This window comes from Scyliorhinus canicula, chromosome 4 (genome assembly GCF_902713615.1).
Source record: "Scyliorhinus canicula chromosome 4, sScyCan1.1, whole genome shotgun sequence".
In the NCBI taxonomy this organism is placed as follows: Eukaryota; Metazoa; Chordata; class Chondrichthyes; order Carcharhiniformes; family Scyliorhinidae; genus Scyliorhinus; species Scyliorhinus canicula.
The window spans coordinates 230,057,408-230,259,608 of NC_052149.1; the positions used below are offsets into that span (position 1 = coordinate 230,057,408).

Genomic DNA, 202,201 nt, shown 5'->3' on the forward strand with positions numbered 1-202,201 from the left:
TATACAGACTAACAGAGAAAGAGACAAAGAAAGTCAGACAGAGGGAGAGGGACAGAAGACACAGTTTGCAATGGTCACATACTCCATCCAGAGTGAAAGTGTGTGAAATTGTTTTCTCTGTGAATATTGATAAGACATTGAGTGGATCAAAACTTGGGTCGAACTGAGTTAAGATGATTGTAACCAAGACTGGTGTTGGGTCTAAGAACCATCCACAATATTCTGTTGTCCCTACTCTTACCCAGCCGACAGCATCCAGTCCTGAAAACCGAGGTAGCTGCTTGGAATAAAACCGAGCACTCTGCTGCTTTTCTCTCTTCCTCTTCTCTCCTCCGTCTCCATTCTGAGAATCTGCCGAGCTGAGAATTCACACACGAGAGAACAAAAGCTTTACGGTCAGGATGGTGATACATCGAACATTCGGCCCAATTAGTCTGTACTGATGTTCATAATCCACGGGTCGTGCCCCATTCCATCGGCCTCATCTCAACCTCCCAGCAGATTTTCTTTCCCCTTTTCTCTCATGTATTCATCTAGTTTTCTTTAGAAATAGCCCAACCGTTACCATTTCCTGTGGTAATGAGTTCCACGTTTTTAACCACTCTCTGAGTAAGGAAATCCCTCCTTAAGAACATTCAACACGAGGCCACTCGACCCCTTGAGCCTGCTGTCCCATTCAATGGCTGACGTGATCTTGGCCTCAACGCCATTTTCCTGCCTGGTCCCCATAACCCTCACCTTCCCTTTGCTTCAAGAATCTGTCCCTCTCAGCCCCGAATTTATTCAATGAATTCAATCAAGATTTGCGAGCCCGAGTGAAGAAATTCTTTCTCGTCTCCGACTTAGATGGGTGGCGCCTTATTCTGAAATTAAGCCCCCCAGTCCTAGATCCCTCCACGAGGGGCAACAGTCTCCCCAGCATCCACCCTAGCGAACCCCCCTCAGCACCATGTTTCAGTAAAATCGTCTCTCATTCTCTAACCCTAACTCCAATGAGCTCAGGCCCAACCTGCTCAGCTTTTCCTCATCAGACACATCCCCTTCACCCCGGGAATCAGCCTGGTGAACCTTCTCTGAACTGCTTCCAAAGCTGTACATCTGGCGTGCTCTGCACAGTTGTGACATACCTACCTGTACGCTCTTTATTTTCCTATTGGATTTACCAGGGACTATCTATGGCCCCCTGGCTATGGACTCTTCAATAAGTGGAAACATTTGAATTTGTTTATTGTCACGTGTACAGAGGTACAGTGAAAAGTATTTTTCTGTGAGCAGATCAAACAGATCATTTAGTACATGAAAAGAAAAGGAAATAAAAAGAAAATACGTAAAAGGGCAACACAAGGTCCACAATGTAAATACATAGTCAGCGGTATCGGATGAAGCATAGAGGAGTGTAGTATTAATCAGGTCAGTTCATAAGAGGGTCGTTTAGGAGTCTGGTGACGGCAAGGAAGAAGCTGTTTTTGAATCTGTTCATGCGTGTTCTCAGACTTCTGTATCTCCTGAAGAAGTTGGAAGAGTGAGTAAGCCGGGTGGGAGGGGTCTTTGATTATGTTGTCTGCTTTCCCAAGGCAATGGGAGGTATCAACTATTTCTTGTTTTAAAGACCGATAAAATCACACTATACAGGCGTACACAGTTTTAACAGCATATAGGCAGGCTATTCGGCCCAACCTGGTACTGTAACAGAAGTAGATTAATAGACTGAGCACTTGTCCTGATCGCTTCTGGACGTGGTAGACTCTTGGAAGTCAAAGCTTTTGCAAAATGGCCCAGGAAGGCTTTTTGCTACATTGCAGGAACTCTCTTCCTCAAAAGGCAGTGGAAACGGACTTCCGGTGGCGCCCTCGAGGAGGCAGGTCGCAGGTCGGATCGCTCACGCCCGCGATGGGCAAACAGACCTTTTTCAACCGACTTTTCTGGGACCTGGCAGCCTGAATCGGTGGAGGAGACGATAGGGAAAAGGGTTCCTTTCCGGGGTATGGGCAGCTGGACTAGAAGTGGTCGAGTGGAGCGGCAAGGATTGAAGTGGGAGCAGCGGGGACCCCAGACCAGACAGCGGAGGCTCACTGGCCAAGGGAGGAACAGATGGAGTTCTTCAGGAACTGCTTCGCCGAGCTGAGGAGAGACACGCTGGACCCGATGAGAGCGGTGATGGACCGAATGGTCGAGACACAGGCGGTCAAAGGGAAGGCGCTCAGGGAGGTCGAGGCGAAGCTCTCCAGCCAGGCGGGCACGGTAACGGAGCTGGAGCACGAGGTGGAGGAGCTGAACGCCTGTCAGAGGAGGATGCAGGAGCAGCTTGAAGAACTGGGGAACAGAGCCAGGAGGCAGAATTTACGGATCATTGGCCTCCCCGAGGGCTGCGAGGGGTCAGATGTGGGCGCATACGTGACGGGTATGCTTGAGGCGCTGATGGGACCGGAGGCCTTCCCTCAACCCCTGGAGTTGGATGGGGCACATAGAGCCCCCGCAAGGAAGCCCAGGACGGGCGACCGACCTAGGGCCTTGGTGGTCCGCTTTCACCGTGGAATGGTGTGCTGCGATGGGCCACGGCGAGAGGAATTAGAATTAGAACAGTACAGCACAGAACAGGCCCTTCGGCCCTCGATGTTGTGCCGAGCAATGATCACCCTACTCAAGCCCGCGTATTCACCCTATACCAGTAACCCAACAACCCCCATTAACCTTATTTTTTAGGACACTACGGGCAATTTAGCCTGGCCAATCCACCTAACCCGCACATCTTTGGACTGTGGGAGGAAACCGGAGCACCCGGAGGAAACCCAGAGCTTTTGTGTGGCGGCGGTTTGTTAAATTATCCTGTACTGTAATGTTTTATCCAAGATTGTTTTCAGCCTGGATAGAGTGGGGGCTGGAGGGTTAGTTTAGTTGAACACGTGTGGCATGGGCAAAAAGAGCTGGCAGGGGAAGTGCCTTATTAACATGTTTATTCTTTCCCACTCTTCGTTTTCACTATGTTAAGGCTCTTTGCACAGGACCATTTTTCTCTCTGTAAATGTTACAAATTTGTGTTAAATAAAATTTTATAAAAAAATGGCAGTGGAAGCAGAGTCTTTGAATGTTTACTAAGGCTGACCTGGTTAGATTTTGGATTAACAAGGTGGGGGGGGGGGTGAAAGGTCTTCGGGGGTCGGCAGGGATGTGGGGCCGAGGTTACAATCATATCCGCCACAAACTTATTGAATGGCGGCGCAGGCTCGAGGTGCCGAGTGGCCTAATCCTGCTCCTAATTCACACATTTGTCGGTTGCTGTGATTGTTGTTTTAAAGGGGAAAAGTGCAAGGACGACCCTAAAATACAATGCCCCACCCAAAAAAACCCATCCTCTTTGGCTGGTAACCACTACTGCTTTAGTGAAAACCGCCTCACATACGATTTGGATGTTTGGAAATCTAGCATCATGGTGATAACTAGGGAAGCAATGGACTCAATGATCAAAAGTAATCGCGCACTCTCTAATTTCTCATTTACCGTTTTACTGGCCAATGCACAGAAAGAACAAAGTTCACTTGTACTTGCTGACCATGCTGAGTGTCTATTACTCATTTGCTAATTTAATTGTCAAGAAGTGAAATTCATACAACAATGATCAAAGAGGAGGATATTCGGCTCATTGTGCTGTACAATCAGCCATATCTGCATTCCGAGTTCACCACATGGGCCTGTGTGTGTCTCCAATCTCGCCGTAATTTGGTTAACTCTTAATTGCCCTCTGAAGTGGCCTAGCAAGCCCCTCAACTGTATCAACCTGCTACCAGTATTTCAAGCAGAAGGCTCACAACCACCTTCTCAGGGCAAGTAGGGACAGGCAATAAACGCTGGCCTCGCTACGGTATGTTAACGGCTGGTGTACTGGGGCGACACTCCTTAGAAAATGACAGTCGTCTCCACGCGGTGGATTAATGACTTACCTGTTTTCGAAGGGAAGGCGGGTGTAAACCAGAGGGGAGGGCTTTGAACGGTCGTCTTCAGCACACTGAGTGGGAGGCAGACACAACGACGGTGAAGGACCAGTGACGGACCAGCGGTGGAACACTGTGTGGAGGAAGAAAGAACTGGTGAATGAAACAGGAAAACCACTTTGTGTAACGCAAAGATTGCCACGGTCCATGAACCTAAACAAAAAGGAATCATCCGATTCACTGCTCTCCTTCCCTATCTATAATGAGTTGAAAAGAGAGACTTATGTTTATTCAGCGTCTCTCATGATCTCAGATGCATTGAAACCAATGAAATACTTTTTTAACCGCAGTTACTATTGGAAAACCGGCAGTTAATTTGTGCGCAGAAAGGTCCAGTAACAGTAGCGCTATTATCATCTATTCATGTTGGTTAAGGAGTAAATATTGTCCCACCGGCAGGGGATAACTCCCTTGTTTTTCTTCAAAGTGTGCCATGGGATCTTTTACATCCACCTGCGAGGGCAAATGGGGCCTTGGTTTTATGCCTGATCTGGAAGGTGGAGCACTCCCTAGGTACCATGCTGATGCACCATCATGGCCCTGGCTTGGGATTTGAACCCCCAGCCTTTTGAGTGCCACCCACTGACCCATAGCGAACACAATGTGTGCCCACACGAGTTGTCAAATGCAGGTTTTCTTCCGGCCATTCAAATGCTAATACCAGCTGGAGTGTTCCACTGGCGAGGTTGAATGGTGGTTCTCATTGCAGCACAACACCTCCACCTAGTGGCAGCAGTTATGTTCTCATATACACACAGGCTGCAAAATCACCTGGACCACACAGCATTGTGAAAAATGCACAGGCATCGGTTATGCTTCAAAACATTATGGGGGAGCAGTTCATGTCCTTGACCTTTACACCAAAGCCATGTCATAAAAGTGGAAGTCTCAAAACACCAGGTTAAAGTCCAACAGGTTTGTTTCAAATCACTACCTTTCCGAGCACTGCTCCTTCAAGGAAGGATCTGTAAAGACTTAATTACCTGCAAATGCTCGCATTCAAAGCATTGTCGTGCATCTTTGACTTTGTCTATTTGTGTGTTTCTGGAACCTACCTCTTTGTTCACTTGAGGAAGGAGCTGCGCTCCGAAAGCTCGTGTTTAAAACAAACCTGTTGGACTTTAACCTGGTGTTGTAAGACTTATTACTGTGCCCACCCCAGTCCATCGCCGGCATCTCCACATCAAAAGTGGAAATCAGGGTTTATAAGCAGTAAGCCACGTAAAGACTCTCACTGCTCCTTAAACTTAGGTTGGACTGCAAACCGGGTTGACACTCACTGGTCCCACCTTCCACAGCGCCGACAAGCGGCAGTGCAGTAGCAGGATTCCCACCTCTGAGCCAGAAACTCTGGGTTGAAGACCCACTCCAGGACCTAGTGGCCATGGAAGGTGTGTTCATATAATGGCCAAACAGGATGGCTGTCAATCTGAAAATCCTCCTCCAACATACCAATGGCAGGTGGTTAAGAGTGAGTGAATCTCCTGGTCAGCAGGACTGTGTGGTAGCTGCGGTGTAGCAGCCTCGCCACCTTACATGACCCCACGCACAGGTTCTTGCCATGGGCTGTACTCTGTGGCAGCGCTCACCGTGTCTCGAGGGACAGCCAGAGAGCGTGCTAACAAGCTGCCTGTCAAATAAGCTCGCCAAACCCAGTTCACAACAAAGTCCCCACCATTCCAGGCTATATTCTGTTCCTTCAAATGACTGGAGGGAGGGGGAAGGGAAAGAATTGAACGATTGAAACGGGAAAAGCCTTTTGGTGACATTTGAAAGGTTGGGATTGAGCAAGGCAGGGGCATCACATAGATCGCAATGGGTCCCTTTACCTTCTTCTCAGGGTGAGGTATGGGTGGGAAATATGTACCGGCAAATACTGTATCCGCATCCCTGCACTCCCTTCCTTTCTATAAGGAGAGTTGAACAGAAAGACTTACGTCTATATAGTGTCTCTCACAATCTCAGGTGCTTTGCAACCAATGATTTTTTTTTGTTGTGAATTGCTTTGGAAACATAGCAGCTTGTTTTAATGATGTTGTTTGAGGGACAATTATTGGCTCAGGACCTGTGGCAGGGATAACCCATTCCCCTGAACGTCAAAGCGTATCAGAGTGAGAGTTCAAATCGCACACTGAAAAGTTTGGAATCCAAGGGAATAAAAAGCTGGTCTCGGTAACATCAATTAGTCGGATTCTTGTAAAATCTCTTAACTGGTTCGCTGTCCTGTGGGAAGGAAACCTGCCGTCCCTGACCCGGCTGGGTCTATATGTGATTTGTCTAACTATAGAATCCCCCATCACTATTACTGTCCAGACCCATTCCCCTGCTACAGTCCCCCAACAGCAGGGGGAAAATTCTGAAAACAGGAGTGACAGGGGAGTTTATAGTTAAACACACTGACAGGCATGTCTGTAGCCACAGACATGAATCCAGGGAGCTATGTTGCTTCCCCGGTTCAACAAAGTTCAAGCGTGTCACTGGGCAGTTGAAGATCCACATCAGCACCAAGGTGTGGTTGAAAGAGAGGGGATGTGATTCTTTAGGCAGAGTTATGGGGCTAGGGAGATTAGCAAGCATGTCCTCAAAGGCAGTAATCCAAGCATTAAAAAAATTCTTTCATGGGATGCCAGCGTCGCTGACAAGGACATTTATTGCTGTAATTGTCCGTGAACTGGGTGTCTCGCTCGGCCATTTCAAAGGGCAGTTAAGAATCAACCACATTGTTGTGAGTCTGGAGTCACCAAAGACCTGGTAAGGACACTGAGTAAGGACGGCAGATTTCCTTCCCTAAAGGACATTGGTTTCATGGTCATCATTTGACTTTTAATTCCAAGTTTTTATTAAATTCAAATTTCACCATCTGCCCTGTTGGGATTCGAACCCAGGTTCCCAGAGCATTATCCTGGGTCTTGCTGGGTCCATTCCGGAGTCTAAGAATCGGGACTGTGTCCCGCTGGAGCTCGGAGCGTCGCCGGGCTGGGATTCTCATGGCTTGATTATTCAGAAACATGCACAGCACCGAACACCTCAGTTCCGCTGCACTTACTGGGGTTGGGCCACCATTTTGAGCGAGTGCCCGATCCAAGTGTCCAGGGCCGGGTCTCCCCCCCCCCCCCCCCCCCCTCTCCAATGCAAATGTTGACCCCCCCCCCCCAATCAAGAAGTGGCATCCTGCTCCCCACCCTGCAGACATGAGGGTGACTGGATCTCCCCATCAGCATCCCCTGTGTCAGCCACCCACCCCCCTTCAGTCACTGTCTCCTGGGATTGCAACGGTCGCGCTGTCTTCTGGCAGTGACCTAACCTGGTACACTGGACCCCAAGGGGCGGGGGGGGTCAAGGGATGTTAGCCCTTGCTCATATGCCCCTCTGCCGCTGCCAGGCTACAGAGAGAGGGTCCGCCAAGGGCCCTGGAGGTTGGCTGGACTCGGACTGTGGGCAAGGATTGACCCCAGACCCTGCCCCGGGATGGGGGTTCCTTGTCTGGACTGCCCCTTCCAGTCCTGAACTACCTGAAGATCACTCTTGGCATGGTGATCACAGGCAGCCCTCTGTTTCTTCATCCTAATCTGTTTAAACTCCTTAGTCTGTTTAAACTCCTAAGTGGCCTCCTCGCTCTGAACTACTTTGCCTGACAGCTGATGAGCAGGGCAGGCTAATTCAGTGAAGCATCAAAGAAAGCTTACCTGTTCCTCACATCTGCTAGCTCAGCTCTATGCTTTTGAAATTCATGCTATTTGAAGTGTCAGAGACTTTCTAGAATGCCCACACCGCTTGGAAAGGCATGACATCTCCAGAAATCCTTTGAAATGCTAAGCATTCATTCAATTTCACAGCAGCATTACCTCTAACTTGCCTTTGATTGGCAGCTTAATGGTTTAAACATAGCTGCCAGGAGGTTTGATTATTTATCTTTCCCATCACGCTTGAATGCATCTGAAGTACCCTCCATTGATCCAAACTGCAAAGTTTATAACATTTTTGTTATGATTGACAGCGGCTGTCCACTTCAACAATACTCAGTGGTTAGAAAAGTCCAAGTGAAACCACTGAGCAGGGGTGGGTAGAGGTCAGGCTGACAGCTATGTATGGTGGGGGGATAGATCAGGCAGTTTGGAGAAGGAGGTGGGAAGATCGGGTTGGGGATCTATGTTCAGGGGAGGGGTGAGATTGGTGATCTATATTTTGGGGGATGGGGCCGAGAGAGATCCGGCTGATGATCTCTGTTCGGAGTGGGTGAGGGAGGCGGGGGGGAGATCAAGTTGCTGATCTCTACTTTGGGGGGGTGGGAAGAGATCAAACTGGTGATCTCTGCTCGGGGGAGGAGGGAGGAATCAGGCTGATGATCTCTGTTCAGGGCTGGGATAAGGAGTGGGCAGCAATAAAGGGGGGTATCTGATGTCCATGGGGTGGGTTACGGGAAGGGGAGGAAGGGAGGAGGGTTTTCAATTTTGCTTTGAGTTTGGGGTGCCCTTTAAAAACAGCACCCTAATCTCTGTGATGCCGGGTCTGCTGGCGTGTTGAGGACTTGGCCCTCACAATGAGAGCACAAAACACGCCCGCCTTCAAAAAAATGGGAAGACCTTGCTGCAAACACTGCCCAACATGCCGGTTTTCTGAATGAACCTGACACGTTGCCATTTTTGTGGGAACATTCCGCCCAGTTTTTAAACTGAAATAAGGACAATTATGCAGGCATGGGAGCTGAGCTGGTTAAGGTGAACTGGAAAATTAGGTTAAGGGATAGGTTGCTAGAGATACAATGGCAAACACCGAAGAGGATATTTCAGAATGCAAAGAACAGATACATTCCAGTGAGTGAGAAAAAGTCCCAAGGGAGATTTCAGCATCCATGGTTAACTAGAAAGGTTATAGAATAAACTTTAAAAGCATATAATTGTGAAAAGGTAGGTCGGAAGATTGGACAGAATATAAGGAAGAACTACGGATGACTAAAAGGTTAATGAGGAGAGAAACTTTAGAGTATGAGAGAAAGCTAGCGAGTAACATTAAAATGGATACTATGAGATTCTACAGATAGTCAAATAAGAAAACTTAACAAAATGAGTGTTGGTCCGATAGAACAGTCATTTTCAAACTCAGGGTCGTGACCCACAGGTGGGCCGTGGGTGGGTGTTGGGAGGGTCGCGGGGCTATCAGTTGCAGGGTTCCCAATTGCGGGAAGAAGTGCCCAACGGCCGCGACCGGCTTTTAGAAATGCTGGCACGACCGGCCTTCAGAATGCCGGAGCTCCCGTGCATGCATGCCCCCTTGGCAGTGCGCAGGCCCGGAGCCCAGCGAGACAGATTGCCTCCTCGTGCTGACCGAGGAGCAGATTCTTTTAATGGAGTCTTCTCTCCAGAAGCAGCAGCAGAGAGCAGGCCATGCGCCCTGTACACTGAGGCCACGTGCTCTGGGCGCAAGAGAGATTCCTCCATTTTGTAGCTGCCAGCAGTGTTGGTGTGAACACCAGGGCCTCTGGTGTACCACCCATGAAGAAGAAACAGAAATCAGGAACAAAGCAGCATAAAGATGATTTCTTGAGGTATGGCTTTGTTAATTGAGCCAATGCAAACTCAGGATGCAAAACCCATTGGTGTTACATGCAGGGAAGTACTGGCAAATGAAAGTTTAAAACCCTCAAAACTTCAAAGACATTTGAGACATTGAGGACAAACCTCTTGATTTTTTTTTCAATGGTTGCAGTGAGAATTTAAATCATCAGCTGAAGTCATTATCAGAAATGTAACATTGAATAACAAAGCAAGTGAGATCGTGAGGACCGAGCACGCTCACCTGTCGCATTAAAACAAAGTGAAAATGGTGGGTTGTGTATATTGGGCAGCGTGGGCCACGAAGGATGGCCAGCTGTTAAAAATGGGTCCCGGGCAAAAAGGTTTGAAAAACACCGGCATAAGAAAGTGAGTCTGGATAATTAGAACATAGAACATAGAACACTACAGCGCAGTACGGGCCCTTCGGCCCTCGATGTTGCGCCGACCTGTGAAACCATCTGAAGCCTATCTGACCTACACTATTCCATTTTCATCCATATGTCTATCCAGTGACCACTTAAATGCCCTTAAAGTTGGCGAGTCTACTACTATTGCAGGCAGGGCGTTCCACACCCCTACTACTCTCTGAGTAAAGAAACTGCCTCTGACATCTGTCCTATATCTATCACCCCTCAATTTAAAGCTATGTCCCCTCGTGTTGGTCATCACCATCCGAGGAAAAAGACTCTCACTGTCCACCCTATCTAACCCTCTGACTATCTTATATGTCTCTATTAAGTCACCTCTCAGCCTTCTCCTCTCTAACGAAAACAACCTCAATTCCCTGAGCCTTTCCTCGTAAGACCTTCCCTCCATACCAGGCAACATCCTAGTAAATCTCCTCTGAACCCTTTCCAAAGCTTCCACATCCTTCCTATAATGTGGTGACCAGAACTGCACGCAGTACTCCAGGTGCGGCCGCACCAGAGTTATGTACAGCTGCAGCATGACCTTGTGGCTCCGAAACTCAATCCCCCTGCTGATAAAGGCTAGCACACCATATGCCTTCTTAACAGCCCTATTGACCTGGGTGGCAACTTTCAGGGATTTATGTACCTGGATGCCGAGATCTCTCTGTTCATCTACACTACCAAAAATCTTGCCATTAGCCCAGTACTCTGCATTCCTGTTACTCCTTCCAAAGTGAACCACCTCACACTTTTCCGCATTAAACTCCATCTGCCACCTCTCAGCCCAGCTCTGCAGCTTATCTATGTCCCTCTGTATCCTATAACATCCTTCAGCGCTATCCACAACTCCACCGACCTTCGTGTCATCTGCAAATTTAATAACCCATCCTTCTACACCCTCTTCCAGGTCATTTATAAAAATGACAAACAGCAGTGGCCCCAAAACAGATCCTTGCGGTACACCACTAGTAACTGAACTCCAGGATGAACATTTCCCATCAACCACCACCCTCTGTCTTCTTTCAGCTAGCCAATTACTGATCCAAACCGCTAAATCACCTTCAATCCCATACTTCCTTATTTTCTGCAATAGCCTACCATGGGGAACCTTATCAAACGCCTTACTGAAATCCATATACACCACATCAACCGCTTTACCCTGATCCACCTGTTTGGTCACCTTCTCAAAAAACTCAATAAGGTTTGTGAGGCATGACCTACCCTTCACAAAACCGTGTGAACTGAGAATTGAGAATGGAAAATAAGGAGATGGCAGATAAATTGAACAGGGATTTTGGATCAGTCTTCACTATGGAGGATACAAGCAACATCCCAGAAATAGCTAGAAATCAGGAAATGGAAGAACTCAGGAAAATAGCAATCACCAGTGAAGTGGCACTGTGTAAATGGTGGAAGCTGCGTGCTGAACGCGGGTCCTGATGAACTTCACCCCGGGGGGGGGGGGGGGGGGGGGGGGGGATCCTTAAAACGGCAGGGAGACAGAAAACAGGAAACTACAGGCCAGTTAGCATAACATTTTTCTAAAATTCATTTACGGGATGTGGGCGTCGCTGGTTAGACCAGCATTTATTGTCCATCCCTAGTTGCCCTTCAGAATGTGGTGGTGGTGAGCTGCCTTATTGAACCACTGCAGTCCTTGAGATGTGGGTACACCCACTGTGTTGTTAGGGAAGGAGTTCCAGGATTTTAATCCAGCGAATGAAGGAATGGCGATATATTTCCAAGTCGGGGGGTGAGTGACTTGGAGAGGAAATTCCAGATGGGGTTTCCAGGTATCTGCTGCTCTTGTCCTTCTAGATGGGAGTGGTCATGGGTTGGAAGGTGCTGTCTAAGGAACCTTGGTGAGTCACTGCAGTGCATCTTGTAGCTGGTACACACGGCTGCTACTGTTCGTCGGTGGTAGGGGGATTGAATGTTTGTGGCAGGGGTAGCAATCAAGCAGGTTGCTTTGTCCTGGATGATGTTGAGCTCGAGTGTTGTTGGACCTGCACTCAGCCAGGCAAGTGGAGAGTATTCCTTTACATTATGCTTTGTAGATTGTGGACAGGCTTTGGGGTGATGGTGAGTTACTCACCGTAGGATTCTTAGCCTTTGACCTACTCTGGTAGCCACAGTATTAATGTGGCTAGTCCAGTTCAGTTACTGATCAATGGTAACCCCCCGTATGTTAATTGTGGTGGATTCAGCAATGGCAATGCCATTGAATGTCATTGGGTAATGGTTAGATCCTCTCTTGTAGGAGATGGTCATTTCCCAGCAATTGTGTGGCACGAATGTTACTTGCTACTTGTCACCCAAGCCTGGATATTGTCCAGGTCTTGCTGCATTTCGACATGCACTGCTTCAGTATCTGGGGAGTCGCGAATGGTGCTGAACATTGTGCAGTCATCAGTGAACATCCCACCTTCTGACCTTATGATGGAAGGAAGATTATTGATGAAGCAGCTGAAGATGGTTGGGCTTAGGACACCACCCTAAGGAACTCCTGCAATGATGACCTGGAGCTGAGATGATTGACCTCCAACCAGCACAACCATGTCCTTTGTGATGGGGTTAGAGGTGTGGCACAGTGGTTATCACTGCTGCCTCACAGCACCAGGGACCGGAGTTCAATTCCAGCCGTGGGTGACTGTGCAGAGCCTGCACATTCTCCCTGTGTCCGGCTTCCTCCCACAGTCCACATATAGATAGAGAAATACAGCACAGAACAGGCCCTTCGGCCCACGATGTTGCGCCGAACTTTTGTCCTAGGTTAATCATAGAATTTTGGACAATTTGTCATGGCCAATCCACCCAACCTGCACATCTTTGGACTGTGGGAGGAAACCGGAGTACCCGGAGGAAACCCACGCAGTCACGGGGAGGATGTGCAGACTCCACACAGACAGTGACCCAAGTCGAAATCGAACTTGGGACCCTGGAGCTGTGAAGCAATTGTGCTATCCACAATGCTACCGTGCTGCCCTTAAGAAGTTAACCTACACTCCCTTATTCTACCCTAATCCAAGTACCTATCCAATAGCCGTTTGAAGGTCCATAAATTTTCCGACTCAACTACTACCACAGGCAGTGCATTCCATGCCCCCACTACTCTCTGGGTAAAGAACCTACCTCTGACATCCCCTCTATATCTTCCACCATTTATCTTAAATTTATGTCCCCTTGTAATGGTGTGTTCCACCCGGGGAAAAAGTCTCTGACTATCTACTCTATCTATTCCCCTGATCATCTTATAAACCTCTATCAAGTCGCCCCTCATCCTTCTCCGTTCCAATGAGAAAAGGCCCAGCACCCTCAATCTTTCCTCGTATGACCTACTCTCCATTCCAGGCAACATCCTGGTAAATCTCCTCTGCACCTTTTCCAAAGCTTCCACATCCTTCCTAAAATGAGGTGACCAGAACTGCACACAGTACTCCAAATGTGGCCTGACCAAGGTTTTGTACAGCTGCATCATCACCTCACGGCTCTTAAATTCAATCCCTCTGCTAATGAACGCTAGCACACCATAGGCCTTCTTCACAGCTCTATCCACTTGAGTGGCAACTTTCAAAGAACAATGAACATAGACCCCAAGATCTCTCTGCTCCTCCACATTGCCAAGAACCCTACCATTAACCCTGTATTCCGCATTCAGATTTGTCCTTCCAAAATGGACAACCTCACACTTGTCAGGGTTAAACTCCATCTGCCACTTCTCAGCCCAGCTCTGCATTCTATCTATGTCTCTTTGAAGCCGACAACAGCCCTCCTCACTATCCACAACTCCACCAATCTTCGTATCATCTGCAAATTTACTGACCCACCCTTCAACTCCCTCATCCAAGTCGTTAATGAAAATCACAAACAGCAGAGGACCCAGAACTGATCCCTGCGGTACGCCACTGATAACTGGGCTCCAGGCTGAATATTTGCCATCCACCACAACTCTCTGTCTTCTATCAGTTAGCCAGTTTGTTATCCAACTGGCCAAATTTCCCACTATCCCATGCCTCCTTACTTTCTGCATAAGCCTACCATGGGGAACCTTATCAAATGCCTTACTAAAATCCATGTACACTACATCCACTGCTTTACCTTCATCCACATGCTTGGTCACCTCCTCAAAGAATTCAATAAGACTTGTAAGGCAAGACCTACCCCTCACAAATCCGTGCTGACTATCCCTAATCAAGCAATGCCTTTCCAGATGCTCAGAAATCCTATCCCTCAGTACCCTTTCCATTACTTTGCCTACCACCGAAGTAAGACTAACTGGCCTGTAATTCCCAGGGTTATCCCTATTCCCTTTTTTGAACAGGGGCACGACATTCGCCACTCTCCAATCCTCTGGTACCACCCCTGTTGACAGCGAGGACGAAAAGATCATTGCCAACGGCTCTGCAATTTCATTTCTTGCTTCCCATAGAATCCTTGGATATATCCCGTCAGGCCCGGGGGACTTGTCTATCCTCAAGTTTTTCAAAACGCGCAACACATCTTCCTTCCTGACAAGTATCTCCTCAAGCTTATCAGTCTGCTTCACGCTGTCCTCTCCAACAATATGGCCCCTCTCATTTGTAAATACTGAAGAAAAATACTTGTTCAAGACCTCTCCTATCTCTTCAGACTCAATACACAATCTCCCGCTACTGTCCTTAATCGGACCTACTCTCACTCTAGTCATTCTCATATTTCTCACGTAGGTGTAAAAGGCCTTGGGGTTTTCCTTGATCCTACCCGCCAAAGATTTTTCATGCCCTCTCTTAGCTCTCCTAATCCCTTTCTTCAGTTCCCTCCTGGCTATCTTGTATCCCTCCAGCGCCCTGTCTGAACCTTGTTTCTTCAGCCTTACATAAGTCTCCTTCTTCCTCTTAACAAGACATTCAACCTCTCTTGTCAACCATGGTTCCCTCACTCGACCATCTCTTCCCTGCCTGACAGGGACATACATATCAAAGACACGCAGTACCTGATCCTTGAACAAGTTCCACATTTCACTTGTGTCCTTCCCTGACAGCCTATGTTCCCAACTTCTGCACTTCAATTCTTGTCTGACAGCATTGTATTTACCCTTCCCCCAATTATAAACCTTGCCCTGTTGCTCGCACCTATCCCTCTCCATTACTAAAGTGAAAGTCACAGAATTGTGGTCACTACCTCCAAAATGCTCCCCCACTAACAAATCTATCACCTGCCCTGGTTCATTACCAAGTACTAAATCCAATATGGCCTCCCCTCTGGTCGGACAATCTACATACTGTGTTAGAAAAGCTTCCTGGACACACTGCACAAACACTACCCCATCCAAACTATTTGATCTAAAGAGTTTCCACTCAATGTTTGGGAAGTTGAAGTCGCCCATGACTACTACCCTGTGACTTCTGCACCTTTCCAGAATCTGTTTCCCAATCTGTTCCTCCACATCTCTGCTGCTATTGGGGGGCCTATAGAACACTCCCAACAAGGTGACTGCTCCTTTCCTATTTCTAACTTCAACCCATATTACCTCAGTAGGCAGATCCCCCTCGAACTGCCTTTCTGCAGCTGTTATACTATCTCTAATTAACAATGCCACCCCCCCACCTCTTTTACCATCCTCCCTAATCTTGTTGAAACATCTATAACCAGGGACCTCCAACAACCATTTCTGCCCCTCTTCTATCCAAGTTTCCGTGATGGCCACCACATCGTAGTCCCAAGTACCGATCCATGCATTAAGTTCACCCACCTTATTCCTGATGCTTCTTGCATTAAAGTATACACACTTCAACCCATCTCCTTGCCTGCAAGTACTCTCCTTTGTCATTGTTACCTTCCCCACTGCATCACTATGTGCTTTGGCGTCCTGACTATAGTCTACCTTAGTTGCTGGACTACAGATCCGGTTCCCATTCCCCTGCCAAATTAGTTTAAACCCTCCCGAAGAGTACTAGAAAACCTCCCCCCCAGGATATTGGTGCCCCTCTGGTTCAGATGCAACCCGTCCTGCTTGTACAGGTCCCACCTTCCCCAGAATGCGCTCCAATTATCCAAATACCTGAGGCCCTCCCTCCTACACCATTCCTGCAGCCACGTGTTCAACTGCACTCTCTCCCTATTCCTAGCCTCGCTATCACGTGGCACCGGCAACAAACCAGAGATGACAACTCTGTCTGTCCTGGCCCTTAACTTCCAGCCTAACTCCCTAAACTTGTTTATTACCTCCACACCCTTTTTCCTACCTACATCGTTGGTACCAATGTGCACCACGACTTCTGGCTGCTCACCCTCCCCCTTCAGGATCCTGAAGACACGATCAGAGACATCCCTGGCCCTGGCACCCGGGAGGCAACATACCTTTCGGGAGTCTCGCTCGCGACCACAGAATCTCCTATCTATTCCCCTAACCATTGAATCTCCTATTACTATTGCTTTTCTATGCTCCCCCCTTCCCTTCTGAGCCCCCGAGCCAGACTCAGTGCCAGAGACCTGGCCGCTGGGGCCTTCCCCCGGTAGGTCATCCCCCCCAACAGCATCCAAAACGGTATACTTGTTTTGAAGGGGAATGGCCACGAGGGATCCCTGCACTGTCTGCCTGTTAGTTTTCTTTCCCCTGACTGTAACCCAGCTACTCTTGTCCAGTACCTTTGGTGTGGCTACCTCCCTGTAACTCTTCTCTATGACCCCCTCTGCCTCCCGGATGATCCGAAGTTCATCCAGCTCCAGCTCCAGTACCTTAACACGGTCTCTGAGGAGCTGGAGTTGGGTGCACTTCCCGCAGGTATAGTCAGCGGGGACACCAGTGGTATCCCTCACCACCCACATCCTACAGGAGGAGCATGCAACTGCCCTAGCCTCCATCCCCTCTTACTTTACAGAATTAGCTGCCCTGTGGACCAACTGGACCTCCGCCCTCCGACTCTGCTTCCAGTCAGCTGTACTCTAAACTCCTGGTTCCCTTCACGCTCTTTGATAAATATAGGAAATGAAATGTAAGGAGCACCTTACTCCCTCCTCACCTAACTCCCTCAGTCACCAAACTCTCACTGTAGCACTCAAATGCCACAAGCTCAGCACTCCCTCAGTCACCAAACTCTCACTGTAGCACTCAAATGCCACAAGCTCAGCACTCAGTGCAAACAAAGTCTGCACTGTATCTAGCCCCTATTTATACTGTGACTCTAGCTTCTAAAAACTGGCCTAATGCAATTAACTAATTAACAAGCTCCAGCTGCAAGTAAGTCCAAGTAGAACCTTGTTTAAAGCTGATTCAAAATTCACCTTCTTATAGACCAAACAGCAACTTTTAAGTTAATTAACTAAATAAAAGAAATACTAGACTTTAAATAACCCTTATACTCCCTCAGTCACCAAACTCTCACTGTAGCACTCAAATGCCACAAGCTCAGCACTCAGTGCAAACTGTGCAGGTTAGGTGGATTGGCCATGCTAAATTGCCCCTTAGTACCCAAAAGGTAAGATGGGATAACTGGGTTATGGGGATGAGGACATGGGCCTAGGTATAGTGCTTTTTCAGTGGATCGGTGCAGACTCATGGACCGAGTGATCCCCTTCCGCACTGTAAGGATTCTATGATTCTAAGATTCAGGCATCCTCAGAACAAATTTAAAAAAAGATGCTGAGAGTCTAGAGCTGAGGGGGCACAGTGTCAGGGTAAGGGGTAGGCCATTTAGGACCGAAACAAGGGGAATACCCCTCACTCCTCGGGTTGTGAGCATTTGGAATTCTCTATTCCAGATTGCTGTGGATGGTCAGTCACTGAGTATAATCAAAACTGAGATCAATAGATTTTTGGATTAGAAGGAATCTTATCGCTGACGCTCTTGTGGATTTAAAATACGAGAAAGGGATTATACCTTAACTGGTAAGTTTCTGAACCAAGTAGAGGGAAAGGAGAGACACAGGACAGTAAATGGGGCAGCGTTAAAGTTGCAAAAAAGCAAATGGAAACTTTTATTTCAGTCAGCCTTGGCTCAGTGGTCAGCATTTTGAACTTTAGTCCGACGTATTTCTTTTAGCAGAGAGGACAATAACCAGGGATGTAGATTCGCAATTCACCTTAAATTTACAGCAAGGCCACTCAGGGGCAAAATCAGGAAACAGGTTCACCCAAAGGGTGGAGGAAACCTGGAGCTCCAGCCATGCAGCAGCTGAAATCTTCAAGATTGGCAGCAATATACTTGGGCTGACAAATGGCAAGTAACAGTCACATCACACAAGAGAGAATACAACCTTCGCCCCTTGGCATTACCATCACTCAATCCCCCACTATCAATATCCTGGGGGTTACCGTTAACCAGAAACTCAACCAGATTAGCCATATGAATACTGTGGCTACAAGAACAGAATCAGAGGCTAGGATGTAAGCCTACTGGTTACAATAAAGATTATTAGAATTATTATTATAAGTAACTCACCTCCTAACTCCACAAAACCTGCCCACCACCTACAAGTCAGGAGTGTGATGGAATACTCCCCCACTTGCCATCCAGGACAAAGCAGCCCACTTGATTATTCCCCTTCCACAAACATTCACTCCCTCCACCACTGTGTGCAGTAGCAGCCGTGTGTACCATCTACAAGTAACTGACCAAGGCTCCTTAGGCAGCACCTTCCAAACCCGAGTCCTCTACCATCGAGAAGGACAAGGGCAGCAGATACCTCGGAATACCACCACCTGATTTGGAAATATATAGCCATTCCTTCACTGTTGCTGGGTCAAAATTATGGAGTTCCCTTCCTAACACGGACTGCAGTGGTCCAAGAAGGCAGCGCACCACCACCTAGCAACTGGCGACGGGCAATAAATGCTGGTCAAGCCAGCGACACTCAAGTCCCATAAAACAATTATAAAAAAAACTGATTGTTGTGCAATGGGGGTTACAAGGGATTTAGAGAAAAAGCGGTTAAATGGAGAAAAGTTAAGGCAAAGTCAGACATGATCTAAATGAAAGGCTCAAAGAGCTGGATGGTTAACACTACCAGTGCAGCACCAAAGGAGTGCTGCACTGTCGCAGGTGCCGTCTGTAACAGGAGTTGTTGAACAGAACCTGTACTGGCCCTCGAAGGTCTACATGAAAAGTCCCAGGGTCAGTGTTTCAAAGATGCACATGAAACTCTCCACGCTGCCCTGGTCAATATATATCCATATTCTCAACCAGCATTGCTATGACAGATGATTTTGGTTGTGTTTTTTCAGTTATTATTGGGATCTAGCTCTATGTACATTGGTTGCCAGGTTTTAATTACTACAACACTGAGCACTTCAGAAGTATTCCACTGGCTGGAAAACGTTTGGGACATTCGAAGCAGACGATTAATCTTGGAATTACTGAAGACTGACAACCCTTACACTGTACCCCCCCCATTGGCCACACCAACCTCAAACTACAAACACAGTCACAAACCCCGGTCCCTACGACAACTCCACAGAACCCTCCAAAAGCAGAACCCTTCAAACACACCCAACCAAACCCTTAACCCAAACTCCTCCCTCCAAAACCCTACCCTCAATCCCTCCAAACCATCCATTCTACCCTAAATTCCCCAAATCCCTTCCCCAAAACTCCACCTTAAACCCCCCAAACCCAAACACTTTCCAAAACCCCAAATCCAAGTGCCTCATGAAACCTCCAACCTAAACCTTCCAATTACCTCCCCAAAATCCCCAAACACTCATCCTAAATACCCCAAACCCCTCCCCTTAAACCCCAACTCCTCCCTTAGACCCCATATCCTCCCCTACACAAAAACAACCAGATTCCAGACCCCCAAACCCTCTTCAAGACCTCAACCCCCTCCCATAGACCCCAAAAATCTCTACTAGACCCCAAACACCTCCCCCAAATCCAAAACACCTCCCCTAGACTCCACCCTAAACTCCTCTTAAACTGAAACCCCGCCCCTTAAACAAACCCATCCCCTAGACCACACCTCAAGCTCCTCCCTGAAACCCAAACCCCACCCCTCGCACCAACCCTAATCCCGCCCCTGGGCCCCAAACGCCGCCCCTAGGCCCCAAACCCCGCCCCAAGGCCCCAAACCCCGCCCCAAGGCTCCAACCCCGCCCCTAGGCCCAAACCCGGCTCCAACCCCGCCCCATGACCCCAACCCCTATGCCCCAGACAGCTCCTGTCCCTTCTCCCTTGTCCCTTGTCCCCTGTCCCCTGTCCCCTGTCCCTCTCACCTCTCCCCGCAGCTGCCTTCAGCCTCCACATGATGCAGCCGCCGTTCGGTCCTGGGTCGCGCGGCCTCTCCGCCAATCGGGAGCCGGGACCGGCCGCAAGCCCCCCTCTGCGTCACCACGCAGGCTGGTCCAGACGTCACTTCCGGTGCCTCTCGCTGCTTCGGGACCACGTTCAGGCTGACGTCACCGCGTCGGCGCCCGGCCCACCAGCTTCCGGTCCCATCTCTGTCAGCTCAGATCCAGAGCTGGTCTCCATGGAAACTCCAGGGACTGACTGACTCCATTCCAGGTTAAACCCACCAAATAACAACTGGAACAACTCAGCAGGCCAGGCAGCATCTGTGGGCAGGAGCACAGTTCATTTTGGATTTGTTTATTGCCCCATATACCGAGCTACAGTGAAACGTATTTTTCTGCGAGCAGCACAACAGATCATTAAGTACATGGGAAGAAAATAAAAGAAAATACATAATAGGGCAGCACAAGGTACACAATGTAACTACATAAGCATTGGCATCGGGTGAAGCATACAGGTGTGTAGTGTTAATGAGGTCAGTCCATAAGAGGATCATTTAGGAGCCTGGTAACAGCGGGGAAGAAGCTGTTTTTGAGGCTGGTCATGTGTGTGCCCAATGGAAGAAGTTGGAAGAGTGAGTAAGCCGGGTGGGAGGGGTCTTTGATTATTGTGGTAAACCACAGTTGCACCTATATTAGGTGATGTATGGTAGGACCTGTACTACAGGTACGATGGTAGTCCCTGCCTGCTGGCTCAGCCCAGTAAGCAGAGTATAAATATGTGTGTCCTCTGTGCAGCAGCCATTTCGCCAGCTGCTGTGGGAGGCCACACATCTTAGAGCAATAAAGCCTCAGTTGTATTCAACTCTCGTCTTTGTGCAATTGATCGTGCATCAATTATGCTGCCCACTTTCCCCAGACAGCGGGTGGTAAATTTCCTTAGTTTTGAGGAAGTGTGGGCGTTGTGCTTTCTTGGTGGTAGCGTCGACGTGGGTGGACCAGGACAGATTTTTGGTGATGTGCACACCTAGGAATTTGAAACTGCTAACCATCTCCACCTCGGCCCCATTGATGCTGACAGGGGTGTGTACAGTACTTCGCTTCCTGAAGTCAATGACCAGCTCTTTAGTTTGGCTGGCATTGAGGGAGAGATTGTTGTCGTTACACAACTCCACTAGGTTCTCTATCTCCCTCCTGTATTCTGACTCGCCGTTATTCGAGAGCCGGCCCACTATGGTTGTGTCATCAGCAAACTTGTAGATGGAGTTGGAACCAACACAGATTATGCTGATTAAACATTATAACTTGACTGCTATTTGCAGAGTCCCTCAGCTAATAATGACATCCCAGTATGATTTCCTCTAGGGTGGGCATTCCTGGAAGAGGAGTGGCGGTGAATTAAACCCGACAAAGAGTCACCCAGACTCAATGTCAGCTCTGTTCTCTCTCCACAGATGCTGTCAGACCTGCTGAGATCGTCCAGCATTTTCTGTCTCTGCGTCAATGTCACATTTTCATGTAAAATACCCAATGAGATTATTCGAAGAAGAGCGGCAGAGTTCTCCCCTCGGATCCTGGCCAATAAACATTCCCAAGACAGTATCGTCACAACAGATTTATCTCATTACTCCTCGTGGGGGTCTTGTTCTGTGCAGATTCACTATCATTTACCCCCATCACAAAAACGTATATTGATATAGCTCTTGTGATGTAGTAAAATGTCCCAAGGTGCTTCAAGAACAAAAACTGGAACTGGGTCAATTAGATAATAGAACAGAGACAGCATTATGAAGACAATTCACTGTCTGTGAAGTCCTCAGGGTTACCATTACACTCCCCACACACATTCATCCCAGCCAACAAGATGGCACTGGTTGGCCTGGCAGAATCTCCTTGGCCAGCGGCACAACTGTCAGCAAACTATGGTGATGCTGGACACTTCCGAACCCCCTCTCTCTCCCTCAGCAGCCACCACGCTGGTTTCACAATTTTTAAAAAGCACAGGTGAACCGCGTCGTCAGGGACTCGGCCCATCGGAGGCGGAGAATCCCGGAGGCCCTGGAGAATACCGGATCAGGCCCCATAATGATATGCAAACGGTGTCCACTGTACGTGCATTGTCAAGGTGACGGAGAATCGCGATTTGGCATCAAATCGACGGCCACTGCAATTTTGGTGTCGGAACCTAGTCTCCGGCGATCGGGTTTCACGATTTTGGCGTCGGCAGACGGAGGATCCCGCCCCCTTTACTTTTTAAACTGTGTTCCCTAGTTCTAGTCTCTCCCACAAGGAAGCAAACATCCTTTCAGCATCCACCCTGTCAAGTATCCTCATATGTTTCAATAAGCTCATCTCTCATTCTTCTAAACTCCAGCAGATATTAATTACACCTGAATACAACTGTGTTGTTTGCTAAACCATTTCAGAGGGCATGTATCTGTCAAATACAATGATGTGACAATGGAGTGAACTAGATGTGTTTTGATGACAATCCATTGGTTTCATTAACACTATTACCCATACCAGTTTTTTGTTCCAGATTCTTTAATGAATCAATTGAATTTACATTCCACATCTGCCAACATGAGATTTGAAGCCACGTGTGCAGCTTTGGTGTCCTTACCTGAGGAAGGATGTTCTTGCTATGGAGGGAGTGCAGCGAAGGTTTACCAGACTGATTCCTGGGATAGCAGGACTGGCGTACGAGGAGAGATTGAGTTGGTTAGGATTGTATTCGCTGGGGTTTGGAAGACTGAGGGGGGAGGTCATAAAAAACTATAAAATTCCAACAGGATTGGACAGGGTAGTTGCAGGAAGGATGTTCCCGATGGCGGGGAAGTCCAGAACCAGGGGTCACAATCTGAGGATATGGGGTCGACCGTTTAGGACTGTTTTGAGAATACATTTCTGCACCGAGAGTGGGGAGCCTGTGAAATTCTCGACCACAGAAAGCAGCTGAGGCCAGAATATTGTGGGCGTGATCTGACTGAAGTGCAACAGAGTCCCACGTCGAGCGCGTTTAGCCGGGCGTTTCCCGGAGCTCACAGTGCCGAGAAAGACCACGCTTTCCAATGGGACACTTGCAATCTGGGGCCTTAGCGGGGAACACCCTGCTGAGGCTGCACTTAGTCCCGATTCTTGCACTGGGGAGCACCGCTCGCCAGAACTCCTCAGTGCAGGAGGAGAATGGGGATGCCATTTTTAAATGTCGCCCCAATCTCTTAACACCCCCTGGACCCCACAACGCACCTATAAGGGGGTCCTCAGGGTGGGGGGGGGGGCAAACCCCTCCCTCCCCACCCCCACACCTCCTCCCGCACCCCACTTGACACGAGCAGGGCACCCTCAGCCCCAATCCCTGGAACCGACACAATGCCAGCCTGGCAGTGCCCCTTAATGGGCACAATGGCAGTGCCAGCATGTCAGGGTGTCAGTGCCAGGGTGCCACCCTACCCGACGGCTAACCATCCGTAAGCCTCTGGTCCCAACTCCCACAAGTGCTGTTCCGCCTCACCCACATTTGTGGAGATCAGTTCTGAACGTCGCTTGCGTAGGATTTCCGAGGTGAAGGGGTTGGATCCCAACACATGGGTTAGATCAGGCGAGCTGCATGTTAGAGGGAGACGAGCTACTCACTCTAATAGGCAGATTGGCCAAATGCTGATCCCACCTCCAATGCGCAAGATTCAGATCGCGACGACTCGCCTCTCCCGGCATCTACTGGCTGCAACGTGTCCCCCGGCCGGTAGATCATGCCGTGTAGGTTTTCTTTTTTTTAAAATAATTTTTATTAAAGTTTTCACAAAATATCAACAACAAAAATATAAAGTACAAAATGCAAAAAATGTAAAGGAAACTCAGTAACAAAAATAATAAATTGACATCCGCCCAAACACATAGCAAATATATACACCCAGACGAAACCTCCAATATATAGAAACAAAACTGAAATAAATCCCCCCCCCACCACCGGGTTGCTGCTGCCACTGATCATTGTCTACCGTTCTGCCAGGAAGTCTAGGAACGGTTGCCACTGCTTGAAAAACCCCTGTATCGACCCCCCTCAAAGCAAATTTCACCCTTTCCAATTTGATAAACCCCACCATGTAATTGATCCAGGCTTCAATGTTTGGGGGCCTCGCATCCTTCCACTGAAGAAGAATCCTCCGCCAGGCTACCAGGGACGCAAAGGCCAGAATACCGGCCTCTTTCGCCTCCTGCACTCCCGGCTCCTCTGCAACCCCAAATATTACGAACCCCCAAACCGGATTGACCCTGGACTCTACCACCCTCGACACCGTCCTCGCTACGCCCTTCCAAAATTCCTCCAGCGCTGGGCATGCCCAGAACATATGGGTGTGGTTTGCTGGGCTCCCTGAGTACCTAACACACCTGTCCTCACTCCCAAAAATCCGGCTCATCCTTGTCCCGGTCATGTGTGCCCTATGCAACACCTTGAACTGTATGAGGCTGAGCCTCGCACACGAAGAGGAAGAGTTGACTCTCCCTAGGGCATCTGCCCAAGTCCCCTGCTCGGTCACCCCCCCTAGCTCCTCCTCCCACTTACCTTTCGGCTCCTCCACCGAGGCCTCATCCTCCTCCTGCATCACCTGGTATATTGCTGAAATCTTCCCCTCTACAACCCACACCCCCGAGAGCACCCTATCCTGTACCGTGCATGGCGGCAGCAGCGGAAATCCCACCACTTGCCGCCTAACAAATGCCCTTACCTGTAGGTACCTAAAGGTGTTTCCCGGGGGGAGCCCGTACCTCTCCTCCAGCTCACCCAGGCTTGCGAACTTCCCATCCACGAATAGGTCCCCCAACCTCCTTATCCCTGCCCTGTGCCACCCCACAAACCCTCCATCTATCCTCCCCGGGACAAACCGATGGTTTCCCCGTATCGGGGTCCACACCGAGGCCCCCAACTCCCCCCTGTGCCGCCTCCACGGCCCCCAGATTTTGAGGGTAGCCGCCACCACCGGGCTCGTGGTACACCTCGTTGGAGGGAGCGGCAGCGGCGCCGTTACCAGCGCCTCCAGACTCGTACCCTCACAAGACGCTGTTTCCAGCCTCTTCCATGCCGCCCCCTCCCCCTCCAGCACCCACTTGCGTACCATCGCCACATTACCGGCCCAGTTGTATCCACAGAGATTGGGCAGCGCCAGCCCCCCCCCCCATCCCTGCTCCGCTCCAGGAATACTCTTCTCACCCTTGGAGTCCCATGTGCCCATACAAACCCCATTATGCTCCTATTGACCCATCTAAAAAAGGCCTTCGGGATAAAAATGGGGAGGCACTGGAACAGAAACAAAAACCTCGGGAGCACCGTCATCTTCACTGACTGCACCCTACCCGCCAGAGACAGCGGTAGCACATCCCACCTCTTGAACTCCTCCTCCATCTGCTCCACCAGCCTCGTGAAATTAAGTCTATGCAGGGCCCCCCCCAGCTCCTGGCCACCTCGACCCCCAAATATCTAAAGCTCCTCTCCGCCCTTTTTAGTGGGAGCTCACCAATCCCCCTCTCCTGGGTGAACCACGAACAGCTCGCTCTTCCTCATGTTTAGCTTATACCCTGAAAATTCCCCGAACTCCCTGAGGATCCTCATTACCTCTGGCATCCCGCCCACCGGGTCTGCGACACAAAGTAGCAGGTCGTCCACATAGAGCGATACCCTATGCTCCTCCCTGCTCCTCACCAGCCCCCTCCAGTTCTTCGACTCCCTCAGTGCCATAGCCAGGGGTTCAATCGCCAGTGCAAAGAGCAGGGGGGACAGGGGACACCCCTGCCTCATCCCTCGATACAGCTGAAAGTACTCAGACCTCCTCTTGTTCGTGGCCACACTCGCCACCGGGGCCTCATACAACAACCTGACCCACCTGATGAACCCCTCCCCAAACCCGGACCTCTTCAGCACCTCCCACAAGTACCCCCACTTTACCTGATCAAAGGCCTTCTCGGTGTCCATCGCCGCCACCATCTCCGCCTCCCCCTCACTTGCCGGCATCATAATGACGTTCAGGAGCCTCCGCACATTCGCATTCAATTGCCTCCCCTTCACGAACCCCGTCTGGTCTTTGTGAATGACCTGCGGTACACAATCCTCAATTCTCGAGGCTAAGACCTTCGCCAGCACCTTAGCATCCACATTTAACAGCGAAATCTGCCTGTAAGACCCACACTGCAGGGGGGTCCTTGTCCCGCTTCAGGATCAGGGAAATAAGTGCCCTGGACATCGTCGGGGGCAAAGCCCCACCCTCCCTTACCTCATTGAAGGTCCTAACCAACAACGGGCCCAGCAAATCCACATACTTTTTGTAAAATTTGGCCGGGAAACCATCCGGCCCCAGTGCCTTCCCCCCCTGCATGCTGCCTATCCCTTTGGCCAGCTCCTCCAGCCCAATCGGAGCCCCCAAACCCACCACCAGTCCCTCCTCCACCTTCAGGAACCTCAGTTGGTCCAGAGAGCGGCCCATTCCTCCCTCCTCCTGTGGGGGCTCGGACCGATACAGTTCCTCATAAAAGTTCCTGAAGACCCCATTGATGTCAACCCCACTTCGCGCCACACTTCCCCTCCTGTCCTTAACTCCCCCAATCTCCCTAGCTGCGTCTCGCTTCCGAAGCTGATGCGCCAGCATCCGGCTTGCCTTTCCCCCATACTCATAGATCGCCCCCTGGGCCTTCCTCCACTGCGCCTCCGCCTTCCTGGTGGTCAACAGGTCGAATTCGGCCTGGAAGCTACACCTCTCCCTCAACAGTCCCTCCTCCGGCTCCTCCGCGTACCTCCTGTCCACCCTCACCATCTCCCCCACCAGCCTCTCCCTCTGCTCTCTCCTCTCCTTATGGGCCCTAATGGAGATTAGCTCTCCCCTGACCACTGCCTTTAGCGCCTCCCAGCCCCACCCGAACCTCCCCATTATCGTTAACCTCCAGGTATCTCTCTATGCTGCCGTGCACCCGCTCGCTCACCTCCTCATCCGCCAACAGTCCCACATCCAAGCGCCACAGCGGGTGCTGGTCTCTCTCCTCCCCCAGCTCCAAGTCTACCCAATGCGGGGCGTGATCTGAAATGGCTATCGCCGAGTACTCGGTATCCCCTACTCTCGTGATCAGCGCCCGACTCATAACGAAGAAATCGATCCGGGAATAGGCCTTATGAACATGTGAGAAGAATGAGAATTCCCTAGCCCTCGGCCGTGCAAATCTCCAAGGATCTACCCCTCCCATCTGGTCCATAAACCCCCTCAGTACTCTAGCTGCCGCAGGTCTCCTGCCCATCCTGGATCTGGAGCGATCCAGTGTCAGATCCAACACCGTGTTGAAGTCTCCCCCCATTATTAGGCCCCCCCACTTCCAGGTCCGGGATTCGGCCTAGCATGCGCCGCATAAAACCCACATCGTCCCAGTTCGGGGCGTAAACATTAACCAGCACCACCCTCTCCCCTTGCAACTTACCACTTGCCATTACGTACCTACCGCCATTATCTGCCACAATGCTCGACGCCTCGAACGAAACCCTCTTTCCCACCAGAATCGCCACACCATTGATTTTTTGCATCTAGCCCTGAATGGAACACATGGCCTACCCACCCCTTCCTCAATCTTACCTGGTCCGCCACCTTCAGGTGCGTCTCCTGGAGCATGACCACATCCGCCTTCAGCCCCTTCAGGCGTGCAAACACCCGGGCCCGCTTAATCGGCCCGTTCAGTCCCCTTACGTTCCAGGTTATCAGCCGGACCAGGGGGCTTCCCGCTGCCCGCCCCCTCCCCCGCCGACTAGCCATAACCCTCTGCAGCCAGCCATGCGCCTACACCCCCCCCCCCCCCCCCAGCAAGGACCCCTCCTAGCTGCGTTGCTCCCCCATTGCACTCCCGCAAGTCAGCCGACTCCTGCTGACCCCGGCTGCTCCCGCCCCTCCTTCGACTCCTCCCCTTGTGGGACGTCCCCTCCCCCTCTGCTGCCCACTCACAGGGTCCCCGCCTCCCCCTTAATCCCAAGCGCGGGAAAAAGCCCGCGCTTCCCCGCTCTGGCCCCGCCCCTTCCTGCCTTCGGCCCGGGAAAAGAGCCCGCGCTTTCCACCTGCCTGGCCCCGCCTCCTCTGGTGCAGCTCCTATTCATAGGCCCAGTCTTCTCACCCCCATCTCAGGCCTTCCCCTCCCCCAAGGGGGCCCCGCCTCCTCTGGTGCAGCTCCTATTCATAGGCCCAGTCCTCTCACCCCCATCTCGGGCCTTCCCCTCCCCCACAGGGGCCCCGTCACCCTGGGCCTTCCCCTCCCCCGCGGGGGCCCCGTCCCCCCCTACCAACCCTCCACCCCCACTCCATTTATTTGCCTCACTTCACTAACCCACCCGATGGATCTAACCAAATCAGTGCCCCACTCACCCCCACCATCCACCCTAAATCACGAAAAAATAAAAAACAAGAACAGAGAACGAACAAAAAGAACCCCCACTCGAAATGTAACACAACCTCAGGAATCCCCGACCATCCCAATGCAAGGCCCCCACCCTGACCCTCAGTTTGTGTCCATCTTCTCGGCCTGAACAAAGGCCCACGCCTTCTCAAAATAATGATGCCGGTCTTTGTAGGTGACCCACAGACGCGCCGGCTGCAACATGCCAAACCTCACCCCCTTCCTGTGCAGCACCGCCTTCGTCCGGTTGTACCCAGCCCGCTTCTTCGCCACCTCCGCACTCCAGTCCTGATGATTCCAACCTCCGCGTTCTCCCACCTGCTGCTCCGCTCTCTCTTGGCCCACCTGAGGACACACTCCCAATCAGCGAATCGGTGAAACCGCACCAGCACCGCCCGCGACGGCTCATTAGCCTTGGGCCTCCTCATCAGCACTCTATGGGCCCTTCCAGCTCCAGGGGCCCCTGAAAGGACCCCGCTCCCATCAGCGAGTTTAACATAGTGACCACATAGGCCCCCACGTCCGACCCCTCCAGTCCCTCCGGGAGGCCCAGGATCCGCAGATTCTTCCGCCTCGACCGATTCTCCATCTCCTCGAACCGCTCCTGCCATTTCTTGTGGAGCGCCTCGTGCGCCTCCACCTTTACCGCTAGGCCCAAGATCTCGTCTTCATGGTCCGAGACCTTCTGTCGGACCTCGCGGAACTCCACCTCCTGGGCCGCCTGGGTCTCCAGCAACTTATCAATGGAAGCCTTCATCGGCTCCAGAAGGTCCGCTTTAAGCTCCCTGAAGCAGCGCTGGAGAGCCTCCTGCTGCTCCTGCGCCCACTGCATCCACGCTGCCTGGTCTCCGCCTGTCGCCATCTTGCTTTTCTTCCCTCGCACTTTCTTTGGCTTCACCACCACTTTTTTAGTCGCCCCGCTCCTGGTCCAAGCCATACACTGTCGGGGAATGCTGCAAACTCCTTCCCACACCGGAAAATGTCAAAAAAATTGCCATTGGGGGCCCTGAAAAGAGCCCAAAAGTCCGTTCTAAGCGGGAGCTGCCGAGCGTGCGACTTAGCTCTGCATAGCCGCAACCGGAAGTCCGCCGTGTAGGTTTTCAAGAAGCAGTTAGATATAGCTGTCAGGGTGGATGGGATCAAAGGATATGGGGGAGGAAGGTGGGATCAGACCATTGAGTTGGATGATCATCCATGATTATAATGAATGGCAGAGCAGGCTCGAAGGGCTGAATGGCCTCCTCCTGCTCCTATTTTCTATGTCTATGTTTCTATGATACCCGAACATCAAATTCTTAAGAGGAAGAGAGAACAAGTGGGAAATGCTAGAAAATAACATGTTTATTTGATATTGAATACAATCAATGAAATATATATTACTGACTAACAACACACATACCTAAACACTTTTCTTATTCAACACAATGTATGAACATTCTGAATTAACACAGTCTATGTTACAATTGGTTTAAAAATATTGATCTATCTGTACCGCTATTAATATAGAATATGTGTGTGAACACTTCAAAACCTCCCCTTTCATACACAGTCACTCACAGGTCACCCTAATTCAAAGCAGTTTATGTTGTGGTTCCCAGGTCAATATAAAGAAACTTTCTTGCTGAATTTTTGCTCAATGGAGTCTGAATGTTTCGATGACGAACAAGGAGGTGGACAAAACAAGACGCTACAGCTATTGGACTCAGTTCCTCAATCACAGCCGATGTTTTTTGTTTGGAGGGTTACACTTAAACAATCGGATATACTGTACCATGGAATGAAGAGAGACACAATGGCCCCAAAGCTCATGGGGAATTGGTGAGGTTGCTAGGGAGTTCAAGTGAACCCCAATGATGCCATTGAATTTAACGCCAGGACCTCAAACTAATTATTTTCCTCTTGAAATTTCCTTTTCCTACCACCAGACTGACAGACTAGTTGAAACTGACCAGGAAAACCAGAGACAGGAGTTAAATTTAGACTAATAATAATAATAATAGCTTATTGCCACACGTAGGCTTCAATGAAGTTACTGTGAAAAGCCCCTAGTTGCCACATTCCGGCACCTGTTCGGGGTACAGGGATTGAACCTGCGTTGCTGGCATTGTTCTGCATTGCAAGCCAGCTATTTAGCCCACTGTGCGAAATCAGCCCCTGGCTCTCACTAGGAGGCAAACTTGAATAGCTTGTGAAAGGACCCCCTTGACTGAAGGCCCTCTCCTCTTCGTCCCAAAACATGAACAAATGACCCAGGTTAATCCCCAAAATTCAGACAGTTCATTGTGTATTTTCTTATGTATCCACAGGGAAAATATGGATGAAACGTATTTCTCATGTGGGTAGGATCCAGATCCAAAATAAAGTTTATAAATGTGTTCCCACGCCACTGGCAAGACCAGCCTTTATTGCCGCACTCTCTAGTACCTGAGGTAGGACTTTCCATCTGAAATCCTTGTGATGTCAAGGAGCAAATTTATGGAACTGACCTAATGATAAGAAGAGATAGTGTTATCCATTCGAGAGACTCGGAGGAGGATTTAACAGTGAGATGGTTCCCATGGTATTGCTGCTTTTGTAGGGTGAGGGACATGCTAGTCATGTCCATGTTGAAAACCTACATAGATGTGGAGGACATTTCCCAAACATCAAAGATAATGAATGAATCACAGGTTTCCTACTGTCCGTTATACCCTACATAACAACAGAAAGGTCCCCTTATCTGATTTTACACTATCACCTCCAATGCAGGAGGCTCCAAGGATTCCAGATTAGCCTCCAGGACACTGTCCAGCAAAAACCCATGGGGGGAACAAAAATCCAAGGACGTCTTACCCCAAATTGTGCTTTTGTTTGCTTTTACGATCAACACATTAACAACTTTGGAGACATGGGAAGAATGGCTGCTCTAGAGTCTGCAACAATTAAACAAATTGGCCAACAAGGTGTTTGTTCCTTTTCCAATTGGCCAGTAGAATAGACAAATGGCATGCTGAGGTGGAACGGTCATGTGATAAAACCTCCAGGGTTCCACCCAATCAGAGATGGGGATGTAGACACAACATGGTTTTTTTGAGACAGTCCAGAGGAAATTCACAAGGTTGATTCCAGAGGAGGGGTCTGTCGTTTGAGGAGAGATTGAATAGGTTCGGCCGATACTCTCGCGAGGTTAGAAGAATGAGGGGAGATCTAATTGAGGTATACAAGATGTTAAAAGATATGGATAAAGTAGACGTGGAGCAGATGCTTCCTCTTGTGTGGCATTCTAAAACGAGAGATCTTGGGATAAGAGGTCGCAAATTTAAAACAGAGTTGAGGAGAAACAACTTCTCCCAAAGGGTTGTGGATTTGTGGAATTCGCTACCCCAGAGTGTGGTGGATGCTGGGACAGTGAGTCAATTTAAAGAGGTGTTAGACAGATTTTTAATTGGCAATGGGTTGAAGGATTACGGAGACCGAGCAGGACGGCGGAATTGAGGCCAGGATGAGATCAGCCGTGATCGAATGGCTCGATGGGCCAAATGGCCTAATTCTGCTCCTACATCTTGTAAATACTGTTCCTATTCATGGAAGGGTTAAACAGAGGGCATCGTTTCTGTTGACAAAAAATTTTGTGTTGACAAAAGCACAAATGACGACCTGAGGAAAAACATGTTTATGCAGCGAGTCTGGAATGTGCTGCCTGAGAGTGTGGTGGAGGCAGATTCAATTGTGGCTTTCAGAAGCGAATTGGATAATTGCCTGGACAGAAACATTTGCAGGGCTGTGGGGAAAGGAGAGGGGAGTGGGATGAGTTGAGTCGCCAGCACAGAGAAGAAAAATTGAACGGCTGCCTTCTGCGCTGTAGCCATCCCATGATTTTGCACGCACTGGGGAACAGATAGCATCATAGTCTGTAATTCAGCCGCCTCATGTGTAACCCAAACACCCACAATCTCCAGGGAAAGAGTTTTAATAAAGCAATGACCCTGAAAGATAAAGTGGCATCTTTTGAAGGCAAAGGTATAGAGATCAATATGGAGTTTGGACTTATAGAGTATTGGGAACTAGTGATTTAGAACATTGACCTTTCACCCCGAGTAGAAACCAAACTCATTCCAGACTAATGGGATGAGAGTGTCATTTGTTGGCTGGAAGAGACGTGTGAGACTTAACCCAGTTCCACATGGCTGTGTGTCCATCCTAAAAGACTATCTCGAACTGAACAGTGGAATATATCAAAACACAGACACAAAAGGAATAGAAGAAGGCCATTCAGCCCCTTGGGTCTATTCTGCCAATCAATTATATCACGGCTGGTTGGTATTTTAACTCCATCCACCAGCCTTGGTTCCATAATCCCTCAACAACCTTACCCAACAAAAATCTCACCAATCCCAAATGTCAGGTCCGAGCTGAGGCCGATTGCTCGGGTAGAGGGAGATTTAGTCAGTGGCCAACTCTCTTGTACCCAGTCTCAAGCAGAGCTTGTTGCTGGCCCTGGGTGTCTTAACAATGTCCATCCCCCCCCCCCCCCCCCCCCCCCCCCCCCGACTCCAGCTGCAAGCCTTGTCCACTCAGGTAAAATGAATAGAATAAAACTGGAAATGAGGGAAGTTTGAAGCAAAATGTTGGCGATACACAGGACAGCAGACAGTATCTCTGGATAGCAAAAGATCTGGTCGCATTTTCAACATGGTCTTTTCGTCCCCTGTGTCCTTCAGGATTAACAGAAGGCAGGTTAAGGATATAATAGGTGGGTCATGGATGGTGGATGGCCGGTTGACATTTAAGGGACAATTCCAGTGCGCTGGGGGGCTGAGCGATGGTTCTATGTTGAATGACCGTTGGTCAAGGGTGATTGGGGGCAAGGGGGTGGGTTGATGGTCACTGAAGGTAGGGCACGAGGGATGGAATGATGCACCAGATCGGCCTGTGACACCCATTGTATCCAGACTCCAGCAAGAATGAAGCCCCTGCAAGATCTCTGTATCTTGGGGTGAGTACCAGCAGATGCTGGAATTGCAAAACCCAACCCCGAGATCATCAATGTGAGAAGAGTATTCTGCTCACAGACAAACTTCTGCACGCACATATGGCACATCAAATATCTCTTAGCAATTGGTTTCACTACCTATATTGAAAAAAGCAACTGAAGCTCACGAAAAAACAAAAACAACCAGACAATTTGCAAGAAACACTTATCAGCAAAGTCAGCATTAATTGGAGGCAAGATTCTTTCTGTTCCTGACTGGTTCCTTACCCTGTGCAGCAGCCTGGAGCAAATGGAATTATTTTTAAATAAGTGCTGTTCCTTAGAATTTACACCACACAGGCGGCATGGTGGCACAGTGGTTAGCATTGCTGCCTACGGCGCTGAGGACCCGGGTTCGAATCCTGGCCCTGGGTCACTGTCTGTGAGGAGTTTGCACATTCTCCCCGTGTCTGCGTGGGTTTCACCCCCACAACCCAAAGATGTGCAGGTTAGGTGGATTGGCCATGCTAAATTGCCCCTGAATTGGAAAAAATGAATTGGATATTCAAAGTTTAAAAAAAAAGAATTTACACCACACAGACCATTCGGCCTATCTGCACCATGCATGCGTATCCTCCTCACCAGCCCCCTTGTCTTCTCCATCTAATTCTATCAGCAGAACCTATCCACTCCTTTCACTTTAACACGCTTATCTAACTTCCCCTTGACTCATCTAACACTCCTGATGAATGGCTGGTCCAGGAAGACTGAAGGGACCTTGGATCTGCTGAAAACTATGGCTTAGAAGCTGCTTTCTCTGCTTGTGGTGAAGGTTATGATTCTTGGTAGCAGGAGTTCCATTATTAATGTTTCAATTCCGTGCCTGAAGTTTAATTGTCCCCGCACCTCGCCCACGGTGACACAAGGACCTGACAACACTGACATTATGGAGTGACCACACTCACAAAGGTTTTGAAATAAACAAAACTGCTCGACAATGGTATCATATATACAATATTCGATTATAAAAAAAGAAAAATAATTCCTTTATATAGTCTTGTTTTGTGCAAAAAAAATGCTACTTATAAGGTGAAAGGTAATGGGCAGGAATAATCTCAATAGATGCACTATAATACAAACTTGACAACTATACTGGCTCATCGCTGTATGATATTACCCTGAAAAGACTTTTACTCCAGATCAGAACCAGAGTAAGGTCCCACTGTGAAGAGACAAAACATTGGAAATGTGAAGACATGTTACTACCAAACAATTAAATGACCTTAAAATGTTTCCCCCCCCCCCCATTTAGGTCAATGGTACAGATGGATAATAGCCCTTATAGCGGAGTGACCTTTTCATTCTGCCACTCTCTAATACAATCCTGGGCCAAGCTCCGCATATCTTTGCACAGAATGAGCGTTCCAGTTCAACACCAAGTTCAAATCCCCACGTTCCCAAACCAAAGGAAGGCCGCGATGCCTCGAGAGTTCTTTTGAGACTCTGTGAGAAGTCTTGCTGGAGACCCAAAGCACCAGAGCGCATGACAATGCCAGAAAAGGTATCCTAGGACAAGGTGCAAAGTCTGATTGGTGACAAGTTTGGGTTTCGAAAGCCTGCAGAGTGCAAGAGGAAGGGAGGCCGAGGGAGGAGTGGAGTTACGCAGCTGGGAACGAAGATTGAGGGAGATGAGGAATCTCACCGTTAGGAGACAGAGAGAAAGAATGAGTTTAGAGACTGAGAGACGATGCAATTGGGCTCGATTTCAACATGGCGAGGCTCCAGGGAAGAGAACGATGATGCAGGGCAGGGAGTTAGATATTGGAAATGAACATTGTGACTTAATACAAAATTCTGTTCCTGTGACAATTTCATGACCAACGAATGAAACACGAAACGGGATGGTCACGTTTCCCCAGATACAGACATACATTTTACAATCTAATCCCTGCCCAATGGACGGATGGCGTGTTTATGGTCTGCGTCTCGAGGATTTTCACATTATTATTCCAATATTCTCCATGTCCTGATTCCCCCAGGACCAACCAGGCATCATGTTTAATCGGGATTTTTCTCACAGAGTTTGTACTTTAGATGAAGCCGAAAGCTCTGAGGAAGTTTATCAGCGAAGGCAAACTCCAGGATATGAAGATCACAGAAAGCTGTCCTCTACATCGGGCAGGTTAGCATCATCTTCTGTGTCCATCTCAAGCTCCTTAGGGTCTTCCGTCACCTGAGCAGAATCGCTGGCGTTACTTAGCTCTCCATTCTCCACACATACCAGGGAACTAAAACGAAAGAACGGACAGAACACATCTCAATAAGACTATCCATTCATTAATAGAGTCAGAGCTTTCTTTTTAAAGAGTGAATTCAGGTGAAGGGCCAACAACCGTAACAAAGGAGGTTGTCGAGCAAGAGGGGAGAAGGTGACATCAGTCAGAATGCCCAGGTTTGATCAGGAGGCAAAACAAATTCAGCTCAAATAAAAGCAAAGAACTTGCATTTCTATAGCGCCTTTCACAACCTGACAACATCAAAGCATTTTACAGCCAACGGAGCCCTTTTGAAGATTAGACACTGCTATAAAATAGGAAACACAGCAGCCAATTTGCGCACAGCAAGCTCCCACAGACAGCAACGTGATAGTGACCCAGATAATCTGACCATGTTGATCTGAGGGATACATATTGGCCAGGGCACTGGGGAGAACCCTGCCATTCTTCCATGCGATCCTTTTGCATCCACATGACAGGGCAGACGTGGCCTCAGGTTAACGTCTCCTTTGAAAGATGGTACCTCCAGCAGTGCAGCACTCCCTCAGCGCTGCACCGGAGTGTCAGCCTGGATTTTACGCTCTATTTTCTGGAGGGGAGCTTGAACCCACGACCTTGGGGCTCGGAGGTGAGACATAGTGCTACCAACTGGACCACATGCTGGCACTAGGATTGGAGGCTAAAATTGCTGACTGAAATACTGTTGGCCGAACACAACTTTGGCGAGCACAGTGAGAAGTCTTACAACACCAGGTTAAAGTCCAACAGGTTTGTTTCTGTTGTAAGACTTGTTACTGTGCTCACCCCAGTCCAACGCCAGCATCTCCACCTCACAACTTTGGTGTCATAATTAGCTCAGAGATGAGTTTTCAACCATACATTCGTGCCATCATTTAGGCCGCCTTTACCTCTAATAACCTTTATTGTCACAAGTAGGCTTACATTAACACTGCAATGAAGTTACTGTGAAAAGCCCTGAGCCGCCACATTCCAGCGCCTGTTCGGGTACACAGGGAGAATTCAGAATGTCCAATTCACCCAACAGCACGTCTATTCTGATGCACTGATTGGCTGGCCTTTCATATTCCATCCTCTATAATCGTCACGTTGTCCAACTCTCTGCTGCTCGTACCACAACTAGCATCAAGACCCATTCACCCGTCAGCCCCTGTGCTTGCTGACTGACCTACACTGAGGTCCTGGTTGGCCAATGCCTCAATTAATTCTCATTCTTGTTTTCAAATCCCACCCTGGCCTCAACTCTCTGTAATCCCCTCCTGCTTGACAAACCTGAGATGCCTACTCCAACCCTGATCTCTTATCCATTTTTGATTTTAATCACTCCAGCATTGGCAGTCTTGTCTTCTGTCACTGGGCCCTAAACTCTGGAATCCCCTCCTTAAGCCCCTCCCTTCCCCCTTTAAAACCTACTTGTTAAAACCTACACCTTGAACCAAGCCTTTTGTCAGCTGTCTCTATATCACCACACGTGCCTCGGTGTAAAATTAGTTTGATAATGCTCCTATGAAGTGCTTTGGGATGTTTTACTATGTTAAAGGAGCTATATAAATGCAGGTTGTTGTTGTTATGTGAATAGTTAGAGATCAATACAACAAACTAATAATGAAAGCATTGCAAACACAGTTCGACAAACTGTGCGGCCGAAAATCATGAAAAATATAAAAAACAGTGGGAAGATGAAAAATTAGTTCATCGAAATACAGAATTTAGAGAGGAAGAGGCAGACAACATTATCAGAGACCCCTCCCACCCAGGCATTGCCTTCTTCCAGACCCTTTCATCAGGCAGAATGTACAGAAGTCTAAAGACTCACACATTCAGACATAGGAACAGCGACTTCCCCACAGCTACCAGACTCCTCAACGACTCCCCCTCGGACTGATCTGTTCCCTGTAAGAAAACTATTCACGACGCTCTGTGCTGCTCTTGCTCTGTATTTGCTTTGTTTGGCCCCTTATTCTGCACTGTAACCAATCACTGTTTGTCAATGTACCATTTATCAATGTTCTCTGTTGATTATTCTTTGTCTGCCGTGTACGTACTGTGTACGTTCCCTTGGCCGCAGAAAAATACTTTTCACTTTACTTTGGTACATGTGACAATAAATCAAATCAAATCAGGGGCAATGGACGGAATGGCCCAGTGTTCTGTGCTGCAAGGTTGTGAGATTGATTTCTCGCAGCATGGAGCTTCGGGAACATGCTGAACATTAGCCGGATTCTTTACCTCGGCCTTGTCCCTGTGGCGGACTCACTCAGCGAGTTCTCCGTCGGGCTGCTGGCCTCACAGGGGTCTGGGTCGGGCAGTGGGATGATGTAGCCATTGTTGGTGCCGTTGGGAAGACGCTCTGTGCAGTTGGAGTAGATCACATTGTCGTCGACTTGGAAGAACTTAACCCCAGTGCGGCACATTGCTGGGTGGTCACTCTTTAGAAACTCCTGGTTAACTTGGGCGTATTTCTAGGGGTGCGTTGAGAGTGGGAAAGGGGGAGGGAACAAAAGCAAAAACAAATCAGCATTTTAGACACATGAGCATTGGTAAATTCCTCTCTTTTTCCCGTCAAATACACCATCCTGTCATTTCCACTCCCTGATGCTTCACCTTGGCCAGTTTGACCAGGTTTAAGTGTGTATACATGCTAGGATTGGCATGTCTGGTACAGGCGGGGGGTGGGGGTAACGCAGCAGTACAACAGTGGGGCTGGGGTGATGGCAATGTTTTCAGCGAAAGAGCTCAGAGAAGAAAACTGACTCGAAACAGAAAATGCTGGACAATTTCCGCAGGTCTGACAGGATCTGTGAAGAGAGAAGGGCGGTAACGTTTTGGGGCTGGATGACTCGTCGTCATAGCTTTGACTTTGTCAGAGCTCAGAGCTGTGACAGAAGTGTTTTTTTTAGTTCGGACATAATGATTGGCGCAGGCTTGGAGGGCCGAAGTGCCTGTTCCTGTGCTGTAAATTTCTTTGTTCATTCATGTGATGTGGGCATCGTTGGTGAGGAAGAGTTTATACACCCACAGTGCTGTTGGGGAGGAAGTTCGAGGCTTTTGACCCCGTGACAGCGAAGGAACGGAGATATATTTTCAAGCAGAGGTGGACTTCAAACACTTGGGGGTCCCACGCCCTCCCATTTTGCGGAGGACAAACGTCATGCCCCTTCCTCTGGTGACATGGTGGTCTGCCCCCAATGACGTCGAGCCCCACCCCCAATGACATTGAGCCCCACCCCCACTGACGTTGAGCCCCACCTCCAATGATGGCACGGGTGGCCGGGCCTTGAGCCTCGACAACCGCACGCGCTCCTGGCTGGCGGCCTGGCTGCTGTTGCTGGCCACCTGGCCTCCATTCTTTTTGGTTGCCCTCCTCAGCCCTGGCCTGGAGGTCAAGAGTCACCCCACAGCTCCTCCTCCTCCTCACCTAGCTGATGAGGAACATATCAACCATGATAGAATGGCAGAGCAGGCTCGATGGGCTGAATGGCCTAATTCTGTTCCTATATCTTATGAACTTATGAAGGCTTCGTCGGCTCGCACCTCGATGTTAGGTCGGCGACTTCACTTTTGCCTCTGGCTGCCCTCCAGACCGAATGCCAGACATCTGACTGCTGCTTTGCACCTTCATAAATTTCACACCAATTCAGAAAGATCTGTGTCTGAACTGCTCTGTGTCTCTCGCACCTCTGAATGCCTGGCAAGTGGTTTTCCTTCTCTAAAGGAGACTCCACCAATCAGAGCCTGATGTCGTTCTGCAATGCCTGCTGATAGGCTCAAGAAATTTGAGCCGATTGCTGAGCCGATCAGCAATTTAGTGCTACCAAGGCTCTGAGTGGTGTTCCCGTGGTGTTCCCACCACAAGTCACCTCTCAGTATGGGGCCCCCCTATTGGCCAGGGTCCTGCGCTGCAGTGCTGGGTCTTTCATTGAAAGTTCGCCTCTGTTTCCAAGTTAGGATGGTGAGTGGCTTGGAGGGGAACCTCCACATGGTGGTGTCTGCTGCCTTTGTCCTTCCAAGTCGCTGGTGGCCAACCTGTGGCCCATCTGGATTCTGAGTGCAACCCACGAGACATTTTGTGGACTCCACACGCAGGACTGTCACCTTCCACTGGTTTCCATCAACGTAACTTTTTTCCTACTGGAATGACTGAAGCGATTTGCAAGTAAAGCGAGGGCGTGTGAAGTGAGGGCGTGTGAAGTGAGGGCATGTGAAGTGAGGGCGTGTGAAGTGAGGGCGTGTGAAGTGAGGGCGTGTGAAGTGAGGGCGTGTGAAGTGAGGGCGTGTGAAGTGAGGGCGTGTGAAGTAAGGGCGTGTGAAGTGAGGGCGTGTGAAGTGAGGGCGTGTGAAGTGAGGGCGAGCGAAGGAGTTGCTCACAACATTGACTGTGAGAATGGTGCACTTCCTCTGTGTCCAAAGTGTAAATATTTTATTGTTACCATTTGAAGTTGATGACAGTTCTACTAATATATGAACAATGAAACATTTTCCATAATCTGTAATATTCAATGCATCTTGAATGTATTCAATCTTATTAGTGGGGTCACGGTTAGTGAACAATCCTGATTTCAATCTTCCGGCCCATTGAGATGAAGGAGGGCCACTCATGCGACCCACTCACTAGCCTAGTTTGCCCATCACTGTTCTAGGTGGCCGAAGTCGCCTGTTTGGAAGGTGCATCTGAAGGAGCCGTGGCGAGTTGCTGCAGTGTGTCTTGTAGGTCAGTTTTTTCAAACTTTTTATCCCAGGACCAACCAGCCGACCTTCAGGGACCCTGCAAACGACACATTCACCACGTTCGCTTACCTTTAATGTGAGAAGGGAGCCTGTTTAGGCCTCATGATCTCACCTGAATCAGGTTCCACAGGAGGAGAGGGCAATGCGCATATCAGGTGCGGCATTCAGCCAGTTCCTTTGAGCCATCTTCATTTTTGTGAGAATGGAAAATACGACCTCGCACATATAGGTCATCATGAAGGGCAACAGCAACAAAGTGCTTGTTTTACTCAGCACTGGATACTCCTGGGAGATGCTGCTCCAGAATGCTGACAGCCTCACGGGCTTTTGGTGTATTTTAAATTTGCTGTCACAGGCCAGGAGCATCAGCGTAGTCTTTTAGTTTGGAGTCAGCTCTAAGTTAATAACTGACTCTGCGGTCTCAACCTCAAAAGGAATTTTTCATCACCACTTCTCTTTCAAAACCTGAAACTTCTCTCATTTGTCGCTACTTCCCTGCATGAAACACACACGTACTTTGCATTCTATCTGCATTGGTACAATTGACAAAACCGTACCTCAAGAAATCATCTTTCTACTCCTTTATTCACGAGTTAAGTTTCTTCTTTAAAGGCTGTTAACCAGAGGCCCTGGATCTCTGTACAGAGCAACAGTAGCACTGCTCTGTCCTCCCCTGAACTCTTCTGAGCAGTTCTCTCCAGCAGATTCAGATGTGAGATCCTCTGCCTATTTGTGTCTCTGGCCATCTCTTTCTTGTACCGAAACAATCCATTTTCATCTTTACAGTCTTCTTGCCTTGCTTGTCAGCAGCGATACAATGGAAGAAGCTCTCCTCTGTGATTTGGTGCCAAAAGTGCACATTCAGGCCGCTTGACGCAAGTGTTCGTGCAGGTACGTGACCTGCTCACTGATGTGGTTTCTGGTCAGAAACGACGGCACACAGCCTAATTTCCTTCTCATCTAAAAGGCGGCAGAGGCTGCCATTCTCAATATAAATGCTGGTAACAGCCATTAGGCGCTTCACCCGCGATCAGGATCATCATAACCAATTGCTCCGCGATACTCCCGACACCTGCCCGCGACCCGCACTTTGAAAAACCCTGGGAGGGAGTGGATACTCAAGCTTTGATGGGGTACCGATCAAGCGGGCTGCTTGGTCCCGACTGGTGTTGAACTTCTAAAAACATTTGTTCATGGGATGTGGGTGGCACTGGCAGAGCAGAATTTATTGGCCATCAAGAGTCAACCACATTGCTGTGGATCTGGATTCACATCTAGGCCAGACCAGGTAAGGACCACAGATTTCCTTTCCACAAGGAAACCAGATGGGTTTTTAGTGACAGGCTTTTAACCAGTTTGTTTTATTGAATTCTGCCATGGTGGGATTCGAACCCTAGTCCCCAGAGCATGACTCTGGGTCACTAGTCCAGCGATAATACCACTACGCCACTGCCTCCCCACTGCCTCAATGTGCTCGTAGCTACACCCAGGTAAAAATAATGTTGGCGGCACGCAAGTAACTATTCCAAGAACAAAATCTGTATTTTATTCAATATTAGATTTACCTTCTTATAGCCCTCAGTGAGCAGATTGCCCATGGATTGTACTAAATTGGAGAAAGAAGGTCTCTTCTCAAATTCATCATTCCAGCATTTTTGCATGATTTCATATCTGCAACATCATTTCAAACACAATCGTTAGGTTAGGCCATAGACAATGTTTGCCCCATCTTGTTTTCCACCTGTGGAACTCCTTCCCCTCTCTCAGTCCATCCTCTTCCTCAATCCAACCCATCCCTCGGTCCCCCTTCCCTCAGTCCCTGTTCCTCAATCATACCTCAGACCTGCTCTCTCAGTCACCCTCCCTCAATCCCTCCTCCCTCTGTCCCCTTCTCAATGACCCCTCCCTCAGTCTCCCCCTCCTTAAGCCACCTCCTCCCTCCGCCAACTCCTCCCTCTGCCTCCATCCTCCAAATTCTGGGATTTGTCCGCTCCCTCAGTCTCCCCTCCCTCAGTCTCTTCTCCCTCAGTCTCCTCTCCCTCAGTCTCTCCTCCCTCAGTCTCTCCTCCCTCAGTCTCCCCTCCCTCAGTCTCCCCTCCCTCAGTCTCCCCTCCCTCAGTCTCTTCTCCCTCAGTCTCTCTTCCCTCAGTCTCCCCTCCCTCAGTCTCTCCTCCCTCAGTCTCTCCTCCCTCAGTCTCTCCTCCCTCAGTCTCTCCTCCCTCAGTCTCCCCTCCCTCAGTCTCCCCTCCCTCAGTCTCCCCTCCCTCAGTCTCCCCTCCCTCAGTCTCCCCTCCCTCAGTCTCCCCTCCCTCAGTCTCTCCTCCCTCAGTCTCTCCTCCCTCAGTCTCCCCTCCCTCAGTCTCTCCTCCCTCAGTCTCCCCTCCCTCAGTCTCCACTCCCTCAGTCTCTCCTCCCTCAGTCTCCACTCCCTCAGTCTCCTCTTCCTCAGTCTCCCCTCCCCCAGTCTCCCCTCCCTCAGTCTCTCCTCCCTCAGTCTCCCCTCCCTCAGTCTCCCCTCCCTCAGTCTCCCCTCCCTCAGTCTCCCCTCCCTCAGTCTCTCCTCCCTCAGTCTCTCCTACCTCAGTCTCTCCTCCCTCAGTCTCCCCTCCCTCAGTCTCTCCTCCCTCAGTCTCCCCTCCCTCAGTCTCCCCTCCCTCAGTCTCCCCTCCCTCAGTCTCTCCTCCCTCAGTCTCTCCTCCCTCAGTCTCTCCTCCCTCAGTCTCCCCTCCCTCAGTCTCTCCTCCCTCAGTCTCCACTCCCTCAGTCTCCTCTTCCTCAGTCTCCCCTCCCCCAGTCTCCCCTCCCTCAGTCTCTCCTCCCTCAGTCTCCCCTCCCTCAGTCTCCCCTCCCTCAGTCTCCCCTCCCACAGTCTCTCCTCCCTCAGTCTCTCCTCCCTCAGTCTCTCCTCCCTCAGTCTCCCCTCTCTCAGTCTCCCCTCCCTCAGTCTCTCCTCCCTCAGTCTCTCCTCCCTCAGTCTCTCCTCCCTCAGTCTCTCCTCCCTCAGTCTCTCCTCCCTCAGTCTCCCCTCCCTCAGCCTTCCCTCGAACCCGATCATCATTCTTGCTTCTCGAGCTTGTGCCTGAGTGTTACTCACATTTCATCAGAGGCATAGTGAGGTTTGGGCATTCTGTAACCACGCCTAATGGCATTGTAGAACTGGTCGTTGACGGGAAGTTCTGGATACGGTGTCCCACCTTGGAAGGAAAGAAAGAAACAGAAAGAAAAAATAAAAAGTAAAGGAGGAATAGAATGAGGGTGTGAGAAGAAGAGAAAGGAAAGTGTAGGGATAGAAGAAAAGAAAGAAGCCGTAGTTACTTAGGCAGCAGACATCAATTTGATTTAATTTTCATTGATCTTAGAATTTACAGTGCAGAAGGAGGCCATTCGGCCCATCGAGTCTTCACCAGCCTTTAGAAAGAACACTTGACTTAAACCCATGCCTTCACCCCAACTCCATAACCCAGTAACCCCACCTACCCTTTTGGACACTCAGGGCCAATTTAGCGCGGCCAATCCACCTAACCTGCACATCTTTGGACTGTGGGAGGAAACCGGAGCACCCAGAGGAAACCCACATAGACGAGGAGAACATACAAACTCCACACAGTCACTCAAGGCTGGAATTGAACCCGGGTCCCTGGAGCTGACAGACAGCAGTGCTAACCACTGTACCACCATGCCGCTCAGTCTAGTCATTAGATCTAAATTTAAGACATGCATTGATATCATGATTATTATCATTATAATGCCTTTCACGATCTCAGGACATTCTGGAGCACATTACAGCCAATGAAGTACTGGTGAAGTTCAGGTGCTGTTGCAGTGTACAAAGAACAAATAACAAAGAAAATTACAGCACAGGAACAGGCCCTTCGGCCCTCCCAGCCTGCGCCGATCCAGATCCTTTATCTAAACCTGTTGACTATTTTCCAAGGATCTACTTCACTCTGTTCCCCGCCCGTTCATATATCTGTCCAGATGCATCTTAAATGATGCTATCGTGCCCACCTCTACCACCTCCGCTGGCAAAGCGTTCCTGGCACCCACCACCCTCTGCGTAAAATACTTTCCACGCACATCTCCCTTAAACTATCCCCCTCTCACCTTGAAATCGTGACCCCTTGTAATTGACACCCCTACTCTTGGAAAAAGCTTGTTGCTATCCACCCTGTCCATACCTCTCATAATTTTGTAGACCTCAATCAGGTCCCCCCTCAACCTCCGTCTTTCCAATGAAAACAATCCTAATCTACTCAACCTTTCTTCACAGCTAGCACCCTCCATACCAGGCAACATCCTGGTGAATCTCCTCTGCACCCTCTCTAAAGCATCCACATCCTTCTGGTAATGTGGCGACCAGAACTGCATGCAGTATTCCAAATGTGGCCTAACCAAAGTCCTATACAACTGTAACATGACCTGCCGACTCTTGTACTCAATACCCCGTCCGATGAAGGCAAGCATGCTGTATGCCTTCTTGACCACTCTATCGACCTGCGTTGCCACCTTCAGGGTACAATGGACCTGAACTCCCAGAGCTCTCTGTACATCAATTTTCCCCAGGACTCTTCCATTGACCATATAGTCTGCTCTTGAGTTAGATCTTCCAAAATGCATCATCTCGCATTTGCCTGGATTGAACTCCATCTGCCATTTCTAGGAAACATGGCAGCCATTTTGTGCTCAGCAAAATCCCTTAGCAGTTTATCTATTTAATTCTTAGTGTATCTTCACCCATACCTTTTTTTCCCTTTGGGGAATAGTGGGGGAAATGGTGGAAGGATTCCCGAGCAGATTATCAGCCCGTCGAACTGTGTTGTGCACAGTCCTTCCATGGCCAAAAAGTCCTGGCGTTGGACTCAAACCTGGAAGTTCTGGTCCAGAGGGAGGGGGGCTACCCACTGTGCCATAAGACGTATGTGCTGATGATCAGATGATCTGTTTCGTTTTAGCGATGGGGGTTGAGGGATAAACATTGGCTCAGGACAGACAGGAGAACAGACCGGCCATTCCTTAAAATAATGGCTATGAGGATGTACACCGAACTGAGTGGTCTCGGTGTAACATTTAATCTGAAAGGTGGATCCCCTCCACCCCGGACAGTGCAGCACTACCTCAGTCCTGTGCTGGATTGTGTGCAAAGGCCTCTTAGCAAACCCACAACTTTCTAATTCAAAGCTGAGAGAAGTTGTCATCCACTGAAGCATGGCTGCTGACCAGGAGAGCTCGGGAGAGCTGACATGATCACCAGCTTCTCAGCAATAGCAAACGTAGGAACAGGAGGCCATTCAGCCCCTCTAGCCCGCCCAGCCATTCAATGAGTTCACGGTTGATCTGTATTTTAACTTCATCAGTTGTGTAAAGTAGATGTCACTCTGGCCAGTAGAAGGGCGCAACGAGATGATGAGATGTGCCATTTACTTGGACTCCACCTAGCAACCACTCTGAATTTTCTCCCAAAACAGACAATGAAGATGACAAGTCAGAGAGGGATGAGAACTGTCTGGGGGTGCCTTACCAAGGGTGAAGATCTCCCAGAGCAGGACTGCGTAGGACCAGACGTCGCTCCGTGTGGTGTACAGGTTGTTGAAAATGCTCTCAGGCGCCATCCATTTCAAAGGCAAAAAGGTCTGGGAACCAGATCAGTCAATAGTTACTAACCAGGTTACTATTTAAACTACTAATAAATCAACAATGACAAAACAAAGAGATGTGAAAGTAGCAGAAAGAACACGCTGTGTCCTAAACGAGAGGGGTTGAGATAGCGAGAGAGGGGGAAGGAAAGGAGAAGCAGATGGTAGTATTTATACGGTTTGCGATATTTAAGCGGATACCGAGATACTCACACTCCCTCTTGAAATATAATTGGAATCATTCATTATGTCCCGCGCTAATCCAAAGTCACAGATTTTCGCAAGTTTTCCTTCACAGATCAGCACATTCCGGGCTGCTAAATCCCGATGGACACACTGTCAAAACAAAACAAAGATTATTCATTCATGGGATGTGGGCGTTGCTAGCTGGGCCTGCATTTGTTACCCACCCCTAATTGCCCTGGAAATGAGTACCCGCTCGGCCATTTCAGAGGGCGGTTAAGAATCAACCACATTGCTGTGGGTCTGGAGTCACATGTAGGCCAGACCGGGTAAGGACGGCAGATTTCCTTCCCTGAAGGACATTAGTGAACCAGATGGGTTTTTGCAACAATCGACAATGGTTCACAGTCATTAGATTGAGATGAGCTTTTTAATTCCAGATTTTATTAATTGACTATGAATTCCTGCAGCTGCTCTGATGGGGTTTAAACCCACATCCTCAGAGCATTAACCTGGGCCGCTGCATTGCTAGTCCAGTAACATTACCACTGGCCACTGTCTCCCCATACCCCTACTGATATTGAAAACAATATCAATACCCAATAAATTCCATTGGGCACACTGTCAAACAAAAAAAATATCAATTTATCACAATGATACATCCAGGGACCCAGTGACACGATCAGTAACTGGGGCAGGACATCCCAGTGACATCATCAGGAGATGGGGCAGGACATCCCAGTGACATCATCAGGAACTGGGGCAGGACATCCCAGTGACATCATCAGGAGATGGGGCAGGGCATCCCAGTGACATCATCAGTAACTGGGACAGGACATCCCAGTGACATCATCAGAAGATGGGGCAGGGCATCCCAATGACATCATCAGTAACTGGGACAGGACATCCCAGTGACATCATCAGCAGCTGGGACAGGGCATCCCAGTGATATCATCAGGAACTGGGGCAGGACATCCCAGTGACATCATCAGCAGCTGGGACAGGGCATCCCAGTGACATCATCTGGAGCTGGGGCAGGACTTCCCAGTGACACCATCAGTAACTGGGACAGGGCATCCCAATGACATCATCAGGAACTGGGGCATGGCATCCCAGTGACATCATCAGGAGCTGGGGCAGGACATCCCAGTGACATCATCAGGAGCAGGGGCATGACATCCCAGTGACATAATCAGTAACTCGGGCAGGACGTCATTGACATCATCAGGAGCTGGGGCATGACATCCCAGTGACATCATCAGGAACGGGGCATGGGACCCTAGTGACATCATCAGGAACTGGGACAGGGCATCCCAGTGACATCATCAGGAGCTGGGGCAGGACATCCCAGTGACATCATCAGTAACTGGGGCAGGACATCCCAGTGACATCATCAGGAGCTGGGGCAGGGCATCCCAGTGACATCATCAGTAACTGGGGCAGGACATCCCAGTGACATCATCAGTAACTGGGGCAGGACATCCCAGTGACATCATCAGGAGCTGGGGCAGGGCATCCCAGTGCCATCATCAGGAATGGCGAAGGACATCCCAGTGACATCATCAGTAACTGGGACAGGGCATCCCAATGACATCATCAGGAACTGGGGCAGGACATCCCAGTGACATCATCAGGAGCTGGCGCAGGACATCCCAGTGACATCATCAGGAGCTGGGGCAGGACATCCCAGTGACATCATCAGGAACTGGGGCAGGACATCCCAGTGACATCATCAGGAGCTGGGGCAGGACATCCCAGTGACATCATCAGGAGCTGGGGCATGGTATCCCAGAGAGATCATCAGTAACTGGGGCAGGGTATCCCAGTGACAACATCAGGAGCTGGGACAGGGTATCCCAGTGACAACATCAGGAGCTGGGACAGGGGATCCCAGTGACATCATCAGGAACTGGGGCAGGACATCCCAGTGACATCATCAGCAGCTGGGACAGGGTATCCCAGTGACAACATCAGGAGCTGGGACAGGGGATCCCAGTGACATCATCAGGAACTGGGGCAGGACATCCCAGTGACATAATCAGTAACTCGGGCAGGACGTCAGTGACATCATCAGGAGCTGGGGCATGACATCCCAGTGACATCATCAGCAGCTGGGACAGGGCATCCCAGTGACATCATCAGGAACTGGGCAGGATATCCCAGTGACATCATCAGCAGCTGGGACAGGGCATCCCAGTGACATAATCTGGAGATGGGGCAGGACTTCCCAGTGACACCATCAGTAACTGGGGCAGGGCATCCCAATGACATCATCAGGAACTGGGGCATGGCATCCCAGTGACATCATCAGGAGCTGGGGCAGGACATCCCAGTGACATCATCAGCAGCTGGGACAGGGCATCCCAGTGACATAATCTGGAGATGGGGCAGGACTTCCCAGTGACACCATCAGTAACTGGGACAGGGCATCCCAATGACATCATCAGTAACTGGGGCAGGACATCCCAGTGACATCATCAGCAGCTGGGAGAGGGTATCCCAGTGACAACATCGGAAATGATTCCAGTCACATCAGGGACTGAGACAGAGCATCCCTGTTTTTGTTTTTTCCTTGGTGCACTAGGTATACTCAAGGATTGACTTTTTTGTCATGGGTAGGATCCTGCTCCCTGGGGTGAAAAACGTGGCGTAGTCGGCAGTGGTTATTCCTGACCACGTGCCGCGCTTGGTGGATTTGATATTGGAGGCAGGCTGGTGCAGCACACGGGATAGAAGCTGGATGTGGGACTATTGTCTGATATCGGATTTTGCGGGAAGATTGCTAAGGTCATAAAGGAGTACGATGAATTGAATGAGAATGGGACAGTCTCGCCCTCTACTCTGTGGGAGACATTAAAGGCGGCGATGGGGGGGGAGGGGGGGAGCTCATCTCATACAAGGCGGGTTCCCAGTAGAATTTTATAAGAAGTTTGCGATCGGTTGGCCCTGTTGGGAATGTTTAATGATTCACTGCCGCGGGGTTCTCTCATGGAGATGTTGGGAAAGTGTCGATCTCCCTCCTCCTGAAGAAGGATAAAGACTCCACTGAGTGTGGGTTGTGCCGCCCGATTTCTCTGCTCAGTGTGGATACAAAGCTTTTGACTAAAGTCTTAGCTTGAGATTGGAGCCCTGTCTCCTGGAGGTAGTGGGGGAGGATCAGACAGGCTTCGTAAAGAGCAGAAAACTGTTGTCCAAAGTGAGGCAGCTACTCAACATAGTTCTGACACTGGGGGTGGGACCGGAGCTGGAGATAATCGTTTCTCCGGACGCAGAAAAAGCGTTTGATAGGGTTGAGTGGGGCTCCCTTTTCGTGGTTCTGGGGAGGTTTGGGCTGGGTCCTGGGTTTGTGTTGTGGGTGCAGCTGTTAAATGAAGCTCCGTCTGCCAGTGTGCTCACTAACACGATGGGTTCAGGGTCGTTTCGGAAGCATAGCGGGAATGAGGCAGGGGTGTCCCACGTCTCCTCTTCTGTTTGTTTTGGCGATCGAGCCATTGGCTTTGAGGGCTTTGGACAAGTGGAGGAGAGGAATTGTGAGGCGTGGAGTAGAACACAAGGTATCCCTGTATGTGGATGACCTCTTTGTACGTAAGGCATCCTGGGTCAGTTATGGGGATGTCATGGGTTTGTTGAAGAGGTTTCACTCCTTCGCAGGATACAAATTAAACTTTGGGAAGAGTGAGTACTTTGTGGTTAGTCGTTGGGGGGGAGGAGCTGGGTTGGGGGCGGGGGGGGGGGGGGGGGGGGATGCTGTCGGGCTGGGATTAGTTTCCAGTATCTGAGAGTTCAGTGGCTCGGGATTGGGCGTGGCTTCACAAATTGAATGATACCAGCCTGGCTCAGGGTCAGGCTGGATCGACAGAGATGGGACAACCTTCCGTTGTTGCTGGACATGAACCTAAGCCTTTTTGCCGGAGTTGATAACGGGTTTCATATGGGCCAGGTGAACTCCTTGAATTTGGAGGGGGGTTTCTACAGAAGGAAAGGTGGCGGGAGGTGAGGTGGGGGCGGGGGGTATGGTGGGTGGTGCTGATGCTGCTGAATTTGATGTTTTATTATTATGCGGAGAAGGTGTTGTGTTGGTGTGGTGACCAGGATGTTACTTGAGTGCAGACGGATTCGGGGTCGTGCAAAAGGTCCAGCTTGTAGCCGCTGGTGACGGCGTCTCTGCCGTTTGCTGCAGGGAAATATTCTTCGAACTCGGTGGTCACCTTCACTTTGAAAATATGGCAGCAACTCCCCTCAGCATTTTAAGCTGGGGGCAGAGTCAAGGTGGACCCCTATCTGTAGGAATAATTTGTTTGAGCCGGTGAAATTGGATGGCACGTTTGGGGTTGGAAAGATAAGGGGCTGGAGAGGGCAAGGGATTTGTTTCTGGAGGGGCAGTTTGTCAGCTTGGAGGAGTTGAAGGGGAAGCTAGGATTTGGGGGGGGGGGGGGGGGCGGGGGGTGATGAGGGAGGGGGAGAGATGCGCTTAGGTACTTTCAGATGCGGGATTTTGTGCGGCAGACATTTCCAACATTTCCGGTAGCGCGCTGTCCACTTTATTGGGGAGGATAGAAGGCCGGACGTCTGGGATATATGGACGGATCCGGGAGGAGGGGCAGTTTTCGGTGGATGAGGAGCCGGGACCTATTTTGGAGGGGGACATATGGGGTGCGTCCCTCTGCAGGGTGAAGGCCATGTCATCCTGTGCGAGGCTGAGTTTGAAACACCTCACCAAGGCCCGAATGAGTCGATATTTTGCGTGGGATTGGAGATAGATGTGAGCAGTGTTCGAGAGGATCAGTGAACCACACCCACATGTTCTGGCCCTGTCCCAAATTGGTGAGTTTTGGTTGTTCTTCAGCACCGTATCGACAATCCGAATAGTTGATTTGGAGCCTTGCCGGTTGGTAGCTATATTTGGGGGGGGGGGGTGTGGAACCAGCCGGAGCTGAAGACGGGTGCGGGGGCGGATGCCCTGGCATTTGCCTTGTTAATTACTCGGCGGTGGATTCTGCTCAGTTGGAGACAAGCGACACCACCCGGTGCCTCTGCGTGGCTGGGTGACTACAAGGAGTTTCTCTACCGCGAGAAGGTCAAGATCATTGCGAGGGGGTCGATTCACAGGTTCTACCGTAGATGCGGCCGTTCATATTGTACTGTAAGGAATTGGTCACTGTTAGCTGTGGGGGTGGGGGGCAGTGGGTTGTATTTCTGTTAATGGGGGTATTGTTGCTGTGGTCTTTTGGAATGTTTTCTCTTGTTCATACATGCGTTCGTTTTGTTTTCTAAATTTTTTATATAAAATGTTAAAAGTTCAATAAAAATATTTTTTTAAAAACCCCCAAGATCTCACCGCCGCAAATCCCGGTACAGCCCTCTCGCGAGGTTTAGCGGCTAAAATGGGATTTGCACCAGCAGTGGACAGGGAGACACAGAGAGACACAGAGACACAAAAGCAGAGAGAAATACAGAGACACAGTGAGAGTCACAGAGACAGAGAGAGAGAGATACACAGAATCACAGATAGACAGAGAGCAGCACAGAGAGTTAGAGAAAGACAGAGACAGAGGCACGGGACAGAGTGAAGCAGAGAGACAGCTAGAGACTCAGAGAGACAGAGATACACAGAGAAACAGAGAGGGACAGAGAAATGGAGAGACAGAGAGAGGCACAGAGAGAAAGAAACAGAGAGACACAGAGACACAGAGAGAAGGGTAGCGAGACATGGAGACACAGACATAGAGAGACACAGAACACAAAGAGATATGGGAGAGAGACAGAAACACACAGTGACCGACAGAGGGACATAGAGACACATGGACACAGAGAGACAGCGACACAGAGAGCGAGGCACACAAACACAGAGAGACAGAGACATAATTGAATGGCTTACATTTTTTAATGAGAGGAATTCCATTCCTTCTGCCACCTGATAACTGATTCCGACCAGATCCATGTAGCTCAGTATCGCAGACTCGCTGACCAGAAGTTTATCCTCAGTGACCTCACGCTCTTTTCAAAAGAACATGACAGACTGGGTGAGGGACTCACAGTCATGATGGGCTTCATTACACCTTTCAACAACACGCCAACATGTGTGGTACATAACCAATCAGTTTGAGGTGCGCTGCTTGCTATTTCGTAAGAAGACTTGGCCGCCATTTTGTGCAGAGCAAGATCCCAGAGCCACAGTGAGCAGTTAATCCATGATTTGGTGCTGTTGGTTGTTGTAAACATGGGACTAATGATTATTCTCCAGGAGGCAATGTGAGCAAACCCAGGAGAGAAGACTCGGAAACATTAAAAATAATTGTGTTTATTCTATCTTTAAAAAGTCTTTGTTAAAAAATTGCATTTCCAGAGCGCCTTTCATGGTCTCAGGATGCCCAATCTGCTTTACAACCACTGAACCACTTTTTGAAGTGCAGTTGTTGCTATAATGTAGGAAAAACAGCCACCATTTGCCAACACAAAATGACCCAAACAGCAACGTGATAATGGCGAGTTAATTTCTTTGATTGACGTTGGTGAAGGTAAAATATTGGCCCACGACACCAAGGAAAACCCCCTTGTTCTCTTACAGCCTTGGGCTCTTTACAGGTGTCAGCTGTACCCCAGCGAATGGCACTCACTGTCATGAAATGCAGATGATATACAGACAGGCAGCTAATGAACACAGAGAACAGGACTTGACCAATGAGCAGGCAGGACACTCAGGGGTGGTATCTCACTATAAAAGGCACGAGGCACTCACACTCCACCTCTTTCCACTGATGAACATCTACAGAGTGAGTCAGGGTGTATGTACAGTATCGCACCTCCAGCACGTGGCTAAGAGCTAGTCTGGTCCAGTCATACAGAGTAACCACACTTAGGTTAGCAGAGAGTTGAACTCATAGAGAACTGTGCTAACTGTGCTACTGGTTTAATAAATCAGATTGAACTAACTTCAAGGTCTGGAGTATCTTTTGGTTAAAGCTGCATCCAGTTGCAGCCCGTGTTATCTCAGAGTACAGAACACAACATAACTCTGAGTCCGAATGTTTTGGGTTCAAGCCCCACTCCTGGACACTTGAGCACAAAATCTAGGCTGACACTCTCAATGCAGTACTGAGGGAGTGCAACACTGCTAGAGATGTCCTCTTTCAGATGGGAAGTTAAACCAAGGCACCTTTAACCACTCAGGGAGTGTAAACGATCAGAAACGGAACTGGATCAGCCACTTTTGACTCCCAGAGCAGTTCAGAGGCTGGGAATTCTGTTGTGAGTAACTCACCTCCTGACTCGCCAAAGCCTGTCCCACCATCGACCAGGGACAAGTCAGGAGTGTGCTGGAATACTCCGCACTTGCCTGGGTGAGTGCAGCTCCAACAACACTCAAGAAGCTCAACACCATCCAGGACAAAGCAGCCCACTTGATTGGTACCATCTACAAGATGCACTGCAGGAACTCACCAAGGCCCCGTAGGCAGCAACTTCCAAACCCACAACCTCTACCATCTAGAAGGACAAAGGCAGCAGATACCTGAGTACTGAGCAGCACGGGGCAGCACGGTAGCATTGTGGATAGCACAATCGCTTCACAGCTCCAGGGTCCCAGGTTCGATTCCGGCTTGGGTCACTGTCTGTGCGGAGTTTGCACATCCTCCCCGTGTGTGCGTGGGTTTCCTCCGGGTGCTCCGGTTTCCTCCCACAGTCCAAAAAGATGTGCAGGTTAGGTGGATTGGCCATGATAAATTGCCCTTAGTGTCCAAAATTGCCCTTAGTGTTGGGTGGGATTACTGTGTTATGGGGATAGGGTGGAGTTGTTGACCTTGGGTAGGGTGCTCTTTCCAAGAGCCGGTGCAGATTGATGGGCTGAATGGCCTCCTTCTGCATTGTAAATTCTATGATTCTATGATACCTGGGAACCCCACAAGCCTGGAAGTTCCCCTCCAAGCCACTCACCACCCTGATTTGGAAATATATCGGCCATTCCTTCACTGTCGCTGGGTGAAAATCCTGGAACTTCCTCCCTAACAGCATTGTGGATGTACCTACATCACAATGACTGCAGCGGTTCAAGAAGGCAGCTCACCACCAGCTTCTGAAGGGTAATTAAGGATGGGCAATAAATGCTGGTCACATCCCATGAAATAATTTTTAAAAGTCTCATTGCTGTGTGTGGGAGCTTGCTGTGCACAAATTGGCTGCTGCGTTTCCTACATTGCAACAGTGACTATACTCCAAAACTATGCAGTCAGCTGAAAAGCCCGAAAGAACGTCACAATGGTGATGATACAAAAATCTTCTTTTCTCCCTCATTATGCGCTGAATTCCTGGAGTGAGGATGGAATCCACAATCTTGCAAGTTTAGCTCATGGTGAATGCGTACATTTGATTTCCACAGGATATTAGAATCTTTTGTGCCTTTAGATTTGTGGATCACAGTGCAACAAGTAACAGGCCCGCAGTGTAATGTAGCTGCCAGTGGATGGCAGTCACGGTTTGCAGTTCAGGGGGAGCAAAATCCTAAAGGCATAAACAATGGAGAAAACAGTGAGAGACGGGACTGAGAGGGAGAGAGCGAGGGGATTTCACCAACAGGAGGACGGGTATCCCGGGAGTTACACCTATCCTAGACAGAGTGCTTGAAAGAGCGAGAGAAGGAAAGAATGAAAGAGAGTGACAGGGTGCGTGAAAAGAGGTGATTAGCAAGAGCGGTGGGAGAGAGGAGAGAGGGAGGAGTGAGAGGGTGAGGGGGCGTGTGAGAGAGGTGGGGGGGGGGAGGAAAGAGAGGCGGGAGAGAGAGAATGAGGTGGAGGAACAGCATGAGAGAGATGTCCGAGAGAGAGGGGCTAACAGAGAGAGGAGGGCAGTGAGCGAGAGGAGGAGTGAGATAAAGAGAGGGAGAGAGATGGAGAGAGAGTTGTGAGAGAGAGTGGGGGGAGAGAGAGAAAAAGACAGAAAGGGAGAAAGAAAAAAAGAAAAGGAGAGCGAAAGAGAACGGAGGAGAAATATTGGGAGTTGGAATGAGGTGGATTCAGTGAGGGGATTACCAGTGGGGGCGCTGTTCTCCTGTGAGTACGGCCTGTTGTAATCGGGGTGTTCAATGTCAGCGTAGTTCGGTTCACGTTTAGCTTCCAGCATGGGCATGTACTCGAGCTGCTCATCTTTAGTCATGTCCATGTACCCTCCATCATTCTCAAAGGACAGGGCTACGTAACTGTGGGCGAGAGTGAGAGAGACGAGTGAGTGAGAGAGACAGAAAGAAGATGAGAGCTCATCAGTAATACAGCAGGAGGGCCTTGCTGCCCAGGCGGTGGAACGCTAAATGATGCAGCAAAGACAGAGGCCATTCAATCCATCCAGCCTGTGCTGACCTTTGGAAAGAACTATCCAATCAGTACCACTCACCTGCACTCTCTCTCTCTAGCCTTATGTTTCAAACTGACACACAGACGCACACACAGAGATACACAGGCACAGCCATGCATGCTCAGACACAGAGGCACGTACATACAGCCACAAATGCACTGTGAGATGCACAGACAGAGAGACCCACACAGTCATGCACAGACATGCATGCACAGAGAGACTCACACAGTCACGCACAGACATGCATGCACAGAGAGTGGGAGGCATGTGGCGCTGTGGTTAGCACTGGGACTGCGGCGCTGTGGACCCAGGTTCGAATCCCGGCCCTCGGTCACTGTCCGTGTGGAGTTTGCACATTCTCCCCGTGTCTGTGTGGGTTTCACCCCCACGACCCAAAGATGTGCAGGTTAGGTGGATTGGCCACGCCAAATTGCCCCTTAATTGGAAAAGAAAAATAATTGGGTACTCTAAATTTTTTAAAAAATGCATGCACAGTGTCATATGAGAGTATCTTTAAGAAATGGGTGTTTAAGAAATGTACCTTTAAGAAATAGGTGTTTATCAGTGATGTCAGAGTGTGGGTGGAGCTGGACTGTCTGCCAGCTTTTTACTTTCGTTTTAGGCTGTTTGCTGCAGGGTGTGTTTTAGTTTCATTTTTAGTGTTGGAGCTGAGACCAGGCAGAGCAGGTGTACTGCTGTTCTCTCTGCCATGAAAATACTATCTCTTGATAATTTGGTGAATTCAGAATTATAAATGTTCTCAGTAGTGAATGTAAACCTAATGTGCTTCTGTTAAAAGGTGTTTCTTTTGTCTTCTGGATGTTGTTTGGGACGTTATTAAGGATTACTTAGTGTTGTAGTCTTTGGGGATTGTATTTGAATTGATGGTTGCTAAGACGTTCACTGTATGTTTTAAAAAGGTTAACTTGAGTTCATAGAATAAACATTGTTTTGCTTTAAAAAATACTTTTCCATTTCTGCTGTACCACCCCTGTAGAGTGGGCCGTGTGCTCCCCATAACCACAATCTAGTAACAGTTGTGGGTCAGGTGAACTCCATGATACACTTTGGGGTTCTCTAAACCCTGGCCCATAACAACAGAGAGACCCACACAGACACACATTTACAGAGAGACACACACAGACACACATTTACAGAGAGACACACATTTACAGAGACACACACAGACACAATTACAGAGAGACACACACAGACACACATTTACAGAGACACACACAGACACATTTACAGAGAGACACACACAGACACACATTTACAGAGACACACACATTTACAGAGAGACACACTGACACACATTTACAGCGAGACATACAGACACACACAGACACACATGAACATAGAGACCCACATGGACACACAGGCATGCATGCACTGAGAGACACATGCAGACACGCACAGACGCAAATGCAGAGACCCACATAGATACACACAGACACGCATGGACAGAGAGACCCACACAGTCATGCACAGACACACATGCACAGAGACCCACATAAACATGCAGACACGCATGCACAGAGAGACCCACGCAGACATGCACAGACACGCACAGACACGCATGCACAACATACTGCAGCCTACAAACAGCAGAGGATGGTGTCTGACTCCAGTTGCAGAAAGCCAGGAGGATGGGTTGGTCGCTTTGACCTGTGGAGTTTGACAAGGTTCTGGCCATGACTGGACGGGAGCCAAAACAAACACCAAAGAAAATAAAAATCGAGAATCGGAAACTATTTTCACAATTACTCACAGGATAGAAGTAACTGGTCATTTGCACAGGGTGTGTTAGGAATTCAAAAACCCTTCATTGTTACACTGAAGCCTGCTTGACTATTACTCCCTTCAGTTTGATCTACAAACCCCTCCTGTGCCAAATCGCTGGAGACGGGGGGGGGGGGGGGGGGGGGGGGGGGGGGGGGGGGGGGGGGGGGACCAAGCTTAAATTTCAATTATTATCTGAAATTCCCTCAAAGGACGGAGCAGTGAAACTGCGGGAAGCGAGCCAGTGAGGGAGCTCTCACCATCACAAATACAATTTCGGGGACAGGATTTGCCAGTACAGGCTATACAGTGTTAATCAATGTCATACAGCACAGGAGCAGGCCACTCAGCCCATTCTGATGCTGCTGACCCTCTGAAAGAGATATAGGGCTGAAATTCATGCCCCTGTGCCAGTGAGTGTTAGGCGATGGTGGTAGTGGGAATTGAAGGAAGAGGATTGCGTCTGGGTTCCCGCCTGCCCCGACCGCACAGTGATTTGACAGTGGGGTAGGCAAGGCCTCGGACGGGACACCCGCCCTTGTCCCAAATGCGACCCTTAAATGAGGGCCAGATGTCCCGCCTACAGCCAATTGACGCCATCCAAAATATTCAGGCTGCACGATCCGGCTCACACTTACCCCTCGGTCACCCTTCTGGAAGGGGGAAGGGGCAAAGGTGACTGAGGGAGTGTGGCGAAGTGGGAGAGAGACAAAGTGGGGGGGGGGGGGGGGGGGGGGGGGGGGGAGAGAGAAAGAGAATGGGAGAGAGCCGTGAGTGTAGAGAGATGGAGAGGAGGGAGAAAGAGAGAATGGGGTGGGAGAGAGAGAGAGAAAGAGAAAGGAGGAAATAACAAAGAGAGAAAGGAAAAGAGAAGGAAAGGAGAGAAAGTGTTGTTTGCCATATCCTTTTTTGTGAAGTTAATGATTCCTCTCGAGGAGACACTGTGGATGCCAGGCTGGTATCTTTCCATTTATTCTCAGGGTGTGGCCTTTGCTGTCAAGGCCGCCATTTATTGTCCACCCCTAGATATTGAGAAGTGGCAGCGATGGACCTACTTTACTCTTTGGTAGCAGTTTGGTTTATATAAAAGCTCAGGAAGCCTGAGATGGTAAATGAAACGTTTAATTTGTGAACATGAAGTGAAGGCCGCAGCGCGGCTGACAGGCCCCAGTCGGGCCTACCGGAAGTGCCAGTCCCAGTCTGGGCCGGCCTTTAAAGGGCGATGTTACGGTCTCCAGCTGGGCAGGCTGCCCGGTAAAGGGGAAGCTCCTATTCTACCAGTCCCATGGGGAGATCGATCGATGTGGGTCTCGTGAGGGTTATTACAGTGCAATAGGATTTTTGTAAAGGAGAGGTTGTGTGTATAACCCACGTGACCATGAAACCATTTCATTGGGCATTTAAGAGCCAGCCTGGTGGATTTTGGACTGGACACACATATGGGCACATACTGGGCAAGGAGAACAGATTTCTTCCCAAAATGACATGAGCTAGGTTTTTAATAACATGGTGGAAAAGTCTGATGGCAACTCATTAATGACCAGATCGTGTGGGTGTTGCTTATCTACGTTGCAAAGTGTTAATGGGACAGCAATGATGCCCTTTGAACATTCAAATCAGGTTCCAAGAATCCCAATTATCGGGTTATTGTGGGACTCTTCACCGTGAGCAGCGCCGGCCCTAGGGTTGCTGGCGCCCCGGGCAAGCTGAACTTCGGCGCCTTTGGGGGGGGCGGGGCCGAGGAGGGGGGGGCGAGGAGGGGCGGGGCCGAGGAGGGGCGGGGGGGCCAAGGAGGGGCGGGGCGGTGGCCGAGGGGGGGTGGGGGGCGGGGCCGATGAGGGGCGGGGGGCGGGGCCGATGAGGGGCGGTGGCGGGGCCGATGAGGGGCGGGGGGGCGGGGCCAATGATGGGCGGGGGGGTGTGGCCGAGGGGGGGGTGCGGATCTGAGGGGGGGGGCGGACTTGAGGGGGGGGGCGGAGACCGAGGGAGGGGCGGACCCGAAGGGGGGGCTGGGGGGGCGGACCCCGATGGCGGGGGCGGACCCGAGGGGGGGGCGGACCCGAGGGGGGGGGCGGACCCGAGGGGGGGGGCGGACCCGAGGGGGGGGCTGGGGGGCGGGGGGGGGAGCGAGGGGGGGCGGGGGGGAGCGGGGGGGGGCGGGGGGGACCGAGGGGGGGGCGGGGGGGCGGGGGGGGACGAGGGGGGGCGGGGGGCGGGGGGGACCGAGGGGGGGGGGGGGGGGGAGCGGACCGAGCGGGGGAGCGGGGCCGCCCTGGGGAGGGCGGCCACCGCGCATGCGCTGGTTGGCACCGGCCCAACTGCGCATGCGCGGGACCCGAGTCTGGCGCCCCCTAGCACATGGCGCCCCGGGCGACTGCCCGAGTTGCCGGTGCCTTGAGCCGGCCCTGACCGTGAGCGATGGAGGAGGAGGGAAAGGTTTGGGCCCTGGGAAGTTGGGAGTTAGTTTTATCTCTGGTACTGGAGCTACAATAGGGAGGCGGGGGTCCATAAAACAAATTAGGGACCCTCCCAGCTATCTGTGGCTGTTACCGCTCTGATCCTCCTCATGGGGGAAGCGGGGGTGAGGATTTGGATTTGGATATGTTTATTGTCACGTGTACCGAGGTACAGTGAAAAGTATTTTTCTGCAAGCAGCTCAACAGATCGTTCAGTACATGGGAAGAAAAGGGAATTAAACAAAATTGAAGAAAATACATAATAGGGCAACACAAGATATACAATGTAACTACATAAGCATTGGCATCGGATGAAGCATACAGGGTGTAGTGTTAATGAGGTCAGTCAATAAGAGGGCCATTTAGGAGTCTGGTGACAGTGGGGAAGAAGCTGTTTTTGAGTCTGTTCGTGCGTGTTCTCAGACTTCTGCATCTGCTGCTCGATGGAAGAAGTTGGAAAAGTGAGTAAGCTGGGTGGGAGGGGTCTTTGATTATGCTGCCCGCTTTCCCCCGGCAGCGGGAGGTGTAGATGAAGTCTAGGGATGGGAGGCAGGTTCGTGTGATGGACTGGGTGGTATTCACGACTCTCTGAAATTCCTTGCGGTCCTGGGCCGAGCAGTTGCCATACCAGGCTGTGATGCAGCCCAATAGGATGCTTTCTATGGTGCATCTGTAAAAGTTGGTAAGGTTTAATGTGGACATGCCAAATTTCCTTCGTTTCCTGAGGAAGTATGGGCGCTGTTGTGCTTTCTTGGTGATAGCGTCGACGTGAGTGGGGGGGGGGGGGGGGGTCAGTTCACTGAGACCACACTCCCAGGGTGGGGTGAGGGGTTCATGAATTAGCACCTGACAGGACAACAATGCAATGGTCACTCTCTGGCCGACCTCATCCACCAGCACCTCCATTTTTTTAACATGCTGATCCTTGGTTTCAAATCCCTCCGTGGCTTTACCCCTCCCTATCTTTGTAATCTCCTTCTGCCCCACAGCCCTGATCTAGTTCTGGCCTTTTGGGCGTCCTCCATTCTAATCACTCCACCATTGGTGCCAGCCCCTTCAGCCGCATGGGCCCCAAGTTCTGGAATTCTCTCCCCAAACCCCTCTCTCGCCTTTGAGGCATTCCTTAAAATCTACTTCTTGGACCTTTCTTTTCATTGATTCCTGGGATGTGGCCATCTCTGGCAAGGCCCCCATTGGTTGCCCATCCTTAATTGCCCTTGAAAAGATGGGTGGCGAGTCAACTTCTCGAAATGAAATGAAAATGAAATGAAATTCGCTTATTGTCACGAGTAGGCTTCAAATGAAGTGACTGTGAAAAGCCCCTAGTCGCCACATTCCGGTGCCTGTTCGGGGAGGCTGGTGGGGGAATTGAACCGTGCAGCTGCAGTCCATGAAGGTGACATCCCCACAGTCACAGGCACTAGGGTACGGGCAACGTACGCCAGCCTGGCCAGTGGCACCCACGTGGCAGGAACGAATAAAGCTCCACAGCCCTCCTGCCTTGGGATGTTTTACCCTGCTCAAGGTGCTATATAAATGCCAGTTGTTATTTGATGGAACCATCAATTCACAAGACACGTGCTTTCAGATATGAACAGTGGTTTTAACCTACTTACCCCAAGAGCCAGCCTGTTACCCGTTGAACTTTCGATGAACTCAGGCTGGCTCTGGACACGGTTATTTATACAGCAGTCTAGGGGGAGGAGTCGTGGGCGGAGCCAAGGGTGGAGCCCTGTACAAATTCCTGAGCATTCCCAGAGCTACGCCCCCTAGTGGTTGGATAACGCTACTGCGCTTACAATAGTATTGGTAAATATAGTGTGAATTACTAAGTGACATTCACCACATTATTGTAAAGGCAAAGACGTCAGTAACATTACCTCTTCAACCTCTCATTGTAGGAGTTTGTGATGACGGTATTTGCCTCACTCTGACCTTTGTCAGCATAATGCTGCAGGAAGGTGTGCTTGTTCTTGTACAGGTAATCCACCAGATCGCCATGGCGACAGTATTCGGTGATGATGTAGATCGGGCCTGTCCAAAACAAAGTCACAGTCTCTCAGCGAGCATCCAGTCTCCATCCGCCCATCCCCATTAAACCCCGAGAGCTCAGTGTCTATCGCACAGCCTCCATCACCTACATCTCTCAGACTGCCAACAGGTTTAAGGAAGTTCTCCTGGAGTCTCCAGCCCTGATTGTCTCCTTTTCCAGCTCTAAAACTCTGACTGAAATATCAATATTACAACAATGATATCTACTCATGAAACAGCAATAAATTAATTGGTGGAAATGTAATTAATTGAGTACACGTGCACTTGTTCTGGTTTCCATAATTACAACGGAAGATTTACTGGTTTTCTGATATATTGTGGCTTCTTTTCAAGCTTAGTGATAACCTGCATTAACGGCCTTGGGCCTTTAGTTTGGGCCTTAACACCTGCTGGGCCTGGGGCCTCAGATCCAAGGTAAGCTTGCAGAGGCCCCAGATCCGGGGGAGGCCTTGCAGGGGCTCCAGTTCTGGGGCAGGCTTCTTGGCCCAGAATCAGGTTGACCAGGTAACCTGACCCAAGGAAGGCCGAAGAACCCTGATTCAGGTAAGCCCAGGGTCCCTGATGTAGCATAGGGCTGGCAGCACCGATTCTGGCTAGGGCACAGGGACCCTGGTAGGCATTGGGGCCTTCACTTAAGGCTTCTGGTCCTATGAAGGTCTTGACCTATTCTCAATAAGCATTATTGTTGGCCTTGTAATTTCAGTGGGCCTTAATCAAGGCTTGCCTACTCTCCCTGCTTTGAGACTTACTGCCTAAAGATGAGTTTTATATCAATGATGAGAATAACACGTGCAAACTCGGTCCTTACCTCCTTTGGTACAGGCTCCCAGGAGATTCACGATATTTAAATGAGGTCCGAGATGACTCATTATTTTCAGCTCTGACATGAGGGCCTGTTTCTCACTGGTCCTTGCCGTAGCTGTAAATCACAGAGAGGCAATGGATTAGGAATTTGCAGCAATCGAAATGAAGATGTCGAAGTATTTAACCAATTCGCTTCTGAAAGTTACTCTTGAATTTGCTTCCACTGCCCTTCGCAAAGTATTGCAGGACAGAACCAGGCCATTCGGCCCAGCTGGCCCATGCGGTGCTTATGGGCGCGATCTTCCCAAAAGGGAACAAAGTTCCTTGGGAGCGCGTTTAGCCGCCTGTTTCCCGGCACTCGCATCGCCGAGGAACACATATCCGGTTTCCTCCCACAAGTCCCGAAAGACGTGCTGAATTCTCCCTCCGTGTACCCGAACAGGTGCCGGAATGTGGCGACGAGGGGATTTTCACAGTAACTTCATTGCAGTCTTAATGTAAGCCTACTTGTGACACTGATAAAGATTATTATTATTCAACGCTACTCATATTTTTTAAAATTTAGAGTGCCCAATTAATTTTTTCCAATTAAGGGGCATTTTAGTGTGGCCAATCCACCTACCCTGCACATCTTTGATTTGTGGGGGCGAAACCCACGCAAACACGGGAGAATGTGCAAACTCCACACGGACAGTGACCCAGAGCCGGGATCGAACCTGGGACCCGCGGCGCCGTGTGGCAGCAGTGCTAACCACTGCGCCACCGTGCTGCCCTTCAAACGCTACTCATATTGAATAAGGGGCCTGAACGGGAAACACGTGGCCGCGTTTCTTACAACGGAGCGGTCCGCTCGCCGGAACTGCCCATTGTAGTGCAGTACACCGGTATTCTGCACGGACAGTCTCTATCCCATCCACCATGGACTCCAGACCCCCCCCCCCCCCCCCCCCCCCCCCCAGCACCACAACCTACCAATTAGTGGGTCATTGAGTGCCCTGCACCCCATCTCATATGGACAGGGCACCCCCTGATCCAATCCCTGGCACACCCAAGATACCACCCGGGCACTTACAGCCTAGCACCCTGGCAGTGCCCCTGTCAGGTTGGCCAGGTAGCATTGCCATGGTGCCAAGCTGGCAGTGCCTAGGTCCCCAAGGGTGCCTGGATACCTACCCTGCCCAGAGCCCGACCACCCAGGGGCCCCTGATCACCTGGGAGACCCCCCCCCCTCCAAATGCCAATACGCTTGGGTAAAGTTTGTGGAAACCAGTTGCCCCTCGGGGTCTCTGAGGCGAGGCCACTTTCCTGCCTATTCCCCATAATCCTTGACCACCCCTGCACCTGGATTTACTCCAGAACAGACATATTCAAGTGAGACAAACTGCTCACTTGAAGATGCAAATCTGGATCCCGACCTCAGTGGGGTCTCATTAGATCTCGCGACGGCTAAATCCTCGTGAGAGACCTCTCGCGAGCTTTACCGGCCTCGTCAATTTCCGCTTCGGGGGCGCGACGAAGCCGATAGATTACGCCCTCTGGAACTCCCTTCCTCAAAGGGCAGTGGAAGCAGTATCTTTAAATATTTTTACGGCAGAGCTGGTTAGATTGTCGATTAACAAGGGGGGTGAAAGGTTATCGGGGGTCAGCAGGAATGTAGGGTGGACGCTACGATCAGATCTGCCACAATCTTATTGAATAGCGGAGCAGGCTCGAGGGGCCGAGTGGCCTATTCCTGCTCCTAATTCGAATTTGAATCTAGTTATAAAAATCGGGAAAGGAAAGGTGGATGCCATTTGAAGTCACCATTGAAGCTGTTGGTTTATTAAGAACATAAGAAATAGGAGCAGAAATAGGCCATTTGACACCTCAAACCTGCTCCTTCGGTCAATAAAATCATGGCTGACATGGATAAACCCCACTTTCCTGCCTGTTCCCCAGAACCCTTGAGCACCCCAGTCAACCTCCCAACCCCATCCTCGTTAATCAGAAATCTGTCTTTTACCGTTAAAAAACATCACTTTAGGGAAGGAAATCTGCCACCATTACCCGGTCTGGCCGACATGTGACTTCAGATCCACAGCAATGAGGTTGTCTTAACTCCCCTGTGAAATGGGCGAGCAACCACTGGGTTTATATCAAACGTGCAACCAGTGGTTCAAACAGGCGCTACCACCTGCTCTGAGTAACTAGGAACAGGGATTAACTATCAACCATATTAGTTGGCAATGCCCAGACCATCCCAATACCGGAGAAGCCGTGACCCCTGACTGCGTAGGAATTTGGAAATGAGAATCCCTTTCCGATTGCAGCTTCCCATCAATCAGACTCCCATCCCCGTGTGGACTCACTCTTCAACATCTTCACGGCAACTTTCATGGTGGAGTTGGAGTGATTCAGTCCGTGGGCCATTGCTTCAACCACTCTGCCAAAGGCACCAGATCCCAGCGTCCGACCTACAAGGCACAACGAGCAAGGATCAATCATGTCCAAAATCCACAATCCCGAGTCAACAATTCCAATGCTTTCCTGGCCGGCCTCCCACCTCCCATAAACTCCAATTCGTTCACATCTCTGCTGACCTGCCTTCAAGCTCGAGAGAGAAGAGGTTGAGGGAGGGAACTCCAGATCTTAGGCTCCCAGCGAGTTGAAGTTCCGACCGCCAATGGTGGAGTGATTAAAATCAGGAACGCTCAAGAGACCAGAATTGGAGGGCCGCAGAGATTTGACAATAAACCAGTCCATTCCAATCCAATCTTGAAGGGTTGTATGGCTGATAGGGATTACAGAGCTAGGGAGGGGGGCAAGACCTGGAGGGATTTGAACTTAAGGACAAGAACTTAAAAATGGAGATGTTACTGTACTGGCAGCCAATGTTGGTCAGTGAACAAAGGGCTGACGGACGTTTCGGACAGTTTGGTCAACATGATACAGGGGCTGGTTTAGCTCACTGGGCTAAATCACTGGCTTTTAAAAAGCAGACCAAGCAGGCCAGCAGCACGTTTCGATTCTCGTACCAGCCTCCCCGGACAGGGGACGGAATGTGGCGACTAGGGGCTTTTCACAGTAACTTCATTGAAGCCTACTCGTGACAATGAGCGATTTTCTTTCATTTGTCATATAGGTGGGCAGGGCCTGAATAGAGGCCCAATGGTACGTGGGTTCGCTGAGTGCCGCAGGTAAACAGGAGATGGACCAGAAATAAAAACACACGATGCTGGAAAAACTCAGCAAGTCTGGCAGCATCTGTGGAACGAGAAAGTTAACGTTTTAAGTCTGTCTGACTCTTCTTCAGAGTTAAAGAGAGGTGGTAATCCAGATGTGCTCTAGCCAGTGTTTTGTACAGCTAAAGCATGCCCCCCCCCCCCCCCCCCCCCCCGCCACCACCACGTGTACTCTAAATTAAATTCATTGTGCGGAATCTATTCAACGCACAGGGGTCTGGCCTGCCAGCTGGAGGGCCAGCCAGAGCTTGCATCGCCTCCGTTGGGGACACCCGTGGGCACATCAGTGCCAGGATCAAGGATCCTTGAGGTGGGGTGGGGGTCATTAAATTCCGCCCACACATTCTGTTAATTTTAAAGTCCGTACTGAGGGTGGGGACTGCCAATATAGACACGCCTCTCTCCTTCGAACTGATCTGGATATAACTGCACAAGCAGAGACCAAATCTGGATTCAGCCAAGCGTGCCAGTGAGCAACATCTGCACGTGGCAACAAAGCCACGAGGAACATCTGGACGCAATCGCACAAGTTCCAGACACCTCTGGGTGAGGACACACACAGCACTGGTGACATCTGGACGCAGCCGCCTACATAACGATCAACATCTGGATGTAGCTGCATAAACTGGGGGCACATCTGGATGTGGATGTTCGCAGGCAGTGAGAGGGGAAAGTTGGCCAGTGTAACACACCGTCTCATCTATCTGCACTCCACGTGGGTCTCTGCACTTTAGAAGAAGGACAAGAGAGAGATGGATGGCGCCCAGTAGCTCTGTGACACTACTGCCTCCCTCCAGCTCTCCACTGGAGCGGTATTGCCATTCTGCTGGTGTGACACTCATTCCTGAATGATCCACAGTTGGCTCCTGCTGAATATTGTGAAGACTGATGCCATTGGCTTTGAATTTTGCCACAAACTCTGCCCCCTAGCCTGACCCACACTGACCTCTACCTCCCCAATGCTGCCTCCCTCAGCCCACTGACACTCAAACTCTTATCTATGTGTTTATTGCTCCTCGTCTCGACTATGAAGTCCCAGCCAGTCTCCAATTTTCACCCACCATGAACTTTAGCTCCTCTTAACACACAGCCTAATCTACACCACATTCTAGTCACGTACCGCCCTCTGTCCAGGTTGACCTACACTGTCTCCCATTAATCCAGTATGCTCAATTTCAAATTTGTATCCTGGAGTTTAAATTCCTCCATTTCCTCACCCCTCCCTATCTCTGCAACCTCCTCCAGATCTACAACCCTCTGATATTGCTAAATTTCTCCAATTTGGTGCGTTCACCAATTTAAACCCCCCCCCCATTCCGCCAATGGCTGCAGCACCACCAGCTCCGGACTCCCAGCTCTGGAATTCCCTCTCTAAGCCCACATAGATATACAGCACACAACTAGGCCATTCGGCCCAGCCACTCCATACTGGTGTTTATGCTCCGCTTGAGTCTCCTCTCATCTTTTCTCATCTAAATCCACCATCATAACCATCTCTTCCCTTCTCCCTCATATGTTTCTCTAGTTTCCCCTTAACTGCATCTACCAGAACTATTTGCTTCAACCACTCCCTGTGGCAACAAGTCCCAAATTTCCATCACTCTCTGGGTAAAGAAGTTCCATAGAATCCATAGAATCCCCACGGTGCAGAAGGAGGCCATTTGGCCCATTGAGTCTGCACCGACCTTCCGCAAGGGCACCCTACCTAGGCCCACTCCCCCACCTATCCCCTGTAACCCCACCTAACCTGCACATCTTTGGACTGTGGGAGGAAACCGGAGCACCCGGAGGAAACCCACGCACACACGGGGAGGATGTGCAGACTTTCACAGTCAACAAGGCTGGAATCGTACCCGGGTCCCTGGTGCTGTGAAAGGCATTTCATGGTCTGTGGACATCGCTGGCAAAGCCAGCATTTATTACACAACCCTTATTGCTACAACGGAGTGGGTTTGCAAGGGCCAGTTCAGAGGGCAGTTAAGAATCAGCCGCATTGCTGCGGATCTGGAATTACAAGCAGCTCAGGTTGGTAAGGATGGGATACTTCCCTCTCTCAAGGGCACTAACCAAACTAGACCCGTTTTTTTATGACAATCAGTGGTTGTTTCATGGTCACTATTATGGAGACTCATTTATCAATTGCAGAATTATTATTATTTATTAATTGAATTGAAATTCCACCGGCTGCCATGATGGGATTTGAAACCATGTCCCCAGAGCTATACCCATAAGACCATAAAAAATAGGAGCAGGAGTAGACCTCTCCGCCCTTTGAGCCTGTTCCGCCATTCAATAGGATCATGGCTGATCCAACATTCCTGCCCTTTCCCCGTAGCCCTGGTGATGCGCGATCAATAACTACTGAAACGAAGGAGTAGTCCGAATTGAAGGCTTTAATCTACAAGATGTTTCCCCAGCAGCTCGAGTACAGAAAGAAGGATGGCTGCTGGGAAACACGGGTTCTTATACCCCGCCTCATTGGGCGGAGCTACCTTACGTCTTGACCAATGAATAGGCAAACACTTGGGCCAATGAGCAGCGAGCCTTCTCCACCAATGGTGGCTCACATTCCCAGGTACCGTAGTACCTCTAATCATACTACTACACCTGGATTCCCTTACTGATCAAGAATCTATCCATCTCAGCCTTAAATATACACAAGGATTCTACCCCCCCCCCCCCCCCCCCCCCCCATCCAGCTCTCTGAGGCAAGGAGTTCCAAAGACTCATAACCCTCTGAAGAAATTCCCCTTCATCGCAGTCTTAAAATGGCTCCCCTTTATTCTGAGACTCTGCCCTCTGGTCCCAGACTCTCCCATGAGGGAAACATCCTCTCAGCATTTACCCTGCCAAGCCCCTGGGTGTCTGGACTACCGTACCAGATATCCGATTGGATCTCCTGGTGATTTCTTTATATTGATGGCCTCTAATTCTGCGTTAACCCCCAAGGGGAAACGTTCTCGCTGCATCCACTCCATCAATACCTCTTCACCTCTCTTTCCTCCTTCAAGCTCCTCTTTAAACCAATCTGCCTAACATCTATGCTCAAAGTTCAATTTTGCTCCTTACGCCATGGGAAATTTTGCTACCTTAAAGGCGCTGTATAAATAATTTCTTTTCCGGATGGATCACATTGGTTGCATACCCAGAGACAGCTGGTTCCTGGGGAACTCCCAACTTGAATCGTACGGAAGCTGCATTGGGTCAACGTAAATGTATTCGTGTCCATCCGAGCTGATGGACTCAATAACTTTCCAGCGGATTTCATAGCGAGGCTTCTGCACAAAACAGATAGATGCACAGAGGTTAAAAGGGGCAAAATAAACCGAGGGACAACAGCAAGAGGCCACTCAGCTGCTCGGGCCTGCTCCTACATTCAGTTACCTCATGGCTAATCTGCAACTCAACTCCGCTTACCCACCTTTACACTATAACCCTCTGTACCCTTAATAAACAAACATATATCAGTTTTCACTTTGAAATTTTCAACTGGCCCCCCACAGCGCCAACAGCTTTTTGAGGATTGGGTGGAGCTCCAGATTTCCACTACCGAAGTCCTTCCCTTGAATGACCTAATTTACAGATTGTTTGCCTCCTTCTTTCTCGACTCTCTCCACCAAAGGAAATTGTTTCTCAAATCCTTTAATCATCTTAAACACTTCAACTAGATAACATCTTAACCTTCTATACTCAAACCTAATCCACGCAACCCATCATCATAATCTAAACTTTTTAATCTCAAGTAACATTCTCGTGTATCTACACAGCTGCCCCTCCAAGGGCACTATATAATAATAATTGCTTATTGTCACAAGTAGGCTTCAATTAAGTTATTGTGAATAGCCCCTAGTCGCCACTTTCCAGCCCCTGTTTGGGGAGGCCGGTGTGGGAATTGAACACGCACTGCTGGCATTCTGCATTACAAGTTAGCTGTTTGGTCCACTGTGCTAAACCAGCCCCGAACGGTTATCACTGTGAGCAAGGTTCGAACCTGTGCAGGGAGACCCCATTGGATTTCAAGTCCAACGCCTTAACCACTCAGCCATCACAGCACATATCCTCCCTAACATAGGGTGCCCACACAATATTCCAGGTCGGGTCAAACCAGATCTCTGCACAATAACCTTCATCGCTTTGTATTCAGGCAAACATATAAATCAGGAGCAGGAGGAGGCCATTCGGCCCCTCAAGCCTGCTCTGCCATTCAATATGATGGCAGCTGGTCTGATTGTGACCTCAACCCCACTTTCTTCCTACTCCCGATTATACCAGTAGAAGGCACCGTAAGCAGCAGCTATGCCAGTGGGAGGGTGCAAAGGCGCCAGTGGGTGGCACTGCACTGGCATTGTGGGACGGCAGTAGGAATAAACGGGTCATTTTCGATTTGGCAAGTTGTAACCAGCGGAGTGTCGCAGGGCTCAGTGCCAGGGCTTCAGCTACTTCAATCCATCCCGATAACGTGTATGAAAAGGCCGATTGTACGGTTTCTAAATTTGCTGCTGACACAATGATGGGTAAGTTGTGAAGAGGAAAGAAGGAGTTTGCAAAAGGATGCAGACAGGTTAAGTGGGAAATGATTGGCAGATGGGGTATAATGTGGAAATCTGTGAGCTTGTCCACTTTGGCAGGAACAATAGAGATGCAGCACAGTATTTAAATGGAAAGGGATTTCAGTACTCTACGCTACAGAGGACAATGGAATATAAAGGTAGGGATGTTTTGTCACAGTTGTACACGACATTGGTGATACCACATCTGGAGCACTGTGTACAGTTTTGGTCTCGGTATTTGATAAAGGGCAGCACGGTAGCACAGTTGCTTCACAGCTCCAGGGTCCCAGGTTCGATTCCCGGCTTGGGTCACTGTCTGTGCGGAGTCTGCATGTTCTCACCGTGCCTGCGTGGGTTTCCTCCGGGTGCTCCGGTTTCCTCCCGCCGTCCAAAGATGTGCAGGTTAGGTGGATTGGCAAATTGCCCTTAGTACCCTAAAACCTTTGGTGGGGTTACTCGGTTACGGGGATAGGGTGGAGGCGTGGCCTTAAATAGGGTGCTCTTTCCAAGAGTCGGTGCAGACTCGATGGACTGAATGACCTCCTTCTGCACTATGATTCTATAACTGCATTAGAAGCAATTCAGAGAAGGTTCACTCCACCGACATCTGCAATGAAGAGGTTGTCTAATGTGGAAAGGTTGGACACGTTGGGCCTGTATCTATTGGAGTCTAGCACAATGAGAGGTGATCTTATTGAAACATATAAGATCCTGAGGGGACTTGACAGGGTGGATGCTGAGAGGAGGTTTCCCCTTGTGGGAGAGACTAGACCCAGGGTCACAGTTTAAAAATAAGGGGTCTTCCATTTAAGAGGGAAATTAGGAGAAATATTTTCTCTCAAAAGGTGGTTTGACCATGGAACTCTCTCCCCCGAGGCATATTGGGGGCTTGGCCATTAAATACAGTTAAGGTTGAGTTCGAGAGATTCTTGACTTACAAGGGAAGCCATATGGTGCAGAGGTAGACAGGAAAGTAGGGGCCAAAATCTTATCTGCCATGACCTTATCAACTGGAAGAGTTGGCTTGAAAGTCCGGCTCCTAATTTGTATGTTTATTTGTATGGGAGATGCTGCACTGGTGCAGTGAGAAATCATGGCAGTGGGAGGTGTTGCACTGGTCCAATGAGCAATAATACCAGTGGGAGGCACTGTACTGGCGCAGTGAGCAATAATACCAGTGGGAGGTGCTGAACTGGCACAGTGAGCAATAATACCAGTAGGAGGCACTGTACTGGTGCAGTGAGCAATAATACCAGTAGGAGGCACTGTACTGGTGCAGTGAGCAATAATACCAGTAGGAGGCACTGTACTGGCGCCGTGAGCAATACCAGTGGGAGGCACTGTACTGGCGCCGTGAGCAATACCAGTGGGAGGCACTGTACTGACGCAGTGAGCAATAATACCAGTGGGAGGCACTGTACTGCTGCAGTGAACAATAGTACAAATTGGAACGGCTGTACTGACGCAGTGAGCAATAATACCAGTGGGAGGTGCTCTACTGACGCAGTGAGCAATCATACCAGTGGGAGTTGCTGTACTGACCCAGTGAGCAATCATACCAGTTGGAGGTGCTGTACTGATGCAGTGACCAATATTACCAGAGGGAGGCACTGTACTGGCGCAGTGAGCAATAATACCAGTAGGCCGCACTGTACTGGTGCAGTGAGCAATCATACCAGTAGAAGGTGCTGTACTAGTGCAGTGAGCAATCTTGGGCATGGGGAGAGGTGTGGTGGTGGGCTGGGCTGGGTGCTGTTCTGGCCCAAATGAGTGATTGTACCACACAATACAAGGATATACTTCAGGGAAATGGCCCTTAAACCCGTCAAATGTCTTGTGGACCATGTCTGGTGGTCAGTGAGCATTGAGCTCTGTTGAGTAATAAACTGGAGGGAGAGAAAGAGAAAGACACGTAAAGACAGAAAGAAACAGAAAGGTGGTGCTGGGGTGGGAGAAAGAACGAGGGAAGGTGGCAATAAAAGGATTGTTCTGTGTGCCGGAGATCATGGTAACTCGGCCATCATCAGTAAGATTGTTCCTTGGTATTAATCCCTTACCTTCCGCCAAACTACAACCAGAACCACTAACGAGATGATCATGATAACTAACAAAACCAGGATTGTTGCCACGGTGACCAGCTGAGAGCGGATACCTGCAGGAGGAGAAAAATTGGAAAAATGCTGTCAAATATTGTAAATAACCAACAGAGGCTCTTCTTGAAGCTGCACTGCGAGAAAGATGGGTTTGTACGAGACAGAAACATCTTGCATTTCCATAGCGCCATTCACATGCGCTGGCTTTCCAATTGAATACTTCATTGTTGCACACAGCAAGATCCCACAAATAGCAATGTGATAGTAAGAACCTGTGTACTGTTGATGTGGAATAAATATTATCCCCAGGACACCAGAGAGAATTTCCCTACTCTTTTTCAAATAGTGTCCATGGGATCCTTTACATCCACCAAAGAGGGCAAGGCAGGGCCTGGGTTTAATTGGATTTGTTTATTGTCACGTGTACCGAGGGACTGTGAAAAGTATTTTTCTGCGAGCAGCTCAACAGACCATTTAGCACATGAAAAGAAAAGGAAGTAAAAGAAAATACATAATAGGGCAACACAAGGAACACAATGTAACTACATAACACCGGCATCGTGTGAAGCATACAGGGGCGTAGTGAAAATTAGGTCAGTCCATAAGAGGATCGTTTAGGAGTCTGGTAACAGTGGGGAAGAAGCTGTTTTTGAGTCTATTCGTGGGTGTTCTCAGACTTTTGTATCTCCTGCCCAATGGAAGAAGTTGGAAGAGTGAGTAAGCCGGGTGGGAGGGATCCGTGATTATGCTGCCCGCTTTCCCCAGGCAGCGGGAGGTGTAGATGGAGTCAATGGATGGGAGGCAGGTTCATATGATTCAAATTGGCAGGCAGTAACTAGTGGGGTACCACACGGATCGGTGCTGGGACCCCAGCTATTCACAATATATATTAATGATTTGGATGAGGGAACAAAATGTGACATCTCAAAGTTTGCAGATGATGGCAAGTTAGGTGGGAGGGTGAATTGTGATGAGGATGCAGGGATCCTACAGCAAGATCTGGACAGGTTGGGCGAGTGGGCAAACCAACGGCAGATGCAGTATAATTTGAATAAGTGTGAGGTTATTCATTTTGGAAGCAAACACAGGAAGGCAGATTACTACCTGAATGGTTGTAAATTGGGAGAGGGGAGTGTGCAACGGGACCTGGGTGTCCTTGACCACCATTCGTTGAAGTAAGTATGGAGGTGCAGCAGGCGGTAAAGAAGGCTAATGGTATGTTGGCCTTCAATGCAAGAGGTTTCGAGTATAGAAGCTGGGATGTGTTGCTGCAATTGTACAGGGCCTTGGTGAGGCCACACCTGGAGTATTGTGTGCAGTTTTGGTCTCCTTCTGTGATGAAGGATGTTCTTGCTCTTGAGGGAGTGCAGCAAAGATTTACCAGACTGTTTCCAGGGATGGCGGGACTGTCATATGAGGAGAGATTGACTGGGTTGGGATTGTTCTCGCTGGAGTTCAGAAGATTGAGGGGGATCTCATCGAGACTTATAAAATTCTAACTAGACAGGGTAGATGCAGGACGATGGTGGGTGTGTCCAGAACCAGGGGTCACAGTCTGAGGATTCAGGGTAAACCATTTCAGACAGAGATAAGGAGACACTTCTTCACACAAAGAGTGGTGAGCCTGTGGAATTCATTACCACAGGAAGTAGTTGATGCTGAAACTTTGAAAATATACAAGAGGCGGCTAGATATAGCACTTGGGTCGAATGGGATCAAAGGTTATGGGGAGAAAGCAGGATTAGGCTATTGAGTTGGATGATCAGCCATGATCGTGATGAATGGCGGAGCAGGCTCGAAGGGCCAAAAGGCCTCCTCCTACTCCTATCTTCTATGTATCTATGTATCTATGACTGGGCTGTGCTCACGACTCTGAGGTTTCTTGCAGTCTTGGGCCGAGCAGTTGCCATACCAGGCTGTGATGCAGCCAGATAGGATGCTTTCTATCTTGCATCTGGAAAAGTTGGTAAGAGTTAATGTGGACATGCCGAATTTCCTTAGTTTCCTGAGGAAGTATAGGTGTTGTTGTGCTTTCTTTCGAAATTCATTCGAAAGAGAGTGCAGTACTCCCTAAGCTCCACGTAGGAGACGCTCAGGTTTCTAGAGTAGCACTTGAAATCAGGGGGTGGCACGGCGCCACAGTGTTTAGCACTGCTGCCTCACCAGGGGCCCGGATTCAATTCTGGCCTCGGGTCACTGTTTGTGCGGAGTTTGCGCATTCTCCCGTGTCTGCGTGGGTTTCCCCCGGGTGCTCCGGTTTCCTCCCACAGCCCAAAGGTGTGCAGGTTAGGTGGGGTTGCGGGAATAGGGTGGGGGAGTGGATTTCGTTAGGGTGCTCTTTCAGAGGGTCGGTGCAGACTCGATGGGCCAAATGGCCTCCTTCTGTACTGTAGGGATTCTACGGTCCTAGAATCCCCTGGCTTAAAGGCAAGAGTGCGAAATGATGTAAGATTGTTTGGTGCGTCACTAAGAGCCCTGGAAACTGTATGGTTGAATATAACACATATTGATAAACATCTCCAAGGTACAGACATGCTTGGGTACTATCTCCATGCTGGCTCCTTGACAATTCTACCACACACAGCGTACCATCATCTGACTCTACATCATACCTTGGCAGTACTGACCTCCAGTCCGACGTTAACCCTCGCTCTGCCTGATCGCCCTTCTACTCTAACCGCTGAGTCACTGAAAGGCCAGACTGTTCCCGTTATTTTCTAACTTTGCTTTCGTGGTGATGAAGCTCCCCCGCTGCAGTTCTGTATTAAACAGTAGACAGCCTGATCGGGAATGGGTGTGCATGGGCACTGATCTACCCCACGCCAGCCACACACAATGGAAAACAACAGGTGGGGCATTAAAATGGAAAGATCGATTGGATGAGGGAGTCCATTGTTAGTTCACATAATGAAGATCCATTGTGCAGCATATCGTCTATACTCAGCCTTTGTGCTGGGATCACAGCGCACGCCGATGGGCAATGGAACATGTAAAGATGTCCCTCTGTTAAGCCCAGGACCACAATCCTAACCAATGTCTTCCATGCATGTTCATTCTTAGGAACATCAGCATTCAGAGTTTCTGGATGGGGGTCTGTGTCCACGATTCCCACCCCCTCCCACAAACACAATGATCCCATGATGGCACCAAATGGAGGTCAGACACTTCCACATGGGGAAGATAAAAAAAAACTACACACCCAAAGGTTCATTGAATCAGCATGCAACCTGTTCTCATTGAGCTAGCTCGGTCTCATAGAAACATAGAATCAACAGTGCAGAGGGAGGCCATTCGGCCCATCGAGTCTGCACCGGCCTGTGGAAAGAGCACCCTATTTAAGCCCAGACCTCCACCCTATCCCCGCAACCCAGTAACCCCACCTAACCTTTTTGGACACTAAGGGCAATTTATCATGGCCAATCCACCTAACCTGCACATCTTTGGACTGTGGGAGGAAACCGGAGCACCCGGAGGAAACCCACGCAGACACGGGGAGAACGTGCAGACTCCGCACAGACAGTGACCCAAGCCGGGAATCGAACCTGGGACACTGGAGCTGTGAAGCAACCGTGCTAACCACTGTGCTACCGTGCTGCCCTGTCTCATAAGCTGTGACGTAACTGTGCTGCACCCCCCTCCAAGGTTAATACATCCCTCCTGAAGTGTGATTCCCAGAACGGAATGCTGTAACTCCAGACGGTGTGTCTGTCTTCTGTAATATAACTTTCAGATCTTGGTGTTCCAGCTCCCTAGTGAAGGGATCTGACCCATCACCTTTCTGCTCCAGCCACCTTCCCGGACTTTTCCTGTCTCCCCCCCCCCCCCCCCCCCCCCCGGCAGTGCTACCTTCCCTCCCCCAGCCTGTACCATTGTACTCACCGTGAGAAATGAGCTTGATCTCCCGGCTCACGGTTCCAAATCCGTTGACGGCGGAGCAGCGCACAGCGGCAGTTTCGCCGGCACCCTCCTGGACGAGGACACTCTCCACGTGGAAGACGCGGTTTTCCTGCAGCTCGGAGATCCGTTTCTCCACGCGGACCCCACTCGAGTTCATTTTCAGTGGGGTCCATTTGCCCAGCTTGTTGTTGCACCTGGAATAATTCATCAGATTCCATGAGGAGGTGGTGACTAAAGCCGGGCATCTGCCATCCAAGGGCAGCTCCACAAACAAGGGGGCAAAATCGAAGCAGGAATTGCAAGTGTTCATCACACTCTCCAACACAGCGCAGCAGACATACTGTCATGTGACTGTCCCTTTAAGAAAGGCTTAGTCTCTTATCATGTGACTTGTAGCACATTGGGCTGTGAGGTGGGAAGGTTTTTGTTTTAGGTTTCAGTTTCATGACTGCTTTGGACATCAGAAGGAGAAAGAAGTGTTTTCCCGTGTTTTCATTTTAAGCTGTTCCAGTAAAAAGCACATTGGTTGTGGCTCACTGCCTTGGTAACTTTAAAGATATAGTTGCTTTCCGGAAGGTGTTTGAATCTGCTGGTTGGAACTGGATCAGAATTTCAGGAAAAGGACCAGTCCCATTCAAGTGAGACTACAGTGTTCTGCACATGCCCTTGAAAAAGGATTTTGGTTTAATTTGATTTTGTTATTGAATTGGAACAGCTAAGGGGGAATTCATTAAATGTTATACATAGATTACTGAAGCTGTGTGGTGTCTTTATGTTCTTATTTGATAAAAATTCTTGCTGTGTTTATATATATAGGAACATGTATATATAATGCTTCCCAAATGGCCTGGCTTTAAGTTTTAGATTATGTCGCTTTTGTTGTGGGAACCCCATCCACCAGAGAAAAATAGTTCCTCTTTTCCTTCGCCACCATCTCCGTTTGCCATTGCAAACACCTCAAGTAGATTCTTGGCTACCTCCCTTTCTAAACTCCGGGGAATACCATCCTGGCCTACCCAACCCAGGCCGCTGAATTTAACCCTTTGAGCCCTGGCGGATCTGATGAATGAAGCCAGGAAATATTTTTATTGATTAACAAATTCCACCAAAATATTAAAGGACGGAAGGCCATAGAGATGGGGGAAGATAATGTCAAAGTTCTCTTCCTCCCGATCCCCCTTCATTCACACGACAATTGAACTTGCAAGCCCTGTGGTCTGTACAGAGCCAGCCCACTGGGACCTAAAGCCTGCAAACCATACCCAGCTACCTACACTGCCCAAACCCAACACCTTGCAATGCCTGACATCCCACAATTCATTCTCAGTCATCTCGGGATTTGTGTGGGCGTATAAGACCCCGTGAGTGAAGGGAACGCAGTCGGGGGGGGGGGGGGGGGGGGCGGGGTGGGTTGGCGCTGCCGAACTTTTGCAACTACTACTGGGCGGCCAAAATTGCCATGATCAGGAAGTGGGTAATGGGGGAGGGGCCGGCATGGGAACGGTTGGAGGCGGCGTCATGAACCAGTTTGGGAGCGCTGGTAACGGCTCCTCTGCCGTTCTCGCTGGCTCGTTACTCCACAAGTCCGGTGGTGGTGGTGACACTGAAGATCTGGGGGCAGTGGAGGAGACACAAGAGGGTGGAGGGAGCATCGGTCTGGACCCCGATATGTAATAACCACAGGTTTCTACCGGGCAGGATGGATGGCGGATTCCAGAGCTGGCAGAGGGCAGGTATTAGAAGGATGGGTGACCTGTTTATAGATAGGAGCTTTCCCAGCCTGCAGGCGCTGGAGGACAAGTTTGAATTGCTGCCAGGGAACGGCTTTAGGTATTTACAAGTGGGAACCTTCCTGAGGAAGCAGGTGGTGGCCTTCCCGCTGCTGCTGCCACGGGGGATACAAGATGGAGTAGTGTCCGGTACCTGGGTGGGGGAGGGGAAGGTGTCGGGTATCTACCAGGAGCTGTTGGGGGCGGAGGAAACCCCGGTGGAGGAGCTTAAAGGCAAGTGGGAGGAGGAGTTAGGAGAGGAGTTGGAGCCGGGACTATGGGCGGAAGCCCTAAGTAGGGTCAATTCCTCCTCATCATGTGCCAGGCTCAATCTCATACAGTTTAAAGTGGTTCACCGGGCACACATGACAGCGGCGAGGATGAGCAAGTTTTTCGGGGTAGAGGACAGATGTGCGAGGTGTGCGGGGAGCCCAGCAAACCATGTCCATATGCTTTGAGCATGCCCGAAGCTTGAAGGGTTCTGGCGGGGGTTTGCCAGGGCAATGTCCAAGGTGCCAGGAACACGGGTGGTGCCGTGTCGAGAGGTGGCGATCTTTGGAGTGTCAGAAGAGCCGGGAGTTCAGGGGGCGAAAGAGGCCGACGTTCTGGCCTTTGCCTCCCTGGTAGCCCGGAGACAGAACCTGTTATTGTGGAGGGACTCGAAGCCCCCCAGTGTAGAGACCTGGGTTAGCGACATGGCTGGGTTTCTCAGCCTTAAGAGGATCAATGTTAGGGTTCTCCCGGAGGTGGCAGTCGTCCGTCGACTTTCTTGGGGAAATTTAATTTAAAATGTTGGCAGTAGCGGCTTTCCGAGGGAGGGGTTTAGTTTTTTTTGCTATTCTTGATGGTCTGTGAAGACAGCCGTTCGGGGAAATAGCTATTTTTGCACGATGTTAATGTTTAACGCCTATTGTTCTTTTTCTGTTTCTGTTGTAAACTTTTACAAATATTTCAATGAAAATATTTTAAAATAAATAAATAAATAAATTCATTCTCAGGATGTGGACATTGCTGGCAAGGTGGAGAATTATTGCCCGTTCCCAGTTGCCACCTGCGATGGTGCCGCTGAACCCTCCACTTGTTCAGCTGATGTTTATGGGGTAAAGGAACTCCCACCATGCTGTTGGGGAGGGGGGGGGGGGGGGGTTTAGGGGGCTGGTTTAGCTCACTGGGCTAGACAGCTGGCTTGTGATGCGGAGCGAGGCCAGCAGCGCGGGTTCAATTCCCGTACCAGGTTATTCATGAAGGCCAGAACGTCGGCCTTCTCAACCTTACCCCTTGCCTGAGGTGTGGTGACCCTCAGGTTAAATCACCACCAGTCAGCTCCCCCCCCTCAAAGGGGAAAGCAGCCGATGGTCATCCGGGACGATGGCCACTTTTAAGGGGAGGAAATTTCAGCATTTTGACCCAAGGATGATGTATGGTCCAGTCAGGGTGGTATGTTGTTCAGAGGGGAACCTGGGTGTTCCCATTGCATCGGCTTCCCTTGTCTTTTTAGGCAGATAGGCAAAGAACAGAAATCGTGGGCATTTCTGAGCCTGATTACCTTTTTAGGTCATGGCACATGTGCCAACTAACTTCAGGCAACGGCGATCCCTCAGTAACACAGGTGACAGTCTGCACACCGCTGGGTTGAACAAAGTCAGTGAGGTCCAGGATCCTCGCCGGTACTGTGTTAAAGAAAAGACAATTAATGTACCATGGCCATCGGAACCCATTCATTTTCTCTGACTCTCACTGTGTGTTACTCTGGGCTCTTTTATATTCTCTGTACTCAGAGACAGAGGCCCTTCTTTAAGCCGAAAGTGCAGGAGTGACAATGGGTGAAGTCAACAGGTTTCGTTTAGTTCACAAAGTCATGCGTTTTTGAAAAATACAGTCTTTGACTGTAGAATGGGAAGACTCAGAAAGGGGAGGAGTCCCACAGTCAGGCGGACAGAACAAAAGAGGGGAGAGGTTCTGGTTTGAGGGGATAGACTGACGAACGAGCGAAGCTCCAAACTTTGGAAGTGCGAGGAATGAACTAATTAAAATTGTAAATGGAGAGCCTCAAGGGGCTGGTTCGGGGAGGGGTGGAACACAGAGTCTCGCTATGCGCAGATGACCTGCTCCTATATGTTTCGGACCCACTAGAAGGGATGGGAGAAATTATGAGGATTCTGGGGGAATTTGGCCAGTTTTCGGGCTATAAATTGAACACGGGGAGAAGTGAGATGATCGCGATCCAGGCAAGGGGGCAGGAGAGGCGACTGGGGACGTTGCCATTTAGAGTGGTAGGGGGACATTTTCTGTATCTAGGCATCCAGGTGACACGGGAATGATAACGGCTACATAAGCTAAATTTGACCCGACTGGTGGACTAAGTGAAGGAAGACTTCCGAAGGTGGGACATGCTCCCGCTATCACTGGCTGGGACGGTACAGACAGTGAAAATGACGGTCCTCCCGAGATTCCTTTTTGTTTTTCAGTGTCTCCCCAAAGACGGCCTTTGCACTATGTTTATATCTGTACGGACACTGTTTATATTTGTACGTACACTTTATATTTCTCCAATTTCTTGAGGCCTAGGTCGACGCCGCTCCAGCCGGCGCAATTTTACGCATTCGCAGACCGGCCTGCGTATTTCCGCGCATGCGTGGGGGTTCCCTTCTCTGTGTTGGCACCCGGGCAATATGGCGGAGCCCGGCCCGGAGGAAAGAAGGCCACCCCCCACGGAACAAGGCCGCCCGCAGATCGGTGGCCCCCGATCGCGGGTCAGGTCACCGTGGGGGCCCCCCGGGATCGGATCCCCCCCCGCCCCCCCCAACCACCCCACCCCCCTACAATCACAGAAGAAGTTTAAATCACAGTTTAAATCTGAGCCAGCTCAGTGCGGACTTTGTTTGAACTGAGTGCTGAATTTGGGTACATTTGAGTGCTATAGTGAGAGTTTGGTGACTGAGGGAGTGCTGAATTTGGGTACATTTGAGTGCTATAGTGAGAGTTTGGTGACTGAGGGAGTGCTGAATTTGGGTACATTTGAATGCTATAGACAGATAATAGATAGAGTAGTCAGAGACTTTTTCCCCGCGTGGAACAAACCATTACAAGGGGACATAAATTTAAGGTGAATGGTGGAAGATATAGGGGGGATGTCAGAGGTAGGTTCTTTACCCAGAGAGTAGTGGGAGCATGGAATGCACTGCCTGCGGAAGTAATTGAGTCAGAAACATTAGGGACCTTCAATCGGCTATTGGATAGGTACATGGATTACGGTAGAATGATGGGATGTAGATTAATTTGTTCTTAATCTAGGACAAAGGTTCGGCACAACATCGTGGGCCGAAGGGCCTGTTCTGTGCTGTATTTTTCTATGTTCTATGTTCTACTCAGTGAATGTTGATTGAAGGATTGCCATTGGCCAGGAAACATGGGAGAATTCCCTCTTTTTTTTCTTTAGAATAATTTAAAATAATCTTTTATGATTAAAGAGAGAGGGCGGAATTCTCCGACCCCACGCAGGGTCGGGGAATCGCCCGGGGCCGGTGTAAATCCCGCCCCCCTCCCCATGGCCGGAATTCTCCGCCACCCGGGAATCGACGGGGCAGGAATCGCGCCCCGCCGGTCCGCAGGCCCCGCGCGGCGATTCTCCGGCCCGCATGGACCGAAGTCCCGCCGCTGTCAGGCCTTTCCTGCCGATGTGATTTAAACCACCTTTGTGCCGGCGGGATTGGCGGCGCGAGTGGGCCCCCGGGGTCCTGGGGGAGGCGCGGGGCGATCGGACCCCAGGGGGTGCCCCCACGGTGGCCTGACCCGCGATAGTGGCCCACCGATCGGCGGGTGGGCCTGTGCCGTGGGGACACTCTTTATCTTCCGCCGCCGCCACGGCCTCCACCATGGCAGAGGCGGAAGAGACCCTCTCCACCGCGCATGCGCCGGTGGTGACGTCAACAGCCGCTGGCACTCCGGCGCATGCGCGGACTCACGCCCAGATGGCAAAATTCTCCCCTACCTGGCGGGGCGGGGGGGGTCCCGGCGTAGCGGAGTGGCGCCAACCACTCCGGCGTCGGGCCTCCCCAAAGGTGCGTAATTCTCTGCACCTTTAGGGGCTAGGCCCGCGCCGGACTGGCTCCCGCTCCGTCGACTGGCGCCAACGGCCTTTGGCGCCACGCCTATCGGCATCGGGGCTGGCCAAAAGGCCTTCACCGGTCGGCGTGAGTCTGAGCATGCGCCGGAGCGCCAGACGGCCGCCTACGTCACCCCTGGCGCATGCGCGGTGGAGGGGGTCTCTTCCGCCTCTGCCATGGTGGAGGCCGCGGCGGCGGCGGAAGAAAAAGAGTGTCCCCATGGCAGAGGCCCGTCCGCGGATCGGTGGGCCCCGATCGCGGGCCAGGCCACCGTGGGGGCACACCCCGGGGTCCAATCGCCCCACACCCCCCCCCCCCCCCCAGGACCCCGGGGGCCCGCTCGCGCCGCCAGTCCCGCCGGCACAGAGGTGGTTTAAACTACGTCGGCGGGAGAGGCCTGACAGCAGCGGGACTTCGGCTCATCGCGGGCCGGAGAATCACCGCGGGGGGGCCCGACCGACCGGGTGGCGGTGGCGGAGAATTCTGGCCATGGCGGGAGCGGGATTTACGCCGGCCCCAGGCGATTCCCCGACCCTGCGGGGGGGGTTGGAGAATTCCGCCCACTATTCCCGGTCTGTCCGAGATTCTGTTCGGCGATTGGTACTGTCAAAAGGGGACACAGTAAAATGCTCACCATTTACTCTTAAAGTGAAGGTAAACTCCTTTTTGCTGTCGGCATTCCAGACTTGAATACTGTAATTGCCAAAGTCTTCCTCCTTCACACGGATGAGGTTGAGTATGCACTGATACCTGTTGATAGAGAGGAGGTGGGGAGATGATGATAGCATTCAGTGTGCGGCTGATCTTTCCCAGAGAATGAAAGGATATTGTAATTCAGGTTAATAGTGATATTTGATTTATATGGGCTGGATTCTCCGGTCTGCCAGCTGCACGTTTCCAGTGGCTCACCGCTCGATGGGGACGGGATTGTATAGGCCCACTGCCCGTCGATGGAACTTCCCGTTGAAGCTGTAGCACAGTGCCAGGAAAACAGTGCGGCTACGCTGCTGACGATAAAAGTCAATCGCAACGGCCAGACAATTCCGTCCATTGCTGATAGAATTTCTCAGAAAAGTCACCAGAGTCTCCACACAATGGGGAACATTTAACCATTACTCCCCAGACAGGAAATGCACTGTCACTCTCCATTCACACTCCCCCCCCCCCACTGTCACTCTCCATTCACACTCCCCCCCCCACTGTCACTCTCCATTCACACTCCCCCCCCACTGTCACTCTCCATTCACACTCCCCCCCCACTGTCACTCTCCATTTACACCCCCCCACTGTCACTCTCCATTCACACACTCCCCACTGTCACTCTCCATTCACACTCCCCCCCACTGTCACTCTCCATTCACACCCCCCCCACTGTCACTCTCCATTTACACCCCCCCACTGTCACTCTCCATTCACACACTCCCCACTGTCACTCTCCATTCACACACCCCCCACTGTCACTCTCCATTCACACACCCGCCCCCACTGTCACTCTCCATTCACACACTCCCCACTGTCACTCTCCATTTACACTCCCCCCCACTGTCACTCTCCATTCACACCCCCACCTGTCACTCTCCATTCACACTCCCCCCACACTGTCACTCTCCATTCACACACCCGCCCCCAATGTCATTCTCCATTCACACTCCCCCCCCACTGTCACTCTCCATTCACACTCCCCCCCCCCACTGTCACTCTCCATTCACACTCCCCCCCCACTGTCACTCTCCATTCACACTCCCCCCCCCACTGTCACTCTCCATTCACACTCCCCCCCCCACTGTCACTCTCCATTTGCACCCCCCCAACTGTCACTCTCCATTTACACCCCCCCACTGTCACTCTCCATTCACACACTCCCCACTGTCACTCTCCATTCACACCCCCCCCCCACTGTCACTCTCCATTCACACCCCCCCCACTGTCACTCTCCATTTACACCCCCCCACTGTCACTCTCCATTCACACACTCCCCACTGTCACTCTCCATTCACACCCCCCCACTGTCACTCTCCATTCACACACCCGCCCCCGCTGTCACTCTCCATTCACACACTCCCCACTGTCACTCTCCATTTACACTCCCCCCCCACTGTCACTCTCCATTCACACCCCCACCTGTCACTCTCCATTCACACTCCCCCCACACTGTCACTCTCCATTCACACACCCGCCCCCAATGTCATTCTCCATTCACACTCCCTCCCCACTGTCACTCTCCATTTATACTCACCCCCCCACTGTCACTCTCCATTTACACTCCCCCCATTGTCACTCTCCATTCACACACCCCCACTGTCATTCTCCATTCACACCCCCCCACTGTCACTCTCCATTTACACTCCCCCCCACTGTCACTCTCCATTTACACTCCCCCCATTGTCACTCTCCATTCACACCCCCCCCACTGTCACTCTCCATTTACACTCCCCCCCCACTGTCACTCTCCATTTACACTCCATCCCCATTGTCACTCTCCATTCACACCCCCCCACAGTCACTCTCCATTCACACACCCCCCACAGTCACTCTCCATTCACAATCCCCCTCACTGTCACTCTCCATTTACACTCCCCCCATTGTCACTCTCCATTTACACCCCCCCCCCCACTGTCACTCTCCATTCACACTCCCCCCCACACTGTCACTCTCCATTCACACCCCCCCACAGTCACTCTCCATTCACACACCCCCCACAGTCACTCTCCATTCACAATCCCCCTCACTGTCACTCTCCATTTACACTCCCCCCATTGTCACTCTCCATTTACACCCCCCCCCCACTGTCACTCTCCATTCACACTCCCCCCCACACTGTCACTCTCCATTCACACACCCGCCCCCAATGTCATTCTCCATTCACACTCCCTCCCCACTGTCACTCTCCATTTATACTCACCCCCCCACTGTCACTCTCCATTTACACTCCCCCCATTGTCACTCTCCATTCACACACCCCCACTGTCATTCTCCATTCACACCCCCCCACTGTCACTCTCCATTTACACTCCCCCCCACTGTCACTCTCCATTTACACTCCCCCCATTGTCACTCTCCATTCACACCCCCCCCACTGTCACTCTCCATTTACACTCCCCCCCACTGTCACTCTCCATTTACACTCCATCCCCATTGTCACTCTCCATTCACACCCCCCCACAGTCACTCTCCATTCACACACCCCCCACAGTCACTCTCCATTCACAATCCCCCTCACTGTCACTCTCCATTTACACTCCCCCCATTGTCACTCTCCATTTACACCCCCCCCCACTGTCACTCTCCATTCACACTCCCCCCCCACTGTCACTCTCCATTTGCACCCCCCCACTGACACTCTCCATTCACACTCCCCCCACACTGTCACTCTCCTTTCACACATCCGCCCCCACTGTCATTCTCCATTCACACCCCCCCGTCACTCTCCATTCACACTCCCCCCCACTGTCACTCTCCATTTACACTCCCCCCACTGTCACTCTCCATTTACACTTCCCCCCCATTGTGACTCTCCATTCACACACCCCCCACAGTCACTCTCCATTCACACTCCCCCCCACTGTCACTCTCCATTTACACTCCCCCCACTGTCACTCTCCATTTACACTCCCCTGCACTGTCACTCTCCATTCACACCCCCCCCCACTGTCACTCTCCATTTACACTCCCCCCCCACTGTCACTCTCCATTTACACTCCATCCCCACTGTCATTCTCCATTCACACCCCCCCGTCACTCTCCATTCACACTCCCCCCCCACTATCACTCTCCATTTACACTCCCCCCCACTGTCACTCTCCATTTACACTCCCCCCACTGTCACTCTCCATTTACACTCCCCTGCACTGTCACTCTCCATTTACACTCCCCCCCACTGTCACTCTCCATTCACACTCCCACCCACTGTCACTCTCCATTTGCAACCCCCCCCACTTACACTCTCCATTCACACTCTCCCCCCCACTGTCACTCTCCATTCACACTCCCCCCTCCCACTGTCACTCTCCATTCACACTCCCCCCCCACTGTCACTCTCTGTTCGCACTCCCCCCACTGTCACTCTCCATTCACACTCCCACTCCCCAGTCACTCTCCATTCGCACTCCCCCCACTGTCACTCTCCATTCACACTCCCCCCCACTGTCACTCTCCATTCACACACCCGCCCCCCACTGTCACTCTCCATTCACAACCCCCCCACAGTCACTCTCCATTCACACACCCGCCCCCACTGTCACTCTCCATTCATACTCCCCCCCGTCCACTGTCACTCTCCATTCACATTCCCCCCCGTCCACTGTCACTCTCCATTCACATTCCCCCCCACTATCACTCTCCATTCACACTCCCCCCCACTGTCACTCTCCATTCACACTCCCCCCTCCCACTGCCACTCTCCATTTACACCCCCCCACTGTCATTCTCTATTTACACTCCCCCCTCCCCCCCACTGTCACTCTCCATTCACACTCCCCCCCACTGTCACTCTCCATTCGCACTCCCCCCCACTGTCACTCTCCATTTACTCCCCCCCACTGTCACTCTCCATTCACACTCCCCCCCACTGTCACTCTCCATTCACACTCCCCCCCACTGTCACTCTCCAGTCACACTCCCCCCACAGTCACTCTCCATTTACACGCCCCCCCACTGTCACTCTCCATTCACACTCCCCCCCCACTGTCACTCTCCATTCACACTCCCCCCTCACTGTCACTCTCCAGTCACACTCCCCCCCACTGTCACTCTCCATTTACACTCCCCCCACTGTCACTCTCCATTCACACCCCCCCCCACTGTCACTCTCCATTCACACTCCCCCCCCACTGTCAATCTCCATTCACACTCCCCCCTCACTGTCACTCTCCATTCACACTCCCCCCCCCCACTGTCATTCTCCATTTACACCCCTCCCCCCACTGTCACTCTCCATTTACACTTTTTTTTCAAAAAAATAATTTATGGGATGTGGGCGTTGTTGGTTAGAGCAGTATTTATTTCCCATCCCTAGTTGCCCTTCAGACGGTGATGGTGAGCTGCCTTCTTGAACCGCTGCAGTCCTAGAGGTGCACGTCCACCCACAGTGCTGTTAGGGAGGGAGTTCCAGGATTTTGCCCCAGCGACAGTGAAGGAACAGCGATATACTTCCAAATCGGGGTGGTGATCGACTTGGACGGGAACCCCCAGGTGGCGGGGTTCCCAGGTATCTGATGCGTTTGTCCTGCTAGATGGTAGCGGTCATGGGTTTGGGAGGTGCTGCCTTAGGAGCCTTGGTGACTGTTTGTCGGTGGTGGAGGATTTGAATGTTTGTGTAAGGACGAGCAATCAAGCGGGCTGCCTTGTCCTGGCTGGTGTTGAGCTTCTTGCCCACTATCTCTGTTGACTTCAATGGAGACTAAAATTGTGTGTGTGTAAAACCGTTGTTAGATTGAATCCTCAGATCCTGATCCTTGGCAGTACCACCAGGCATGCTGGCAGTACCTTGTTCATCTGGCTGTGCCACCGGTCACCTTGGCAGTGCCAAGGTGCATGTGCGTCAGCGAGCCAGGATGCCACCCTGCCCTGTCCCCGATCACCCTGGGGTCTCCAATAACCTGGGAGAGCCTCCACGTGCCAGTACGCCTGGTCCACATTTTGAGTGGACCAGTGCTAAACTGTGCCCAAACCAGGCCTCGCTGGAGAGGCCGTTAGTTCCCGGGCAATAATTGAAAGAGCCCAGCAAGGGTGAGATCCAGGTGGCTACGTCCCCTGTGGCTCGGTTGAATCTTGCACAACGTCTCAAGCTTCTCGAGAGACTTGGTGGTACGATAAGGCCAGCAAATCGCTCCCCTTGTATTCACAGTCTCGGGAATTGTGTTGACTGAATGGAAACAATACAAACGCTTACCTGTTTTCTCCCAGGGTTTTGTTGCTAAATGTCACTTGATTGGACCTTTCGTTAAATGGTACATTGTCCTTCAGCCACGTGACAGTCGGGGCTGGATATGCTGTTATATTCACCACAAACATTTTCACCTCTGACAGCTCTGCGTATTCGGTGTCACTCAAATCTGTGTTGAGATGAACAAGTCCATGGGCTGTGAAGACATTACAGAGAGTTACATCACAGCAAAAGGCCATTCAGTCCATTCGCTCTGCCTGCTCTTTAAAAAAGCTTTGCAATAATGTCACAACCTCCCCCCCTCTGCCTTTAACCCCCCCTCCCCTGCCTTTAACCTCCCCTGTAGCCCCACAAAATTTGTCTGTTCAAATATTCACCCAATTGTCTTTTGAAAGTTACAACCGAGTCTGCTTCTATCGCCCTGTCAGGCAAATCCACGGTAGCACAGTGGTTAGCACAGTTGCTTCACAGCTCCAGGGTCCCAGGTTCCATTCCTGGCTTGGGTCACTGTCCGTGCGGAGTCTGCACGTTCTCCCCGTGTGTGTGTGAGTTTCTTCCAGGTGCTCCGGTTTCCTCCCACAGTCCAAAAATGTGCAGGTTCAGTGGATTGGCCATGCTAAATTGCCCTTGGTTTCCAGAAAAGGTGAAGTGGGTTGATGGGGATAAGGTGGAGGTGTGGGCTTAGGTTCTTTCCAAGTTCTTTCCTTGTTCTTTCCAAGGGCTGGCGCAGACTCGATGGGCCGAATGGCCTCCTTCTGCACTGTAAATTCTATGATTCTATGATCACAGCAATTTACTGATTGAAAAATAAACATTTCCCTCTTCCTCCTTCCGGTTCTTTTGTCCATTATCCTAACTTTGTGCCCTCTGTTTGCCAACCCTCTTGTCTGGAAACAGTTTCTCCCTATCTGCCCCAGTAAAATCCAAATGGTGTTGACCACCTCGATTAAATCCACTCTTAACTTTCCCTGCTTCGAGAAGAACGGCCTCAGCTTCTCCGATTCCTCCACATAACTGGACAGCAGGGTAGCATGGTGGTTAGCATAAATGCTTCACAGCTCCAGGGTCCCAGGTTCGATTCCTGGCTGGGTCACTGTCTGTGTGGAGTCTGCACGTCCTCCCCCTGTGTGCGTGGGTTTCCTCCGGGTGCTCCGGTTTCCTCCCACAGTCCAAAGATGTGCGGGTTAGGTGGATTGGCCATGCTAAATTGCCCGTAGTGTCCTAATAAAAGTAAGGTTAAGGGGGGGATTGTTGGGTTACGGGTATAGGGTGGATGAGTAGGGTGATCATTGTTCGGCACAACATTGAGGGCTGAAGGGCCTGTTCTGTGCTGTACTGTTCTATGTTCTATAACTGTAGTCAATGCGGCTTTAACGCAGCATTGATCTGGTTTAGTAGTGGGACCAGTCTGAGGGGCATGGGGTCACAGTTCACTGGCATCCAACATAAAGAGGCACACGGTCATGCTGGGAGGAGAGAAAGGTCACTTGATCCCGTTCGCCTATCCAATCTTGAATGATCTCGACTGGACTAAACTGTCTTCTCATCCTGTCCACAAATTTCTGCAGAATAAATGTGTATGGTCTCTTGACCCCCACCCATTTGCTGAGCTTCCCTGGTTACTCGAACCATGACTAGCTCCCCCCTCCTAAAGCCACCAGACATTCAGTTACGTTCTGACGATTTCCCAATTATTTTGTCAGCGTCTGAATGAAACGCCATGTGCATGACAGAAGGTAAGGTCTTGGATATTTAAACAAAGTTTTATTGGACAATTCATCACAGCCCTGGTCCAAACATGTACAGAAGAGCTGAACTCCAGAGGTGAGGTGAGAGTGACTGCCCTCGACATCAAGGCAGCATTTGACCGAGTGTGGCATCAAGGCGCCCGAGCTAAATTGCAGTCAATGGGAATCAGGGGGGCACTTTGGTGTCATACCTGGCACAAATGAAGGTGGTTGTGATGGTTGCAGGTCAATCATCTCAGCCCCGAGATATCTCAGCAGGAGTTCCTCAGGGTAGTGTCCGAGGCCCAAAATCTTCAGCTGTTCCATCAAGGACCTCCCTTCCATCAAAATGTCAGAAGTGGGGATGCTCGTGGATGACTGCACAATGTTCAGCACCATTCGCAACTCCTCAAATACTGAAGCAGTCCATGTCCAAATGTAGCAAAGACCTGGACAATATCCAGGCTTGGGTTGACAAGTGGCAAGTTACATTCACACCACACAAATGCCAGACAATGACCATCTCCTGCAAGTGAGACACTAGCCATCTGCCCGTGACATTCAAAGGCTGAATCCTCCACTATCAACATACAGGGTGTTACCCCCAGGCTTCTGTGGATAGAAACTGGACCAACCATATAAATAATGTGGCTATCGAAGCAGGTTAGAGGTTGAGACTTCTGTGGTGAGTGACTCACGTCCTGACCCCCCAAAGTCTGTCCACCATCTACAAGGCACAAGTCTGGGGTGTGATGGAATACTCCCCACCTGCCTGGATGAGTGCAGCTCCAACACTCAAGAATCTCAACACCATCCAGGACAAAGCAGCCCACTTGATTGCTCCCCTTTCCACAAACATTCACTCCCTTCACCATCGACGCACAGTAGCAGCCGTCTGTACCGTCTACAAAATGCACTGCAGGAATTCACCAAGGTTCCTTAGACAGCACCTTCCAAACCCACGACCACCACCATCTAGAAGGTCAAGAGCAGCAGATACCTGGGAACCCCACCAGCTGGAGGTTCCCCTCCAAGTCACTCACCACCGTGACTTGGAAATAACAGCACTGTGGATGTTGCTGTCGAAGAAGGTGGATCATTACCACCTTCTCAAGAGCAATTAGGGATGGGCAACAATTGCTGACCTAGCCAGTGATGCTCACATCCCATGAATGAATAAAAAAACAATTACCGACCGGTGGAAACACCAAATCACAGTGTTACAGCGAGCAGGAAGATGCAGACCCCCACAGTGTTAATTGTATCAATTGAAGTTGGAGGGCATTGATTGGATAGTTACTTGAGCACATATAAAGAGATACCGCCTGACACATGGGGCTGGATTCCCCGTTATTGGGACTATGTCCCCACTCTGGCGTCAGAACTGTGGATTTTCACCCCAGTAAAGAGCCACATATTCCCAGCCCTGCAGGGGACTAGCAGGGACCCGGCGTAAACCTAGCAGCTTTTACTGAAGATACAGGCCCCTGCACTTCCGGGTCAGAGGCCGCGCCTACACACAGCGGCGGCGGCCATGCTCCATGGTGGACTCAGACCGCAGAGCTGGACACTAAAAATAGACCCCCCCCACACCGATCCAGCGCGCGCCCGACCCTGACCACCCGAACAAACATTGCATGTCGCGTATAAAGCCGCCGCTGCCCTCCGATCGGCCTGCCCCCGACCAGGGTGGCCGCGGACTGAGTCAGCAGCTGCCACCCGAGTATCCAGACCGGCTGGACCACGTGAGGTCCATGCCGTCGGGACTTCGGCCGCTCGAGGGCGGAGAATGGCGGAGCGGGCCTCCAGCAATGGCCCCAGGAAGGTGCTAGGTGGCGTGCTGTACTCTCCGAGTCCGCTGCATTCCTGGGCCCACAGAATCAGGGACCCATGAAGGGAAATGGATTCTCCACCCCTGCGCTGGCCACGATTTCAGCGTCAGGGTGCAGAGAATCCAGCCCATGGTGTGAGCCAAGATAGGAGGTATACACCTGCAATGGTTCACTCTGTCAATAAATCCACATCAAGTAAAATTTCCCTTTGGTTTCTTCCTTCACCAACTGGCCAGCTGGAGAGCTGGTGGGGGTTCCGTGCAGCTTCAATCAGCTGATACGTTTGATGTCAGACCAAGTCAGCCTGTACGACAATGTCTTGGTTCAGTTGGACAGAATCACTGGTGCACCTTGCACAATGGGCAAATCAGATTAGCACCAGCGCACCAATGAAATGATGTTCCTCTGAAGAGAGAGAATGATGGACAGAAAGAGCCAGACAGACAAAAAAACAGGAGAAAGGAAAAATAAGCCAGACAGGAAAGGCAAACTGACATTTCTCTCGCACCTTTCACAGCCTGAAATCATCCCAAAACTCGATACAGACAATGAAATTCTCTGGAAGTGTAGTCATTGCTGTAATATCGGAAATGTTGCATCCGTTTACCCATAGCAAGTACCCCTTCAGCCCGGCTGTACATAAAAAGTGTCAATGTCGCACAAACCGACTATCTGATATCCAATGGTTCCCACCCACATCATCTCTGGATCTGCATATTTGAAAGGACACGAGTGAGGTTGGCCACAATCACTGATGAAAAGTTACTTACTGAGAACGGTAATTTGCAGAGATTTTTCTTCAAATTGATTCTCTGGATAGAATCCTGTCACGCTGCAGTTGTACCATCCGGAATCTTTCAGTGTGGCACTTTCCAAGTACAGGGTAGAGTTCACCGCATCACCCTGGTCCGACACAATTATTTCGGCCCCCTGAACAGAAAGGCAATAAGATTTACAGGAGAGAAAATCAAGTGGGGCTGTTTCCTGTTAAAAGCATATTATGCGGCTCCAGCACTGAGGGAGTGCTGAACTGTCAGAGGGTCAGTACTGAGAGTCACTGCACTGTCACAGGGTCAGTACTGAGGGAGTGCTGCACTGTCAGAGGGTCAGTACTGAGGGAATGCTGCACTTTCACAGGGTCAGTACTGAGGGAGTGCCGCACTGTCACAAGGTCAGTACTGAGGGAGTGCTGCACTGTCAGAGGGTCAGTACTGAGGGAGTGCTGCACTGTCAGAGGGTCAGTACTGAGGGAGTGCTGCACTGTCAGAGGGTCAGTACTGAGGGAGTGCAGCACTGTCAGAGGGTCAGTACTGAGGGAGTGTCGCACTGTCAGAGGGTCAGTACTGAGGGTCACTGCACTGTCAGAGGGTCAGTACTGAGGGAGTGCTGCACTGTCAGAGGGTCAGTACTGAGGGAGTGCTGCACTGTCAAAGGGTCAGTACTGAGGGAGTGCTGCACTGTCAGAGGGTCAGTACTGAGGGAGTGCTGCACTGTCAGAGGGTCAGTACTGAGGGAGTGCCACACTGTCACAAGGTCAGTACTGAGGGAGTGTCGCACTGTCAGAGGGTCAGTACTGAGGGTCACTGCACTGTCAGAGGGTCAGTACTGAGGGAATGCTGCACTGTCAGAGGGTCAGTACTGAGGGAGTGCTGCACTGTCAGAGGGTCAGTACTGAGAGTCACTGCACTGTCAGAGGATCAGTACTGAGGGAGTGCTGCACTGTCAGAGGGTCAGTACTGAGGGAGTGCTGCACTGTCAGAGGGTCAGTACTGAGGGAGTGCCGCACCGTCACAGGGTCAGTACTGAGGGAGTGCCGCACTGTCAGAGGGTCAGTACTGAGGGAGTGCTGCACTGTCAGAGGGTCAATACTGAGGGAGTGCTGCACTGTCAGAGGGTCAGTACTGAGGGAATGCCGCACTGTCAGAGGGTCAGTACTGAGGGAGTGCTGCACTGTCACAGGGTCAGTACTGAGGGAGTGCTGCACTGTCACAGGGTCCGTACTGAGTGAGTGCTGCACTGTCAGAGGGTCAGTACTGAGGGAGTGCCGCACTGTCAGAGGGTCAGTACTGAGGGAGTGCCGCACTGTCAGAGGGTCAGTACTGAGGGAGTGCTGCACTGTCAGAGGGTCAGTACTGAGAGAGTGCCGCACTGTCAGAGGGTCAGTACTGAGGGAGTGCTGCACTGTCAGAGGGTCAGTACTGAGAGAGTGCTGCACTGTCAGAGGGTCAGTGCTGAGGGGGTGCTGCACTGTCAGAGGGTCAGTACTGAGGGAGTGCTGCACTGTCAGAGGGTCAGTACTGAGGGAGTGCTGCACTGTCAGAGGGTCAGTACTGAGGGAGTGCTGCACTGTCAGAGGGGCAGTACTGAGGGAGTGCTGCACTGTCAGAGGGTCAGTACTGAGGGAGTGCTGCACTGTCAGAGGGTCAGTACTGAGGGAGTGCTGCACTGTCAGAGGTGAGTTTTCCCCAGGTTGATATATCTGCCTTGGGGTGTTTGATGGAATAGTGTAGGTGGATCTTTAGTTTCCATTCAGCCTCTGGGAGTGTTTGATGGGGACAGTGCAGAGGGAGCTTTACTCTGTATCCAACCCCGTGCTTTACCTGCCCTGGGAGTGTTTGATGGGGACAGTGTAGAGGGAGCTTTACTCTGTATCTAACCCTGTGCTGCACCTGTCCTGGGAGTGTTTGATGGGGACAGTGTCGAGGGAACTTTACTCTGTATCTAACCCAGTGCTGTACCTGTCCTGAGAGTGTTTGATGGGGACAGTGTAGAGGGAGCTTTACTCTGTATCTAACCCAGTGCTGTACCTGTCCTGAGAGTGTTTGATGGGGACAGTGTAGAGGGAGCTTTACTCTGTATCTAACCCTGTGCTGTACCTGCCCCGGGAGTGTTTGATGGGGACAGTGTAGAGGGAGCTTTACTCTGTATCTAGCCCCGTGCTGTACCTGTCCTGGGAGTGTTTGATGGGGACTGTGTAGAGGGAGCTTTACTCTGTATCCAACCCCGTGCTGTCCCTGTCCTGGGAGTGTTTGATGGGGACAGTGTAGAGGGGTTTTACTCTGTATCTAACCCCGTGCTGTAACTGTCCTGGAAGTGTTTGATGGGGACAGTGTAGAGGGAGCTTTACTCTGTATCTAACCCCGTGCTGTACCTGTCCTGGGAGTGTTTGATGGGGATAGTGTAAAGGGAGCTTTACTCTGTATCTAACCCCGTGCTGTACCTGTCCTGGGAGTGTTTGATGGGGACAGTGTAGAGGGAGCTTTACTCTATATCTAAACCCGTGCTTTACCTGTCCTGGGAGTGTTTGATGGGGACAGTGTAGAGGGAGCTTTACTCTGTATCTAACCCCATGCTGTACCTGCCCTGGGAGTGTTTGATGGGGACTGTGTAGAGGGAGCTTTACTCTGTATCTAACCCCGTGCTGTACCTGTCCTGGGAGTGTTTGATTGGGACAGTGTAGAGGGAGCTTTACTCTGTATCTAACCCTGTGCTGTACCTGTCCTGGGAGTGTTTGATGGGGACAGTGTAGAGGGAGCTTTACTCTGTATCTAACCCCGTGCTGTACAGTTCTGGGAGTGTTTGATTGGGGTATCTCATATCTGGGATGAAACCAATCCGTGCCATTGGGGCAGAAAAACACAAGAATTTTTCTGAAGACGTTTAAACTAAAATGATACAATCTATCTACATATCTATCTATTTACGCCCCTGTACAAAGTCAGTCAAACGCTCACATCCATCCTCGGGTAGCTCCACTTGAACTCCAGCAATTCATTGTTTGCACTACAGGTGACTCTGATAGGCTCTCCCAGTTTGACCATGGCTCTTGATGCATGAAGTTTAACATTGAGATCTCCACCTGCCACAAAGGGGAAATCGTAATGACCTTTAGATCTTCAACAACAAGTGCTTCACTGGAGTGTTATCAGGCAAGCTTTGACAGTAAGCCACACAAAGTGATATTAGGACAGATGATCGGAAGCTGGGCCAGTGGGATAGTCTTTATGAATGTCCTAAAGCAGGGGAGAGAGTGATAGAGAGGTCCATGAAGGAAATTCCTGAGCTAAGGGTTGAGGCAGCTGTAAGCACGATGGCCAATAGCAGTGTGAGTAAAACTGGAGCTGAGCAAGTGGTTAGAATTGGAGGTCTCAGTAGGTGATAGGACTGGAGTAGAGATCGGGAGGGGTGAGCCCATGGAGGGTTTTGGGAAGGATGTGAGTTTTAAACTGGGAGGCTTTGCTCGACTGAAGCCAGTGTAGATCAGCAAACATAGGGGAGTGATAGGTGAATGGGGCTTGGCGTGAGAGAGGACACAGACAACAGGGTTGGGATCAGTTCATGTTCACAGAGGGTTAAGATGGAAGGAGCGGCAGGAATAGTCGCGTCTGGAGGTTACAAGACCATGGATGAGGGTTTCAGAGTTGGGTGGGCTGAGGCAGAGATGGGCGATATTACAGAAGCAATCTTTGACAAAGAAGAGAAAATACCTCCAAGCGTTTCCACAAAGTACGGCTCAGATATTGCCTCCACTCCATTTAATGTGGCTTTACACAAATAGGTTCCATCCCTGAACCTGCCGATAAAGCCTTGTTTATTGTTGTACGGTATGTCCATGATGGTGTCGGTCTCCTCGTGTAGCAGTGTGACTTGGAGGTCAGGATTGGTCACCAGGCATGGGATGGTGGAAGAATTTTCCATCATGAGGATGACCATATCGTCCAGGTTTTGTGGCCGGAACCATTCTTTGGGATCTGTAAAAGAAACACGATTTCTGCCATTTAGCTTTCCTTCCAGGGCCCAGCGAATGATCTCAAAGATTGTGCACAAGTTCTCAGGTTAGCGGCACTGTCTGATCTGAATCGTTCAGAGTTTCAACCCTGGACATCCATCCCTTTCAAACAGTTGGTGCCCAATTTGTTAGCCGTTGTGACAGTTCGATGGGTTTGGAAGTGGGATCGGGAGCACAGAAAGTCAATCAGCCCTGGGTTTCTGTTCCTAATCCCCATCCCGTGATCTCTTCCAGCGGTACAGCGTGGATAGCCATCAGAATTTAGGAAGTGGAGTAGGCCATTCAGTCCCTCTAGCCCGTGTTTTGTGGACATCTTTAGCGTGTCCCTACTCCGCTCCGAGGTCCCACCTGCTTAAAGAAGACCACCATCATACACCGGTGCCAAAGACGAACCAGGCAACGTGCCTCAATGACTACCATCCGGTTGCCCTGACTTCAGTCGTAATGAAGTGCTTCGAGAGGTTGATCATGAAGCACATCACCTCCATACTCCCAGAATGCCTTGATCCACTGCAATTCACATACCGCCGCAACCGGTCCACATCAGACGCCATTTCCCTGGCCCTACACTCATCCCGAGAGCATCTCAACAACAAGGGCTCCTGCAGCAGGCTCCTATTTATTGACTATAGCTCCGCCTTCAACACCATAATCCCAGCCAAGCTCATATCAAAGCTCCAAAACCTAGGACTTGGCTCTCCACTCTGCAACTGGATCCTCGACTTTCTAACCTACAGACCACAATCAGTAAGAATGAACAACAACACCTCCTCCACAATAGTCCTCAATACCGGAGCCCAGCAAGGCTGTGTACTTAGCCCCCTACTCTACTCCCTGTACACACACGACTGCGTGGCAAAATGTGGTTTCAACTTCATCTACAAGTTTGCTGACAATATGACCATAGTGGGCCGGATCTCGAATAACGACGAGTCAGAATACAGGAGGGAGATAGAGAACCTGGTGGAGTGGTGTAGCGACAACAATCTATCCCTCAATGCCAGCAAAACTAAAGAGCTGGTCATTGACTTCAGGAAGCAAAGTACTGTACACACCCCTGTCAGCATCAACGGGGCCAAGGTGGAGATGGTTAGCAGTTTCAAATTCCTAGGGGTACACATCTCCAAACATCTGTCCTGGTCCACCCAAGTCGACGCTACTATGAAGAAAGCACAACAGCGCCCATACTTCCTCAGGAAACTAAGGAAATTTGGCATGTCCATATTAGTTCTTACCAACTTTTACAGATGCACCATAGAAAGCATCCTATCTGGCTGCATCACAGCCTGGTATAGCAACTGCTCGGCCCAAGACCGCAAGAAACTTCAGAGAATCGTGAATACCGCCCGGTCCATCACACGAACTTGCCTCCCATCCATTGACTCTGTCTACACCTCCCACTGCCGGGGGAATGTGGGCAGCATTATCAAAGCCCCCTCCCACCCAGCTTACTCATTCCTACAACTTCTTCCATCGGGCAGGAGATACAGAAGTCTGAGAACACACATGAACTGACACAAAAACAGCTTTTTCCCCGCTGTTACCAGACTCCTAAACGACCCTCTTATGGACTGACCTCATTAACACTATATCTTGTATGGTTCACCCGATGCCGGTGTTATGTAGTTACATTGTGTACCTTAGAACATTGAATATACAGTGGAAGGAGGCCATTCGGCCCATCGAGTCTGCTCCGACCCACTTAAGCCCTCACTTCCACCCATCCCCATAACCCAATAACCCCTCCTAACCTTTTTGGTAACTAAGGGCAATTTATCATGACCAATCCACCTAACCTGCATGACTTTAGACTGTGGGAGAAAACCGGAGCACCCAAAGGAAACCCACGCAGACACGGGGAGAACGTGCAGACTCCACACAGATAGTGACCCAGCGGGGAATCGAACCTGGGACCATGGAGCTGTGAAGCCACAGTGCTATCCACTTGTGCTACCTTGTGTTACCCTATTATATATTTTCTTTTATTTCCTTTTCATTTCATGTACTTAATGATCTGTTGAGCAGGTTGCAGAAAAATACTTTTTTTGAAAATATTTTTATTCTTCTTTTTCACATTTTCTGCCAAATTTACACCCAACAATAAACAATAATCAGTAATGAATGTAATGTCAATCCCCATATCAATAACAACAATCGCATCCTCCCACCAAACCCCCAAACATTAGTCCGCATGTTAACATAAATAAATAACAAAAAGGAATCAGGAATCACCCATAGTCACCATTAACACATACAGGGCGGGTTTCTCCGACCCCCCGCCGGGTCGGAGAATCACCGGGGGGGGGGGGGGCGCGTGAATCCCGCCCCCGCCACCTCGATGCCGGTTGTCGAATTCTCTGGTGCCGGCGTTTTGGCGGGGGTGGGAATCGCACCGCACCGGTCGCTGGCGATTCTCCACCCCGCAATGTGTCGAGTGGCCGCCCGTTTTCGGCCAGTCCCGCCGGCGTAAATTACGCAAGGTTCTTACTGACGGGACCTGGCTCTGCGGGCGGCCTGTGGAGTCCTGGGGGGGGGGGGGGGAGGGGGGCCATGGTGGCCTGACCTGTGATTGGGGCCCACCAATCCTCGGGCTGGCCTGTGCCATGGGGGCACTCTTCCCCTCCGCACCGGCCGCTGTGAACCTCCGTGATGGCCGGTGCGGAGAAAAAAAACCCCCTGCGCATGTGCTGGGATCATGGCAGCGGTTCGGCGCATGCGCCAGAACACACTAGCAGTCCCGTGCATGCGCCAACTCGCGCCGGATGGCGGAGGCCCTTCAGCACCAGTTGGCGTGGTGCCAACCCCTCCAGCACTGGCCTAGCCCCGAAGGTGCGGACGATTCGGGGTCGCCCGTGCCGGAGTGGTTCATGCCACTCCTCGCCGTCGGTATGGCCAGCCCCGCCGGTGAGCGGAGAATCCCGGCCACAGTCTCTCTCCCCCCAACCCTCCCAGCACCCCCCCATTAATGTTCGATGTGATCCAATTCTCGAAAGTGCATAATGAATAACGCCCATGAATTGTAGAACCCCTCCATCCTTCCCCTCTGTTGAAATTTGATCTTTTATCAGGAATTCCAGCAGGTCCCCCGCAGAAAAATATTTATCACTGTACCTTGGTACACATGACAATAAACAAAATGCAAATCCGTGCTGGCACTCAATGAGATCATTGGAACTGCTCAATGAAGATCTACAAGTTGTTTATTTTAGGCCATCCTGATAGTCACATGATTCGACAATAACAAAGTTGGTTTCTGAATGGGGAAATTTTCTAAATGGGGAAATACTTAGGAAATCAGAAGCACCAGGGGATTTGGGGGCCCTTGTTCAAGATTCTCTTAAGGTTAACGTGTAGGTTCAGTCGGCTGTTAGGAAGGCAAATACAATGTTAGCATTCATGTCGAGAGGGCAGATTTTGGTCAGACCCCATTTGGAGTATTGTGAGCAGTATCCAAGGAATGATGTGCTGGCCTTGGAAAGGGTCCAGAGGAGGTTCACAAGAATGATCCCTGGAATGAAGAACTTGTCGTATGAGGAACGGTTGAGGATGCTGGGTCTGTACTCGTTGGAGATTAGAAGGATGAGGGGGGATCTTATTGAAACTTACAGGATACCGCGAGACCTGGATAGAGTGGACGTGGAGAGGATGTTTTCACTTGTGGGAAAAACGAGAACCAGAGGCACAATCTCAGACTACAGGGACGAACCTTTAAAACAGAGATGAGGAGGAATTTCTTCAGCCAGAGGGTGGTGAATCTGTGGAACTCTTTGCTGCAGAAGGCTGTGGAGGCCAAATCACCGAGTATCTTTCAGACAGTGATAGATAGGTTCTTGATTAATAAGGGGATCAGGGGTTATGGGGAGAAGGCAGGAGAATGGGGATGAGAAAAATATCAGCCATGACTGAATGGTGGAGCAGACTCGATGGGCCGAGTGGCCTAATTCTGCTCCGATGTCTTATGGGTCTTCCGTTAACTAATTACAGAAATCAATGTCTGTCAATGATTCTGCAACAGAATCAGGAATAAAGTGAAAACAACCCATTGGGGAACCACAGGCCCAAACTCACCCGTTCATCACTCATCAGACATCGAGGGCGGGATTCTTCCGTAATTGGCGGGATGGCCCAATGCCAGCACCAAGAACGGCGTGAACCACTCCGGCGTCAGGCCACCCGGAAGTTGCGGAATCCTCCGCACTTCCGGGGGCTAGGCCGGCGCCGCAGGGGTTGGCGCTGCACCGATGGGCCGCCGTAGCCCCGTGCAGAACCGCCGGCGTGTTCTTGCGCATGCGCAGGGGGTTTCTTCTCTGCGCCGGCCATGGTGGAGCCCTACAGAGGCCGGCGCGGAAGGAAGGAGTGTTCCCACGGCACAGGCCCGCCCGCAGATCGGTGGGCCCTGGTCCACCCCCCCCCCCACCCCCCTAGACGGCCTACCAGCCAGGTCCCGCCGTGTGGGACCATGTCCTTTTCACACCGGTGGGAGTGGCCGAAAATGGGTGGCCGCTTGGCCCACCAGGGCCCGGAGAATTGCTGGGGGTGCCCGGCCGGTGCAGCGTGATCCCCACCCCAGCCCGAAAACCGGCGCCGGAGAATTCCGCCCCTCACCTCAAAAACAAAGGCTGAGAATTCTGTGGCGAGCAATTCACCTCCTGACTCCCCAAAGCCTGTCCACCACCAACAAGACACAAGTCAGGAGTGTGATGGAATACTCCCCACTTGCCTGGATGAGCGCAGCTCCAACAACACTCAAGAAGCTCAACACCATCCAGGAAAAAGCAGCCCCGCTTGATTGGTATCCTACCCACATACATTCACTCCCTTCACCACCGATGCACTGTAGCAGCCATATGTACTATTTAAAAGATGCATTGCAGGACCTCACCAAGGTCCCTTAGACAGCATTATCCAAACTCACGACCATTACTCACACTCATTACCATCTAGAAGGACAAGGGCAGCTGATAACTGTGAAACCCACCAGCTGGAGGTTCCCCTCCAAGTCACTCACCACCGTGACTTGGAAATGCATTGCTGTTCCTCACAGCACTGCGGATGTTGCTGTCGAAGAAGGTGGATCATTATCACCTTCTCGAGAGCAATTAGGGATGGGCAACAATTGCTGACCTAGCCAGTGATGCTCACATCCCATGAATGAATAAAAAAACAATTACCGACCGGTGGAAACACCAAATCACAGTGTTACAGCGAGCAGGAAGATGCAGACCCTCACAGTGTTAATTGTATCAATTGAAGTTAAGTATATACTGCTGGAGGGCATTGATTGGATAGTTACTTGAGCACATATAAAGAGATACTAACACATGGTGTCAGCCAAGATAGGAGGTATACACCTGCAATGGTTCACTCTGTGAATAGATCCACATCAAGTAAAATTCCCTTTGGTTTCTTCCTTCACCAACTGGCCAGCTGGAGAGCTGGTGGGGGTTCCGTGCAGCTTCAATCAGCTGATACGTTTGATGTCAGACCAAGTCAGCCTGTACCACAATGTCTTGGTTCAGTTGGACAGAATCACTGGTGCACCTTGCACAATGGGCAAATCAGATTAGCACCAGCGCACCAATGAAATGATGTTCCTCTGAAGAGGGAGAATGATGGACAGAAAGAGCCAGACAGACAAAGAAAAAGGAGAAAGGAAAAATAAGCCAGAAAGGAAAGGCAAACTGACATTTCTCTCGCACCTTTCACAGCCTGAGGTCATCCCAAAACTCGGCACAGCCAATGAAATTCTCTGGAAGTGTAGTCATTGCTGTAATATCGGAAATGTTGCATCTGTTTACCCATAGCAAGTACCCCTTCAGCCCGGCTGTACATAACAAGTGTCAATGTCGCACAAACCGACTATCTGATATCCAATGGTTCCCACCCACATCATCTCTGGATCTGCACATTTGAAAGGACACGAGTGAGGTTGGCCACAATCACTGATGAAAAGTTACTTACTGAGAACGGTAATTTGCAGAGATTTTTCTTCAAATTGATTCTCTGGATAGAATCCTGTCACGCTGCAGTTGTACCATCCGGAATCTTTCAATGTGGCACTTTCCAAGTACAGGGTAGAGTTCACCGCATCACCCTGGTCCGACACAATTATTTCAGCCCCCTGAACAGAAAGGATATGTGCTTTTATTTTTATTATTGAGAACTTCTACGAGGCAATAAGATTTACGGGAGAGAAAATCCAGTGGAGCTGTTTCCTGTTAAAAGCATATTGTGCGGCTCCAGCACTGAGGGAGTACTGCACTGTCAGAGGGTCAGTACTGAGGGAGTGCTGCACTGTCAGAGGGTCAGTACTGAGGGAATGCTGCACTGTCAGAGGGTCAGTACTGAGGGAGTGCTGCACTGTCAGAGGGTCAGTACTGAGGGAGTGCTGCACTGTCAGAGGGTCAGTACTGAGGGAGTGCTGCACTGTCAGAGGGTCAGTACTGAGGGAATGCTGCACTGTCAGAGGGTCAGTACTGAGGGAGCGCTGCACTGTCAGAGGGTCAGTACTGAGGGAGTGCTGCACTGTCAGAGGGTCAGTACTGAGGGAGTGCTGCACTGTCAGAGGGTCAGTACTGAGGGAGTGCTGAACTGTCAGAGGGTCAGTACTGAGGGAGTGCTGCACTGTCAGAGGGTCAGTACTGAGGGTCACTGCACTGTCACAGGGTCAGTACTGAGGGAGTGCTGCACTGTCAGAGGGTCAGTACTGAGGGAGTGCTGTACTGTCAGAGGGTCAGTACTGAGGGAGTGCTGAACTGCCAGAGGGTCAGTGCTGAGGGAGTGCTGCACTGTCAGAGGGTCAGTACTGAGGGAGTGCTGAACTGTCAGAGGGTCAGTACTGAGGGAGTGCTGCACTGTCAGAGGGTCTGTGCTGAGGGAGTGCTGCGCTGTCAGAGGGTCAGTACTGAGGGAGTGCTGAACTGTCAGAGGGTCAGTACTGAGGGAGCGCTGCACTGTCAGAGGGTCAGTACTGAGGGAGTGCTGCACTGTCAGAGGGTCAGTACTGAGGGAGTGCTACACTGTCAGAGGGTCAGTACTGAGGGAGTGCTACACTGTCAGAAGGTCAGTGCTGAGGGGGTGCTGCACTGTCAGAGGGTCAGTACTGAGGGGGTGCTGCACCGTCAGAGGGTCAGTACTGAGGGAGTGCTGCACTGTCTGAGGGTCAGTACTGAGGGGGTGCTGCACTGCCAGAGGGTCAGTACTGAGGGAGTGCTGCACTGTCAGAGGGTCAGTACTGAGGGGGTGCTGCACTGTCAGAGGGTCAGTACTGAGGGAGTGCTGCACCGTCAGAGGGTCAGTACTGAGGGAGTGCTGCACTGTCTGAGGGTCAGTACTGAGGGAGTGCTGCACTGTCAGAGGGCCAGTACTGAGGCAGTGCTGCACTGTCAGAGGGCCAGTACTGAGGGAGTGCTGCACTGTCAGAGGGTCAGTACTGAGGGAGTGCTGCACTGTCAGAGGGTCAGTACTGAGGGAGTGCTGCACTGTCAGAGGGTCAGTACTGAGGGAGTGCTGCACTGTCAGAGGGTCAGTACTGAGGGAGTGCTGCACTGTCAGAGGGTCAGTACTGACGGAGCGCCGCACTGTCCGAGGTGAGGTTGATATATCTGCCTTGGGGTGTTTAATGGTAGATCCTTAGTTTCCATTTAACTTCTGGGAGTTTGATGGGACAGTGTAAAGGGAGCATAACTCTGTAACTAACCCCGTGCTGTACCTGTCCTGGGAATGTTTGATGGGGACAGTGTAGAGGGAGCTTCACTCTGTATCTAACCCCGTGCTGTACCTGTCCTTGGAGTGTTTGATGGGGACAGTGTCGAGGGAGCTTTGCTCTGTATCTAACCCAGTGCAGTACCTGTCCTGGGAGTGTTTGATGGGGACAGTGTAGAGGGAGCTTTACTCTGTATCTATCCCCCTGCTGTACCTGCCCTGGGAGTGTTTGATGGGGACAGTAAAGAGGGAGTTTTACACTGTATCTAAAACAATGCTGTACCTGTCCTGGGAAGTGTTTGATGGGGAGAGTGGAGGGAGCTTCACTCTGTATCTAACCCCGTGCTGTACCTGTCCTGCGAGTGTTTGATGGGGTGAGTGGAGAGGGAGCTTTACTCTATATCTAACCCCCTGCTGTACCTAACCTGGGAGTGTTTGATGGGCACAGTGCAGAGGTAGTTTTACTCTGTATCTAACCCAGTGCTGTACCTGTCCTGGGAGTGTTTGATGGGGACAGTGTAGAGGGAGCTTTACTCTGTATCTAACCCAGTGCTGTACATGTCCTGGGAGTGTTTGATGGGGACAGTGTAGAGGGAGCTTCACTCTGCATCTAACCCCATGCTGGACCTGTCCTGGAATTGTTTGATGGGGACAGTGTAGAGGGAGCTTTACTCTGTATCTAACCCCGTGCTGTACCTGTCCTGGAGTGTTTGATGGGGACAGTGTAGAGGGAGCTTTACTCTGTATCTAACCCCGTGCTGTACCTGCCCTGGGAGTGTTTGATGGGGACAGTGTAGAGGGAGCTTTACTCTGTATCTAACCCCGTGCTGTACCTGTCCTGGGAGTGTTTGATGGGGACAGTGTAGAGGGAGCTTTACTCTGTATCTAACCCTGTCCTGTACCTGTCCTGGGAGTGTTTGATGGGGATAGTGTAGAGGGAGCTTCACTCTGCATCTAACCCCATGCTGGACCTGTCCTGGAATTGTTTGATGGGGACAGTGTAGAGGGAGCTTTACTCTGTATCTAACCCCGTGCTGTACCTGTCCTGGGAGTGTTTGATGGGGACAGTGTAGAGGGAGCTTTACTCTGTATCTAACCCTGTCCTGTACCTGTCCTGGGAGTGTTTGATGGGGATAGTGTAGAGGGAGCTTCACTCTGCATCTAACCCCATGCTGGACCTGTCCTGGGAGTGTTTGATGGGGACAGTGTAGAGGGACCTTTACTCTGTATCTAACCCCGTGTTATACCTGTCCTGGGAGTGTTTGATTAGGGTAGCTAATATCCGGGATGCAACCAATCCGTGCCATTAGGGCAGAAAAACTGAAGTCTTTTAAACTAAAATGATACTATCTATCTACATATCTATCTATTTACGCCCCTGTACAAAGTCAGTCAAACGCTCACATCCATCCTCGGGTAGCTCCACTTGAACTCCAGCAATTCATTGTTTGCACTACAGGTGACTCTGATAGGCTCTCCCAGTTTGACCATGGCTCTTGATGCATGAAGTTTAACATTGAGATCTCCACCTGCCACAAAGGGGAAATCATAATGACCTTTAGATCTTCAACAACAAGTGCTTCACTGGAGTGTTATCAGGCAAGCTTTGACAGTAGGCCACACAAAGTGATATTAGGACAGATGATCGGAAGCTGGGCCAGTGAGATAGTCTTTATGAATGTCCTAAAGCAGGGGAGAGAGAGATAGAGAGGTTAATGGAGGACATTACTGAGCTAAGGGTTGAGGCAGCTGTAAACACGATGGCCAATAGCAGTGTGAGTAAAACTGGAGATGAGCAAGTGGTTAGAATTGGAAGGGGTCGGAGATCTCAGTAGGTGATAGGACTGGAGTAGAGATCGGGAAGGGTGAGCCCATGGAGGGTTTTGGGAAGGATGTGAATTTTAAACTGTGAGGCTTTGCTCGACTGAAGCCAGTGTAGATCAGCAAACATAGGGATGGTTATAGGTGAATGGGGATTGGCGCGAGGAGAGGACACAGACAACAGGGTTGGGATCAGTTCATGTTCACAGAGGGTTAAGATGGAAGGAGAGGCAGGAATAGTCGCGTCTGGAGGTTACAAGACCATGGATGAGGGTTTCAGAGTTGGGTGGGCTGAGGCAGAGATGGGCGATATTACAGAAGCAATCTTTGACAAAGAAGAGAAAATACCTCCAAGCGTTTCCACAAAGTATGGCTCAGATATTTTCTCCACTCCATTTAATGTGGCTTTACACAAATAGGTTCCATCCCTGAACCTGCCGATAAAGCCTTGTTTATTGTTATACGGTATGTCCATGATGGTGTCGGTCTCCTCGTGTAGCAGTGTGACTTTGATGTCAGGATTGGTCACCAGACATGGGATGGTGGAAACACCGGAACTTTCCATCATGAGGATGACCATATCGTCCAGGTTTTGTGGCCGGAACCATTCTTTGGGATCTGTAAAAGAAACACGATTTCTGCCATTTAGCTTTCCTTCCAGGGCCCAGCGAATGATCTCAAAGATTGTACACAAGTTCTCAGGTTAGTGGCACTGTCTGATCTGAATCGTTCAGAGTTTTAACCCTGGACATCCATCCCTTTCAAACAGTTGGTGCCCAATTTGTTAGCCGTTGTAACAGTTTGAATTGGAATTGGGAGCACAGAAAAGTCAATCAACCCTGAGTTTCTGTTCCTTTTGATTTTTGATTGGATTTATTATTGTCACATGTATTAGTATACAGTGAAAAGGATTGTTTCTTGCATGCTGTACAAACAATGCATACCGTACATAGGGAAGGAAGGATAGACTGCAGAATATAATGTTACAGTCATAGCAAGGTGTAGAGAAAATATCAACTTAATCCTAAACCCCATTCAGTCCCTCTAGCCCGTGCTGGCTCTCAATTAGATCATTAGAATAGCTCAATCAAGATCTACAAGTTGTTTTTGTTCGGCCATCCTTGTTTAAAAATAAATTTAGAGCACCCAATTATTTTTTTCCAATTAAGCGGCAATTTAGCGTGGCCAATCCACCTAACCTGCACATCTTTGGGTTGTGGGGGTGAAACCCACGCAGCCACGGGGAGAATGTGCAAACTCCACACGGACAGTGACCCAGGGCCGGGATTCGAACCCGGGTCCTCAGCGTTGTCGGCAGAAATGCTAACCACTGCGCCATCGTGCTTCCCCCTGTGTTAGGCCATCCTGATAGTCACATGATTTGACAATAAACAGTTGGTGATGAATTATAGCACAGTTGTTAGCACTGATGCTTCGCAGCGCCAGGGTCCCAGGTTCGATTCCCGGCTTGGGTCACTGTCTGTGCGGAGTCTGCACGTTCTCCCCGTGTCTGCGTGGGTTTCCTCCGGGTGCTCCGGTTTCCTCCCACAACTCCCGAAAGACGCGCTGTGAGGTGAATTGGACATTCTGAATTCTCCCTCTGTGTACCCAAACAGGCGTCCGAGTGTGGCGACTAGGGGATTTTCACAGTAACATCATTGCAGTGTTAATGTAAGCCTATTTGTGACAACAAAGATTATTATATTAAATTACAGAAATCAATGTCTGACAATAATTCTGCAACAAAATCAGGAATAAAGTGATAGAAACCACTGGGGAACCACAGGTTCAAACTCACCTGGTCCCCAAGCCCTCGTCATTATCAGGCATCTGGCCTGAATTGTTCATATTCTGCACCCCACAGCAGTATTCCTGTGCCGATTGAAACCTCTACTCCATCTGCCCACCATTGGTTTGTACCCCTCAATACCCGGACCCAATAATAATCTATCGCGAAAACATAAAGCATCAGAGCCCAGGTACTGGAAATCCGAAATAGAAACAGAAAATACTGAGAACACACTCAGCACGTCAGGTAACTCCTGTGGAAAGAGTAACAGAGTTATTGTTTCAGCTTGAGGAAGTTGTGGTATTATCATAAATGTATCATAAATGTCTTCTGGGCAGCAAGGTAGCACAGTGGTTAGCACTGTGGCTTCACAGCACCAGGGTCCCAGGTTCGATTCCCCGCTGGGTCACTGTCTGTGCGGAGTCTGCACGTTCTCCCCGTGTCTGCGTGGGTTTCCTCCGGGTGCTCCGGTTTCCTCCCACAGCGCAAAGACGCGCAGGTTAGGTGGATTGGACATGCTGAATTGCCCTTAGTGTCACAAAAAAGGTTAGGAGGGGTTATTGGGTTACTGGGGGTAGGGTGGAAGTGAGGGCTTGAAGTGGGTCGGTGCAGACCTGAATGGCCTCCTTCTGCACTGTATGTTCTATGTAAGAACTGCAAGGGTTAATGAAATGTCTAGGTCAGCCAATAGAGGGAGCTAGAGTTACAAATGACTTAGATGCTTGGCCTTGTGGGGGAGAGAAGTGAAGGAATAGCTAGAGTTCCGATCTGAAGGAAAGATAGTGTGAGTGAGAGCAGATCATAGTTTATAATAGTGGAGAGTTAGTTGTAGACGGGTACAGATTATATGCTAATTATCAACTGTGTATTATTTAGGAGTAGGTGTTGAATCCAAATTTGTAGTGTTAATAAATGTATAGCCTTGTTCAAGTTAAAGCTATTTTGTGGTCAACACTCCGCCAACCATCCTGAATTTAGCAACTCAAAGAACACCACAAAACTTTCACCAGAACCTTTCATTCAGTAGAAACCGCAATTCACTCCCATCATCCATATTTTGGGATGTGCAGTGTGGCGGGGGGGGGGGGGGGGGGGGGGGGGGGTGGAGAGAGTATGTGGGCGGTGGTGTCGGACTAATTGGACAGCTCTTTCAAAGGACTGACACAGGCAAGATGGGCCAAATGCCCTCCTTCTGCGTATTCATGGTTTGTACTGACGACAACAAGTCAAAGTGTAGAAGGCAGCAGAAAATTGGGAAGGGACGTGGATAGATTAAATAAGTGGGTAAAACTGTGGGAGGTGCCGCTCGACGTGTGAAAGGGTGAGTGTCAAAGAAAGGCAAATCACAGTATTTCCCAAATGTCAACATGGAGGAGCAGAGCAGAGTGTATCCATCCACACACATGATGAAAACAGCTACAATAAAAAAACCCTGCAAGGCTAATGGAGTGCCGGCCTCTATCTAAAGAAAACTGGAATAGATCATAGAATTTACAGTGCAGAAGGAGGCCATTCGGCCCATCGAGTCTGCACCGGCTCCTGGAAAGAGCACCCTACCCAAGGTCAACACCTCCACCCTATCCCCATAACCCAGTAACCCCACCCAACACTAAGGGCAATTTTGGACACCAAAGGCAATTTATCATGGCCAATCCACCTAACCTGCACATCTTTGGACCGTGGGAGGAAACCGGAGCACCCGGAGGAAACCCACGCACACACGGGGAGGATGTGCAGACTCCGCACAGACAGTGACCCAAGCCGGAATCGAACCTGGGACCCTGGAGCTGTGAAGCGATTGTGCTATCCACAATGCTACCGTGCTGCCCTATAGGAAGGGGGTAAGCGATGTTACAATTATATTAGACACCATCTAGCGTTACTGTGCTCCATTCTGGGCATTGCCCCTCAGGAATGCAATATTTACCATGGGAGAGTGTGCAGCCCAGATTCAACTGATACCAGGGCTAGCGATCAGCTTTGATCGAGGACATGTTACACAGCCCAGGAATGTATTCCTTTGAGTTCAGAAGATAGAGAGGCGATCTAATGGAGGTGTTTCAAGCGTGCTAGGACTTGGTTTCCTCTGGTGAGCAGAGCCCAGAAGAATGAGGCATAAAATCGAAATTATAGCGAGGCCATTCAGGGTGATATCAGGAAGCCCTTCCTCATACAAAGGACAATGGAAATCTAGAGCTCGCTCTCTCTCCCCCAACAAGCTGCCGAGCCACGTGGTCAACTGAAAATTTCAAATTTCAAGAGATTTTTGTTAGGTTAAGGGTCTGAGGAGATGATCGAAGAAGGTAAATGGAGTTAAGATAGAGATCGGGGGTGGGGGGAGGGCTTCTGGTAGTGGCATGTAGGAGGAAGGTGGCTCCTGCTCGAGGCTTGATGTTTTAGAATTTACTGCCTATCCCGGGGCGATTTTTCATCAGATAAGGGCAGGAAGACATAAAGCAGGAGGGTGATGCCCAAAAACTAAAGGAATGTCGCCGTGAAGAAGGGGCGAGTGAAGGTTTGCCATCAAGTGGAAGGGTCAGCGTGGTAGCTGGCAAGATGGCGGACGCTGGGTCACTGGGGGGGGGGGGGGGCGCACTGTTCACGGCAGAAAAGGATGACCGAGGATATTTGCAAAGCAAATGGAGGTGATGAGGAAGTTGCTGATGGCGGCATTAAGATGCTGGTGGAGGAGGCAATTGCCCCGGTGGAGGAGACGGTGTCGAGGGCATCGGCCGAGGGGCGGGAGCAGGGTGAGAAACTGAAGGGAGTGGAAGAGGCCTTGTCGCAACACAGCGATCAGCTCCCCTTGATGGCTGAGGAGCTGCAGGGGGTGGTGGAGGCCAACAAGGGTTTGTGAGCCATAGTGGAGAACGAGGAAAACAGATCTAAGCGGAAAATCTGAGCATCGTGGGCCTGCCCGAAGGGGTAGAGGGCCCGAGGCCGACTGAGTATTTGTAAGACAATAATAGTCTTTATTATTGTCACATGTAGGCTTACATTAAGACGGCAATGAAGTTACTGTGAAAGTCCCTGAGTCGCCTATTCGGGCACACAGTGAGAAAATTCAGAATGTCCAATTCACCCAACAGCACGTCTTTCGGGACTTGTGGGAGGAAACCGGAGCACCCGGAGGAAACTCACACAAACACGGGGAGATCGTGCAGACTCCGCACAGGCAGTGATCCAAGCTGGGAATTGAACCAGGGTCGCTGATTCTGTGAAGTAACAGTGCTAACCACTGTGAGCCAAGCTGTTGGAGGTGGGGGAAGGTCCCTCCCAGCATGAACTGGATTGGTCTCATCGGTCGTTGAGACCTACACCAAAGGTGAATGAGCCGCCAAGATTGATGATTATTTGTTTCCATGGGTACTGCGTGAAGGAGAAGGTAAAGCAGAAGAGGGAGGTGCAGTGGGCTGGAGTTGGTATATGTACATACCAGGACTTAACCTTGGAGTTGGCAAGGATGCGGGCGACCTTCAGCCGAGTGAAGACAGCATTATATAATAGTGGTGTGCGGTGCGGCATAGTGTACCCAGCTAAGTTGAGGGTGACCTACAACTCCAAAGATGTTTATTTTGAGACAGTGGGAGCGGCTGAGGTGTTTGTGAAGGCAGAAGGACTGGGGCAGAATTGAGAAATGGGACTGAGGATTGGTTTTGGACTGAGGGTAGGGTGGGTGGAAGATTGTATATAGTTCTATTTTTTTATTTCACGTTGTTATATGTGTTAAATGGGGTGAAGTTGCCTATTTGGGTAAGGCACAGTTTCTGGGGTTTGGGTGTTTGCACTGGGTTTGTTTGAAGGGGATATTTTTGTGTTTGTGGGACCAGGTAGGGGAGAGGGGATTGGAGGGGGAGTGGGGCCTGGGCAGGAGCCTCCACACTGCAAGCTCAGGTTGGTTAGTGAACAGGAGTGTGGCGGGCGGAAGGGCCTGAGGTAATTGGAACCTGGCTGAACAGGTTTTGATGGGCCTAGGAGGTGTCAAAAATGGGGGGAGTGGACCGATACTGGGTGAGGTGTTTTCAAGAGGAAGTGGATGGGGGGATTCTGGGAGGGGGGGGGGTGAGGGCTTCAATGGCAACAAAGGGATGGGGTGGGCCAAGCCCAGTGGGTAGGGTAGGGGTTAGCGGTGAGGTTCCAGATGGAGAAGGTGGTGGTGGACCGGGGGCAGATATGTGATAGTAACAGGGGCATTCGAGGGGGGGTTGGTGGCGTTGGCGAGTGTGTGTGGCCCTAACTGGGATGACGCAGGGTTTGTGAGGAAGGTGTTCGGACTTTCCGGACCACCTTCCCGTGGACAACCACTAATAGCTAGCCTGACGCTCCCTCCTTCTGTCCAAAAGTGCCGGCATTCCGACATTCCGGACCTGGATTTAGATGAGCTAATAGTGGGAGGGGATTAGAATTTGGTGCAAGAGCCAAGGGTGGATAGGTCACAGCCGCGCTCGCTCGCCCAGTCGGGGGGAGGGGGGGGGGGGGATCGCTGACTGGGCTTATGAGGTGTTGACCCGCGGAGGTTCTTGCACCCGAGGGAACGGGAGTTTTAATTTTTCTCCTCAGTTCATAAGGTTTATTCGAGGATAGACTTTTTTGTATTAGGAAAGGCTTTGCTGGCAGGGGTTAGGGCTCAGAGTATTCGGTGATAACGATCTCGGATCACGCGCCGCATTGGGTGGACATGTTCCTGGAGAAGGGGGTAGAATAGAGACTGGGGTGGAGAATGGATGTGGGGTTGCTGGGGGGACTGAAGTTTTTGTGAGAAGTTCGGGAAGGTGATTGAGGAGTACGTGGGCTTTAACTGTGCGGGGGAAGTATCGCAGGCAGTGGTATGGGAGGCCCTGAGGGAGTAGTGAGCGGGGAGGTGATATGGATAAAGAGGAGAGCGAAGAGTTTCAAAGGCTTATAGAGGAGATGTTGGAGGTGGACGGGAAGCACGCGGGGATGCAGATCCGGCACTTTTGGACAGAAGGAGAGAGCTTCAGGCTAGCTATTAGCGGTTGTCCATGGGGAAGGTGGTGCGCCAACTGAGGCGGGCGAGGGGAGCGATTTATGAGCATGTTGGCAGGCCAACGTTGGAGGGAGGCAGTGGCGAGGGAAATTGTCCAGGTGTGGGATAGGATGGGGAAATTGATGGTGGCTCCGAAACAGATTAATAAGGTGTTTGAGAAGTTTTATGAATATTTGTATAGGTCGGGGCCACCAGGGAGGATTAGGGGATGCGGGAGTTCCTGGACTGATTGGCGTATTCGAGGCTGGAGGAGGAAGACAGGGCCACACTGGAGAGGCCGGTGGGAAAACAGGAGATAATGGAGGCGATTGGGAGGATGCAATCAGGGAAGGTGGCAGGGCCAGATAGGTTCCCAGTGGGGTATTACAAGAAATTTAAGGACGCTGCTGATGGTGGGGATGTTTGAGGAGGCGATAGGGAAAGGGGTGCTACCACAAACATTGGGGAGGCCTAAATCTCCTTGCTGTTAAAGAAAGATAAGGACCCGATGGAATGTGGACCCGATGGAATGTGGGTCGTACATTTCGGGGTGTTGGGCCAGCCCGGGATGCAGGCGGGTGCGGGGCAGATGTTTTATCCTTCGCCTCGCTGATTGTCCGAAGGCAGGTCCTGTTGGGGTGGAGGACAGCATCTCCACCCTGTGCCTCGGTGTGGTTGGAGGGGGGGGGGAGGGTTGCCATAGAACATGGGGAGGGAAAGCGGGATGCTTTTGGAGTTATTGGGCGGAATTCTCCGACACCCCGCAGGGTTGGAAAATTGCCTGGGGCCGGCGTAAATCCCGCCCCCGCCGTGGCTGGAATTCTCCGCCACCCGGGAATCAGCGGGGGCGGGAATCGTGCCCTGCCGGTTGGTGGGCCCCCCGCGGTGATTCTCCGGCCCGCGATTGGCCGAAGTCCTGCCGCTGTCAGGCCTCTCCCGCCGACGTGGTTTAAACCACCTCTGTGACAGCGGGAGCAGGAGGCGCGAGCGGGCCCCCGGGGTCCTGGGGGGGGGGGGGGGGGGGCGTGAGGCGATCTGACCCCCGGGGGTGCCCCACGGTGGCCTGGCCCGCGATCGAGGCCCACCGATCGGCGGACGGGCCTGTGCCGTGGGGGCACTCTTTTTCTTCCGCCGCCATCACGGCCTCCACCATGGCGGAAGCGGAAGAGACCCCTCCACCGCGCATGTGCCGGGGGTGACGTCAGCAGCCGCTGACGCTCCGGCGCATGCGCGGACTCACGTCGGCCGGTGAAGGCCTTTCGGCCAGCCGTGGCACCAAAAGCCGTTCGCGCTGGTCGGCAGAGCGGGAACCACTCCGGCACGGGCCTAGTCCCTAAAGGTGCGGAGAATTCCGCACCTTTGGGGAGGCCCGACGCCGGAGTGGTTCTCGCCACTCCGCTACGCCGGGACCCCCCGCCCCGCCGGGTAGGGGAGAATCCCGGCCATTGTTCTTGATTACACTGTTTACTGATTGACGGTTAATTTTTTAACCTGGAATGTACGGGGGGATGTTTTAGTCTGTATATTGAGGGGTGCTGTTTTTGTTTTGGGGATTGTTATTATATTTGTTTTTGTTTGTTTTTTCGTTTGGTGTTTATTTTATGAAAATGCTGAAAATGAGGAGAATAGAAAGATTGAAAAAACATACAGAGCAACCCTGATCCAATGGAATAGCAGACAGTCTTGAGGGGCTGAATGGCCTCCTTCTGTTCCTCGATCCCTGTTATTTACTGTTCGTGTGAAAAATGGCATTGTTATTTCACTCCTGAAGATAAAGAGGATTTTATCGGTCCAACTGGTCCAATTTAACTGACCTGGTACAAAGATGTAGAAGCTTGTTATCTCTGTTTTATTACAGGAGCAATTGTACTCTCTGTTATGCTTAGTGGTCGCATTGTAAATGTGCAGAAAACGGCCATCAGGCTGGACGTGGACGCCTTCTTCGTAGGTCCACTCAACGTGACCATCCCCGGAGCAGTTCAGGGTGATGTTGGAAGAAGGCTGCAAAATTATCTCTTTCCATTCCAAGTGACTTTCAGAAGATTCACCGAGAGAACTTGTGAGCAGGAATCCTAAAATAAACACGCAGATGTTGCGCATAAACAAACTGTTGCCACATCTGCCTGAAAGAATCTGCCAATGAACAAGACGAGCCGTTCAGTCTCATTGGCTCTTTAGCCAAATACGGAGTCCTTCTTGCAGCTCTGGCTGGGGATACGGACCCCCGCGCTTCTGGTCAGGAGTCCGCACATGCGCACGGCGGCGGCCTGGAGCGGCCGCGCCAAACGCAATGGCGGACTCAGCTAGTGGACCAACATCGAAAATGTAAGGCCCCCCGAGTTGGCGCGCGCCTGTGGATCCCAGCCACTCGAGCGCTGCCCCGACTGCCCATGAACACACACCCCCCTCCCCCAGTGCTCGATCAGCCCCCCCCCCCCCCAACAAGGGCGGCTGCGGACTCCTCCCGAGGTTCTCGATGGACCATACGTGGTTAGAACCACAGTGTCGGGAACTCGGCCAGTTTTGCCCGGAGAATCATTGCGCCCCATAGCTTTATGGTCTGAGCACGTCATCCCCTATGTGATAGATACCTGCAAGGAAAAGACCCCATCTGATGGTGGACATCCTCATACACGACCAGGAAGACCAGCTGCTAAAAACCACAAAAAACACATTGTTAGGCTTGCGTTGTGTACTATGGAAATTCAATTTGACACTCAGCACGAGGAACGACAGACCTGAGAGAGGAGGAGTTCAGGCTACAGTTTTGGTGGAATAGTCACCTAGAATGAGCTGCCTCGTGCGATTATTGTCCGGTTTCACAGGTTTCGGGATAAGGAGAAAGTCCTGAAGTGGGCCAAGAAAGACCAGGATACAAAGTGGGAAGGAAACCTCGTAAGGATCTATCAAGACGTGAGGGCAGAGCTGGCGAGGAAGGGGGTGGCCTTTAACAAGGTGAAGGCCTTCCTCTGCAAGAAGGGAATTTGGTGGGGATGTCCTGTGTATAGTTGTTGATATTCTGTTGATAAAGTTTGTTTACTGTTTGTGGGAACGATGGGGGGGGGGGGGGGGGGGTATTTTCTATGATGTATGGTGTGTGTTTCTTGGGACTGGGCTATGAGGAATAGTTTATCCTCAGGCAGGACAATGTTGTCGTCTTTTTCTCTGTCCTGCCGGGGGGCTGCCTTGCTGCAGTGTACAATGCTGGCAAATGGGACTGAAGGAGGGGAAAGGAATTGCTTCGGTTAAACCTGATTGGCCAGGTTTGTCGTGCTATGTGTTTGGGTTGGGGGCGGGGGTGGTGGTGGGGGCGGGCGCCGTAGGTTTGGTTTGGTTCCAGTTTGTGGATTTAGGTGGGAGCAAGAGGGGATGAGGGGAGGGGTTAGTTGGCCGATGGTTGATCTAGGATTTTCTTTGTGCCTTTCTGAAGGTGGGGTTGGCGGCCATCTTGGGAGGGTCTTTGACTGGTACCTCTTGAAGATTTATTTAGTTGTCCCTGATGGTGGAAATGGCTGATTCCAGAAAGGGGGGACGGGGGACAATTCGGTTGGTCACCTGGAACATAAGGGGTGCTCAGTGAAGGGTATGAGAGTTTTATCTCAACGAAGGAACTTAAACGCTGATGTGGTGTTTCTGCCGGAGACCCATTTGTGAGTGAGGAATCAGACGAGACTCCGGAGGGGGTGGGTTGGGGCATGTGTTTCACTCGAACTTCGATGAAAGATTCCGAGGGGCAGCAATTGTGTTTAGTAAGCGGGTGCCCCTGTCGATCACCAAGATTGTGGTGGATCCTAATGGTAGGTATGTGGTGGTTAGTGGCTCACTGGCAGGCACCTCGGTAGTCATGGTAAATGTATATGACCCCAACTGGGATGATACAGAGTTTATAGGAGTCTGATATCGATACACACCAGCTGGTGTTGGGATTGGACTTGAATTGTGTGCTGGAACCCAAAATGGATCGTTCTAGGCCTAAGTCTCTGGCTCTCTCGGGGATGGTGAAGGTTCTTCCGGCCTTCAGGAAGCCGATGGGGAGGTGGGCCCACAGAAAATTTTACACTTGTACGATAAGAAGTTTTCATTTTTTTGCACATGAGCCTGAGGTATATTCCAAGATAGATTATTTCTTGTTGGGTGAATCACTGCTTCCGGGGGTCAAAAGGGTGGAATATTCAGTGATAGTAACCTCTGACCGTGCTCCGCATTTTGTGGACCTGGACTGGAGACGGATCCCATCCAATGGGCACCATGAAGGTTAGATATGGCACTACGAGCGAAGAAGGGGGCCTGTGAGCGTAAGTCGTTGGCCATTGAGGAATATAATTCCTCGTCTCTACTCGGAGGACCCTACTCTGGAGTTGGCAACTAGATTGCAGCTGCCAATGCAGTTTGACCTGGTCTCCACGGGGGAGGCAGTGTGCCAGCTGTGTGCCCGAGGGGAATAGTATATGGGCATGGGGAGAAGGCAGACCATCTGCTGGTGCATCAGCTGAGGCAGCTCCCCGGGCGATTGTACAGATCAGTGACCTCGGGCGGAAGCTTGGTGACTGCACCATGTAAATGTGGCAGCTTTCCATAGGGATCTTTACAGGTCGTGCCCCTGGAGAGGGCATCAGGCATGGCGGAGTTCTTGGATGGATTGACCTTCCCAATGGTAGAGGGGGAGAGTAGGGAGGCCCCGTTAGGCTTGGAGGAGGTACGGAGGGTGATTGGGATGATGCAAACGGGTAAGGGTTCGGACCCTGATGGGTTTCCCGTTGAGTTTTATCAGAGGTTTGCGGACCAGCTGATGCCATTGACGGGAGATACGTTTAACGCCACTTTAGCTTGGGGTTCCCGGCCTGACACACTTTCGTAGGCCTTCAACTTCCTCACAGAGTGTGGTGCATACAGGCCCATCTTGTTGCTGAATGTGGATGCCAAGTTATTGGCTAACGTGCCAACTCTGCGCTTAGAGAGTCACGTGTCCCATGTATAATTGCAGTGGACCAGACAGGATTTGTGAAGGGGCGGCAACTGTCGGCTAATGTACGGAAGGTTCCGAATGTTGTCCTTTCCCCTTCTCCAGTCGCTGAGACAGAGGTGATTATATCTATGGATGCGGAGAGGGCATTCAGCAGGGTGGAGTGGCTATACCTTTTGGAGGTGCTTGGAAGGTTTCGTCCCAGACAGAGGTTTATCTTGTGGGTGCAGCTTATGTAGAAGGCCCCCACAGCTAATGTACACACTAATGTTGAGCTCAGGGTATTTTCCATTGAGCAGGAGTACAAGACAGGGGTTCCTATTGCCGCTGCTCCTGTTCCCCCCCCCGGCGATAAAACCTCTGGCTATAGCACTGAGGTCTTCGGGGAGATGGAAGGGAATACGTCGGAGGGGAAGGGAGCATAGGGTGTCTCTAAATGATGGTGACCTGCTCTTAAATGTTACCGACCCAGTCTCCTCTGTGGACGAGATTATGAAGCTACTGAGGGGCTTTGGCTCCTTTTCGGGCTGTCAGTTAGACCAGGAAATGAGTGACTATTTTCTGGTTAATCCCCGGGGAGGGGAGCCAATCTGGAGGGATTGCCTTTTTGCCTTGCTAGAGGTCGATTCTGGTATCTGGGTATCTGAGTGGCCCATGATTGGCCTAGGCTTCACAAGTTAAATTGTACAAGCTGTCGGATAGAGGTGGGTTCGTCTCCCGCTGTCCGGGCGGGTAGAGGTGGGGTAGTCTCCTACTGGCCTGGTGGGTAGAGATGGGGTAGTCTCCTGCTGCCCTAGTGGATAGAGGTGGGGTCGTCTCCCGCTGCCTCTGGCGGGTAGAGGTGGGCTCGTCTCCTGCTGCCCTAGTGGGTAGAGGTGGGGTAGTCTCCTGCTGGCCTGGTGGGTAGAAATGGGGTACTCTCCCGCTGCCCCTGGTGGGTAGAGATGGGGTACTCTCCCGCTGCCCCCTGGTGGGTGGAGTCCGGACGATCAAGATGAATATTGTGAATATTCTGTTTAAATGCCTCCCTGTTTTCCTTTCTAACTCGTTCATTGCCAGGGTGAATAAACCAGTGAATGTTTTCGTATGGGCGGGTAAGGCACCAAGAATTCGTAGGGTGTACCTTCAGAGGCACCGGCAGTCGGGGGGCGCTTGGCGATAGCCAACTTCCTCCTGTATTACTGGGCGGTAGGGTATGGCTGGGGGAGGGGGTGGTGTAGTGGCATTGTCACTGGACTAAAGATCCAGGGTAATGCTCTGGGGTCGCAGGTTCAATTCACACCAGGGCAGTTGTTTAAAAGTCTAATGGTGACCATGAAACCATTGTCGATTGTTGTAAAAACCCATCAGTAATGTCCTTTAGGGAAGGAAATCTGCCATCCTTACCTGGTCTGGTCTACATGTGACTCCAGACCCACAGCTAACGTGACTGACTCTTAAATGCCCTCGGGATGGGCAATAAATACTGGCCCAGCCAATTACACCCACACTACATTAAATGAATAAAGAAAAAAATGATAAGGGTGGTTGAATGTGTTTTTTTTGTGTTATTATATCGACAGATGTAACATGTACGAGTTGTTTTCTGGGTTGTGTTGAATTTGAGATTGTGTGTGTTAAACATGAAAAATCTTTAACAAAATATATATTTTTAGAAGTAATTCCATAAAACTGGTTTGACCAAGTTTTTGGTCAACTGCCCAGTTGCTCGGTGTCGTACTTTGATTTATAATGCTCCCATGAGGCACGAGGGTGATATAAATAGACGTTGTGATACTTGTTACAACTCTTGTAGCTAAACATCCTGGTCACATCGGAAGAGCATTGTGGGAAGTAATCTGCTGGTTAGGCCAGCATTTATTGTTCATCCCTAGTTGCCCTTCAGAAGGTGGTGGTGAGCTGCCTTCTTGCACGGCTGCAGTTCCTGAGGTGTAGGTACATTCACAGTGCTGTTAGGGAGGGAGTTCCTAAGTCAGAGTGGTAAGTGACTTGGAGGGGAACTTCCAGGTGGTGGTGTTCCCAGGTATCTGCTGCTCTTGTCCTTCTAGATGGTAGTGGTCATGGGCTTGGAAGGTGTTGCCTAAGGAACCTTGATGAGTTACTGCAATGCATCTTGTAGATGGTACACATGGCTGCCAATGTTCATTGGGTGGAGGGTTTGAATGTTTGTGGAAAGGGGAGCAATCAAGCGGCTGCTTTGTCCTGGATGGTGTTGAGCTTCTTGAGTGTTGATGGAGCTGCACTCATCCAGGCAAGTGGAGAATATTCCATTACACGACTTGTGCCTTGTAGATGGCGGACAGGCTTTGGGGGTCAGGAGGTGAGTTGCTCGCCTTGGGATTCCTAGCATTTGACTTGCTCTGGTAACCTCAGTATTAATATGGCTAGTCCAATTCAGTCTCTGATCAATGGTAACTCCCAGGATGTTGATTTTGGGGGATTTAGTGATGGTAATGCCATTGAACGTCAAGAGGCGATGGTTAGACTCTCTTTTGTTGGACATGTCATTGTCTGACCCTTGTGTGGTGCAACTGTAACTTGCCACTTGTCAGCCCAAGCCTAGATATTATCCAGGCCTTGCTGCATTTGGACATGGACTGCTTCATTATCTGAGGAGTCACAAATGGTACTGAACATTGTGCAGTCTCTGCAAACATCCCCACTTCTGACCTCATGATGGAAGGGAGGTCCTTGATGAAGCAGATGGTTGGGCCTAGGAAACTGCCCTGAGGAACTCCTGCAGGGATATCCTGGAGCTGAGATGATTGACCTCAAACAATCGTCTTCCTTTGTGCCAAGTATGACTCCAACCAGCGGAGAGTTTCCCCCCTGATTCCCACTGACTTCAGTTTAGCTTGGGCGCCTTGATGCCATACGCGGTCAAATGCTGCCTTGATGTCAAGGGCAGTCACTCTCGCCTCACCTCTGGCATTCAGCTCTTTTTTCTATGTTTGAACCAAGGCTGTGATGAGGTCAGGGACTGGGTGACCCTGGTGGAACCCAAACTGAGCATCCATGAGCAGGTTATTGCTGAGTCAGTGCCGCTTGATAGCACTGTTGATGGCTCCTTCCATCACTTTACTGATGATGGAGAGTAGACTGATAGGGCGGCAATTGGCTGGGTTGGATTTGCCCTGTTTCTTGTGTACAGGATGATGTGACCATCAATTCACTCGAGACACGATAGGAAGCAAACTGTGGTTTTAATAGGCTTACAACTGAGCTTGCCTGTGACCAGAAGAACTGAGGGCAGACTCACAAGGCTGCAGCACTTTATACTTCTGGTAGTGGGAGGGGCCATGGGCAGGGCCATGGGCAGAGTCATGGGCGGAGCCGAGGGTGGAGCCCTGTACAAGCTCCTCATCTCCCCCTGTGGGCAGAGCCGTGCAACGGCTCACAGACAGAGCCCACAAGGACACAATGCTATACAATGTGAATTACATGATGTACATTCACCACACAGGACACACCTGGGCAATTTCCCACATTTTCCACATTCCAGGATATTGACCCTATTCTGAAATTGGTTACATTCTTCTTTCATGTTGTCTCCAGTTGTCAGCATCACTGGTACCCAGGACAGGTTCCTGTAGAATCTAATGGGGTCGGGACAGCATTGAGAGACTTTGGCTCTGGGTCTGAGCCAGGAGGTTGTGGGTTTAAGTGGAGAGACTCAAACACAAATCCACACTGACAGTCCAGGTGCGGTACTGAGTGAGCGCTGTGTTGTTGGTGGTGTGGCCTTACAGGTGCAATTCCAAACCGGAACCCAATCTGCCCTTTCAGGTGGATATAAAAGGTCCCAAGGCTCTATTTCAAAGACGGGCAGGACAGTTCTCCCGAACCAATATTCATCCCTTAACCAACACCACTAAGAAAATGGTGAATTGGACACTGTCACAATGCTGGGCTGCACGAGCTTGATGTGTACAAATTGGTTGCTCATTTCAACAACAACTTGTCTTAATATAGTGCCTTTAACATAGTAGCGTATCTTAGAATTGTTACGACCCAGGAGGAGGCCATTTGGCCCATCGTGTCTTCACCGGCTCTTCAAACAAACATCGTGACTTAGTGACATTCTTCTGCCTTATACCCGCACCCCTGCACATTGTTTCTATTCAAATAATCATCTCATTTCCTCATAAATGCCTCATTGAACCTGCCTCCACCACACTTACAGGCCGTGCATTCCAGACCCTTGTGTGAAAACATTTTTTTCTCACATCTCATTTGCTTCTTTTGCAAATCACCGTAAATCTGTGCCCTCTCGTTCCTGATGTAAGATGTTCCAAAGCAAGATCAAACAAAATGTGACACGGAATCACTGAAGATATTGGGGCAGATGAGCAAAGGCTTGGTCGAAGTGACAGGCTTTAAGGGAGAAAGGGGGTCGAGAGCTCAGGGAGGACATTGCAGAGCTCAGAATCTCGGTAACTGAAGGCACGTGGAGAGGTCGAGATCAGGACGTTCAAGAGGCCTGAGTTAGAGGAGCATGTGAGACAGTTAAAGGTTTGGAGGAGATTACATGGATAGGGGAGGGGAAAAGCCAAGGAGGCATCTAAAAACAAGGATCAGAATTTTTAAATCAAGGTGTTGCTGGACCAGCGAGCAGAAGGGTGCTGGGTTAAAGGACCTTATGGACTAGACTGCATGCAGCAAAGGTTTGGATTTGCTGAGGTTTACAGAAGGTGAGAGGTGGAAGGTTGGCTATGAGCGCATTGGAATAATCAAGTGTTGTTACCCGCATGAAACCCTCGGGGTTGGAGCAATCAATCTCCCCTGTGAGTCTGGCCGAATACAAGCTCCCGCGCGAAGGGGGCGGGGAGACCGAGGATATTCATGACTGAGATCAGGATAAAGTTGGCCAGGTATGGAACTGACAGACCCGGCTGGGATCGGATCTCTATTGTAAATATAATTACTCTGCAATAAACCAAGTTTTCTTTTGACCATCTTGCTCCGGCTGAGCAAAACAAATCTGGAGGTTGCCAAGTTTTGGATGGGGGGTGTGCGCAGCAGCTGAGTTTGGGCAGAGCTGGAACGGGCAATGTGATAGAACATAGAACATAGAACATAGAACCGTACAGCACAGAACAGGCCCTTCGGCCCTCGATGTTGTGCCGAGCCATGATCACCCTACTCAAACCCACGTAACCACCCTATCCCCGTAACCCAATAACCCCCCCTTAACCTTACTTTATTAGGACACTACGGGCAATTTAGCATGGCCAATCCACCTAACCCACACATCTTTGGACTGTGGGAGGAAACCGGAGCACCCGGAGGAAACCCACGCACACACGGGGAGGACGTGCAGACTCCACACAGACAGTGACCCAGCCGGGAATCGAACCTGGGACCCTGGAGCTGTGAAGCATTTATGCTAACCACCATGCTACCGTGCTGCCCGTGATGTGGGCAATCTTCAGGGTGGCGCAGGTATGTAGCCAGGAGCTTGGGGTCAAATATGACGGCAGGTATAAGAGCGTTTTGTTGTTTCTCACAGGACAGCAGCGACCACACCTCGAAAGGATGACTTCCTCGGCAGGAAGTCGCTTTCTGGATGCCCTGAGGCGGTGAAGGTGGTTATGCAAATGCACAGAGGAGATTTAAGGCCCATGGGCCTCCTGACTGGCTTTGTACAGTGGTGGGAAGTTCGAATCACAAGCCGATCCTCCCTGAAGACTTTCTCTGACTTGGCTTCATATCAGCTTCAATGGGGAATCCACAGATTCCCGAAATTCCTGGGCCTCGCTGTAAAAACATACAGTGTGGTTCAGGAACTCGTCTCTTGCTAGCTTCTAACTCCCTTTTCCCACATCCACTGTTAGTGTGTTTTCTTCCCTTTTGACTGATCTCCACCACTGTCGGTATCTTGCCTTCTCCTCTGCCGGCCTTTATTTTCATAATAAACTCAGCTAAATATTGAACCACGTAAGCCTGTGGTTGCCACGGCAATCGCAGTAAAATTCTGTCTTAGCCAAAGCTTTGAACCCTCTTCAAACTCGCTCGTACTTTGCTGCACTTCCAACTGTTCATAGCGGGGGGTCAAGGGAACAGCGCTTAATTATTTCCTGTCTTCGACATATATAACTTAATGATTGTTCCCTGAAGTCCAGCAGAACCCAGATTCCTTATGCATTTTCCCTTCCCTTTAGATCTCCAGAACCCATTGTGAAAATAAATACACTCCAGTTAAGTACCAAATTGGTTCGCTTTTATTCTGCGTTAGGAGGGGGTGTGAGATACCTTCTCTTAAAAAAATAATTTGCTCTCGGGATGTGGGATTCACTGGCACGGCTGCATTTATTGCACATTCCTTTATTGCCCTCGGGAAGGTGGTGACGCAGCCGAGAGTCTTGCTGGGCCACTTCAGAGGGCAATTAAAGAGCAACCACGTTGGTCTGTGACTGGAGTCACATACAGGCCCAGAGTTGGTAAGGGCAACAGTTTTGTGGTCATCTTTACTGACACCAGATTCTCAAATGATTTAAACTCACATTCTCTGGAATTATTTGTCCAGTAACCGAGCTGCTCTACTCAGTGCTGCCTCTTTGAGGGGGCGGGTGGCGGTGAAATGTAACACACACGACCCTCTATTATGGGGATGGGAAATGGGAAGCCGCGGTTTGGAAATCAAGGGGGTTTGGTGGTTGGAGGAGGGGGAGTCATCACATCTACCTTGTTGAAGTGTAAGTCCTAGCTGAAAGCATATTTATAATAACCTTTATTATAGTTACGAGTAGGTTTACATTAACACTGCAATGCAGTTACTGTGAAAAGCCCCTAGTTGCCCCATTGCGGCGCCTGTTTGGGTACACGGAGGGAGAATTCAGAATGTCCAATTCACCTCACAGCACGTCTTTTGGGACCTGTGGGAGGAAACCGGAGCACCCGGAGGAAACCCACGTAGACATGGGGAGAACGTGCCGACTCGGCACAGGCAATGACACAAGCTGGGAATTGAACCCGGGACCCTGGAGCTCTCAAGCAACAGTGCTAACCACTGTACTATTTAGAGAGGCTTGTAAATGGGTAAGAGGCTTGTCCGCAGGAAACCATTGTAAAGCAGTCATTGGGGAGCCTTACTTCACGGCATTTCCCGGTTGCCATTGCTCAACCATTGGCCAATGGGCCATCAGCTGACCAGGTCCTAAAGCTCTGGAATTCGCTCCCTCTCCATCCTCTGTTAAGATGATCCTTAAAAAACACTTTGGTGACTTCAGCCTTTGGTGAACTTTCCTAATGTCTGCTTCCGTGGCTCCATTTCAAATTTTGTTTGACCTGGGACATTTCACTTTGTTGAAGGAGCTATATAAATGCAGAACCTCATTATGTTGAAGGAGCTATATAAATGCAGAACCTCACTATGTTGAAGGAGCTATATAAATGCAGAACCTCACTATGTTGAAGGAGCTATATAAATGCAGATTGTGATTTTTGTTGTGGTTACATAAGAACATAAAACTAGGAGCAGGAGTAGGCCATGCGGCCCCTCGAGCCTGCTCCGCCATTCAATGAGATCAAGGCTGATATTTTGTCGACTCAGCTCCACTTTCTGGCCCAAACACCATAACCCTTTTTTCCTTTATTCTTCAAAAAACTATCTATCTTTATCTTAAAAATATTTAATGAAGGAGCCTCAACTGCTTCACTGGGCAAGGAATTCCATAGATTCACAACCCTTTGGGTGAAGAAGTTCATCCTAAACTCAGTCCTAAATCTACTTCCCCTTATTTTGAGGCTATGTCCCCTAGTTCTGCTTTCACCCGCCAGTGGAAACAACCTCCCCACATCTATCCTATCTATTCCCTTCATAATTTTATATGTTTCTATAAGCTCCCCCCACACCCTTCTAAATTCCAACGCGTACAGTCCCAGTCTACTCAACCTCTCCTCGTAATCCAACCCCCTCAACTCTGGGGTTAACCTAGTGAATCTCCTCTGCACACCCTCCAGTGCCAGTACGTCCTTTCTCAGGTAAGGAGACCAAAACTGAACACAATACTCCAGGTGTGGCCTCACTAACACCGTATAAAGTTGCAGCATAATCTCCCTAGTCTTAAATTCCATCCCTCTAGCAATGAAGGACAAAACTCCATTCGCCTTCTTATTCACCTGTTGAGTATCACCGTGAGGGTGCAGGAGATGTCGACACATGACTACCCCACTTTCTACTGCCCCTCCCCCAGGCTCTTCTTCACATTGGTCATCCAACATGTCAATCATCCCGGAGCCCCGCCTTCCCAAGGCTTTTTTTCCAACATGTCCTACTTTTGACTTTTATGATTGAACGATTCTTGACTTTCAAATAGCCCCTTTTCCCCAATCTCCAATTTTTTTTAAACGGCATGCAAACAGTGAAAATGCAACTTAAAAAAAACGTCCCGATGATTTTCCTTCCTCCTGGAGATCCGTATGAGACGCCAGTCAAACCTTGGAGGATTGGCAACTCTACCGCCCAGATCCAATTCCAACGCCTTCGTTTCTGCATCTAACCTGCCTGGGGATAGCATTGGACATTTATACAGTCAGAACTGTGTCCTGCTTCCCGGCACTAAAGTTATACAGAAGTGTTGACATCATAAAATCCCAAAATGATACAACGTTGAAGGAGGCTTGTCAAACTATCAATCCTGTGTCGGCCCTTTGAAAGGACCATCAGGTTAAATCCCCCCCCCCCCCCCCCCCCCCATCCCCGGTCGCTTTTTTCCCTATAGTCCTCTGCCTTCATCTATTTATTCAATTCCGTTCTAAGAGTGAATGTTGAATCTGCTTCCACCACCCTTTCAGGCAGCGCATTCCAGATCATAACAGTTCGCTGAGTAAATAAATACTTTCTCATCTTGCCTCTGCTTCTACTGACAATCGCCTTACATCTACCCACAGGCTACTGCCCCACCCGCTGCTGGAAACAGATTTTCCTTCTTTAATCTATCAAAAAACGTCATGATTTTGAATGTCCATTAATTCTTCTCTGGACCGTCTCCACTTTAAAGAGAACCACCCCAGCTTTACCAAATTCTGCACCTCCTTTAGTAAAACACCAAAAAGTGAGCCATTCAGGGAAATGATCACAGAGACTCACTCGCCCAGGGTATCGTTTGCACGAGGAGACACTTAATCCTGAATAGTGGAAAAAGTATTTCATTGAAAATCGTCAGAATACAATGAAATGATCAAATATCCCACTGAACCTCATGAGGATTATGGACCTATTCAGGCTAAGGTGGAAAGAGATGCTGCTTAATTGGGTGGGTCGCGTCCATGATAAAGTGAAGTGTGCATGGCTGAAGGGAGAGATTAAATGGGTGGGTCGAGCCGGTGATGGGATGAAGCGTACATTGGCTGTGGGATAGAAAGCCAATGGACCGAAGGGCCTCATCTGATTCTTTTTAGAAAATGCTTTATCCTGATACCAAGGTACTGCCGAAGATCTGTCATCTTTTGGGGGCTGACTCTGCGAGATATGAAGCTCTGGCAGCTACCTAAGAAAACATACTTTAGTGAGAGTCAGTGGGCGCAATTCTCCCATCGGGAGACTAAGTCCCGACGCCGGAGTAAAAACAGGAGTGTTTCACTCCGGCATCGGAGGCCGCTCCCAGCCCCCTATTCTCCCGCCCCCGGGGGGCCAGGAGCGGTGCCGCGGTTGCCGTCCCCCCCTTCGGCCGCCCAGCAAGAAGATGTCGGATGGATCTTGCGGGGCAGCGGAGGAAAGGTGGGCACCAATCGCGGGCCAGACCCCTTTTGAGACCCCCCCGTGCAAGAACCCCCACCCCCAGCGTTCCCGTGCTGTTCCCACTGGCAGCGACCAGGTGTGGACGGCGCCAGCGGGAACCTGTCGTGTTGGGCAGGCCGCTCGGCCCATCTGGGCCGGAGAATCGCCGCTCGCCCGTTACAAACGGCGAGCGGCGATTCTCCCAGTGGCCAGCCCTAAATCTCGCCGCGCCAGTTTGGGGGGGGGGGGGGGGTGGGGTGGGAGAATCGCGCGCGGGTGCCGGGGCGGCGGGGCGGGACTCGCTCGGCGCCCCAGCGATTCTCCCACCCGGCGTGGGGGGGGGGGGGGGGGGGGGGAATTCCTCCCAGTGTCTCCAGGGGAAGAGGAAAGCTAACTTTCTTTGTGGAGGCGGTGGCGTAGTGGTATTGTCACTGGACGAGTTAGCCAGAGACCCAGAGTAATGCTCTGGGGACCCAGGTTCAAATCCCACTAATGGACAATCTGGAATTAAAAGTCTAATGAGGACCATGAAACCATTATCGATTGTTATAAAAACCCATCTGGTTCACTGATGTCCTTCAGGGAAGGAAATCTGCCATCCTTACCTGGCCTGGCCTACATGTGACTCCAGACCCACAGCAATGCGGTTGACTCTTTGACTGTCCCCTCAAGGGCATTAAGGGATGGGCAATAAATGCTGGCACAGCCTGCAATGCCCATCCCATGAACAAATAATAAAAAAAACTTTGACAGGAAAAAAATGTCATAAGGATTTCCAGCAAGAAGATACAGACCTTCCATAGGGTAAGTTAATTTCTTATCAATTACATTGTTACGCTTTGTTAATCCCAATTACATAGTTAAGATTAGGAGAAACACGAGATGGGTTTAAATGGTCTTTAAGTACACATAAATAGGGATAGCAGGAACATTGGGTTGAGTGGGATAAGAGTTGTGAGACAGAAGAAACCAATAAATTCTCTCATTGGAGAAAGGTCTGCGAGTTGGTTTCTCAGTCGCCAACCAGCTTGAATCCTCTTAATGTAAGGGAGTTGGTTTTAGCCGAGGATCCTACAGTCAGATCAATCCACAGGCCAAAGGTCCCCTCTGGTATCCAGGAGATCCTAACCCTTCAGGATTGTCCGCGTGTCTCCTGGAAATAAAGGTTAATCTCTGAGATACTGCTGCAAACAACACCTGGGAGAAGATTATAGATAATTCTCAAAAACAGAAATATGACACCAGGGGTGGGATTCTCCCCTACCCGGCGTGACGGAGGGTCCCGGAGTAGGGGAGTGGTGCCAACCACTCGGGGGTCGGGCCTCCCCAAAGGTGGGAAATTCTCCCCACCTTTGGGGGCCAGCCTCGTGCCTGAGCGGTTGGCACCAGGAGACCGGCGCAAAAAACCGGCGCCCCCGGCAGCGGGGCTGGCCGAAAGGCTTTCGCCGGTCGGCGCATGCGCCGGCAGTGACGTCAGCGGCAGCTGGCCGCTGACGTCACTGCCGGCGCATGCGCGATGTGGGGTTCTCTTCCGCTTCCGCCATGGCGGAGGCCGTGGCGGCCGCGGAGGAAAATAGTGCAGCCAGGGCACTGGCCTGGAGTCTGAGCGGGGGGCCCCCGATCGCGGGCCAGGCCACCGTGGGGGCACCCCCCGGGGTTTGATCGCCCCCCCAGCCCCCCCAGGACCCCGGGGCCCGCTCGCGCCGCTGATGCCGCCGTTCCAGAGGTGGTTCAAACCTCGGCGGCGGGAGAGGCCTCCCAGCGGCGGGACTTCGGTCCATCCGGGCCGGAGAATCACCGCAGGGGCCTCTCCGATCGGCGGGGCGAGATTCCTGCCGCCGCCACTTCCCGGGTGGTGGAGAATCTCAGCCACGGCGGGGGCGGGATTTCCGGCGGCCCCAGGCGATTCTCCGACCCTGCTGGGGGTCGGAGAATTTCGCCCCACTTCTGCTATTTAACGCAGTTTTCCTTTCTCTCTGAAATTTTGAAGCGTGCAATATCAGTGACATTAACAGTTACGCTGTCTTGTAAAGTCAGTACTGTCACAATAATGAAAGACTTGCATTTCTATAGCGCTTGTCACAACCCGAGGGCATCCAAAGCAGTTTATAGCCAATGGTGTACCCTCTGAAGTGTGGTCACCGTTGTAGACATTTTGCTAATTTGTGCAAAGCAAGCTCCCACAAACAGCATTGTGGTAATCACCAGATATCTGGGGCTTGATTCTCCGGGGTCCCCCAGCCGCGTGTTTCTGGGGCGCGCGCGCCGCTCGATGGTGGGGGGAATCTCTGCTCCCGCCGTTTGTCAATGGGTTTTCCCATTTAAGCCACCCCACGCCCCTGGGAAATCCGTGGGTGGCTTTTGTAGACCACAACTGAGTCTGGACTGAGTAGATTTAAGAAAACTTTGTTTATGAACAACAGACGAGTATTTACAATGCACACCAGATCCCAACAGGGTCTGAACTGTCTGTACCATATATGGCCAACTTTGTACAGAACTTAACTATGGATAGTTCAGGGCTCCCCGCCCCTTTAACGGGAAAGCTCGTATCCGCCGAGACTCACGGGGAGGTTGTTTGCTCCAATCCCATACGGGTTATATTGCCGGCCGGAACAGAGACTCCCAACGGCCGGAGAATTCCGGTCCTGTTTTAGTGATGTTGGTTCAGAGATAAATATTGGTCCAGGACACCAGCGAGAACTTGCTGTTATTCCTTGAATACTGCCTGGAATCTTTTAAACCCACAACGCGGAGTAAGTCAGGGCCTGGCTTTAACCTCTCATTTGTAAATGCGGCACCTCAGACAGCGTGGCTCGTTTGGTATCGTGATGAAACATCAATTGTGCTCAATTCTCTTGAGTGCAACTTGAATTCACAATTTTACGTATCTCAGCCCTAACGCAATCACAGGAAGCGATGAAGCCTCTGGGAAAATGTCCAACCCAAACAGGTGACCCCCACATATATTCAACATTCTAGCATAGGAAGAGAGGAGACCATTCAGCCCCTCGAGCCTGTGGTCCCATTCAATCAGATTTCAGCTGATCCATATCTATATCCATATCTAAGTCCATGGGCTGGATCCTCCGATTTTGAGACTAAGTGCTGACGGCGTCGTGAAAACTGTGGTCCTTTGTGCCAGGAAAACCGGCATCAAAAGAGCACCTATTCCCTGTTTTGCTGGGAGCCGAAGTAGAGCTCGCAGCTCTAGCTGCTGATACGGCCTCCATCACTTCCGCTTCAGAGGCTGCACATGTGCACGGCGGTGGCCTACAGCAGCCGCGCCGTGCTCCATGGCGGACTCAGTCCGCGGACCTGGACCGGCAAAGTAGTGCCCCGCATCGGCCGCTCTCGCGCCCTGGACCGCCTGCCCACATTACCCCCAACCCCGAATGCAGCCCCCCCACCCGCCGATCGGCCCACTCCCGACTGTGGCGGCCCCGGACTGAGTCCACGGCCGCCACCGAGGATCCCGGACGGTGTGAGCACACGTCAGCCACGCCGTCGGGAACTCGGCCGATCAGGGACGGAGCATCGCCGGGCGATCCACAGGCAATGGCCTGAGGCGGTGGATACTCAGCGCAGCCTACTCCTCGAGTACGCCGATTATCAGGGGGCGGAGAATTGAAAAACCGCGTCGCTCCCGATTCCTGCGCCAAAGCGGATTCTCCGCCCCATTTCCCTGCCTTTGGTCTAGATGTGGGAGGAGGTTTGTGTTGAGCACAGGAACCCATTGGGCTGAACGGCCTGCTTTCTGTTCTATAACAATTTTAAAACCATCAATACAAAAATCCACCCATCTGAACCCCAAATGTGACCCCAGTATCCTTTCGGAAAGAGAATTCCAGATTTCTGCTCCTCGTTGTGTGAAAAACTGTTCCGTGGTTTCACACCTGAATGGATCCAGCTCCCATTTTGTGCTTGCGTCCCACTTCACTCTGAATATACCACACCAGAGGGAATCGCTTCTCCCTCTCAAATTCTCTTTGTTGCTTCAAACGCCTGGATGCGATCACTCCTCGGGTTTTTACTGGGGGAACAGAAGGCAAGAGTGTTTGTTCCATCGTTCTCGGACTGCTTGAAGCGATGGGGGGGGGGGGGGCCAGATTGGGAAAAGAGTCGTGTCTGCCCAGCCACCAGCCTTTCCCGATGTTTAGAATCACAGCTGCCTCACTCCCACCCCCACTTACGTAAACAGGCAACACTCCCTCGCCCACATGGGCCCTGCTCCTGCCAATCTTTCTGATGAAAGATTCAGAGCGGGCAAGTACCCTGGCAAATGTCCCAAACATTTCCTGAATAAACTGACCTTTTCCTGTCAAACGTACAAGGAAAGGAAAACATGGGAAAAAGCACGGGATCTGTTTTAAATGAGAGGCATGTTGACACAGCCCATCTGTGGGGGTGACAAGGGCACAAACAGCTAGTGTGCTTAACCAAATCTTCAGTGTCTGGGAATTAAAAAAAAAACCCACAGAGACGTGGGAGTGAGGTTACTGTAAAGAAAAACAGCTGGTTTCGAAGGTCCCAGGAGTCAACATTTTCAGCTGATGGGCGAATTAAAGAGAATTAGGTGCAAGGGAATCGAAACAAAACAGTTCCACTGGCCGGTTTGTGAATTGAGTGGGAAACGGCGTGTGGGGGCAGTGTGGTTCCGAGCCCCACGCAGATCAGCAAGATCCCAAATTTCAAGGAGAGAAAAAAACAAGGGTGGGTTTTTCCGGACCATCCTGCTGGCGGGATTTTCCGGTCCCACTGAAGGCGACCCCCCTCCCCCTCCCCCGCTGTGGCAGGTTCCCCAGTGGCGGGGTAGGGTGGGCAAACGACGCAAAACGCGGTAGATATCGGTGGGGCCAGAGCTCCGAAGAAGATTAAAATGGACTCGAAACGTTGTCTCGGTTGGCCTCTCCACAGATGCTGCCTGACCTGCCCGTGTTTTTTTCAGCGTTTTCTGTTGATGTTCCGGATTTGCGGAATCGCTGCGCCCGCGGTATTTCGCTGCTGTTAGCCCTGATCGGTGCTGAATCGACAAATCTGAGCCGGTGGGTGGCAGGGGTTGAGTGTGGATCACAACGTGGTTCACAGTGGGTTCAATTCCCCCATCCCGCCAAAATGAGCAGCGGTTTCAGCAATGGCCGTCGATGAAATAAAACAAACTTGCATTGCCTGTCATGACCTCCAGATGTCTCAATCAGTTTCCTGCCAACAAAGTACTTTTTTTTGGAAGAGTCATTACTCTTGGAATATTGCGGGAAAGGGAAATGTCATCAGGATAAACTCGAGAATGCCAAGTCTCAAACAATCGTAACAGTTTGTATTACGGTAGAAAAAGCTGCTGATTGAAACATAGGAACAAGGCCACTCAGCCCATCGAGCCTGCTCCGTCATTCAATATGATCATTGACCATCTGTTTCAATACCTTTTTCCCACACCTTTTTCCCATATCCCTTGACATCATTGGCATTTAGAAATCTGGCAAACTACTTTGGACACACTCAGCTTCCACAGGCCTCTGGGGCAGAGAAAGATTCACAACCCTCTGTGTAAAAACACTGCCCCTCACCTCAATCCGCCTCCCCCCCCCACCATTTTGAAATTGTGCATCCTGGGTCTAGACTCCCCAACCAAGGGGGAAATATCTTACCCGCATCTACCATGTCTACCCCTTTAAATATTTAGTCGGTTCCGATGACATCACCTTTCATTCTTCAAAACTCGAGGGAATATTTTCCCCAATCTCTCTTGTCAAGAGAGTCTGGTGAACCTATTGCACTCCCTCTTGGGAAATGCTATCCTTCCAAAGGCAAAGGGACCAAAACCGCACTCAGTACCCCGAGGTTGGCCAGAGTTGATTAGCAATACCAGTGGCAGTACCTGGACCTATCAGAGTTGATTGGCCAAGGCGTTGCCATGGAGATAGCAACGGGCAACCATGGGCTCCCCAAGCACCCGGGTGATTGAAAAAAACGTAGGAACCCCCTCAAAATGACACTTAAAAAGCAGGCGATCTGATCATATATCATGTTGCTGTTTATGGGTGTTTACTGTATATAAATTGGCTGCTATGTTTTCTACAGCACTGACTACACGTCAAAGAAGTATTTAATTGGTTGTGAAGCACTTTGGGATGCCGGGCAGTTATAAAAGGAACCATACAACTTCAAGTCTTTTCTTTGTTTGGGGAGTTGGTTAGTATCCTCGGGAGTCACTAAGACTGCGTTGCCTACAGAATGCCAAGGCAGCAGATATCTCAAAGCAGCTGGAACAAGGTGGTGAAGAACATTTCGATAACTACTGTTGTAGTGCGAGGAAATGCGGTGAGGCCTGTTAAAGCACAATGGTGATTTATTAACTTAGGAAGAACTTTTGTATTTACAGATTAACTTAACACAACCCCAACACAGGACTACTTCCCTCGCCTCCCGGGCTTACTCTGAAGACTCGTCCCCTATCCGGGTCCACGTCCTGATACACGATAGGCGCAGGTACACACGCTCTGTCCCCATAGGTTCTGGGAAGTTCACATGGCTCACAAAGGATTGCCCCTTAATGGGACCAGGCTGCAGTATTCCTCCCCCCTTAAGTTCCTTGACAATAGGGGGGGGGGGGGCGGCACGGTAGCACAGTGGTCAGCACTGTTGCTTCACAGCTCCAAGGTCCCCAGGTTCGATTTCCAGCTTGGGTCAGTGTGCGGAGTCTGCACTTTCTCCCCGTGTTTGCGTGGGTTTCCTCCGGATGCTCCGGTTTCCTCCCACAAATCCCGAAAGACGTGCCTTTAGGTGAATTGGACATTCTAAATTCTCCCTCTGTGTACCCGAACAGGCGCCGGAATGTGGCGACTAGGGGATTTTCACAGTGACTTCATTGCAATGTTAATGCAAGCCTACTTGTCACAATAATGAAGATTATTATTATTAATTACCCAAAAACCTTATATACAACAGTGTACAGTTAAACAGAATTAACAGTGAGGGAATCAACAGGCAAAGTTCATCAGGTCAGTCAATCAGGGGGCTTCCAGTCTCTTGCTGAGCACTGCAACTCTGCAACCTGGTTTCTCCATACTTGAAGCCCCAGAGCCCACGTCAGGAGAAGCCAAATCTACAGATTCTGAAGATGAGCCAGTACCAACTCCGTCCTCAGCTCCTTCTGATGACACACGGGATTCCCCTTGGGAAGACCTTGGTTGTATCACTGCCGACTCTATGGTTGCTATACCGTCTCCCTTGGCTGAGTCGAGGGGCTCCTCCTGTGAGGCAGAGCCTCCACCTTCCCTGTCAAACTCAGGAAAACGAGGTTGAGGCAGATCCTCGAGCGCTGACCAATCAACAACTCAGCCGCAGTTACCCCGGTGGTAGCCTGGGTGGGGGGTTGTGTTGTATTAGAGTAAACTTGGCTAAGTGGAGATGCAGTGGTTTGTTAGACTATTTCCTCATTGAGACTTTAAAGGTATGGACAGCTAGTTCCGCCAACCCATTGGAAGCGGCACGGTGATGGGCCATACGTCGGTGCTGGATCCCGTTAGATTTGGTAAAGAGTTGAAACTTCTTGGCTGTGAAAGCAGTGTCATTATCGGAAACGACCAACTCTGAGATTCTGTGTATTGGGAAATCTGTCGCAGCCTGTCGACCGTGACTTACGCACTCGTCGAATGCATGAGTTGGACGTCCAGCCATTTTGAGTGAGTATCTACAACACGTAACATCATTATTCCCATAAAAGCATCCGAAAAATCAGCGTGAAGCCTTGTCCTTGGGCGGCCCGGCCACTCCCGAGGGTGTAGTTTAGCTGTGGGTGGAAGGGTCTGTTGTGCCTGGCAATGTTCACAATGGCTGACTATGCTCTTTATCTCTGTCGATCCCTGTCCACCCAATGTAGCTCCAAGCCAACATCTTCATCTTGGTTTGGCCAGGGTTGCGTGCTGTGCAATTCCTGGAGAAGGGGTTGTCATCCTGAGGGGGGCACTATCACTCTGCTGCCCCACAAAAGAACCCCGGCTTCACGGCTGATTTCATTCCTGCGCTGCAAGGCGGGCCTGACTTGCTGTAACTCATCACATTTCCAACCAGTGATGCCCATCATTTTTAGCTTCGATAAAACTGGGTCCCTGTCGGTCCATGTCTCGATGTGGGACGAGGAAATGAGTGTCTGGAAAACTCACGGCCAGGATCTTCTCCTGCAGAACGGGAGGTTCAGACACCGTATGTGGAAGTGGAAGCCGGCTTAAAGCATCAACATTTGAGATCTGTGTACTCGGCCTGTCTTCTTTTTAAAAAAAAATATTTTTATTCTCCTCCTTTTTCACATTTTCATCGCCAACAGCAATGTCAACCTTTGCACTCTGGCCAATGCGATCGGTGGAACCAATTTATCCTCATGGGAAAGGCCAAATAACGATTAATGGCCCAAGACAATGGTGAAGAGATGTCCATAAACATACCGGTGGGATTGTTTGACAGCATAAATGACTGCCAAATTTTCTTTATCTATCTGTGAATACTTCCTTTCAGCATCCGACAGTGTTCTGGAAGCAAAGGTGACAGGCCCCTCCACGTCATCTTCCACCTTACAGGAAAGTACCAGCCCTGGAGAAACACTATCCGTTCTTGTAGCCCGGCTTCGACAGGCGTCGGAACATTGTGAATCTGGTCCGTCTCTCAGTGATATGCTGCGTGACCGGTTGGGCTGCGGTACCCTCGACGATTGGAGGGCCTGTTTCTCTTGGTCAAAGGATTTTCGCTGGGAATCTTCCCACTTCCGTCGTTGATGCTTCTTCTTCCCACTTCTATAGTTGGTGCAGGGGTACCAAAGGTGTCAGTAGGTTTGTTAAAAAAACGGCCATAATAATTGATCATGCCTCAAAAGGACTTGAACTCAGTCATGCGCCAGCCCCCCTTTTTTCGCTTTTACCTTATTGTCGACTGGCTCTGAGCCTTTCACATCGACTTTGAAGCCTAAATATGTGACCTCATTGGCCTGAAATGTGCATTTCCTGTGCTTCAGGCGTATACCAGTTTCTCTGAATTTCCTGATGACTTCTTCGAAATTGGCCCTTCGGGTGTTGCTCCCGTTACTAAGACATTGTCCAGATGCATGACAACATTTGGGATCCCTCGTAAAAAGGCTCCCCATTGGGCACTGAAATATCACGCAGGCAGATGAAATACCGAAGGGCAACCTTGTCCATTGGAATGAGCCTTTGTGTGTGTTTATGGTGACACATTTCCTGGATTCTTCCGCCAATTCAAGCTGCTGGTGCGCATGACCTAAATCGAATTTAGTGTACTCGAGGCCTTGTACTAATTTCTCAGAGATGTCCTCCATTCTAGGAATAGAATATCTATCCACTTTAGCAGTCCTGTTCGCAGTCATCTTGTAATCACTGCAAATCCTTACTGTGCACTTTGGCTTTAACACGGGGACGATTGGTGCTGCCCATTCCGAAAACTGAACCGGTCTAATTATCCCCAGGTCTTCCAGACATTTTAACTCCACTTCAACTTTTTGGTGCAGAGCATAGGGCATCAGTCTATGTAGGGCCTATGTAGATTTTGGCCTTCCCCCCTTTATGCACCCCAGCTTTCTCGGAAAAACTTCCTGGTATTTGCACAGAAGTTCCTGGAATACCCCGTCCGTGATGCTGAATATCTCCAGCAAATCTAGCTTGATTTACTCCAGCCAATCTTGCCCCAAGAGGCTTGGCCTTTGTCTTTTAACTGCATTAAAGGGCACCTGGGCAGACTGGTGTGATACTGGTGTTGATGTCTTGCCCATTAAAATCAGGGCCTCCCCAGTACAGGTTGATAAAGTGGCCGTTGTACTGCCAAGGCTCAAGGATTGCAGCCCTCCCTGTAGATATTTACATGTCTACTTTCCTGTCACCTTAGCAGCGGCATCTGTATCAATCTCTGCATTTAATAGGCAGCTGTTAATAATAAAGGCAATTTCGATAGGAGGTGTCTTGCTTAACTTTACCATGTTGAGCTTATAAACTTCAGTCTTCTCTTCTGGGTCTTCCACAAGCTTATTTACTGGAGTCGCCGGCATTTTTTGGGAACCTGGTACAGTGTGTCTGACGCCGCATCTGGCTCGACCTCCTCTATTATATCTGAAACAAATAAACTCTTTATACATTCTCCCCGTGTCTGCATGGGTTTCTTCCCCACAACCCAAAAATGTGCTGAGTAGGTAGATTGGCCACACTAAATTGGCCCTTAATTAGAAAAAATAATTGGGTAATCTAAATTTAAAAAAAAAAAAATTCTTCCTTTTCTCAGGCTCCGCTGTGCCCTCTCTCGGTGTGCTTCAAGCAGCTGCCATTTCCCAGCATAACTGAAGTTCAAAAGTGCTTTGTTCAGCACTTTCAGTCACTTGAGCCAAGTCGCTTTGTCCAAGGATATTGTGGTTCCTGCCAGCAACCTCTTCTGAATATTCAAGTTATTGGTACCGCAGACCAACCGGTCACACAGCATATCACTGAGAGACGATATGAATCACAGATTCATAATGCTCCGACACCTGTCGAATCCGGGCTACAAAGACGGATAGTGTTTCTCCAGGACCCCGGCTGGCTGCATGGAGTTTATAGCGCTGCACCATGATGGAGGGCAGAGGATTGTAGATCTCCCTCACTAGTTGCACTAGTTGATCAAAGGATGAGGTGTCCGGAGCCTCCGGAGATGTTCGACTTCTCACGAGGTTATATGTTTGTTGGCTGAAAACTGTGAGTAATATAACTTTTTGCTGGGCTCCTGCCGTGATCTCACTGGCAACAAAAATGTATCGAAGCCTCCTGACATATTAGCTCCAACTTTCAACCTCCGGTTGAATGGATATATTTTCCCGAATTGTGGCATAGCTATTCGACCATGGTTGATTCTTTACTTTTTTGCAGGACGCTAAAAGGCCACTCTTCCCCTTTCCACAATTTGCCGACTTTCCTTTCGTCTGGTCTGATTTATTCTCATCCTCAATGTTGTAGCGCGAGGTAATATGACGAGGGCAGTGTTAAATCGCAACGGTGATTTATTAACAAAGAAATACCTGTTGTATTTACAAGATCAACACAATTGCAACACAGGACTAGTTCCTGTGACTCCTGGGTTTATTCTGAAGCCCCACTTCCCGGGTCCGTGCCCAATGAGTGCAAGTTCGCGCGCTCCACCAACATCAGCTCCGGGCGGGTCATGTGGCCAGCGATGGATGGCCCCTTCAAGGGGCCGTGCTACCTCAAATATATGAAAAGAAAGTGAGTGGCTAAAGTAGCTGTAAGGCCTTTTAGGTGATACTGTAACTGACAAGCGACGGGAGTAGAGAATCCCGCCGCCAGAGAACGACACGCCGCTGAGAAACACGCCATTGGGAGACGGGAGAATCCCACCTGCTGTAAATTACATGCCCCAATCCCCTCCCCAACCCTCGTGCCATCATAGAGTCATGGGCACGGTCTATTAAGTCCATGTTCACCAATCCAGTTATCCCATTGTCCCTCAATCCGTGTAGTCCTGGCAAGTTTACTTCCCTCAAATACCCATCCAATTTCCCTTTGAAACTATTCAGTGTCCCCCATCTCCATCACCTTCATGGGCAGCGGGTTCCCGGCCTTTACCATTGTGTACAAAAAGCTCTTCCTCACACTCCGCCTTGCATCTCCTGCCAAAAACCTAAAAGATGTGCCCTCTGATCTTTGTAATGCCATCTAGAGGGAATAGCTTTGCTTTGTCCATCTTATCTGAATTAATCATTATCTTGTAAACCTCAATCCCCCTCAATCTCCTTTGCTCCACGAAGCACCGGCCCAGCTTCTCCGACCCTAACTTTGTAGCTAAAAAAACCCCACATCGTGTAAATCTCCTCTGCACCCTTCGGAAACTGCCATTACCTGAGCTGGGCGCAATACTGTAGTTGTCGCTGAACTAATGGTTTAGAATGAATCTTGTGCTTTTGAACACAAAATACGTCTATTTATGAAGCCCAAGATCTCATGCACTGGGCTGACTACTCTCTCAATAGGTCCTGCACCTTTAATGAAATGAAAATCGTTTATTGTCACGAGTAGGCTGCAAAGAAGTTACTGTGAAAAGCCCCTAGTCGCCACATTCCAGCGCCTGTTCGGGGAGGCTGGTACGGGAATTGAACCGTGCTGCTGGCCTGCCTGGGTCTGCTTTAAAGGCCAGCGATTTAGCCCAGTGTGCTAAACCAGCCCGAGAGGTCGACGCACCCAAATGAGCGTCGAGTTTGTTTTTCCTCTTTTTCTTGGCCGGCACAGGCATGATGGGCTGAATGGCCTCGTTCTGCACTGTAAAATATCCAGTGTTCTATGGTTCTATCTAACTCCCTCTGCTCCTGCGCGCTCTGTGCCATTAAGTATCTGTCACCTCCACCCCTTCTGTCAAAATGCAGCACCTCACAAGTCTCGGTGTTCGATCCCGCCTGCCACGTGTCTGCCCACCCCGCTAGCCTATTGCCTTTGCTAACTTCCAAAAGGTTAACACAGCCTATATGATGTTGCCATTCAAAGGGGGGGGGGGGGGGGGGTGGAAGGTGGGCGGGTGGGGGGGGGGGGGGAGTGGTTCGAATTTGTGACAGGTCTCAAACAACAACCTTAAATCTGCAGTTACAGCCTTCAAAAGCACCTATTAATCTTAAATCGTTCATGATAATTACAGGATCTCGATCTGAAAATGGATCCCAGTCTAGTGCTGAATAAAGGCTCCAAATTTACTTCCCTCTTCCCCCAAAATCTGTCCGATGAAGGGATTCAATGGAATATCTGACGGCAACAAACGATTTTACTTCACACAGAATTATTTAAAATGAACAGGCCATTCGGCCCAACTGGCCTATGCTACTGTTTGTGCTGCCCACGAGATTCCTCCCAACCCATATCTTCATTATTTTCTCCCTCGTGCGTTTATCTAGCTTTAAGACTATAAGCCATGAGATGTAGGAACAGAAGTAGGCCATTCGGCCCTTTGACTGATCGGATATGATAATTAACTCCACTTTCCCACCTTATCCTCATAACCCTTGATGATCTTTTTGATTAAAAATCTGCCTATCTCAGCCTTGAACATATTTAACGACCCAGCCTCAACAACTTTCTGTGGTAAAGAATTTCCCAGATTCACTAAACTCTAAGAGAAGAAATTCCTCCTCATCTCTGTCTGAAATGGGTGACCCCTCACTCTGAGATTATTCCCTCAGGTCCTAGACTCTCCCACAAGGGGAAACATCCTCTCAGCATCAATCCTGTCCAGACCCCTGAGAATCCTATTTGTCTCAATAAGGTCGCCTCTCATTCTTCTAAACTCCAATGACTACAGACCCAACCCATTCAACCTCTTCCCATAAGAAAATCTCTCCCGTAACCATTCACCTCAACTACTCACTGCAGTAGTGAGTTCTGCAATCTAACCACGGGTGGCACGGTAGCACAGTGGTTAGCACTGTTGCTTCACAGTGCCAGGGACGTGGGTTCAATTCCCGGCTTGGGTCACTGTCTGTGAGGAGTCTGCACGTTCTCCCCGTGTCGGCGTGGGTTTCTTCCGGGTGCTCCGGTTTCCTCCCACAATTCCTGATAGACGTGCTTGTTCGGTGAATTGGACATTCTGAATTCTCCCTCAGTGCAACCCGAACAGGTGCCGGAAGTGGCGACTAGGGGCTTTTCACAGTAACTTTGTTACAGTGTTAATGTCAGCCTACTTGTGGCAATAAAGATCATTATTATTATTGGGACTTTTCTCTTGAATTCCCTATCGGATTTCATAGAATTTACAGTGCAGAAGGAAACCATTCGGCCCATCGAGTCTGCACCGGCTCTTGGAAAGAGCACCCTACCCAAGCTCACACCTCCACCCTATCCCCACAACCCAGTAAACCCACCCAACACTAAGGGCAATTTTGGACACTAAGGGCAATTTAGCATGGCCAATCCACCGAGCCTGCACATCTTATTAGCAACGAGCCTTAATTTATGGCCCTGAGTTTTGTTCTCCTCTCACAAGTGGAAATATCGCTGTGTCCAGCGTACCGAACCATGTCATCACTTTAAAGATATCTATCAGATCACCCCACAGCCTTGACTTCTCAAGGGAAAAGAGACTCAGCCTTTCCCAACTTTGAGCAGACGATGTTTGCGAAGGAAACTGATCTTGCAATGCTTTTGCTGTGAAAATGTAAGCAATCAAATAGTCAGGGGTGAAACTTCAGTGGGTAATTCTCCACAAAAAGGACAGTGAAAATCTGAAGCAATATCCTGCTGAGGCTGTGGTGTCAACGAAAGTATTCTGAGATTGATAGATTGTGGTTGGGTAAGGGTATTAAAGAGTCTGGAACAAAGGCAGGGAGATGGATTTAGGATACAGCTCAGCCACAATCTAACAGTGGAACAGACTGGAGGGAGTGAATGCCCTCATGTACCGAGGATTTTACTGGCTTGATGGTTTGTGTCACTAATTATAACCCGGTGTTGGTATCATATATTATGCAGCCTTGGGATTACATCTACAGTCAACCTTATCTTTTGAGCATGTAACAGAACAAAATAGTTTTCTTTTTGTGTCGAACATTTCTGGCTGTCTAAAGAGAGCTGACGAATGGAATGAAATGTTCTCAGGTGGGCAGAATGTCAGGGACAGACTGAATGGAGAGTGATCAGTTCTGCTAACAAAGATTTAAAAGACAATCTGTCCTTGTTAAATCAACTGCTGTGTACTTTGCATATCAGAGGCGCATGAGATTGGTGACAGATGAGATTGACTAATTTAAATCCCGTGGTACTATCCTTCTCATTTTCAACTGTATCTGTCGAAGTCCAGGTCGGGAGGAGTGGGGAAGGGTTGGAGGGGCATTTTGCACAGACCCATATCCCATTGCAATTTGGGGGAATCACAGACACAGACCCATAACCGTGTGGGGGAATCATAGACACGGACCCATAAACGTGTGGGGGAATCATAGACACGGACCCATAACCGTGTGGGAAAATCATAGACACGGACCCATAACCGTGTGGGGGAATCATAGACACGGACCCATAACCGTGTGGGGGGGAGTCATAGACACGGACCCATAACCGTGTGGGGGAATCACAGACACGGACCCATAACCATGTGGGGGAATCATAGACACGGACCCATAACCGTGTGGGGGGAATCATAGACACGGACCCATAACCGTGTGGGGAATCATAGACACGGACCGGTAACCGTGTGGGGGAATCATAGACACGGACCCATAACCGTGTGGGGGGGAATCATAGACACGGACCCATAACCGTGTGGGGGAATCATAGACACGGACCCATAACCGTGTGGGGGAATCATAGACACGGACCCATAACCGTGTGGGGGAATCATAGACACGGACCGGTAACCGTGTGGGGGAATCATAGACACGGACCGGTAACCGTGTGGGGGAATCATAGACACGGACCCATAACCGTGTGTGAGGGAATCATAGACACGGACCGGTAACCGTGTGGGGGAATCATTGACACGGATCCATAACCGTGTGGGGGAATCATAGACACGGACCCATAACCGTGTGGGGGAATCATAGACACGGACCCATAACCGTGTGGGGGGGAATCATAGACACGGACCCATAACCGTGTGGGGGGGAATCATAGACACGGACCCATAACCGTGTGGGGGAATTATAGACACGGACCCATAACCGTGTGGGGGGGAATCATAGACACGGACCCATAACCGTGTGAGGGAATCATAGACACGGACCGGTAACCGTGTGGGGGAATCATAGACACGGACCCATAACCGTGTGGGGGAATCATAGACACAGACCCATAACCGTGTGGGGGAATCACAGCACAGACCCATAACCGTGTGGGGGGGAATCATAGACACGGACCGGTAACCGTGTGGCGGAATCATAGACACGGACCGGTAACCGTGTGGGGGAATCATAGACACGGACCCATAACCGTGTGGGGGAATCATAGACACGGACCCATAACCGTGTGGGGGGGAATCATAGACACGGACCCATAACCGTGTGGGGGGGAATCATAGACACGGACCGGTAACCGTGTGGGGGAATCATAGACACGGACCTGTAACCGTGTGGGGGGGAATCATAGACACGGACCTGTAACCGTGTGGGGGGGAATCATAGACACGGACCTGTAACCGTGTGGGGGGGAATCATAGACACGGACCTGTAACCGTGTGGGGGGGAATCATAGACACGGACCCATAAGCGTGTGGGGGAATCATAGACACGGACCGGTAACCGTGTGGGGGAATTATAGACACGGACCCATAAGCGTGTGGGGGAATCATTGACACAGACCCATAAGCGTGTGGAGTGTGGAAATGTCAGACACGCCTATGTCCCATCACTATATGATGGAAATCGTGGCGTGCAGAACATTAATGTTTAATTCCAGGACATGCAGGTTTCGGTAAACCCTAGCCAGAGCCCAGTTTCTGCAGGTGCAGAATAGGGAGCTCCAAGCTATAGCTGGAAGAGCAGCCAGCACCATCCACAAACAGGTGAGGAACTGCACACAGCCAGCCCCCCCCCCACCATCCCTCCAATACCCTTCCCATCCCATCCCCTCTCTGAGCAAGCAAGCTGCAGGAGCTGCTGACTCGACACAGGAGCAGAGGAATAGATAAGATTAAAAACACAAAGGGAGACAGATGCCAATCACCCAATGGAGACAACAAGAGGAGGGAACAGTAAACATTCTCCCCCTCTGATAGAATTGGAGACCAGGTCCTGTCTGACCTTGCGATTCATTGAAACACTGAACAGTTGCATCTACAATACTGAATGCATCTTTTCACTCTGTACAACAACAATTGAGTCACCACACAAATTGTGCAAGGCCATTCGGCCCAGCTGATCCATGCTGGTGTTTGTGCTCCACACAAGTGCCCTCCCATTCTTCCTCCCCTCATCCAATCAGCATATCCCTCGTGCATTTATCTAGCTTTCCCTCAAAAGGCTAAACGTGATTCAGCCCAAACCGCCCCACCCTGCACCACATTCTGATCTCTCTCTGGGTTAAGACGTTTTCTCCTGAAGTCCATGTTGAATTTATTAGTGATCATTTTTTAATGATGATCCCAGGTTTTTCTCCCCCCCATGAGTTAAAACAAGTACTTTGTCGTTGATATCCTTACCTCACAAAAATGTACATTGTTCTCCAAATCGTTCTCCCTTAAATAAATCTAGCAGCCCCCCCCACCCAACCCCCTTGCAAATCAGGCAGGCTCCTTCTCCACACTACCAAAAATACCCACAAAATCAGATTTTGGTGAGTTTATGATGTCTTCGTAGCCCATTTAGTGAAAAGGAACTCATTGCCAAAGGCGCTCACTGTCGGAGTTGCCAACCCTGATTAGATGGATTCCTGGAGGTGACGACATATGACCTCCTTCCTCCTGCGCTCCACGCACACTTGCCTGGCCACCTGACATGTCCATCCTTATGACAACATGCCTTCCCACAACCAATCAGAAAGTGAAAAGACTAATTTGGCCAGAATCCTATCCGTCACATGGAGGTGGTTTTAGAGACAAGGAGGGGTAGGATTTTGGGAGGGGCGGGATTTTGGAAGGGACAGGATTTTGGAAAGTTGTGTACCGGGTTGTCAGCCCCATTGCTGATGTACGGTCAATTACCACGAGACGAGAATGGTGGAACAATCGAGGCTTTATTGAACAAGATGTTGTGCCTCCTGTAGCTGGAACCAGAATGGTTGCAGTGCAGGAGAGCACACACTTTTATACTCTGCCTGCTGGGTGGAACCAGCAGGCAGAAATTTACTGTCGTACCTATAATATACGGGTAACACATGTAATATACCACTAGTGGTGTTCACCACAATTGCAATCCAGCCTTACTGGAGAAAGAGTGATGCCAGGTACAGCCAATCCATCAGTCAGTAGTGAGAAGCCAATTAGTGCCAATTTAGTGGCTAATTAATGACAGACTGGTGACTCCGATCTTTCCGATAGTGGATGCCAATCCCCCCACGCCTCCACTCCAATGAGGCTGAAGTTCTGTCATTTCCAGGAGTGGACAGGGAACCAGCAAGGCCTCCTTAAATTCCACCCCACCCCTCCATTCGCCACGGAGCCGTGGCTAACAGAGGGTTAGGGCTGGGCTGCAGGCTATCCTGTGGTGGGGTGTCCCCCCTGGACAGTAATGGCTTGGCAGCTGCAGCCACAATTCAGTATTTGCAACAAAAAAAAAGGTCTTGTGAGGAGCTCTCCACCTTGAGACCCCCCCTCCCCCCTCCTGGTCTCCCACCCACTGCAGCAGTGCCTACCTCTCCCAGTGGGGCTGGGGGCTGCTAACAGCCTCAGGCACTCCAATTGGCTCTCCCGCCTATGCAGCTCACACACAGTTCCTAATTGGATGGGGCTCCCAGAGGCTACCTATTAATTGGCTGCCTCTGGGCAGATCAACCAGGTGGGGCGAATCACAGAAGGCAGGCATTGGGGTTGGGTCTTGGAAATGCTGCTGAAAATGGAGGCAGTAAGATTCCCCCCTTTGTAGCAGGTTAGGGATATGTTCTCGGAGGGGAGGTTTGCTGGACTGGGTGAGCTGCAGGAGAGGTTTGAGTTGCCGAGGGATAGTGAGTTTAGGTATGTGCAGGTTGATGTGTTTTGTACTCTGGGATAACACGGGCTGCAACTGGATGCAGCTTTAACCAAAAGATACTCCAGACCTTGAAGTTAGTTCAATCTGATTTATTGAACCAGTAGCACAGTTAGCACAGTTCTCCTTGAGTTCGACTCTCTGCTAACCTCGGTGTGGTTACTCTGGCTGACTGGACCAGACTAGCTCTTAGCCACGTGCTGGAGGTGTGATACTGTACATACACCCTGACTCACTCTGTAGATGTTCATCAGTAGAAAGAGGCGGAGTGTGAGCGCCTCGTGCCTTTTATAGTGAGATACCACCCCTGAGTGTCCTGCCTGCTCATTGGTCATGTCCTGTTCTCCGTGTTCATTAGCTGCCTGTCTGTGTCCGTCTGTGTATCATTATCTGCATATCATGACACAGGTGACGGACTTTGTGCAAAAGGGGTTGCTGACGTTGCCCCAGTTACCGGAGTATGCGCTGTTGGAGCAACTGCTGCTCCCTGATGACTTGGGGGGAGGGCAGGATTGGGGACACATGCGGGAAGTTGGGAGAGAAGGGCAAGGCACAGGTGGTGAGGATAAAGCGTAGGTGGGACGAGGAACTGGGGAGGGAGATAGGATGGGGACTCTGGCGTGAGATGATGTGGCGAATGAACTCAGTCTCCTTCTGTGCGAGGATGAGCTTGATTCAGTTCAAGGTGGTGCACAGGGTACACATGGCTCAGGCGAGGATGAGTGGGTTCTTTCAGGGGTAACAGATGGGTGTGAGAAGTGGGGTGAAGGCCGTTCATGACTTTATTTGAGGGGCTGTTTGTCGCGGGGGGGAGGGTGCAGGGTTGGGGGCGATTAATCGGGGGAACATTGTACAAACTGTTAAGGATGTCTTGTTGGTCTGTTGTTTTTTGTTGATAGTGTGTATGATGGAATAAAATATCTTTGAAAAAAAATGATTCCACCCTTTATTTCCGGATTAGATGATTCTTGATCTTAATTAAAAAGCTTTACCGTCTCCCCTATCTTCAATAATTTCGTAACTGAGAAAAGAAAATGAAAAATCAATGCACAACTTGTTAATGACCCAACGTTCGCCTGTTGCCGAATCTCAGAGATTAATTTCCAATCCGTGGAGACCCCTGGGTATTCCTAGAGAGTTGGCAAAACCTACTCCCTTCCTCCAGCTTCACATCTGTAGCCTTTTACCCAGTTGGCAGTAAATCCCGACTGTAAACTTTCTTCGCTGAAACAATTCCCCAAACTTTTCACCACGATCGGCCTGCAGCCCTGGATTGATTAACCCAGGAAATCAGGCCCAGACCACACAGTGATTGGCAGCTTTCCTGCGTTGTTCTTCAGGGACAAACACAGGGTGGGAAGAGGGAAAAACAATCGCCCCCCCTGATGAACCTGCGTCTCTGAACCAGCTTGGGAAAGTTTTTAAAAAAGAAAATCTATCCAGCGGCTGGGCAGGCTTGGAGTAAACAAGATGGGGGAAAGGAAGTGAGGATTGTGATGATAAGGTTAGATGAAGTCTTGGGGCACAATTTCAAAGTAAGACCTCTGCCATTTAAGTCGGAGATGTGGAGGAATTTCTTCTATCGGGGGGGGGGTCATTGGCAGCGCCACCAGCCCCCCCCCCCCCCCCCCCCCCCCGGGCAATTTTCTGGGCCCCAATGGGCCGAGCGGCCGTCCGTTTTTGGCCAATCCCGCTGGCGTTAAATGGACATGGTCCATCCCGGCGGGACCTGGCTTTGAGGGCGGCTAGCGGAGTCCTTGGGGGGGCGCGGGGGGATCCGGCCCGGGGGGAGCCCCCACGGTGGCCTAGCCCGCGATCGGGGCCCACCAATCTGTGGGTGGGCCTGTGCCGTGGGGGCACTCTTTCCCTCCGCGCTGGCTTCTGCCATGGCCAGCGCGGAGAGGAAACCCCCTGCGCATGCGCAGGAAACACGCTGGCGGTTCTGCGCATGCGCCAACTCGTGCCGGCCCACGGCGGCCCTTCGGCGCCGGCCTAGCCCCTGGAAGTGCGGAGGTTTCCGCAACTTCTGAGCGGCCCGACACCGGAGTGGTCGCGCCCCTCTTGGCGTCGGGCCATCCGGCCAGTTGCGGGAAAATCCCAGCCCAGGTTGGGATGGACAGATTATTTGATTGACAAGGGAGTCAAGGCTTAACCTCAATTACACATTCCCACCCCCTCTATAACCTTTCACCCCCTTGTGAATCAAGAATCTATCTAGCTCGGCTTCAAAAGTATTCGACGAGTCTGTTTCCACTGCCTTTTGAGGCAGAGAGTTCCCGAGACTCCGCGACCCTCTGAGATTAAAAAAAGTCACTTCATCTCCTTCCTAAATGGGCGACCCCTTATTTCTAAAACAGTGGCTCGCCTTCTAGATTCTCCCACAAGATTAAACATCCTCTCCACATCGAACCTGTCGAGCCTCCTCAGAATCTTATATGTTTCAATGAAGTCACCGCTTACTCTTACTGTGAGTGTGTGTGAGCAAGTGTGAGGGAGTGTGAGTGGGTGTGATGTGTGTGTTGTGTGTGGACGAGGTTAGAGTGAATGCTTGTGTGTGAATGAGTGCGTGTGCGACAGTGAATGTGATTATGTGAGTCTGTTTGTATGGTGTGTGTACAGTGTGTGTCTGCAGTGTGCCGTGGGTGGTGCGCATGAGAATGTCAGTGTTTGTATATGTGAATGTGAGTGAGTCTGTGTGTAGTGTGTGTGTAATGTGTTTGTGTACATATGTATGTGTACATATGTATGGTATATATGTGTGTGGTGTGTGTGTGTGTGTTTTGTGTGGGTGTGCAGGGTGGCACGGGGCGCAATGGGTTAGCACTGCTGTCTCACGGCACCGAGGACCCAGACCCGGCCCTGGGTCACTGTCCGTGTGGAGTTTGCACATTCTCCCCGTGTCTGCGTGGGTCTCACCCCCACAACCCAAAGATGTGCAGGGTAGGTGGATTGGGCACGGTAAATTGCCCCTTAATTGGAAAAAAAAGGAATTGGGTACTCTAAATTTATTTATAAAAATGTGTGTGCGTAGCGTGTAATGTGTGTGTATAATGTCTGTGTGTAGTGTTTAGAGTGTGTGGTGTGTAGTGTGTGTATATAGTGTGTGTATATAGTATGTGTGTGTAGTGTGTGGTGTGTATAGTGTGTGTGTATGGTATGTGTGTGTAGTGTGTGTATAGTGTGTGTGTATAGTATGTGTGTGTAGTGTGTGTATAGTGTGTGTATAGTATGTGTGTGTATAGTATGTGTGTATAGTATGTGTGTGTAGTGTGTGTATAGTGTGTGTGTATAGTATGTGTGTGTATAGTATGTGTGTGTATAGTGTGTGTGTATAGTATGTGTGTGTAGTGTGTGTATAGTATGTGTGTATAGTATGTGTGTGTAGTGTGTGTATAGTGTGTGTGTATAGTATGTGTGTGTAGTGTGTGTATAGTATGTGTGTATAGTATGTGTGTGTAGTGTGTGTATAGTATGTGTGTATAGTATGTGTGTGTAGTGTGTGTATAGTATGTGTGTATAGTATGTGTGTGTAGTGTGTGTATAGTATGTGTGTATAGTATGTGTGTGTAGTGTGTGTATAGTATGTGTGTATAGTATGTGTGTGTAGTGTGTGTATAGTGTGTGTGTATAGTATGTGTGTGTAGTGTGTGTATAGTGTGTGTGTATAGTATGTGTGTGTAGTGTGTGTATAGTGTGTGTGTATAGTATGTGTGTGTAGTGTGTGTGTATAGTGTGTTTATAGTGTGTGTGTGTATGGTATGTGTGTGTAGTGTGTGTATAGTGTGTGTATAGTATGTGTGTGTAGTGTGTGTGTAGTGTGTGTATAGTGTGTGTGTATAGTATGTGTGTGTAGTGTGTGTATAGTGTGTGTGTATAGTATGTGTGTGTAGTGTGTGTGTATAGTGTGTTTATAGTGTGTGTGTGTATGGTATGTGTGTGTAGTGTGTGTATAGTGTGTGTATAGTATGTGTGTAGTGTGTGTATAGTGTGTGTGTATAGTATGTGTGTGTAGTGTGTGTATAGTGTGTGTGTATAGTATGTGTGTGTAGTGTGTGTGTATAGTGTGTTTATAGTGTGTGTGTGTATGGTATGTGTGTGTAGTGTGTGTATAGTGTGTGTATAGTATGTGTGTAGTGTGTGTATAGTGTGTGTGTATAGTATGTGTGTGTAGTGTGTGTATAGTGTGTGTATAGTATGTGTGTGTAGTGTGTGTGTATAGTGTGTTTATAGTGTGTGTGTGTATAGTATGTGTGTGTAGTGTGTGTATAGTATGTGTGTGTAGTGTGTGTATAGTATGTGTCTGTAGTGTGTGTATAGTGTGTGTGTATAGTATGTGTGTGTAGTGTGTGTGTGTAGTGGGTACGATTTAACTAAATGGGAACAAGATCCCATAGGGAGTGCATTTAGCTGTGTGTTTCCTGCTGCTCGCAGTGCTGAGAAACACAACGGTATTAAACAGCACTCAAGTTAGATCGGGGGTCTCAGCGGGGAACGTGTGGCCGAGGCCGCACTTAGCCCCATTGTCTGCACTGAGCAGCTCCGCTGGCCAGCACTCCTCGGTGTAGCACGAGATCAAGACGCCATTTTTAAATGCCGTCTGTTATGGGAAAGGTGTTTTCAGAACCCCAAAATGTATCATGGAGTTCAACCAACCTTTAATGGATTGTTGCTTTTGAAGCACATGGCTTGTTCCCCAAGTGTAGTATTACAATTATGGACATGTGATTTTTAAAACAAACAATGTTTATTTCATGAACTCAAATTAACCTTTTAAATAAACATTAGATTTCTTAACACCCCTTACTTCAAAGATAACCCCGAAAATAATACACTACCCAATCCTGAAAACTGTTCCTTTACACATCCAAAAGACTTCACCTTCACAAAAACAGTAACACACCAGGCTAAAGTTAATAAATATTTTCTGTTGGATGGCAGAGATATATCAGCTTGTTTGACTTCAGTTCCAGCACCTTGCTTTTTCATCCTGCAGCTTACAGCCACAAAAACACAGTCACACGCAAGCTGCTGTCTCAAACTGAAACTAAAACTCAGAACTAACTTCAAAATGGCCGAACTGAGCTCAGCTCCACCCACTCTCTGAGATCACTATTTTCTCAAAGGTACATTGCTTAAACATCCATTTTTTAAAGGTACTCTCACATGGCACGTCCCGATGTCTGAAGCCCCCGGTGTCACCCCCGACGCTCCCCAAGCCCTAACTCACCATGAGGGGTCCCCGGGCCCTACCGCACCCCTCCCCAACACCCGCACAGGGCACCCCCAGCCCGATCGTCGCCGCATGAAAACTGTCAGCTTGGCAGGGCCAACCTAGTACCCTGGCAGTGGCTGGCAGTGCCACCCGGGCACCGTGGCAGTGTCAGGCTGGCACTCAGATGGCACTGCCAGGGTGCCCCCAGCAAGGCCAAGGTGCCCAGGTGGCACCAGCAGTCCCAGTGTACCACTCTGCCCAAAGGGCATGCACCTAAGGGCCTCCCATCCCCTGGGAGACCCCCCACGAGTGCCCCCTTTGTGGAGACCAGTACTGAACGGCGCTCGCCTGAAGTTTCCGTGGCAAAGAGGATAGATCCCAATTCCTCGAGTACCTCGGCAATCTGCATATTAGTGACACCAGTTGTCTTTAATGTGAAGATTTGCCAAAATATAAATCCCACCCACATTGGCCTCCCGGCTTCTATCAGCCATGTTGCACCGTGGCGCACTGCTCTTCAGGCGAAGCGCGGCAGTTCGATCGCGCCCTGTGTGTGTGTATATGTATGTACAATGTATGTGTATCGTGTGTGTATGTGTACAGTGTGTTACAGTTTTTGTGTGTATAGCTTGTGTATATAGTGTGTTGTAGAATCATAGACGTTACAGTGCAGAAGGAGGGCACTCGGCCCATCGAGTCTGCACCGGCCCTTGGAAAGAGCATCCTACCTAAGCCCATAACCCCGTAACCCTGTGTGTATAGTGTGCATGCAGTTTATGTGTATAGTGTGTGTGCTACAGTTTTTGCATGTGTATTGTGTGTGTGTATGGTGTGTGTATATATTGTTTGTGTATAGTGTGTATGTGTGTGTATTGTGCATGTGTATAGTCTGTATGTGAAATGTATGTATATAGTGTGTGTATATTTATAGTGTATGTAAATTGTGTGTGTATAGTGTGTGTATGTGTGCTACAGTTTTTTTATGTGTGTGGTGTTTGCATTGTACATGTGTATAGGGTGTGTGTATCGGTGTGTATAATGTGCGTGTATAGTTTCTGTGCGTAGTGTGTATATATAGTGTGTGTGTGTGTACAGTGCGTGCATGAGTGGGGGCAGATTTAGCTCAGCGGGCTAGACAGCTGGTTCATGATGCAGAACAAGGCCAGCAGCGTGGGTTCAATTCCCATACCGGCTGAGGTTATTCATGATGTGGAGATGCCGGTGTTGGACTGGGGTGAGGACAGTAAGAAGTCTTACAACACCAGGTTAAAGTCCAACAGATTTGTTTAGAATCACTAGCTTTCGGAGCACAGCCCCTTCCTTGGTGAATGAAGAGGTGAGTTCCAGAAACATATATATAGACAAAGTCAATGATGTAAGACGAATACTTTGAATGCGAGTCTTTGCAGGTAATTAAGTCTTTACAGGTCCAGACGGAGTGACTGGAGAGAGGGATAATCACAGGTTCAAGCGGTATGAATTGTCTCAAGCCAGGACAGTTTGTAGGATTTTGCAAGCCCAGGCCAGATGGTGGGGGGTGAATGTAATGCGACATGAATCCAAGGTCCCGGTTGAGGCCGTACTCATGTGTGCAGAACTTGGCTATCAGTTTCTGCTCGGCGATTCTGCGTTGTCGCGCATCCTGAAGGCCGCCTTCAGTGTGTATAGTGGGTGTGTGTGTGTATAGTGTGTCTGTGTATCGTGTGTGTGTATAGTGTGTGTGTGTATTGTGTATAGTGTGTGTAGTATGTGTGTATAGTGTGCATGTATATCATGTGTTGTGTGTGTGTGTGTAGTGTGTGTGTGTAGTATGTGTGTATAGTGTGCATGTATATCATGTGTTGTGTGTGTGTGTGTAGTGTGTGTGTGTAGTGTCTGCATGTGTAGTGTGTGCATGTGTATCATGTGTGTGTAGTGTGTGTGTGTAGTGTGTGTGTGTGTGTTTGTGATATGTGAAATGAAATGAAATGAAAATTGCTTATTGTCACGAGTAGGCTTCAATGAAGTTACTGTGAAAAGCCCCTAGTCGCCACATTCCGGCACCTGTTTGGTGAGGCTGGTACGGGAATTGAACTGTGCTACTGGCCTGCCTTGGTCTGCTTTAAAAGCCAGCAATTTAGCCCAGTGTGCTAAACCAGCCCCTATGTGTGTGTAGTGTGTGCATGTGGCGTGTGTAGTGTGTGTCATGTGTGTGTAGTGTGTGTGTAGATTGTGCGTGTGTATCACCTGTGTGTATCGCACGTGTGTATTGCGCGTGTGTATCGCATATGTGTATCGCATATGTGTATCGTGTGTGTGTATTGCGTGTGTGTATCGTGTGTGTAGTGTGTGTGTATCGCGTGTGTGTATCGTGTGTGTGTATCATGTGTGTGTGTAGTGTGTGTATCATGTGTGTGTATCGTGTGTGTGTGTCGTGTGTGTGTGTCTGTGTGTGTAGTGTGTGTGTAGTGTGTGTCATGTGTGTGTAGTGTGTGTAGATTGTGCGTCAGTATCGCCTGTGTGTATCGCGCGTGTGTATCGCATATGTGTATCGCATGTGTGTATCGTGTGTATGTATCGTGTGTGTAGTGTGTGTATCACGTGTGTGTATCGCGTGTGTGTATCATGGGTGTGTAGTGTGTGTGTGTGCGTGTATAATGTGTGTGTATCGTGTGTGTGTATCGTGTGTGTGTATCGTGTGTGTGTATCGTGTGTGTGTATCGTGTGTGTGTAGTGTGTGTGTAGTGTGTGTGTATAGTGTGTGTGTATCGTGTGTGTGTATCGTGTGTGTGTATCGTGTGTGTGTAGTGTGTGTGTAGTGTGTGTGTAGTGTGTGTGTGTAGTGTGTGTGTGTATCGCGTGTGTGTATCGCGTGTGTGTATCGTATGTGTGTATCGTATGTGTGTAGTGTGTGTGTAGTGTGTGTGTGTGTAGTGTGTGTGTATCGTGTGTGTGTAGTGTGTGTATATCGTGTGTGTGTATCGTGTGTGTGTATCGTGTGTGTAGTGTGTGTATATCGTGTGTGTGTATCGTGTGTGTGTATCGTGTGTGTAGTGTGTGTGTATCATGTGTGTATATCGTGTGTGTGTATCGTGTGTGTGTGTATCGTGTGTGTGTGTATCGTGTGTGTGTATCGTGTGTGTGTGTATCGTGTGTGTATTGTGTGTGTATCGTGTGTGTGTATCGTGTGTTTGTATCGTGTGTGTATCGTGTGTGTGTATCGTGTGTTTGTATTGTGTGTGTATCGTGTGTGTGTGTGTATCGTGTGTGTGTATCGTATGTGTGTATCGTATGTGTGTAGTGTGTGTAGTGTGTGTGTGTGTAGTGTGTGTGTATCGTGTGTGTGTAGTGTGTGTATATCGTGTGTGTGTATCGTGTGTGTGTATCGTGTGTGTAGTGTGTGTATATCGTGTGTGTGTATCGTGTGTGTGTATCGTGTGTGTAGTGTGTGTGTATCATGTGTGTATATCGTGTGTGTGTATCGTGTGTGTGTGTATCGTGTGTGTGTGTATCGTGTGTGTGTATCGTGTGTATGTGTATCATGTGTGTATTGTGTGTGTATCGTGTGTGTGTATCGTGTGTTTGTATCGTGTGTTTGTATCGTGTGTGTGTATCGTGTGTTTGTACCGTGTGTGTATCGTGTGTATATCGTGTGTGTGTATCGTGTGTGTGTGTATCGTGTGTATGTGTATCATGTGTGTGTGTATCATGTGTGTGTGTATCGTGTGTATGTGTATCATGTGTGTGTGTATCATGTGTGTGTGTGTATCGTGTGTGTGTGTGTATCGTGTGTGTGTGTGTATCGTGTGTGTGTGTATCGTGTGTGTGTGTGTATCGTGTGTGTGTGTGTATCGTGTGTGTGTGTGTATCGTGTGTGTGTGTGTATCGTGTGTGTGTGTGTATCGTGTGTGTGTGTGTATCGTGTGTGTGTGTGTATCGTGTGTGTGTGTGTATCGTGTGTGTGTGTGTATCGTGTGTGTGTGTGTATCGTGTGTGTGTGTGTATCGTGTGTGTGTATCGTGTGTGTGTATCGTGTGTGAGTAGTGTGAGAGTTTGAAACCTGGGAATCTGGTGCAGAGCCTCTCCCACTATTCATCGACCTCACTGAGCTCGAGTGAGAGAGCAACAAGGGCCGAGAATCGCGCCCCATGTCTGTGATGCCTCAGAATCCCCAAAGGGGTTTGCCAGCCACTGGGAGGAGATGGTCGAGAAGGATCCTTTCTATCATCTCCCCTGTGGTAGACAGTGACCCCTGTGCTGCTGTATACGTCAGAGTCTTGGACAACCCACAACAGGCTCCTCAAAGCACGACCACCACCAGCAAGGCCATCACAAGATCCTCGAAATCCATTGGTAAGAAAGGCACTCCGGCCACATTGTCTCCCAGGTCCACGTGCCCAGCATCGAGATACTTGCACTCAAAACCAGCTCCGCTGGATAAACCTGACACCAACCGCCCAGATACATCTCTCCGACTCGGAGCTCGGTGGCAGCAGGAAACTCCCGGGGAGACAATGGAATGTATTAATGATGCTTCGAAGCATCTCCGAAGAGGTCAAAGGTCGCTGCGGACTCACGGGCAACCCTGGCTTGTAACCGGCTGAAATGGAGAGGGGGACACAGGATGCATCATAGAGACATCGATGTTTACAGCATGGAAACAGGCCCTTCGGCCCAGCTTGTCCATGCTGCCCAGTTTCTATCACTAAGCTAGTCCCACTTGCCCGCATTTGGCCCATATCCCTCGATACCCACCCTGCCCATGGAACTGTCTAACCGCTTTTTAAAGGAAAACATTGTACCCACCTCACCCACTGCCTCTGGCAGCCCGTTCCAGGTGCTCACCACCCTCTGTGTGAAAAAACGTCCCCTCTGGTCTCTTTTGTATCTCTCCCCTCTCACCTTAAACCTACGCCCTCCAGTTCTAGACTCCTTTACCTTTGGGAAAAGATCGAGACTCCTCTCCCTTTGGCATTGAGAGAGTTCAACGGGAATATCCAGAGGTGAAGTCGAGGCATCGGAAGGAGTGGACAACCCTCCGAGCAACTCATCTACCCCACCCTGCAAGCAACACCTGCCTCACCTCTGGCAGAGTCTGCAGATCGCGTAGCGGACTCACCAACCGTGTGTGGGACCCATTGACTCAGAGTGAAGTAAGCCATCCTCATGAGAGTGAGTGTGTGTGTTCTCTCTCTCTCTCTCTCCTCTTGCCCCAAACTGGTTAAAATCTCTGCGTCTCCCCCACATCTTGCAGCTTTAAAAAAAATGTTGTCTCTGATTACAGTCGGTATTGGAAAATAAGTAACATGAAATAAGTGAGAATGCAAAGAAGCAAAGAACGCGAGGGTATAGAATAACTGTGATCGGGCGGGGATGATTGCAGTCAGCTCATTTTGAGGTGGAACAGTTCGGTGTCAGGTTGATGTTAGTGTGCCAAACTTTTCCCTCACCCAGGAATGTTCCATAAATCAGCAGCTGATGGGCACTTGAAGAAAAATATACACTCCCCAAGCCAGCCCCATCTCTCCTATTTTCTTAACGTGGGAACTCAAGGGACTGGAAAAGCCCGTTATTTTTGTCGGACGTCAACACCACGTCAATGAGGTCATGGGTTCAAGTCCCATCTTTGGGCTGATTTTCTCGCCGCACCCACTCCGCCGCGTACGTGGCGCTGGTGGGAAGGGTTAACATGGCAACTGGGTGCCATTTTTGCCACCCTACCCGTCCCACCTGAATTCAGGCATAGGAAGGCCGCCTTTGGCGAGGGGGGCCTAATTTCAATGGTGATGTCACATCCCCGACAGGGAACCATAGCCTCGATTGACAGCAACTGCTTCACATTGCCCCATTAACATTGAAAAATATCGCAGGGTGATTAACGAGAGAAGTGTCACATTTATCTCTTGAGTTGAGCTTTCAACCACATATTCACACCCTCACTAAGACTGGGTAACATGGGAGGGCTGCCCACACCTCGGTTTCTGTGCCGTTGAGAACCTTCATTCCGGCCTTTGTTACCTCCAGACCAACTATTCCGACATTTTCCTGGCTGGCCTGCCATCTTCCAGCCTGTGTAAACTCCATTATCTGCTCAATATCTGCTTCGGGGACTCAGTTACACATTTTGTTTAATACTCCAATTCAGTGCCTTGAAATGCTTTGCCATGTTAAAGGTCCCATGAAGGCTACGTTAATGCAGATCACAGGTCCTCCGGCTGGGTCTCCACCATCCTTCACCCTTTGCAAACTTTCCACAAATACATTCTGTTGAGTTCCAGAAGCAGCCAGTCGGGACGTGTAGGGAATGAAAAGGGTTTATTTACAGAGGTTTGGAAATATTGTCCACACAGGTTGTAGAGGGGTCTACCCGCGCCCGATCTCACACTGGGCCGGGCTTTAATGGTCTCCTCCCCCCCCCCCCCCACTGATAAGGGGGTCCAGCCCCTTAGCGGGGAAGCACAGTAAGAAGTCTTGCAACACCAGGTTAAAGTCCAACATGTTTGTTTCAAACACTAGCTTTCGGAGCGCTGCTCCTTCCTCAGGTGAATCCTCAAGAAGGAGCTGCGCTCCGAAAGCTAGTGTTTCAAACAAACCTGGTGGACTTTAACCTGGTGTTGTAAGACTTCTTACCGTGCTCACCCCGGTCCAACGCCGGCATCTCCACATCTTAGCGGGGAAGCTCATACTACTCAAGATTCAGGGAGCCTAATCGGCCAGGCCCCATCATCCTCGTGTAGGTTACCACACACTTCCTAATCCTCTGAGAGTGTGACACAGTCCCTCAGCACTGTCCCTCCGACAGTGTGACACACTCCCTCAGCACTGTCCCTCCAACAGTGTGACACTCCCTCAGCACTGTCCCTCCGACAGTGCGACACGCTCCCTCAGTACTGTCCCTCCAACAGGGTGACGCTCCCTCAGTACTGTCCCTCCAACAGGCTGACACAGTCCCTCAGCACTGTCCCTCCGACAGGGTGACACACTCCCTCAGCACTGTCCCTCTGACAGTGCGACACACTCCCTCAGCACTGTCCCTCTGACAGTGAGACACACTCCCTCAGCACTGTCCCTCTGACAGTGAGACACACTCCCTCAGCACTGTCCCTCTGACAGTGCGACACACTCCCTCAGCACTGTCCCTCCGACAGGGTGACACACTCCCTCAGCACTGTCCCTCCGACAGGGTGACACACTCCCTCAGCACTGTCCCTCCGACAGGGTGACACACTCCCTCAGCACTCTCCCTCCGACAGTGTGACACACTCCCTCAGCACTGTCCCTCCAACAGGGTGACACACTCCCTCCGTACTGTCCCTCCGACACTGCGACACTCCCTCAGCACTGTCCCTCCGACAGGGTGACACTCCCTCAGCATTGCCCCTCCGACAGTGTGACACGCTCCCTCAGCACTGTCCCTCCGACAGGGTGACACGCTCCCTCAGCACTGTCCCTCCGACAGGGTGACACTCCCTCAGCATTGCCCCTCCGACAGTGCGACACGCTCCCTCAGTACTGTCCCTCCGACAGGGTGACACACTCCCTCAGCACTGTCCCTCCAACAGTGCCACACACTCCCTCCGTACTGTCCCTCCGACAGTGTGACACACTCCCTCAGCACTGTCCCTCCGACAGTGCGACACACTCCCTCAGCACTGTCCCTCCGACAGTGCCACACACTCCCTCCGTACTGTCCCTCCGACAGTGCGACACACTCCCTCAGCACTGTCCCTCCGACAGTGCCACACACTCCCTCCGTACTGTCCCTCCGACAGTGCGACACACTCCCTCAGCACTGTCCCTCCGACAGTGCCACACACTCCCTCCGTACTGTCCCTCCGACAGGGTGACACACTCCCTCCGTACTGTCCCTCCGACAGTGTGACACACTCCCTCAGCACTGTCCCTCCGACAGTGCGACACACTCCCTCAGCACTGTCCCTCCGACAGTGACACACACTCCCTCAGCACTGTCCCTCCGACAGGGTGACACTCCCTCAGCACTGTCCCTCCGACAGTGCGACACGCTCCCTCAGCACTGTCCCTCCGACAGGGTGACACACTCCCTCAGCACTGTCCCTCCGACAGTGCCACACACTCCCTCCGTACTGTCCCTCCGACAGTGTGACACACTCCCTCAGCACTGTCCCTCCGACAGTGCCACACACTCCCTCAGCACTGTCCCTCCGACAGGGTGACACACTCCCTCAGCACTGTCCCTCCGATAGTGCAACACGCTCCCTCAGTACTGTCCCTCCGACAGTGCAACACGCTCCCTCAGTACTGTCCCTCCGACAGTGAGACACACTCCCTCAGTCCTGTCCCTCCGACAGTGCGACAGGCTCCCTCAGCACTGTCCCTCCGACAGTGAGACACACTCCCTCAGCACTGTCCCTCCGACAGTGAGACACACTCCCTCAGTCCTGTCCCTCCGACAGTGCGACACTCCCTCAGCACTGTCCCTCCGATAGTGCAACACGCTCCCTCAGTACTGTCCCTCCGATAGTGCAACATGCTCCCTCAGTACTGTCCCTCCGACAGTGAGACACACTCCCTCAGTCCTGTCCCTCCGACAGTGCGACAGGCTCCCTCAGCACTGTCCCTCCGACAGTGAGACACACTCCCTCAGCACTGTCCCTCCGACTGTGCGACACACTCCCTCAGTACTGTCCCTCCGACAGTGAGACACACTCCCTCAGCACTGTCCCTCCAACAGGGTGACACTCCCTCAGCACTGTCCCTCCGACAGTGTGACACACTCCCTCAGTCCTGTCCCTCCGACAGTGCGACACGCTCCCTCAGCACTGTCCCTCCGACAGTGTGACACGCTCCCTCAGCACTGTCCCTCCGACAGGGTGACACACTCCCTCAGTCCTGTCCCTCCGACAGTGCGACAGGCTCCCTCAGTACTGTCCCTCCGACTGTGCGACACACTCCCTCAGTACTGTCCCTCCGACAGTGAGACACACTCCCTCAGCACTGTCCCTCCAACAGGGCGACACGCTCCCTCAGCACTGCCCCTCCGATAGGGTGACACACTCCCTCAGCACTGTCCCTCCGACAGTGAGACACACTCCCTCAGCACTGTCCCTCCAACAGGGCGACACGCTCCCTCAGCACTGTCCCTCCGATAGGGTGACACGCTCCCTCAGTACTGTCCCTCCAACAGTGCGACATGCTCCCTCAGTACTGCCCCTCCGACAGTGAGACACACTCCCTCAGTACTGTCCCTCCGACAGGGTGACACACTCCCTCAGCACTGTCCCTCCGACAGTGCGACACGCTCCCTCAGCACTGTCCCTCCGACAGTGCGACACACTCCCTCAGCACTCTCCCTCCGACAGTGCGACACGCTCCCTCAGCACTGTCCCTCCGACAGTGTGACACACTCCCTCAGCACTGTCCGTCCGACAGTGAGACACACTCCCTCAGCACTGTCCCTCCGACAGTGCGACACACTCCCTCAGCACTCTCCCTCCGACAGTGCGACACGCTCCCTCAGCACTGTCCCTCCGACAGGGTGACACGCTCCCTCAGCACTGTCCCTCCGACAGTGTGACACACTCCCTCAGCACTGTCCCTCCGACAGTGTGACACACTCCCTCAGCACTGTCCCTCCGACAGTGAGACACACTCCCTCAGCACTGTCCGTCCGACAGTGCGACACACTCCCTCAGCACTGTCCCTCCGACAGTGCGACATGCTCCCTCAGTACTGCCCCTCCGACAGTGAGACACACTCCCTCAGTACTGTCCCTCCGACAGGGTGACACACTCCCTCAGCACTGTCCCTCCGACAGTGCGACACGCTCCCTCAGCACTGTCCCTCCGACAGTGCGACACACTCCCTCAGCACTCTCCCTCCGACAGTGCGACACGCTCCCTCAGCACTGTCCCTCCGACAGTGTGACACACTCCCTCAGCACTGTCCGTCCGACAGTGAGACACAGTCCCTCAGTACTGTCACTCCGACAGGGTGACACACTCCCTCAGTACTGTCACTCCGATAGGGTGACACACTTCCTCAGCACTGCCCCTCCGACAGGGTGACACACTCCCTCAGCACTGTCCCTCCGACAGTGCGACACAGTCCCTCAGTACTGTCCCTCCGACTGTGCGGCACACTTGCTCAGCACTGTCCCTCCGACAGTGCGACACGCTCCCTCAGCACTGTCCCTCCGACAGGGTGACACACTCCCTCAGCACTGTCCCTCCGACAGTGCGACACTCCCTCAGCACTGCCCCTCCGACAGTGTGACACACTCCCTCAGCATTGCCCCCCTGGACAGTGCGACACGCTCCCTCAGTACTGTCCCTCCGACAGTGTGACACACTCCCTCAGCATTGCCCCCCTGGACAGTGCGACACGCTCCCTCAGTACTGTCCCTCCGACAGTGAGACACGCTCCCTCAGTACTGTCCCTCCGACAGTGTGACACGCTCCCTCAGCACTGCCCCTCCGACAGTGTGACACGCTCCCTCAGTACTGCCCCTCCAACAGTGAGACACACTCCCTCAGTACTGTCCCTCCGACAGTGAGACACACTCCCTCAGCACTGTCCCTCCAACAGGGTGACACTCCCTCAGTACTGTCCCTCCGACAGTGTGACACACTCCCTCAGCACTGCCCCTCAAGCAGTGCCACACACACCCTCAGCACTGTCCCTCCGACAGTGAGACACACTCCCTCAGCACTATCCCTCCGACAGTGAGACACACACCCTCAGTACTGTCCCTCCGACAGGGTGACACACTCCCTCAGCACTGTCCCTCAGACACTGCGACACTCCCTCAGTACTGTCCCTCCGACAGTGCGACACAGTCCCTCAGTACTGCCCCTCCGACAGGGTGACACACTCCCTCAGCACTGTCCCTCCGACAGGGTGACACGCTCCCTCAGCACTGTCCCTCCGACAGTGAGACACACACCCTCAGTACTGTCCCTCCGACAGTGCGACACATTCTCTCAGTACTGTCATAGAATTTACAGTGCAGAAGGAGGCCATTCGGCCCATCGAGCCTGCACCGATTCTTGGAAAGAGCATCCTACCCAATGTCAACACCTCCACCCTATCCCCATAACCCATTAACCCCACCCAACACTAAGGGCAATTTTGGACACTAAGGGCAATTTATCATGGCCAATCCACCTAACCTGCACATCTTTGGACTGTGGGAGGAAACCGGAGCACCCGGAGGAAACCCACACACACACGGGGAGGATGCGCAGACTCCGCACAGACAGTGACCCAAGCCGGGAAACGAACCTGGGACCCTGGAGCTGTGAAGCGATTGTGCTATCCACAATGCTACCATGCTGCCCTCCAACAGTGCCACACACTCCCTCAGTACTGTCCCTCCAACAGTGTGACACACTCCCTCAGCAATGCCCCTCTGACAGGGTGGCACACTCCCTCAGCACTGTCCCTCTGACAGGGTTACACACTCCCTCAGCACTGCCCCTTCGACAGTGTGACACTCCCTCAGCACTGTCCCTCTGACAGGGTTACACACTCCCTCAGCACTGCCCCTCCGACACTGCGACACTCCCTCAGCACTGCCCCTCCGACACTGCGACACTCCCTCAGCACTGTCCCTTCGACACTGCGACACACTCCCTCAGCACTGCCCCTTCGACAGTGTGACACTCCCTCAGCACTGTCCCTCCGACAGGGTGACACGCTCCCTCAGCACTGTCCCTCCAACAGTGTGACTCTCCCTCAGCACTGTCCCTCCAACAGTGTGACTCTCCCTCAGCACTGTCCCTCCGACACTGCGACACACTCCCTCAGTACTGCCCCTTCGACAGTGTGACACACTCCCTCAGCACTGTCCCTCCGACCGTGAGACACACTCCCTCAGCACTGCCCCTTCGACAGTGTGACTCTCCCTCAGCACTGCCCCTTCGACAGTGTGACACTCCCTCAGCACTGTCCCTCTGACAAGGTGACACACTCCCTCAGCACTGTCCCTCCGACAGTGAGACACTCCCTCAGCACTGTCCCTCCGACAGTGAGACACACTCCCTCAGCACTGTCCCTCAGACAGGGTGACACACTCCCTCAGCACTGTCCCTCCAACAGTGTGACTCTCCCTCAGCACTGTCCCTCCGACAGTGAGACACACTCCCTCAGCACTGTCCCTCCGACAGTGTGACACACTCCCTCAGCACTGTCCCTCAGACAGGGTGACACACTCCCTCAGCACTGTCCCTCAGACAGGGTGACACACTCCCTCAGCACTGTCCCTCCAACAGTGTGACTCTCCCTCAGCACTGTCCCTCCGACAGTGAGACACACTCCCTCAGCACTGTCCCTCCGACAGTGCGACACACTCCCTCAGCACTGTCCCTCCGACAGGGTGACACACTCCCTCAGCACTGTCCCTCCGACAGTGCCACACACTCCCTCAGCACTGTCCCTCAGACAGGGTGACACACTCCCTCAGCACTGTCCCTCCGACAGTGCCACACACTCCCTCAACACTGTCCCTCCGACAGTGTGACTCTCCCTCAGTACTGCCCCTCAGACAGTGTGACACACTCCCTCAGCACTGTCCCTCCGACCGTGAGACACACTCCCTCAGTACTGCCCCTCAGACAGTGTGACACACTCCCTCAGCACTGTCCCTCCGACCGTGAGACACACTCCCTCAACACTGTCCCTCCGACAGTGCCACACACTCCCTCAGCACTGCCCCTCCGACAGTGAGACACTCCCTCAGCACTGCCCCTCCGACAGTGAGACACACTCCCTCAGTACTGCCCCTCCGACAGTGCGACACACCCTCAGCACTGTCCCTCCGACAGTGAGACACACTCCCTCAGTACTGCCCCTCCGACAATGCCACACACTCCCTCAGCACTGTCCCTCCAACAGTGTGACACTCCCTCAGCACTGTCCCTCTGACAAGGTGACACACTCCCTCAGCACTGCCCCTCTGACAATGCCACACGCTCCCTCAGCACTGTCCCTCCAACAGTGTGACACACCCTCAGTACTGTCCCTCTGACAGTGCGACACATTCTCCCTCAGTACTGCCCCTCCGACAGTGTGACACACTCCCTCTGCATTGCCCCCCTGGACAGTGCAACACGCTCCCTCAGCACTGTCCCTCCGACAGTGTGACACGCTCCCTCAGTACTGCCCCTCCGACAGGGTGACACTCCCTCAGCATTGCCCCTCCGACAGTGTGACACGCTCCCTCAGCACTGTCCCTCCGACAGTGAGACACACTCCCTCAGCACTGTCCCTCCGACAATGCCACACACTCCCTCAGTACTGCCCCTCCGACACTATGACACACCCTCAGCACTGTCCCTCCGACAGTGCGACACACTCCCTCAGTACTGTCCCTCCGACAGTGCGACACACTCCCTCAGTACTGTCCCTCCGACAGTGCGACACACTCCCTCAGTACTGTCCCTCCGACAGTGCGACACACTCCCTCAGTACTGTCCCTCCGACAGTGCGACACTCCCTCAGTACTGTCCCTCCGACTGTGCGACACACTCCCTCAGTACTGCCCCTCCGACAGTGCGACACACTCCCTCAGTACTGTCCCTCCGACAGTGCGACACACTCCCTCAGTACTGTCCCTCCGACAGTGCGACACACTCCCTCAGTACTGTCCCTCCGACAGTGTGACACACTCCCTCAGCACTGTCCCTCCGACAGTGCGACACACTCCCTCAGTACTGTCCCTCCGACAGGGTGACACACTCCCTCAGTACTGTCCCTCCGACAGTGAGACACACTCCCTCAGCACTGTCCCTCCGACAGGGTGACACACTCCCTCAGTACTGTCCCTCCGACAGTGAGACACACTCCCTCAGCACTGTCCCTCCGACAGTGAGACACACTCCCTCAGCACTGTCCCTCCGACAGTGCGACACGCTCCCTCAGCACTGTCCCTCCGACAGTGAGACACACTCCCTCAGCACTGTCCCTCCGACAATGCCACACACTCCCTCAGTACTGCCCCTCCGACACTATGACACACCCTCAGCACTGTCCCTCCGACAGTGCGACACACTCACTCAGTACTGTCCCTCCGACAGTGCGACACACTCCCTCAGTACTGTCCCTCCGACAGTGCGACACTCCCTCAGCACTGTCCCTCCGACAGTGAGACACACTCCCTCAGCACTGCCCCTCCGACAGTGAGACACACTCCCGCAGCACTGTCCCTCCGACAGTGAGACACACTCCCTCAGTACTGTCCCTCCGACAGTGAGACACGCTCCCTCAGTACTGTCCCTCCGACAATGCCACACGCTCCCTCAGCACTGTCCCTCCGACAGTGAGACACGCTCCCTCAGTACTGTCCCTCCGACAATGCCACACACTCCCTCAGCACTGTCCCTCCGACAGGGTGACACACTCCCTCAGTACTGTCCCTCCGACAGTGCGACACATTCTCCCTCAGTACTGCCCCTCCGACAGTGTGACACACTCCCTCAGCACTGTCCCTCCGACAGTGCGACACTCCCTCAGCACTGTCCCTCCGACAGTGAGACACTCCCTCAGCACTGCCCCTCCGACAGTGCGACACACTCCCTCAGTACTGTCCCTCCGACAGTGCGACACGCTCCCTCAGCACTGTCCCTCCGACAGGGTGACACGCTCCCTCAGCACTGTCCCTCCGACAGTGCGACACACTCCCTCAGTACTGTCCCTCCGACAGTGCGACACGCTCCCTCAGCACTGTCCCTCCGACTGTGCGACACACTCCCTCAGCACTGTCCCTCCGACAGTGCGACACACTCCCTCAGTACTGTCCCTCCGACAGTGCAACACGCTCCCTCAGCACTGTCCCTCCGACAGTGCAACACGCTCCCTCAGTACTGTCCCTCCGACAGTGCAACACGCTCCCTCAGCACTGTCCCTCCGACAGTGCAACACGCTCCCTCAGCACTGTCCCTCCGACAGTGTGACACACTCCCTCTGCATTGCCCCCCTGGACAGTGCGACACGCTCCCTCAGTACTGCCCCTCCGACAGTGCGACACTCCCTCAGCACTGCCCCTCCGACTGTGCGACACACTCCCTCAGTACTGTCCCTCCGACAGTGAGACACACTCCCTCAGTACTGTCCCTCCAACAGTGTGACACACTCCCTCTGCATTGCCCCCCTGGACAGTGCGACACGCTCCCTCAGTACTGCCCCTCCGACAGTGTGACACACTCCCTCAGCACTGTCCCTCCGACAGTGCGACACGCTCCCTCAGTACTGTCCCTCCGACAGTGAGACACACTCCCTCAGCACTGTCCCTCCGACAGTGCGACACGCTCCCTCAGCACTGTCCCTCCGACAGTGCGACACACTCCTTCAGTACTGCCCCTCCGACAGTGCAACACGCTCCCTCAGTACTGTCCCTCCGACAGTGAGACACGCTCCCTCAGTACTGTCCCTCCGACAGTGCAACACGCTCCCTCAGTACTGCCCCTCCGACAGTGCCACATGCTCCCGCAGCACTGTCCCTCCGACTGTGCGACACACTCCCTCAGCACTGTCCCTCCGACAGTGCGACACGCTCCCTCAGTACTGTCCCTCCGACAGTGCAACACGCTCCCTCAGTACTGTCCCTCCGACAGTGCGACACGCTCCCTCAGCACTGCCCCTCCGACAGTGAGACACGCTCCCTCAGCACTGTCCCTCCGACAGTGCCACACGCTCCCTCAGTACTGTCCCTCCGACAGTGAGACACGCTCCCTCAGTACTGTCCCTCCGACAGTGCAACACGCTCCCTCAGCACTGCCCCTCCGACAGTGCCACACGCTCCCTCAGTACTGTCCCTCCGACAGTGAGACACGCTCCCTCAGTACTGTCCCTCCGACAGTGAGACACACTCCTTCAGTACTGCCCCTCCGACAGTGAGACACACTCCCTCTGCATTGCCCCCCTGGACAGTGCGACACGCTCCCTCAGTACTGCCCCTCCGACAGTGCGACACGCTCCCTCAGCACTGTCCCTCCGACAGTGCGACACACTCCCTCAGCACTGTCCCTCCGACAGTGCGACACGCTCCCTCAGCACTGTCCCTCCGACAGTGCGGCACTCCCTCAGCACTGTCCCTCCGACAGTGCGACACGCTCCCTCAGCACTGTCCCTCCGACAGTGCGACACTCCCTCAGCACTGTCCCTCCGACAGTGAGACACGCTCCCTCAGTACTGTCCCTCCGACAGTGCAACACGCTCCCTCAGCACTGTCCCTCCGACAGTGCAACACACTCCCTCAGTACTGTCCCTCCGACAGTGCAACACGCTCCCTCAGCACTGTCCCTCCGACAGTGCGACACTCCCTCAGCACTGCCCCTCCGACTGTGCGACACACTCCCTCAGTACTGTCCCTCCGACAGTGCAACACGCTCCCTCAGCACTGTCCCTTCGACAGTGCGACACGCTCCCTCAGTACTGTCCCTCCGACAGTGCAACACGCTCCCTCAGCACTGTCCCTCCGACAGTGAGACACACTCCCTCAGTACTGTCCCTCCGACAGTGCAACACGCTCCCTCAGCACTGCCCCTCCGACAGTGAGACACGCTCCCTCAGTACTGTCCCTCCGACTGTGCGACACTCCCTCAGCACTGTCCCTCCGACAGTGCGACACGCTCCCTCAGTACTGTCCCTCCGACAGTGAGACACGCTCCCTCAGCACTGTCCCTCCGACAGTGCGACACGCTCCCTCAGTACTGTCCCTCCGACTGTGCGACACTCCCTCAGTACTGTCCCTCCGACTGTGCGACACTCCCTCAGCACTGTCCCTCCGACAGTGCGACACGCTCCCTCAGTACTGTCCCTCCGACAGTGAGACACGCTCCCTCAGCACTGTCCCTCCGACAGTGCGACACGCTCCCTCAGTACTGTCCCTCCGACAGTGCGACACACTCCCTCAGCACTGTCCCTCCGACAGTGCGACACGCTCCCTCAGTACTGCCCCTCCGACAGTGCCACATGCTCCCGCAGCACTGTCCCTCCGACAGTGCGACACGCTCCCTCAGCACTGTCCCTCCGACAGTGCGACACGCTCCCTCAGCACTGTCCCTCCGACAGTGCGACACTCCCTCAGCACTGTCCCTCCGACAGTGCGACACACTCCCTCAGCACTGTCCCTCCGACAGTGCGACACGCTCCCTCAGCACTGTCCCTCCGACAGTGCGACACTCCCTCAGCACTGTCCCTCCGACAGTGAGACACACTCCCTCAGTACTGTCCCTCCGACAGTGCAACACGCTCCCTCAGTACTGTCCCTCCGACAGTGCGACACGCTCCCTCAGTACTGCTACCTTAGCACTGCCTCTTCAGCACTGCTCATTCATCACTTCCTATCTGTCACAGGGACGCACTCCCTCAGCACTACTCCCTCAGCACTCTCCCTCCGACAGTGCGACACACTCCCTCAGCACTGTCCCTCCGACAGTGAGACACACACCCTCAGTACTGCTCCCTCAGCACTGCCTGTCTGTCAGAGGAATGCACTCCCTTAGCAGTGAACTCAATGCATTAGTCAACAGTTTGTGCTGAAGTGTCTGGAGTGGGACGTGAACCACTGACATTCGGACTCAGACGCAGTGTGTTACTGCTCAGATCAGCTAACTCATCCAAGACAGGAGCTGCCAACTGGGACCACAAATGCTTCTGCCAGTTAGTAATAGGCTGAGGCTCCTTTACTCATTGCCCTAACAGACCATTGAATCATAAAATGACACAGCAAAAACGTCATTCATTTGGCCCATCAACCCTGCGTCATCTCTCTGATAATGATATCTAATTAGTGCTATTTACTCTGCGCTTTGCACAAAGCCCTCTAAACTTTTCCCTTCTAGTATTTAGCCAATTCCCTTTTGAACACTGTTCCTTCCATCAAATTTCCCCTTAATCCCCAGCCTCTCAATATAACTGAAGACTCTTACCCCTGGTGTCATTCTAGTAAAGCTCCTTTGAACCCTCGTCACTGCCTTAACATCCTTCCTAAAGCTGCCCCCTTCTCGATCCTTCCCCTTATTGCCCTCTGAAGGGGCAATGGCTTCCTCTCAGGATACAGCGAATAGGTGTGGAGCCGCTCTGTCCACACTCAGCTCCAGGTAACTCCTCGATCACACTGTATCCAATTTAACACATGCTCTAACCTCTCGCTCTCTCTCCTAATCGGTATGCTGTACCATTTCACACATACATAAGAACTTAACTAAAGACTAGGAGTCGGCAATTGAGCCCACTCTGCCATTCAATACAGGCTTGGAGGGCCGAAGGGCCTGTTCCTGTGCTGTATTGTTCTTTGTAATATGATCGTGGCTGATCTCCTCTCTGTCTCAACTCCACTTTCCTGCCCGTTCCCCACGACCCTTCAGCCCATTACTATTTACAAATCTGTCTATCTCCTTAAATTTACTCAATGTCCCAGCATGCACTGCATTCGGGGGAAGAGTGAATTTCACAGATTCACGACCCTTTGAGAGAAGTAATTTCTCCTCATCTCTGTTTTAAATCTGCGACCCCTATCCTAAAACTGTGACCTCTCGTTCTCGATTGTCCCACAAGAGACAACATCCGCTCAACGTCTCCTTTATCAATACCTTTTCTCATCTTATATACCTCAATTCGACCTCCCCTCATTCTTCTAATGTTGAGAGAGTACCGGCCTAAACTGCTCAATCTGTCTTCATCAGACAAACCTCTCATCTGTGGAGTCAATCTAGTGAACCTTCTCTGAACTGCCTTCAATGCCACTACATCCTTCCTCAAATAAGGGGTCCGAAACTGTCCACAATACTCCAGGTGGAGTCCCCCAATGCCTTGTAAAGCTGCAGCAACACTTCCCTATTTTTATATTCTTTCCCTTTAGCTCTAAAGGCCAAAATCCCATTTGCCTTCCTTTTTACCTGCTGTACCTGCACACTAGTGTTCTGTGATTCATGCACAGGGACCCCCAGATCCCTCTGCACAGAAGCACTCTGAAATTTCCCTCCATTTAGATAGCAAGTTGCCTTTCCATTTTTCCGACCAAAATGGATAGCCTCTCACGTATCCACATTAAACTTCATCTGCCAAATTTTGTCCCATTCACCTGACTTATCCATATCCATTTGTAAATTTCTTATTTCCTCATTGCAACTGTCCACTTATTTTCATGTCATTTTGCTGTACTGCCGATTGGTTTCTTGGTCCTTCACTAATTTATATTTCTTTTCAATGTGTAACATTCACAAAGTCCCAATGAGATTCTCTCTGATTGCTAGAATGGTGTTCACTCTCTGCAACCTTTCTGACACTGTTAACCACGTCATCCTCTTCCAGGTCCTCTCCATTTCCCAGCTCATCATCCTCTTCCAGATCCTCTCTATTCCCCAACTCATCATCCTCTTCCAGGTCCTCTCCATTTCCCAGCTCATCATCCTCTTCCAGATCCTCTTTATTCCCCAGCTCATCATCCTCTTCCAGATCCTCTCTATTCCCCAACTCATCATCCTCTTCCAGGTCCTCTCTATTCCCCAACTCATCATCCTCTTCCAGATCCTCTCTATTCCCCAACTTATCATCCTCTTCCAGGTCCTCTCCATTTCCCAGCTCATTATCCTCTTCCAGTTCCTCTCTATTCCCCAGCTCATCATCCTCTTCCAGATCCTCACTATTCCCCAGCTCATCATCCTCTTCCAGATCCTCTCTATTCCCCAACTCATCATCCTCTTCCAGATCCTCTCTATTCCCCAACTCATCATCCTCTTCCAGTTCCTCTCTATTCCCCAACTCATCATCATCTTCCAGGTCCTCTCTATTCCCCAGCTCATCATCCTCTTCCAGATCCTCTCTATTCCCCAGCTCATCATCCTCTTCCAGATCCTCTCTATTCCCCAGCTCATCATCCTCTTCCAGATCCTCTCTATTCCCCAGCTCATCATCCTCTTCCAGATCCTCTCTATTCCCCAACTCATCATCCTCTTCCAGATCCTCTCTATTCCCCAACTCATCTTCCTCTTCCAGTTCCTCTCTATTCCCCTGCTCATCATCCTCTTCCAGTTCCTCTCTATTCCCCAACTCATCATCCTCTTCCAGGTCCTCTCTATTTCCCAGCTCATCATCCTCTTCCAGATCCTCTCTATTCCCCAACTCAGTCCACGACCCTCATTTGTCTTCACTCTTGACCATCTAATCCTAACTGAGCATCTCGAGCAATGGTTTCTCTTGACACCCAAATCACTTTGGGGGCTCCCCCAGGGTCCATCCTTGCCCCTTTCTGGTTTCTGTCCCTCATGATGCATGACCATTTTGTAATACATGCTGCACATGTGGACAATTGAACATTTGAAAGGAAACAAATCAATCTATCTCTCCACCGCTTTACCTCTCCAACCTCCTTGAAGACGCTCCTAAAACCTAACTCTTGACCGATCCTAATACCACCCCATGTGTCTCAGTGTTAGATTTTGTTTGATCATTGCTTCCTGGAGCACACAATGTTTTATTATGTTGAAAGTGGGATATAAATGTAGGTTGCTGTTGTTTTACTTGTGGGAAGAGACTAACCTCACCCCAAACAAAAGGAAAAACTATTGCCCAACAATCTAGAGACTTTGGCAATATTCAGAAGACTAACTAAAAACTGAGAAAAGTGAAGCTAATATTGAAGCACGGCATTCCTGTGCCCGAGAGGTTTAGATAGAATCTATGAGAAACAGGCCGTTCGGCCCAACTGCTCAATGCTAGATTTTCTACTTGGCACAGGCCTCCTCCACTCACTGTAAACGCCACCTCTCACCCTCCCCCTTCCCCCTATATGTCTATCCCCTTTCCCTTCATGTGTGTATCAAGCCATGAACATGAGATAAATGCCAAAGAGAATTCAGGAGAGCTTTTATTTCCCAAAAGAGTGGTGAGAATCTAGATTAGCTCAGTGGGCTAGGTAGCTGGTTTGCAATGCAGAACAAGGCCAGCAGTGCGGGTTCAATTCCCGTACCAGCTTACCCGAACAGCCACCGAAATGTGGCGACGAAGGGCTTTCACAGTAACTTCATACTTGTGACAATAAAAGGTTATTGTTATTATTAATCCACTCAAACGTAGGAACAAAGGAACAAGAAGAGTCTAGTTGGCCCCTTGGACATTCAGTGAGATCATGGAGTCATTGATGCAAATAGTGTAAATGCATTTAGGGAAGGTTCAATAAGTATGAGGGATTTGAGGATGGGTCTCATGGGGTAAGGTTGGACACAGAGGCACAATGGTTAGCATTGTTGCTTCCCAGGGCCAGAACTATGGGTTCAATTCCCGGTTTGGGTCACTGTCTGTGTGGTGTCTGCACGTTCTCCCCGTGTCTGCGTGGGTTTCCTCCGAGTGCTCCGGTTTCCTCCCACAAGTCCCGAAAGACGTGCTTGTTAGGTGAATTGGACATTCTGAATTCTCCCTCTGTGTACCCAAACAGGTTCCGGAATGTGGCGAAAAGGGGCTTTTCACTGTAACTTCATTGAAATGTTAATGTAAACCTACTTGTGCCACTAATAAAGATTATTATTACATTATTGAGAGGCTTACATGACATAGACACATCGGGTTGAATGACTTTGTTGTAATGTTGTAAAACTCTATGCAATTCAAAGCCTCACTCAGATGCTTCAATGCCTCCCTCTTATCATAGAATCATAGAATTTACAGTGCAGAAGGAGGCCATTCAGCCCATCGAGTCTGCACCAGCCCTTGGAAAGAACACCCCACTTAAGCCCACACCTCCACCCTATCCCCGTAACCCAACCCCACTTAACCTTTTTGGACACTATGGGCAATTTATCACGGCCAATCCAGCTAACCAGCACATCTTTGGACTGTGGGAGCAAACTGGAGCACCTGGAGGAAACCCACGCAAAAACGTGCAGACTGCACAGACAGTGACCCAAGCCGGGAATCGAACCTGGGATCCTGGAGCTGTGAAGCGACAGTGATAACCACTGTGCTACCGTGCTGCCCGCTCATTCTCATCACCACCACACCAACTCCATCTTGCGTATATAGTGTATTTGACACAGGGAAACATTACTTCTAATAGGAGGTTTACCAAACAAAATTTGACGTGAAGCAACATGAGGATAGTAGGTCAGGTGACCAAAAGCTTGGTTAAAGAGGTAATGATTAGGGACAATGCGACATAATTTCTCCGAATTCCTCACCTCTTGATGTCTATTTTATATTTTTGCCTCACAGTTTTTCATGTCTTTCCAATGTTGAGGCCTCACAAATTTCATGTCTACCTTATATTTACACTTCAGTTCTTCAAGTCAATCTGCTATTAATGCCTCTGATCTACATGTCTTATCTGATTTTCATATCTATCTTAAATTGATGCCTAATTTATCTCATATTTATCCTTTAGTTCTTCATCTCTATCCTATATTTATGCTTCAGTTCTTCAAGTCTATCTGATATTTATTGCTCATTATTTATCTCTATCCTATATTTATGTTTCAGTTCTTCAAGCCGACCATATATTTATCCATCAGTTGTTGATACCTATTTTGGTTTTTGCTTCAGTTCTTCATTTCAATCCTCTGTTCTTGTCTCACACTCTTCATCTCTATCTTATATTTACACATCAGTTCTTTATGTCTATCTGATATTTATCTCTCGGCTCTTCATGTCTTATCTTATATTCTTGCTTCAGAGATCCTCATGTCTATCTGTTGCTTATGCCTCAATTCTTCACATCTATCTTAAATTGAAAACCGCTTATTGTCACGAGTAGGCTTCAATGAAGTTACTGTGAAAAGCCCCTAGTCGCCACATTCGCGGGGAGAACGTGCAGACTCCGCGCAGACAGTCACCCGAGGCCGGAATCGAACCTGGGACCCTGGTGATGTGAGGCAGCAGTGTTAACCACTATGTCACCGTGCCGCCTCAGTTCTTCATGTGCATCTTAATATTTATCGCTCAGTCCTTCACGTCTGATATTTATGCCTCCGATCTTTACGTCTGTCTTATATTCGTGCCACACTGTGGCCTTTCACCATTCACCACCGGATATTGTCAAATTCAGGATCTTTACATCTCAGTGATCACGAAGATATAAGTTATCATGCCCCCACCACCAGGCCAGTAATTGGACAATGAAGTGATTATGTCCCATTAGATAGCTGGGAATCTGTGGCAAAACCCCCACTTCCCCCTCTCCACAGGAGCTCTTTGCTCCCCACTCGTCGTTTTGAACATCATGTTTCTGGATCTTGTCCATTTGTCCCTGCCAAACATCCAGGAATAATCTCCAGTGAGACACTTGGATCCCAACTGGGACAAGCCAAGCTCATGACAAATCCTTTGACTCATACAACGCCAGACTCTTAAAAACTCCCATTTTGCCTTTCCTTAGAAACAGATTAGAACAAGACAATATCGTGGTGAAGTTCGAACCGGAGAAGATGACAATTTGCAGAAGAATGCATCTAATTAAATCCATCAGCTTGATCAGCCTGTTTTTAAAAAAAACTCAGTTCCCCTTGACTACACAACACGTTCCATTAAAACCCACTGCAGCCTTCTAAAATTAATAAATCCACAATTATCTCACAGAACTGGTCAGCACAGGAGATGATGGCCTTTTGGTCCATTGGGACTGTTCCTGTTCTCTCAAACAGCTATCCAAGCAGCTATCAGTCCCAGTCTTTTCCCCAATAGCCTGGAATTTGACCCACATCAAGACCTCATCCAATCCTCCCTTTTGAAGTAACCACTCTTGGACCTGCTCCAACCAACCCTTTCAGACTGTGCAGCCCCAGATCTCAATTGTCTTAAACTATTCAACCGTGAGCCCTCGTAGCGGGGGACAACTCAAAAGGCAGCATTACAAGGTGGGAATGCAAAATGTAAGCAGGTTCAGCTCGGCTTAACGACCTTCCCCATTAAACTTTACGGAGCAGATCAGCCAGCAGATCCCTGGCCCCCAAGTGCTGAACATTCGGATTCAATCTCACCTCCAAAGAGCTTTCCTTCCCTTCTTTGCCGAGGGACCAGTCCTGCTCACTTCCTTGAGTGGAGACTACACGAATCCTCCAGCTGCTTTGGGCAGCTCACAGCCTGGTGTGTGGACTGGGCTGGGAGTGTGGTTGTGACCGACGAGAGAGAGAGAGGGGGGCAGCAGTGAGACAGAGAGAGAGAGCAGAAACTCTCTATTTTGCTCGTTGAGTAGTGTCCCGTGTGTAAAAAGCAAAACACAGCCAGAGAGAGAGAGAGGGAGGGATGCAGTAATCAAAACTTTCTGGGACTATCTGGGAGGGAAATAAAAGTCTCCACTGCTGAACATTGGAGAGGGTGGGATGATTGTAACTGGTTCCCTCCCCTCCACATCCCAGCTCTCCAACTCTGAGACAATACCCTGCCCAGCTGGCAGACTGCCCAGCTTTTTTTTTTGGGTTGTATGTGTGTGGGATGTTAAAAAAAAGGACGTTGAGAGCATTGCCCAAAGCCAATGGTTGACTCACGGTTATCAGCCAGATCCTCTGGGTCTAGTCCTGGTGCTGTGTTGGTATTTTCTAAAAAAAAACATCACTATTGTGTGTGTGTGTGTGTGTACCCCCCTCCCCTTTCCCCGAAAAAGCACCAACTCAAGTGCTTTTTATTAACACAAAGTTGTCCAGATGAGGTACACTGTGAACGACAAATAGCCGTCTGGAAGCCCAGATTTAAACACATGTTGCCTCTGGTGAGGGAGGCTGACACGTACAAGGTTACATATGGAAAGAATTAGGGATTGTGGTGAGTTTATAAATTCCCAGTCCATCCTGATTTTAACCCTCTATCAGTCTGGAATGTTGCCCTGTGTCTAATTCCCTGCCCCTAACTAGTCAGGAAGTCAAATTTAATTTGACTTTAATTCCAATTATTTTAATTTTTCCCCCGGAGTACTTGTCTGTAATAAGTAGGATCTCCATCTGTTTTTACTGCCAGTGTCTAATTCGTCCCTTGCCCAAATGGTTCTGCACCGGGATGTCACAGGATTAAATGCAATCTTCAGGTAAAGTGGGATGGTATTACTGGGCCAAGCTTTGCTTATTTAATTCAGTGGCTATTTTAAGGCCACGCACTCAATTCTTCTTGTTTCTGTACTTTCCGTGATAATTGCCCAAGCTGATTTTGTTCTGCAGTACCGCTATGTAAACAGGTCACGCTGCATTACGCCCACTGCCCACTGGTGGCACTGCAGCACCTTCACTGATCAGGGGAGGTGTTCAGTGTGGAGCGAATGTGGGGTATGAATTTTAGTGCCAGTATGATGCTAGGTGTGCAGGCTGTATGCAGACTGATGGACAGTGTCAAACAGCATTGCAATGGGCAATGTGCAGGCTGTACCCAACCAGCCTGTGCTTGCAAAACAGTTTCCAACATTACATGTGATTGCACGATTGGACAATATTTGCTAAATAACCCTCAGTGTGCTAAGAATTATGTTGGCAGCCAATTTATGATAATCAGTCAGGCTTGCAGTGGGGCGCATTTGTGTCTACTGGATGATACATATATTAATACACAGGGCCCTGTTCTTTGCAGACAGAAAGAATAGCACAGAAAGAGGCCGTTCGGCCCATTGTTTCTGTGTCAGCCATCAAGCACATAGCCTAACCCCATTGTCCAGCACTTGGCCCATAGCCTTATAAGCTATGGCATTTCAAATTTTTAAACATTTATTTTTACAGGATATGGGCTCCGTGGGCGAGACCAGAATTTGTTGCCCACTCCTAATTGCCTTTGAGAAGGTGGTGGTGAGTTGCCTTCTTGATGTGGCAGGACTGCAGAGCTTAGATCTGATCTGTTGGTTGTGCCTCGCTCTGTCTATCACTTGCTGCTTTTGCTGTTTGGCACACAAGTAGTTCTGTGTTGTGGCTTCACCAGGTTGACACCTCATTATTGGTCTGTCTGATGTTGCTCCTGCCATGCCCTCCTGCAGTCTTCATTGAACCAGGGTTAATCCCCTGGCTTGGTGGTAATGGTAGAGTGGGTGATGTGCTGGGTTACAGATTATTATGTTATAGATTGTGGTTGCGTACAATTCTGCTGCTGCTGAGGGCCCACAGCGCCTCATGGATTACCAGTCCTGAGTGCAAGGTCTGTTCTGAATCTATTCCATTTAGCAGGGTGGCAGTGCCACACAACACAACGGGGGTATCCTCAATATGAAGACGGGCTTTTGTCTCCACAAGGACTGTGCGGTGGTCACTTCTACCGATACTGTCATGGACAGATGTATCTGCAGCAAACAGATTGGTGAGGATGAGGTCGGGTATGTTTTTCCCTCTTGTTGGTTCCCTCACCACCTGCTGCAGTCCCAGTCTCGCAGCGATGTCCTTTAGGGCCCGGCCAGCTCGGTCTGTGGTGGTGCTGACTGAGCCACTCTGGTGATGAAGTCCCCACCCAGAGTCCATTCTGTGCCCTTGCCGCCCTCAGTGCTTCCTCCTAATGGTGTTCAACCTGGAGGAGTAACTGATTCATCAGCTGATGGTGGCCGGTATGTGGCAATCAGCAGGAAGTTTCCTCGTCCATGTTTAACCTGAAGCCAGGAGATTTCATGGGGCCCAGAGTCGACGTTGAGGTCTCCCAGGGCAACTCCCTCCCGACTGTATCCCACTGTGCCGCCACCTCTGCTGGGTCTGTCCTGATGGTGCTACAGCACGGTAGCATTGTGGATAGCACAATGGCTTCACAGCTCCAGGGTCCCAGGTTCGATTCCGGCTTGGGTCACTGTCTGTGCGGAGTCTGCACATCCTCCCCGTGTATGTGTGGGTTTCCTCCGGGTGCTCTGGTTTCCTCCCACAGTCCAAAGATGTGCAGGTTAGGTGGATTGGCGTGCTAAATTGCCCTTAGTGTCCAAAATTGCCCTTAGTGTTGGGTGGGGTTACTGGGTTATTGGGATAGGGGGAGGTGTTGACCTTGGGTAGGGTGCTCTTTCCAAGAGCCGGTGCAGACTCGATGGGCTGAATGGCGTCCTTCTGTACTGTAAATTCTATGATAAGACATACCCTGGGATGGTGATAGTGGTGTCTGGGACATTGTCTGTAAGGTCTGATTCTGTGAGTATAACTATGGCAGGCTGTTGTTTGGCGAGTCTGTGAGACAGCTCTCACAACTTTGGCGCATGTCCCCAGATGTTAGTAAGGAAAACTTTACAGTGTTAACAGGACCGGGGTTTGCCATTCTCATTGGCGGTGCCTACGCCGATGTCAGGTGGTCCCTTTTATTGACTTTGTAGTGCTTTTATGCAACTGAGTGGCTTGCACGGCTATTTCAGAGGGAGTTTAAGAATCAACCACATTGCTGTGGATCTGGAGTCAAGTGTGTGGGCAGCACGGTAGCACAGTGGATAGCACGGTTGCTTCACAGCTCAAAGGTTCCAGGTTCAATTCCCGGCTTGGGTCACTGTCACTGTCTGTGCGGAGCCTGCATGTTCTCCTCATGTCTGCGAGCCCACTTGCCAACCAATCATAGATTATCATAGAATTTACAGTGCAGAAGGAGGCCATTCGGCCCATCGAGTCTGCACCGGCTCTTGGAAAGAGCACCCTACCCAAGGTCAACACCTCCACCCCATCCCCATAACCCAGTAACCCCACCCAACACTAAGGGCAATTTTGGTCACTAAGGGCAATTTATCATGGCCAATCCACCTATCCTGCACATATTTGGACTGTGGGAGGAAACCGGAACACCCGGAGGAAACCCATGCACACACGGGGAGGATGTGCAGACTCTGCACAGACAGTGACCCAAGCCGGAAATTAACCTGGGACCCTGGAGCTGTGAAGCAATTGTGCTATCCGCAATGCTACCGTGCTGCCCTTTCTTCACTTTCTTCAATCAGCACTTTCTTCTTATTGTTGCTTTCCCCCTTATACTGGTTTTATGGTCAAGCATCCCGACAAAAAACATCAACATGTTTGTTTTTTCAGCAATACTCAAGCTTTGCACTACCAAGCAACAATTTGAATAACCAATGCATTTTGAAATCAGTGGCTTGGAGGGAATCTGGAGGTGGTCAAGATTGTGATGAGGAGAATTGATGGGTGGGATTCTCCCATCGGGCAGCTAAGTGCCAACGCTGGCGTAAAAACGGGAGTGTTTTACTCCGGCGTCAGCGTCCGTTCCAGGACCCGATTCTGCGGCCCAGAGGGGGCTAGCACAGCGCTACAGCGGCCCATATCACTCCAGCTTCCGATCTCGGCCTGAACCCAGCGCCGCGGGGTCCGCGCATGCGCAGTTGGGCCGGCGCCAACTAGCACGTGCGCAGTGGCCTTCTTCCCCGCTCCGGCCCCGATGCCAAATGGTGTAGGGCTACAGGAGCCGGCATGGAGGAAAGGAGGTCCCCCGACAGAGAGGCCGGCCCACCGATTGGTGGGCCCCAATCGCGGGCCAGGCCACTACGGAGCCCCCCCCCCCCCCCCCCCCCCCCCCCCCCCCCACAGGCCGCCCCTGATCCCGCCGGCTCAGAGGATGTTAGAACGGTGCTGGTGGGACTCGGCTTTTTGATGACGGCAATCCGGGCCGGAGAATCGGTGCGCCGGCCCGTGCTGGAGAGTCGTCGCATACCCCGACCCGTGCCACGCCGAACACACCGGCCCCAATGGTGCTGAATCTTCGCTCTGCGGAGAATCGCGTCCCGGCATCGGGGCGGCGTGGTGTGATTCGCGCGGCCAGTCGCCGACCTGGCCGGGGGTTGGAGAATTCTGCCCGTTTTCTCTCAGAGGGTCGTTAATCTGTGGAACCCTTTCCTCAGAAAGCAGCTGGTGGAGTCAGGGTTATTATATAATAACGGTTGACTTCGATTCTTGATCTACAAGGGAGTGAAGGGTTCTACGTGGGTGGTGGCAGAAGGGTAGAGTGAAGCTACAACCAAATCAACCATATTCAATGGCAAAGCAGGCTTGAGGGGCCGAATGGCCTACCTCTGCTCCTAATGGTGTGTATTCTTGTGGGGATGTTCCCATGTGCCTGCTGCCTTCGGCATTCTAGGTGGTAGAGGTGGCAGGTTTGGAAGGTGCTGTCTAAGGAGCCTTGGTGAGTTGCTGTAGTGCATCTTGTAGATGGTACACACGGCTGCTACTGTGCGCTGGTTAAAGGAATTAAAAGAATGAATGGTTAAAAGAATAAATCAAAGCATTGGTTTAATTAGTGAGTTGTGGTCTGGGAAGGAGGATAGGGATAGAAGGCAGCAGAACCCTGATTCACACAACTTGGTTCTCAATCTCACTCTCAGAGTCACAAGAGTTCATGTCTGCTTATCATCCCGCACTCTCGAAACATTCCAGCTTATAAAGTCCCCTGAGGGTTCAAGGGCCCTCTCAGCACTTCTTAGATGAGGCTCCATGCCATGGTGCAGTTAAATGTGAATGCTTCCCGCAGAAGTCATCAGAAGCTTGACTCACGGGAGCATAGGACCATGATGAGGCCGTTCAGCCCCTTTACTCTGCTTTGCTATTGATGAGATCAGGGCTGATCTGCATCTTAACTCCATCCAGCTGCCTTCACTCCACATCCTTTTACACCCATGGCTAACAGAAATCTAACAAGCTCAGATTTAAAGTGAAGAATTGAGCCAGCAACCACTGCTTTGAGTAGGAGAGTGTTCCGTCTGTTGACCATTTTTGGTACGAAGAAGGGTTTCGGAACATTTTCCCTGGGCGACCTGGCTCTTATTTTAAGAACAATGGTTTTGCTCTGTTATAAGATGTGAGTGTCCCTGGAAAAGACCAGTGTTTGTACCCGTCCCTAATCCGAGTGGCTTGCTCAGCTATTTCAGAGGCATCAGTGAACCAGATGGGTTTTTATGACAATCAACGATGACGGAGCCCCGCTAGGCTGCGTACTTAGTCCCTATACACATGACCAGGTGGCAAAATTTGGTTCCAACTCCATCTACAGGTTTGCTGACGACACGATCGTAGTGGGTCAGATCTCGAACAACAATGAATCAGAGTACAGGAGGGAGATAGAGAACCTAGTGGAGTGGTGTAACGACAACAATCTCTCTCTCAATGTCAGCAAAACTAAAGAGCTGGTCATTGACCTCAGGAAGCAAAGTACTGTACACACCCCTGTCAGCATCAATGGTGCCGAGGTGAAGATGGTTAGCAGTTTCAAATTCCTAGGGGTGCACATCACCAATACTCTGTCCTGGATCCACGTCAATTCTATTACCAAGAAAGCACAACAGCGCTTATATTTTCTCCGGAAACTAAGGAAATTTGGCATCTCCACATTGATTATTACCAACTTTTATACGTACACCATAGAAAGCATCTTATATGGCTGCTTCACAGCCTGGTATGGCACCTGCTCGGCCCAATACCATAAGTAACTACAGAGAGTCGTGAACACCGCCCAGTCCATCACACAAACCCGCCTCCCATCCATTGACTCCATCTACACCTCCCGCTGCCTGGGGAAAGTGGGTAGCATAATCAAAGACCCCTCCCACCCATGTTGCTCCCTCTTCCAACATCTTCCATCGAGCAGGAGATAGGAAAGTCAGAGAACATGCACCAACAGATTCAAAAACAGCTTCTTCCCCGCTGTTACTAAACTCCTAAACGGCCCTCTTATGGACTGATCTGATCTCTCCACACATCTTCTCTACTGAGTAGTACTACACTCCGTATGCTTCAACCAATGTCTAGATATCTATGTACTTACATTGTGTATTTTATGTTTGCCCTATTATGTATTTTCTTTACATGTACGGAATGATCTGTCTGAGCTGCACGCAGAACAATAATTTTCACTGTACCTCGGTACACGTGACAATAAACAAATTTCATAGAATTTACAGTGCAGAAGGAGGCCATTCGGCTCATCGAGGCTGCACCGGCTCTTTGAAAGAGCACCCTACTCAAAGTCAACACCTCCACCCTATCCCTATAACCCAGTAACCCCACCCAACACTAAGGGCAATTTTGGACACTAAGGGCAATTTACCATGGCCAATCCACCTAACCTGCACATCTTTGTGACTGTGGGAGGAAACCGGAGCACCCGGAGGAAACCCACGCACACACGGGGAGGATGTGCAGACTCCGCACAGACAGTGACCCAAGCCGGAATCGAACATGGGACCCTGGAGCTGTGAAGCAATTGCGCTATCCACAATGCTACCGTGCTGCCCCCCAAATACATCCTCATGGCCACCATAACTGAGACTAGTTTTCAATTCCAGATTTCTTAGTTGAATTTGGGGTGGGATTTGAACCCAGAGCCTAAATCTCAAGGTTACTCACCCAGTGACACTACCACGACCCCACCATCTCCTCCTGTCTATGCCCACCCGATCAATTCCTGTTAAAATCCCCAAAAAACTCAAACAAATCACCTCTTAACCTTTTATAGTTCAGAGCTGAAGAATCAATTTTATGAAACCTCTCTTCATAATCTGTAAAAAATGTCACCAAAGTCCCAGAGGCATCTCTCCCCTTGGAGAGCTGACTGGGGGTGATTTATCCTGAGGGTAACTCGGGCTGTTGGCATCTCTCCGCATCAGGAACCAGCTATCCTGCCGACTGAGTTAACCGACCCCCGTAATCTGACCTCATTTTGATCAATCTATTTTGCTTTCCTTCCAAGACCAGTATATCCTTTCTCAGGTCCAGTGCTAAATACTACACACAGTACTCAAGAGGGGCTGGTTTAGCACACTGGGCTAAATCGCTGGCTTTTAAAGCAGACCAAGGCAGGCCAGCAGCACGGTTCAATTCCCGTACCTGCCTCCCTGAACAGGCGCCGGAATGTGGTGACTAGGGGCTTTTCACAGTAACTTCATTGAAGCCTACTCGTGACAATAAGCGGTTTTCATTTCATTTTTCATATAGTTTGTGCAGCTCTTTCTAGAGACTTAATAAGATTTTTTTCACTTTAAATTCTAACTCGCTACATGCAAAAGCTAATATTCCATACACTTTTCCGATTATTGTTTGCACCCGCCTACTATATTTAAAAAAAAATTTAGAGGACCCAATTCTTTTTTTTTCCCAATTAAGGGGTAATTTAGCACGGCCAAAGTACATCTTCCGTGCCCAGTGGGCACCACAGGGGTTGGGGTGCTTTATTGACCCCTTTAGCTGCACTCTTATTTGATGTTTTTTAAATTTCCGTTGATCTTTGTTATGTTTGGGCACTGCCCCGAACAGGAGCGGCCCTTTTTTGCTTTGTCCCTCAGTTTGTTTTCCTTTCTTCTGTTTTGTTGGTGGACCTCAAAAGAGTGGCCAAAACACATCTTTGGGTTGTGGGGGTGAGACCCACGCAAACATGGGGAAAATGTGCCAACTCCACATGGACAGTAACCCGGGGCCGGGATTGAACCCAGGTCCTCAGCGCCATGAGGCAACAGTGCTAACCACTGCGCACTGCGTCGCCCCACTCTACATTTTACTGATCCATGCGCCCGAATCCCTGAATCCCTTTGCACTTTGGCTGTTCTTCGACCTGCAGTTAGACTGCCGGGTCTGTCAAGCTGCAATGCTCTGGTACGTCCAATTTAGGTAACCTTGCCTTTCTCCCTGAGTGTTTTATTCAAAACCAATTTCTCTCAGCACTTATATTTCCTTTTCAATGCAGAAAAATACCCTCTATGCATTGTGTAGAAGTGACAAAGCCCCAGCAGGAGGTGTTCAGGAGAGGCAGCCAGAACCTTGGTTGAAATACAGACTTTGCAAAGAAGTTTGGAAGCAAAGAGGTGGATGGGTTTGGGGACCGGGTTTCAAGTGTAGTTCACCTCCTCCCCTCTACTCATCACCTCAAAGCAACACCTCAAATTAAACATTTTTATTTTAAGGCATTCTTTTTAAATTTAAAGTGCCCAATTCTTTTTTTTTTCCCAATTAAAGGACAATGTAGCGCGGACGATGCACCTACCCTGCACATCTTTTGGGTTGTGGGGATGAGACGCATAAATTAAACATTTTAAGTCTAGTTTTAGGACAGGAAGTTACTGAACAATCTTTTGACACTGAACCATTGTAGGAGTCATGAGGGCAAACTTGATCAAAGAGGTCTGTTTTAAGGAGCATCTTAAATGATGAAAGAGACAGAGAGGTGTATAGAGGGACTTCCAGAGCTGAGGGCCCAGTTCGCTACAGTCACAGCTACCACTGGGGGAGTGATTAAAACTGGCAATAGGTCAAAGTTGGAGCTGCGCAGAAATCCCCGAGGGCTGTGGGGACTGGAGGAGATTACAGAGATAGGGAGGGTCAAGACCCTGGAACAATTTGAAAGCAAAGATAAAGATGTGAAAATTGAGTCATTGCTTTGATGACAACCAGGGAGGACCGGGCGTGATGGGCGAATGGGACTTGTTCGAGTGAGATGGGTATGGATTATCGAGGAGCTGTAAATGTCAACAGCAGAATTATTACCAGTAGTGTCCAAAAAATGGGGGCAGAATTATGGGGTCTCCAAGTCGACACTGGTGGGTGCAATGGTAGGCTGGGGGGTAGAATGTGGGGTGGGGGGGCCTAAAAATCGGTTTTATGTTGAAGTGTCTTTTCCACCAGATCTCCCGCTGGTGCCCACCATGGCGGGTCGGGAAGCCCGCTAGTTGCTGGCATGATTTCATCCCGCCAATGGCACGCGCGAGTCTCCGAAACTCCTGGATGCATAATTAATGAGGTGGGGGCCGGAAGGTGTTGTGTGGTTTCCCAATGGCCTCGGCAGTGGGAAATATTCCCTATCTCGTCCATGCCCCGAGACTTAGTCCCACATGGGAGAATGGGAAAATGGGACAGGGTGGAAGTGAGGGCTTAACTGGGTCGGTGCAGACTCGATGGGCCAAATGGCCTCCTTCTGCACTGTATGTTCTATGTTCTATGTATGTTGCTTATGTTTAATTCTACCCAGCCTGTTCTGTCTTTTATCACTGCCCTCCTGAAGGTACTGCCCTCTGCTGTAGTATGGTTTAGCACAGGGCTAAATCGCTGGCTCTTAAAGCAGACCAAGGCAGGCCAGCAGCACGGTTCAATTCCCGTACCAGCCTTCCCGAACAGGCGCCGGAATGTGGCGACTAGGGGCTTTTCACAGTAACTTCATTTGAAGCCTACTTGTGACAATAAGCGATTTTCATTTCATTTTCATCATGGCATGGCCACATTTTGGGTGCCTTACCCAAATGGTCATTCTTTACATGGGAGCATGCATGGTGTGTCCGTGCATCATTCAACTTGAGGGGGAATCAGAAGCAAACCCCACTTTTGTCCTCAGTGCTCATACGCATTGAATATTCACCAGGTATTCGGGTTGGAGGGGGAAGTGTGTGAGAAACAATACCACAGGAACCCTGGGGATCTCCCCGTACACTACCCAAGGGCACTGTGCCCGACTGAAGCACTCATCCAAAGTAGCTGTATGGAACAGCTTGGCTGGGGGCACGGCAAGATCTGGAGCACAAGTCTTCAGTACTGTTGCCGGAATATTGTCAAGTCCCAGAGCCTTTGCAGTATCCAGTGCCTTCAGCTGTTTCTTGATACCACGTGGAGTGAATCAAATTGGCTGAAGACTGACAAGAGGCGCCGGAATGTGGCGACTAGGGGCTTTTCACAGTAACTTCATACTTGTGACAATAAAAGATGATTATTATTATTGTCTGTGATAGTGGGGACCACCGGAGGAGGCAGAAATGGATCATCCACTCGGCACTTCTGACTGAATATGGCTGCAAATGTTTCAGTCTTAGCTTTTGCACTGATGTGCTGGGCTCCTCCGTCATTGAGGATGGGTATAATTGTGGAGCCCCCTCCTCCAGTGAGTTGTTTAATTGCCCACCACCATTCACGGCTGGATGTGGCAGGACTACAGAGCTTACACCTGATCTGTTGGTTGTGAAATCACTGACCTCTGTCTATTACTTGCTGCTTATGTTGTTTGGCACACAAGTAGTCGGTGTTCTAGCTTCACCGGGTTGACACCTTACTTTTGGGCATGTCTGGTGCCGCTATTAGCGCGCTCTCCTGCATTCTTCATTGAACTGGGCCTCATCCCCTTCCTTGATGGTAAAGTGGGGTATCTGCCAGGCCATGAGGTTGCAGATTGAATACAATTCTGCTGTTGCAGAATCCCGCCCCAGATTTTAATTCCTGACTTTATGAATTCCCCCAGCTCTGGTGGTGGGACTGGGCCCTGTGTACCCAGAGTGACAGCCTGGGCCTCTGGATTACTAGTTCAGAGACTTTACCACGAAGCCACCACCCCACCAAGCTTCTGCATTTATCGTTTTTCATCAGGTGTAGCTGTGAGAGGAACTGACGCTCAAAGGAGGTGTGTGATTGGCCGCCAATGTCCCTCGCCAAGCCGTAGTAAAACAATGAACAGAAGAAGGCCATTCAGCCCCTTGAGCTTCCTCTGCTGTTCAATCGGACCAAAGCAGGTTCCGACCTCAACTCCATTTATCTCTTTGCTCCATATCCATTAGCCAAAAAAAGTCAATTGTTCACATCTGAAATATTTTCATTTGATCTCCAGTAACCATAACCCTTTGGGTGAGCGGTTTATATTTTTGTTCCCATTTGTAAGAAATCTGCATCCTCCACTCCTAAACAACCTGGCTCTAATTTTTGCATTATGTCCTTTGTTTGGAACTCGCTGCCACTCGAGAAATTAGTTTCTCTCTATTGAACGTTTGCTAGGATCAACAGACATTGATACACAGTGTTTCGTCCGCTGCAAACAAAAGGAATATGTTCAAGCTTTGCGCCTTTTTGAAATACCCGGAATCTTAGGAGCCTATAGTTCCCCGTTGCTTTCACCATGTCAACACCTCAGCCAATCAGGATGGACTTGCCAACCAATCAGCACTCTTTTCTCCTCAAGCATGAATTGTTGTGAGCGTTTGAAACTTGTCATTCTTGTGTTTGTCCTGGTAAGTGTCAGATTAAACCTTCAGCAATATATCTCGCTTAGTGATGCTAACTGAGGGTAAACATTGCCCCCTGGTCACCAGCGAGACCACCCCCTGCTCTTCATTGAATGATGACTATAGGTAAGATCTACAGATGGCTCAGAGGGCAAGTAAGGTCGCAGTTTGACTTCTTGTCCAAGATGGCTCTTCCAGCAGTGCAGCACTCCTTCGGTACTGAGGTGTCAGCCAGGAATCGGGGTTTCAAGTCTCTAGGGTAAGGTTTGAACTTGTGGCTTTCTGATTCCAAGTTGAGAGAGTGCTACCCCTTCAGCCAGAGCTGAGACCAACTGCTCTCCTTCCCTGGGTCAGCTAACCCAGTACAGAACAGCGATTGAGTCCAGGAGCCCACTCTGTCTTCTTGGCTTAGCTACTGTCGCTGTTGGTTTATAGACTCTCAGCACCGAGAGTACACTGATGCCTGTCAGGCGCCAGTCAGTCCCTGACAGAACGTGCCTTGTCCAGCAGTTAGTCAGTGGTTTCCAATCCTGGAACAACATTGACAAACAGGTTAGCTGGTCTGAAATATTCACCCCCTCCTTTTCTCAAATTCTGTGAACCAGTGAATGGTGCTCAGTGATCCAAGCAGGGAAGCCTGAAGAATTCTCACGCAGAAAATTCAAAGGGCGGGATTCTGCGAAAACCGGCGGGGTGGGCAGCTCCAGCGCGAAGGAGTGGCGTGAACCACTCCGGTGTCGCGAATCCTCCGCACCTTCAGGGGCTAGGCTGGCGCCGGAGTGGTTTGTGCTGCGCAAGCCGGCGTGGAAGGGCTTGGCACCACACCAACCGGCACCAAAGGGCCTCCGCGAGTTGGCACATGCGTTGGAGTGCCAGCGTGTGCTGGTGTCATCCCAGTGCATGCGCAGTGGGGTTCATCTCCGCGTCAGCCATCACGGACTGTTACAGCGGCCGGCGTGGAGGAATAGAGTGCCCCCACGGCACAGGCCCGCCCATGGATCGGTGGGCTCTGATTGCGGGCCAGGCCACCGTGGGGGCACCTCCCGGGGCCAGATCCCCCGCACCCTCCCAAGGACCCTGGAGGCCGCCTGCGGAGCCAGGTCCCACCGGTAAGTACCTGTTGTAATTTACGCCGGTGGGACCGGCCGTAAACGGGCGGCCACTCGGCACATTGCGGGCCGGAGAATCGTCGGGGGGGGGGGGCTGCCAGCGGTCGCCGACCGGCATGTCGCGATTCCCGGCCAAAACCTCGGTGCCGGAGAACTCAGCGGCCGGCAGGGGCTGGATTCACGCCGCCCCCCCCCCCCGGCGGTTCTCTGACCAGGCGGGGGGTCGGAGAATCCCATCCTAAAGTTTAAAGGGGTAGGATCAGATACAAGGGTCATAAATAGTCACTAATGGCCGGAATTCTCCCCAACAATTCCTAAGTGTTGTCCCTGGGCGGAAAGGTGGTCAGATTCCCACCCGGTGGATTGGCGCGATCCAGAACACAATCCACCCACACTTGGAGATTCCCGCTGGGAAACAGATCTGCAGGACTTAAAACCGGTCAGCCAGGCCGGCTCCTCGGTGATCAGGGCACCATTTTTAAAGGGCGCCCCGATCTCCAAACAACCCTACAGCTTCCTCTCCTCACCTACGTGCCGGCAGAGAGCACCCTTCTTCACTCAGGAGCATCAAGCCCAACCCTCCCTCCACCCCCGGCAACACTGATACCAGTGTTCTCCCCACCCCCAAATGACCGACTCCCTGCTATGGGATCACCATAGGGCCCCCACATTCAGCCCCCACACCATTTCCCCCTTCAGGAATGGAGGAGACGCCTGTGGAATATAGACACTTTACCTTGTTGGGCCGAATGGCAGTTTCTGTGCGTAAATACTGGTAACCTAGCAACCCCCAAACCCCCTCCATACTTCCTATTGTTCCTTCTCCTGGAATGAATCTTGAAATCAGTTCTATCTTTCTCCCCATTCAAAGTTGCCATGAATATTCCATGTTGTTTGATGGCATTGGGCGGGATTTTCCAGTCCTTCCAACTGACGGGATCTTCCAATTCTGCCGAAGGTGACGCCCACCGTCGGGCTCCCTGGTGGTGGAACGGGTGAGCCACACAAATGGCCGTAGACATCGGTAGCGACCAGGAGATCCCGCTGTCGGCGGCCAATGACAAGCTCCTGCAGGAAAACACAATGTTGTGTGTGTGGGGGGGGGGGGGGGGGGGGGGGGGGGGGGGGGACTGGAAATCCCACCCTTCGAGTTTTCAGTGTGTAACAGACCATTCTGTCTAACTGGTCCATGCCAGTGTTCGTGTTCCAACTGAGCCTCCGGTAACTGCCTACCTGAATAATGGAAATACCATCACAGCAACAACAACTTACATTTAAATAGAGCCTTTCACAAAGCAAAATGCTTCCTTCACAAGAGCGTTGCCAAACAAATCATGATATTCGGCCATGTGAGGACATGTTGGCACCAGCGGCTCAAAGCTTGGCCAGGGGGCTTTAAGGAGCGTCTTCAAGGAGGATAGAGAGAGATGGAAAAGTGTAGAGTCAGAATTCCAGAGTTTGGGCCTTGACCTGAAGACGCAGTCACCAATATGGAGCGATGGAAATCGGGGGTGTGTAAGTGGTAGGAATGGGAGGAGTACCGTGATCCCGGAGGATTGTAGGTCTGGAGGAGGCTATAGAGGTTAGGGTTTGAGATCTTGACCTTCTAGCACAGGGGTGGGCAAACTTTTCCGTGCAAGGGCCACATTCAGAAATTCACAATTCACAAAGGGCCGCATAGTATATTAAGTAAATAATTACTTCACCCGGTTATGATTCTGGGCGCCTCATATAGAACATAGAACAGCACAGAACAGGCCCTTCGGCTCTCGACGTTGTACCGAGCAATGATCACCCTACTCAAGTCAACGTATCCACCCTATACCAGTAAGTAACCCAACAGCCCCCCCCCATTAACCTTTTAAAAAAAAAAATTTTTAAAAAAAAATTTTTTTTTAAAAAAAAAAATTTTTTTTTTTTTTTTTAATGACTTGGTGGGCCGCAGAAATACCTTTGGCGGGCCGCATGCGGCCCGCGGGCCGTAGTTTGCCCACCCCTGTTCTAGCAGCTTCTGGCCAGCAAACAGCAAGAAAGTTAACAACTGTTATTCATACAATCATCAAATCCTTCCAGTGTAGAAGGAGGCCATTCAACCCATCAAGTCTGCACTGACCCTCTGAAATTGCACCCTAACTAGACCCACTCCCCACCCTATCCAGTAACCTCACCTAACCTGTAGACACCAAGGGATAATTTAGCATGGCTAATCCACCTAACCTGCACATCTTTGGACTATGGGAGGAAACCAGAGCACCCGGAGGAAACCCACACATTTACAGCGAGAACATGCAGACTCCGCACAGACAGTCACCCAAGGCCGGATTCGAATCTGGGTCCCCGGTGCTGTGAGGCAGCAGTGCTAACCACTGTGCTACCATGCCGGTATTCTGAGATTGGTAGGTTTTGTTGGATAAGGGCATCATGGGATATTGAACAAAGGCAGGTAAATGGAGTTGAAATAATAATCTTTATTGTCACAGGTAGGCTCACATTAACACTGCAATGAAGTTACTGTGAAAAGCCCCTAGTCGCCACATTCCGGCACCTGTTCGGGGACATGGAGGGAGAATTCAGAATGTCCAAATCACCTAACAGCACGTCTTTCGGGACTTGTGAGAGGAAACCGGAGCACCCGGAGGAAACCCACGCAGACACGGGGAGAACATGCAGACTCCACACAGATGGTGACCCAAGCCGGCAATCGAACCTGGGACCCTGGCGCTGTGAAGCAATAGTGATATCCACTGTGCTACCATGCTACAGATCAAATAACTTATTAAATAGTGGAGGAGGCCCAAGGTGCTGAATAGACTCATCCTTTTCTAATGCTGCTGCTTCTATCCTCCAATCTCTCTCTCCATCGCTCACTGTGCCCTGTTTCTCTCCATCTCTGTCTCTCCAATATTCTCTATGTCTGTCTCTCATCTATGTCTCATTTTCTATCGCTCTGGCACTCTCCCTCTCTTTCATCCCTCTGTCTCTGTCTGTTTGTCCTTCTCTCTCTCTCTCTCTTTCTCTTCCTTTCCCTCTCTTGCTCATTGTTTCTTTCTCTTCGTCTCATCTTTGTCCCTCCTTCTCCTTCTCTCTGTCTCTCAATCTCTCACCCTGCCTCTCTCCAACTCCCTGTCCTGTGTCATTTCTTCTCTGAATTTTGTAACCGTCTTGTCCCAATCTGTAAATCTCCTCCCCCCTCCACATTCACTCCTCTCTCCATCCTGGCTGAGTTAAATCTCACTCACAGCCAGCTCAACCTTTCCCAGGACCTTCAAACTGTGAGTCGCTGCCCCTTACTCAGTCTCCGCTACCACCGTCTCCAATCCAGACTGTGAGACTCTTTACTTTTTATACTGGTTGTTAAAACTTAATCTGGAAGTCAATTAACTGCACGGCATCAATAATTATCCGCTACAATTGCCAAACTGGTAACGTCCTGTGCTCACAGGCTCTTTCTCTCAGCCTAATGATTCCCAAACTTTTTCACAGTGTAACCCCATTTTAATTCCCCAAAATTTGCGTGGCCCCAGTGTCGTGTTATTCACCCTGGAGTAACACGGGCTGCAACGGGATGCAGTTAGACTGTAAAGCAGACACCAAACTTAGACGTTGGTTCAATAAGATTTATTAAACTTCTGTAACAAGGCACACAGCTTGCTGTGGGTTGACACTCTACTATTCTAAGTCTACTAACTCTAACTATCTAGACCAGGCTAGCCCTGAGCCACGTGTAGAAGGTGCTAACTAATATATACGCCCTGACTGTCACTACAGTTGTCACCAGTGGAAAGAGGCGGAGTGCTGATGCCTCGTGTGTTTTATAGTAGGAAGCCCCCCCTCTAGTGTTCTGTCTCGTGATTGGTTGTGTTCTGTCCTGTGTGTTGATTGGCTAACCTGGGTGTCTATCACTGCCTGTCTCTACCTCATGATGTGCATGAGTGCATATTATGACACCCAGAATGAAAGTTTGGGTGCAGGAGGGTTGCTGAGCGGGTTTGGGGGGGGGTCGGGGAGGAGGGGGTCGGTAGGGAAGGTGAGGATGGAGGGTAGCCTTCAGCAGCTGACCGGGAGCTGAGTAGTGGGGTTGAGCGCGCTGGGATGCGATGGGAATCAGCCCTCCTAAATCTGTCCTTTAGGCCGATAGAAAAATAACCTGCGTCATTTAAAAAGGCCTGAAACCCATTAGCGTTCAGCTGGAACTGCACGGCAGTCTTTGCTGCCTCAGTGCCTGCGACCCCAATATCGCATCTCGCGACCCACAGTTTGGGAAGCCTTGACTCCTCAGCAAAACAAGGAACCCTATGTGGAAACCTTATTACAATGTGCCTTTGTTCCACTGTTCCTCTCATCGGTTCAAAACCAACCCTCTCTCAGCTCTCCAAATGTTGAAATCTACATTCCAGCCAGCTGGAATGGGGCACGTTGGCTGCTTGTGAAAGGGAAGCAGGTTAGAAGATCTCTCCTTTTCCCTTTTTGAACACTGTAACTGGCTCCGTGTCCAACATACTAACTAGCAGTCTGCTCTGTAAATTAGAAACTGAGTTGGAAGAGCTCTGAGTGTCTGTGTTTCATTTAGCTTGTGGCTTTCCTCAACTTATAATTTTCGTTTCACTTCTGTTTCCTGTTTCCAGCTCTGGTTCGCTCTGCTGCCTTTAGAATTTCATTCAGCAGCTAAGCCACCACGGATTTCACCTGTTACCTTCCGATAGCACCGTTGTATGCCAGCTTGCAGTGCAACATGTTTTAAAGGTTCAATTGCAAGGACAGCAACAAGAGGAGGCCATTCAGCCCCTTGAAGCTGGTCAGCCATTTAGTGAGATCATGGCTAATCTGTTGCCTAACTCTGTATCCCCAACTTTTCCCCACCTCTTAATCTTTACTTAACAAAAATCTATCATGCTCAGATTTGAAATCAACAATTGACCGAGCATCAATTGCCATTTGCGGACGAGAGTGCCAAACTGTGCCGCCCTTTTTGTGCAGAGTGTTTCCTAATTGCACTCCTAGCTCTAATTATGTCCCTAGTTTGAGATTTCCCAGCTCACAAAAATAATTTCCCTAACCGTTTGAAACTGTGATGATGGGGGTAGATGATGAGGATCTTGTCCAATCCTTGGGGAACTAACTATTTCAAGTATCAGGATAGCTGTATCTCTTCAGTGTGAACTCAATGAGAGTCTTGATTCAACTGCCCTGAGATGTCTACCTCCATAGGCAGCCACATGACATCGGCACATGAGTGTGGAAAGCTAAGAGGTGCCAATCAGACTGGCTACATTTCAAAACCCAAACATCCCCCTTTTCCTGGAGAACAAAAGACACATTTGCATGCATGATGATGTGTGACTATGAATTGCCGAACTTCACCACTATACACCCACAGTTCATATGCATGTACACTGTTTGTTCTACTAGTCACTTTACCAACTCTGGTAATGATTTGACAGTCTTGTCAAACTGAAATTTGGCTTTCTGTCATTTCACTTTGATCATATTACACACGCCTGCTATTACTTTTGGTTTCAGTAGTTTTTGCCATTGGCAGAGTAGTTTTCATGCAGCAGGATATTAGTCTCTAGGCAGGACTACTATCCATACCTTCAGCCAGTGTGTTGCTCGACTCAAGGTTTGTATTGTATGCCAGGTTTGCTCGATTTCTTGATGAGTCCTCTGGCGATTTTTGCTGCTGCCTCAACTTTTCCATTGGAGTGGGGACAGTGTACGATGATGTGTAGTGCTGAATTTCCCAATGCTTAGTGAATTGGCTAAATTCTTCACTTGTGAACTGAAGACCATTGTCCCTCATCACAATTTCTGGAATGTCATGTTGACTAAAATTGACTTTCAGGGATTCAACTACTTTTCTCATTGTCATTGAAGTCATCTGGTCTAACTCCCAGTAGTCAGAATAGCAGTCTAAAATGACAGGATAATCAGTTCCTGCCAGATGGTAAAGAGGTCGACTCCCAGCTTCATCCACGGTCTGTTTGGGATGTCATACATTATCAACTTGGATGAGGGAGTTGAAGGGTGGGTCAGTAAATTTGCAGATGATACGAAGATTGGTGGAGTTGTGGATAGTGAGGAGGGCTGTTGTCGGCTTCAAAGAGACATAGATAGAATGCAGAGCTGGGCTGAGAAGTGGCAGATGGAGTTTAACCCTGACAAGTGTGAGGTTGTCCATTTTGGAAGGACAAATCTGAATGCGGAATACAGGGTTAATGGTAGGGTTCTTGGCAATGTGGAGGAGCAGAGAGATCTTGGGGTCTATGTTCATTGTTCTTTGAAAGTTGCCACTCAAGTGGATAGAGCTGTGAAGAAGGCCTATGGTGTGCTAGCGTTCATTAGCAGAGGGATTGAATTTAAGAGCCGTGAGGTGATGATGCAGCTGTACAAAACCTTGGTCAGGCCACATTTGGAGTACTGTGTGCAGTTCTGGTCACCTCATTTTAGGAAGGATGTGGAAGCTTTGGAAAAGGTGCAAAGGAGATTTACCAGGATGTTGCCTGGAATGGAGAGTAGGTCATACGAGGAAAGATTGAGGGTGCTAGGCCTTTTCTCATTAGAACGGAGAAGGATGAGGGGCGACTTGATAGAGGTTTATAAGATGATCAGGGGAATAGATAGAGTAGACAGTCAGAGACTTTTTCCCCGGGTGGAACACACCATTACAAGGGGACATAAATTTAAGATAAATGGTGGAAGATATAGAGGGGATGTCAGAGGTAGGTTCTTTACCCAGAGAGTAGTGGGGGCATGGAATGCACTGCCTGTGGTAGTAGTTGAGTCGGAAAATTTATGGACCTTCAAGCGGCTATTGGATAGGTACTTGGATTAGGGTAGAATAAGGGAGTGTAGGTTAACTTCTTAAGGGCAGCACGGTAGCATTGTGGATAGCACAATTGCTTCACAGCTCCAGGGTCCCAAGTTCGATTTCGACTTGGGTCACTGTCTGTGTGGAGTCTGCACATCCTCCCCGTGACTGCGTGGGTTTCCTCCGGGTACTCCGGTTTCCTCCCACAGTCCAAAGATGTGCAGGTTGGGTGGATTGGCCATGACAAATTGTCCAAAATTCTATGATTAACCTAGGACAAAAGTTCGGCGCAACATCGTGGGCCGAAGGGCCTGTTCTGTGCTGTATTTCTCTATCTCTAACTGCTCTCTAGTTTTTTAGCTTGGCCCTCATTACATGTATCACACTGGACAATGTGGTCTTTAATTTAATTGCTCATATTTGGCTAGCAGAGCAAACCTGTTGCTTTCTCAGAGTTGATTCAATTTCTTTTAAAAAAAATTTAGAGTACCCAATTATTTTGTTTTTCCAATTAAGGGGCAATTTTTTTAGTGTGGCCAATCCACCTAACCTGCACATCTTTGGGTTGTGGGGGTGAAACCCACGCAGACATGGGGAGAATGTGCAAACGCCACACGGACGGTGACCCAGGGCCGGGATTCGAACCCGGGTCCTCAGCGCCGCAGCCCCAGTGCAAACCACTGCGCCACATGCCGCCCTGTCGATTCAGTTTCTTGATGGTTTGCATGGATGAGCTTCAGCAATTCTCCTCTCATCTTTTTAGGTATGATTACTCTCTTCCCTTCATACAAGTTGCCGTATTGGGCTGTCAATTCATCTCAGTTTGTCCAACCAGGTCGTGTGACCACAGGTGCATTCTTGATTCTCTCAGGCCATCCTTTCATCCCTACTTCTTATAGCGCTTTTAAAGTTGCATCTTGTCGGGTAGTTTGGGTGGCTTTGACAAAGGGTCATCCAAACTCGAAACATTAGCTCTTTTCTGTCTCCACAGATGTTGTCAGACCTGCTGCGATTGTCCAGCATTTTCTGTTTTTGTTGGGTGGTTTTCTTGATTTAAACAACACGCTTGTCTCCTGGATTCAATGGGCGGGTTTCTCCGGCCCGCCTCCGGGATTCTCCATTTCACCGGCTGGTCAATGGGGTTTCCCATTGTGGAGCAACCCCACGCCGTCGCGAAACCACTGGGCTGCTGGCAAAACGGAGAATCCCAATGGCGGAGAATTCAGCCCAATGTCTCTGCTGGGCTGATGACTTTTAAAGAATGTCAAGCGGCTGTTTCGTGTTGAATCTGGAAGATTTCACAGTCTGTTGTGGCACCCTCAACTCCCTTCATGGGGAATGCTACTCTCGACGGCAGGTCTACATTGTGCAACTGTTTCCCTTGCTTGTGTGTCATGTCCAGATGATATCTTTGCAAGCAGAGTAACATTCTCTGCAGTTTCTTTGGAGCAGATAGTAATGGTTTGTGGAAAATGCTTTGGAGGGGCTTGTGGTTGGACATCACTGTGTTAATGCCCTGGATCCAGATGTGTCCTTCCTGCATCAGAGTTTCTCCAAGACCTGTGACACAGATGTCACATTGCAAGGTGACTTCCTTATTGACATCATAGCATTTCAGCACTGGCAATGTCATTGCTGCTTCGTTTTAGTGACACTGCTCCTTATTCCGTTCCCCAATATCACAGCATCTCCTTGGCAGTGAACCTGTCTAATGTTGACAATTGTGCAAAATCTTTAGTAGATTGTACAGAAATCCAGCAAATCATTGCACTGTTTTCACATCTGTTGGTCGCTGCTACAGTTCTACCTTGTCAGGATCCGGGTCAAGACCTTTCACTGACACTACATGACCTATTGACTTGGCTTCAATCATCGTCGGCTGTGACTGTTTCCTCAGATTCATCTGGCAAGCTCTCTCCAGCAGTTGTATTAATTTCTTTTTTCATTCGTTCATGGGATGTGGGTGTCGCTGGCTGGGTCAGCATTTATTGCCCACCCCTGAGGGCATTTAAGAGTCAACCACATTGCTGTGGATCTGGAGTCACATGTAGGCCAGACCAGGCAAGGACAGCAGATTTCCTTTCCTGAAGGACATTAGTGAACCAGATGGGTTTTTACAACAATTGGCAATGGTTTCATAGTCACCTTTTAATTCCCGATTTTTTATTTGAATTTAAATTGCACCAACTGCAGTGTCGGGATTCGAACCCAGGTCCCCAGAGAATGACTCTGGATTACTAGTCGAGGGACAAGACCACTGCACTATTGCCTCCCCTAAATTTGATTGCCAGCCATGGCTTCTTCCATTGTCTCTCCACATTCATAGACTAGTAGATCATCCACGAGGACTCCCACTCTGGGAAGATCACTGCCTACCTCATGTTGTCCGTGTTAATAATCTTCCAGAGGCGTAGAAATGCCAAACAGCATGGGCAACCATCTGTATGTCCCGATTAGCAGCCAGAGTTTAGTTAGAAAGCTACTGCTTTTGTCCAGCTTCACTAGCCAGTGACCATCCTTCACATCCAGGGTAGTAAAGATCTTTGCAGGTTATTAGCAGCAGAAACCCTGCGATGGTTGACATGGGGTAGTGAGATCTCTTCAGTGCTTTATTTAGATCCTGTGGGTCTAACCACAGTCACAGATTTCCAGCTTGTTCCATTTTTTTGATTACTCCCTTTTTCCAGTTCTTCTATCTTTGCCTTTTGGACTTGACTTGAGGGCAGCTGGAACTCTTCTTGGTAGATGTTAAATTGACCTTACACTCTCACCTCGTGCGGTGAAGCAACAGTGCTAACTACTGTGCTACTGTGCCGCCCATGTCGCCCTCTGCGTGGGTTTCCTCAGGGTGCTCCAGTTTCCACCCACAGGTTCCGAAAGACGTGCTTTATAGGTGAATTGGACATTCTGAATTCTCCTTCTGTGTACCCGAACAGGCGCTTGAATGTGGCGACGAGGGGATTTTCACAGTAACTTCATTGCAGTGTTAATGTAAGCCTACTTGTGACTCTAACAAAGATTATTATTATGATGATATTCTCCTGGTAGACATCCCAACCCTGTAAACACTCCCCTAGGACCTGGGGCGAAATTCTCCGACCCCCAGCAGGGTCGGAGAATCGCCTGGGGCCGCCGAAAATCCGGCCCTCGCCATGGCACAAATTCTCCGCCACCCGGGAAGTGGCGGCGGCGGGAATCTCACCACTCCGATCGGCGAGGCCCCTGCGGCGATTCTCCAGCCCGTATGGGCCGAAGTCCTGCCGCTGGGAGGCCTCTCCCGCTGCCGAGGTTTGAACCACCTCTGGTGGCGGCGGGATCGGCGGCGCGAGCGGGCCCCCGGGGTCCTGGGGGGGGGGCGCGGGGCGATCGGACCCCGGGGGGTGCCCCCACGGTTGCCAGGCCAGCGATCGGGGCCCCCCGCTCAGACTCCGGGCCAGTGCCCTGGGTGCACTCTTTCTCCTTTCGCGCCGCCACGGCGGAGAGATAAACCCACATCGCGCATGCGCCGGTGGTGACGTCAGCGCAGCTGGACGCTGACGCCACCGCCGGCGCATGCGCCGATCGGCGAAAGCCTATCGGCCAGCCCCGCTGCCGGGGGCGCCGTTTTTTTGCGCCAGTCTTCTGGTGCCAACCGCTCCGACGCGGGGCTGGACCCCAAAGGTGCGGAGAATTCCCCACCTTTGGGGAGGCCCGACCCGGAGTGGTTGGCGCCACTCCCCTACGCCGGGACCCTCCGTCACGCCGGGTAGGGGAGAATCCCGCCCCTGTTCTGCTGTTGAAGGTTTTGTACGCTGCGATGCATTGTGAATCTCTGTTGGAACATTCAGGATTACTAATCCAGGCTTTAGGCTGGCTTCAGCTGGAATGAGTGGCTGCTGTGTCCCCTCTATGATCTGGAAATCTAGATCTTCATTCCTGCCATGGCATTGGGGTCCCAGACTAACTTGGCCTCTCGGTATACGTACTGTCACATCATGGGCGAAATTCTCCGACCCCACGCAGGGTTGGAGAATCGGCCGGCAGCGGCGTTAATCCCGCTCCCGCAGGGTTTTTTATTCTCCGACCGGCCAGAAACCGGCGCTGTGCAAATCCCGCCGGCAGCCTCTGAAAACAGCTGGCACCGGCGGGATTTCATTATATTTTTCTTTCAACAAATCTCCGGCCGGATGGGCCAAAGTCCCAAGGGGTTTGCGAGTGGGGGGGTTGCGAGTGCGGGGGGGGTTTGCGAGTGGGGGGGGGGGCGAGTGCGGGGGGGGGGGGGTTGCGAGTGCGGGGGGGGTTTGCGAGTGGGGGGGTGGCGAGTGCGGGGGGGGGTTTGCGAGTGGGTGGGGGTGGTAGGTGCTGGGGGGGGGTTGCGAGTGCGGGGGGGAATTGCGAGTGCGGGGGGGGGCGGTTGCGAGTGCGGGGGGGGGGGCGGATTGGCGGGGGGGGTTGCGAGTGCGGGGGATTGCGAGTGCGGGGGGGGCGGTTGCGAGTGCGGGCGGGGGTTGCGAGTGCGGGGGAGGTTGCGAGTGCAGGGGATTGCGAGTGCGGGGGGGGGGGGCGGTGCGAGTGCGGGGGGCGTTGCGAAGTTGCGGGGGGATTGGCCGAGTGCGGGGGGGGGCGTGGTGCAGAGTGCGGCGTGGGTTGCCGAGTGCGGGGGAGGTTGCGAGTGCAGGGGATTGCGAGTGCGGGGGGGGTTGCGAGTGCGGGGGGTTGCAGAGTGCGCGGTGTGTTGCGAGTGCGGCCGGGGTTGCGAAGTGCGGGGGAAAGGTTGCGAAGTGGCCGGGGATTGCGAGTGCGGGGGGGGGGGGTTGCCGAGTGCTGGGGGGTTGCGAGTGCGGCGGGGGTTGGCTGGAGTGCGGGTGGGTTTTGCGAGTGCAGGGGATTGCGAGTGCGGGGGGGGGGTTGCGAGTGCGGGGGGTGGGCGGTTGCGAGTGCGGGGGGGTTGCGGCGTTGGTGGGGAGGGGGTAGGTTGGGGAGGGGGGTACGGGTGGTGGGGAGGGGGGTAGGTGCGGTGGGGGTAGGGGCGTTGGAGGGGGTAGGGGTAGTGGGGAGGGGGTACGGGTGGTGGGGAGGGGGGTAGGTGCGGTGGGGGGTAGGGGCGTTGGAGGGGGTAGGTGGTGGTGGGGGGGGTTGAAGGCAGCGGGTTGCAGAGAGGGGGGGGGGCGACGGATGCCCGGGGCCAACGCACCGTCGCCCCCCCTGCACGCCGCTGCCCCTACCCCAACCACCCCCCCTCACCACCCCTACCTCCCTCCAATGCCCCTACACCCCTCACCACCCCTACCCCCCTCCCCACCACCCCTACCTCTCTCCAACGCCCCTACCCCCCTCACCACCCCTAACCCCCCTCCCCACCACCCCACCCCCCTCCCACCACCCCCATCTCTCGCAACGCCGCAACCCCCCACCCTCAACGCCGCAACACCTCCCCTCATCGCCGCAACCCCCCACTCAACGCCGCAACCCCCCACCCTCTCAATGCCGGGTCCCACCCCCCCCCCCCTCACACGCCGTACAACACCACACCCCCCCCCTCCCTCTGAAGGCCGGTACAACACACCCCCCCCCTCTGAAGGCCGGTACACAAACACCCCCCTCTCCCCTGAACGCCGGTACCCACACACCACCCCCCCTCTCTCCTCCTCACCCCCTTCCTTCCTCCTCCCCTCCTTCCTTCCTCCTCCCCCCTTCCTTCCTCCCCCCTTCCTTCCTCTCCCCCCTTCCTTCCTCCTCCCCCCCTTCCTTCCTCCCCCCCTTCCTTCCTCTTCCCCCCTTTCTTCCTCCCCCCCTTCCTTCCTCCCTCCTTCCCCCTTCCTTCTTCCTCCCCCCTTCCTTCCTCCTCCCCCCCTTCCTTCCTTCCTCCTCCCCCACTTCCTTCCTCCTCCCCCATTCCTTCCTCCTCCCCCCCTCCTTCCTCCTCCCCCCTTCCTTCCCTCCTCCCCCCCTTCCTTCCTCCCTCCTCCCCCCCCTTCCTTCCTCCTCCCTCCTCCCCCCCCTTCCTTCCTCCCTCCTCCCCCCCTTCCTTCCTCCCTCCTCCCCCCTTCCTTCCTCCCTCCTCCCCTCCCCCTCCCCCCAACAACGCCGGGTCTCTCTCTCTCTCCCCACCACACAAACGCCTGGACTCGCCACTTCCGCAGCTGGTGAAACTGACGCCTATCGCGTCAGCCCGCTGCTGGCCCTTTTGGGAACGGAGATTACCGGCTTAAAAGAAGGCCCGGACGCCGGAGTCATCCACATCGCTTTTTACCGCCGGAAATGGGCGTCACATCGGTCCCCGGAGAATTTCGCCCCATATAACCATACTTTAAAAAAAATAAAGTTAGAGGGCGCAATTCTCCGACCCCCACGCCGGGTGGGAGAATCGCGGGAGTGCCGGGCGATTCCCGCCACGCCGCCCTGGCACCCGTACGCGATTCTCCCACGCGCCCCCAAAATGGCGTGCCGCGTTTCATGACAGGCCGTTCGGAGAATCGCCGCTCGCCGTTTCTAACGGGCGAGCAGTGATTCTCCGGCCCGGATGGGCCGAGTGGCCTGCCCAATCCGACGGGTTTTTCGGCGGCGCCTACCACACCTGGTCGCTGCCGGCGTGAACAGCGTGCGAACGCTGCATGTGCGGCCTGTTGGGGAAGGGGGAGGGAGGATCGAGCACCGGGGGGTCGCTCAGTAGGGGTCTGGCCCGCGATCGGTGCCCACCGATTGGTGGGCCGACGTCTCTAAAGGACGCACTCTTTTCCACCGCCGCCCCACAAGATCAATGTCTTGCTGGGCGCTCGCGGGGAGCGCGGGTGACGTAATTTACGCGCCGCCGGCAATGTAATTTACGCCGTGCCGCTTTGATGCGGCGCCAAGGCCCGGCGTGCGTAATTGCCGTGGCGCCGCTCCTAGCCCCCTGGGGGTGGGAGAATAGGGGACGAGGAGCGGCCTCTGACGCCGGAGTGAAACACTCCGGTTTCCATTCCG

At 50.8% G+C, this 202,201-nt stretch overlaps 2 protein-coding genes and 1 non-coding gene across 4 annotated transcripts in view; all 3 read right to left on the reverse strand.

Annotated features, from left to right (window-relative positions):
* The window catches only part of dele1 (DAP3 binding cell death enhancer 1), a 48,456-nt gene extending 28,206 nt beyond the window's left edge, over positions 1 to 20,250 (reverse strand). The window contains exons 1-3 of the mRNA XM_038796223.1: positions 20,144 to 20,250; positions 3,939 to 4,062; positions 242 to 359 (exon numbers count right to left, since the gene is read on the reverse strand). Of these exons, the coding sequence (XP_038652151.1) occupies positions 242 to 359; positions 3,939 to 4,062; positions 20,144 to 20,174 (273 nt within the window). The 5' untranslated portion in view covers positions 20,175 to 20,250. The remainder of the gene's footprint in view (positions 1 to 241; positions 360 to 3,938; positions 4,063 to 20,143) is intronic.
* Positions 20,251 to 34,826: 14,576 nt separating this feature from the next.
* On the reverse strand, positions 34,827 to 175,804 carry LOC119965441 (platelet-derived growth factor receptor beta-like). Of its 2 annotated transcripts, none has more exons than XM_038796225.1 (26): positions 175,434 to 175,804; positions 115,562 to 115,620; positions 114,785 to 115,042; positions 106,543 to 106,812; positions 105,778 to 105,902; positions 102,631 to 102,790; positions 96,368 to 96,631; positions 95,615 to 95,739; positions 92,651 to 92,810; positions 88,328 to 88,517; positions 83,072 to 83,187; positions 79,878 to 80,001; positions 76,545 to 76,756; positions 72,630 to 72,724; positions 69,168 to 69,300; positions 65,150 to 65,254; positions 62,806 to 62,916; positions 61,826 to 61,979; positions 55,389 to 55,555; positions 52,244 to 52,362; positions 46,396 to 46,518; positions 46,068 to 46,179; positions 43,644 to 43,743; positions 42,115 to 42,220; positions 38,051 to 38,283; positions 34,827 to 35,815 (listed from the first exon to the last, which is right to left on the reverse strand). In XM_038796225.1, exons 2-26 carry the CDS (start codon positions 115,599 to 115,601, stop codon positions 35,680 to 35,682), a joined length of 3,738 nt encoding a protein of 1,245 aa, XP_038652153.1. In that variant the 5' UTR covers positions 115,602 to 115,620; positions 175,434 to 175,804; the 3' UTR covers positions 34,827 to 35,679. The 2 variants fall into 2 exon arrangements, with proteins under 2 accessions (XP_038652153.1, XP_038652152.1); XM_038796224.1 differs by having other exon boundaries at positions 115,562 to 115,623.
* Positions 69,993 to 70,074, reverse strand: trnas-uga. Its single transcript has one exon. It is a non-coding gene; the product is annotated as a tRNA-Ser (tRNA).
* Positions 175,805 to 202,201: the final 26,397 nt, after the last annotated feature.

Excerpts from the sequence above, each read along its gene's own strand:
- LOC119965441 (XM_038796225.1), bottom strand. The coding sequence starts at position 115,601 with ATGAGGATGTCCACCATCAGATGGGGTCTTTTCCTTGCAG. Across the intron at positions 105,903-106,542 it reads CTTTGTGGAAACGCTTGGAG|GTGGAGATCTCAATGTTAAA; the intron begins GTATTTTCTCTT and ends CCTTTGTGGCAG. Across the intron at positions 35,816-38,050 it reads GCCACAGGGACAAGGCCGAG|TTCCCTGGTATGTGTGGAGA; the intron begins GTAAAGAATCCG and ends CTTTCGTTTTAG.